The sequence below is a fragment of the Lynx rufus genome, unplaced genomic scaffold, assembly GCF_022079265.1.
Source record: "Lynx rufus isolate CCGP_SWC_20201006 ecotype Redwood Valley unplaced genomic scaffold, mLynRuf1.p SCAF_7, whole genome shotgun sequence".
In the NCBI taxonomy this organism is placed as follows: domain Eukaryota; kingdom Metazoa; phylum Chordata; class Mammalia; order Carnivora; family Felidae; genus Lynx; species Lynx rufus.
The window spans coordinates 116,360,883-116,649,240 of record NW_025814889.1 but is presented as its reverse complement, the minus strand read 5'-3'; the positions used below and the strand labels follow the sequence as shown (position 1 = coordinate 116,649,240).

The 288,358-nt window shown below is 37.9% G+C and overlaps 3 protein-coding genes across 12 annotated transcripts; 2 read left to right on the top strand and 1 right to left on the bottom strand.

Annotated features, from left to right (window-relative positions):
* Window positions 1-53,201: 53,201 nt before the first annotated feature.
* VEZT (vezatin, adherens junctions transmembrane protein) lies at window positions 53,202-118,308 on the bottom strand. Of its 6 annotated transcripts, none has more exons than XM_047066142.1 (12): window positions 118,197-118,308; window positions 95,131-95,265; window positions 90,266-90,352; window positions 83,263-83,438; window positions 80,586-80,861; window positions 77,704-77,853; window positions 73,062-73,209; window positions 70,897-71,228; window positions 68,289-68,482; window positions 63,143-63,243; window positions 61,266-61,473; window positions 53,202-57,470 (listed from the first exon to the last, which is right to left on the bottom strand). In XM_047066142.1, exons 1-12 carry the CDS (start codon window positions 118,230-118,232, stop codon window positions 56,956-56,958), a joined length of 2,358 nt encoding a protein of 785 aa, XP_046922098.1. In that variant the 5' UTR covers window positions 118,233-118,308; the 3' UTR covers window positions 53,202-56,955. The 6 variants fall into 6 exon arrangements, with proteins under 6 accessions (XP_046922098.1, XP_046922099.1, XP_046922102.1 ...); XM_047066143.1 differs by having other exon boundaries at window positions 77,704-77,841; XM_047066146.1 differs by lacking the exon at window positions 118,197-118,308 and adding an exon at window positions 92,266-92,268 and having other exon boundaries at window positions 77,704-77,841; window positions 95,138-95,212.
* Window positions 118,309-118,855: 547 nt separating this feature from the next.
* On the top strand, window positions 118,856-233,045 carry FGD6 (FYVE, RhoGEF and PH domain containing 6). The gene is made up of 21 exons (XM_047066232.1): window positions 118,856-118,871; window positions 124,266-126,666; window positions 155,329-155,476; window positions 171,512-171,579; window positions 171,681-171,711; window positions 183,966-184,117; window positions 186,111-186,267; window positions 188,237-188,324; window positions 206,105-206,155; window positions 209,508-209,566; window positions 209,650-209,721; window positions 210,419-210,487; window positions 211,925-212,008; window positions 212,767-212,846; window positions 220,029-220,131; window positions 220,615-220,761; window positions 221,600-221,702; window positions 223,592-223,719; window positions 228,671-228,799; window positions 229,573-229,721; window positions 233,009-233,045. Exons 1-21 carry the CDS (start codon window positions 118,856-118,858, stop codon window positions 233,043-233,045), a joined length of 4,272 nt encoding a protein of 1,423 aa, XP_046922188.1.
* Window positions 233,046-239,325: 6,280 nt separating this feature from the next.
* NR2C1 (nuclear receptor subfamily 2 group C member 1) lies at window positions 239,326-286,084 on the top strand. Of its 5 annotated transcripts, none has more exons than XM_047066004.1 (14): window positions 239,327-239,555; window positions 250,149-250,222; window positions 252,939-253,169; window positions 256,524-256,605; window positions 258,702-258,881; window positions 259,902-260,049; window positions 260,190-260,280; window positions 263,508-263,692; window positions 265,423-265,588; window positions 272,094-272,215; window positions 278,676-278,815; window positions 281,125-281,247; window positions 282,579-282,684; window positions 285,571-286,084. In XM_047066004.1, the coding sequence occupies exons 2-14, from the start codon at window positions 250,169-250,171 to the stop codon at window positions 285,743-285,745; spliced, it is 1,803 nt and encodes a 600-aa protein (XP_046921960.1). In that variant the 5' UTR covers window positions 239,327-239,555; window positions 250,149-250,168; the 3' UTR covers window positions 285,746-286,084. The 5 variants fall into 5 exon arrangements, with proteins under 5 accessions (XP_046921962.1, XP_046921960.1, XP_046921957.1 ...); XM_047066001.1 differs by having other exon boundaries at window positions 239,328-239,555; window positions 281,110-281,247; XM_047066003.1 differs by lacking the exon at window positions 239,327-239,555 and adding an exon at window positions 244,571-244,709 and having other exon boundaries at window positions 281,110-281,247.
* Window positions 286,085-288,358: the final 2,274 nt, after the last annotated feature.

Sequence of the window (288,358 nt, the reverse complement as noted above, 5' to 3'; positions counted from 1 at the left end):
GTCAGGCTCTGGGCTGATGGCTCAGAGCCTGGAGCCTGTTTCCGATTCTGTGTCTCCCTCTCTCTCTGCCCCTCCCCCGTTCATGCTCTGTCTCTCTCTGTCCCAAAAATAAATAAACGTTGAAAAAAAAAATTAAAAAAAAAAAACACACTATTTTTAAAAAAAATAAAGAAAAGTGGCAAATACCATGAGGGGGACATTTCTTGTATTTGCAGCATTGTTAGCAGACTTCACGAGTGCCACTAAGCAAGCCGTGCTGCCTGGCACCTGGGCACGGAATGAATTCATTCTACCAAACACTGTCATCTGCCACCTATAGGCATGTGGGCAATCAGCAATACAAAGACTTGGTCCTTGTCCTCCAAAAACTTCAAAGTATTAATTTGTACCACTAATCAATGGAAACTAAGGAAGAAAGTGCTACCAGAGCAATAGAGATAGAATGCTGGAGTTTTGTGGAGGGAGAGATTTTTTTAAAGGACTTTCTCCAGGAGACTTTGAATAGGGTCTGGAGTGATGGGGAGAATTTGGATATGCAAGTAGGGAGAGATGGTACTCTAGGGGGAGAGACATGTTATAAGCACAGTGATGGTACTGATAATGTCAGGAATGGTTAACATTTACTGAGCACTCACTATACAGTAAGTACCATGCAAAACACTGTACTTGCCGGATTTAACTCTCATGACACACCTAAGGGGTAAAATTATAATTAATCCCTGCTGCCATCTCCACCCCTCAAAGACAATGCTAGCGAGCAGGAGAGCAGAAATTTGACCAAAGGCATGTAGAGAGGACAGTGCAGGCAAATCAGAGGAATGCTGAGCACTTTGGTTTTGCTCGTGCTTCAGGTGTGGAAGACAGGATAAGCAGGATTGGGGCTAGATCACAGAGGGTTTTGACCCCATGCCAGAACTGGGTATAAATAGCAAAATTAAGTAAATGCTTTAAAATCTGCAGTGATGCAGCAAGCAGACACTATGTGAGGTAGGTCTAAAATGTTTATTTAGACTTTCAAATTTGCTGTGAAAAGTCAAAACATAATCATTTCACATTTAAATGTAGAATTATTTTTATGGCTCAGTTATATGTTGCAATGACATCTGAAGAGATTAATATTAATTTAATAAAGACCCCATTTATTTCTGTAAAAACTTAATGGAAACTTTTAAATCTGTCGTTGAACTCTAAATCCTGAAATAAAAAAGCCTAAAGGCTTAAGCACTGTGCATGAGAAAATCCGTGTTATTATGTCCATCACTTCTACATATGGTTTCCATGCTCCAATTCAATTTCCAGCCAAATCCTGTGCATGGAGGACAGGCTGACACCTGGCAGAGGGAATACAGCATAATGTCCTGATAACACATTAGCAGAGTGTACAAGCTATGAGACTTTGGTAATCACATACCTCTCTAAGCCTCTGTTTTTCTATCCGTAGAATGGAGGTAATAATACCTACTTCACAAGATTGTGAAAGACTTAAAGATAAGAATACACATACTCAACACACACTCAATACACAGATACACACACATCACAGAAAGAGAGAGGAAAAACGTTCCACTCAAGATGAGCCTAGAATCCAAAATTCCAAAACATATCAAAAAAGCTAATTCTGGGACGCCTGTGGGGTTCAGTCAGTTGGGCATCTGATTCTTGATTTCAGCTCAGGTCATGGATCCGGGAACATAGGACCAAGCCCCCTGTTAGGCTCTGCGCTGAGCATGAAACCTGCTTGGGATTCTCTCTCTCTCTCTCTCTCTCTCTCTCTCTCTCTCCTTCTCTAAAATTAAAAAAAAAAAATTTAAAGCTAATTCTAACAAAGACAATCCAAAAATCAATAGTCAAAAGATGGATTCAATCTAGACAAAATTAAAATAATAGAGCAAATCTATAAAGTACTTAAGAACGTTTAGAATCCTCAGGGTGAGTAATGATGGAATAAATAATTTAAAAAAAAGAATTCGAAGACATTCAGTTAAGATATAGTGTATTGAACACACTCAGGTTTACTTCAACTTTGCTAAAACCTTACTATAATGACTGTAAAAACCTCTAAGGCCTATTACATTACATGTTATGTTAATTAGAATGCTTTCTTTGGGGGGCAAGTAACAGAGAATCCAGCTCAAACAAGGACACTTATTACACATTTGTAAATCGAGAGGTAGAGCTACAAGGGAGGCATTGGGCCACTCCATCCCCCTTTCCCTCATTTATGCATCAGCTTAGTCTGTGAGCAGGAAAAAGATGCTCGAACAGTTTCAGGCTTCATATCTACTCAGAACAACCACCATGGAAGAGAGGGGGACTTTGTTCCCAGCACTCCAAACAAAAGGCCTGGGATAAACTATGTCTGGTGTCACATGTTTCTGACCTTCTCCCCAATGGCCGTGGCTGGATAAATGAAAAAAGTCTCACTGCCTTAAACCATCCAGGGCCCATCCTTGGAGCTTAGCATTGGGTCAGCTGGTCCAGAGGCAGCTGGGCTACAAAAGGGACAGGCAGATATTAAATAAACTTGGGGTCTTATTAGGAAGGTTGAAGATGAAAATGACTCCTGGTATTCAACTAAAAAAAAATTGTTCACTAATGTCCACCACAAATGTCATGATTTAAAACGTAGCCTTGGGTGGCTCAGTCGGTTAAGCGTCTGACTCTTGATTTCAGCTCAGGTCATGATCTCACAGTTCCCTGAGTTCAAGCCCCACATCAGACTCTGCACTGACAGCACGGAGTCTGCTTGGGATTCTGTCTCCCTCTCTCTCTGCCCCTCCCCTGCTCTCTCTCTCAAAAATAAACTTTTAAAATATCTTTTAAAAATAAATAAAATATACATTTTCTGCAAAATTAGAGACAAAGCATAAAAAGTTAGGGAAAGGACATATTAATATTAGCACACTTATAAACTGTCATTCATACAGACTGCTACAGTAGGTAAACCTACAGTGGGACACTGCTTATATGCTGCCTCACGCTATAGCCAATTTCATCTCTTTTGTCAAACAGCACTTATGCAGACAGTGCTCAAAGTAAGTTCTGGAGTTGAATTCCATTTTAATTTATAGACTGCTTTAGCTTTAGCAGCATTCTATGCAAAATACTGCACTATGTTGCACAGGTACTACTCCACTCATATTTGAAATTTTGTTCTTAGAGCGCCTGGGTGGCTCAGTTGGTTAAGTGTCTGACTTTGGCTCAGGTCATGATCTCGCGGTTCATGAGTTCAAGCCCCACATCAGACTCTGCTGTTATCAGGGAGATTGGATCCTCTGTGTCCCTCCTTCTCTGCCCCTCCTTTGCTCACTCTCTCAAAAATAAACACCTAAGGGCCACCTGGGTGGCTCAGTTGGTTAAGCAACCAGCGCTTGACTTCAGCTCAGGTCATGATCTCAGGGTTCCTGAGATCAAGCCCTGCTTTGGGCTCTGTCCTGACAGTGTGGAGCCTGCTTGGGATTCTCTCTCTCTGTCTCCCCCCACCCCCCACTCATGTGTTCTGTCTTTCTTGTTCATAATTAATAAATAAACTTTAAAATTCGGTTCTTATTCTTTGAAGCACATTGCATACTTTCCTGATAAGATGGATGGTCCTGTAGACAAAGGGATATGTAAACTTACTCCTGTAGTTCAACCCCATCAGTAATGACTGTGAACCACACTGTAAAGGATGTAGCAACTTGCTTGTGCTTAACAGGAGAAATTAGAGCTAGAATGTGACTCTATGGGGACTTTATAGGTTTGTTAATTGACCTATAGCTATACCTTAATGCGTTTGTGTATTTTTTCATTTCTTTCAGCATTTCGGGACATCCAAACATTACTATACTACCAGCATTTTCCTGTGCATTAAACTCTGCATGTGAAACCTTAACAGTTACTAAAGTTTATAAATACACACATTTAAAAAATTTAAATGGATGTATTGTTTTAATCTGTTTACTGCTCTTTTCAGCTTTATTCAATAAATTACTATCTGATGGTTGCATTGGCGATTATAACTTCAAATGTGCATCATGATAGAAAGTGCTGACTTCTTGGGAGGGAATGGAAAGACAAAGTTACCATGAGGAAGGCCCAGAAACCATGTGCTAGAAATAAATCAGTTCAGTCCTCTAAGAATTGGGTCTGTGGGCTAGCTAAAATAGAAATAAGCTTGTCAAAAAGTAAGGGAAATTACTAAGACTCTCAATATATCAACAGGTATAGAGAGCCAATCTGAATTTCTTAAGCATAAAATAAGATAGTATATATCTCTCACTGACAGCCTGGTTTATGTTAACTGCCTCACATTGGGGAGTTATGGGGTGGTAGAGAGTGCTAAAACCTTGATGCGTGCGCATGTGTGTGTGTGTGTGTGTGTGTGTGTGTGTGTGTGTTTACCCCTCCCTGCCTAGTGGGTTTTCAGTGGCCAGTACTCAGAACCCCAAGGCCTCACATTCATAATCAAGTCCAATAATGGTGGGGTGGTGTCCTGCCCCATGAATATTAGGAATATGAGCAGACCAAGTCTCCAGGCCACCAAGCAGCTTGGTTGGTAGGCACACTAGCTGACACATTAGAATTACTCAGGGATGCTCAGAATGCCTCTTCAGAGCCTCTGATGTTGGTATGCTCTGTGTTCACCTGTTATAGGGTCCTTGTAGGTGAAGCTGGGGATGAAGGAATAAGTGATCATGTGAAAACAAGAGGGTGTTACTGGGTCTGGGAATTCTAGCAGCCTGTTCTTTACAGGATGGAGATCAGAACTTTAAATCCAAACACGCCTGAATTATTTGATGGTAACTCCCTGTCCTGCTCTCAGAGCTCTCTGCTACTGTCCAGCCACTTGCAAAGGTGGTATCGTTAGGTCTCTTGTTACTCTTTAACACTCATATTGTATAGCAAATCATACGTGCTAAAAGTTTTTTTTTTTTAATCATTGTGTTCTTTGAGGTATAAGGTAGCTAACTGTAGAAATAGCATTAATACATTTGAAGAAGAAAAACAAAGTGAAAGGATTTGCCTGACCAGATTTCAAGGCCTTTTAGGAAGTGATAGTAACAAAGATATTGTGGTATGGGCACCAGACTTGTTAGATCAATGGAACAGAATAGAGAGCCCCAGTTCAGACCCAGACACCTATGGAAATTTGATATACAATAGAGATAGCAATACAAACCAGTGAGGAAAGAATGGATTATTCAATCAATGGTGGTGGGACAATTGGTTATCTATCTACCTACTTACCTATCTTATATTCCTACTACCCATCATAAACTCCAAGCAGATTAAAGAGCTAAATATGAAAAGCCAAATAATAAACTATTTAGAAGAAAACATAAGGAGGATGTTTTTATCACCTTGAGATAGAAAATAAATTCTTTTTTTATATGTTTATTTATTTTTGAGAGAGAGAGTGTAAGTGTGGGATGGGCAGAGAGAGGGGGACAGACGATCTGAAGCGGGCTCTGTGCTGACGGCAGGGAGCCCGATGTGCGGCTCAGACTCAATAAACAAACTGTGAGATCATGACCTAAGCCAAAGTCAGGGGCTTAACCAACTGAGCCACCCGGGCGCAGGAAAATAAATTCTTAAACCAAACACACAAAAAAACACAAAAATTAGGGAGAGGGATGATAAGTTTAACTACATTAAAATGAAAGTCTTATGTACAAAAGAAGGAAATGTACAAAAATTTCACTGTAGCAGTTTGCAACAGTTAAAAATAGGAAACTACCTAAATGTCCATAACCAAGAGGATATTTAAATTTTTTGTTGTGGACAACTGCCATTTGTTTTGACCATCCAGCCTCTGAACCAACTTTCTATCTTTGAGAACTCCTCTACTTGCCAAAGTGGAGCACACTTCTAGTATAGATGACCACAATGCCAGATTTTTGCTTTCTCAGTTCCCTCTGAAACTGGGGCCTAGGCACATGACCCAGTTTCTGCCAATCCGATGAACCTGGCCCAGATTTCCATGCAGCTGCAGGGGCTGCCCAGACCCTCCAGGCAGGAAGGGGCATCAGCTCTACATGGCTCCCAGAGGCTGTGCCGGCTATTGTTCTCAGGACAGTGTTCTGGGTCAGCAGGGTCCACCAGCAGAGTCAGCCCAGCAGCTGTGGCTGTGGTGTCCGAACTGGACAAGTTCTACAGCACGACTGGGGACATTTTCCCTGGCAGTGGACCCTGCAAGCCTGATTCTTCCACATTTCCAAAGATTTTCTAAGCTCTTTAGTGCATTCCTTTGTTTTTGTGCATTTGCTTAAATTGGCCAGTTTGTTTCTGCTGCTTGCAACTAAAACCCTAACCCTGATAGATTATGAATTATGATATATTTATGTAACATACATGGGAATGGCATACATCAAAATCAGAGTTAAAAGTTGAGTGAAATCAGGAGATGTCCTTGGGGCTATAAGTTGTATCTGAAATTATAATAATGAAAAAATATATATATAGCAAATGTAGTAAAATACTAAGATTTGATAAAGGTTGGTGGTATGTACACAGCTGTTTGTTTTCTTTTTTTAGTATGTAAAGTGTTCTACGTGCACACACTGATATGCATATATATAAACTTTTACTATAATGAATACAGAAGCACTCAGATTCTGAAGGTTTCAGAGCAACAGTATTCTATTGAAATTTTTTGCCTCTCTTTCCAAAAAAAGAAGGTCCATTTCTGAGTTGGCCTGTTTCTAAATTCACTAGTAAACAATATGGCAGGAAAGGAGTGGAAAAAGACGTGACATTGAAAATAGGTTGGGTAGAACATGAAGGCAAGAACTGAAATAACATACTATATTTACATGTGTGGGTTTTATTATCACAAGGAAATATATAATCATCATTTCTCAGAAATGTGCTTCTACCAAGGGGAAGAATCAAGATATTTTGAAAAGCACAACTTCAAAAAACACAACTGGGCATTTATCACATTTACTAAGTTCCTCAGGTTCAGCATAAAGAAAATGAAGCCAACATGGCACAGAAACAGACACTCAGATCAATGGAACAGAATACAGAACCCAGAAATGGACCCACAAACATATGGCCAACTAATCTTTGACAAAGCAGGAAAGAATATCCAATGGAAAAAGACAGTCTCTTGAGCAAGTGGTGCTGGGAAAACTGGACAGCGACATGCAGAAAAATGAACCTGGACCACTTTCTTACACACACACACACAAAAAAACTCAAAATGGATGAAAGACCTCAATGTAAGACAAGAAGCCATCAAAATCCTTGAGGAGAAAGCAGGCAAAAACCTCTCTGACCTTGGGCACAGCAACTTCTTACTCAACATGTCTCTGGAGGCAAGGGAAACAAAAGCAAAACTGAACTATTGGGACCTCATCAAAATAAAAAGCTTCTGCACAGGGAAGGAAACAATCAGCAAAACTAAAAGGCAACCGATGGAATGGGAGAAGATATTTGCAAACGACATCTCAGATAAAGGGTTAGTATCCAAAATCTATAAAGAACTTATCCAACTCAACACCCAAAAAACAAATAATCCAGTGAAGAAATGGGCAAAAGACATGAATAGACACTTCTCCAAAAAAGACATCTAGATGGCCAACCAACACATGAAAAAATGCTCCACATCACTCATCATCAGGAAATACAAATCAAAACCACAATGAGATACCACCTCACACCTGTCAGAATGGCTAACATTAACAACTCAGGCAACAACAGATGTTAGTGAGGATGCGGAGAAAGAGGATCTCTTTTGCATTGTTGGTGGGAATGCAAACTGGTGCAGCCACTCTGGAAAACAGTACGGGGTTCCTCAAAAAGCTAAAAATAGAACTACCCTATGACCCAGCAATTGCACTACTAAGTATTTATCCAAGGGATACAGGTATGCTGTTTCGAAGGGGCACATGCACCCCAATGTTTATGGCAGCACTATCAACAATAGCCAAGGTATGGAAAGAGCTCAAATATCCACTGATGGATAAATAGATAAAGAAGATGTGGCATATATATACAATGGAGTATTATTCGACAGTCAAAAAGAATGATATCTTGCCATTTGCAACTATGTGGATGGAACTAGACGGTATTATGCTGAGCGAAATTAGTCAGAAAAAGACATATAATATGACTTCACTCATATGAGGACTTTAAGACACAGAGCAGTTGAACACAAAGGAAGGGAAACAAAAATAATATAAAAACAGGGTGGGGGACAAACATAAGAGACTCTTAAATACGGAGAACAAACACGTTTACTGGAGGGGTTGTATTAGCTAATTTGGATATAAATTTTTAAAATAAAATTTAAAAAAAAGAAAAGATGAAGCCAACACTGAATATTTTAATGATAATAAAAAATACTCTTCTAGCTACCAGGAATGCCAGTTTTCAGTAACTTAATTAAAATATTTTATTTAACAAATTTCAGCATCACACAAAAATTCTTTAGGTGTAATTAAAATTCACAGAGTTTGTTTTTATAAGCCTCATAACCTCCCAGAAGTTTTGTGGAAACTTATCCCTACATTACAGATGTTAATACTAAAGCATAAAAAAGTCAGAAGATTTACAGTGACACTGAGAGTTAGTGATGGATGACAGATCCAAATTTAGCTTTCTGATGTCCATTCTGGCTAGTGGGTTACATAATTTATCCAGTCTATTAATAGACATAAATCAACTCAAAAGTATTCTGTAGATATTTCACTTCCAGTCAGTGAGACAGCAGTATTGTAACAGAAAAAAATACACACGGGTTCACGTTCCAGCTCTATCAGTTACTACTTATGTGCTTTAGTTATATTATTGAATTTCCTGAGCTCCAGTTTTCCCCACTTGTAAGAGGGAATGAAGTAAGTATCTTACAGACCAGTCTCAATGCATTCTTCTTGCATTTGTTAAACTGCAATTAATGCTCTAAATCTCATCCTTATTGGTCAATTATTTGCAATCATTTGGATTAATTAATTCCTCTGAACTGACATAGCTTATGTCTGTTTCAGAGCCACAGGTGCTTATATAACCGAAAAGCCTTACGTTGAACTCTTTCAGTGTTTTGACAAGTATTTTAGTATGCTGACACATAAAATTCTGTCCAGAATTAAATGTAAATGCTTTACAAAAGTAGCCACTTTGGTTCTTTTCAAAGTGATGTTTTTTCTGTCCATTCAGTTCTTTAAACATGATTTCTAACCATTACATTTCTAGGCTTCCTCTTCCTCCCATTGAGAGCAAGGACGCATGGTTTGCTTCCCAGCTGCTTTGTCCTGTGGTCCTCAGGAGGACACTGTGTGGGAAGGAAGGGGGCATATGCCAATGTGGCACTTACAGCATCCCTGAAGTGACAGACCTGGAGTATGATCACTTTATAAGCACCCAGCTGTCCTCCGTGGATCAGGTCATTATAGTCCACGTGACCTCAGCTAAGGAAACAGACAAGACTATAAAAGAAATGGCCCAAGTGTATAGGAAACTGAACAGATCCAAAAGCATGCCTTGCATTCAGGTGGGTATCATGTGTATTAAGACAAACTGAATAATGTCCACTTGCATGTTACATCTTAATACATTTCCTCAGCCACACAAAAGATTGTGGAGGAATTTTTCCCCTGCTTTTGTAATTGAAGTATGACCTTCATATAATAAAGGTCGCAAATCTTAAGGGCATATAGCTTAATGAATTTTTGTGTATGTGTATACCTATATAATCACCAGCCAGATTAAGATATAGAATATTTCCGGACCCCAAAAAGTTCTCTCTGGCCCTTTTCAGTCAGCAATCGCCCTGCCTCCCACCCCTGGTAACCGCTTTTCTGACTTCCATCACCATAAATTAGTTTTATCTGTTTTAGATGTTCGTATACATGGAATTACACAGTATGCACATTTTGAAACACACAGTACATTTTTATGCCTCTTTTGCCAGAGGCTAGGAATGGTAAATACCAGGCATGCCAATATCCTCCCATTCTGCATCCATGGTGGACATTACTGATCCATCATTCTTTTCAACTGAGCCTAGACTGGGCCCTAACTCTTTTTCCTGACTGCACTGCTAGTAACTACTACCAGCGGATCTGAGTAGTAACTCATGAAGCCTCTTCTATATGATAGCCTTTCCCCTCAAGAGTATTCTCTAAGTCTTATTGATTGTATCACTATGTCACTTTTTTTCCTATTTGTGCCTTTTCTCCAGTCCCACTGCTTCTGCTTATTTCAGGCCTTCATCATCTCCCATCTGATTTTCTCCAGTGGCCTGACTAGTTTTCCTGCTTCCTGGTCTTGGTGCTTGTAATATTTCCTACACGTTGTGGGGTGCTCTTTTTAATACATGGACACGACTGCATCATTCTCCTGCTTAAAATCTTCTAAGGACTTCCTTTCAGGCCACGTCCAAGTTCTTTCATGTGACATGGGGGGCCCCTCCCAGTGGGGCTCTTCCCTCCCTGACCAATTCCCTGTTCCAACCCCAGCAATGGCCCCAGGGGACATATTAAAGAACCTCTGCAGGGTTCAGCTCTTGTTCTGCATCAGGTTGAAGCATGTGGAAGCTGAGGGCAGGGCCGTGTCACCTCTTGCAGAGCTGCGTCCACTGATTGGGCTTTTAAGACATTGCCCTAAATAGCCCTGAGCTTCTTTTGAGGGATGTTACATTATATTCCCCAGGCCTAGTGTTCCCCTAGATGAAGCCCGATGTGAAAATTGTCTTTCTGAATGAGAAGCTAGAATAGCTTTACTTCCCATGAGGATCCTGTATGTTTCCTCTTTCCCGGTAATGAGATTTTTGGTACCCAACTGGGTTTCTCTCTTTACTTGGCCTGAAAGTACAGAGAAGAGTTTTAAACTGAATTATAACAATAGATTAAGAACTTATGGGCCACTTATCTGAAATCCATTTCTTATTTTGGATCCAGAGTTTGTATTGATACTGAAATTTTCTCATCATAATTTTTTTTGATTTATAATTTTCTCTTATACTATTCTTGCTTCCTATAAACCTCCTTGCATCTTTTGCTAAAAAGGTAGAATATAAACAAACAAGTTTAAAAGGTAAGTTTTGATGAAGGAAATATTTCATCTAACAGAATTGATAGCAACCTTGCAAGAAAGTGACATGTCATTTTGTAACTCTAAACGGTGAAGAAAGAGAATATGGGTGTAATTGGCTGGGTACCCTAGACTTCCATAAAGCACATTCTTTTTTTAGATCATAAAAATGAAGGGAATATTCTCATACCAGAGACCCTAAAGGGAATACAAATAAGAATGGGGAAGGTTGTAAAACACAGAAAGTTCACCCTAGAACTCCAGTCTCCATCAAAAAGGTTGCTTGGTCAGACTAGGGTCTTGGCTCTCTCTTCATTCTCTTTCATTCCACCTAACCAGGGAACCATGAGGCCTGCACAATGGTGAAATTGTTAAGCTGCACTTGGAAGCTGGACAGCAATGAGAATTCACCGGATGCTCTGATGGAAGCCTCAAGGGTGTAGACAAATCTCCTAAAAGGGTAGCCTGAGCCACAGAGTGTGTGGGATGGGTTCTGGGAGCTCAGGGAGAACTGGTTCTGGGAGTGGCAGCCCCACCCTTCCAGCCTGCACTGAATCCAGATTCCTCTGCCCACAGTTGGAATCTTCTTGATGGCAGGACCGTGTCTTGGTCACCCTTGTAGCCCTAGTGCCTATCACTGGGCCTAGTGCATAGTTAACATCTAAAATTTATTTGTCAAATGAATAAATGAACCAACGAATGAGTAAATGTTTTTTTAGCCTAAACGCCAGTTATGGGGGTATATGGTCACTGCTACTTCTTTCTTAGTTTCATGGGAGATGCTCTGGGACTATGGGCTTGTGAACGGAGCTAGGGCTCCCCTGAAGAGACAGACAAGCCAAGTGGATGAGAGAGCAAGACCATAGTTAGGAAGAGTTCAACTGTTCACTGAAAAAGACAATGATGTGCATCAAATCCCAAGGGCTCGAATATCCTTGGTGCAAACAGTACCTGCCATCCCCCCTCTCCCTCTATACCTGGCATCTAGTAGACACTCAGGAAATGTTTGTTCAACTGATCTGAAGTGACAAAGTCAGAATAAGATCAAAAAAGCAATATTTATTGAGCATTTACTGTGTTGCAACCACTATTTACCCGGAATATCATTTAGTTCTCAAAAGAATTGCAAATGGCTGGCTCTCTGCACATGAGTCCATTGAGCACAGGTGAATAACTGAGACACAGGACAGTTAGGTCACTTGTTCAAGGTTACTCAGTTAAAAAGCGGTGGGGCTGAGATTCACACCAATCAGTCTTACTCCAGGAAGCACACTCTTAAGCACCACGCTCTGCCATATAGCATTGTGGAGTAGGAAAAAGCAGTGGCTTAGGGGGGCAAGAGTGAAATCAAATGAGATGAATGGATTGGGAGGAATGGCTCATATCCAGCACCTCAGAAATGTGTGCCTGGGCATGTGGAGGCAGGAGGTGTAGAAGGGGCTTTGTATGTATGCTCAGCAGGAATTGTAGAGACCAGAGCATCTGATAAAAGGAGCCATGTCTCACTGAATCCTTCTAATAATGAGGAAATAAGTCCCCAATGCTCCTAATATCTACTTGAGGATGAAACTTTTTGATAGCACAATTCTGAATATTTATTGATTCAGATAACAAACATTCACTGAGTTCCTACAACATGCTGGGGAGTGTGATAATAACTTGAGATAGCAAAATGAATCAGACTCTGATCTTGTCCTCAAGGAAAAGACAATCCAGAGAACAGTCATGACTCATGACATGTTGAAATGAGTGCCTGGTCAGAAGTATCAATGGAGCATTTAGACAAGAAGTGGCTTGCTGGACTAGTAAGACTAGTAAGAATTAACTGGGTGAATATTTACCACAAATGGCATTTTGGAAGGCATGTTGGAAAACTGTACGTTGGAAAGCAAAAGGATAGCAAACTGTAGGATGAATCTGGGAAATAGGAAATGAATCAGTATTAGGGGGTGCAAGTTGAGGAAGCTAGCAGCCAAAGAAGTTAGTGAAAGACTGACTATGAGGTTTGATAAAGAATTTGAACTCTCCTTGAAGAGGAAGAGGAGTCATTAAAGGGTTTTAAGCACAGAAGTGACAGTAAGAGATTTTGTATTTTAGTTGGATCATTTTGACAGAATGGTCTGGAAAAGATTGGAATGACAAAGAGACCTGTTATCGCAATTTACACAGGAGAGAAATGATCAGGCAGTAGCAGTGGGAGTGGAAAAGGATGCTGAGTCTGAGTGATAGATAGAAGTGAGACTCTGTAAGACTTGATATGTTGAGTGAGGGAAGAGTTTAAGACGTCTTCTACCTTCTTGTTTGGACAGTTAGAAGAATGGCGGTACTATTTTGTTTTGAGATAGGGAATTCAGAAGGACAAGGATAAGAAATATCTGTTATCCATTACCAAGTAATAAACCACCCCAAAACTTGCAAACATAGAACAACAACCACATATTTACTCATGACCCTCTCGGGATTTAGCAGGGATGACCAGAATATGCTTCACATAGCAATGGCTTGGGCAGTTTGAGTACAGCTGGAGGATTCAAGAATAGCCTCATTCACATGGCTGGCAGGTAGTACTGCTGACATTTAGGAGTTCAGGAATGGCTATTGGCCAGGGACCTCTATTTGAAGGCCTCTCTACAGAGTTATTCTGGTTTCCTCACAAAGCAGTGTCCATATTTTGAGAAGGAATGTTCCAGAGGTGAATATGGAATCTGGAGATCTCTTAAGGCCTGGCCTCAAAAGTTATACAGTTATACTCTTGGTCAAAACCTATCACAGGGCCAGCCCAGATTCAAGGGGAGTGGAAATAGACCTCCATCTCTTGATGGGTAGAGTGGTAAAGAATTTATAGACATCTTTAGGCTACCACAAGAACGTTTAAAGAGGGGTGGCTGACTGGCTCAGTTGGTAGAGCTTGTGACCCTAGATCTTGGGGTCACGTAAGCCCTACATTGAGTGTAGAGCCTACTTAAAAAAAAAAAAGAATGGGGGCACCTGGGTGGCTTGGTCAGTTGGGCATCTGATTTCAGCTCAGATCATGATCTCATGGTTCATGGGTTCAAGCCCCACTCCAAGCTCTGTGCTGACAGCTCAGAGCCTGGAGCCTGCTTCAGATTCTGTGTCTCCCTCTCTGTCCACCCCCGCCACCCCCCACTCGCACTCTGTCTCTCTCTCTCTCTCTCTCAAAAATAAATAAAGATTAAAAAAAATTTTTTTTAAAGAATGAAGAGAAAGATGGAAAAATTCAGATTTGGCATGTTGAGTTGGGGGTACCAGAGTGACATCAAAATGGGACATCAAGAAGTAGGCAGTTCAACCCACAAGTCCAACACTCAGAGGAGGGCACTAGCTTTGGAAGACATTTGGTAGACAGAAATAGTAGTTAAAAGTATGAGTGACCAAAGGGGTATGTGAAGAGAGTGAATAGCAGGAGGCAAGAATGGAGATTTTTAGATATTTAGAAGTCAGGTAGTGATGGGGCTCCTGGATGGCTCAGTGGTTAAGCATCTGACTTCAACACAGGTCATGATCTTGTGGTTTGTGAGTTAGAGCCCCTATTGGGCTCTCTGCTGTCAGCTCAGAGCCTGCTTTAGATCCTCTGTCTCCCTCTCTCTCTGCTTCTCCCCTCTCTCAAAAATTAATTTTTAAAAATCTTAAAGAAGTAGATAAAAAATTATGCATGACAAAGACTAGGATGGAACACATAGAGAAAGAAAACAGAAGAGTGGGACCAGAGAAGCCCAGGAAAGAGTTTGAGAAGGAGGACTGTTCAGTAATTTCAAATGTCTTAAAGAGGTCAAGAAATAGAAGAAACATGAAAATGTCCACTGGCCTTGGCAATACAGAGGTCTTTGATGAGTTTTTGAAGAGGGCATTCCTGATGAGTGGTAGGAATAGAGTTTAGAATTGTTGATTCAGATACAAATACTGCTGAATGGAGCAAGGGATTTTTTTACTTGGGACTTAATGTCTTTATAACTTTTTGCTTTTTTAGAGTTGTTCAGATCCCTTTCGATTGCTCAAATACAACATCACCTCTGCATCTAAATTTACTGGCAACAGTTGTCCACTTCTGGTTCAAAGGCACAATGTCATTCCAGGAATTTTTTTGGTATGTACTTTGAGATATATGACTTTTTTAACCAACCTACTATGTTGTGTATGTGTATGATGTTGTGCATGATGTCGAGATTATTCATAGAGTACACAAAAGAATGGAGAGAATGAGGAAATAGACAAGCTCAAATCACAAACTTCCTTGGTACCCCCTTGACTAATAGTTGTAGATATTCTTATAACTATTGGGTTATCTTTCTGGTTACTTTAGTGAAGTTAAAAACTTGATTATCTGGTGGCGCCTGGGTGGCTAGTTGGTTAAGTGTCCTACTCTTGATTTCAGCTCAGGTCAAGAGCTCATGGTTTGTGAGATCAAGCCCTATTTCAGGCTCTGTGCTGACAGCGTGGAGTCTGCTCATGATTCTCTCCTCTCTCTCCCTCTCTCTCTCTCTCTCTGCCCCTCCCTGCTCATTCTTTCTCTCTCCCTCTCTCTCCAATAAATAAATAAACTTAAAAAACAAAAAAACAAAAAACTCTGTTAACACTGAGGTGATCAAATCCTCTACCTCCTGAGTAGATATGGGATTATAAATGCTAAAATTTAATTATTGCATTTAAGAAGATTATAACCTAATCAAGGAGATAGGATACATAATATCCATATTTTAAGACTGAACAGAATAACTACTGTGACTGAATCAGCCCAGTACAGTACAGAAAGCATGAACTTTGAAAACAAACAGACCTGAGTCCAGACCTTGGTTCTACTATTTGCTGGCTATATGACCTTGGGCAAATTACTAAGCCTCTGAGCCTGTTTCCTCCCTTACAAAAAGGGAAAATGTAACCAACTCATAAAATTATAAAAATTCAGTGAGATAATGTGCATAAAGTGTTTGTTTCAATTCCTGGCACATCGTGGATACTTAATAAATGTTAATTCCCTTCCACCAATTTTTCAGTTCAACAAATGTGTATGGAATGTCCACTCTATGCCAAGCACAATATTGGGTACTGCGGATACAAAAAAAAAAAAAAAAAAAGCCACAGTCTCTGCTGCCAAGGGACTCCTAGTCCAAGGGCGGGGGTGGGGTGGGGTGGGGGTGGGGGGTGTGGTGCAGTCTGCAGCTTGCTGAGAGGTATGAGATGTGAGCTGAACCTAAAAGTGTTTTGATACAGAGAGGTAAGAAGGAGAGGGATGTTCCAGGGAGAAGGGATGTTCTTAATAAAGGCAAAGGCTCAGAGCACAAGGAATCTGGAAACCTGGATTTTAGTCCTGCACCTTCCACTATACCCAGCTGTACATGTTTGGGATGATCTCATTGGCAAGCATACAGGACTGAATTAGATCAGTGGCTCTCACCACTGGCTCCTGCCTTAGGTGCATGAAAAAATGATTTCTGGGTCTCACACTGGAATAGTTAAATCAGAATTCCTTTGGATGAGATCGGCATCAGCTTTTTTTTTTTTTTAATGTTTATTTATTTATCTTGAGAGAGAGAGCACATTCACATGAGCAGGGGAGGGACAGAGAGATAGAGGGAGAGAATCCCAAACAGGCTCTGCCTGTCAGTGCAGATCCCGAAGCAGGGCTCAAACTCAAGAACCATGAGATCATGACCTGAGCCGAAATCAAGAGTCAGATGCTTAACCGACTGAGCTACCCAGGGGCCCTGAGTATCAGCTTTACATCAACCTTATTATGATACATTTCACATACAATACAATACACCCACTTTATTGTACAGTTTCGAGGACTTTTGACAATGCGCATACTTGAGGAACTGCCTCCACCACAGGAAGTTTCCCTCAGCCCCTTAGCTGTAGTTCTTCCACCTTCATCCCCAGGCAATCACTGATCCGCTTTCTGTTGCTATAGATTAGGTTTGCCTTTTCCAGATTTTCATCTGAAAGGGCTCAAATAATAAGCATTCTTTCATCTGGCTATTTGAGATTTCAATGTTTTTTTAAACTTCCCTGGATGATTTTAATGAGGAGCAATAGACTGGATAATCTCTCAGGATCCTTCTAGCCCAAAAAATATCATGGTTTCATCTGCTAGGCTAGAGATATTTTATAAAAATTTCATTTTAGTAATAATAAGTATGACTGCTGTCATTGTAATAATTATGATAACACTAACACTAATGCTTATTGAGCTTTTCCTATGTGCTCAGGCACTGTGTTGTTACTCATCTGTATTTTCCTATCTAAATCCCTACAGCAGGAATTAACCTCTGAGGGGGTAGGTGCTAATATTGTTCCTGATAATAGGGATGGAAACTAATCTTTAGGGAGATTAAGTAACCTGTTCAGGGCCAAGAAGCTAGCTAGCAAGTGGTGGGATAAGGATTCAAATCCAGATTTCCCTCCAATAAACAGAGACTTTACTTTTAATCAAGATGCTACAAAAGCATCTTCCCACAAAGTGAAGTTTCAGCCCCCACTACTTCAGAAGAAGTGAAAGTGATACCAGATGAATGCTTTCAGCTTGTTTATGGGTTCCAGCTGGGCAGAAGAAACTAATTTAAAGGTACATTTAGCAAGAAAGACTTAAGGCAAAGAGCCTTGCACCTTAACATGAAAAGTAAGCCTGTTTGTTGGGAGCGTCAAATGACAGTGAAGACTACAGTGATGCAGGAAGAGAGAAACGGGGCAGAGGCTGCATCCACGCATGTCTGCTGAGATGTATACAAAACAGAGATAGCAAGAGCGCATCTACTGATTTCCCTCCAGCGAAGGGAATAACCTCAGATTTCAGTCCACATATACACCAAAAAAAACCCTTTTTTTTTTACTTTTCAGAGTAAACATCCACTGTCACTATGAACAATGAACAATGAGTCTTATTCTGTGGTAGGGAAATCTTCCCACAGTACCTGGCAGGTGATCAAATACCTCCCTGCTTCTGCAAGCCTATTTGAGCCTGTGAGTCTTAGCAGACCTGCTTGGTTGGTTATAGTCTATGCTTCCTATAAATTTACTAGTGGTTAAAAAAAAAAAAAAAATCATGGGCAAAATGAAAATGTATGTCCTCCTTAAGTTGCATTCATCCGTGACAGCCAAATCAAAGTCCTTTTAGCTGAGATCCTCCCAATTCCAGGTAGGAGAATATTGACAATTATTTTGTGATCACCTAAAACAAACAGGGTCCTATTTAAATGCTGGCTGCCAAGCCAAGAGCAAAGCTAAGGCCTCAGCCCACCTACCTGTTTGTCCACTGGGTGACAGTGTTGATCCATCTGATACAAGTGTGCTTTGTCTCTGGGCCAAAAACCTGCGGGGAAAGATTGCAGCCAGATGGCTTTCTGAGGGCCTTGGGGAATGGCTCTGTCTTTCTTCTCAGAGCATGGCAGAATCATTGTTTTCTTTATTTTTCAAGGAAAAAATGTGAGGTGTAGAATTGTTCCAATGTTGCCACTTTTCTTTGGGCAAAGTGGTACAGAGAACGGAGGTGATTGTCCATAATATATTAACCCTCATTTTCCTCACAATGTAACAAAGGCAAAAAACCTGCAAAGAGCACTGTGAAAACCCAGCTGAAAATCCATTTCAGCTGTTTACTTAGATGCATTGGGATGGATCAATTCTTTACCCAAGGTGTTCACTCATATACTCATATACTTTACCCAAGGTGTTCACACATATACTCATGTGCTAGTTGATGGGATTTGCATTGCCCACATCTCTAAAGAGGGACAAGATTGTGGAGAATCATTTCCAATTTGCCAGGGCACAGTTTTACATTGTCCCATCTGTTCTGTCATGATCCCTGTCTTCAGGAGGAGAAATAGATAAGCTAGAACAAATACTGTAGTAAGATTTGATGTGATCAGTAGAATGATGGAGGTATGTTATAATACAAGAGAGGAAAGTGGATGATGGAACTATCCATACTCCTACTTTAAAAGGACAAGACAGAAAGTGAGTTGACTCTTTGCTTCAAGATGCTAAGAGGGTTGGTTTGTGCAATTTTTTGTTCTCTTCTGCTCCTCACCCCTAACATGGCAAGGACAACGATTTAAAATATGGGGACTCTTCATTATATAGTGAGCAATAAAGTCATGTTAATGTGGTACTCTGTTCCAAACTCTTTTTTAGTCAGGTTGAAAGACTAAAATAGAATGAATTATCAATTTAAGAAAATTTAGCATCTAACAAGTTTTTTTTCCCCCCTCCTTTGCTTTATTTATATTGCTTGGTCAGATCTATTTGTGCTGATAAGTTAGCACATTTATATTTTATTATTACACTTACCATAACAAAGCTTTGGGGTTTCTTTCATACTTAAAAATACACTAAAACTGCAGTAGTATTTTCTTAGGGAGTTGTGCTGGAGTTCTGAGGCCTTCAAGTGTGGGTTAGAAATACAAACACATTGTCTGGCTGCATCAAGATTGGGCTTTCACTCTCTAGGACTCACATAAACACGGAACAACATGGAACAAGGGGCCATAGAAGCCAGAATGTGAAGCTCTTGAGCTGTAAACGACTTCCTTGTCACTGCCCTTTGGACACTCAAAGGCCTCTCTAGGCCTTAGCTACCACATTCAGACAGCATGGACCTATTTAGGGCAAACTATAACCACAAGCATTATGATATTCTCTTCAGTGCATATTAAGAACATTTTATCAGAGCTTTGGTATTCTCTACTCAGCAGGGATCTACCATTTCATCAGCAGGGAGAGTAAAAGGATTTATAAGAGGTGGCTTTGAGCAGGGGAAGTTGAGAACTTTCTGGGACTCACCAGAGCAGAATGGATTCTCCTAGGAAGCAGAGCCAATCTGCAGTGTGTCCCACTGTGTCTGTGTGCTCCACCAGCAAGGGATGGTGAAAGCAAACAGAGAGTGAGGTAGAGGTGTGCACCCACAGGAGCTCCAGGAACACCCTATCTGTTTATCTCTGTGGGCATGTGTACAAGATGTGTTCTTCCTCCAATTTCTTCCTCCTTCTTCATTTTCTAATGAAGCCTCTTTGGAGGCTTACTGGCTGCTCTGTGAGAGGCCAGGACCAAAGATTATTCGAGAGGAGTGTTCTAGAGTAGGTGGACCCTATGCTCGCCTTGGCTAGATAAATATCAAATCATTCCGAACACCCAAGAAATCAATCTGAGGACTAAGAGAATAAACTTCACAGCCAGAGGGAGAAAAGAGGCCACATCTTGGAAGTACAGATAGACTTCAATCCAAGTCTGACCCCCTTATACTCTGCAGGTACTTTGTTACTAGGGCAAGTGTGCCTGAGAGCCAGAGCAGCAGTGGTGCCTTCCCCACAGAAGACCAGCACTAAGCATCCCTCTCCTGCATTCACCAAATTCACCGACTGCCGGGTGCTGCAAAGCTTCAGCTGTAGTAGAAAGAATCTAGCCTCTTCTAACAAGCAGACCAAAACTACAGTTTCACCTAGTTAAAACTCACAACACACTGGACAAAGTCCAAACACTCCCCACTGCTGGTAAAGAGAAATTCTGCGAAGGACTGACCTGAAGGAAAGAGCAACCAAAACACAACAGCAGAGTGCACATAGCATACACCAGAAACACTTCCTGAAGCACCAGGCCCAGGACAGAAGAGCCCAGACCTCTTCTTAATACAGCATTACTCTCAGGAACAGGAAACATAACAGTATTTCCTAACACAGAGAAGACAGAGACCTAGACAAAATGCCAAGACAGAGGAATTCATCCCAAAAGAAAGAGCAAGAAAAGGTCACAGCCAGGGATCTAATCAAAACAGATATAAGAAATATGCCTGAGCCATAATTTAAAACAACAATCATAAGGATACCAGTTGGGCTTCAGAAAAGCATAGAAGACACCAGGGAGTCCCTTACCACAGAGATAAAAGTTCCAAAAACTAGCCAGGCTGAAATAAAAAATGCTATAACCAAGATTCAAAACCGACTGGAAGTAATGAATACAAGGATGGAAGAAACAGAGGAACAAATATGGGACATAGAAGATAAAATTATGGGGAAAAAATGAAGCTAAAATGAAGAGGGAAGGAAAAATATTGGATCACAAAGGTAGACTTAGGGAACTCAGTGACTACATAAAGTATAATAACATTCATAACATAGGACTCCCAGAAGAAGACAGGAAAGAAGAGAAAGAAGAATTAATTGAGCAAATTATAGCTGAAAGCTTCCCTAATTTGGGAAAGGAAAAAGACATCTAAATCCAGGAGCCACAGAGAACCCTCATCAAAATCAACAAAAGCAGGCCAACACCAAGACGTTTCGTGGTCAAATTTGCAAAATACAAAGATAAGGAAAGAATCCTGAAATCTGTAAGGGAAAGAAATCCCTAACCTACAAGGGAAGACAATTAAGGTTAGCAGTAGATCTATTCACAGAAATTTAGCAGGCCAGAAGGGAGTGGAATGATTTAGTCAATGTGTTGAATGGGAAAAATATGCAGCCAAGAATACTTTATCCAGCAAGGCTGTCATTCAGAATAGAAGAAGAGATAAAAGGTTTCCCAGACAAAAACTAAAGGAGTTTGTAACCACTAAACCAGCCCTGCAAGAAATATTAAAGGAGACTCTTTAAGTGGGAAAGAAAGACCAAAAGCAACAAAAACTAGAAAGGAACAGAGAAAATCTCCAGGAACATTGACTTTACAGGTAATACAATGGGATTAAATTCATCATCTATCAATAATCACTGTGAATGTCAAAGGACTAAATGCTCCAATCAAAAGACATAGGGTATCAAAACGGATTAAAAAAAAAAAAGAAAGACCCATCTATATGCTGCCTACAAGAGACTCATCTTAGACCTAAAGACACCTGCAGATTAAAAGTGAGGGGATGGAGAATGATTTATCATGCTAATGGATGACAAAAGAAAGCCAGAGAAGCCATACTTATATCAGACAAACTATATTTTAATTTTTTTTAATGTTTATTTATTTTTGAAAGAGAGAGACAGAGCATGAGCAGGGGAAGGGCACAGAGAGAGGGAGACCCAGAATTCAAAACAGGCTCCAGGCTCTGAGTTGTCAACGCAGAGCTTGATGCAGGACTCAGACCCACGAACAGTGAGATCATGACCTGAGCCAAAGTCAGACGTTCAACCAACTGAGCCACCAGGTACCCCTGGACAAACTAGATTTTAAACCAAAGACTGTAACAAGAGATGAAGGGCACTGTATCATAATAAAGGGGTCTATCCAACAAAAAGATCTAACAATTGTAAATATTTATGCCCCCAATTTGGAACAGCCAAATATATAAATCAATAATAATATAATTGATATTATTATTCAATCAAACTCATTGATAGTAATACAATAATATCAGGAGACTTTAACACCTCAGTTACAGCATGTACAGATCATCTAAGCATAACATCAACAAGAAAACAATGGCTTTGAATGACACACTGGACCAGATGGACTTAACAGATATATTCAGAGCATTTTATCCTAAAGCAGTAGAATACATGTTCTTTTTGAGTGCTAATGGAACATACTCCAGAATAGATCACATACTGGGTCACAAAATCAGGTCTCAACAAATACAAAAAGACTGAGATCATACCATGCATATTTTCCAACCACAACACTATAAAATTTGAAGTCAACCACAAGAAAAAATTTTGGAAGACTGCTAATACATGGAAGTCAAAGAAAATCCTACTAAAGAATGAATGGACTAACCAGGAAATTAAATAAGAAATAAAAAGATACATGGAAGCAAATACAAATGAAAACACAACAGCCCAAAACCTTTGGGATGCAGCAAAGGCAGCCATAAGAGGGAGATATATAGCAATACAGGCCTACCTCAAGAAGCAAGAAAAATCTCAAAGATGCAACCTAAACTTACACCTAAAGGAGCTAGAAAAGTAACAGCAAATTAAGGTAGAGCAGAAATAAATAATATAGAAGCAAACAAACAAACAAAAAAAAAACCCAATAGAACAGATCAATGAAGTTAGGAGTTGGTTCTTTGAAATATTTAATTGAATTAATAAACCCCTAGCCAGACTTTTCAAAAGGAAAAAAGAAAGGACCCAAATAGATAAAATCATGAATGAGAGAGAGATCACAACCAACATCATAGAAATACAAACAATTATAAAAGAATATTGTGAAAAATTATATGCCAACAATTGGACAATCTGGAAAGATGGATAAATTGCTAGAAACATACAAACTACCAAAAGTGAAACAGGAAGAAATAGAAAATTTGAACAGACCCATAACCAACAAAGAAATTGAATCAGTAATCAAAAATCTCCCAACAAACAAAAGTCCAGGGCCAGATGGCTTCCCAGGGGGATTCCACCAAACATTTAAAGAATACTTATCCATTCTCTCTCTCTCTCTCTCTCTCTCTCTCTCTCTCTCTCTCTCTCTCTTTCCCTCCCTCCCTCCTTCTCTCTCTCTCTCTCTCTTTAATTTAAATTCAAGTTAGTTAACATACAGTGTAGTCTTGATTTCAGTAGTAGAACCCAGTGATTCATTTCTTATATGTGACACCAAGTGGTCATCCCAAAAAGTGCCTTCCTTAATGCCCATCACCTATTTAACCCATCCCTTCACTGCCTCCCCTCCATCAACCCTCAGTTCTCTGTATTTAAGAGAAAAAATAAAAGACTAAAATAAAATAAAATAAAATAAAATAAAATAAAATAAAAGAATATCTATTCTTCTCAAACTGTTCCAAAAAATAGAAGTAGAAGGAAAGCTTCATTCTATGAGGCCAACATTACCTTGATTCCAAAAGCAGACAAAGACTTCACTAAAAGGGACAATTACAGGCCAATATCCCTGATGAACATGGACGCACTGTGCATGGAACCTGCTTGAGATTCTCTCTCTCCTTCTGCCCCTCCTCCCATTTTCTGTCTCTGTAAAATAAAAATAGAAAGAAAGAAATAATTAAGACAATTAGAGTCTAGAGACACTCCAGAACAAAGTTGGTGAAGCAGATAGTCTTTGTGTTTAGCTGGTAAAAATCAATCTCTTATACAAATATAATTTATAACTTAAGTAAAACAAATACCATTTTAGTAATCACAGTTTCCTGGGGCACCTGGGTGGCTCAGTTTGTTGAGCATCTGACTTGTGATCTTAGATCAAATTTTGATCTCAGGGTCTTGAGTTCAGGCCCCAGATGGTCTGTATGCTGGGTATGAGGCCTACTTAAAAAAAAAAAAAAATCATAGTTTCCTATTAGAAATTTTTATAATTTCAAGGAAAGAAACCAACCATTCTTGGAACCATTACCACTGACCTTCTATATCCCCAGAAAGCTCTTTGCCCTTTCTAGCAAACAGCCTGAAAAACTCAACTACAGAATAAGTATAAACTTGATGGTAGTTCATATGTAAATATTCATAATCTTTTTTTCTTCCTTTTTTTTTTAATTTAAAGAGACCTCTTTAATTTTGTTCAAATTAATTCTGTTCAAATTCCCTATCATTTAGCTATAGAATCCTTTTTTGGTAGAACTGTTAACATTCCACGCTCTAATGTTGCAAATAACAAATCTTCTAGGCTTCCACTTGACAGGAGAGCACTCCATGGGACAAGTAGAGATGACTTAATTGCCCTGACCCAATCCCTCCTTGCCTTCCTGGTCCTTCCACAGGCCTGGGCTACCTTAAGAGGCAACACTAACAAACTTCCAGTTATAAATAAATATGTTATGAGGATGAAAAGTACAGCATAGGGAATATTGTCAATAGTATTATGATAACATTGTATGGTGACTACACTCACTGCAGTGAGCATAGCATATATACAGATTTGTCCAATCACTGTTGTAAACCTGAAACTAATATAACATTTTATGTCATAAACTATACTTCAATAAAAGAAGAAAAAAGAGCAACACTAGAGCACCCCAGGCAGTGATTAAAACAAATCAGGGCCAAGCAGGCAGGGAGCTGTGATCTGTCAGGGATGAGGCTTAGAGGGGGGACACAGAGGAAGGGGAATCACTTGGGGATCAGTGCTGCTGTCTGGTCAGAGTAACTAGAGTGTGCCTAATCTTATTTCTCAAGTCTAAGTTGCTGAGTGTCTGAGTGTCTGTCTTGTCAAATACTCTGATTTGTTATTGAACTGCCTGCTGGGACTTGCTTCAGTAATAATGTGTAGCCATTGTTGAATTAAAAGACACAGGGCTTAGAATTTTGTCTCCTTACCAAAAAATGAATAAATAAGTAAGAGTGAGGAAGGATGATCTGCAAATAGGAAAAACATTTCTTTTTAGTTCTTTTGATCTGGATCATGAAGGAGTGAAGATATTTCAGAGAGCATTCCTGGTTGAGGCCTCCTCTGGGAATGCTGGCTTTCCTTGGTGCTCTGCCATGAATCCTTTTCAAACTCAACACACTCACTCCCTGTAGGATACTGACACCCAGAGCTCCAATCCTGGTCCCAGCTTCTTACCTGACCCATATACCTGTGCCTCTTGGTTCACCCCACTCAGAGGTGTTTTGGATAGTTCAGACTCAACATGTCCAAGACAAAATCCATCTGGATCATAAAGTGTAAGGTGGGGAAGATGTGAGGATAGTTGCAGAAGATGAGACTAAGCCATATCATGCTAGTGAGTCATGAGGGGAAAGAGAAGAAGTGGGTGAGGGAGGAGGGAGAGCCAGAGGAAGAGGGGGAGGGGGAGCAGGAGGAGAAAGGAGAAGAAGAGGAGAGAGGAGGAGGAGAAAGAGGGGGGAGGAAGAGGGCAAAGAAAAAGGGAAGGGGAGAGAAGAGGAAGGCAAGGAGGAGGGGTACAGAAAGGAGGAAAAGCATGAACTTTATCCTAAGAGGAATGAGGAACACTGAAGTATTTTAAATAGGGAGTGACATGAGTATATAGCCATGGTTTAGAAAGATCACTATCAGTCCAATATAGATAATGAATTGGAGGGAGACAAAACTGTGGGCAGGGAGAACTTTTAGGTAGCTTTTGAGACAGTGTGGGAGAGGAAGTAGGCAGTGAATCCAGAGCAGTGACTCTGCATGAGGATGTTGGAGAGGGAATGGAGTGCCTTAGTGGACATCAAGGTGATACAAGTGTTGATGCCCATAATCCTAGGAAAACTCTAGGGAACAGAGCCAGAGCTGCTTGGTCACCTGCCCTCTCTCCACCTAAAGAGTCTCATCTCACACCAAACCTCCTTTATTCCTTCCTTACACAGAATATTGAGTGCCTACTATGTGCTAAACACTATATAGTAAGGAAAAAGAGTGATAGTGAGACAGAGGGACAACAGAAAAGGGTGGCCCCAGCATGCTGCTTAAAAGCTCTGGGTTTTGTTTTAATTAAGGAGACTGTTACCTGTAAGAATTCACTCACTCATTTGTTCTTTCTTTCTTTCTTTCCTTCCTTCCTTCCCTCCTTTCTCCCCCCCCCGCCCCATCCCCTAACAAGTCATTAGAATACAAAATCCTACACTCTCATAAAATCTAAAAGGATCCCAGGTGGGTCCCTACATCCAGCAAGAGTATTTTTGTTGATATGTATTTGTATTTGATGAAGTCCTGATTAAGTGCTGTGGGTTTTTAAAAAAATGTTTTATTTATTTATTTGTTTGTTTGTTTACTTATTTATTTGTTTGAGAGAGAGAGAAAAGATGAGATGGGCCCGGGCAGAGAGAGAGAGGGAGAGAGAGAATCCTAAGCAGTCTCCACACTGTCAATGCAGAGCCTGATGTGGGGTTTAATCTCATGAACTACAAGATCATGACCTGAGCCAAAATCAGGAGTCCAACACTTAACTGACTGAGCCACCCAGGCACCCCAAGTGCTGTGTTTTAAAAAGACCTCTTGGACGAACCTTGAAAACGTGCTAAGTGAAAGAATCCAGACACAAGAGGCCACATACTGTATGGTTCCACATATATGAAATGTCCAGAATAGGCAGATCCTTTCCAGAGGTGGGTAAAGAGGAAATGAGGAGTGACTCCCAGCGGGGATGGGCTTTCTTTTAGGGGATGAGAATGTTCTGGAATCAGATAGTGGTGATGGTTGTACAACACTGTGAATATACTAAAACCCACGGAATTGTACAATTTAAAATGGAGTTGTAATTAGTTCATATAGCTTTCTTTTTTTTAAAGGACCTCTTCCCCATGCCACCTTCAAAAGAAAAAAAAAAAAAAAGAAAAAGAAATACCAAGAAGGATAGAATGTAGTTATAGATCAAGGTTAAGAGTCATAAAAATTATTTTTGCTGTAGACAATATGAATTAGGTCTCATGTAGAGCTATACTAAGAGCACACGAACTAGAAAACTGTTGGGTTCAGCCAGCTAATGTTCCTGCATAAACTATTCCGTACCAAAGTTCAAAGTCTTCCTTTCTTTCTGAATTTCTAAATGTAACTTCTAATCATAAACACAGTGAATAATAAGAGGCAGTGACAGTGAAAGAAACTGATGTTTTTCTAGTTTACCTTTCATTCTATTTTATGGGCATGAAGGCATATATTTTTTAATTTATTAAGGATCTTTGGTTGCAAGCAACAGAAACCAATTCTGACTAATATAAGGGGTAGGGGAGTGGTGTTTGAAGGATTTAGGGTAATCCACAGAATCAAAGACAGACTTCATTAGCTCCTTTGTAAGACCCTGGCTGGCTGCCTTAGGAGCAAGGGCAGCTGCAAGGACCTCAGCAGCAGTCACGTGCACTGCCACCAGATGGCATCAGTTTTTAGTGCTGTCCCACTCAGTTCTTTGTTTTGTTTTTCAATTTTATTTTATTTTAGAGAGAGAGAGAGAGAGAGTGCACGAGAAGGGGAGAGGGGCAGAGGAAGAGAGAATCTTAAGCAGCTCCATGCTCAGTGCAGAGCCTGTTGCAGGGCTCGATCACATGACTCTGAGATCATGACCTGAGCCGAAATCAAGAGTGGGAAGTTCAACCAACAGAGTCATTCAGGCACCCCCTGTCCATCTAAGTTTGACTATATTTCCTATGCAGTCTATAAGAGATAAAGTCTGATTGGCCTAACCTCAATCACATGCAAAATACATTCAAAGATCATATGTGTAGCCATGAACTCTAGTTTTGAAAAAGTCTTAGTATGTGCATATCCAAATTCCAAAATGTAATATGAATGGAGAAGCATAGCCATTGGGAGTTGAATGATTTTGAAAATTTGCTTCCTTCCTATCATGCTTCTAGTTGGGAAAGCTGTATGACCCCTCTGTCTGGGGTCTTACTGTGTGAAGTATTGAGAGTGAAATTGCTCTTTACGTTTCTAAGTAAATTACAGTGTCACTATGTTTCCCTGCCTGGTAACATAGAGACTGGGTAGGAGAATTGAGGAAATGAGGCTTAGGACAGGGAGAAGTGGTGCAAACAGCTTTAGTCTTAACACCTTATGCAGGAGGAGCCATAAAAGATGGGCCTTGGAGACATAATTACTTACTTATTTTTATGGGCTCCTATTTCTCCTCCAAGGAAAAAAAAATACTGTGTAGAGTTTAAGAAAAGAATTAACCTGAATAAAACCAACTAATTAGGCAATTATAAATAACTGAATTTTTCATTCTGTTTTCTTTCCAAATCCAGCACCTACTTAAGACGTGGCTTTGAAACCTTTAGAGTTAATTTTAAGTATGTGAATCTGGTGTAGTGAAAACTAAGACAAATATCTAGAAGCAGCTTGTTTAGGCATGTCTGGTTTGACTCTGAGGAATTACAATGCAGGTTCTTTTGGCTAGGAGTCTTATCCTATAAAGCTGCGTGCATGGGTCGTCTGGCTGGCTCTTTGGTGGAGCAGGCAGCTCTTGATCTTGGGGTTGTGAGTTTGAGCCCCACTTTGGGGTTAGAGTTTGCTTTTTTAAAATAAAGTTGCATGCAGAAAGTTCTCCTGTGACTGGGGCGCCTGGGTGGCTCAGTCGGTTGAACATCCAACTCTTGATTTCGGCTCAGGTCATGACTTCATGATTCATGGGATTGAGCCCCAAATCAGGTACTGTGCTGACAGCCAAGAGACTGCTTGGGATTGTCTCTCCCCCCCCCTCTCTGTTTCTCCCCAGCTCTCAGGCCTGAGTGCACATATGTGCTCTATTCCTCTCACAAAAATAAGTAAACATTAAAAAAAAAAAAAAGGGGGGGCGCCTGGGTGGCGCAGTCGGTTAAGCGTCCGACTTCAGCCAGGTCACGATCTCGCGGTCCGTGAGTTCGAGCCCCGCGTCAGGCTCTGGGCTGATGGCTCAGAGCCTGGAGCCTGTTTCTGATTCTGTGTCTCCCTCTCTCTCTGCCCCTCCCCCGTTCATGCTCTGTCTCTCCCTGTCCCAAAAATAAATAAACGTTGGAAAAAAGAAAAAAAAAAAAAGTTGACTTAAAAAAAAAGAAAAAGAAATTCTCCTATGACTATATGGCAAGTCAGGAAAGCATGTGATTATCAAAGTTAGTTTAAGAACTAGTGATCAAACTTACTAGTAAGATACATAGATTTTGTAATGCTGACTTTAGGGAAAAGTCACAATGTTATAGAGGATGGCTAATCACAGATTAGAAGGGAAGTGAAACTTCTCTCTTAGTGTGGATAAATTTATAACTTCCCTCACCAAATCCTACCAGCAAATTTGTTGTAGGGGCAACCAATCACCCTATTTTCTCATTTCTAGTTTCTGATTTTAGAGGCATATTTGATCAGGTGCTTATATATCTTCTATCTACAACCCAAAAGAAGCAATTTTTTCTTACAAAAGACCATGGGAGTAAAACCAATACCTACAAAAGAAGTATGAAAATCTTACTGGTTTTCATATCAGTATCTGATATCACAACAGTTATTTCAAAATCAGGGAAACCCCAATAGATAGCTATTCCTTATCCATTCTTGGAAGACTATAATGCTTCTGTACTTTAAAAGCCAACACAGCTTAGTAACCATTAAAAAAATTAGAACAGTGATCAAAATTTTGATGAAATGAGAACATAAGCCTTGGGGGCAGAAACTTGAGTTTGAGAAGCACCTGGATGGCTCAGTCTGTTAAGTGTCTGACTCTTGATTTTGGCTCAGGTCATGACCTCGTGGTTCTTGAATTTGAGCCCCCACATCAGGCTCTGCATTGACAGTGTGGGACCTGCTTGGGATTCTCTCTCTTTCCCTCTCTCTCTGCCTCTCCCCTGCTCTCTCTCTCAAAATAAACATTAAAAAAAAAAAAAGCCACCTAAATCAGATTACAGCACTTCTTTGCTCAGAACCCTCTAATAAGTACTCATCACTCTTGAAGTAAAATCCCAGATCTTTTCTCTGGACCACAAGTCTTTGTGTAATCTGACCCTCCCTCTCTTCCACTTCCCCACTTGCCCCCCTTGCTGTTCCCCTTTGGAGCCTTTACACATGGTGCTGTCTTTGCTGGTTGTTCTCCAGATAGTTGCACAGTTTATTCTCTCATGTAATCAGGTCTTAGGCAAAGGTTATACTCCCTCAGTGGCCTTTCTTTTCTGTTCTGTCTAAAAGATCCCTTTTCACTCTCCATTCCTTACCTGCTTTATTTGGTTTATAGCACTGATCACTACTTGTTTTATTATCTGATCCCCACAATGAGGGCAGGGACTTTGTCTGTTTGGTTCATTCCTGCATCCCAGTGCCTAGAAAGGTGCCCAGAAAAATAGTAGATTTTCTTTTTTCTTTTTTAAAAGAATTTATTTTATTTATTAATTTATTTTTTTAGAGAGAGAGAGAGCACACGTGCACGAGTGGAGGAGGGACAGAGGGAGAGGGAGAGGGAGAGAGAGAGTCTTAAGCAGGATCCACTCCCAGAATGGAGCCCGATGCAGGACTCAATCCCATGAACCATGAGATCATGACCTGAGCTGAAATCAAGAGTCACTTAACTGACTGAGCCACCCAGGCATCCCTAAGATTTTATTTTATTATTCTTTTTTAAATGTTTATTTTATTTTTGAGAGAGAGAGAGAGAGAACAGGGGAGGACAGAGAGAGAGAAGGAAACAGAGGATCTGAAGCAGGCTCCACGCTGACAGCATACAGCTTGACGCAGGGCTTGAACTCACAAACCGTGAGATCATGACCTGAGCTGAAAGAAATCAGATGCTTAACTGACTGAACCCACCCAGGCGCTCCCCTAAGATTTTATTTTTAAGTGATCTTTACACCCAACGTCCAGCTCGAACTCATAACCCTGAGATCAAGAGTTGCATGCTTTACCGACTGAACACCCCAGCACCCCCCAAATAGATTTTCAATAAATAATTTTTGATAGAGTGAATGAACATTCACCATTCCTTCCATCAGGAATGACAAACATATTTTTACTTTGCTTTGCCCCTTTCATTCATTAACCAAGCCTTTGCCCCAGCTTTTGGCAAGGACAAAAGGCAGGACTTCTACAAGGAAAAGAATATCTGCTGTGAATCCTGGCAACAATCCTAGGAGGTGATGATGCTGTTTCTTTTTACCATAGGGAGTTCAAGGAGGTTACAAAGCTGAGATGTGGAGCTGAGATTGGAGCCCAGGTGCCTGCACTCATAGTCCAAAGTGTAGAATAGGAAGTGTCTGTTGGCAGCATTACGATGCAGTACAAGGGCAGATAGGGTAGAAATGGCCTTCTCTTTGTTTTCATGTAAATGAGACATTTTAGGATTCTTGGGAGAGAGTGTTTTGGAGGTCTCCTCACTCTACTAACACATATCCCTTTTCTGGTCTCTATTTGAATGAGAGTTGCTATCTGGAAGCATATTGGGAAGGATTCCTTAAGAGTACATGGTGAGAAAGAGGTAAAAGATCTGTAGGCTGAAAACTATAGAAAGCTTATGAAAGAACTGAAGAAGACACAAAGAAATGGAAAAACATTCCATGCTCGTGGATTGGAAGAACAAATATTGTTAAAATGTCAATGCTACCCAAAGCAATCTACACATTCAATGCAATCCCTATCAAAATAGCACCAGCATTCTTCACAGAGCTAGAACAAACAATCTTAAAATTTGTATGGAACCACAGAAGACCTCAAATAGCCCAAATAATGTTGAAAAAAGCAAACCAAAGCTGGAGGCATTACAATCCCGGATTTTAGCCTGTACTAAAAAGCTGTAATCATCAAGACAGTATACCATTGGCACAAAAACAGACACATAGACCAATGGAATAGAATAGAGAACCCAGAAATGGACCCACAAATGTATGGCCAATTAATCTTTAACAAAGCAGGAAAGAATATCCAACGGAAAAAATACAGTCTCTTCAGCAAATGGTGTTGGGAAAACTGGACAGCTGCATGCAGAAGAATGAGCCTGGACCACTTTCTTACACCATACACAGAAATAAACTCAAAATGGATGAAAGACCTAAATGTAAGACAGGAAACTATCACAATCCTACAGGAGAAAAGAGGCAACAACCTCTTTGACCTTGGCCACAGCAACTTCTTACCTGATATGTCTCCAAAGGAAGAGAAATAAAAGCAAAAGTGAACTATTGGGACCTCATCAAGATAAAAAGCTTCTGCACAGCAAAGGAAACAATCAACAAAACTAAAAGGCAGCCAGTGGAATGGGAGAAGATACTTGCAAATGACATATCAGGTAAAGGGTTAGTATCCAAAATGTATAAAGAATTTACCAAATTCAACACCCAATAAACTAATAATCCAGGGAAGAAATGGGCAGTAGACATGAATAGACACTTTTCCAAAGAAGACATCCAGATGGCTAACACACACATGAAGAGATGCTCAACATCATTCATCATCAGGGAAATACAAATCAAAACCACATTAGATACCACCTCACACTGGTCAGAGTGGCTAAAATTAATAATTCAGGAAACAACAAATGTTGGTGAGGATGTGGAGAAAGGGGAACAATTTTGCACTGCTGGTGGGAATGTAAACTGGTACAGCCACTCTGGAAAAAAGTGTGGAAGTTCCTCAAAAAATTAAAAATAGAATTACCCTATGACCCAGCAATAGCACTACTAGAAATTTATCCAAAGGATACAGGAGTGATGATTCATAGGGGCATATGTATCCCAATGTTTATAGCAGCGCTATCAACAATAGCCACACAATGGAAAGAGCCCAGATATTTATAAACTGATGAATGGATAAAGAAGATGTGATATATATATATATATATATACACACACACACACACACAACGGAACACTACTTAGTGATAGAAAAAAAGAATGAAATCTTGCCATTTGCAACCACATGGATGAAACTGAAGGGTATTATGCTAAGTGAAATAAATCAGTCAGAGAAAGACAGATATCATATGTTTTTTTTTTTTTTTTTTATGAAGTTTATTGACAAATTGGTTTCCATACAACACCCAGTGCTCATCCCAAAAGGTGCCCTCCTCAATACCCATCACCCACCCGCCCCTCCCTCCCACCCCCCATCAACCCTCAGTTTGTTCTCAGTTTTTAACAGTCTCTTATGCTTTGGCTCTCTCCCACTCTAACGTCTTTTTTTTTTCTCCCTTCCCCTCCCCCATGGGTTCCTGTTGAGTTTCTCAGGATCCACATAAGAGTGAAACCATATGGTATCTGTCTTTCTCTGTATGGCTTATTTCACTTAGCATCACACTCTCCAGTTCCATCCACGTTGCTACAAAAGGCCATATTTCATTTTTTCTCATTGCCACGTAGTATTCCATTGTGTATATAAACCACAATTTCTTTATCCATTCATCAGTTGATGGACATTTAGGCTCTTTCCATAATTTGGCTATTGTTGAGAGTGCTGCTATGAACATTGGGGTACAAGTGCCCCTATGCATCAGTACTCCTGTATCCCTTGGGTAGATTCCTAGCAGTGCTATTGCTGGGTCATAGGGTAGGTCTATTTTTAATTTTCTGAGGAACCTCCACACTGTTTTCCAGAGCGGCTGCACCAATTTGCATTCCCACCAACAGTGCAAGAGGGTTCCCGTTTCTCCACATCCTCTCCAGCATCTATAGTCTCCTGATTTGTTCATTTTGGCCACTCTGACTGGCGTGAGGTGATACCTGAGTGTGGTTTTGATTTGTATTTCCCTGATAAGGAGCGACGCTGAACATCTTTTCATGTGCCTGTTGGCCATCTGGATGTCTTCTTTAGAGAAGTGTCTATTCATGTTTTCTGCCCATTTCTTCACTGGGTTATTTGTTTTTCGGGTGTGGAGTTTGGTGAGCTCTTTATAGATTTTAGATACTAGCCCTTTGTCCGATATGTCATTTGCAAATATCTTTTCCCATTCCGTTGGTTGTCTTTTAGTTTTGTTGGTTGTTTCCTTTGCTGTGCAGAAGCTTTTTATCTTCATAAGGTCCCAGTAATTCACTTTTGCTTTTAATTCCCTTGCCTTTGGGGATGTGTCGAGTAAGAGATTGCTACGGCTGAGGTCAGAGAGGTCTTTTCCTGCTTTCTCCTCTAAGGTTCTGATGGTTTCCTGTCTCACATTTAGGTCCTTTATCCATTTTGAGTTTATTTTTGTAAATGGTGTGAGAAAGTGGTCTAGTTTCAACCTTCTGCATGTTGCTGTCCAGTTCTCCCAGCACCATTTGTTAAAGAGGCTGTCTTTTTTCCATTGGATGTTCTTTCCTGCTTTGTCAAAGATGAGTTGGCCATATGTTTGTGGGTCTAGTTCTGGGGTTTCTATTCTATTCCATTGGTCTGTGTGTCTGTTTTTGTGCCAATACCATGCTGTCTTGATGATGACAGCTTTGTAGTAGAGGCTGAAGTCTGGGATTGTGATGCCTCCTGCTTTGGTCTTCTTCTTCAAAATTCCTTTGGCTATTCGGGGCCTTTTGTGGTTCCATATGAATTTTAGGATTGCTTGTTCTAGTTTCGAGAAGAATGCTGGTGCAATTTTGATTGGGATTGCATTGAATGTGTAGATAGCTTTGGGTAGTATTGACATTTTGACAATATTTATTTTTCCAATCCATGAGCAGGGAATGTCTTTCCATTTCTTTAAATCTTCTTCAATTACCTTCATAAGCTTTCTATAATTTTCAGCATACAGATCCTTTACATCTTTGGTTAGATTTATTCCTAGGTATTTTATGCTTTTTGGTGCAATTGTGAATGGGATCAGTTTCTTTATTTGTCTTTCTGTTGCTTCATTGTTAGTGTATAAGAATGCAACTGATTTCTGTACATTGATTTTGTATCCTGCAACTTTGCTGAATTCATGTATCAGTTCTAGCAGACTTTTGGTGGAGTCTATCGGATTTTCCATGTATAATATCATGTCATCTGCAAAAAGCGAAAGCTTGACTTCATCTTTGCCAATTTTGATGCCTTTGATTTCCTTTTGTTGTCTGATTGCTGATGCTAGAACTTCCAGCACTATGTTAAATAACAACGGTGAGAGTGGGCATCCCTGTCGTGTTCCTGATCTCAGGGAAAAAGCTCTCAGTTTTTCCCCGTTGAGGATGATGTTAGCTGTGGGCTTTTCATAAATGGCTTTTATGATCTTTAAGTATGTTCCTTCTATCCCGACTTTCTCAAGGGTTTTTATTAAGAAAGGGTGCTGGATTTTATCAAAGGCCTTTTCTGCATCGATTGACAGGATCATATGGTTCTTCTCTTTTTTTTTGTTAATGTGATGTATCACGTTGATTGATTTGCGAATGTTGAACCAGCCCTGCATCCCAGGAATGAATCCCACTTGATCATGGTGAATAATTCTTTTTATATGCTGTTGAATTCGATTTGCTAGTATCTTATTGAGAATTTTGGCATCCATATTCATCAGGGATATTGGCCTGTAGTTCTCTTTTTTTACTGGGTCTCTGTCTGGTTTAGGAATCAAAGTAATACTGGCTTCATAGAATGAGTCTGGAAGTTTTCCTTCCCTTTCTATTTCTTGGAATAGCTTGAGAAGGATAGGTATTATCTCTGCTTTAAACGTCTGGTAGAACTCCCCTGGGAGGCCATCTGGTCCTGGACTCTTATTTGTTGGGAGATTTTTGATAACCGATTCAATTTCTTCGCTGGTTATGGGTCTGTTCAAGCTTTCTATTTCCTCCTGATTGAGTTTTGGAAGAGTGTGGGTGTTCAGGAATTTGTCCATTTCTTCCAGGTTGTCCAATTTGTTGGCATATAATTTTTCATAGTATTCCCTGATAATTGTTTGTATCTCTGAGGGATTGGTTGTAATAATTCCATTTTCATTCATGAGTTTATCTATTTGGGTCATCTCCCTTTTCTTTTTGAGAAGCCTGGCTAGAGGTTTGTCAATTTTGTTTATTTTTTCAAAAAACCAACTCTTGGTTTCGTTGATCTGCTCTACAGTTTTTTTAGATTCTATATTGTTTATTTCTGCTCTGATCTTTATTATTTCTCTTCTTCTGCTGGGTTTAGGCTGCCTTTGCTGTTCTGCTTCTATTTCCTTTAGGTGTGCTGTTAGATTTTGTATTTGGGATTTTTCTTGTTTCTTGAGATAGGCCTGGATTGCGATGTATTTTCCTCTCAGGACTGCCTTCGCTGCGTCCCAAAGCGTTTGGATTGTTGTATTTTCATTTTCGTTTGTTCCCATATATTTTTTTGATTTCTTCTCTAATTGCCTGGTTGACCCACTCATTCGTGAGTAGGGTGTTCTTTAACCTCCATGCTTTTGGAGGTTTTCCAGACTTTTTCCTGTGGTTGACTTCGAGCTTCATAGCATTGTGGTCTGAAAGTATGCATGGTATAATTTCAATTCTTGTAAACTTATGAAGGGCTGATTTGTGACCCAGTATATGATCTATCTTGGAGAATGTTCCATGTGCACTCGAGAAGAAAGTATATTCTGTTGCTCTGGGATGCAGAGTTCTAAATATATCTGTCAAGTCCATCTGATCCAGTGTCTCATTCAGGGCCCTTGTTTCTTTATTGACCGTGTGTCTAGATGATCTATCCATTTCTGTAAGTGGGGTGTTAAAGTCCCCAGCAATTACCACATTCTTATCAATAAGGTTGCTTATGTTTATGAGTAATTGTTTTATATATTTGGGGGCTCCGGTATTCGGCGCATAGACATTTATAATTGTTAGCTCTTCCTGATGGATAGACCCTGTAACTATTATATAATGTCCTTCTTCCTCTCTTGTTACAGCCTTTAATTTAAAGTCTAGTTTGTCTGATATAAGTATGGCTACTCCAGCTTTCTTCTGGCTTCCAGTAGCATGATAAATAGTTCTCCATCCCCTCACTCTCAATCTAAAGGTGTCCTCAGGTCTAAAATGAGTCTCTTGTAGACAGCAAATAGATGGGTCTTGTTTTTTTATCCATTCTGATACCCTATGTCTTTTGGTTGGCGCATTTAATCCATTTACATTCAGTGTTATTATAGAAAGATACGGGTTTAGAGTCATTGTGATGTCTGTATGTTTTATGCTTGTAGTGATGTCTCTGGTACTTTGTCTCACAGGGTCCCCCTTAGGATCTCTTGTAGGGCTGGTTTAGTGGTGACAAATTCCTTCAGTTTTTGTTTGTTTGGGAAGACCTTTATCTCTCCTTCTATTCTAAATGACAGACTTGCTGGATAAAGGATTCTTGGCTGCATATTTTTGCTGTCTAGCACCCTGAAAATCTCGTGCCAATTCTTTCTGGCCTGCCAAGTTTCAAAAGAGAGATCAGTCACGAGTCTTATAGGTCTCCCTTTATATGTGAGGGCACGTTTACCCCTTGCTGCTTTCAGAATTTTCTCTTTATCCTTGTATTTTGCCAGTTTCACTATGATATGTCGTGCAGAAGATCGATTCAAGTTACGTCTGAAGGGAGTTCTCTGTGCCTCTTGGATTTCAATGCCTTTTTCCTTCCCCAGTTCAGGGAAGTTCTCAGCTATGATTTCTTCAAGTACCCCTTCAGCACCTTTCCCTCTCTCTTCCTCCTCTGGGATACCAATTATGCGTAAATTATTTCTTTTTAGTGTATCACTTAGTTCTCTAATTTTCCCCTCATACTCCTGGATTTTTTTATCTCTCTTTTTCTCAGCTTCCTCTTTTTCCATAACTTTATCTTCTAGTTCACCTATTCTCTCCTCTGCCTCTTCCATCCGAGCTGTGGCGGTTTGCATTTTGTTTTCCATTTCCTTTAAAGCGTTTTTCAGCTCCTCGTGACTGTTCATTAGTCCCCTGATGTCTGTAGCAAGAGATTCTCTGCTGTCCTGTATGCTGTTTTCCAGCCCAGCGATTAATTTTATGACTATTATTCTAAATTCACTTTCTGTTATATTATTTAAATCCTTTTTGATCAGCTCATTAGCTGTTGTTATTTCCTGGAGATTCTTCTGGGGGGAATTCTTCCGCTTGGTCATTTTGGATAGTCCCTGGTGTGGTGAGGGCCTGCAGGGCACTTCCCCTGTGCTGTGGTGTATAACTGGAGTTGGTGGGCGGGGCCGCAGTCCGACCTGATGTCTGCCCCCAGCCCACCGCTGGGGCCACAGTCAGACTGGTGTGTGCCTTCTCTTCCCCTCTCCTAGGGGCGGGATTCACTGTGGGGTGGCGTGGCCCGTCTGGGCTACTTGCACACTGCCAGGCTTGTGATGCTGGGGATCTGGCGTATTAGCTGGGGTGGGAAGGCAAGGTGCACGGCGGCAGGGGGGGCAGGCTTAGCTCACTTCTCCTTAGGTGATCCACTTCAGGAGGGGCCCTGTGCAGCCGGAGGGAGTCAGATCGCTGCCGGAGGTTTGGCTCCGCAGAAGCACAGAGTTGGGTGTTCGCGCGGAGCGAGCAATTTCCCTGGCCGGAGCCGGTTCCCTTTGGGATTTTGGCTGGGGGATGGGCGGGGGAGATGGCGCTGGAGAGCGCCTTTGTTCCCCGCCAAACTGAGCTCTGTCGTCCGGGGGCTCCGCAGCTCACCCTCCCTTTGTCCTCCAGCCTTCCCGCTTTCTGAGCAGAGCTGTTAACTTATGACCTCCCAGACGCTAAGTCGCGCTTGCTGTCGGAACACAGTCCGTCAGGCCCCTCCGCTTTTGCAAGCCGGACTCGGGGGCTCTGCTTGGCCGGCGAGCCGCCCCTCCGCCCCGGCTCCCTCCCGCCAGTCCGTGGAGCGCGCACCGCCTCGCCGCCCTTCCTACCCTCTTCCGTGGGCCTCTCGTCTGCACTTGGGTCCGGTGACTCTGTTCTGCTAATCCTCTGGCGGTTTTCTGGGTTATTTAGGCAGGTGTAGGTGGAATCTAAGTGATCAGCAGGACGCGCGGTGAGCCCAGCGTCCTCCTACGCCGCCATCTTCCTAGTATCTGCTATCATATGTTTTCACTTATATGTGGAGTTTTAGGAATTTAACAGAAGACCATAAGGGAATAGAAGGAAAAATAAGTTACAAAATAGAGAGGGAGGCAAACCATAAAAGACTCTTAAATACAGAGAACAAACTGAGGGTTGATGGACGTGGGAGGTTTGGGGGGGAGCGGGGAAAATAGCTGGTGGGCATTGAGGAGGGCATTTGTTGGGATGAGCACTGGATGTTGTATGTAAGTGATGAATCATGGGAATCTACTTCCGAAGTCAAGACTACACTGTATAAACTGTATGTTAGCTAACTTGACAAAAAATTACTAAAAAGAAAGAGTAAGTGATGAGTGCTTTAGAGGGTAGTTAGAACCTCTCCTTTCATTTAGTCACTAGGTCAATATTTGGTCACCACAAGGCTAATATATTTAGTTTGAGAGAGCAAATCAGAGACTGTTTGCTTGGTTTGAGCAGTTTGGACAAGTCTTTCAATTGCATTCAACTGCTGGAACAATGATATAACCAGTGTGGTTTAAACATTTCACCTCTCAGCATAGCCAGCCAGGTTAAATGGGACAGACTAGATCTCACTAGATAATTAGTATATCTTTTCAGTTTATAAAGGGTTTTTGCAAAGATTCTCACACTGATCTGATGAGTATAGGGAACTTAAACATTGAGGACAGTGGGACAGGTCGGGGCGGGAGGAAGCAAATGTTTAAATGAGATTACCAGTTTAATATGTGAATGAACAATGCACAGAGGAAATTAATTGCCTACTTAATTGACTTCTTTTAGGAATCTAGTGATTAAATTAAATACAAACTGTGGGGATTATGCTTCTTGAAGTGGAAATTAGGATTCTTGTGTGCATGCATGCATTTATGTGCATGTGTGTTCTTGTATGTGATGACCTATGCCGGAAAAGAAGATAAAATGGACAAAATACATAGAACAACCACCTAATATGAAGTAAAAAAGCCTTTTTGGAGAACCTAATCTATTATTTTTTCTTGCTAAGAGTCTTGGGCTCTTGGGCTAGACACTGAACTTATTTGAAAGCCACTTTTCTCATCTATAACATAAGAATACTTATTTCACAAAGGTAATTGTTGTGTCTAGTACGAAGACCATTCAGTAAATGTGTATTGAATTAAAAATTCTTTCCATTTGTTCACCATTAATTATTAACAAACAAGATATTGTAAAGTCATAGCTCATTTGGATTTTTTGAATGGTTATTCAAGTATTCTTCATAGACTTCATTTTTATTATATTTTCAAGATGTATTCATTCCTAAGATATCTTGGGATATGTAATAAACCAAAAAGAAATATAAATAAATAGGAGGCACACAACAAGGTAAAAACCAGACTAAATAAATATGTCTTACATCCTTCCCTGAAAGTCAGGACTTGACTGTTACTCCATAGAAAACATCTTTGCTTTGGTAGCTGTAGGAACTCAATGGAAGCCCCATATTCTGTTTACTGAACAGCAGATGAAATCCTCAAACTTCTTCAGGGCACTCACAACTCAGGTAGATGGATTTTCATGTCTATAGCCAACCAAAATAAACAAAAAGATCCATTGATGTGGTTAATAATACTATTTAAACACTAGCTTCTTATGGCAACAGCTGAGATTAGGTAAATACTCACAAACTATGAGAAATGCCGTGGCTTAGGAAGCAGACTTGAAGACAGAGGCACTACTAAAAATCTGGCAAAAAATTTCCATTAGAATACAAGAGCAGCCCTTGGAGCACCTGGGTGGCTCAGTCAGTTGAACATCCAGCTCTTGATTTTGGGTCAGGTCACAATCCCAGGGTCGTGTCATTGAGCCCCGTGTCAGGCTCAAGCTGAGTGTGGATCCTGCTTAAGATCCTCTCTCTCTCTCTCTATCTCCCTCTGCACCTGCCCTGCTCATGCCCTCTCTCTCTAAAATAAAAAAATAAATAAGAATAAAAACAAGAATACAACAGTAGCCCAAATCGTCATAAGCATCCAAATCATCATAAGCATTTGACATGTATTAATCTCATCTTACTGTCATTGCAAACTTCTAAGCCAAGTGTCTGTAAAGTGGGAATACTCCACAAAACCTGGTACTCAGGAAGAACTACTGAGTTAGAATGTTAGAATAAAGTGAGGAATCAGAATAGAACCATTTATTATAACACTAATAGCTAAAGAATTACTATTATGCCAAGTCTTCATGTAAGCATGTTACTGACCCTGTAAAATAGGAATAATTGCCCTCTAAGAGCGAGGGACCTGCAGCTCGGAGAGAGGACCACAGGTGTCAAGTGGTAGAAGACCAGGAATTTTAACCCAGTTGTTCTCACTCCAACCCAAGTGTTCCCCCCACTGTATTTCAGCAGCCCCCACAGGGTCAGTTTTGGTTGGATCGCTGTGAGGGCCAAAACAGCAGACCTGGTCTTGGAGATCAAAGAGGGCCTAATAGATTTTCTCAATCCAGTATAATTTGGCATCTGCCTCTGTCACACCACTGTCTGAACTTGTAGGTTCCAAGTCTAAGTTTATTCTTTGGATCTTTCTTGACACCTCTGCATCATTTTGCACTGATCATGCTCTTCTTGAAACCCTCTACTTCTTCGGCTTCTATGTCACATGTTGTATTTCTATCCCTATGCTTTATTTATTTATTTATTTACTTATTTATTTTTGAGAGAGGGAGAAGGGACAAAGAGGAGAGAGAGAGAATCCCAAGCAGGCTCCGCACTGTCAGTGCAGAGCCCAAGACGGGGCTCAAACTCGCAAACTGTGAGATCATTACCTCAGTGGAAATCAAGAGTCAGACACTTAACCAACTGAGCCACCTACGCGCCCCTGACCCTTGGTTTTTATACTACAGACTTAGCCTGGATAATAACGTATTTATTGAATGCTCCTTATGTGGCAGACATTGTCCCAGTCCCTTTACACGCCTTCACACGTATTATTTAATCTTCATGATAATCCTATGAATCAGGTGGTACTATTGCCTCTTTTGAAAAGTCAAGGAAATTTAGCAACAAAAGAAAATATAGATAAACTGGACTTCATCAAAATTTATGATGTTTGTGCATCAAAGGACACTATCATGAGTGAAAAGACAGCTCACAGAAGGGGAGAAGATATCTGCAAAGCATATGCCTGATAAATGATTAATATCCAGAATATATAAAGGACAACAAAAATAAATAACCCTATTTTAACAATGGGCAAAGGATTTGAACTCAGACATTTTTCCAAAAAATATATACAAATGGACTCATCTTTCTCAATTTTTTAGCAGCAACTGACATGTTAATCACTGCCTCTTCTATAAAGTAATTTCTTCATTTGCCTTCCAGGACACCACTCCTTCTGTGTCACTAATTGCTCCCTCTCAGTCTCCTTTTTAGGTTCCTTTTGATCTCCTGGCCTATGAACCATAGGTTCCCCAAAGATCTCAGTGTGCTGACCCCTCTGACTTATGCTCACAACTTTAAACACCACCCAAAATGCTGACATCTCCTACTCTGGATCTTTCTCTTGAACTTAGATTCATATATTCAATTGCCTATCCAGCATTTCCACCTAATGATTAATAAGTATTTTATTAAAAAAATTTTTTAACATTTATTTATTATTGAGAGACAGAGAGAGACAGAGAATGAGCATGGCGGGAGGTGGTGGGGGGGTGGGCAGAGAGAGAAAGAGACACAGAATCCGAAACAGGCTCCAGGCTCTGATCTATCAGCACAGAGCCTGACACGGGGCTCAAACCCAAAAACCACGAGATCATGACCTGAGCCGAAGCCAGATGCTTAACTGACTGAGCCACCCAGGCGCCCCAATTAATAACTATTTTATATTTAACCAATCCCAAACCAGCTCAATTTCTACCCAAACTTCACTGGGTGCTCCATCTCAGGAAATGACAACTCTGCTCCTCCAGTTGCTCAGGCCAAAAATCTCAGAATCATCTAGACTTCTTTCTTATACTGCACATACATTGCATCTGCAAATCCTATTGGCTCTATCTTCAACATATATATCCAGACTTGGATTGCTCCTCAAGACCTTCACTACCAATGAGCACCATCCGTCACATAGCTTACTGCATTAGCCAACAGATGTCCCTTTCCCCATCCTTGTCAGACTTCCACACAGAAGATTGCTTTTTAAACTTAATATTTTTGAAACCTGAGTCAAGTCTTGTCAGTCTACTGCTTAACACCCTCCGATGGCTTCCTATCTCAAAGCAAAGCATATACATTACAAGGCCCTCCTCCACCAGCCAGCCCCTTTCTCAAGGAGTTTCACTTGCCTCTTCTCTGCTGTTCTTGTCTTAAGGCCCTTTCACTTACGGCTTTCGTGTGGCTGGTTCCCTCACTCCCTTCAAACGTGACAGCCCTGTATAAAAAGCACTCTACATCCTCCATATTCCTCTTCCCTGGCTTTGTTTTCTGTGGAGCATTTACCACCATCTAACTCCCAATATATTGTCTGGCTCTCCCCTCTAGTATTCACCTTGTTCACTGCTCTGCCCTGAGCACGAGAATAGTGCCTGGCATGCAGCACACACTCAAACTGAATGGCCACTATAGCCTTAGTTAAAATATGAGGGAGGGAGTGCAACTTACAGAGTTTCAATTCATATAGGTTATGTGCTAGATAAAAAAAATTATTCAAAACATGTTACCCATGGGGAAAATAATATCAGGGGTCCTAGCTTGATAAAATGCTGGGCACCTCTGGATTAGATTACTCTAGGTTTTCAATTTCTTTTTTTTTTTTTTTTAATTTTTTTTTCAACGTTTATTTATTTTTGGGACAGAGAGAGACAGAGCATGAACGGGGGAGGGGCAAAGAGAGAGGGAGACACAGAATCGGAAGCAGGCTCCAGGCTCTGGGCCATCATCAGCCCAGAGCCCGACGCGGGGCTCGAACTCACAGACCGCGAGATCGTGACCTGGCTGAAGTCGGACGCTTAACCGACTGCGCCACCCAGGCGCCCCTAGGTTTTCAATTTCAACTGAACTTCAACTCAATATGATTTCAGAAAGGAGAATTTTTGAATTTTGGTACTGAGCCTGGTCCTACACTGGCCTCTGGACATATACAAACTTAAGGTTTTTTCCAGTTCAACATTTTTCTGTATTTTGACCAAGTTATTTCTGCAAGAATTAAACACTGCAGCCTTGTCTCTTTTTTTCTCCAGACCCCAGGATTAGCCTAAGAGGGGATGGCTTGAATATACACAAAATGAAAAGCTTTCTGCCTGTGTGTGACTAGAAGCCCAAAATTGCAACAAAATCCTACATATCCTCAACTTACCAATTTCTTAAATTACACTTTTCCCCCATATGTATTTCACACTTTTTGAGGTGAAAAAACTGGCTAAAAGTTGCCCTTATGTCACTGTTTAAGAGATTAACACTGTTCAACTCTTCAGATCCCAGTGTACATATTTTGCACAGTAGCTTTGTCATTGGCCATCATTACCCACCTGTCAGAGCTTAATCTTCTAAGTTCAGGCAACATAAGTGGATTCATGGCTAATAGCTAGGCATGGGTGCTAAAGAATAAAGTGTTTCAGATCAAGGAACAAGATATGAAACAAGAGATAGGTTCTTTTGCTACTGAAATGAAGATAAAGCAGAAAATTCTATTCCTATAGAGAAAACGTTGTAATAGGACATCCCTTCATGATGAAAAGATTACGCCATCTAAGAGGAAAGGAGTAACATGCAATCATAGGGAACTATTGTTCCTTTTAAGTGCTTATACCCTGCTTTTCACGTACTAGTATTAGACTGCTTTAAGATGTAAGATATACTTAGTTCTTAGCAGTTTAAGTTCTGAGCTGGAACCACCTATACTTTTTCAACTACCATCTTCTCCACCCCTACCATCTCTTATCCTCTTAATCTTAAGGTTGAATATTTAGTAGGCTGCTCACCTGTGCCTAAATATAAGTCCTCTTGCACCCTGGAAAAGAATGACAACCTTGGCTTTTCACAGTAGAGTTGTATCTCTTTGTTAGGAAAAAGAGAATCTGAGAATTTTAGCCCTGGAAAAGAATTTTAGAGGGCTAGTCCAATTCACAAATCATGATTTTTTTTTTCTTTTTTAGAGAACATATGTGCACATGTGTGGGGGGGAGGGGCAGAAGGAGAGGGGGAATCCCAAACTGGCTCTATTCCAGTGCAGAGCCCCATTAGGGGCTCAATCCCAGGACTGTGAAATCATGACCTGAGCTGAAGTCTTGAATTAGAGGCTCAACCGACTGAGCCATCAGGTGCCCCAATGCTTTTTATTTAACAGAGGAAACTGTGCCTTGACATAGTTAAATGATTTCTGTGAGTTTTAGAGACGTTGTTTTGTCCATAATCCAAGTCTACGGACTTCTAAATTCAAAGGCTCTGTACTCTCCCCTAGAGTTTAGCTGTAAAATGAAATGTATCCACAGGCAGCTTATCATAAAGAAGTCTTTTAGAATTGGGGAGGATGCTGGTTCTGACACTTCACATGTACAAATTTGAGTGAGAAAACTAAGCCGGTTTCTTGACTTTCAATGTATTCAGGTTCTAGGGACATGTTTGATGCCTAATATTATTTTGTGTATAAATGTAAATATTTTCTCATAAGAACACATTTAAGGTCTTTCTTCAAATAAGTAGGACTAGGGCACCTGGCTGGCTGAGTCAGTAGAGAATGTGATTCTTGATCCGGGGTCATGAGTTCAAGCCCCATGTTAGACATAGAGCTTGGTTAAAATTAAAAACAAATAAACAAAAAAACAATTTTTAAAAAATAAGTAGGACTGATTTTCACATGAACAGATTCTGAAACTCTTCTATTAATTTTTACAGATGTACATTAGGGGAAAATTAGTATTTGCCAACTTTATTTTCAATGGCTATAGCACATCTGCTAAAGACCTTCAAAAGCAAATTGTGAAGACAAAGAGTGATTATCATACAGGATATTTCCTACCCAATGACTTCAGGATCCGGTAGAGTAACTAATATATTCTATCTTGTCTCACACTTTTAATTAGTAAATCCCAGATAAGGGCCAAATTTCAAGAACTGCCTTTATGAATGTGTGTTCCTTGCTTCAAATCTTTTCTGGAAAGAGGTAGTTTAAAAGCTCAGTTCAAATGTTTGGAGGCATCTTTTAACTTGCCAAGTAGACATCCTGAGCAAAGCTCACCCTCAGGGTTGAAAAAATTTATGGATAAGAAATTATCATTGAAATTAAATGGTGGTAGGTCCAAGGAATATTGTAGGGATTCGATCCCTTTATGAATCTTGTGATAGATCATTGTGTGGAAATGGCTATTGGGCAACAGAATGATATTGGAATGGTGGTAATTGAAAAAATAAACAATGGGTATATTCACCAGAAGAAATCAACTGCTCCCACACCCCCTCCCAGAACCTGTTTTAATACAGTATAAAAATCAGGTCATATTACTCAGCAATCATAAATAATGAAATCTTGCCATTTGCAACGTGGATGGAGGTAGAGTGTTGTTATGTTAAGTGAAATAGAGACAAATACCATATTATTTCACTTATATGTGGAAATTAAGAAACAAGAGATGAATGAAGGAGGAAAAAAGAGAGGGAAGCAAACCATATGACTCTTAACTATGAGAACAATCTGAGGGTTGATGGGAAGGCAGGCGGGGTGATAGTAATCAGGTGATGGGCATTAGGAGGGAACTAGGTGTTGTATGTGATGAATCATTAAATTCTATCCCCAAACCAATTTTACCATATATGTTAACTAACTAGAATTTAAATAATAACTTGAAATAAAATAAATAAAAATCAGGTCATGTGCATTTTTATATTGAACTTTTCTGTTAAATAAAACTTTTGTAATAGTAAAAGAAATAAGTAAATAAAAGTTGTTCAAGGAAGGCCACTTTCTCTTTAACCAGCATTCAGTCTGCAGAGCCATTTTGGAGCTACCACGAATGTTCCCAAGACTGTAGCTAAGCTTAGAAATGTATAAACAAATAGTTCATTCAATTACATAGGACAAAGTATGATCCATTGGATGTTAGCTTCCTTCTTAATTCAGTAGGTATTTTCTGTCAGAAAGGTCGTACAAGTCAACAAATATAACATGATTAGAATGTATCCAATGGCTGACAGTCACTGAGAAGGGTGAAAAGCAAGCTTTTAAAATTCATTTGCTGTTTCACTCTGATAAAATATCACGTGAGGCACTTTAATGACGAACAAACAAAACTTAGACTAATGAATCCAAAGCTTTCCTAGAAAACTGTCTTTTGTGGTTTTGTTAACATATTCTGAAAAATACAGACAGAAGGAAGAGAAAAAGAATTTTTACTTTTTGGCTAATTCATGTGGCAAACATCAGAATTAAAAAAAAAGGCACACACACAAAAGACACAAAGAAGTACAGATTTTATTAGAGACTAGTTAAGCTTAGGAGGAACAACAATAATACAGACATATACAAACCTACTGTTGGTTTTTGTAAAAATCCTTTAAAAATTCAGTATGGTAAGATATATCAAGCGATCAAAGAAAGTATTGATGAGAAAATCTTAGGTAGGGCAGGAAATGTACAGTTCTACATAAAACATAAGTAGTCAAAAAGTAAAAATTAAAATAAAGGATATTCTTAAATGGTATTAAAAAAAATACAGTTTAACACACTCCAGTGTTAAGACTGGAGTGAAGACTGGCTTTAGAAACTTACTATGTAAACAAGCCTGAACTCTGTAAGACAGTTCTCACATTCCTATTTTAGGTGTTCATAATTAACAATGTCAAAAGAGAATGCAAATGCTCCTCAAATACTGAGAACACTTACTGAACATAAACATAAGATGGGTTCATACATTTCAGGCTATGTCAAGAAATAGTCACCTATGCTTACAGATCAGTGCATGAATACAAGATTGCTGATGTTAGAACACTGTCATGTTTGGGTGAATGCAAAATGTCATAAATTCTGGAAGAAACTGATATAAGGCTCACCTATTTAATTGTAATGTAGTTCATTAGAAAAAATTAATTGGAAGAATTGAGGCATAAATTAAGAGTGAATTTATAAGACAGTAAAAGCATTTAAATCATTTGACATTAAAAGGAATCAAAATCCAAAGATCTTTAGATCCAAGGTTTCGTTTTATCAAAAAAATACATACATATACAGTACTAACATGTATAGTTTTGATTTATGTAAACAGGAAACACTGTGCAAAAAAGAAAACACTGAGAAGGGTAATCAAAATATGATTTAAAAGGCAAAAATAATAGAAGCCATGGGATGAAGCATCTATGTGATGAAGGCAGTACAGATCTAATCCCAGGGTTGAGTTCTTCAGAATGAGCCTCAAACTCACAGTCCTCTTTTAAAGGATAACTCACTGATCCAATTTTTCTGGTGACAAGGCTTGGAGGAACAGCACAGTTTTGGGCTCTTTTCACAGTTGGAATCCCTGATTTGTCTGCAATTATTTCAAACATGGTCTAAACCTATTGAAATGCCAGTATTACCAAAAGTATACATTTCCATTGTGTATCATAACCTTTGGGTTTGGGGTCTTTTCATGCCTTTTCAGAAATCCTGTCCTCAAACGAAATAAAACAGCAATGTCACAGTTATGGTAGGAGACCATGTGATGAATCAAGTAGGTCACAATCTTTTAAAAACCCAGAGCAGCAGGGAACAAATAATAATAATAATAATAATAATAAAAACCTTATTCTGCAAAATATTTCAGTACTCTGTAAAGTATTAATCGATTTTCACTCTATCATGCTTTTTATCAACCATAGCAGATTCTGAAATGTAGCCTCTACAATGAGTCTGAAATGATGCTGTTCTTCACAGAACTGAACCTAAAAAACAAGCTCAAAGCAGTGTGGTGGATTCAAAAGATTACAAGAAAAAAGGCACTGGTCTCCAGAAAAAAGATTTTAAAATTACTTGGCATTGGAGTCAGAGGGTAAAGACCAAATGCCTTTCGGAGATGATGCATAATTAAACAAGACTGTTAATCATATTGTTGAGTAGAAAGTGTTTGACAAAACCAAAGAAAAAAGAAACCATTAATTTAGGGGAGAAATTTTTTTGTGTGACAATGTCATTTAACCACAAAATAGAAATCTGATAAGTTACAAGAACAATTCTCCTACTAGCAATTAATAATAACCATATTATAGATCACATTTCTACTGTGATAACTGTAATGTCAAAGTCTGGTAAGACTTTATCTTGTTACCCACTGTCATTCCTCTAATTTTGGAAGGATTAATGAACCAATTTTTGCTAAAATGTAGGCACACATACAAAAAAGTGAGTTCTGGTGAACGTAGGAAGTCTAGTCAGCCTCAGGTTATCTTCAGTCTTCACACTCTTGATGTTCCGGGAATGATGCGCGAGTTTAGGTTGGTTCTAGGATAGGCCCAGGGGCCTGGTTTGATCTGGGATCCCTGGGACCATACCTAGAACAAACCCAAACAAAACGAAACTCCTTGGGAGTGCTTTCAGCTCAGGTGACTTCTGGGCTTTTCACTCATATGGACCTCCAGGGCTGTACCAGACCATACAATGTTTAAGGAAGGGGAGTAACATTTCTGGAGTTTTCTGTACGTTGCCAGGTGCCAGTACTGTGCAGAAAATACTTTGACTTAAACTTGGAATTAATTTTAAAATTTACTTTGGGAGGGGTAAAGGATATGTAACTTCTTAGGATATCATAAAAAACAAAAAACTTGTGAAAGACATGCTTTAGTTTTAGAAAAAATTTCAAAGATGAAATAAACTCATTTTGTAGGTAGCCAACCTTTAGGAAATGCTATAAAAGTGAAAAACGTAAAGTTCAAAACAATAGAATTATTCTTTATCTTGAGAAACTCTTAAGATACAAATATGATGGGAAATACATATTTCTACAACAATGGCTCATAGAATATACCCACTTTGAAAAACAGTGTATCAGAAGTATACACAACTTAAATATTGTCCTGTTTCAATAACATGTTGATATGTGCCAAATGAAATTCAGTAAACAGGGATGAAACAAATTAACTCAACTGCTGACAGGTTAAAATATATTAAAATGTACAGCATTTAAAAAATACCATATGCATTTTAATTGATCACATATTTTAGAATTTATTCATGTTATACCTTTGTATATGCGAATCCTGTAATCAATTCATCCTCTTTTCAATTTATAGCAATAATACTGAGTAGAATCACTTTCCTCTTACAACTATACTCAAAGGGAATTTCTCTCTTTGTACCACCAACCAGGGGTTGGGGTCATAATTATTCTGTAATGGCAGTCTCAACTCAAGAAACGGGTTTGGATCCTCTATTTTTAAGTGAATATTATATCATAATTCCCTTCCAGTAGCATATGAATAATGTTAAGCTGTGTCATGGCCATAGACTGATTTTCCAATTACCCTGTATATGATGGATAGATGAATCAACGTATGGACTAAAACATAATCAGCCTATTTGTAAAACTAAGTTATTCAAGGTGAGGGTATCCCTTTCTAGACAAATCTGAATTTTACTTGCAAACATTGTAACATGTGAATTTCGTGTTTATTTTTCATTCAAGAGAGAAAAATCATCATGTTTGCTTAACATCAAATGGTAATTTAAACACGCAAAATATAGAATGACACTGGGTATTTAGTCATTCAAACATCTGTCAACATCATTAGCTCTAACACTGATAACTTCTGGCAAACTTTTAACATACATTGCGTTGAATAAAAATAAAGATGTTGTGTTAAAATCCTGCACATCAAAGAATAAACTCTTTGTGGTAAAACTGCCTAGAGTCTAAAAACCTTATTACTTCTCAGTTCTCTAGGATATCAATTATGAAAGTTTTCTTATTTTCCAGGACTCAACCTACTTCATTGTTTCAGAAATGAAAATACATTTCTCTAAAAACAAAACCAAAGTAACAACAAAACCAACCTAGCCAAAGAAATTCTTAGCAACATGTGGTATCTGATTCAACTAGAAAGTACTGTAGAAAATGCTAATTTGAGTTGGCTGGTTTTAATCAGAGCCAAAAAATTAAAGAATAGAATGCAGAGAAGGTAAAGTATAGAAACATAATCATTCCTTTTGTACAATAACAGCTCTTCTATTTTGAGAGGAGGTACCTAATTTAGTAACTTCACTTAAAGATAGCAATGAAATAGGTAGTAATAGATACCCACAAAATCCATGCATTTAAGTATAATCCAGGTTTTTAGGTCTTCACTGAGTCAATTTGTTCTTACTTTATACATTATTCTAGCTGTTTTCGTTACCTGGTTTCCGAAACCAAAACAGACTAGAAGGAGCATAACGAAGGTGGAGAAAGGCCATTGCTATGGGCACACTTAAGCGGTATTTGGAGAAACTGGAGGAATGAGAACTGCTATCAGAAAACAAAGACAAGAAAATGAAAAAAGCACATCAGAATGGAGCCATTTAGTAAAAGGGCATGTAGCTCCCAGTGCCTTAATTAGACTATCACAGTATAATAACTGTTGTTAATAATGATCATTTTGACATCAAAAAAGATTTAAATGATTTTCATATATTGTTTAATAAGATAGCAATGCATATTGTTTTAAAAAGATCACCTTCAGAAATTATTCTGAAAAATTTTAATGCTTAAAGGGGTTTAAGTTCTATAGAAAACTGGGATATCTAGAATGAGTCATTCTCCAAATATCCAGTTAGTCAGTTCTTTCTAAATTAGCCATGCATGTTTAGTCTCAAACCTATAGTTCTAGAATATAAATCTTGGTGGACAGAGTTGGAGTCATATTTATAATGTTTAAGTTTTCAGTCTGTGTCCTATACTAGGAATAATGAGCAAAAAAAAAAAAAAAAACAAAAAAAACACCATTTTCCTAAAATATACACAATGATTTATACAAAGATAATAATCAAATTCTCTTTTATAGCTGAATTCATTAATGGAAAGTCCTAGAAACACCAACATATAAAAACTGAATTAATACTTTAAATATATGGCAATCACATATTCAACCAAGTATTTTTAGCAAGTTCTTAGTAAAGAGTGATCAGGCAAATAAAAGTATGCTAAGCAGCCAAATAGGTACCACAAAGGCCATGCACATAACTGACAGAAAAGTCCCTTAGCCTTCTTTCAGTCTACTCTTATTTTATTTTTTTTAAATTTTTTTTTTCAACGTTTTTATTTATTTTTGGGACAGAGAGAGACAGAGCATGAACGGGGGAGGGGCAGAGAGAGAGGGAGACACAGAATCGGAAACAGGCTCCAGGCTCCGAGCCATCAGCCCAGAGCCCGACGCGGGGCTCGAACTCACGGACCGCGAGATCGTGACCTGGCTGAAGTCGGACGCCTAACCGACTGCGCCACCCAGGCGCCCCTACTCTTATTTTAGACACAATTCTAGCAAGGTTGGCAATCTGGTTTCTCAGCCCACAGCAGATGAGAAGCAGCAAATTGGGGACCTAGTGCAAGAGGCAGGCACACAAGACAGCAGCAAAAAGTGACAGCTGATTTTAAGGGAAGATAGAGAAACTGTGAAAACCAGACCTAGCTCAAAAAGCAAAGTTCTGCAGGGTCACAGGGTAAAGGGGCATAGAACATTATGTATCTCAGTTGCTCCTGAGGGTGCATTTCTGTTGATTACCCTGTGGAGGAACTGATATCCTTAAAGATGACTGAGAAAAAGTTAAATTATATCCTAAATATTCTAGAAAAAAGTACAGAAAGTACATTCTAAAAATTTTCCTATTAAATTATTTAAAAAAAATTTTTAAATGTTTTACTTATTCTTGAGAGAGAGAGAGAGAGAGAGCATGAGCAGGGGAGGAGCAGTGCAAGAGAGGGACACAGAATCTAAAGCAGGCTCCAGGCTCTGAGCTGTCAGCACAGAGCCTGATATGGGGCTCAAACCCACAAACCTCAAGATCATAACCTGAGCCGAAGTCGGATGCTTAAACCGACTGAGCCACCCAGGTGCCCCTCCTATTAAATTATTAAAAACTGTTATGATTAAATGGATATGCCTCAGTTACATGAAAAATTAACTCATGCAAGTTAGTCACCTGTCGATAATTACTGTCAGTTATTTACCTGTCAATAAATTGTTACTGTACTGTATTTTTCCTATATTTTTGTTTCTAGTATGTTTACAGCTTCATTTTCTAATATAAGTGTGAATTACAGAGACATGTTGTGATCAACAGAAATGGAAGAATAAATCAATTTTTGCTTTGTCTGTGTTTCATTCATAGCATGCTATCTACTTTAGTTCAAATAACGAGTCTGCTGAGCTATAGCACAGTCTCACGGCATTTAGTTCTTATTTCCTTGGTTTGTTTGGGTATGGAAACAATGTCCTATGATTAAACCAAATCAGTTGAATTTTTCCTCCCACATGATTTCTAATAATTTATCAAAATACTTCATATTTTACATTACTTATAGTATATAAGTCACTATAAGTCACCAGAGTGAAATGACTCCTAGGCTCCCTTCCAATTAACACTCCATTGATTTATAATTTTGTGAAATGTATCAAAACATAATTTTTTATGCTTTAACATTCACCACCTTTATTATGTGAATCAGAATATTAGTATTTATTTTTTAAAGAAAATTGACCCATTTTACTAACATAATTATAACCAGATCTTGTTTTTCAGCCTCAAATGTTTCACTTCTTTTTTAACTACTTCTGAGGAGTAAGAATTTACCAACATGATTTAGCAATCCAGAGAATTTGGTTTTTGCTGGAAAAACTCCCCATGACATTATTAGGTCAACTGCACCCATAGCTTTTAAATGATGGCTCTGAGATTTAAACTCAGATTAAAGTTTAATTTTGTATTAAAGCCTTTTTGTATTAAAGCCTTAAAACCATATTCTTAAATTTCCTTAGCAATTTGCCTTAAATGTGTTTCTCCTGACTTGTCTCCAATAACTTCAGAAATCAAACCTGAGTCAATACATGAGTTCTTAATTAAATATATTCAAACATACAATTTTAATGAAGTACAATTTTAAAGAAGACTTAACTAGTGAAGGCAGATAATACAGACAACTTAAAAAATAAGCCAAAGATCACAAATCAAAGACCAGCAAGAGTCTGGTCCTAGATAGTCCAGATATGCGGGTTTTAATAATGATAGCTGAAAAAAAAAATAAGAATTTAAGGTATGATAACCATTATTAGGTCATTTACTGCCATGACTTCCCTCACTGTAGGCAGAGTGTAAAAATTTTGTCCTCAAGAGTGACCTGACCCTAAATAGTTTCTGTACCGGCTCTGTCCTGGTAAAATAAACTCTGGAAATGTTCATATCAAAAGCTGTCAGGATATTACTCTTAACAAGAATTACCCTGTCAAAATATCACTGTAAAATTTGGAAAGCATAATTACAAGTTTTGCATCACAAAATATTTTTCCCAGCGGGCTTCTTTTAGATGCAGGATGTCAACTATTAAAACTAGTCAAAAGCCTGATAATACAAAGTGAAATATTCTTAGAAAAGTAATAAGAATACCTACTTATGTCACATTGGCGTATTTGTTTTAATTTCCTAAGATATCCATGGCAAGGAAAACAAAGTCCTAGACCTCTTAAGAATGACTGGGAGTTATGGCCCCAAATCTGCATTTTAAAAATAAGACCTCCAGTTTATTCTAATATAGGCATCCTATAAAAAACAAAAACAAAAACAAAAACAAAAACTGAGAAACACTGACTTTTAGACTATTATAAGAGAACATTAGAAATATTCACAGGGAAGATACTATTTTATCTCAGCAATATTTTATAAGATGAAAGAAATTTTAAAAACTACACAAAAAAAGAACCTTCAATTAAAGTCCCAAGATCCTTATATTATGGTTTCAACAAGTAGAATATTTGCAGATAAAACAGATCAGATTGGAAGATTAGGAATTCCTCATTAAAGTTAGTTTTTAAAAATTTATAACAAAATCAGTCTTTCAATGCTTAGAGAGCATTGAATAAAACTGATGAAATATTATCAAGACATTTTCCCCAAGCTGGTGTAAATAAAAATAATACAATAAAAGGATTAAAAATTATTAAACTCTAATTCTTCCTGTGTAAGGTCACAGATTAGGGGAACAATTACCAAGTGTTCCCATAATTGCTTCTTCTAAATCCAAGGGGAAAAAGACTTGGCAAACTATGTAATCTAAAAAGAAAATGTTATTATTTATGAATACGATTGTCAGTTTCAAAACAAGATTTTTGTTTTTGAAATTTAGCTACTTCTAAGTGGTAAACTGGGCCCACCCTGTGATATTTCTAAGAGCTTGATTATGGACAGTCCCAGAATTTTGGGCAATAGGCAGAATCACTTATAGTACGAAGGATCTCTACTATTCATACAAAGCAGAATCAAGTTTTTCCTCAGGATAAAAAATAAATTTCCTAAGATTACTGGAAAAAATTAAATAAAAATCTCCTCGGTACACATAAATCTACTGACTCAAAGTACTAAGTTTACAGGAATCTGAATGTGTTTCTTAATTCTAAAGACAATCTATATTCGTTGGGTAACTTCCTTTCTAGGACAGCAGCATAAATTATTATTCCTATACTTTCCCCAAATAATGTCTATAAACTATGTCAGTGCGTAGGAGCTATAGGTTTCAAGAAACAAAATACTCCTGAAAATATCACATTTTGAAAATGCAATCATGACACTGGACAATTTGGAAAGCAACCTCTTTTAAGAGGTAGTTGTAAATGAAGTACTGAGGAGACAAGGATGCTTTCCAGGAAGCAGGCAGGATGTTTCCAGAATCTCATTAAGGTGGAGAGGATATAGCCTCAGGCTAGAAATCAGCTGAAATGATCTGCTTGTGGGCACCCAATTATCTGTAGGCAAATAGATACAAAGAACTTTCTGCAAAGGTGCCGATGGGGCCTTGGACTATGGGGCCTTGGACTATACGGATCCTACTTTGACATCATCTCTATTAGTTATAACAAGAACAGAAGAAAAACACAAAATATATTTGAAAGGGTAATTTTTAAAACAGTACAATGTTTTTCTTTTAAAGATTATTAGGACACCTTAAAATTAACTACCGAATACACATATGAACAAGGAAACACAAAGAAAAATGTCATAACCCCAGTATTTTTGAAACTACTTTTTAGTTCCAAACCCCAGTACACATTAATTGTATGAAGTCAATTTTTTTTTTATTCAGAACCTGTATCTTTGTTTTAAGACTGGTATAAACAAAAATAAAATACAAACAAGTTGTTATTAACATAATAGCTGCAGCTATGAACTGCAAGAATACAGTAAAAAGGAGTCATACTAAATGTTAATGTTCTTGCAACAGAATTATCCCAGTCATTTTATGGTAGCAAATTCTGGCAAGAAATGATAAATTTGTTTCTTATTAAAAGTACCTAAAGAATTTCCAAGATCGATCAGCTGTGCTGCAAAAAAAAAAGAGCAGTTTATTCAAAAGAGCCCTTACCTTTCTTATTTTCCTAAAAGATTTGCCATTTACAGGTTAACTACTATTTTCAGATCAGTTGTTCAAACCAGGGTTCTTGCTGTAAATTCACATCTTAGCTTTATATATAGTAAACTTAACACTCATTTTCCCTTTCTAGTGGATTATCTAGCCTTGAAGCTAAAACACTTGCATAAAAGCAATAATTTAAAATCCTCCATGTAAATCTTGGTTCCTACTTCTCTTGTACCTCATTTTCATTTTCTTGTACTATCTGTTCTTCCTCCTCATCACCAAAAGTCTGTTCCTGCATGGTGGTAAAAGAGAGAGATCTAGCAGCCACTTCTGCAGCAAGACCAGCAGTGAAGGTAAAATCCGGTGACAGCTGGAGCCGTGCCAGCCTCTGCTTAATGGAAGGCTGTAATAAGTCCCCGGGAGCTGGATGGGCAGTGGACAGGCTCCCTACGTCCGCCTGCCGAGATTCCTCTTCACTCTCACATTGGGAACACACTCTTTCTTCAGCTCCTTGGAGGAAGACTTCATTTGCAGAATTGTCTTTATTTTTACCATCTAGAGGGTTTTCACATAAATACTCAGTCCTACTACTTATTTCATTGTCAGCTGTGGAGGGTTTACTATTTTCCTCTTCAGTATCATTTTTACCAACTGTCCCCATATCTGAATCCACTGATGGTTCTGAATTACTTATGGGTTCCACTGGGTCTACAGGAGACAAGGATTTCAACACAGCTTCAAAGAAAAAAAAAAAGAAAGAAAGAAAGAAAGAAAAAGAAAAAAAAAGAAAGAAAAATAATAACTAAGGACCCAACAATGATTTAAACTTTAATTTAAACTTCCAGTCGTTATTTTTCTAATAAAGAACAATAAATAAAAGCTAAATAAATCTTTCTATTAAATCTATATACATTTATAAATCCAGAGAACTTTGTAAGAGATAAAATGCCTAAGAAATGAAATGAGATGGGGTTTTAATGAAGATTTTAAAACACCTCACACGTTGTATTATTCAAAATATTAAAGCAGTGGTTCTCAAAGTGTGGTCCCCGAACCAACAGCATCAGTTATTTGGTAGAAATGCAAATTCCCACCAGAACCTACTGAATGGCAAACTGTGAATGAGGACTGGCTGTGTTTACAGACCCTACGCTTGATTCTGATGTACACTAAAGTTTGAGAACCATCTTATGAAAGAATAAGCAGCATGATTTTTACTGATAATATGTCAGATAAAAGGCCTGAAGTAATCCAGATAATAATCATATCTTTAACACATATATATTTACAAGTGAAAACAGTATGGGGAAAAAAAATGCACACAATCCTATTCGCTTGCCAACCACCTAACAAGACCCTGATGAAAGTAAAGCCATAACTTCCACACATTTTGTAATGTCACATAAAAGTATAAAACAAAATAAAATCTGTATTCAAGATCAACTACTGTACAAAGCATAATACATAAACATTATATCCATACGGCAGAAGGTGTCCTTTCAAGGAAAATGAAGTTTTATTTAGCCCCTCTTGATGTTAGTAGGCAGTGGGTTGCTTGCTAGGCAGTCTCTCCTCCCAGTATGAGGGGTTAGTACAATACAATATATTAGGAAGCATGACGGAAGAAAAACAAGTGCTTCTTGAAGATCTGGCGTTTATTTAAAAAATAATTTGTAAAAGGTGTCCATTTCCAAGAAACAGATCCCTAAGCTGCAGTAACTCCACTAGAGAAGCAGCAACAACAGAAAACAATGGCCACAGCAGGTTCCAGTGTAGAATATCCCTCTCTAATTCCATGCGGACTTTACCCCTGTAGGCAGAGATGAAAACAACTCTGGAAGATGTACTGAAATTTTTCACGGAAAAAGCATTTTATGGTATCAGCAGCTTTTTACTTATTTCACAAACAAAATCAGCAATACTGCGCTTTCTAACGTAGCTACCCAAAGCATATACCTGAAAAAAGACACATTTCTCTCATTATATCTTTGCTCATACTGTCAGTAGGATAATTTTAAAACTATATGGAGAAAATACTAAACAATAGAAAGGATACAAATGTATATACAAGGCTATTCTCAGTCTTCATGTACATTTTTAGGCAATAAATCTAGTTCTTAAAGAATGCAACATGTATTAGATGTTGATTGATATCCCTGATTATTGCTAATTAAATAGGGCAATATAATCTGCACATCTGGAGGATCAAGTGTTAACATTGCTAGAATGTAAAGCTCCAGGAGTACAGGGATTTTTGTCTCTTGATTTATGCACTAGGGATATAGCAGTAAACAGTGCCTCAGTAACTACTTGTTGAATGAATAATTTGCTGAATGAACACTGTGGGGGATAATAAAGCTCCTACTGAAAGAGACTGTAATTTCATTATAGAGACAAAAACATTGAATGCACAGAAAACAATAGTGCCTAAAACGATACTCTCAATCCCTGATTCATGCAGACCCAAAATATGAACAAGCAGGCTGCAGGAACTCTTTACTGCTGCACCTGGGAAGTTTTTAATCTGCTACATATGTTGCTGCTCAAGACATGGTTACAATTCCCTCCAGGGCCCCTCTGGTGTGAGGGTCTGTAGTGGTGGGAGAGGTAGCAGGGCTGGAACAGAGGATTCATGGAGGAGCAACTGGTAGAAAGGACAGCTTGGTGGAGAAGACAGAATTCTTAGCAAAGAGATCAGCATGTATGTTTTTATTTTTTTTTAAGTTGTTGTTTTTTTTTTTTTTTAAAGTAAACTCTACACCCAATGTGGGGGCTTGAACTCACAACCCCAAGATGAAGTCGCATGTTCTATCGACTGAGCCAGCCAGGCACCGCAGCATGAATGTTTTTCATGAATAAAAATAGTAAGTTTGTGGGACCACAGTCTAATTAGATAAATATAACCAGAGGAAGATATCCATATCAGAAAGAGTGATAAATATAATTAAATATGATGGATTCATATGATAGAGAGGCTTCAAACCAGGAAAAAGAGTTTAGATTTAATAGAGTGGGAAAGGGGGAACCACTGCAGGTTTTAAAGATAGAGAGCTATCAGGGCACCTGGGTGGCTCAGTTGGTTAAACATCCAACTTCAGCTCAGGTCATGATCTCACGGCTCATGGGTTCGAGCCCCTGTTAGGCTCTGTGCTGACAGCTCAGAGCCTGGCGCCTGCTTCAGATTCTGTGTCTCCCTCTCTCTCTGCCCCTCCCCGACTCATTCTCATTCTCTCTCTCTCTCTCAAAAATAAATAAACATTAAAAAAATTAAAAAAAAAAAGACAGAGAGCTATTATCATTGTACTGTTTGAGAAAAATCTGGAGGCAGCCTGCAAGGACAGAAGCTAGCTTAGAAGCTATCTTCTAAGGAAAGCTTAGAAGAAAAAGGTATTGAAAATAGAAGTCAGCTGGGGTGCCTCGCTGACTCAGTACAGCATATGACTCTTGATCTTGGGGTTGTGAATTTGAGCCCTATGTTGGGGGTAGAGTTTACATAAAAAAAAAGAATGGAAGTCAGTTAAGAGGCTATAACAATGTATGAGCATAATCTAATAAGGATCTGGGCTATAAAGGGGGCCAGTGGGAAGAGGAAGGATGAAATCAACAAAGGTGTATCTGGACATGGGACAATGGCAGGACTCCTAAGAGAAGAAAAGAGAAATCTGAGGAAATTTCCAGAAGTACAGGTAATCTATATACTCCCAATGAAAAAAAGAATGGGAAAGGAAGGCAGTTGATTTTGAGGTTTCAGGTAAGTACTCTAAAATGGAAGAGGAATCCCACTCTACCTCTTGGAAATCTACAGGAGTTAATTCCTCAATTAGAAATTAGCTAGTCTGATACTGTCAAGATACCCTCATTCCTTCCCTCACCTCGCATGAAGTCCAACCAAAGAAAAGAGTGGCAAACATAAAGGAGTTTAATGCTAATCGTCAGTATTGTCAAATCATCCAATTTTGTCAATACTGAAGTACGGAGACAGCTTGCACAGAAGCACCTCCTCTTGTCCCATCTACTTAACGTGTTCAAACCAACTGAGAAACCTTAATGATGTAGCTAACTGGCCTAGGTCTTAATCCACTTGTTTCAATGATGAACGTAGAGTTACTAATTTGATGCTTCATTGAGGTATTTATAATATCAACCTAAAGAGAACAGAGTTTAGAATCTCAAATTCACTAATCTGATGCTTCACTGAAGTATTGATAGTATCCACATAAAGAGAAGAGTTTAGAATCTCAAATTCACTAAATTTGAAAACATATTTATTCAACTCACTGCCATTCCAAAATAATTTAGTAAAACATCAAGTTACTGATGAAAAAGCTTGATTTCATATTCCCAATTTGATTATATACCTAGTCTTTTATTGATCATATTGATTTTGCGTCTAGAAGAAAAAGCACTATACTTGCTGAGAGATCCCTAAAATTAAAGCTGTAAGAATTACAGCTAAAATAAAAGTCTTAGTTCAAGAAAAAAAGAGTCCCCTTCATTAAAATAACCTTTTACTCTGAAGTCAGTGCTTACCGTGATCACTAAATAGAAGTTGCTTCCACTTCTGCCTTTCTGCCTCCGATGCTTTAAATCCCAGCACAGATTTTAGTTCTTGGAGTACCCTCTTGGATTCTTCATGCTCACGCTTCTGTCTGTCTCTGTCTTCTTGAGACAAGTAATAAAAATCATCCTTTCTGAAATCACTGTCCATATCTATATCATCTACATAAGCTTCTAATTCCTGAAAATGAATAAAGAAAAAGCACTTTACTTCAAGCAGACAATTTTCTAGTAGCATTCATTACCTTGTACCTACCCATCTCCAAGATTAAACAATGAAGACTCTTGGCACAGGTCACTAAAGCAAAGGTGGGCAAACAAAGCAAACATATTATTATAGGTAAATTGAAGTCTTAAAAAAACTTAGCAGTTGATAACAAAAGGGACCGTGGATAAGAAAGTTTAATAACTTCAATCATTATTTTTCTGCTCTGATACCATCCTGTAGATCTAGTTAATATTAGAGTTATTAGCTCTGCCAAAACAAATCAAAATTAGAAGGGCTGGTGTTTTGGGGAAGTGGTCAGGTATATTAGCCTTCTTGTGGCCGTATTTGTGGTTCTTTCTGACTTCCCAGGAGGTTTGAACACTATTCCTATATTGGGGAATACCTCATCTTATGGTTCTTCTTATCACTAAGACACAGACGAGGCCCCTTGCTTACCCAGCCTCCCTTGCAGTTATGATTCAGGCAAATGACTTGGGATCCTCTAATCATATGTATATAGATCAGATCGGACCCAGAAGTTTGTTACAAGGGAAGCAGGCGTTTTAAGGAATCCACTCTGGCAAGAATGGTGGCAGATCAAGTTTCCAGAGGTAGAGGTTCTGAAGGTAGTTTTTATTATTCAGCAATGATGGAGCGAGTGACAATGTCTGCAACCAGTGACTGGGCAATGATGTTGCTGGAACTGGAACAGTTCTTTTGAGTAAATTGGGCTGTTCACCCCATCCTAGTTCAAATGTAACTATGAGGCCCTCAGAGATATTCTGTCAGTCACCTCCTGGTTTTTTAAACAAATTTCTTGTTTGTTAAACAGATTGGTCTCCCTTTGCAATTAAGAATGCTGAGTAGACAATATGACTGAAGGAAAAAAAGTTTTCCTTAGGATAAACAAAAGAAATCTTTGTCAGTATCGAAAGAAATCATTGAAAAATTGGTTTTTTTAAGCGAGATATAACATACATGCTGCCAAATACACAAATCTTAAGTGTACAGGATTTTTACATATGTATACAGTCTGGTAACCACCACTCACATTTCCAGTATTGTAGAAGGCACCTTTGCCAATGCATTAATTTTTAAGGTATTTAATCACTTTTAAGTGTCTAAGAAATAGACAGTAAGATACAAATAACATGAAAACTTGCTGGTAGGGGCACCCGGGTGGCTCAGTTGGCTGAAAGTCTGACTTTGGCTCAGGTCATGATCTCACCATTTGTGATCTCAAGCCCCGCATCAGGTTTGGTGCTGTCAGCACAGGGCCTGCGTGGGATCCTCTGTCCCCTTTTCTCTCTCTGCCCCTCCTCCACTCATTCATTCATTCATTCATTCTCCCTCTCTCTGTCCCTCTCTCCCCCGCCCCTCTTTGTCAAAAATAAATAAAATATTAAAGAAAAAAATCTTTATAAAAATTTGCTGGTAGATTCAATGGATTCAAACTCAAGGTACTAAGAATTAATGATTTGTTATCAGTTCAATATATTGTGTGGTAATTTTGAAGCTCATCACAAACATAAATTTAACAACTTAGTCAGTAATGATCCACACTACTTACAGAGATAGATAGGTAAACTCTGTATGGGAAACTCTTCTTTAGGGGGAAGAAAACAGCAGTTTTCACCATTACCTGCTCCTCCGGGATTGGATCTTTGTCCGCGATGTGTAGAGTTGGCTGCGTCAAAGGTACCACAGTACAACGTGGGTTTTCACACACCGTTTCAGGCTTGCCTTAAAAAGCAATAAGCCACACAGAAACGAGTGAACATCGAATTAAAAAAAAAACATTTTTAGTACTAATATTTTGCCAATTTCATAGTCTGACATTCTAATTATAACTTTCAATTTATAAAAAAATTAAGGATGTTAAAGTTAACAATGGTAATAGCGGTAGATTTACAATGTAAGTTAAACTCTCAGAGGAGAAACTTGTTTTCCTCTCCCTTCTTCACCTCACTATAGTATCTGGTTCACAACAGGTACTTCCTCTCTAAATACTCACTAAACAAATCAACTTTTGTTCATGGCATGGGAAGTCTCAAGCCAGACCATCACTCTTCCCCACAAAAAATAAACTTCAATCTTACATTTCCCTTATATTATTTTTACTCTCAGAATTGGAAATGGGTTTCACAAGTCATAGCTTGAAAAGATCACCCAGGTGTTAACTTTAATTACTTAACATTGGTATTTGGTATCTAACCATGGGGTTCTCATATTCTCATATCCAGCTCTCTACCTTCCAACATTATCTCTCTACTTAAAAAGAAGTAGGCTTGGGCACCTGGGTGGCTCAGTTGGTTAAGCATCTGACTCTTGGTTTTGGCTCAGGTCATGATCTCTCTGTTTGTGAGTTAAAGCCCTGTGTTGGGCTCTACGCTGACAGTGTGGAGCCTGCTTGGGATTGTCTCCCTCTCTCTCTCTCTGCCCCTCCCCTGCTCACTCACTCTCTCTCAAAATAAATAAATAAACATTAAAAAGAAGTAGGCTTTAGGAGTGCGTAAGTGGTTCAGTCAATTGAGTGTCCGACTCTTGGTTTTGGCGTAGGTATTACCTCACGGTTCGTGAGACTTCGGCTCTGTGCTGACAGTGCAGGGCCTGCTTGGGATTCTCTCTCCCTCTCTCTCTCTGGCCCTGCCCATGCTCGCTCACTCAGTCCCTCTCTCTCTCTCTCTCTCTCTCTCTCTCAAAATAAATAAACTTAAAAAAGAATTAGGCTTTAGACATCTAGATTTCTACCTTTTAAAAGTAATGACAGATAACTGGTTGGGACCAGAGTTAGGGGAGACTCCTGGCTGTCAAGGGCTAGTGTGGACAAAGCAAGCTGGACTGGAATGAGACAGAATGGGAAGGACTCTCACTAGGTGTGAGTCAGCAGCAATGTGGCTTAGGAGACAGTCCATATTATCAGGTGATTGCTTACATACAAGGCATTGAATAAATAAGTTAATACCGAAGATAATGAGAGCCAAGTTTCTCATGGTGGTACAAATATACAGAGGGAGAAGTACAGGAAGAACCATGGAACTGATTTGGAGGTATCGATGTGAACCCATGGTTTATAACATATATGGACAGATGTAGAAATATGTATGTATAAGTATATACACAGATATATTTCACTGTCCTCTACACTGAAAATTGGTAAAAACAAGAACATCCCAGTGGCTATGAGCATACTTAGCACCCACAAGGGGCACCCCTTAGGGCTAGGGGCAAGTAAAGTATAAAGAAGTGATCAAAAAATGATCAAAAAATGACACAAACCTTAAATGGGTTCCCTCTGCTCAAACTTTATACAATTTGAGCAACAAAATAACAAATTATGATCCACAGAATAAAATAAGAATCCATACATCCATATTGATATAAATAAGCAGAAAAGGGGGATGCTTTGGCTCACAATAGAATGCCAAGTAGTAAGTATAAAAGGAAAAATGGAATTAGAAAATTACCATCTGGCAACCATCACAATAATATCTAATTCAAGCAAGATCCATAAATGGATGCTAAAACTAGTGGAGGAAAACATTTAAGCTATTTTATTTTACTCAATAAAATTCACTCTTGTTGGTATATAATTTTATGAGTTTAGATAAATTAGAGTCATATAACCACTACCACCACAACTAAGATAGAGAACAGTTCCTTCACCTCAAAACATTTCTTATGTTATTCATCTCTCCATATCCAACTCCCAATAACCATTGGTATGTTTGCTGTTCCCATGAAATTTTACTGTTTTAAGAATGTCATTTAAATGGGATCATAGACTATGTAGTGATTAACACAACGCATTAGTGATTCCTCCATCTTAATGATGTATCAGTAGTTCATTTCTTCTTTTTTTGCTGAGCACTATTCCATTGTGTGGATAGATAGAACAGTTTATCTATTCACCAGCTGAAGGACACTTGGTCTGCTTCTAGTTTTTAGTGATTATGAATAAAGCCATTATAAACATTTGTTTATAGATTTTCATGTGAACATTAAATTTTTATATCTTGTGAGTAAATATCTGGAATACTAGTGCATCATATAGATTGTATATGCTTAATAGTGAGTAAATATTTGGTGAAGAAAGGATATTTATATAACCTCAGGATATTTTTTTTTAATAAAATACTTATCATGAAAGACAAGAAAAGCTAAAGTGAATGAAGAGCATAAAAGCTAAATGCCATGTGTAATCTGGACATATAACATTACTATTGTATCAATCAGTGAAATTAGAATGGGATCTGTGGATTAGAAAGCAATTTATATCAGTGCTCATGTCTTCATTTTGGTGGTATATTGTGGGTATGTAGGAGAATGTCCATTTTTCAAAAATGCAAACAGAAGATTTAGGGGTAATGTGGTCTCATGTCTGCATCTTACTCTCAAATGGTTCAGAATAATACTACCAAAAGAGGGGCACCTGGGTGGCTCAGTCGGTCAAGCGTCCAACTTCAGCTCAGGTCATGATCTCGCAGTTTGTGAGTTCGAGCCCCATGTCGGGCTCTGTGCTGACAGCTCAGAGTCTGGAGCCTGCTTCAGATTCTGGGTCTCCCTCTCTCTCTGCCCCTCCCTGCTCATGCTCACTCTCTCTCAAAAATAAATAAACATTAAAAAAAATTTTTAAAATACTACCAAAAGAATTTATACATGGATACATAAGGAGGTAAGGCCAATATGGTAGAATGTCAACAACTGAGGAATATGGATGAAGGGTACCGTGAGCTATGGTGATACTTCTGTAGTTTTAAAATAACTTTAAAAAGAGCTAACAGCTAGGGCACCTGGGTGGCTCAGGTGGTTGAGCATCCAACTCTTGATTTTGGCTCAGGTCATGATCTCACGGTTTGTGAGTTTGAGCCCTGTGGTAGGCTCTGCAGGGGCCTCATTGGGATTCTCTCTCTCTTTCTCTCTGCCCTTCCCTCGCTTGCATGAGCATGCATGCGTGAGCACTCTCTCTCAAAATAAGCAAATGAACATTAAAAAAAAAACAGCTAACAGCTAAATAAATCACTTGCTTCTTAAAAAAAATCATATAAATATTTTATTCGAAGTTGTATAGCCATGGCCACTATAAGTGTTTTATGGAGAAAAGTTTGAAAATGACTTGTATCTTAATTCTTATCACTATCACCTATAAGCAAAAGCCATATATGGAGAACATAATGACTTATCCCCTGCCCGATGATTTGGAGACAGTTTTGACAATTATGTTTAAGTGACTAAGATTCAGCATCTCAGAGTATGCTAAGGGGAGGGATGAATGGGATGTATCTTTTAATACCCAGTGGTGTTCTGAATGTTTCCATTTGAAGAAAATGTACTCAAAAGCTCTAGACTTAAGTCACATCAGAAAGTTTAACATGAATAAATATTTGCACATATTAAAAATCCTTGGCAAATTTACCCTTTGAAGAAAAAAATTACTTGCCAATTACATTTTAGATATAAAGGAAATCTATTGGTGATGTATCAGTAATTAGCATGTTAACATTTCCTTTGAATAAAGTTAATACTTTCCCTATGTAAAGACTTATTCAGCTTCTTAAAGACATTGAAGTATTACAGATCTAGCTGGAAACAAAAAAATGACTAACAGGATGATAGAGCATTAATCATCTTTGCCAGCAATACAATTTCTATACATAAATCTGATTAACTTTATCATAAAGGTCCAAGGGATAAACATGGTATTGTTTGGTAGCACAAGTTCAGAAATTAATATGCCAAATATTTAAAATGAATTAGTGATTAGTAAAAATGGGTCAAATTAAAGCAGTTTCGCATAAAATTTCAAGATTGCCCATTTGCCTAGCAATACAAAGCATTCCAATGTTACCATTAAATAATGGCATTTAATACATTTTAGACCCTTAATAACAAGTATGCAGTGCCACCTATTATAGCATTTATTTATCATTTATGAATGGCTGAAGTGTTTTATCTTAAAAGCAAGATTCAACTTCTGGCCCCTAACTATCAAACTCATTATTACACTAATGGGAAAAGAGTTTCTAAAAGTTCTAATTATGGAATACTACCTATTAAAATCTATCCCTTCATTTAAGTTCATTATTATTATTTTTATTTTTAAAAAAAAAATTTTTTTTTTCAACGTTTTTTATTTATTTTTGGGACAGAGAGAGACAGAGCATGAATGGGGGAGGGGCAGAGAGAGAGGGAGACACAGAATCAGAAACAGGCTCCAGGCTCCGAGCCATCAGCCCAGAGCCTGACGCGGGGCTCGAACTCATGGACCGCGAGATCGTGACCTGGCTGAAGTCAGACGCTTAACCGACTGCGCCACCCAGGCGCCCCCATTATTATTATTTTTAATGTTTATTTATGTTTGAGAGAGAGAGAGAGAGACAGAGCACAAGTGGGGAAGGCACAGAGAGAAAGGGAGACACAGAATCTGAAGCAGGCTCGTCAGCACTGAGCCAGCGCGGGGCTCAAACTCACAGACCGCAAGATCATGACCTGAGCCAAAGTCAGACACTTAACCAACTGAGACACCCAGGTGCCCCTCACTGAAGTTTTTGAAAAGGAGGTTTACGAATCAGAGAACTTTCAAAACATATTCATTTATTGTTTACAAAGGAAGAGCCAGACTATATATTCAGTGTCAGTTTGTATGTATAAGTTCAACTTTCTTTTAGTAAATTAAGTTTTGTCATGTCGCTTTCATCGTGGAGATGAGAAATCTACCTAATAAAACCCTACTGGAGTGGAGTAAGCATGTCTGACAAGTGTGTATGAAAGGAAGCACTCATTGGTACCTTTCCTATCTGTGTTTCTTCGGAGCAGTCGGTCCACTTGAGAAATGGCCTCTTCCCAGCAATTGTTGCTCGCCTGAACATGGGGCTGAATCAACTTCAACTTCTGTTCTAGGATTTGATAAGATTCCGATACTAGTTCTTGTGTTTCTTTAGTACAAACAAGCTTTTCAAGTTCATCTTCAAGAATTATTACCCTGAGTAATAAAGAAAAACAGAAACTGATTTCTAAAATATTAAGTGGAAAATTTATAACTCACAGGACTTATTTAAGAAATAAGCTTAAAAGATGAAGTTCTGGAGATGGAAAGTGGTGATGGTTGCATAACAATGTATGTTTACTTTTTTAGGCCACTAAATTGTACACTTAAAAATGATTAAATAATACATTTCATGTTACGTGTATTTTATCATAATGTAAAAAGCTTATAAAGAGTATCACCTATTTATTCAACAATATTTCTTTTACATACATGAGGCATTTTATGAGCTGAAATGATAAATTAACCTCATTTCATACTTAATAGGAAAAATAGCTAAATCAGGGAAATTATGCATTATAGAGAAATATAATACAATATCATAAAAAGTTATAACTAACATTTTATTTCCATTTTACAGATGAGGAATTAGGTCCAGAGAGTTAAAGAAACTTGCCCAGAGTTATACAGCTGTTAGCTGTAAATATGGGCTGAAGCTAAGCCCCAAAGTATAATACCACAGAAAGATAGTGTTATAAGAATTCAGAAGAGGGGGAAGGTGCTACCAGCTATGGGTACAGACAGGGAACAGCTAAGGAAAAGGTACTTTTGAGGAAGCATTGAAGGATGGATAAAATGTGAACATGTACAAAAGATGAGAAAGTTCATTCTAAATGGTATATGGGAAAAGGCATTTATGCAGTTTGTTTGGACTGAAGGAAAAGAATGAGAAGGACTGAAAAGCAGACTATAATAGAAGTTATAGCAAATTCTTTCAATAGAATGTTTTACACAGACTTCAGTCTCTGCTGCTTGTACTCTGTAACCAGTGAAGATGTTTAAGGGAGAAAGCAAATATATGCCTCAGAAACATTAATCTGGCAGGGAGCTCTCTGGAGGCAGGGAGAACAGTTAAAGGGTTAATGCCCTAGTATCAGCAACTGGGAAAAGCAATGGGGACAAGTGAGGAGGAGGAGTGAAACACAAAACAAATGTTTTTGGAAGTGTTCAGACAACACTTCTAAAAAATTTTGTGTAGCTGTGCTATAGAGCAAATCAGAGATGATGGTTTGTGACCGGTATACTGTTTGAAAGGTGATGTATAGTAGCATATATAGAATATTTCATTTTTAAGCTGGAGACATCCTTCCCATGCATAATCCACAATCTCTGCCTAAGGCACAAAGCCCCTCTTGTTCATGTCCATCCAGTGCGGCCTTTCTTCCCTGAGCCATCCTCCCTCACTCTAGTGCATTCCATTATGTCTTGTGTAGTTCTGATTCTACTGCCAAAAATTAATTCTTTAGAGACTCTAGCTTTGCCCAATACAACCTTTCCACTGAAATTTTTTCCTGACAAAGGCCCGACCTTTGTTGCCCACTCAAGTAGAGATTGCCTTGTCTCCCATACTCCCTGTGGGAGATAAGACTGAGTCAGGTTAGCATTCATTCATCTGCTTTCTTAGAATAGCAGCTAGAGACCAGCTCAGACAGTAAATAGATGGATAAAAACTTACCTTCTCAAAATGTTTCTCTCACCTTAATTTCCTATTTTTATTCATCATATCCTTCCTCACTCCAGTGAACTAGCCCTTTGATTTTACTGAGACTTCAAATGCTTTTGACTTGTTTTGTTCTATTTTGATCTTACAAAACGGACTCCTGCCCTCCCCTTCTACTTCTTGCCTGGTATCCAGGGTCGAGTACATCAACTACAATCTCATCAACTCATTAAGTTCCTATGACCTTCCTGATTACCAACACAACATGAACCCAACCATCCATCTGATCCAGCCCTATACTGCAAGTATCCGTTACAGAAAAATTTCACTGGAGTGACTGGATCCTACATTTGACCAAGGCAGAGTACCAATAATACCAGGCAAAGTAGAAGATAAACAAATATAAACTATGGACCCTGCACTTTACTATTCAACTGGGGCCAAAAAAGTTGGTCCTCTGATGTAGAAAATGTCCAAATATGCTTTATTTTTAAAAATTGCAATATGTTATTCTTCAACTATATATAACAATACCTCTTAAAACTTACTGTTCCAGTGCTGGCAGATACTTTTCTTAGACCGCAGGCTCCAGTTTAAGAGCCCCACTTAAAAAGAGTTAAAAGAAGCTCAGTATTCATAAACATCTCCATTTCAGCTCTCAAACAGAATGAACACCTGCTTTTGTCCTATGTTTCTAGGTTCTGGGCTGAAATCAGACAAAGTGAAAACTACAAATGACTCCCCAAATCATTCTTTCTCTGCTACATTCATAGCTATAAACTATCCTTCATGCTGCATGTCTTAATTTTGCTGCTACCTTCCAGTTAGGACACAAGCCAATCATCACAATGGCAGGAGAATGAAGCTTGCTGAACATGGGGACATTTTCTTATTTGGCTTCTAAACTTACTCATTCAGCAATGCCTTCAGATGGAGCTGAAAGCTGCGTACTGCTGTGTGAACGTTATTCAGTTCTCTTGACTTCTGCTGAGTCTTGGATAAACGCTGTGGTACTGACTGGTGCTGAGTTTCAAAGTACCGATAAAACTCATAGCTGCGTTTAAGCTCTTCCAAACAGGCAGAATGAGCATGAGGTAGACCTTGAGTCACATCAGATAAAATACAATGAGGCAAAAGTGCTGGAGTAAGTAAGGGCCCAGGAGGTGAATTAGCTGTAGAAAGTAATAGGGCTAGCCGTCTGAAGAACTCTGAACTCTGTGCCACCCAGAGTTGAAACAAAACCTAGAAAGAAAACGGGACTACATCAATAAAAAAAACTGATCAAAATTCAAAACAAACCAATAATTTGTTTATCTTAACTTCTGGTTAAATTTCTCACTTTATCCTAAGTAATGAATACGGCTGAGCTTGAACTAACCCTCAAGACTGGCTGAGAATGTTTGATCAAATTATGTAGTCATGGCATGTGGGAACTTCTAATACCAATATAGCATGTAATACCAGTATATATTTTAGAACAGTTCTAACCCAGAAAAGTAGTGTTGATAATGAGATACATCTATTGTAAATGAATATTCCTTGATGAATTATTTACAAATTTGACACAAAGTAGGAAAGAAGACAGTAGGAATAATGGACCTGTAGAAGTCCAAAGAAATGAGTCAGTGATACATCCAGAGTTTAGGATTCAAAATTATACCATTATTTTGGCTTAGAAAATAGCTAAGAAATAACATAGGAGTGCATGGGTACCTCAGCCGGTTAAGCGTCTGACTTCAGCTCAGGTATTGATCTCAGTTTCTGAGTTTGAAGCCTGCACTGGGTGAGCTCAAGCCCCGCTTCAGGTGAGCCTCACTTCTCTTTCTCTCTCCCTGCCCCTTGTGGGATTCTCTCTGCCGCTTTTCTCTGCCCCTTGCTCACTTGTGCCTCTTTATCCCTCTCTCAAAAAGCCAAAAATAAAAATAAAATTACTACTGGAATCTTACCACACACACTGTTTTTCTAACTTGCTTTATTTTGTTTCTTCCATTGTACAATTTTTCGACTACTAATCCCAAAGAATTTACCAATCTCATATTACTTAGCTTTTAATTTGTTTCCAATATTTGCTGTTGTAGTAATATCATGAACATACTTTGAGTATATTCTGATTACTTATCTTTAAGCTTAAGATTACTGAAGAATACAGTATCTTTCCGAAGATTGGTATTTATTAACTGCTAAAGTGAGCCAATCTATACTTTTATTAATAGTGTGTGACTACTGATCTTCACAGATAATGAATATTATCAACTTTCAATAACCTTGGCAAAATGTCTACTTATTACTAACGAGATTGAATTGGCTATTTTTTTTTTTTTTTTTTTTTTTTTTAGAGAGAGCGAGTGAGCGAGCGAGCAAGAGCATGTATGAGTGGCGGAGAGGGGCAGAGGGAGAAGAGAGAATCTTAAGCAGGCTCCATGCTCAGCGCAGAGCCTGACACAGGGCTCAAATCCCGCAACCCTACGGTCACGACCTGAGCCAAAGGCAAGAGTCAGACGCCCAACTGACTGAGCCATCCAGACGCTCTGAAACTGAATTGGCCACTTCTAGTTCTTCCTTTGTGAAACCAGTTCATGCACCACCTATCTTGTCTAGATTTAACATAACTTAGTGCTCTTTATATAGAAAGAATTCTATCTACCTTTGTTAAAAATCATTGCAATTTTTTTCATTTAGAAGCTTAATTCTTATATAGTCAAATATATCCTTTTATGTAGATTTTCCAAGGGAAGATACAGATCTTATATGCTGTTTACCCATGTTTGTTAAAACAAGTAGTCATAAAGTCACTCATGCTGGTTTTCTATTAATGTAAACTCACTATCTATAAACTCTGATTTAAGGCAAGATATGCTTACAGTAAGAATTTTAAGTATTTTGATATCAGAATATAAGGATCTCCTCATTCAATCTTTATGATGCTCTCAACTTTTAAAGACAGCATCACATACATCAGGAAGGCTATTATGATGATGGTTCAGCAAGGGACCGGTGTCCCATTTACATTCAGATAGCACAGGCACAATCGGAGTGCAACTGTCTTTTCTTCAGCCCTTTCCACAGGCAGAGTACCTTCAAAGCAGGAAGGCTGAAGCCATCTGTAAGGTCATGTGCTTCCTCTTCTGAAATCTGCTCTTCACTAAGGCCCAGGCCCAGCTCCTTAAAAGGCACCACACAGATGTAGTTGGTTACATTGTCACTCTCAGAGTTCAGGGGGTAGGTTAAATTAAGTTAAGGCCTTTTCATTTAAAGTATAAAGGGTACAGTCATATCATCCCAAATTACCTTTACTCATCTTTATTCTGAACTTTGACTGGAGGTGATTAATATCCATTAAAAAAAAAAAAGAAACCAATCTTAAAATCTACTATATTAACAAACCTCAGGTATCTTACTACTAGTATACATGTGAATAAAATACCTTCATCTCTAAACAGTCAAAAGTTCAACTCTTTACAAGTGCTAACGTGCTAACTTAGTTATTTTTGACAAGTACCTTTTGAAACTGTATTGTGTACTTCGCTGTATCGTGGCTCAGGCCCTTTCTACACTACAGTACATACTTTTCTCTTCTTCCCAGTGCACAGGCTGCAGAACACCATTAGCACTAAGCCTGTTCTATCTAGGTTGTCCCACTCAGACTACTGGCCTGTTTCCTCTTTCTCTTCCTCATGGGTATCTATCAGCTTAATATGTGATTTTTTCCGCCTTCAACAGTTTTTATAAAGAATATATCCATATAATTCCTTGGGGTGCCTGGGTGGCTCAGTCGGTTAAGCGTCCGACTTCGGCTCAGGTCATGATCTCATGGTCTGTGAATTCGAGCCCCGCGTCGGGCTCTGTGCTGACAGCTCAGAGCCTGGAGCCCATTTCAGATTCTGTGTCTCCCTCTCTCTCTGCCCCTCCCCTGTTCATTCTCTGTCTCTCTCTGTCTCAAAAATAAATAAACATTAAAAAATATTAAAAAAAAATATCCATACAATTCCTAATACTGAACTATTTTTATATTTCCAGCATACTCTTATTTGATCATATAATATCTTAATATAGTGCTATCGCAAATATATAAATATTTCACTTAAATATTTTGTATCTCCATCTGTGAGATTGGTCTAGTTTTTTATTCTTTATAATACATGTTTTGGTATTGCAATTACAGAATCTTCATAAATAAAATGAGGTAGTAGAGGCTTCCTAACCTTTCCTATGGTCTGAAATAGTTTTTAAAAAAAAATATAAAACCATCTGAACCTGGTAGTTAAAATTTCCTTTATTCATTTAATTTTTAAACATGTAATATATTCACAGGATTGAAAATTCATAAGGTATAAAAAAATTCATAAGGTATTAAGGGGCACCGTAAAAACTGCTTCCTACCCCTGTCCCTTAGCTACCTCATTCCCCTAGCTAAAGGCACAGACGATAACTGTGATTAGTATCTCTCAAGATAACCTGTGTGTCTTTTTTTTTTTTAAGTTTATTTTGAGAGAGAGAGAGAGAGAGCAAAAGAGAGCGAAAGAGAGCACGAGCAGGGGAGGAGCAGAAAGAGAGAGGGGAGACAGAGAATCCCAAGAGGGCTCTGTACTGTCAGCGTGGAACTGGATGCTGGGCTTGACCTCGCAAACCACAAGATCATGATCTGAGCCGAAACCAAGAGTTGGACACTTAACCAGCTGAGATACCTAGGTGCCCCTTCTTGTGCACCTTTCAAGATACTTTATGCATGCATAAAAGCAAATCCAAATATAAATATGTATGTGGATATATACACATACACATATTCCCTCATATGTATTTATAATCTCCCATATATACAAATAGTCTCATATATATGTGTATGTGTGTATACATACACACTTTTACGCGCAATCGAAGGGTAGCATAAACAATGCTGTGCACTTCATTCTTTTTTTCAACAATTTGGATATCATTCCATAGTAGTGCATCAAGAACTTTATCTCTTTTCTATACCTGCAAATTTTCCATTGTTTACATAAAATCAGGTGTTTTCTTTCTTTCTTTCTTTCTTTGTAAGTTTATTTGAGAGAGAGAAAGAGAGAGACAGGGAGAGAGAGAATGCATGGGGGAGGGGCAGAGAGCGAGGGGGACAGAGGATCCGAAGTGGGCTCTGTGCTGACAGCAGAGAGCACCATGTGGGACTCAAACTCATGAACCATAAGATCATGACCTGAGCTGAAGTCAAACTTAACCCACTGAGCCACCCAGGTGCTCCCAGGTGTTTTCTTTTTTAAAAGTTGCTGCCACAAAGTTGTATATACAATCTCCTTATAATTATTTTAATTTCTTCCATATCTATGGTTATAGCTCTGTTACTAATTTTGTATATTTGTACTCTTTTTACTTTGACCAGACATGTGAGGGTTTATACTGTTTGCTCTTTTTGAAGAAATAGTTGGTGGATTCTTTTTTATTTTGATTCCTTAAGGTTTCTTGTGTGGTAAATATGTTCTGGTTCCTGCCTACCTCTGAATGTCACCTAATGCCCCAACTCCCAATTTACTGTGCTCCAGACATGATGGCCTTTTTGCTGTCCTCCAGTCCTGCTAAAATAACTCCTGTCACAAGATCTTTATACTCACTGGTCCGTCAAACTGGAACATGATCTTTCTCCTCATTACAATCTCATTTTATTTTATTTATTTATTTTAATTTTTTTGTGTTTATTTATTTTGAGAGAGACAGAGACAGAGTGGGTGGGGGAGGGGCAGAGAGAGAGGGAGACAGAGAATCCCAAGTAGGCTCTGCATGGTCAGCGCAGAGCCTGATGTGGGGCTCGAACCCATAAAACTGTGAGATCATGACCTGAGCCGAAATTAAGAGTCGGACACTTAACCGACTGAGCCACCCAGGCGCCCCATAAATCTCATTTTAAATGTCAACTCTTTGGGAAGGCCTTCCCCTATCATCCAATCAAAAGCAATAACTCACCAATCACTCTATCCTATTCTGCTGGGTTTTTATACAACAGATATGTGAAAATCTCACTTTTTTATTCATTACCTCATCCACAAGAAGGTAAGAGTCATGAGTACAATGATCTTGTTTGTCTTGTCCACTGCTAGGTTTCTATTACCTAGAAAAAGTAACTGGCACAGGAAACTCATGAATTTGCAACCTCTGTTAGGTTATCCCTTTCTGCTCCTTCACCCCTCACTAAGCTAGAAGTATTCTGAGGCAGGGACCGTGTCTATTACGTGAACCATCATATATCTAGTGACTAGCATATTGCTTGGCACCGAGTTTATTCTCAATACTTGCTGAATGAGTAACTACTTGAAGTTCACATGCCATACTACCATACCCCTATTTTTTCCCCCTATCTTTGCTTCATTATACTTGAATGCAGACTTTTATTATCCTCAAGGTCAACTCCTTGAAAGCATTCTTGACCCCTTAGGCCAAGTACATTGTCCTACTATGTTGGAAGGTACCCTGGGCACTTCTAGTGTATTATGAATTCCAGTTAATCTATTGAGTATACTCAAAAGTCTAGCACATAGCAGATGGGTATTCAGGCAGCATGGGAATTGAATGGACAAGTTCATGACTAAAAATAAAATGCTTTTAATTTCCAAAGAAGTCATACAGTTAAAAGAGTATATATATATATATATATATGTGTGTATATATATATGTATGTATACATATATATATATATATATATATACGCACACACACATAGAAAAGGTTTTAAGTCATAAGTCCTATAGGACTTATGACTTAAGTCCTATTAAGGACACTTAATAAGTCCTATTAAGACACAACTTCACCTCTCACTAGTCGTGTAACACCAAGCAAATCACACAAAATGGAGATTTTATTTAGTTTTTTCATAAAATGGAGATAAGATCTAGCTGGAAAGGTATATACAAAGACATAATAAAGCACTCTGTAAACGTTAAAGCATATTTATCCATGCTACAGTACCCCAAATACTGAAGGTACAAAGAAGTATTTTTGTACTCTATTTACTCACAATTTAACTTATCTATGAATCTTAACTGAAATAAAGATCCTACACACTTTTATTTACTGATTAACAGAACTAATTTCCTGATTTAGTAAATGTAAGTGACTGACTTATTGTCATGCAGTCTGAGTGTTTATTATACACCAGGCACTGTCTAAGCACTTTATATGCACTAACTTATTTGATGTCAACAAAATCACAGGAAGAGTATGTTGTTACTGCCATTTTTAAAATGAATAACGCAAGGTACAGAAAGTTAAGAAACTTGCTTAAGGTCACCTAGGCAGTAACTGATAGAGCCAAAATTTAAACTTAGCCAATCTGACTTGAGAGCCTCTGTTTCTTCAAAGGGGAAGGATTTCCTGTTACCAGTTTATTTCCATGTCATGACGCAAATTTGTGTGTCCAGTAACTCTTAAAAATGTCAGACCTAGCAAATCCAGGTTCTTCTGACTTTATTCTTTGGACCAGTAGAGGGAGGGCCTTCAAGTTTTTCCTCAGTTAAAACTGAGCCACACGAGAACAGAAAACCTTTTTTCCTGTCTGTTATTGTTATTCCCCCTAGACTGCATTTCCAGTTTTAAAATAGAAGTGATGATGGAAATTAGCTCCAAAATAGGCAATCTCAGTTCACACTTAACTTTTACAGGATGCAGCTATACTATCTATATATTCAGGACTCTGGAAGCATATTTATTCTTACATGAAGACAGAAAAGGATATTTTTTCAGCATATATAGGGTAGCGAGCCTTGCTGCTTGAAAGTTGGCTCTTACAGTTCTGTAGACAGCTTTCCGAAGACCGAGGAGATGCTGACTGGGATGCTGTCCAGCTTTATTAAATGGGCAAGCAGCACTGACCCTGTCAAGCAAACTTGAAAAGTAAAATGTGATACAACTGTACAGGTGTCCTAAAGTTTTTGTTTTCTAAATCCCCAATTCTATTCAACTTAGAAAAAAACCTTTTTCATGGTTTTTATTAGAAAAAGACTGTAAATATCCCAGCTCAGGTCTCATAAATAGCCATTTCCCTGATACATGTATAGCCCCCCTCCAAAAAAAGACAAATGAAAAATAAAAATCTCAAAGAGTAAAGGCTTCTTCTGATACGGGAAACAATATATTTTAGTCAAAATATGGTAGAAATGTAGAATACTTAGGTAAGACATTGCAACTTTTTGATATAGACACTCTACCTGCTAAAATATACTAAAGTGGTACTGCTTTACATTTAGTTTTTAAAACCTGTATCTACAGTAAGTATGAAAATTTTTACATTCTTAATATGCATTTACATATGTTCATCACTCATATTTTTGGTCACTTGTACAGAACAATGAAATACTGTATAGAAATACATTCTGTACATTCATAAAAGTAGGGTAAAATGACTTACCCACCTGCTGCCACTGGCACTTACCTACTCAAAATGAAGTAGGGGACGCAGAGAGATAACAGGACCAGTGGCCAACAGGGGAATGCAAGTAGAAAGGCAAAGGAAGGGTTACTAGGCAGTAGCATAGCTACTCTCCAAACTATTCAAGAGGAAGCACATTTCATAGTACTTTCCAAAAGATAAATGGGGAGTACCTATTTGCAACAATGATGTATAATATATCATGCTTTGATAAATGAAACATAGAATGATTTCATATTACATAGCTATTGGATAATAGTTTTTCCACCTAACCAGTAACCTCTCCCAATAGCAATACAAAATATTGGAATTTATAAATTTCTTACAATATAACCACAAATTTGCAAAACAAGATATCTAAATCAAAACTTTTAAAATGTTAACCAAACCATAATGTATTCAGACATTAAAAATCTATAAAAAACAACAACAACAGAGGACAATGACTGATAGGCTTAATTTAAAATAAGGGAATGAGGCAAAGAATGGTTAAATTCTTTGCTAGAGAGGACAAATTAAGGCAGAACAACACAGCACATGTTTTCAATATATGGAACTCTTGTGTGCGCTCCATTTTACTAATAAATCAGTTTTAAAGATGAACATATTTCTAAAAAAGTTATGATTCAAGATTTATTGTTACTCGTAATTTTTCTCAGTCCATTATCCAGTTAGATGGAGACAAGTCAAACAATTTTTTCCAACATTTCCTTTGCCTGACTGCATGTCAATGGATAGGAATCATAACCCGGATGTAAGTCATGTGTAGCTGGCCCATTTTAGCTCTTCGTGACAATTCTAGACATAATTTTTAATGTAAGCTGGAAAATGACAAAAAGCACAGAATCCTCTATATGTGCCTAAGCATTAATTGGACACATAGCCATTTAGCTTAACCAGTCTGCTCAGTGAAATACTGTACAAATCAAGAATGAAAAGGAGCTATTACTTAGCATTGTTTTCAACTTTTAAAATCTAATGCTCAAACAACTTAATATTTGTTATGCTCTATCAACAAATAGACTTTATAATAGAAGGACAAATATTAAGAGACACGGAGAACTATTACATTTTGAAAGAAGCAGAAAAAAAAAGTTACAAAATCTCTCTCCTGTTTTGGGATTGTTTAAACACTGTTCTAAAACACAACAGAGTAAAGAATGAGTGACTACTAGAGATTCTTTCGCTTTACTGTTTTGTTATTTTCCAGATACGGCTTTTCTGTCAGGACAGTTTAAGTGCTATTCTAGAGCACAGCAGAGTGAAGAACAAGATTACTACCCAAGGTTCTTCTGCTCTCCCTTTTCGTGATTTTGCAGATATAAGTAATTAAGAGTAATAATCATTCTTCATCATATACTTACTTTCTCCCACCTACAGACTGGAAAGGTTATGTAAGTTAAATAAATGATTAAACATACTACAGTACTACTGTCATTTGTTAGTGTTCAGCAGGCAGCCTAGCAGACTGGAAACAAGCTCTAGAGTCAGATGGAATGGACTTGAACGTTTGTTCTACCATATGTAATTGTATGCTTTTAGTTGTATACAGAATTAGAGTATTTGGACCATAATTCGTGCTCAATAAACATTAACTATCCTTTTAATAATAGAATAAATATCCTATATATCCTATACCTTAATATTTAATTAAGACTGGACTACAGTGGAGAGTATTTAAGTTCCTGTGGGAATGTGAATATTTGTTTGATATACTGAGAGTATCAGTGCCATAATATCTGCTAACATTTACCTAAAGAATATTATTAATGCATGGCAACATTTTTCAAAATGAATTCAAGTCAGATACATCTATCATTTAAACTGAGGAAAGAGAATGTCTGGCAGAGAGTAAAGGAAACAAACATTTGTTGGGTAATTTTGCATGCCAGCTTCAATATTAGGCTCTTTTTGTATATTAACTCATAAGAAATCACATAACACAAATAATTATGATTCTCTAAGCTCTTTGGTTTCTCAAAGTAGATAAGCAGAATCATACTACATATTAAATCTAGCATATAATGTATTCATTCCTTCACAGTTAACAGACTTTTATAAGTGCTAAAGAAAAAACTTACTTTTTTTCTGTAAATGCAACACAGAAATGAAAATAGGTAATAAATATTCTAATTTAACTATGTAGTAGAAAAGAATTATTTAAAAAATAAAATGAAATATGAACTCACAGTGTAAATCCTCTGGAAATGACTTCAGTTTCTTGAATGAGACGTAAAGCTTTTCTCACAAGGTTAGTAAAAGCTCGGCTATTTGTTGCCGTATCTTCTAAACGGCCAATGTATTTTTTTAGAGTTACTTGTAGTTTGGCTGTCCTCCAGAATCTCAAAGCTCTTATAATCAGATAAACAAACAGGATCACTCCCCATATCAGCCAGGAAGATACAATCCACCAAGTGGGAAGCATAATGAGCAAACTAATGAAGGCAAACAGCACTGAGACATCCCTATAACACAGAAACCAAGAAACATGATACCCATCAGATTAGAGAAGGATGTGTTACTTTAGTCCATAATTCAGGTTTACCAAAATAGACAAAATGCTAGTAGCTTCTTTGTAAACTATGACTTTAAAAAATAACATTTAAATAAGTAATGTGAAATAGTTTTTAAAAAATCTAGCAACTAAACAACGGTGTCTTAGGTATTAAAATCTAAGCTAATAAGTTTGTAAAGAACGTAAGAAACAGGTGTCCTCTGAAATGACTTTTTGTTTAAAGATAGGGACTCTTCTGGGGCGCCTGGGTGGCTCAGTTGGTTAAAGTGTCCGACTTTGCTCAGGTCATGATCTTGCGGTTCATGAGTTCAGGCCCCACATCGGGCTCTGTGCTGACAGCTCAGAGCCTGGGGCCTGCTTCAGATTCTGTCTCCCTCTCTCTCTGCCCCTCCCCTGCTCATGCTGTCTCTGTCTCAAAAATAAACACTAAAAAAAAAAAAAAAAGATATGGACTCTTCTAACCTAAAAACCAAGTACAGAGTTTAAAATCCAATTTTTTTAAATTTTTTTTTTAACGTTTATTTATTTTTGAGACAGAGAGAGACAGAGCATGAACGGGGGAGGGGCAGAGAGAGAAGGAGACACAGAATCGGAAGCAGGCTCCAGGCTCTGAGCCATCAACCCAGAGTCGGACGCGGGGCTCGAACTCACGGACCGCGAGATCGTGACCTGAGCTGAAGTCGGACGCTTAACCGACTGAGCCACCCAGGCACCCCTAAAATCCAATTTTACAAATTTAAAAGTAAAAATAATTGTTACTAATTTTTAACATTAAAGTACATTTTAATATTAAGATAGTATCAGTTCTTTTCCCAAAAGTCAGACTTTAATTATTTGCACAGAAACAAATATCTCAAGAAAATATAAGCATTTTTCCAATCAGAAATAATATGTACTTGAGTAATTGTTTCAAGTTATCTAATAATCATCATCATAAATCTGGAATACACATACTGCAGCTGATAATATGCACATACTTTGTACTTTTTCACTGCTTTAACTAAAGTAAAAGTATATATGAAACTTTTTAAATCTAGGCAAATTACAAGTATATAGACTAAAATATGTCTTTTAAGCAATGAAGGCTTTGATAAAAATGTAATAAGAAAGAGGTGAATATACGGAGATGTCTCTTAGGATGTCTAAAAAAACATCAATAATACTTAGACAGTTATAATCAAATTATAAAGAAAGTCACATGTAAGAATGCTTCCTAATAAATATTTACCTGTTCTAATTTCCCTTGGAATCCTTTACTTTCAGGTGATATTGGTAACATCATAAAGCAAAATCTTATCCTATACTTTCATGCATGAATAATGAAGTCTAAAAGTATTTACAGGCCTCAGTGTTGCTTAATCACACCTGTGGCTAAAGCAAACTTAGAAGTTAAAGCTAGAAAATTCTTAAAACCCTTGGTTCCTTCTAGCAGCTCCTTGCATTCTTAGATTTGTAAAGGATAAGATGATGCTTTACTCCATGATGATGCTGAGTGCCTACAAATTTGGAAGACATACTTTGTTATCCCTTACAGTATGAAGCATTTGTCAATATTATAAGAAAGACACATCCAGAACACTGAGGCCAATGTTATGTAATCACCTATATAACTTGAATAGTTCAAGCAATGATTTTGTTCACTTAATAAACTCATACTTTAATAGTTCAGTTCTGTGTGTGTGTGTGTATATGTATACGTATGTATGTATGTATGTATGTATATATATATACACGTATATACATATCACGTATATACACATATATGTATGTATATACATGTGTGTGTATATATATATATAAATATATATATACAAAGTCCCTTTTTGGTATTCATGGCCTGGGACTTCTGTATTAGACCCAAATACTTCAAGAAAAGTTTTAGGACTGAATTGTCAGTCTATATTTCCTACGGCTTCTCAGTCAACAAAGCAAGAATTGACTGTTTACCTCCACGTCCCATTCTATTTCTGATGTCTCTACAATGTGTTTATGATATAATCTATTAATTTTAAAGAAACATAAAAGAGCGAGTGGCTAGGACTGCATGCACACATGTGTATAGGTGTATGGGTAAGAGAGATTCTTGGGGCACATGTTATGCCTGCTTGTTGGGTTATTAAACACAGAACTAATTAGATTGAATTAAAAATATGTAATAATTGGATGTTTTTCCAGCTTCACCTTAAATAGTATTTATTTTAGAAAGGTACTTTTTTTTTAAACTTCTGGGTTATCATTAATTACAATGTTAAAATGTATGGAATGTTTATAATTTACAATAGAGAGCATAGTGGATTTCCTCTGCTAATACTGTATATGAAAGCAAAGGATAGATGTTTTCTGGACAGTACCAAATATTAGGGGTTGCCAGGGAGCAAAGCGTTGGAAGGTGTCCATTTTCCTGTTGTTGAGGTTGCCCTGCAGACAGGATACTGGGATCAAGTAGCTCAATCAGCTCCACATCCTCTTGTAACAGGACTTCCTGTTGCAGGATGGTATGTAGTGAGTCGAGTCGGAATCCAATATCCTTGCCATTAAAAAACCCGAAGAGAGGCATTAATACACACATAATTTTGTATGAAATGCTAAGCTCCTAATGTACTAACAAAATTTAGGGGTACTATATATATTTTCAGTATAGCCTCCAAGAAGATACAACAGTCCAATCTATCTTTAGTATTATGTATATGGGGTTTCAGTTTCACTGTAAATGTGAAACAATAAAAATTGCAATGGACATTATTGAGCCACCAGATATGAAATATAAATTTTTAATAAAGAAATGTGTAGTAACTACATATTAATAAGCCTGTCTAGTTAAGCCTAATTAATTAAATTGCTGGAACAGAGCATGGAAAGTATAATCCTGTAACATAAGATGTTGTCCCTGGATACTGTAACAATATAGCCAAAATGTAAGAATTACATCAGCAGGATCAAGGCCTTCTAAAAATGGACAAACACAACATTAAGGAATGTAATGCAAAACCTCGCTAATATGTGCATAGCACTTTATAGTTTACAAAATGCTTTCACATATACCAGCTCATTTATTCCTTCTTCTTTTCTTTCTATCCATCTATCAAGAAATATTATATATACCAGGCACCATGCTTGAGACCAAAGGCACAAAAAATGAACAAAACATACAAGGTCTCTACTCTTAAAGAGTTCACAGTTTAATGAAGAGGACTGAAAAGGAAACAGTTACAATATAATGTGCAAAGAAGTGCAATAAGGTATACCTGGGATTATGAAAATGGCACAGAAGAACCAAAAGTTGTAATGAAGTCCAAGAAAGGAAAACAGGTGATGCCTGCCTGAGCTGAGTCTTAAAGCATGAACAAGAACTGACCAGATGAAAGAGTTGGAAGACGGGGATGGGAAGAGCAAAAGCCTCTCTAGAACTGCAAGTTACTGCTTTTAGCTTTCCATACAATGCATGGTAAGAAGGTGAGAGATGAGGGGGTGCCTAGCTGGCCCGGTCAGAGGAGCATGTGACTTGATCTTAGGGTTGTGAGTTCAAGCCCCAGGTTGAGTGTAGAGAGTACTTAAATAAACTTCAAACAAACAAACAAACAAACAAACAAACAAACAAAATAAAACAAAAAGGGTGAGAGATGAAGTAGCAATGTTAAGAGTACATAGGTTAACTTTCACAGTAACCCTGTGATGTACATTTCATCCTCCTCTCCATTCTATAGAGGAGAAAACTGATGCCCAAAGAGATTAAGTAACTTCTAGAATTCTGATTTCAAATCCTAAGTCTTTGGTAGTCAATTATACTTTCCTACATATAGCCTGCTGTATGAGAAAATTTGAAGTTTTATTATGCATTACATGTAAGAACAGAATGATCCTATTTTAAGAAAAATAGAACTTTTACCGGATAAGGCCTTTAGCAGTTAAAGTAAAACCAATTAGGTCCAGGGTTTGAAGGCAATGGGTTTGCTCTTCTTAGCCAGTTAATCATTCCCACACAAGAGCCTACCCTGCCCTAGCTCCTCATAATGGGAACTTAATAGGAATGCAGTGATCCATATATCCAACTATGAGAGCATGTCCTCGATTGTGGGTTATGTATCACCACATACACTCCTTTTAGAGAAGAAGAATATTTTTAATATTAGTCCCATATGGATATATTTATTAATTTTCTTTCTTTAGATAAGCTCTATGTCCAATGTGGAGCTTGAACTCATGACCCCAAGATCAAGAGTCACATGCTCTACTGACTAAGCCGGCCAGGCACCCCTTTATTGATTTTCAGTTATATAAAACAAGAACATCTTGGAACGCTGGTCTTCCTTTAGCCTGGCATTATTTTTTTTCTCACCATCTACTGACACACCTTGCATGTGCCTGTGTATCACTTTTGTTTCATATTTGAACCACTGTTTCTTCTCTCTTCTTTTTCTCTTTCCTCTCCTTTTCTTTTTTCTTCCTTTCTTTCTCTCTGGTTTTTTTTTTTTTTTTTTTTTTTGAGTTCTAGTTACCATACAATGCTACTTTAGGTTTCAGGTGCACAACACAGTGATTTGACAACTCTATACATTATGCCATGCTCACCACAAGTGCAGCTACCATCTGTCACCATACAGTGTTGTTACAGTTAGCATTGACTGAATTCCCTATGCTGTGTCTTTCACCCCTGCGACTTACTCATTCCATACTGGAAGCCTGAACCTCCCACTCCCCTTTGCTCATTCTGCCCATCCCTCCAACCCCCACCCCTCTGGCAACCATGTTTGTTCTCTGTATTTATGGGTCTGTTTTTGTTTTGTTTCTTTTGGTTTTCAGATTCCACATATAAGTGAAATCATATGGTACTTATCTTTCTCTGTCTGACTTATTTCATTTAGCATAATACCCTGTAGGTCCATCTATGTTGTTGTACATGGCAAGATCTCATTCTTCTTTTTATGGCTGAGTAATATTCATTATCTCTCTCTCTCTCTCTCTATATATATATATATATATACATATATATGTATATCTATATCTATAATTTCTTCTTTCTCCATTCATCTATTGATGGATACTTAGGTTGCTTCCGTATCTTGGCTATTGTAAATAATGCAGCAATAAACATAGAGGTGCATTTATCTTTTTAAATTAGTGTTTTTGTTTTCTTTGCATAAATAACCATTAGTGAAACTACTGGATTGTGTGGTATTTCTGTTTTTAATTTTTTGAGGAACTTTCATATTGTTTTTCACAGTGGCTACACCAATTTACATTCCCACCAACAGTACTGAAAGTTCTTTTTTCTCTACATCCTTGTCAACATTTATTATTTCTTGTCTTTTTGATATCAGCCATTCTGACAGGTGTAAGGTGACATCTCATTATGGCTTTGATTTGCATTTCCCTGATGATTAGGGATGCTGCACATCTTTCCATGTGTCTCTTCACTCTTCTTAGAATCATGATTCTAAGCTTAGGAACCAATTAATTGACATTCCACCCCACTTTCACAAAGAGAAGAGCACAATTCACTTTATACTACTGTTAGGGAAGGGGTGGAAGCAAGGAAGGCAAAAGGAGGAGCATGGCAGCTTTTCAAGTAATCTTTAAAATAAATCCTCACACACTGGCCTTATTATCTGATTTGGATTCCACACACACAGAGAGATATTAAAACATTAAGTATTAAAAATCAAGTTTTTGCTATAAAAGCTTTAAATCCTACCTTTTATGAGACCTCAATGTACCTACATTTGGGTAAGTTTAAAGAAGCCTAACTAAAGGAAGGCTAAGGCTCACAAAGAGAGGGAAAGCTATTAACACAGAATGGGAGCTTTCCCTCTTCATAGCCCCTTGTACAGATATGCTGCTTAATCAGGTACACTTTCTTTAACACCATCCTTAGCATCAGAACTGTTTGCAAAACTGGGATAATGTTTCCCCAAAACCATTGTGCTTTGAGGCAGTACTAGTAGCTTTAGGAATATGTGATTCAAGAATGTGACAAACTACCTACAATTACCTATAAATACAAATGAACCTGAAAGGGACCAAGACACTCTAAATAATTAAAGCAGTATTATCTAGTGACTAGACTGTCTCTACAAAGGAAGAACTTGAACTATATTCTGATCACAGTAGCTATAAAATTAAATCAGATTACACTGAGGAGTTAAGTTTTTTCTTAAGGATAAATTATAAAATTGTATATTACCCTTTAATTATAAAAATGAGAACTGCAGGGGCACCTGGGTGGCTCAGTTAAGTGTCCAACTTTGGCTCAGGCCATGATCTCATGGCTCATGAGTTCGAGCCCCACATCAGGCTCTGTGCTGACAGCTCAGAGCCTGAAGCCTCTTCAGATTCTGTGTCTCCCTCTCTCTCTGCCCCTCCCCTGCTCGTGCTCTGTCTCTCTTTCTCTCAAAAATAAACATTAAAAAAAAAATGAGAACTGCAGAAAATAGGGAAACTGTTGCAATATGCCAATCAAACTAGTGGGAAAATAGACACCTGCTATATTAAGAAACATCTCACAACAGCCTTATTTGGACCGAGGTCCAAGTGTCAAACAAGCGAAGAAATTTAAAAGCTACTAATACTGATTGACTAGATTTTAGATTATCATCTTTATGGTCGGATGCTCTGTGCTGTGGGGAAGTGCACTAGGTGAACTTTGGCTCACCCGTAACAAGTTTGAGTGCTGAGACCTAGTTAGTACCTAGGTTTATATCCTGGTTCCATATCTTAAGTTATTAACTTCTTTGCTCCAGTTTCCTCATCTGCAAAATGAGGTTAAGAATAGTACCTACTTCAATAGTACCTACTATGAAAATTAAATAAGTCAATATTTGTACAATATATAGTGTCTGATGCATAGTAAGTACTGGTGCAAATTAAGTACTATGTAAGTCTTAGCTGTTAATGTTGTTAGTACACACGAAATAATTAAAACATAATAAAGAAAAGCACCATAATACAATATATAAACTTAAAACATAGCCGATAATTGTTACTATAGTGTTGAAGAAAATAAGAGATCCAATAGACTGAAGTTTGCGGGAAAGGCCTTAAGGAAGAGCTAGGACTGCTTACTGAACAGACTATAGTAATAGAGGAAAAACGGAAAGGGTTCTACCATAGTATAATAGCACAAACACAGACATGCAGAACAGGTATGGAATAAAAGAAAAGGAAGACTGGGTTAGGTGATGAACAAATTGGTGGGTAAGGCTGGAAAGGTAGTTTGGGGCCAAATTTTGCAGACTCTTTGATGCTAACATGATGAACTGGACTTGATTCAATGGGTAATGGTGATATTTTAAGGATCTAAACAGGAAAATGTATGAGACGGTAACTCAGGAAGATTTCTGCCTGTATGGAATGAAAGGGTATGAGAAGCACAGCTAAAAAAGAATAGACAGATTTCTGTTTTTACCCCTAGGCATGGAGAAGGGAATTATGGATGTGTCAATATATTTCAACGATCTTCTATACTTTTTAATACATTGTTCTGTTTCATAGAGCTGATGAGGATCAAATGAGGTAACATGTGTGAAAGCACTTTACAGGCTAAAAAGTGCTTCAAAAGTACTAATACCATTACCGTTATAGTTGTTATAAATGAACTTTTTAAAAATCTTTAAGAAGTACTTTAATAAAAAGGAAAAGGTTCAGATATCATGGAGCAACTGTCAGTATTTTAATAAAAGGAAAAAGGGACTGGTTCAATATCTGTATAGCTAATAAAATTTTAAGTATGTCTGACAAAGGGAAGAGTCAAGCATCTCATGCCAGAAGCCAACGGGGTAATTCCTCGTTCCATTACTATTAAATGATTTCTTTGGTAAGTACTTCCTACAGTTCTCTATAATGTAGGCACAAAAGGGATGCATACAGAAGTTGGCACTTTACAGTGAAACATGTGGCCAGTGACAAAGAACCAAGAATGAAAAGATCAGGACTATGCACACTATGATTAAACCACAGAAAAATGTATATGGATCCGTATACCTTACCACAATCCTAGTATCACTGAAGAATGAGGATGGCTCCACCTGGATAGAGATGATATTCTACGTAGGTGACAAGACACTTCATTGACCTTCTCAACATACCTACAAAGATGAAACCCTGAACAGAGAACTTGCCCATTTGGATTGCTAAAAAAGTAATTTTAGTCAGTCAAGGCATAATAACACTCAAGCCAGTGAGGTACTATGTTATAATGAAGAACCTGGGCTTGGAAACAGGAGACCTGAATTCAAATTCTAACTCTATCAATTTCTAGCTGAACATTCTTGAACAACTCACTAAGTATTCTTAAACCAAAGTGAACTATCTGAATCTCAGACATTTGGAAATCTTACCACTTCCAAATGGCAAAATGCACTAAACTTTACAGTATTTGAAGTAGCAAATCAAAATGTGAAAGCACTTTGTAAACATCTTCTTACAAATGGTAATTTACAAGAATGATAATTATCATCTTAAGGTCACAGGCCAGCAGAAGATCCTGAAATCTGCCTACCCATACTTGATCGCTCCTTAGGAGAACCATGAGAACTTCGTTACTTCAATTTTTTAGCTATACTACCTGGATTTTGCCTTGCTTAAGATGTACAAAGTTGAAGCATTCCCTCTTGGGTGGGGGGGTGTCACAGGTCAAATACCAGATATACTACAGCAGAGAGCAGGAAAAAAAAAAAGCAAGCCTCACAGGAATCAGAGAGACTCTCAATGGTCACAATTCCAAGTCTCTGGGAAATTCTGTGATTATTGGTCTTGGGAGACTAAAGTTTACATATTAAGTTGTCAGGGAATGATAGATTAATGATAAATAAATTAGGGGGGGGAACCACTTTGATTTTGCCCAAACTCTAATCATAGACTATGGGATAAAGATACAGACAGTCAATAAGAAAAAAAAAAAAGAAAAGAAAAGAAAAAAAGGATACAGTCAAGCTCCTAATGAAAAAAAAGAAGGTCCCACTAATTGATACACTCTCTTCCTTAATGAGAGGAATATTTGTCAATGGAGGAAGATGGCAGCAGGAAATTAGTAATCTAACAAATAAGGTTTCAATAACAACTAGAATATTCTATTCTAAATGGCTAATAACCTCTTAGAAGAGCTATGAAATAATACTAAACTAAGTCCAAATTCAAGATCCACAGTTATTGAAGAATTTCTTTTTTTTTTTTTTAGGTGATACAAACAAACTTTATTTAAACACTTTATGAAGCAGGCAGTCTCCTTTCAGAGAACTTCTCAGAATTTAGAATCAATCACTGCCCAAATCAGTAGCAAAACAAATTCTGATTCATTGAATTGTCATTAATAAACTGGAGTCCTGAAAACTGACTAAAAGAAATAGAGCAAACACTTACCAACTTGTGAAGTAAGTCATCTTTCTTATTGTACTGAGAAAAAATCCAACTTTTGATGGTTTCAGCCACTTTTAACAGGATGCTTCGCTGAAGGAGATTAATGAGATTGTACAGGATACATTAAACCACACCCACACAGCAGAAAAACTGCAAATAACTTACTTCTAATTAACCAAAATTTTTATCAGAAAAAGGGAGGAAAAAAATCATCTTGGTTATATCCTTTGTCAGTATGTCTCAGGCTCCTTAATAGTTCCCAGATTTACTTGCACATCAGAATCACCTAGAGATTTTAGTTAGAAACATATTCTTGGGTCCCCAAACCAAAGGTTCAGATTCATTAGGTTTGGATGAGACCTGAAAAGCAGATTTAAAAAAAAAATTCTTATTTATTCATTTATTTGAAAAATTTTAATGTTTATTTAATTTTGAGAGAGAGAGCGTGAGCAAAGGGGGAGAGGGAAGGCAGACAACAAGGGAGACACGGAATCTGAAGCAGGCTCCAGGCTCTGAGCTGTCAGCACAGAGCCAGACATGGGGCTCGAACCCACAAACTGCAAGATCGTGACCTGAGCCAAAGTCAGATGCTTAACCAACTGGGCCATCTAGGTGCCCTGAACAGCAGATTTTTTAAAGAGCACTCGGAAGTTATCCTGATGCAACTCATTTGTCTTCGGTACCCTATATACTATCTATGTCAAGATGACAGTATATATTTTAATGAAAACCACAGGGTGTTCCAAGTTCTCAAATACTAAGAACATTTTCATTCCACAATGCTAAGGCATAAAGATATTTTAATCAACTTTAGAAAAAGTGTCTCATACTGAAATAATTTTTATTATTGAACCAACCAAAAATTCAATTTACCTTAATGTTAATAGCCTATTATCTGAGTAAATGCAGTTTACATTCATTGAGTGATTACTATATCCTGAGTACTAAAAAAGGGTCATAGGAACAAAGATAAATACATATAACTGCTATTTTCAAAAACTTAGAAGAGAAAGTAAATAATTACAAATCAATGTAAAGTCTCGGAAAGTGTGGGAAAAGATGTCAATAGGTGTTAACACTGACGCTATACCCTAACAGATGAGCAGAAATTTTAACAAAGGAGGGAGAACATTCTGGGCAAGGGAACAGAATGAGTAAAGGGGACAGCCATGTAACCACTTGCCATGGTCATGGTGGCATAGTCTGGGCTATGACCCAAGGGAAGAAGGGAATAGTAAAGAACAGAGGGTTTTTAAAGAACTTGGTCTTATATGCCATAATAGTGTAGACTTTATACTGTAGGCTATGAGGAGCACCTTGCATAAGATTTTTATGCAAGGATATGAAACAATAAATATCAGCATTTTAGAAAAATAACTGGCTACAGCACAGAGATGGTACTAGGAGGAAATAATTGTAGCCAAGAAGTATCATTAGAAAGATATTTAATAGTCCAGCTAAACAATGATAAAGGCCTAAAGCAGGGTAACAAAAAATGGTAGTGAATAAGGGTTGGATTTTAGAGACATAAGAAGTTGACTTATCATTTAGTGACCAAATTAATGTGGGAGTGATAGGAAACTTAAGATAACAGAGAGTGGTAATTTGGGAATATGGAAAGAATATTGTTTGTTTTGGGAGTGCTGAGTTGAAAAAAGTTCTGTTTTACATATTCTGAATCTGAGTTTCCTGGGGTATAGGGCAGGTGAAAATGTTTGACAAGCATCCAGAACTGAGAGAAGACAGAATGCATATAAGTGGCCAATGAGGGCAAGAAAGTACATGAGATCACTCAGAGAAACAGGTCAAGCAAAGAGGCCTGATACTCAAAGTTTATGGGAGGAATGTTTAAGAATAATCACAGGAAAAGAAACTAGAAAAATATACAGAGAATAAATATTCACAGTGAGAATCCCAATATAGCTACTCAGTCAGTACTTAACAATAACATTAAAAAATAAAAGTGAAAAAAGGGTGATTAATCCTAAATATAGCTTCATCACCGTCTCATATAATAATAAAAAATCTGGTTTCAAAAGAAAATAATCGGTACTTCACTGCTTGAACAGAACTTTGGGGGCAATTCTAAAAATATATCCCCTGAGAAGGAACTAAGTAATACAACAAATCTTTCTAAAATTCAGCTGCCCCAGATTTAGAAAAACTCCATTTTAGAAAAATTTAGCTCATACAATTGAAATGTGTAATATGAAGGCTAAAGGAACTTTCTGGACATGTGGTAATTTTTTTTAAATGTTTATTTTTGAGAGAGAGAGAGGGAGAGAGACAGAGCACAAGCAGGGGAGGGACAGAGAGAGAGAAGACACAGAATCCCAAACAGGCTCCAGTATCCAAAGCCAGCTCCAGGCTCTGAGCTGTCAGCACAGAGCCCGATGAGGCGCTGGAACCCACAAGCTGTGACCTGAGCCAAAGTCGGACACTTAACCGACTGAGCCACCCAGGTGCCCCAACCTGTGGTAATTTTGAAACGCATTCTCTGGCTATGCTTTTTACTGGTCCTTAATTTAATGAAATTTTCAACTCTCATTTTATTTATTTATTTATAAGTTAATAATAACATTTCTATATGTAAAAATACCTATCATAAATGAAAAGGATTAAAACCTATAAAACCCAAGTTTTTGCATAACAACAAAAAAAGGCCAATGCCCATATCCTGGCTAAGACTATCCCTTGGCCCATTTTTTGTCTTTTGTGGCCAAGTAATCTCAAATCCAAGTCTTAATCTATAAATAACCTGTTAGCTGTATCCTTAGGTTTTGCTTTCAAAATTCTTCCCAGGAACATCCACATTTGAAAGGGTCAGGGAGAAAAAAGGGTTTAAGTGCAGAGGAATAGCAAACTGGTTCTGATCTGTGTGAGCTCTAACTCCCTAACTCCCACCCTGTAAGTGTCAGTCAAAAAAACATTTCTCCAGTATTTATTCTGCTCTGACAAATGGGACCAGCTTGGTTATCTCACATTGTAGGGATTTTTCTAAGAACAGGAGAAAAGATACTTCTCTCTCTATCACCACAGACTAAATAACTAATTGAAAACTTTAAAATCCTCCTCCCCAAAATAATGATGTCTTGTAATAAAACAATGATTAAACTAGAATGTTTAGGAAATGAGGTAATCTGGGTTTTTTTCCTATTAAATTAGAATTCCTTTTGTTAAAACTGAAATGTACTGGAATATCTTCTTATTTTAATAAATATGGCTAATAGAACATAAATGAATCTATTAAATGCATTTTACAGAACATAATTGATGGTAATGGAGATTCTTTTTAGTATCTTAGCCTCACAATGTTGTAGTCAACTGAGATATTTATTGTATAAAAAGATACTGTGCAGGGGCACCTGGGTGGCTCAGTTGGTTAAGCATCTGACTCTTGATTTTGGCTCAGGTCATGATCTCATGGTTCATGAGATCGAGCCCCATGTAGTGCTCTGTGCATACAATGCAGAGCCTGCTTGGGATGCTCTCCTCCCTCTTTTTCTGCCCCTTCCCCGCCCACACTCTCTTTTGCAAAATAAATTAACAAACATTAAAAAAAAAGATACTACACAGATATAAAGGGCATCAGAAATTGAGGTAAATATACCCACTCCATCATATACCCTTGAAACTGTTTGTGAAATATGTTATCAATTTGCTTTCTTATAACTTGTGCTCTCTTTTATTTTTTTTATTTTTCTTCCTTTTTTTTAATATGTAATTTATTGTCAAATTGGTCTCCATACAACACCCAGTGCTCACCCCAACAGGTGCCCTCCTCAATACCCATCACCCACCCTCCCCTCCCTCCCACCCCCCATCAACCCTCAGTTTGTTCTCAGTATTTAAGAGTCTCTTATGGTTTGCCTCCCTCTCTGTAGCTTTTTTTTCCCCCTACCCCTTCCCCTGGTCTTCTGTTGAGTTTCTCAGGATCCACAAATGAGTGAAAACATATGGTATCTGTCTTTCTCTGCCTGACTTGTTTCACTTAGCATAACACTTTCCAGTTCCATCCATGTTGCTACAAATGGCCAGATTTCATTCTTTCTCATTGCCAACTAGTATTCCATTGTATATATAAACCACATCTTCTTAATCCATTTGTCAGTTGATGGTCATTTAGGCTCTTTCCATAATTCGGCTATTGTTGAAAGTGCTGCTATAAACATTGGGGTACAAGTGCCCCTATGCATCAAGCACTCGTGTATCCCTTGGGTAAATTCCTAGCAGTGCTATTGCTGGGTCATAGGGTAGATCTATGTTTAATCTTTTGAGGAACCTCTACACTGTTTTCCAGAGCGGCTGCACCAGTTTGCATTCCCACCAACAGTGCAAGAGGGTTCCCGTTGCTCCACATCCTCGCCAGCATCTATAGTCTCCTGATTTGTTCATTTTAGCCACTCTGACTGGTGTGAGGTGGTATCTCGTGTGGTTTTGATTTGTATTTCCCTGATTAGGAGTGACGTTAATTGTGCTCTCTTTTAAAAAATATGAAAAGAAAAAAATTTCAATTATTATGAGTCCTACTGGTTGAATTCTTATTAAGGCTTTAGTATATTTTTCTGGTTCCCCCTAAACAACTTCAATATTTGAATAAACAATATATTTTAATCTTCAACCATATTAATTTCCATTTATTATAGAAGTTACTGAGATAGTCCAAAACAGCAAGGATTTATGTTTATCTAAACAGTTTTGTACTACTGATGAAATAAAACATAATATCTTAAACCAGTGTTGAGGAAGACATGGAGGTACTTATGTGTTTTTTTTTGTTTTTGCAAGGGTAAAGGTAAAGGCACTTTGAATAATTAGTGAGGTGAAGAACAAGAGATTAATCAGAGAGAATGAGCGTGATTTCTTACTTTTGGCAGGGCTCTTGCAGGAGGCTTTTGTTGTCCCTCTGTCACTGTGCTTTTTTCTGGTTTTGGTGACAGAGAAGAGCATATTTCAAAGTCTGTATGTCCCAGATCCTGTAAGTACTGGTAAAGTGGAGAATTCTGAAAAAGACATATGAAATAAAGCAAATTTCAAGATCACTGCTATTTAAAAAGCTTAGAGCTCAAATTCAATAGGAAACTCACTATCATGACCAGTATGCCCCAATTCTTTAAGGCTTCATCTATTAAAAAGTGAATTATCTGTCACAATGCCATTTAACATTAAAAAAAAAATCAACAATTCAACAGAGGGACCCAAAAAAGGAAAAACTCTAAACACAGATTTTTCTGAGTGGGTACCAGCAAGAAAAAATGGGTTTAGGAATATAAATAGATTTGTAAAGCAATTTCTTTGCCCAAATATTTGTAGTATTAGAGTAGATTACTTCAAAATAGCCAAGCCTGACTATAGATAGCTCCTAAGAGGGCCTACAATGAAAAGTAGTTATTACTTGAAGCTAAGAATTAAGCAATGATTATACTACATTAATTATAATTTTATACTATCATATTCACTAATTCATTCAAGCAAAAGTATGTATGATCTACCATATGTCTGCCACTGTAAACAATCTTAAAACTCCAAGAAAATTACCTAAAATAAGCTGTATCTCACATACAACCATAAGGCAAACAAGAGATTCTGTGGCTAATAAAAGCATTAGAACATGGTGGTTAAGAACACAAACTCTGGAGCCAGACTACAGGTTCAAATCCCAACTGTGCCTCTTATTGGTTGAATATCCTATGACAGTTTAAATTCTTCGCTTCAGCTGTCTCATCTTAAAATAGGAATAATAATTACACCTTGTTCATAGGGTCTTTTCAAGGACTAAATACATACAAGGCACTTAGAACAGTACCTGGTCCATAGTAATCACTCAAATTACACTTCAACTATATATAAGCCAGGTGGAAAGAGCACAGGTTTTGGAACAGACAAAACAAAACAAACAAACAAACAAAATTACTCCAATCATCAGATGCATCAGCATCACTGTTGGATGAAAATACATGGCACAATTCTTTCTGGATAAATAGCAAGCTTTAATTTTAACTTTGTCTTCTCTAAAGCACAAAGTTGGTGACATGTTTAAAAATAAACCCTGATTCCATTCAACAAAAATATTTAACACTTTAAAAAAGACCTTACGTTAGGTAGTAGAGATAAAATAACAACCACCATGAAAACAATAGTAAACAGCAACACAGCTAATGTAGTATCATGTGGCAAAAGCTTAACTAAACATTCTACTTGCATCATTTCACTTAAGGTTCACAACAAACTTTAAAAAGTATGTATTATGATCATTGTTATTGTTAATACCCATTTCATAAATGAGGAAACAGACTCACTCTGTTAGATACAGAAAGCAGGATAGGTCTGATTCCAAAGCCAACACTCTGAAATATTATACTATACTATCTAAAATAACAAACAGTCCCTCCTATGTTTAGAGAGAAAGACACCAGGGAAACTTCCTTATAATTTAGTATAGCAATATCAAGCAAATTAATAATTGCAGAATTGTATTGGATACTACGGAAACAGAAGAGGCAGTTAAGTGAGACCAATATTTCTAGGGAATATATCCTTGAGTTTGGGAAAATGAGGCAGAGTGGGAATTTGCTTGTACTGGTAGCAATTTGCTGGGTATCAATTTGCCAGAATAGAAGATAAGTAAAATGCCTCCTTTTAAAGCTACATTTAATACTCTTTTGAAAAAGTATACAAAAAAATTATAATAAAAGGAGGGATATGTTCTTATCTCTCTACCAGACTTAAAACCTTTGGTGGCACAAACGGTTAATCTTAACATCACCCGTAATGTATCTTCAAATATTGCCTTGATCTTCAAATATCGCCTTGAATTACTCAAATATTTTCAAAATGAGTTGTGAACCCCACCCTGCTCTGTCCCCATAGTGGCAAAAGAACAAGAATGCTTGTTCGGTTGGGCTGACCTTTTGAAAAGTTTACATACTTAAAAAAAAAAAAAACACACAACACAACTTGTTTTTAAGGCAGAACTCTTTCTTCAAGTGAACTCCCATGGGGGAAGAACAATAAATAAGATGGATCAAAGCAGAGTTACTCTAATTCCAGGGTCATCAAAGTTTTCCTGTAAAAGGCCAGACAGTAAATATTTCACACTTTGCAGACCATATGGTCTCTATCGTAACTAATCAGTTCTGCTGCTGTGGTGCAAAAGCAGCCACAGCACTACATAAAACAATGAGTGTGGTTATGCTCCAATAAAACTTTATTTATGGAAATACTGACCTTCTTATAATTTTCATATGTCACAAAATATCATTCTTTTGATATTTCCCCCGACCATTTAAAAACATGAAGTCCACTCTTAGTTCACCAGCCACAGAAAATCAGGCAGGAGCAGAGGACAAATCTGCTCCAAAAGCATTAGTTTGCTGACCCCAGTTTTAATTAAAGGCTCAGTCAAGACCTTGAGGCACAGTCTGATTGCTAACTGTTCTGTGGCAACAGGCTTCAGGGTGGGGATGGAGGGCTAAAGAATTTTTCATTCAAATTCTAATACCTTTCTTACTCCACACTTAGCTGATGAGTGTCAGCACTGACCCCAAAGTCCCTTCCTTTTCCAGTTCATATCACAGCTCACAAAATAACAAAATGGAAAATTTTTAAAGTGATTAAATAGAAGAGAAACAATGAATACTTTGTTCTCCATACGTGTTCTGCACATCAACTAAAGCACATGTACTCAGTTGGAAACACCATAATCTGGAACACTTGCTATTTCACTTTTTGCAAAATAGCAGCATTAATCATGTACCTTGAATAATACCAATAACGTCCAGAGGTGTCATTTGATACACTAATTCTGTCAGTACCTTATTCTGCCTTTTCTAGCAATGTAAAACTTTTCCTTAACTTTTTGGTTGGTTTCACAACGTTCTTATCAAAGGTGTGACATCCATTTATATGAGCTATGCAACTATGAATGATGCTTTAGTAATTCTGGTTTCTTCCCCATCTCTAGTGACAGAATTCATCACTTTCACCCTAGAAAGCACTGTTTTACAGTTCTGGGAAATTTTGGCCTGCCAAGACTATCACTGTGCCTTGTTTCATGGCTTTGTGTAACTAGTTAGACAAAATTTCAGAGTAGACAATCCTTGGAGACTACGGATGAAGGTACTGCAGGTCTGATAGAATATAATTCCAGGCACCATTGTATTTCTTATTTACACTTTACTTTTTTAGACTGCTATTGCAAATCAGACCATTTCTAAACATATAAACTCAGACTGTATGTACTCTAAAGCTCTTATTCATAATGTTTATTTTAGTATTCTGAGTTGCATCCTTAATTTTGTTGTTTTATTTCTATTTTTATGCTTCAATCGCTTTAGAGCCAAAATAAAATTTAGTATTTAACCAATGATAACACGCAAATGAAAAACAAAGATCCCCTGGTTAACAAACTGAACATTAACTAAGATGAACCGACCAAATTAGACCTCATAGCACAACTGAGCAAATTTTAAGAGTGCAAAGTGATTGTTGGTAAAATTATTATTTTATTAACTTAAAAAAAGTGTTTGGGGGCTAAAATTACCATCACGTTTTCTCTGAAACTGCCAAGTAACCTGTGTACTATTTGACAGATCTCAGAAAACCAGATCATGACTAGCGGTTCACAGATTTTTTTGGGGTCTCAAAACCTCTTTAGGATCTTAAAAATTATTGAGAGCCCCAAAGAGTTTTTGTGGATGTCCAACAACATTTATCATATTAGAAATTAAAACTAAAAAATTTAAAATATTTATTAATTTACTTAAGATAACAGTAAACCCATTACAATATTAATGTAAATAATGTAATTTTTAATGAGAACACTATTTCTCCAAAATGAAAAAGAAAGGTATTGAGCAAGATGGATTGTTTTACATTTTTGCAAACCTCCTTACTACCTGGCTTAACAGGAGAGAGCTGGATTCTTTTTTTTCTTTGAAATGTGTATTTATTTATTTTGAGAGAGAGCACGTGAGCACAAGCTGGGGAGGGGCAGAGACAGAGAGGGAGACAGAGAATTCCAGTAGGCTCTGCGCTAATAGCTACGCAGGGCTCAATCACTTGTACCATGAGATAATGACCTGAGCCAAAAACAAGAGTTAAACGTTTAACTGACTGAGCCACCCAAGCACCCCTAGAAAGGGAGTATTTTTTAAGTCTTTTCTGACAATTGTATTACCAAAGAATACCCATAACAAAACTCAACAAGTGATAGTTTAGAAAAGGTTGATTTTAATGTGGAACATGAAACCATATAGATAAGCTTTTTCTACCCTATGCACGAGTGAGAAGTGAAAAAGGCAAATGGGGTTGCCTGCGTAGCTCAGTTGGTTAAGCTATCAACTCTTGGTTTTGCTCAGGTCATGATTTCGTGGTTTGGAGATCAAGCCCTACATCATGGTCCATGCGGCTGGTGCAGAGCCTGCTTGGGATTCTCTCCTTCTCTGCCCCTCCTCTGCTTGCTCTTGGTCTCTCTCTCTCTCTCTCAAAATAAATTTTAAAAAAACTTGAAAAAAAAGAAAAAGGCAAATATGTTAGTTATTAAAATGTGACGGCCTAATATATAATAATGTATTTCTTCTTTTACGACAAGATCAGGCTCCATGTTGCAACAGCCCTAATCACTGTATTTGTAGGTTGGGGTATTAAATTTATAAATGAATACATAGAAATTTCTATGCTTCATATGGTAAATATTATTATAGGTTGATGGCAGCCTCAGAAAGGGACTTTTTTTTGTAGAGGGCAAGGTAGAGTAGGTGATGATAGGTAATTTTTGGTTATAACTTTTTTCCTTGGTTCAAGCAAAATAGAACCATAAATATTTCAGTTAAGTTGTTTTCTTGTAAAAAATTATTAGCACTGGACTCAAACTATAATTCTGTAGTATTGTAGAATGATAGTGTTGCCAAAAGAAATACGAGAAACCTCAGACACAGCATGTGGGAGCTTCTCCTCAGGAAATCCTTGTGGTTCACTATTCCTGTAAATTTTAGCCTGACAGAAAACACACATCATAGCACCAGAAAGAATTTTGCTAAATGAAAGACAGCCAAGAGTCTCTGGTTGTGCTAAGATTGTTGTGATGGCTGAAACATATTTTTGTAAGAAAAATAAACAAAAATAGACAGGAAACCCCAACATTTTTGCTGAACAAGCACTTCAAGAAAATGACTCATTTAAGTCCATGACTACCTGCACTTCATGCCCACCCACACATTAAAGATATCAGATCCCACACTGATGCATATATATAAAGCTTGAACCACCCATTTAATGCATTGTTTGCTTTCTGCATGATTTGTGGTGCATTCTGCATAAGTGCCAGTACCATCATTGCTGGTTTGCATTTAAAATGGAAGATAAACTAGTGCAGAAATTGAGGTGATGGGTAAAATACTTTTATTATTAGGTTCTCTCTTCTGAACTGCTTTAAACACTTACAGAGAGAATATGTTGTAACCTTCCAGGTTCTAGGCCAGGGTAGGAATAGGCAACCTGGCAACAATGGCAAAATTAGGCAACTCATTCATTAATAAATACTAATGGAACATTTTCTATGTGCCAAGCAATATCTAGGCATAGGGAAGAAAACAAAACAAAACAGGTGAGGTCCTTGCTAAAAAGCTTCCTTCTATGCTACTTCTGATAAGACCACTGCTTTCAACTACCAAAGAAAATACTGAGTGTTTTGATACTTTCCAGATAGGCTGCCATGTTTCAGGAAAATCCTCTCTTGGTCCCAGCTTCCTTAAGTACAAAATAAGAATGCTATTTTCTTAAACTTGTTCAAGTGGTAAAACAAAACTCATCAGGGCACTTGGGTGGCTCAGGCCCAGTTGGTGAAGCATTAAGCTCAGGTCATGATCTTGCAGTTCTTGGGTTTGAAGCCCCGCGTTGGGCTCTGTGCCGACAGTTCAGAGCCTGAAGCCTACTTCGGATTCTGTGTCTCCCTCTCTCTCTGCCCCTCTCCTGCTCACACTCTGTCTCTCTTAAAAGGAAATAAACATTATTAAAAAAAAAAAAACACCAAAAAAACCCCCCATGATGTTCTGTGAGAAACAAGATAAAAAAGTGGTATGCTAAAATATAATTTTATGCTAAATCAAATGCCATCTTATCCTATGCAATCAGCCAATGCCAGAATACAGAAATTCTACATATCAAATTACTCAGTTTCTTCAACAAATGAGCCATATAATAAAGGAAGTGGAGGAAACTGCTCAAGACTAAAGGGACATCCAAATATCACCCAAATGTCATATATGAGTTTTGCCTACATCCTGGTTTGAACAACTATAAAAAGACATTTTTTAGATACTTGAGGAAATCCAAATGCAGGCTAGATATTAGGTGATACTGTAATCTAACTAAACGTGAGTTTGCTCCTTGATGAGTCACAAATAGAACTACAACAGGTAAGTTGTCACACAAAGGAAACTTTATTTGCAGCAAATAAGGACAGCATGGGGAATAACTTCCAAAGCCTGACTCCCCGAGCAAGGGTGTATGGGTTTCTTTTATTAAGGATTACAATGAATATTTAGATAGGGGAGGCTTGTCATCACTTAGAGGCAAGCATCAAGTGGCACATGCATCCTAAGGAAACATGCCTTTACATGTACCCTAGGTTATGTAAATGAGGCTTGTGCTTCTCCTTGGGCAGAGATTTTGTCATTACAATGAGGTAAAGGTAACTGACAGTCACTCTATGGGTCACTCCATCCATGGTCCACCTGCATAGGCATGAGTTGGGGGTTCAATTCAAACTGGTCTAGGTGGTCTGGGCTGGCTAGAATTGTTTGTCCAGGCAGTCCTTATTGCTTAAGGAGTAGTTCCAGTTTCTATCACAGGATGCTCTGCCCCTTGGTCTTTTGCCTGACTTCAGAGATATAAGCCGGAAAGAAGAGCGTAAGGAAAACTGTGGGACAAAGGTCAGTGAGTACAAGCAGGTGAATAGTAAAGGTCCGGTCGTTAGGTCTGGCTGGTGACAATTATTAGGGAATTACTAATTTTATTAAATAATTATATTGGAGTTAGCATTAAAAAAAAGAAGAGAGCACACTTGTCTGTTAGAGATACATACTAAAGAATTTACAGGTAAAATCAGGTAATGTTTGGAATCGGCTTTGAAATACTCCAAGAAAGTGGCCCTCTTGGCACAGTGGGCAGCGCATCAGTCTCATAAAATACTCCAAAAAAAAAAAAAAAAAAAAAGGTGGGGGTGGGAGAGAAACATATAAGACAGTTTAGCAAAATATTAACAGCTGTTCAAGCCGAAGCTGGGTCGTGGGTATAGAGACCTTTCACTGTATTATTCTCTCCTTTTATGTATAATTTTAAAAGTCCATTATAAGTTTAAAAAAATCAGATGCCAGGCTTTCTTAGAGTCTGGTATAAAAGATTTAAGAAAATAATATGGCAGAAAAATGTAAAATTGAGAAAATTCCATTTATTATTTTACTCTGGGAAAAAGATAAGCTTATTAAATTTTAGACTAGAACACTCAAGTCTTTGCAAATTTCCATATAATGGTAGTGGTCCTTCTAATATCTGCTGAAAGAGAATATGACAAAAAGCAAATGTTAATTTAGCTTCATCTTTAAATGAATTTCTGAGTTAATTATACTAGCACCAATTAACCCACTGCAACATATGTATGTGATATTTTACGTATTCATAAAAAGTATTCATATAACATTGGGCAAATATTTGGACTTGCAAACTTTCTACAACAATGCCCAGGTCACTCAATACTCCCACCAAGGATAACAAATGTCAAAAGTATCCTCTAGCAATAAGATTTTAAGTAACCAGTCTTAGTGGAGACTTACCAGTCTTGTGACTTACTAGTCACAAATAAATGACTAATTACCTGTCAAAGTCAATTATTCATATTTACCTTCCACAAACTAATCAAAAGTTTGTGGAATAAAAAGTCTCAATTTTGTGATTTTTGGAGCCATGTTTTAAAAATACCATTAAGACAGTTAAAAAACATAAACAAAAACCAAACAGTACGTTCCTATAGAGCAGTAGTCCTCAAACTAGATTTTGCACCCATCCCCCAACTCCAATGCCTGAAGATATTTTTGGCTGTTATAACTGAGGAGGGGAGGAATGTTACTGGCATCTAGTTGGCAGAGATCAGGAATGCTATGTAACATCCTCCAATGCATAGGAGAAGCCCCACAAAGAGGCATCCAGCTCAAACTGTCAATAGTGCTAAGGTTGAGAAATGTTGTTTTAGAATATGAGCAATCATAGATTGAAAAATTGACAAAACTTAAGTAGCCCAACAGCTGTTTTCCTCACTTCTTATTTTGGGAGAATGATAGATTTAAAAAGCAAACACCTAAATGGAAAATTATTTATTTTTCCATGACTTGTAATCTAAAACTCAATAGGCATTCTAAGAGTGAAATGAGTTATGTTCAAAATAACTACATCTGAATTTATGCATTGAAATTTTAACCAGCCATCAAGAGCAAAGTTTGGTTATGGGCACATCTTAATGCTATAGGCTTACAACCAAGCACATGTGTCAGGCTAAGAACCTTAGATGCTCTTTCACACTAACTCTTATGCTCTTATGTACCCTATGGACTCTCTCCTTCTCTTTCCCAGAAGGAGCTGTTCGCAGACACACTTTTAGAAAGCCTTTGTAGTCTACAACAACTACTGGTCAAATTCTGATTCTGGTTTTTCACCAACTATCTGCTGTTTTCTAGATGCCACTGACTGAGTGCTGGCGGCATTCCACTAGAAAAATCACTTAGCTAGAAAGGGAAAACAAATGGCAATCCAACCATCAATTTGTTCATTTATCACTAATCAAATATTTATTGAGCACCTTCTATATGTCTGGCACTAGAATTATAGGACTTTTCTGCCATTAACTTCTCTCTGGGAATATTTAAGAAAAAGTTAACTGTTTTTATGCTATAAAAGGAAATTCAATTGTTCAATTTCACGAAAAAAAATTTTTGACTATATTGCTATTTTTAAATAAAAATTTCAAACAACACAAAAAGATATAAAATAAGAAATACCTTTATCTTACCCTTCACCCCTACTCCCTTTCTCAAAATGTAATAAACACTCTTTAGTTTGTGAATACCGTCTCTTCAAATTTACTACCCATTTATGCTTGAAAGTGGCTGGCAACAGAGGCGGGCAAGGTGACTCCTAGATTTCTGGTTTGGACAATTAGGTGGTGTTATTTACTGAAATATAAAATAGTGGCAGCACAACAAGGCTGAAGAGGGAGCCTATGAGATACTCAAATGTGAATAATTTAGACCTAAAAATATCTGGAGATCAGGAAAGTGGCCCAGTTTGAACGCACAGATCTGAGCTTTTAGCAAATAGGTATGGTGGTAAACCCACATAGTAGGGTACAGGTATGGGAACATATTGAGTAGATGAGATCAGCTAGAGGTAATACAGAGGATGAGAAGATAAGAAGGCCTTACAAGAGGCCAGTATTTCAGAAAAGAGTAGAGCCAAAGCTGGAAAATAGAGTAATAGTAAAGAAAGTTAACATTTCTTGAGTTGCTTATATGGTAGGCATGAAGTTAAGGATGTTTTATAATACATTATTTACTCAAAAAAAAATTTTTTTTAAATGTTTATTTTTGAGAGAGACAGAGTGTGAGCAGGGGAGGGGCAGAGAGAGACGGAGACAAAGAATCTGAAGCAGGTTCCAGGCTCTGAGCTGTCGAACCACGAACTATGAGAACATGACCTGGGCCGAAGTCAGACGCCCAACTGACTGAGCCACCCAGACGCCCCTATAATACTTTACTCTCAACAACAAACTTCTAAAGTGAAATTATTACTATTCCTACCATTTTAGAAGGAAATTAGGGCATATGAAGTCAAAAACGTGGCTAAGTTAAATAGTGTAAGACTAACCAGCTTTGGTCTGAGTCCAAAGCCTACACCCTTAATAATAACATAAAACTGTCTCTGAGGAAAAAGGGTATCTAGAAGAAGTCTTCTTTCATTTATTTATTTTTTTTAAAGTAAGGACCACACCCAACATAGGGCTTGAATTCACGACCCCAATATCAAGAGTTGCATGCTCCACCGACTGAGCCAGCCAGGTATCCCTTATTGTTTTAAAATATAAGTTTCATTGCTCAGGTAAGGCCAACAGATCAGGAGATGACTGCCATTGGAAAGACAGTTATATTCATAGATCTCAAAAGATGGAGGCAGGCCATGCCATGAGGAAGGGGAGGTCATGGTCGGCAGCACCAGGGGGAGAGGGAGGAAATTATGGATCACGGCCTTTACTGTGGTTTCTTTGGGAAGGAATGAGCAAGGCAAGGGAAGCAGGCTTAAAACTGGCTAGTCTGCATAATTTCAGCAGGCTCTGAAGCATAGGGGTTGTCCCTAGTGAGGTCTGGTATCTGACCCTGTGATGATTAGGGCAGATGCGTCGTGGCCAGGTGAGAGGTGTGTCACCTAGATGAACGGTTTGCTATCTCTTAGGAACTGGTTAACTCTGGGAGCGGCAATCCCTCCAGGGTCAGTAAGGTCCTGAGATGATCAATGCATCAGAATACAGAAAGTAAAAGACATGGTTAACAACATACTTATTTATCAGATTTTATTCACTTAAGGTCCAAAATGCTGATCCTGCATGGTACAATTTTTAATTCAGGGGTATTGTTTCCTCTCTTCAGGTTGTCCTCATCTCAAATTATTTAATTATTCCCCCTTCACTGGTGGCTTTAGGTTTCATAGAACTATAGCCACTTTAATCTGGAAACACAAATCTGGATTTTTTTTTCCCCTTCTGTGAATATACTTTGTTGGAGTGTGGCAACTCCAAATCTTCATAGAATTGTTTTAGGCTCCATGACTTTTCTGTTTACTCATTCTTAAAAGAGTTCTATACTTATTATCTTAGGGTTAACAAAGTACAATCGGGAATAATTCAAGCAAAAACCAAAGGGAAATTTTCAGGTATAAATGCAAAGAGCAAAAATAATCTACAGGCGATAGATTATCAATTTAGAAATCCACTCACCAAGGGTGATAGAGCCATAGCAGGCACAAACATGATCAAGATCACACAAACAAAATTAAGCAAGTATTCCAGTGCTGCAGTTTCCCACAGGCTATGGGGGCCACAAGCAGGGGGGAGTCCGGAAACGGTCCTTGACCTGCTCCACCGGCTCATTTCATAGGTTCCAACAGTGTTTATCTCTGGTTTGGAAATGTCAGTGGAGGCTGTGGATTCTGTTCAATATTACTGAGATGCACTTTTCTTCTCACAGGAGAATGATCAGTGTCAGTTCACATCTATTGGGTTGATTCTCTCCCCCACTAATTCGTCCCCAAACAGCAGCACCAAACATTGACTGATTACCTACGTTTATTTCTAAGTACCAGGCACATTTCTAAGCATTTTATGTGTTAACTCATTTTACCTTTATGATAACTTTATGAGGCAGAGCTCGTTTGAGAAAAGAGAAAAACTATGACATAGAAAGAACATGTAACTTAGCCAAGGTCACAGAAATAAGAGAGCCAGAATTTGAATCTACACAAGCCAACAGAGAGCCAAAACTGTTATTTATTTCACTACGTTGCAACTAATTTAGAGTAAATAAATCCATTAACTCAGTCTAATACAGTATTTTATATAGTTGTGGTTTTTTTAACCAGAAACTGGACTTGTAATTTAAAAATTATCTAACAGATTAAGTTAGAAAATTCAACAAAGCATAATTCTCCCGATAATACCTACTTTTATTCCCAATCATTTCTCTTCAGATAAGTTATAATTCGTATGTATTTACCTCAGATTACACAAACCTTGAAACTGGCTGCAAAGAATCCTGGGACTATAAAAACAACAGTACCTTATTCTTCCAAATTATTCTCAAGGCTATCTCACCGAGTTTTTAAAACAACTCTTATGACACTTAAGAGAAAATACGGCCAACATATGATAAAACTAATTTCTTTATGATAAAACCATATAATCCAATAAGAAAATATTAAAAACTACAAATATGGGCAAAGGATATAAAGAGGCAGTTCAAAGAAAAAAAATACACAAATGGGTGAATACAAATAAAAACATGCTAGACTTTACCCTTGATTGAAGGAGTGCAAATTCAAACAAAGATATAATTTCAACCTGATAGTTGGCAATGCTTAAGTTTGGTCATGTATACTGTTGGTAAGGGTATAAGGAAAAAGATACTTCAGATGCCATTAATGGGAGTATATAAAAATATTAATATATCCATTGATCTAGCAATTCTACTAGGCATTGATCCTATAGATATTATACAACATTTCTATGTGTATTATGAGTATATATTTGCTTGTATGTATATATGAATATAACTGCACTGAAAATGATCTGGCAGAAAACTGAGGAGAGTGGTTACTTCTAGGAAGAAAATGAAGATTAAGGGAGGGCTGATGCTTTCCCTGTATTATTTGACTTTTTCATAATGAGAATACATTCACGTGTTATTTGTGCGGAAAAAGGTGCCCAGTGTAAGGCCTAATAAAAAAGGTGTCGAATTGTTAGTTTAGCAAATGAATAGAATGATCCTGTGCACTTGTCTATATGAAAATTAATCATCTAGTCAACTATTACACAGTTCCATTATTTAAAATGTCAGTAAAATATCAAATGCTAACTGCTGTCAGATGTCAGATGTCATCTGATCTCTTTAAGTCCATTATTAAATACAAGAAGCAGTAGGAAAAGGCAGTTAGCTACTAACAGAAGGCAGTAGAAGACAGGAGGCATTGGCACAGAGATATGAAAGTGTATAATGTAGGAGTGACTTTGTCAATGAAGACTTCAATTTATAATAAACCTGTGCTTACCTAGAAGGCTTTGTTTCCAGTCCCTTGTTAAAACAATCTATCAAATTACTTACAGGTAACTTTTCTTTAAAGATTTATATCTGTTTTTTAATTTCTTCAGAAAAGTAAGTACTGTAATGTAAGTTATATATTTTTAAAAGTTTCTGCCATGCCAAAGGAATCTCTAAAAGATCTTTTATTCAAAACAAAATCTTCATGAAAAAAAGATTTTCTATAATTAAGGGCTTTGATGGAGGATATTTGCCTGGAAAGAATTATTTATTAGCTATTAAAAATATTTTAGAAGTCTTTTCTCCTCGAATATAGCTTATAGCTATAGGTATAAATGTAATTATTACATGTAAAACAGCAATTTTCTGGGAAAGTATGATGGAAAAGGAGGAATTCCTGTTGTTAGTTGCTATTATTTCCTTATTTCTTTCCAGGCTAACTGCAGAACATCACAAAATAAGCTGATGAGGAAGACTGTCATTACCAAATTATGCAAGGTAGCTGTTTTCTCTATTTTTAATGAAAATGCTTTTAGATATAAAGAGCTAAAATTGTCATAATTTACAAACTCTATAAAGGAAAATAAATTTACCCATTACAATTAATTATATTGTCAATATACTGAATTCCTACAGACTTTTCACTCATCTTTAAATCAGTACACAATCAGAAAGCATTAATTTGAAAATAACTACTCACTGCTTCCCCTACCCCCAACCTTAAACCTTGGATAGATAATACCATAAAAAGTACCTTGCAAAATTAATTATAAAATAACAGGAAATACTTTTTGTAGTTTACATATTTCAACGTAACTTCTAAATTACTATACCCAAAGCCCTGAATCTCCAAGCATTAATTTAATTGTTCCTCAATATGAGCAAAGCAAATCTAATCACAGAAATCAAAAAGATTAAGTAAGCTAAAAGCATCCAGAAAAATTGGTCTTACTAATTAAACTACTCACGGACAGCATAGTTATAATTTCTCCAATTGACCTAGATGAAAAATTTATTGCCTTTTGCCCATATTCTTCTGATCCATACACTTCTTTCTTTGATGGTTCCCACTTGTTTCTCCAGAAGAACCACACTACAAAATGGCCACTGAACTGGAGGGTGTGTCTTCATCATTACTAAGCATTTTCCAATCAGAAGCAGCTCTCTGAAAAAAACCTCAACATAATTCCTTCACTACCACTCAGTAACTGCAGAAGTAATAGAAGGAGTAGGGGTTTTTAAACGCCTTTAAAGGATATTACTTAATAATTATGTTTACTTAAAAATTTTTTGTAAACTAGCAGCAGGTAAGACTTATATTCATAAATTTTCCTGGCTGCAGGCTTCTAAGATTTTCCAATCAAAATCAATCTTATCCAATTAATCATATGAAGTGTTATACACAACAAAAAGTTTTAAAAAGAGTGACTTCACATTTTTTCCATACAATAGCACAAATGTACTTAAGTACGATTGTATATAGTACAAAACAAAATCCATCAAAAAAAAAAAAAAAGCTTGAAGAGATGCAAAGGGAGAAAACTGACTTGCACAGCTTATACACTCAACTGATTAAATATAAAGAACGACAATGACTTGGTCTTAACTAAGAGAAAGGAAGGTAGCAATGGTGGATTGAGTGCTCCCTAGTTCTGATGCTACCCTTAATATCATTTAGTATCTGATTAATGAACTGGCATATAATGGGCATTTATTGGATGAAGGGCAGAAGCAAGGTGAGGAAGTAAAACTCATTTTTAACTACTTAAAAAAAAATTAGAACCAAGTCAAACACACAGGCAACATGTTGTGAGAAGAGCATGCGATAAACATTAGAATGAGGTCTGGATATTATTAGATCACATCCAACCTTATTGTCTTTTTTCCTTATCCCAAATGATAATAAAAAGAGTAGAAAAATAATTTGTGGTTCCCTTAAGAGAGAAAGGAGAGATTTTTCTCTCAAAATGATGTATTATGCACTTTCATCAGAAAGGGAGAATCTGTAAGGAAGAGTGAAACTAAAAGGATAGGGCAAGATATATATAGAAGTAGAAAATCCACTTCAATAAAGTTGTTAAAGAGACATGAAATTAATGGTGTGGATTAATCAACAAAATCCCAACTTTGGGAACTACAGAAACACTGGTACAGAACCAAGAAAACTAAAATTGAGTAAGAGTTCCTGATCTAAAAATGGACTGGAAATGAGCCGAATCTCTTCCTGTATTTCCTAATTAATGGAGAACTCTAAGGGCTTGACTCTTATTTACTCAACCTTATGAGTTCAAGCCCCATCCTGGGTGTAGAGAATAAAATAAATAAACTTTAAAAAAAAGAAAGCCTTTAATAGAACTGTGTAAAAATACCAAGACAACCATAAAAATAATTTAAGCACTGGGGCACCCAGGTGGTTCAGTCAGTTAAGTATCGGACTAGGTTTCAGCTCAGGTCATGATTTCAGTTTGTACATTCAAGCCCTATGTCAGGCTCTGTGCTGACAGTGTAGGTAGGGCCTGCCTGGAATTCTCTCTCTGCCTCTTTCAACTGCCCCTCCCCCACTTCTCTCTCAAAAATAAACATTAAAAAATTTTTTTAAATTTTTTTAATGTTAAACTCTTTTTTTTTTTTTTGCCCCAAATCTGTTGTTTCATTGGTTTTATTTTACTTTTTTAAATGTTAAAATCCTCATTAGAGATCTGCGGATATGTGAAGCCAAAATGGAAGGAATATCACCCAGACAGAAAAAAGCAAAGACTTGTTCCCCAAGAATAATTTTTATAACTTGTGTTAAACAAATTTATTATTGCACATCTGGTAATAAACTAGCTTTGGCCTTAATGATTAATCTTTTATGTCAATAGGGTTCTAATTTAACAACTCATTAATAAGTATTCTTTCAATTTCAGATAGTGATAAAAGCATGAGTTTTGCTATGCTTCCAAGCTCAGCTACTATTTAGAAGTAGAGTATTTTATACAATTGTGGAATTTTATGTACCGCAGAAAACTGAAGATGAATTTTATGTGAAAATGAGATGACACAACAATACCTTAAATTTTATAATTATTCCAGACAGCAATTCCATTATCAAAATACCAAATACTGTCAATATATACATTCACAGACAAAAAACAATTTTCTTCCATTAGTCAAATCAATAATGCAAATAGAAAGAATCTACAAATAATATTTAACCTTCAAATATAGAAAGGATACTGGAATTAAAATTTTTAAAATTAAAATATATAAAAATAACATAAAGAAAGGAGAATCTCTCAAGTAAGGAAGGATTTTTTAAACTGACTTTTACGTGTGAGAGATTGGATGAGAGCCATCTCACATTTATCTTAGTGTGGGGAGGGGGAGGGGTACACCTGAACATAATGGCAACAAAGAGTTAACATTTAATAATTTACTGAGAAGTACGTAGGAGGGAAAGAGATAGAGATAAGAGGTGCAAAAAATAGCTTTTCCAGTCATGAACAAAGGAAAAGAGAATGAATTTCAACAAAAACCAAAGAATTCAGCCACCAAAATAGGGTTATTGTGGACAGATATGAAAGAGTAAAGAGTCCCTTGAGGACAACTTTGTCCCTATAGTGTAGTTACAAAGAAATGGTTTAGATACACTACAAATAATGCAAAGAGGTAGAAATATTTGTCCTTCAGATAAAAACTTCTTATTTTCAGGTACTCTTTCCTCTGGGCATGGAAGGATTCAAAAAAGGATGAATGGCTCAAAGTTCTACAATTAATTTATAATGAAAAAATCTGAAAGCTACAAAAGAGCAACATCAGAACTTTATAACACCTGCCTAAGGCCAATAGAGGCTACATACTCTCAAAAGATCTTACAGATAACAATTACAGAGTAAAATGATGATATTGGCATTTCAGTATTTATTTTGCAGAGTACCCATGTTAGACATGCTGTTCATCATTTTTGAAACTTTGTCCTGCTGTTGTTCTGCCTGAGAGGTCCAAGTCTGAGGTTATGCTTTCCACTCCTTTCCACTGGAGCCTCTTGGGGTTGTTAGGTTCCAAGATAACGGAATTAACTTTGAAGGTATATTTGGAGTCTAGTACTGATAAAAAGAAGGTCAGATTCTGGGGCAAGGACTGGGACCTGGACCTGGGAATCTCACTCTTTCTTTTCTGTCTTAATTCTCTACTACATCATCTTTCAGTGTAGCCTTGGTCCTCCCAAAGTAGCAGCACTCAAAGATGACCTCTGGGTCAATATTATAAGAAAAGATAGTAGAGTTACTAATACTCCAGGAAATTGATATTAAATCAAGGCACTTAAAAAAGAGTGTTAAGTAGGGAAAGGATATAGTTGGGAGTACTTTCCAAAACTCTGCTTGACTTAAAATTTAAAATTTTAATTTTTTTTTCAACGTTTATTTATTTTTGGGACAGAGAGAGACAGAGCATGAACGGGGGAGGGGCAGAGAGAGAGGGAGACACAGAATCAGAAACAGGCTCCAGGCTCTGAGCCATCAGCCCAGAGCCCGAGGCGGGGCTCGAACTCACGGACTGCGAGATCGTGACCTGGCTGAAGTCGGACGCTTAACCGACTGCGCCACCCAGGCACCCCTAAAATTTTAATTTTAATGTAGCATATGACATTCTGAGTCTTTTTTTTTAAATTTTTTTTAATGTTTATTTCTGAGACCGAGAGAGACAGAGCATGAGTGGGGGAGGGGCAGAGAGAAAGGGAGACACAGAATCAGAAGCAGGCTCCAGGCTCTGAGCTGTCAGCACAGAGCCTGACGCGGGGCTCGAACTCACAAACCGTGAGATCATGACCTAAGCCGAAGTCAGTTGCTCAACCGACTGAGCCACCCAGGCGCCCCCTGAGTAAGTCTTAAGACATAAATGCGTTTGACTTCTGACTCTAAAAATCATTAAAACAACAGTGTTAAAACAAATACACCAAAAATATCCAGTCAAATTTTCTTAGGGTAGGAGAGGTTTAAGAGACAGGAAAGCTAAATGTAAGATTTCTCAAATTATCTTGCAGCTAGGATTCTAGATATAAGTGGGCTTTTCTTTCTCTCTTCCTCCTTCCTTCTTTCCTTTGTTCCAATATGTGTTACCAGCTTTCTGGTAATGCAGAGGCAGTTGCGGTAGAGACAGTGGATAGATTCTGAGTTCCAGTACCACTGTACCAGCTTTGTGGGTTATCGAGAGGCAGATGTGATGGTTTCCTGACTCTTACGTTGTTGCTTATGATCGTGATCATGTGTTCTCAGCTTCATGAGCATAACAACCTTGATAGATACTGGGTTCCTCATTTTCTATCACCCACCCAGGTTGATGTCCAACCCCCACCCACCCCACCCCTGTCTTTAGCAAGAATTCTTCTATTAGATCAGTTTAGCCAAAACCACTCTTCTTCTTTTTTTTTTTTTTTTTAATGTTTATGTATTTTTGAGAGAGAGAGAGAGAGACAGAATGTGAGTGGCAGGGGAGGGGGGAGACAGAATTCGAAGCAGGCTCCAGGCTCCAAGCTGTCAGAGCTGTCAGCACACAGCCCGATGAGGGGCTCGCACCCACAAGCAGCGAGATCATGATCTGAGTTGAAGTCGGACGCTTCACTGACTGAGCCACCCAGGCTCCCCAAAACCCCTCTTACCCCAGTGTTTCCTCTTAGTAATTAAATTCCCTCTTGCCCAGGCTATATTTGCAACTAAGTCTGGTTCTCACTGAGGTCTCTTTTCACCTATTGTGATAGCTAGGGTTAAAATCTGTTTTTACTGCTTTAAATATTGTCTAGCTCTGGTTTTTCACAGTATATCCCATGAACAAATGAGGTATACATGTTAATAAACTTGTTTGTTTTTCTCTGTTAATGTATCTTTTAATACAGGGTTCTCAGCCAAGAAGTAGAAGGGTAGAGGGAAAATAATTTTTCTCCCCTATATTCCCTGTTTGTAAAATCAGTTCTAGAACACAGAGATGAGAAACTGCCTCATTTAGAAGGTGAGAGTAAAAATGTTCACAAATTGGAAGATTTAGTATTGTAAAGATGTCAAGTCTCTCCAAATCAATTGAATCTGTTGAATGAATCAATAGATTCAAAGCAATCCCAATCAGAATCTCAGCCTTTTTTTTTTTCTTAACTGAAATTGACCAGCTGATTCTAAAATTTACTTGGAAATGCAAAGGACCAAAAATAGCCAAAGCAACCTTGAAGGAAAATAAAGCTGAAAGGTTTATCCGATCAGACATTTTTTATAAAGTTATAGTGGTTAAAATAATGTTATTGGCATAAGAATGGTCAAATTGGCCAATGGAAAACAGAGCATCCAGAAATAGAGCCACACATACAAGGTTTCCTAATTTATTACAAAGGCAACATGGTAGTTCAGTGGAAGAATGGTCAGTTGAGTAAATGCCAGGTTAACCAGACATCTATTTGAAAAACAAATTATGTTGACCTTTACTTGATACCATACAAAAATCAGTTCCACGTGGATGACAGATCTAAATGCAAAAGGTAAAATAAAGCTTTGAGAGAAAATACATTTGTAACCTTAAAGTAGGCAAATATTTCTTTAAAAGTACTAACTACAAAAGAAGGTTTAATTGGATTATAAGAAAGTTAAGAGCTTCTGTTCACTGAAAGGCACAATTAAGAGAGTGCTACAAATATCCTGAGATAAGATATCTGAGGTACATATATCCAACAAAGGACTTGTATCAGGTATATGTAAAGAACTCCTTTAAATCAGTAAAAGAGATAACCCAATTGAAAAATATGCAAAAAAACTTGAATTGGCTTTTCAAAAGTAGATAAACAATGGGTGGGGTCATAAACATATAAAAAGACTCTCAACTTCCTTATTAGGAAAATGCAAATTAACAGCACAGACCCTGCCTGGGATTCTCCCCCTCCAACTCTCTGCCCCTCCCCAGCTCTTAGGTACAGGTGCATAAGTGTACATATCCACTCTGTCTCTCTTTCTCAGAATAAATAAATATACTTAAGAAAAAAACCAGACTGATATTAGCAAGTGTTGGTGAGGATGTAGAGCAACTAGACCTCTTATAGACTGCTGGTAGGAGTATAAACTGGTATAACTGGGTTGGAATATTTGGCAGTACCTACAAAAGGTAAACATATACATTTCCTATGACTCAGTAATTTCATTTCTAAATATATATACAACAGAAATATGTTCAACAAGGGCTGCCTGGGTGGTTCAGTTGGTTGAGCATCCAACTCTTGATCTTGGCTCAGGTCATGATCTCATGGTTCCGGAGTTCGAGACTTGCAATGGGCTGACAGTGTGGAGCCTGCTTGGAATTCTCTCCTTTCTCTCTGCCCCAACTTAAAATAAGAATAGTAATAATAATAAAGAAATATGTTCAACAAAACATACATACTAAGCAGCACTATTCATAATAGTCCCGAATTGGATGCTACTCAAAGACCATGAACAGTAAGATGGATTAAAAAGCTGTCATACATCCACATGGAATACTATGGAGAAATAACAAATGCTCGCATGACAATATGGATAAATCTAACAAAACCAGAAAGAAAAAAAGTTAGCCAAAAAAGGGATATACAAATAGAATTGCACAGTGTATAAACTATAAAAATAGACAAAATTAAGTTCGTCATTCCAAGTCTGAATAATGGTTATATCTGAAGTGGGCAGAACTGACAAAAGAAATAAGAGGTAGCTTCTGGTGTGATGGTGATGTTCAGTTTCTTGATCTGGCTGCTGCTGCTTACATTGGTGTATTCAAAATGTTAAAATTCATCAATCTGCACACACTTATGATTTGTACACTTTCCTCATTACTATTATGCTACAGAAAAGATTAATGTACATGACAAAAGGCAAGTCAATTCAATAGCAAACTGGAAGAAATTTTCTACAATTTCTTACAAGGTCTAAGTAACATATGAAGAACTCATGCAAGTCAATTTTTAAGAAGCTAGCATCCAATAGGAAAATGGACAAAAAAATACAAAAAGAAACAGGCAAGTAAAGAAATAAAAATGGTTCCAATAAATGCATTGAATATACACTAGAACAATGGAATGCTATTTTTCCTATCAAATTATCAAAGATTAAAAGAAACTAAGAAGGCTGTTGCTGAGGATTTGGTGAAATCAATGCTCTTATTCCTAATGGAAACATAAATTAGTATAACCTTTCTATATAAGTCTTAAAAAATTGTCATATCCTTTGACCCATTAGTTTCACCTCTAGAAATTATTCTAAGGAAAAATCAGAGTTTCAGTTAAAGATGGAATCATATCAGTGTTGATACAATGGTTATTTTGAAACAATTATCCAATAATGGGAAAATGGTTATATTATGATAAACATGCATGCAGGGATATTATGTTATTAACAATATTTTCAAAGAGTAATGAATAGTTAGACTCATGATAAATTTAAGTGAAAAATACATTCAGAATTCTGCGTATGATACATTTTGCTTTAAAAAATATCACACATTAAACATACATTTGCATAAAAAAGTCTGTAAGAACACAATACTATAACGTTAATAGGGGCCATCTTTGGCTGGTAGGTTAACAGATAATTTTAATTTTGTGGCTTATTTTCTATAATGAAATGTTCTTTGGGCATTCATTATTATTATATTCAGAAATCTAAGAAAATAGGGTAAAAAAAAATAACATCCGCCCAGTTTTCTTTACCCTAGAAATCTGAGTAACCTACATTTTTGTCTCTCCTTCAGCTCCCACATTCAATCTGTAACTGCTTCCTTGATTTTACCTTAGAATTATCTGTCCAAGCCATTATTCCATCATTTTTTCTCATTTCCAAAATTCAAACACTTGTCTTCCCTAATGAGCTCCTCCAATTGACTCCTCATTTTGATAAAATGGCCCTATCTTTCACTACTGCTACATTCTAGCCACATGAAGCCACTTTATATAGCGACCCTCCCACTCATGCCCCTAAAAAAATCCACACCAGGTACTTTCACACCTCCTAACCTTGGCATATTCAGTTCTTTCCCGGTAATGCATTTTCTCCTTTCGATCTGTCTAATCCGATTCATAGCTCAAGATTTATCTCCGGTATCATTTCCTGGGTGTAGCTTCTCTGAGGCCACAAGAATAGACTCCTGTTTCCAAATCAATCCTCCAACGACAGTTTATACATATTTCAACATTTATCATTCTGCACTTAGTGCCTCGCTTTCTCGCTGTATGGAATAGGCCATTTCTTTTTAAAAATTTCTTACAATCTATTTGGATGAGTGAACATAAAGCATACATATTTGCAATATATCTATAACGGGTGTGAATTTTCTCCTGCATCTGATAGATAAGTGGCAACAAAATACTCGCCATAGTGTGTGAGTGTGTGTGTGTGTGTGTGTGTGTGTGTGCGCGCGCGCGCGCGCGTGTGTGTTTCATTCAAGATGGCAGAGAACGTCTTAAAATAGTCCCACACAAAAGCACTCACACCCAGAGCCTCGAGTCAGAAGAACGGGCTACACCTAGCGCAACAGCAAAGGACAAAAGAATTAGACCTAGATGTTGATATGCCTCGGTCCTCAATACTCGCAGTAGGTCCCACACACAGATTTTAAAACGTGTTAGAAAACGGGCACCTGCTGCCTTCATTACGAGGGCCACGCCTCGACCGTGAAGGATGACCTGAGGCACTTCTGGATACTGACCCAAAAGATCGAGGACGAAAAAGGGGGAGGCTAAGTTGTATTCAGGAGTATCCAAAAGGCACGATAGGACCCCGCCCCGCTCGGGCAGAGTACGCCCGCGAGCATATCCATCCCCGGGGAAGGAACAAGCAGGGGGCGCCTGTCCACCGGCCTAGCAACGGAGCCCCAGCTGGGAATTCTGGGCGGGCCTGAGGCCGAGGCTGCCGCGGCAAGGGTGCCTGGGGCTACACCTGTCAGGCTGCCACCAACACTAGGCCCAGAAATCGCCGAGATTCGAGGACACAGGCGGGCAGGAGCGTCACCCAATCCGTTGTCCCGGGATCGGCCCTTCGCCTTCCCCCCTGTCCGTCTCAAACAAAGGCAATCCACATCCACCGCCATTTTCTCCTTACCTCAAAAACCACCTCTTCGTCAAAGTCCGGTGTCATCCTTCTCCGCCATGCCACCCGCCTCAGCACGATGGGAAATGAAGGCGGGAGAACAGGCGGCACCACGGCGTCTGCTACCGACTGACCCGTCTGTCCAGAAAACTACAATTCCCAGAATGCTTCGCAGCGCACGCTCCCTCTCAGGGCCACTTATTGGAGCAAAGGATGAGCGTGTGGGTGGGAGGGGCAGGAGCGGGAGGAAGCCCGAGCCCACTGATTGGAGGAGGTTGGAGCTATTGTCCGCCTTTTACGGCTGCGAAGAGCAGGGGGCGCCTGAAGTACAGATTTTTTTTTTTTTTATCTGGAGCTGGAGTGGGGCGCGCGCCGGCGAAGCCGCGGTGAGCCCTGCTCGTGCCCGTGCCTGGCCGTCCTCCCCGAGCTCTGCTGGGAGGCGCTCGTGCTCGCCTGCCCGCCGCCTGCGGCTCGCGCCCGGGAGCGCCGCTGGGTCCCTGGAGCCGGTCGCGTCCTTTGTGCGGCGCTCTGCTTGCGCCGCGGGACCTTCGGACGGAATGCGGCCCCTGGCAGAAGCTTTTCTCTTTTTGAAGAGAACTCTTGAAACAATGGACTGTAAGAGGAGCATGGATTGAGGGGGGCTAACGGGGAAGCGAGCTGCACAGGGAATCATGACTTCTGCCGCGGGTAAGTGACGGCGCTCGCGCTGCCGCTGGAAAGTTTCTAGCGAGCGCTGCTAGTCTTGGGCTCTGGAGCAACTTTCTCCTCACGGGTGGATTAACGGTGTTCCCCTTGCCTTTCCCGAGGGCTGTGGCAAATACGGAGCAGACGGCGTGTGCTGCCGAATATTTTCGACCCTTCCTAACCAGAGGGGCTGGTTAGAAATCGTGTCTCTCTTGGGATCTCCCTTGAAACGGAGACCCGCATTGGGAGCTCTGCGCCAGGTGAATCACTAAATGTGAAGAGGGAAACATCTGCTCGAGTGTCCCAAAGTTTGGGCGACTTTGGCTTTGCGTGTGAAAATAGTTTAGATTCCCATGTTAAGAAATCAGTTATTCTAGGAAAGGGCAGTGTTCCCGGAGTGTTGAACTCAGCCACCGCTCTGAGACGCTTTGAACCCAGTACCAACTGGAAACCCTGACCCTTATTAGATGCGGAGGTTTAGACATTGTGACTCCTCTCCAGGTGGTTTTTCCTGTTACCTGAGAAGCAGAGGAGTAGAATTGTCGATAGCAATGTTTTCCTCACCTCGCCCAGTTTTTATGGGTTTTTTCTTTTTCTACCTGGTTAGTCGAAGCCTTATTTTCTGTCTGCCTCCCATAGTCCTTTCTCTTCATCCAGATGACAAAGCCTGTAATTTACCTTTGTGTGAATTTTGAGCATTTCTTGGCGTTGTGTTTCTAAACAGTCTTAAGGGACAGTTCTTATTTTCCAACATGATTAGTAAAGTAATTGCTAATTACTGTTAAAAGCGCTTTTTAAAAAAAGCACTTTATAAGACTATAGGTTAATTTTTAAACCAGAACTTAATGCATTAAGTATTGCGGATTTTTCTTTATGCTTTTGCCCATGTTTAAAGAAATACGCTTCATTAAGAATTTTGTAGTACAATAGTGTTAGGCTTCCCCTCAAAGCTGCTTCTAAAATCAGCACTTAAGTATGATCAATTTTTCTTTGCTTTTCATGGCATTTGTTTTAAATTTCTGCAACTTGAAGCTGTCAAACAGCACTCTCAATATTCTGATTTGTATTATTTTTAAATCATAGATATATTGGAGTGTTGCATTGCTAGGTGTAATCAGATTACAGCTAACCAGGTAAAAAGTTAGCCAATAGGATAAGAAAGCAAGGAGTGAAGTATTCCTGAACATATTGCAGATCTTTCCTATTTAATGTTACATGTATGTATAAGAGATATGTTATCATACACTGTGAAAGTTGTTTATAAACTCTTTTCGTTACCAAGGGGAGACTTTCTACGTACTTGAGGTGAACTATTTTCATCTTAAATTTCTGTACCTCACCTTTTAATTTTTATTACTGACCCAGTCCACTTAAATTTAAAATGTTTAGAAATTTAAAAGTCTTGCCAGCCATTTTAGCTCTCACCTCCTTTGGAGTTTCAAACACATTTAAAATATTCATACCTTAAATGTATTGTTTTCAATTCTAGTCCTAACAGTTTATAATGAACAGGTCCAGAAGCATTTAAGTATGTAAATCTGATTCAGGGCTCAGTCTGGAAGTTTGATTCTTTCATTTGAATTACCCTAGAATAATGCAAGCTACTTTTATATTTTATCAACTTTACAATTAATCCACAGACATTTTTGTGGTGCTTAAAAGAACACTTCCTGTGTTTAGCTGAGTTACTTGGTTTTTACCATGGCTTGCTGAGAACATTATCTTTTTGTCTGTTAAGATTTTTTATTCTTTATCATGTCTAAATGGAGAATATGGAAGAGAACTGGGGTTTTGTTTCCATTCTTATAAAATTATGTGTTTATCATTTTGGTAAGCTCTTTATGATGCTTTTTGGTACAATAATCAAATTAATTAAAACATTAAGAGTGTTATTTGCAGTTGGGGGAGGGGGTGTTTGTTTACATTAAATCTAATCTGATGTATTTGGGATGGTTTGGCTTCATTTTTTAAAAATAAGATAAATGTAGAACATCTGAGTTATATGTATCCTGAAGAAGAGCTTTCTTCGTTTTTCTGCATCTGTGAAAGAGTAGGCCCGTAATAGAGATTTTAGAATTATTCTAGTCAGTATATGAAAAGGGAGAGATGATTATCAGTGTATATTTTGTATCTTTTAAAACATATACAGCCTCATTAATGTGCTTTGCCTTTGGGCTGGCCAATAGCTAAGAAGGTGTGCACATGTGAACCACAGCCATCTGTGTCTAGCAGATGACGCATATGTTTGTAATAGTAAAATGGTACTAGTGCTTTACTTTCTTACCTTATTTTTCCCTGAAGCCAAACAGCTGTGTAAATAAAAGATTTGCTGCTTTGCTCTACACTTTTGGGTCTAAATGTTGTTACAGTATTAAGATCCAAAGGTGCTGGGTTCATTTCCAAACATCATGCACTTATTTCAAGAGTGACATAGGAGCAGGCCATAATGACTTGTTATTTTTTGAGTTGTGTTTCTTTTGAGATAGAGCCACTAAATAATAATAATAATAATAATAATAATAATAATAATATAAATTAAATAAGTGTAGTTTAATAAATAATTTAATTTAATAAATTTAATAAATTAAAAGGATTTTGGATATTGCTATACCAGTGACTTAAATATTTGCTCTTACTAATGATTAATAACTCATTTAATAATCCTACTGAAGTTGATTCCTGCTAACTTTTCAGAATATTATTCTACATTTAAATGGATATTGATTTTTTTTTTTTTAAAGAAATTGTCTGTTACTGAGACCTATTGAAGGGTATGTATGTGGCAGCTTTGACTATTCCCAGGCTCTATTTTCAGGACTGGGGATAGAGCGTTATGTCAAAATGCCTCCTCTCTTGGAGCTTGCCTTCTAATGGTGAAGACTGACAAAGTCCTACTGAAGAAATATCATATAAAGATAAGGGACTAGAGAATATAAGGATTCTCCTGAAGCAAGGATCACAGAAGTTATAATCTCAGAATCATATAGGCTTTAGAAATCTGTTCAAATCCCTCATTTACAAGTAAGGAAACTGAGGCAACCAGATCTTCACAAAGGCACAGAATTAGGTTAGCCAGCTGAGTTATGTTAATCTGCTTCCTCCAATACATAGTTAACAGTGGTAAGCTAATGTTCACAGTCATCTATTTAATTCAGTGAGTGAGCATTGAAAGTGTTAGGTACATATGCTATGCTGTGTTTGTCGGGAATCAACCACCACTCATACGTATTTGCTTGAATTTCTACAAAACTAACGGAGAACAGGTATTTATGGCCCTTGGATGCTGATATGTGTATAATATGCTGATATGCTGATAATGTGTATAAAGCACATTTAAAGAAAATAGTGAAATTGTTACCAAAGAGTAAAAAACAATTTAACTAAAAAGCAAAAATTGATTGGTTACATGGCCCTGAAGCTTTTGACAGGCTATAAGATTCAGAAAGTAAAAGATTAGTTCGATGAGACTGGATTTTTGTTTTTTGGGTTTGTTTGGTTTTTTTAGTTGTGGTAAAATACACATAAATTTTCCATCTTTACCATTTCTAAGTGTATAGTTCAGTAGTGTTAAATACCTTCATGTTGCCGTGCAGCCAATCTCCAGAACTCTTTCCATCTTGCAAAACTGACTTTTTTTTTTTTAATTCCTTCAAAAATCCCAAAGATAAGATGTTTTAAGAATGGTTACAAAAATGAAATCAACATGACAGTTTGTCAGTTTTCATTATCTTGGGTAAGGTGGGAGGTTGGGAAGAGGCCTAGGGCAATCGTACTTTCCCTTAAGACTTAATAGGTCAAGAGTTTAATTTAATAGACTATTATAACAAGGTTTATCATTAGGTTTTGAATGGTTTTACAATTTTTCTACTTAAAAGTAATAGCATGTGTATTAAATAGCTAAGTGAAATTGTGTAGCTTTGGGAATTTGTATTAAATTATTTTGGAAGTATTTTTTTATTATCTTCTTTATTATGACATTATACCAGGAATTGAGTGAGAGGGCATATGTCATTGTGTGACCTTGGTTTGGGAAAATGATTGGTAAAAGGAAGTAGAGCACCCTATTCTCTCCCTCTCTCTCTACCCACCCCCCACACTTTCATGTCATATCTTCCCAAGTGTTGTGACTAATTTCCTTTGTTGAAAAGAAAATCATCACTAAATGAAGTATCAAAGCCTCTGTGTATTCAAGTACTTAATGTCCAACAGATATTTGGAAAGATTTATGGTTTTTGTTTAGTAAATTAAGTTTTTGTTAAGCATTAGATCCTGTTGGAGGAACAAACATGCAGTGTAAGAAGTATAAGATAAAATATTTTTACTTTAGGTCTCCTTGGGGAAATGTGACTAGGTGATAAGAGATAGTTTAGGTGGAAAAACCTAAAGAACTTTAAAAAAAATACAGATATTCGGGCTCTGTATATCTTTATTTTATAGGTCTTTTGAGTGAGGCTTTTATTAGGTACCTTTAGGATAGGACCAGGTCTGTATAAACCTAGCATTGTATAATAGGTGTTTATTAAGTGCTTTCTATATAATGTCAAGGGAGGATTGCTACAATTGAAATTGTGGTCATCTTTTGTGTGTGTGTGTGGTTATCTTTTAAATGTACTACAGTAGTCATTATTAATTAAGGGTACACAGTATATTCACATGTGGAACTTAAAAGAATACACGTGTCCAGGCTGTATTCCCAGAATCTCTGATTGATTAGATGTGGTGTAGAACCTATACACATGACTTTTTAAAAAATAAAGCTCTGGGAAGGATTATAATGAAAATTCCCAATGACAATTTCTGTACAGAGAAATCGAACTTTAAAATGAATCGAATAATACAGAAGAATTACTTTTGTTTTTAAGTTTGGAAAATTTTTGATTCCTGTATTCCTTTTTAAGATAGTTTTGGGGTTCTAGTGGGGTAGAATCTTGAGAAAAAGTATTTATATAACTCTGGTATATCATTGAAGTTGAAGAATACTACTGCTTACTGAGAGGCAAACTTGAAGAGTTCTATCTACATATAACTTAGGCAAATTCACTCACTTAGCACTCAGCAAATGAAGTACTTTTCTTCTATAAGGGTCCCCAAAGCAGAAGCCAATGATCTCATTTAGTGTCTACTGAAGATATGGTAATCTGTTCTAGAGTTAGAAGAAAAACTGTTTTGGACTTGATAAGAAATGTACACTCTACCCAAAGCTTTGTATATTGGAATTGAAGGACAATTTAAGGAATTTTCGAGAGTAACGTTGACTCTTTAACATAATCTGCCTAGTAAGATGTAAGTTCACCATTTTGTCAAAAAAAGTAAAAATGTTATCAAATTTAATCATTTATCATCTTTTGGGTTTTGTTTTTTGTTTTTGTCATCAAATTATTATTTTTTCCTTTCTAGAGATTAAGAAGCCACCAGTGGCCCCCAAGCCAAAGCTTGTGGTAGCAAATAATAAGCCTGCTCCACCTCCTGTTGCGCCTAAACCTGATATTGTGATTTCTAGTGTTCCACAGTCAACAAAGAAAACCAAACCAGCAATAGCCCCGAAACCAAAGGTTCTGAAAGGCTCACCTGTTAGAGACATCGGGCAGTCACCATCAAGGAGAATCATTGTGAACCTGCAAGAGCATAAACAGGAATTACCTAAAAATGCTGACAACTCTAATTGTAAAAATGTAGGGCATCAGAGCAGCGATTATATTTTACCAATGTGCTCCTGTAATTCTCAGTGTATCCATAAACTTGGGAATAGAGAACATGTGTGTGTAAAGCAGCTTATCTTAGAGCCCCTGGAAATGCATGAAAATTTAGAAAATAGTAAAATTGATGAGTCCTCTTCAGCTATAAAAACAAGGAGTAAATGTGATTCTAACTTTGAAAAAGTCAAGAGCCAGAATGCAGTAGTTTTAAAGGCAAACATCCTAGAAGAGAAGCTTAAAGATGTTTTAACACAACGAGCATCACCTTTTATTTCCCTACAGAAGCACAGCTCCACAGACAGCCCAGAAATGACTGATGGCTATAATTCCAACAGACAATTCAGAATTGAGTTTGCAGACCTGTCACCTTCCCTGTCCAGCCTTGAAAAAGTTCCTGATCATCACCACTGCCACTTACAGATTCCTAGTGATGAAACTTATCAGCATAGCAGTGAAAAAAGCAATAGTTGCTTTCATTCATCTGAACAAGAAACTCTGGAAAATGATAAAAGAAGTACTTTTCCATCTTCAGATGGAGTTAGTAAGAAATCAGAAGTCAAAGATCTTGGTCCCTTAGAAATTCACTTAGTACCATATACCCCCAAATTTCCAACTCCCAAGCCCAGAAAGACACGGGCTGCTCGTCTGTTACGCCAAAAGTATATAGATGTTCCTAGTGAAAGTACTGAAGAACCAGAGAATTTAGACAGTAACCCTTCTTGTCCTTTAGAAGCTGGTTTGAAAAACAGTAAAATTGGTGTTCTTCATCAGAATGTTTTGTGTAACCAGGAACAGGTGGACAAAGTGAAGCCAGGAAATAAAAGTGAATTGAATGTGGACTGCAACAGTGACAGACAAAATTTACTCAATCCACAGAAAGTTATGTGTCATGAAACATCTTCCTTTGAAAAAATAGAAACAGATTGTAATTTGAGTTCTGACACCAAGACAGTAGATGGTTCCAGTATGTCACTTGCTATGGACAAAGGGACCAGTTTTATAAGATGCAGTACTTTATCTATGAGCCTGCCTAAGCAACTCAAATTAACTTGCAATGAACATTTGCCTACTGCCTGTAACCTGGAAGCGTCTGCCCCTCAAATGCAAAAAGAGTCTATAATAAAAGGTGAAAGTTCCTCAAGAATTGTCCCCAAAAAACCTCAGAGACACAGCTTGCCTGCTGCAGGAGTACTTAAAAAAGCTGCCTCAGAGGAGCTGGTAGAGAAAATTTCTTATCCCTCAAATGAAGAAAACAATTCAGAGAAGGGTCTAGAAAGAAATCACCTTCGACATTTGTGTGCCCAAAACCATGGTATGTTGTCCTCCTTTGATATGACTAAACAGACTTCAGAAAAGCCAGTGTGGAAATTACCTCATCCTATTTTACCCTTTTCGGGGAACCCAGAATCCTTAAAATCTGTCACCATATCATCAAATAGTGAGCCTTCAACTGCCACGACTAAGCCTAGAGCGAAATCATTATCTGCTATGGATGTGGAGAGGTGCACTAAGCCTTGCAAAGACTCTCAAAAGAAGAACTCTTTAAAGAAGTTGCTGAACATGAAACTGTCCATCTGTTTCATGAAGAGTGACTTCCAGAAATTTTGGTTCAAGAATAGCCAAGTTGGAGATACAACCACAGGCAGCCTCTCAGGTGGGGAGCGGAAAGGGATTGAAAGTGATTGGCATGGCACATTGGTAGAGGAAAAGAAAAGTAAGCCCATCAAAGCATACTCTGCAGATAATTACAGCCTAGAATCCCAGAAGAAGAGGAAAAAGTCTCGGGGCCAGACCAGTGCAGCTAATGGACCAAGATCTGAGTCTTTGGATGACCAAATGCTCTCCAGGGAGTCATCATCTCAGACACCTTGCAAATCTATTACAAGTGGCTATGCACCAGAGTATGAAAATATACGCCATTATGAGGAAATACCAGAGTATGAGAACTTGCCGTTTATTATGGCCGTAGGGAAAACTCCCGAGTTAGAATGGCAAAATTCCAGAAGCATGGAGGACACCGATGCAAATGTGTATGAGGTAGAAGAGCCATATGAAGCTTCAGATGGCCAGCTGCAACTTGAACCCAGACATCGGCATTCCAGGTAACACTTAGGTGCCAGACAGGCACTGCGCTTTAACTGAAATTAACCTGCAGCAACCCTGTGAGATGGGGAAAATCACTTGGTGAGAGAGTGGCTTAGTTAAGCATATATTAAATTATTCCAAACTACAGTATTCTTTTATCATATAGCCAGAATGGATGTTTTCTTTTTTTTTTTTTAATTTTTTTTTCAACGTTTATTTATTTTTTGGGACAGAGAGAGACAGAGCATGAACGGGGGAGGGGCAGAGAGAGAGGGAGACACAGAATTGGAAACAGGCTCCAGGCTCTGAGCCATCAGCCCAGAGCCCGACGCGGGGCTCGAACTCCCGGACCGCGAGATCGTGACCTGGCTGAAGTCGGACGCTTAACCGACTGCGCCACCCAGGCGCCCCAGAATGGATGTTTTCAATGCAAGCTTGAAGTAGTTGAGTTATTTTAGTAGCTGATTCAAAGAATTTGACCCAGTGGTAGTGTGGATAGTACAAGAGAGACCTAGAAGAGTGAGTTTGCAGGGCCTCCAAAGCACTAACTTAGAAGTCATAGCAGGAAACTAGGAGAGGAAATTGGCCAGTTCAGTGAGGTTTATTTGTTAGGTGTAGGAATCTGTAGTTTGAAATCCATGTGTTTGCCTATGGTGCCCTTGTCAGTTAAAACCTCTAAATTTGCAAAATTTCCTCTCTGATATTAGTTATTTTGCTTGTTGAGGACTAATTGCTGACTTCATATGGACATAGGAAAAATGCAGGAAGTGGAAAGGTACTATCCTTTCTTTCTCAGTTTTGTGTGTGTACATGCTACCTCTGATATACCTACCTACTCCATCTATCTTATTAAAACCTTGGCCATCTTTAATGGTCCAGCTCAGCAACCACTGGCTTCATGAAGCTTTTACAGACCTAGTAGCAAGTGTTTATTTCCTATTCTGATCTCCCTTTTATGCTGTGGTATCCTTACAGCCTTTCTCTGTGTGTTTTATGGTGTAATTATTTATTGGTATGTCTGATGTTCTGTTTTTAGTTTTAAGCTCCAAGAAGACTTTGAGTCATACCTTTTTATCCTTCATGAGGTCAACCAAGGGGCTGAGGAGGAATGAGTAGGTGTTGGTTGGATGATAAAATGAATAAAAAAGAGGCCAAAAAAAAAACCAAAAAAAACCCAACCCACAACACAACCACTGCAGCTGCTTTTTTCTCTCTGTAGTCACAAAGAGGGGCCTTTGCATTGCATTTAAAGTGTTTTGTGTTTAACAAAAAGCACATAGACCCTTTTTGAAGTCTTCGTGTTCTTGTATTTAAACCTCAAGCCTTTGAATACTCAGATCTACAGTGGGACTTTTGTAGAAATGTTAACGTATATGGCACGTAGTAGGGGCTTAAAGGATTATCAGGAGAGTTGAATAAATAAAAATGTCAAGCAAAATCTTAGTGTACCAAGTAAAATTGTTCTAATTTCTTTTAGCTTACAGATGCTCTCCTAACATTTTTCTTTACTCATAAACCCTGTCCTTCCTCCTTTGACCCATGAAAGACTTAGCCTCCCTTGCCTAACTTTTCTCATAGCTGACTCCATTCTGTTTACAACTGTCTACTCTGAACGTTAGTACCTAGGCAAAAGCCTTTTCCTTGGCATAAATATTTTGACAGAGAATTGAAATTAAGTATCCCAACTTAAAAAAAAAAAAATGTGTTCTCATGCTTGCTCTTCTGTCCATGGAACAGTTTTGTTGGTATTGCCCTCCTTTTAATATTCTTTTGTATAGTGAATAGTGTGTCTGTGAGAAAGGGAAATTAATTTGGCTTCTTTATGGTATACTACTGTCCTTACCTAAGATGAAGTTTTTTTCTTGAAACTGGAGGTTTGGCCATCCCATTGGCCCTCAGGCTTAAATCTCAAGGATCTGTCATTATTGCTAACACCAGCTGTAAACTTCTGGAACTCAGCCTTTTTCTGCTGTTTCTTACGCAGGGCGCTTTGCTCTGGTGGTGGTGGGAAACGTGGTTGGAAGGGGTTAATGTACACAGCCAGCCTGTGCAGCTGGATGGCATTCTTAAGGAGGGTTCTTTCTCAAGGCCACAGGAAACTGAGGGCGGCTTTGGACAGGTTACAGGCTGTCAAGTAGGGCAGTCTGGTGAAGAGTGAGTGAGCTCTGCTTTTGAATTAGCTTTCCACAGAGATTTTTGTTTAGGCCTGGAGCAGGGAGCCAGGCTTGAGACTCTTGAAATGTGCCAGCTGAATCAAAAGCCTTCAGTCATAGGGTCAGACTAACAGCTTTTCCTGGGAGGTTGTACCTTTTGTAAACAACATTGAATAGACAGAGAAAGCAAAATCCAAGCCCTCATGAGGAGGATACCTGGACACCCTAAAATAAGGTAAATGAGAAGTGGGACATACATTTCAGGTGAGTTGAGTGGATCCAAATGGAAATCCTGTTTGGTAATCTAGCTGTTGAAAATATAGAGACCTCTGCCTTGCAGTAATTAAAGTCCAACCCAGTAAAGTTCTAAAATGATTAGAAAAAAACACATTATGAACCCTATGTAAGATCGTTCTGCTGGAAAGAGTAGACAAGTGTCTTTAACAGTTTCTCGATCCTCAGGGAAGAGATTCTGGCTCTTTCAGAGGAGATTGGCTTACAGAGACTTACTAATTTTACAGAGTCCACATATATAATCAACCAGATTCTGGATTAGTAAACAGACACTGCCAAGCTATGGTCACTTTCTTTAGAAGACAGATGTTTCATGAATCCAACAGCTTAATATTTACTAATTCATAACATGTTTGTCATTTATCAGGAAATAATTGTATACAGTCCCCAGTTACAAATAGGATTGTATTCTAAAAGTTAATTGTAATTTGGAACTCAGAGTGTATTGTCCAAAGAAACAATTTTGGAAACATTGGTAAAGGACTCAGTTTAGCACCCAAATTATATTAACCATTACTGTACTGGCTTCCACTTCCCTTGTCCTGGGTGAATTCTTCCTCTCACCTTCTCTTTGTGCTGAGGCAGGAGCATTGGCCAGGGTGGGGTTGAGCACCCCCATGTCAGAGAAGCAAATCCACTGAGTCTGAGAGGCAGTGTTTATGGAAAGGGTGAGGTGACTAAAGAATGAGGAAATCGGGGGCTGGGTTTGCTTTGAGAAAGACTGTAAGGCATTGGGAGTGATAAGGAGAAGGGAAGGGCTGGGTGATTGGGATTTAGAGTGCAGTGGATTTTCTTTCCCTCCTTTCTCCTCACTATTCCTATCCCTCCTCTCTTTCCCTCCCCATTCTCCACTGCAGGATTCTGCTAATTGGGTTTCTGACCTCAGGCAAGAGTGAGTAGAGGAAACTGGAGGAGGGGAGTTGGCTGCTGTGAGGAGTGGTGCTGGGAAGCCCTGCAGCCAAGAAGGGTGAATAGCCAAATATGAAGGTAAAGGAGGGTGAAGGGAATACCCCTGGCCGTAGAAACTGTAGGTTTTGGTGTTCCCAGATGGGTCACCGTTTGCTTACTGCCCTGGGTTCTCAAAAGCAGTTTTGTTGGGAGCCAGATTGTGAGAAACTCTGGAGTATTCTGGTGCCTTTTGGGTATAGTTAGGAGCTCTCTTGCCTGAAATATTTCAAACATGATTATCCTCAAATACATAGCAGGCAGCAGGCCTTTCTGTCTCACTGGCATGCAGGTTAATGAGTGCTTATTTATTAGTATTATTTAAGAAGTTTGATTTTCATAGGGAAGTTTGTAAATTTGGGCTGTTAATATTAAAGAGTTATAGACAAATTAGCAAAATAATAGTGTGCCAATATGGGAATTTTCCTTTTGAAATTGTAGTGGATTTCTTAACTCTCTAACCAAGAAAAACTTTCCCTGGAACCTTTCTACCTTTTTCCTCTGTTGTTTAATTCTTATTATAAGCACTTCAAAGAAAATGAATGATTATTGAGTTTTCCTGGGTAACCTAGCAAGCCCTCAGTTTATATATTCCACAATATTGACCCATGTGTAAAGCACTGTGCCTTCAAAAGTGAAAGGAGAGTGCCTACTCCCCAGAGTTTCTGTCCAGTGAGGCAGCAGACAATTGCAGGGCAGCATGGTTTTGTGATTCCAAACTTTGTCTGAGTTATACCCCAAGAAGGGTGTTAAAGATGACTTCACAGGGCACCTGGCTGGCTCAGTCGGGGAGGAGCATGCAATTCTTGATCTCAGGTTTGTGAGTTTGAGTCCCAGGTTGGGTGTAGAGATTACTTAAAAAAATAAATTAAGATAAAGATGACTTCACAAAGGTGGTAAGACTAGACCCAAGGCTTATAAAAATGGACAAGATTGAATTTGGCATTTAGGAGGTCGTTTTTTAACCTTGATAAGAACAGTGTCAGTGTTGCTCTAGAGGAAGAAGCCAGATTGCAGACTGAGGAGGATTTCAAAGAGAGGAAATGGAATCAGCCAATGTAGATGGCTGTTCTTGAAACTTTGCCCAGAAGTCCCCATCACTTGACAGGTTTGGATTTATCTTTTGGTTTTCCTCAAGCACCAAGATTCAAAATAAAATAAACTTCAAAATAATTTCTTCTTAATCAGTAGACCCTCATTTCTGATGAAGGAAAGTATTAAGTTTTTTGTTTGTTTTCTCCCCATTTTAAGCACAAAACTGGGCTTAATGAGCTCGCCAAATGACAAATCGTCTAAAATCCTGTTATGGCTTCTGTGTTGTAAATCATCAGACCTAGTCTCTCTTGGGTTGCATTTACCATCTGGTGGTAGTGTTGGATTTTAATGTAATGATTAAAGTATAAATTAATAGCCCTAATAAGCATTTGCACCTTATTGTAGCACTGATAAGATTATGCACTGTTAGAGGGTAAGGGTTAGGACTCCTATATCTCAACAGAAGGCTTTTACTGGGAGTTATTTACAGCATCATCAGCTCAGGAAATATCAAACATTTGTATGGCTCTTTAACTTTGGCTTTCTTGTGTTGGAAACATAACCTCACAATTTTGGCAAATCTGTTTGTTTACATACTTACCCTGCATTTGAAACTGCAGCTAGAAGCATTGGATTTTATTTCTTGGCAATAAAGCTTTTCTTTTTTCCTTTCAAATTAATTATTAGCAAGTAGTGAAATTGCAGTATTTTTTCCAGCGCTGTCACTTTGGTCTCATTTTTTGCCAAAACAGATAAGTGATATTTTATCAAACATTATGCTTTTCTGTGGTGGAATGTCACTTTATACTTTTGGATGCATATTTTTAGTCAAGAGATAGAAGAACAAATATCCTAAATTATGATTGTGTGTACACACATACATCCTGTCATGGTGAAAATACATTGTGTTGAGATAGATGATATTTGCACATTTGGGGGGTGGGTGGCATTATTTTTAGAGATGATTGGTTTTCCATTGCTAGATTTTTATTAAATTTTTGAATAGTAAAAATCTAAAAATTTTGTAATTTAGCCAAGGATATCATAATTTTGCTTTTTAAAAGTTAATAATCAATTATATCAGTGAGACAGAAATTGCTTTGCAAAATGACTTCTGACCTATTTCCTAGAAAAACACTCTCAGTGTGAACCTTTTGGGAAAGGACACCTGTGGGGAGGGGACAAGGATGGCCTTCATTGTTTTCCTAAACATTTTTAATTCCTGTAAGGACCTGATTGGTAAAGATAATCTGGTAATCCATCAATCTGTAAATGGATTAAGCCTGTTAATAGGATGTTTGGAACTTAATGCATTTTTGCAATAGAAATAACTGTGAGTAGGTCTTAGGTTCCTAGCCAGCCCACAAGAACTTATTTAGCTTCTGATATGTGAAAAGTGCAATGGAAATTAATAGCAAATGAAATTGTGGCAATACCAAAACAGAACGATAAAATAAGATTTTTGTAACTTAAATGCTGTTACATTCAAGGAGGTGTAAAAGGTAGTGTGTTGAGGAACTTATTAGGAAGGAACAGGATGAAGAAGTGGAGAAGATGAACTTTGGCTCAACATTCCTCCAGGTGGTTCAGGGGAATTCCAAATCTAGGCTCATGTTCTTTTGTAGGGTGATGAGTGTATTCATATTTCAGGTATTCGTAAGTAATGCCTGTGCTTTGTATATTACTTTTGTAAGCTTTCTGTGTTCTTCCAGACATTTCTTTTAAATGCATCATCTTTTCCTGGAATTACATAGATTAATTTGGTATTTAGGGCAAGCCCTTTATTAAAAAAGTAGACGTGTTTATATGAGCCTATTTATTTTAATACTTTTTTGAAACTATATTAGTAGCGAAGTGTAGCAAAGTGTGCCACAACTCAAAGAGCAGTTTGAATTGTAGCACATTTGGGTGTAGGAAGCTACAAAGTAGATTTTTTTTTTATTAAATTCTGAGTTAAGTTCAAGAACTGCACTGCCTAGTTTCCTCTGGGTGGTATAGAAAAACTACTTTGGATTAGTCTGAGTCTGGTAATCGTGTTTGTGGATCTCTGAAGGTTAAAAAAAAAAAAAAGTATTTGCAAGTAGTTTTGACGTCAGACAGAGATAATCTATCTTTGGAATTATAAAAATTGGGTTGACCAAATAGACTATCAGTGGAGTAAAGTGTGATGATAGTATTTCCAGGAAGAACAGCTGTCTTCTGCATTTCTCAGCCCTTCTTGTTTGCATGTATTATAGAGCCATTTTGGTTCCATATAAGTGTGCATTGGAGTAAGGTTGTATTTGGTGTTATCCTACCCTTTTATACAAGAAGAAATCGAATCACGGTGATGGTGACTTCAGGAAAAATGGACAATTAAAATACAATGAGATTCGTGATTCTGAGCCCTAATGTCCAAGTGTCTGTTTACCAGACTCTCCCATTTATCAAAGTATTTTGGTTTCTGCTTCAGGAAAGGTGAAATAATAAACACTGAACAAAGAAAATCAGTTCCCCCTGAATGTTTGGATAAAAATAAAAAGGAAAACAAACACATTTAGCCTTTTTCTGTTTGAAATGGTGTAACTGCTTATTCTTGAGCTCCCGTGGATTCCATAGAAAACTTTGTTTTACTTAGATCATATATTTTTTTGAAGTCAGTTTCTTGGTAACATATTTTTGACAAGTTGATATACTTTGGCATATGTTAGTATCATCTGAAACATTAGGAATTAAAGAATAGATTTGGTTTTTGATAAATTTAGAATAGCTCGTTCTTTTTTCTTTCTTCATCTGAAAAGTAGTTCCGATTTGAACTGTTTGGCAATTGTAATTTCAAGTCCAGGAAAGTTGGTGTAATGTATACAGAAGGAATAATTGGTGACTTTTTTTCTGTCTTTTCTCTTGGTCTTTAGATGTATCTGCAGTCACAAGTAAACAGATATTTCAATTTAAATGAGTAGCTGTTTCATTTCTTAAATTTTCTTTGCATAGTTCCACTGTTGGAAACATGAGGGAAAAGCACAGTTCCTCACTACTGCCCTTTTAGGTTGTGGGAAGTACTTGGGGTGGGAGGGAGGGATGAATAATGAGCTCATTCATGAGTCCAGATATGATTTATTTGGTATCACGTTTGGGTGAGGAAACTTAAGTGGGGACCTTTTGGGTATTTTGAGAAATTTGGAAAGTCATATATGTCTTTTAATGGTTCTAGGTTAAATGTAAATTTTAGAACTAATAGAGTCATTACAAATCATCCAGTGCAGTCTCCTCATTCACTGATGAAGCCAAGCCCAGCAAGACATGCTGACTTTTTCCACGCCACAGAGATGGGAAATTGCAAAACCAAGACTCCAGTGAGTCTGCTGCTTCAGAATACCACATTGCCCCTTCTAATGCTGTTGTGGAACCATTGCAGTGAAAGTCAGCAAGATTTAGAAAACTCAAGTGATCTTAGTTGTTGAAAAAAGGTTTAGGTTTGCTTGTGACATTGCCTATTTTCTTCAGTTATGACAGATATTGTTATCCCTATTAGGAAGGAGGGCTGCACACAGCTTATGAACACAGGATTATATGGCTCGTGTTTGTAAGATGATTTCAGGTGATTTCAGAGAGATAAGGGCTCAAACTAAGCAGAAACTTTTTAGCCAACAAATATCTGTGCTACTAATATATGTTAACAAAACTTTCTTCCCTCCACTATCTGACTCCCCATCAATCCAGTTTTTTGCCCACCTCACCAAAAGTCTATCAACCAGGTAATATCAAGGATAAGAAACGATCTTAACATCAAATAGCACAGACTCTATACTAAATAGTAATAGTTACTATTTACTCAGTATTTCTGCTATGCCAAGCATCATGCTAGGAGCTCTCTCATAGTCCCTTCTATCCTATAAGGCAGATATTATCTTCTTTTACAGATGAGGAAACTAAGACTTAATGAGTTTTAAGTAACTTGCCCAAGGGCACGCAGGTATTGTGTAGGTGAACTCAATATGGAACCAAGTTCCTGAGACATACTGATTTTAAATCAGGATATGTTCATATTGTTCTGTGCTGTGAGGCATTGGTTTTGCCTTTTTTTTTTCTTTTTATGTTTGATATTGGTAGAGGTCTGTGAATCTTCTCTCCAGGAAACCTTGATGGACAAAGTATTTCTGTCCCAAATTTGTTCAGTGTCTAGAAGGAAAACACAAGGACACCTGCAGTGATATGTATAGACATCACTGAGCATTTTCAGAGGCTCCAGATTTTTCATGCTAGAAGAGCTCATTGGTTGGAAAGTTTTTGTGGTTAGGAAATTGATGTTGCAGTGTTTGGAAACTGAATTATTCATGCCATATTTGCATTTAGTCAAGGTAGTGGTGTTAAAATGGGTTTCTGTCATTTAGTACCATTTTATGGGGAAATTAATGACACTGGGAGGACTATGCATGTCTCATATTTTCCCACTAATTTACGTGAAAGTTACTTTTTTAGCTATTATCACTATTCCTGATTTCATTCTTTGTCAAATACTTTCTGACCTCTAAAACACTGTAGTTTAATAGTTAATTACTATTTATGGATCCCCAAAGTAAATAATTTTGTAAGGCTAAAATACCTTTTATAATAATATATCCTTATTATCATAATGAAAAAAAACAGATTTAAATGAATGGTAGGGGTTTTTTTCCCCCCCAAAGATGCAGGTGATATACTCTCTGGTTGAATATTGGAGGAGATAGGATTTCTGCAATCTTGTGAATTATGAGAGGACAAGACCTGGAAACTGGACAGGGAGCACATTCAGTTGGGCTATAGATTGAGAGAAAATCTTAGATGAGCACTGCTAGCATCATTTCTGGGGCTGCTGACATAGGTCACAGTCACTGTCTTCATCTACCAAGAGGCTTGTGGAATATACCTCCAAGGTGACACTGATCATGATGCCTCTGTGACTTTGTAATTTGGCATCTTGTATTCATTCTGCCTAGGCTCAACTGAATTTAGCTAGGCTTATTTTAAGCAAATAAATGCTGAAAGTCATGTAGAAAACATATTTAAATTCCTTTTGTGTGTACACCCTGCTGGGCATTTTAACACTGTCTCATGTAAAATAATTACAGTGCTAATTACGGCTTCTCCAAAGCAAGCCTGGTAAGTAAGACCTATACTTGGGTATGAAAAGTAGATACATGTATATGAAAGAACTCAAACTGAATTATAGGACTTCTGATAATTCAGACTTCTGATATATTTGTAGTTTTTTCTCTCAATCCAAATTAATTAATCTATCCAGAAATAACTCCCCAATTGGCTCTGTTGTGAGGATGTATCATTACCAAAGAGCATGTAAGTATGGATTTTTTAGTCTACAGATGTGGATACATGTTTTACTGCCCTATATCACTTGTTTCCTGCCTCTCCTCTTCAAATGTTTTGTGCTAACACAGGATGAAGAGGGGATAGTGGAGTGCCATGCTCTGAAGGCTTTTGTTATAGGAGCCTGCTGAAATCCTGTTGGCCTCGATCTGCCAGTTTTCCATGACTCTGATTCCCAAAGACTCCTACCTAATGACAGTTGATTTAAAAGGCATCTGATTCCCATGTAAACATAGTGACATTTTAACTGCTAACGGGGATATTTTGAAGTCATTTTATTCCATAGTAGATAATCAACTACTTCAGAGACAGTTGGTATTTTAGATTTTATTTTATAGAATTTATATAGAGAATTTTGGTAAAATATAGATTTTACCTTTATAGAAATTAATAAACTTAATTCCCCTTGGATAAACCAGAAACCAAATAATTACCTCTTACTATGTCCTTCTCTCAGGCTGGTCTCAACATTTGGAAATGGGGGGCGGGGATAGGGGAATTAGACAAGAAATCAGAGAAACTAAGGAGAGTTCCTATTCACAAGGAATTTACAATCTGGTTTATGATTTTTTTAAGTTGAAAGTGTTACTGACATAACTGTAGATTCATGTACAGTTGTAAGAAATAGTACAGGGGCAGGGTGTTTGGGTGGCTCAGTTGGTTAAGTGTCCCTTGGTTTTGACTCTTGGTTTTGGTTCAGGTAATGATCTCACAACTCATGAGTTCAATCCCCACGTTGGGCTCTTCACTGAGGGTGGAGCCTCCTTAAGATTTTCTTTTTCTCCTTCTGACCCTCTCCCCAGCTCACTCTCTCTATCAAAAAAAAAAAAAAAAAGTTTTCTCTTTAAAAAAAAAGAAAGAGGGGCATGTGGGTGGCTCAAGTCCATTGAGCATCCAACTTCATCTCAGGTCATGATCTCGCAATCTGTGAGTTCGAGCACCGCATCGGGCTCTGTGCTGACAGCTCAGAGCCCAGAGCCTGCTTCGGATTCTGTGTCTCCCTGTCTCTTTGCTCCTCCCCCATTTTGCGCGCATGCACTCTCAAAAATAAACATTAAAAAATTAAAAGCAAAAAGAGAACGAGTACAGAGAAAAACTAGTATCCTTTTACAAGTTTCTCTTCATGGTAACATTTTGTAAAATTATAGTAAAATAGCACAACCAGGATACTAACATTGATACAATCTGTTGATCTTACTTAGGTTTCCCCAGTACTTGTACTCAGTATGTATATATGTATTTAGTTCTATGTAATTTTGCCACGTGTTGGTTTGTGTATCTGCCATCACAGTGAAGATGCTGAGCAATTCCATCGTTGCAAAGATCCCCCTTGTTACCTTTTTATAACCACACCCACCTCTCACCCATCTCAGTCCCAACCTTGGCAACCAATAATCCATTTCAAATTTTTTGTCATTTCAAAAATGTTATATATAATGGAATCATAATTCATTCAGCATCATTTCTGGAGATTTCATACAAGTTGTTGTATGTCTCTATAGCTCTTTCCATTTATTGCTGAGTAGTAATATTCTAGTTAAAGGACATCCAGTTAAAGGGCCATTTCTACTGTTTGGCTCTTAAAAATAAAGCTATAATCGACATTCATGTATAGGTTTTTGTATGAACATATGTTTTCATTTCCCTGGAATAAGTACCCAAAAGTACAGTTACAGGTTATGTGGTGATTGCGTGTTTAGTTTTAGGAGGTGCTGCCTCCTAAACTAACCTCCTAAACTGTTTTCCAGAGTAGCTGTACTATTTTACTTTCCCACCAGCAGTGTATGAGTGGTCCAGTGTCTCTACACCCCCTTCAGCACTTGGTGTTTGCCACTTTTATTTTTAGCCATCCTGATAGGTGTGTAGTGACATCCCGTTGTGGTGCAGTTTGCATTTCCTTAATGGTTAATGATGTTAAATATCTTTTCATGCACATATTTGCCATTTATATATCCTCTCAGGTGAAATCTCTGTTTCTTTGGCCCATTTTCAAGTGAGACTTTTTGGTTTATTGTTTTTTTCATATATATATATATATATATATATATTTTAAAGTTTATTTATTTTTGACAGAGAGAGAGAGACAGAGCATGAGCCGGGGAGGGGCAGAGAGAGAGGGAGACACAGAATCCGAAGCAGGCACAGAGTCCGACACAGGGCTCGAACTCACAGACTGTGAGATTATGACCTGAGCCGAAGTCGGACGCTCAACTGACTGAGCCACCCAGGCGCCCCGTTGGTTTATTGTTTTTAAAGAATTATCTCGTAATTAAGCATCATTTGGTGTCCTACTCCCTAGGGAATAAAATTCAAACTCTTTACCTTAGTAAATAAGACTTTTTGTGGTCTGGCCCCAGTTGGCCTTTATAATGTCATGAGTTTGCCTACCTGTATAAGATTGACCAACATTCCTAAGCACCCTGTTCCCTTTCATAGCTTTGTTCTACTACCTGACACACCCTCCTCCAGACAGTATCTTTCATCCTTCTAGACCTAACTCAAATGTTACCTTTCACGGAACTCTCCCTTTCTAGTGTAGGAAAGGTAAGAAAATACCCCTACCTCTTCCACCTATCCCCTTGTCCCACTTACCCGGTTCTGTTTTTCTTTCTAATAACACTTTCTTTTCCCATCAGTATATTATCTATTTCCCACTTCTCTCCACTACTAAAATACAACCTGCATGAATGAGTGAGGCATTTAACTTTGTTACATCACTTTCTCCCCTGTGCCTAGAACAGTGCCTGATGTATAATAGGCACATTGTAAATAGTTCTTGAAAGACTGAGGAAGTGAATTTGTGGATACTTGTGTTGCCACTCCCTTCCATAGCATGTTACGTAACATACCCTATTTACAGTGTAATAAAAGTAATAGCTACCATCTACTGTATTGATTGTATACCAAGCAGTACAGGTCACCCCTTTCCTCCGTCTGCTTTTGCACAGCACTACTTTATTATTCTATCCTAGCAGTTTGTTAGCCTCTCCCTACCACTCCCTCCAAAAAAAGAAACATAATATATAAGAAATATAAGAATAAATATTATAAGCATCTTTGTGTCCCTGGCCTCAGCAGATACCTGGCACAAAATAGGTGGTCACATCTGAGTAAATAGTTGTCAGGTTATATATCGCTTTTACTTGTGTGAGGTCAGAATCCAGCTGCATTTTGAGTAAACCAGTGTCCCACTGACTAGGCTTCCAGAATGCACAGGAAACATCTGTTAATTTTGGAAAGCTGTTACACTGATTTGGAAAATTATTGCTATTTGCTAAAACAAAGCTCCCTTGAAGAAGAGAAATTGGGCTAAGAGACCTCACATGAGTCTGTCTTTATTAGATAGTGAGCATCCTTATATGTTGTAGAATTGTTAAGCAAGAAACTTTCCATTCCACTCATTCCACTGGTCCTGTTACGAACCTGCAGAAAGAAGCCATAGGCCTAAATTCCCACACGAATCAAAAGCAATTTTTAACAGTCTCTCAAAGTATGTATCTTAAGGTGCCTATCGTGATGTGATGTGCGATTCAGAAAATGCAGATAATTTAATACTAAAAAAAATATTTTTATAAAACTCTTCTTAAATGAAAGATCTGTCTCTATATCTTACATGTAGTAAGAAAACTGAAAGTTAAAAAATAAAAATCTAAGCAGTTTGTAGGTACCCAAAGGAGTTAGCCAAACTGTTAGGATGTCCCAAAATCAAGAGCTTGGTGAAGGCCTTGTGCAATTTTTATATATATGAGGAAATGATTAGAGTGATTTAGCTATAGAAAATGTGCTTTCTCTTATGGGGTCAATTACCCATATCATTATTTTAGGATTTGAACATCTGGTCTGCTGAAATATGTTATTTAAACTCTGTTGTCTGCAAATAAAGTATATTATCAACACCAATCTCGAGTAGTCGGGTGTCCAGATGAGAAAAATATAAGAATCTTAAATAAAAAAAATTATGAAATCTGGGGCACCTGGGTGGCCCAGTCGGTTGAACATCTGACTTTGGCTCAGCTCGCAGTTCGTGATTTCAAGCCCTGCGTCAGGCTCTGGGCTGACCGCTCAGATCCTGGATCCTGCTTCAGATTCTGTGTCTCCCTCTCTCTGTCCCTTCCCCACTCATGCTCTGTCTCTCAAAAATGAATAAATGTTAAAAAAATTTTTTTTAAACTATGAAATCTTCTAGAAAAATGTTAACTTAAGAAAACTTTTTACCCTTATCTTTTAGTGTTCTCACTATACAGATAAAATCTGATGTTCTAGCTATTAAGAAGACCAATAAAATATAGGATATGTTTGTGAACTTGTACAGATAACCTGAGAAAGCTATTTAATAGATTACACGTTTCATCCTAGTATTAAATTGTGTTTCCAGTTATATTAAACTGTGTTTCCAATTACAGGTGCTTACTGCATACCAAGTATATGCTAAGTACCATATTTGGGGTTGGATAAAAGAAACTTTTAAAATGAGAATTGGGAGGCGCTTGGGTGGCTCAGTTCGTTCGGCGTCTGACTTCGGCTCAGGTCATAATCATACAGTTCGTAAGTTTGAGCCCTGTGTCGGGCTCTGCTGACAGCTCAGAGCCTGGAGCCTGCTTCAGATTCTGTCTCCCTCTCCTGTGCTTGTTCTCCCACCCTCTCCCTCTCTCAAGAATAAACAAATATTTAAAAATAAGTAAATAAAATGAGAATTGGTACTAGGGTTTTAGCAAAGAATATAAAATAAAGGTCTGAAGGGTGAAAGTTTTCTGTGACTATTAAAGAAATTAGTTTTGGTCTCATTAAAATATATGAACTCTTTGTAGAGCAAAATTTAAACACTGAGAAAGTAAGCAAATACATTAGCTCTAATAGGTTCAGGGGCTTTTTGATGGTGAAATTAGTTTAAGTATGTTTTCATACCCAGTGTTTACTTGATTACCTGTTGATGGTTTTGTACAGTGGGCTAACATGAGATCTTAACCGTTCCATTGAATGTAGCCTTGTTAGATTGATTCTCAATAGTAGTAATTCTAAGCATCTTTAATTCTTACTGAGCCCTTCCCACTGCTAAGGAGCAAAGTATTTTCGCATACTCTCCTGTACTCTACAGATTACTGTCTTTTCAGCCTGCTTGTTGAAGTCTTGGCTCCAGTAAATATGTCTGCTGGCTTTTCTGCTAATGCCCTGTGGGTTGATTGCATAAGTTAAAATCTGTGACTGTGAGTAGGGTTTGTTGGAGTTTACAGTAGCTTCTATCTTACTATACTTACCTGATGTTAGGGTAAAGATGTTCTTTCTTCCTTGGGTTTACCATACAGGGAATTTATCATTTTCCTTGACAGGTGGTAGACAATTTAGAGGGTTGGAAGTGTGTTCATTTATAGTCTGTCTACAGGAAGTATACTGAAAATTACTGCTGTAATTTACATGTCAACATGGTCTGACTTTTGTTTTGTTTTGTTTTGCATTTTATAGGAGGCTTAGATAGGGATGGCTGTCTCCAGGCCATCCTTTCTCCTTATCTTTGATCTTTTCTTCCTAAGTATTATATACATATATATGTGTATATATGTATATATATATATATATACACACACATATATATGTGTATATATATATACTGTATATGAGGAATGCTTGAAATAATTGAAATTAGTAAGCTTGGGGGAAGGAGAATGGGGATTTTCTGTATTAAGTTTTTAAATTATAAGCATTACATAGAATCCTTTTTTTTTTCTTTTAAAGTTAAATGTACATAAAGCGAAAAGTAAAATGTTCCTTCCTTTCCCTCTCTTTATCCCCCTCCATTCTAGTTGAGAGAAAAGGTTTTCTGGGGGTTTGTTTTGTTTTTTGATATGGAAAGTTTTAGAATAAATGGAAATTTTAGGGGTAGTTAATCTCTGTTCCCAGGAGGCCTTATCTTGGAGGTACTTGAGAAAGGCAAAGGCTGTCAGAACTGTTTCCCCTAGGCAGGAAGTCTTCCTTCTTGTGTTACCTCGGTGCCTAACACAAAGCTTAACTCACCAGGAACTCAGTGAACAGCTAGGGTAGTACAGGCACATGTCACAGATGGAAGAGTGGATCACGTTCCTGGATAACGCTTTGTCTTTCTACTTGCTCCTTGTATCTCTCCTCTTTCCCTCTTTTCTTACTATTTTCTGGTACCTTAATTTGTCCTTACTTCCTTCCTCTCCTTTTTTGGTGCCTTTAGCTAGTGGCTCAGAGCAGGGGATCAAGGTTTTGAAGTGCTGTCTACTAGACTTTCTACTGTAGGATGAACATCTGTAATTAGAAAAGAAATCCAGGTACCTTGCTTTACATTACAAAGTAAAGTTCACGTAACTAAAAGAATCAGCAACTTCAATGCATAAGTGACATGTACTTTTTATAACTTTCAGAGGTCTTTGTAGCCTGTGTTGCTCATTGTGATCTTTATTTACCAAAGAGGGATAAAGCTAGTGTTTAGAAAGGTGCTTTTAAAAGTATCTTGAGATCTAATAGGACACCTCTAAATTAGGTGGTGACTGAAATTCTTTTAGAAATAGGAAACAGTGTTGTGATATGGGTAAAAGTGTGATTATTCCAAGCTTCAGGATATTACTGTACAAGTAATAAACTCCCAAAAAGAAGCAGTGAAGTAAAACATTTATAACAAGAGTAGGGGTGACCTGCTACAAAATCATGGCTCATATGATCTCATTGCAGGAGTTCTTTACTCAGCCATGTACACTGATGATGAGCTGTTTCACATGACTGATAATGCAGAAGCTTCTGTCTGAAGTCATTTTTTTACCCAAGTCTAGACTTTTAAGTATCTGAACTAATTGTTTTCTTAATATTGCAGATGACACTCTACATGTACGAAGTGAGAGAGCATGCATACAAATACCAGGCATTGTTGTCAGTACATTATTCATATAAATTTGTTTGATTCTCATAAAGCCCTTTCAGGTAGGCACTATTATTATCCCCATTTTATGGATGAAGAAACTGAGGCAAATTGAAGTTAAGAGCTTATCACTCATTTTCATTTAGATAGTAAGTGGAAGAGCTAAGATTAAAACAGAATCAGTTTGGGGGCACCTGGGTACCTCAGTTGGTTAAGTGTCCAACTTCAGTTCAGGTCATGATCTCATGGTTTGTGGCCCCACATCAGGTTCTGTGCTGACAGCTCAGAGCCCGGAGCCTGCTTGGGATTCTGTGTCTCTCTGTCTCTCTGCCCCTCCCCTGTTCGTGCTCTCTCACTCTCTCAAAAATAAATAAAAACATTAAAAAAAAACAAACAAAAAAACAGAGGCCATTTTGCTCCAAAGCAGATATTCTGCTCCTTCTGGGTAATCTACTAAAGCAAGGGTCAGCCAACTTTTTCCACAAAGGGTCAGATGGTAAATATTTTTACCATGTAATCTCTGTTGCAACTGTTCAGCTCTGTGGATATAGCATGAAAGCAGCCATAGACAGTCCAAAAACAAATGTGCTTGACTATGCTCCAATAGAACTTTATTTGTAGACACTGAAATTTGAGTTTTATGTATTTCCACATGTCACAAAACATTATTCTTGATTTTTTTTTTTCACCATTTAAAATGTAAAAACCATTCTTGGCTCATGGGCCTTACAAAAAGAAGCAGACTGGACTTGTCTGTTCATACTGTACTATTTTTGTGTGAGATATTAGGATAAAGTCCACTAATTTATTCATCCATGCAGGAAAGAGAGATCAGGTATCATACTAAATTCTAGGTTACCAAGGATGAACAAGAACAAAACCTTCCAGTTCCTTTTGCCATTCCACTTAAGTTCTACTTCTTCTCATGTCTGCTTTTTTTTTTTTTTTTAATTTTTTTTTTCAACGTTTATTTATTTTTGGGACAGAGAGAGACAGAGCATGAACGGATGAACGGGGGAGGGGCAGAGAGAGAGGGAGACACAGAATCGGAAACAGGCTCCAGGCTCTGAGCCATCAGCCCAGAGCCTGACGCGGGGCTCGAACTCCCGGACCGTGAGATCGTGACCTGGCTGAAGTCGGACGCTTAACCGACTGCGCCACCCAGGCGCCCCTCATGTCTGCTTTTTTTAAGAATTTATCTTTGGGGTTCTTGGGTGGCTCAGTCACTTGAGTGTCTGACTCTTGGTTTCAACTCAGGTCATGATCCCAGGGTTGTGGGATTGAGCACTGTGTTGTCGATTGAACCCTGCTTAAGATTCTCTCTCTCCCGCAGCCCCTCTCCCCACTCCCTCTCTCTTAAAAAAAAAAAAAAATTCTCTTTTATTTCCTGTCCGTTGCATGTACCAGACATGTTCATATTATCCGATTTAATCTTCATAGCCAGTAGTGTTATCTGTTTTATAGTTTAGAGAAGTATAAAATAAAAGACCCTAAATAGGCAGCCATTTACACACAGCCAGGTGAGAAGTAGAGACTAGATTCAAATGCAAGTCTGTCTTAGGTTTAGGTGTTTTTTTGTTCGCTTCACTGCTGCTTCCTCTTTGCTCCTGGGAATGTATGAAGCTATGATGAAATGCTTTTGACCCTGTCTAAAGGGAATTTGTGTATCTCACTTCTAAAATGGCATGCTTATTTTTACTCCCCTTCCATTTGCCCTGACTCTAGCTTTCAAAGATGCTATCTATAAAAGTTTGATAGAAATGTTAAGATGTTTCTTGGTTTCCCAATCAAGGAAGCAAAGGAAAGAGAGAAAGAGAGAAAGAGAGAAAGAGAGAAAGAGAGAAAGAAAGAAAGAAAGAAAGAAAGAAAGAAAGAAAGAAAGAAAGAGAAACACAGAACAAGTTAATAATTTAACTAGTAGAAAGATACACTGATGCATGGGAGGAAGAATGGAGGAAGAAAACCCATTTCCTTTCCTGATGCCCTCTACTGCCTCTCAAGTCTTGAAAGAATAGGACTGTGTCCTTAGCACGCTCTGAGAAAGAAATGGGTTCCAGATGAGTCTTTGGGATTATTGATGATTCATAGGGGGCCTGGAGTAGATTTTTAGGACAGTTCTTTTGTGGATAGTACCTGAAGAAGACAAATGATAAGTAGAATTGTTCATGTTTAGTTTTAAATAAGGAAGTGAACTGATGTGTTCATGAGTGACAGTTTAACCTCCTCATCTTTGACTACTTATGGGTTCCCAAGAAGCTTACTATCCTTTTCCCCATGGCAGTGGGAAATCCCAATTACAGGTTGTAGTTCCTATTAGAAAATGGAAACACTCAAGTAGGCTTGGCTAAAATAAGATCTGGGACTGAAAGCAGATGTCTCTTGAGTTTAACTACTGGTTTCCTTGTAATTCCCTACTACTTTATTATAGTGGGGTCTGTATTTAATGTAACATTTAATATTCTGTAACATGGAATATGTCATTTCTGTAACACATAGCATTAATACCTTTAATTTGAAAATTGCTGAAGTTTATCATGACAGACTTCAGATGCCTATACTAAATATAACTAGGTGTACATGAAGCTAACTTGATACACCCTTCAATGGGATTTATTAGGATAATTATATCCAAAACTACCAGTGCAACTGCTTTGTACTTAAGGATCCCAGAAAATGGCACCCTCTGCGGTCGTTTATTTTTAATGAATAATTGATTAATAATTTGTTATCTAACATTTATTTATAATATGTTATGTAATTTCTAATAAAACTTAGTGTTTAATTTATAATCTAATTAATAACTTAATTACTGATGTTTTAATTATTTTTTATTCATCCTGTTGGTAAGGGAGGGATTTCTGTCCTTCCATTATGGAGATGGTCAAACGCATGACACCCGACAGATGAGATTGACAACAGTTGGTTGGTCACATACACAGGGGAGGAGGACATAGCCTTCCACATAGGCCCACACTGAGCTTGCACTTGGGAACAGAATGAGTCACCAGGGGCCGTGGAAAGCAGGCTATACAGTATCAAGATAATGGGTCCCCTTTGGTTCCCATGGGAGGATATGATTGGCTGGTTTGAATAATTCCATATGTTGACAAGGAACTAAAATCCTCTACTCAGGTGTAGCCAGAACTGCCCCTGTGATAAAAAAAAAAAAGGTTGTTTGGCTAGGGCACCCTATCTGTGGGAACAGAATAGGAAGGGCAACTTGCATTCAGGCTGTTTGGCATCCTCTTCGTTTTCCATGGATGTCAAGACAGAATACAATAGGTATTATACCATAGTAGTTTCATACTAACTCACAGTCAAGAGCATAGCATGGGCAGAGGGATGATCATATTTTCCAAAAGGCCCACACCTTTTCAGTGGCTGTTAGGATTATGATAAAGAGATATTGGCAGGAGCAATGTGGCATGTATAGTAGACAGAAAAACACATGGTCATCCTGATTAAGAAGATAGTCAAAGGATGAGGTGTTTATGTCTTCATCAATGAGTCCCACTCCTCTGGCCCAGCTCCCCGACTAGGTTCCCTACTCTAGTGTTAAAACCTGGCAAAGCCAAGGAGAGGAGTGGGTATCCCCATTTCCTATCATAGATGGATGATTGTCTTTTCTGCCATGGCTGCCCTCCAAGAGAGGGATCTGTCTCTAATTTGGTAGACACTCTTAGCCTCTCATCACACAGAAATCCCCACCACCACCCTGCCTCCAGCACCTTCCACAACACTTCAATTCCTACCTCCAAGCCTTTGCTTATACTGCTTCCCTTCCCTCCAACTTAGGATGCCTTTGCTCCTCTTTATTCATTGGAGTCTTTCACGTGCTTGTGCCTTAAATTTCTGACTGCCCCAGCCTGCATGAGGTATCTATTTCTCTGGTTCTGTAGCCCTTAATGTCTGTGCACTGACTTTAACATTTAGCATGCACTAACTTTTAGTTGTACTCTTCGGAAAATAGTCCCTGCCTTTATCCTAATTCTTGTGGTATTAATTCCTTCTGCCTTTATCTGTATAGAAAAGTTTCACTCAGCAGGTAAAAAGAGAAGCAACCAATAGAATTTACAGTTTGAATATTAACTAATTCTATTAGATTATCTTCATCCAGCCCCTAAAATAATATGATACATAATAAGTCCTCAATATTTATTGAAATAAATGGCATAGCAGTTTTATATTTTTTAAAAATATGTAAAAACGTGTGTAAATGTGTGTGTGTGTAAATGTGAAGCATCCATGTGTGTATGTGTGTCTAAATATGAAGCACCCTCATGTAGCCCTCCCAACCCCTTTATTTCTAGTGGCCTTTATTTGTGTGGTACTAATGAGTTACATAAAGGGAAGAAGGGATGTTGGGTCAACCCTAACTTTATTGAAAACTGTTTTATTTTTCAACACAATAAACTTTGCTACAATGACAAAACTGGATTGGCAACCTGCTATATTTTATTTGGAAGCATTTCTCCCACCCCCCCATCTAATATATTTTATTTATTTATTTTTATTTTTAAATTTACATCAAATTAGCATATAGTGCAACAGTGATTTCGGGAGTAGATTCCTTAATGCCCCTTACCCAAATAGCCCACCCCCCCACCACAACCCCTCCAGCAACCCTCTTATATTCTCCGTATTTAAGAGTCTCTTATGTTTTGTCCCCCTCCCTATTTTTATATTATTTTTGCTTCCCTTCCCTTATGTTCATCTGTTTTGTATCTTAAAGTCCTCATATGAGTAAAGTCATATATTTGTCTTTCTCTGACTAATTTCGCTTAGCATAATACCCTTTAGTTCCATCCACGTAGTTGTAAATGGCAAGATTTCATTCTTTTTGATTTCCAAGTAGTAATCCATTGTGTGTGTGTGTGTGTGTGTGTGTGTGTGTGTGTGTGTGTACACATACACCACATCTTTATCCATTCATCCATCGATGGACATTTGGGCTCTTTTATTTGGAGACATTTCTAAGCTTAATAGAACGCTTTTCTGTTTGTATTAACAAAAAGGTTTTGGTCCACATTTCTTGAAAAGTATTTTAGGGAATCATTCTCAAACCAAATTTTAAGAAAGCAAAATTGCTGGTAATTAAATGTTTGGTATTTATTTTAGCTAGTGCTTATATCAGGAGACATTTTTATCACAATCTATTCCTCTCCACCTAGGAGCAGCTCATGATTGAACCAGATTCTCCCAGCTAAGCTAGAGTGACAAGAGTGCCTATTGGACTGTGATCAGCCTTAGGCTCCTCTTATGACATCAGGATTGCACCAGGAACCCTGGAGGGCATGATCACCCTTATTTACAGGCTAGGAGTTCTCCCACAACCCAGAGTGCTGTGGGAGATGCCTAATAGTATGGTGCTGTTCGCTGTGGCAACAATAGTCAACAAGTTGTATGGTTATTCTGTGGCCCCTATAGAATGTTGAACAATCCCTTTACAATTTCTTTTTCTCTCTTTTAAGTTTATTTTATTTTGAGAGACAAGGAGAGAGCATGCATGTGCACACGAGCGGGAGAAGGACAGAGAGAGGGAGAGACAGAAACCCCAGCAGGCTCGTGCTGTCAAGTACAGAGCCCAATCAGGGCTTGATCTCAGAAACTATGAGATCATGGCCTGAGCCCAAATCAAGAGTCGGACGTTTAACTGATTGAGACACCCAGGCACCCCTTTTCCATTTGTCTTTTAAACCATTTTTGGAGTAGTCCTGTAATGACTGTATCTTAAATAGCAGCCTCGGGGTACTGATCGTGATTTTGTTTTTAATTGTCAGTCTGCAGATTAGAGAATCCTAGTAACAAATGCGTATCTAGGGAAGGAAATGGAAATGGTATTTAAGAGGTTAAGGTTGCCCCTGGAAAATAAAGTGGGCATGTTTTTCAAAGTTGCATCACTAAAGCCTGGTATTCTTTCCTGACAGTGTCACCTCAAATCAGCTTTTAAACCGTCCTTCAGTTTATATTTCAAGGAAGCTGGGTATTTCTCTGTGGTTTCTTTTTTCTGAAGCCATAGAATTCCAGCTTGGTAGTTTTAAAGGCTTGGTTGTTAACACCTCTAAATTCATGACCCAAAGAGTAAAACACTAACCGTATGCATTTTATGCTGCAGGTTTCTTTTTCATTTCCTTTCCTTTTTTGGTAACATACTCCTGCTGTGCTATCCCTTATTGTAGTGATTTTATTTGTATTGTATGTTTTATTAATCAAAGTGTTTAATTCAAGAAAGTTAATGCATTGTATACATGTGTGAAATTAAAGATTATTTTTACTGAAATCAAGATAATAAAATCCATTAATGTTTAAAATGAAAATAAAGTATGTTCTAACCTTTAGTCTGTCTCTCAAAAGAAGATTAGAGATTAATATACATTTAAAAACTAATGTATATACCTTTCTTTGAGGGGAAGGATTTCTGCTGTTACACTATAATTAGAACATCAGCCATCCACGGCTTACATATTACTGAAACACTGACGTTTCTTTTTAGTTAAAGCAGTTAGGAATAGAGAAGACCTAGCAGATGATCTGGTTTGCCTCTTAGCACGTAGAGGTCACACTTGAAGAACCTGATTTTTGTTGAGGTCAGATAAGTTTGCTACAGACTCAGTGTTATCTCTTGGCTTTTATGCTCTGTCACCCTGGCTCTGCACATACTTAACAATAATTGTGCAAGAGCCTACAGTTGGAAAACCTAAAAACATGCCACAAATATATGCATCTTTCGTTATTCGAGGATGAAAATGGCCACATATACCTATTTACAGTTGTGCCATATTCCCTAAGAGTAGTAGAGAGATAACTTACTTACTCATTTTAAAGATAGTTCCCAGGAAAATCATCTGAGTGGAAAATGGAGAAAATTCTCCAAGTACTGGGTAATTGAAAAGAGGACATGAGGGGCGCCTGGGTGGCGCAGTCGGTTAAGCGTCCGACTTCAGCCAGGTCACGATCTCGCGGTCCGTGAGTTTGAGCCCCGCGTCAGGCTCTGGGCTGATGGCTCGGAGCCTGGAGCCTGCTTCCGATTCTGTGTCTCCCTCTCTCTCTGCCCCTCCCCCGCTCACGCTCTGTCTCTCTCTGTCCCCAAAATAAATAAAAAACGTTGAAAAAAAAATTTTAAAAAAAAAAAAAAAAAAAGAGGACATGAAAACAAGAATAAGAGTGGTTTCTAAACCGTTTTTTATTGATTTGATTTATGGTTTTCAACCCGACCCCTGAATCAAAAGTTCAGTAAAGGAGCTGAAATAACAGAGTAGAACATTTTCTGGTGAAACTAAATGTACACACTTTCCTGGTGAAAATTGTGAACCAATATTATGTAGTTAGCATGTAATAATACATAACTTATTAAAAAAACATTTTTATGTTTCTATGTAGTGTTCATCGTTCAAGCGCTTAACAGTTGTTTTTTCTGTTCATTCTGTGATGAATATGAAAGCAGCCAAAGGAAACACATAATCACTAAGTCAAAATGAGACAGCATTTATAGGAGAATTATAACAACATCCTGAGGACTAGCAGGTTCTGCTCAGTTTGGTCCAAGAGTGGTAGAAAGAGGAAGAGAAAGATCTCAGAAGTTCAGATTTACATGTTGTGACTTGAAAATTAGAAAGAAACTTTGAAAGTGAGGACACTGGAATAACCTTTTTCTTCAAGTTTAGGAGGAATTACATGGAACATTCTATGTTTCGGGGGCTCAGATAAGAGAGGAAGAAGATAACTAGATTCATCAACAAAGAGGACAGGATTCAATGCTTTGAAAGTGCTTCTCAGTTCACTGTGCTTCTCCTTTTCCTTTCTCTGTTCTCCTTGTTCTCCCCTCCCTTTGCTGGAATTTTTCAGGTTAATGGAGGTTCACAAGGATGTTTTGTTGGTGATGTCTGGCTCGGCCTTGTGCAGTTTTATGTTCTGAAAAACTCTTAGGGGAGATAGATTAAATGAGTCTTTTTAAAGAGACAGTTCCTTCTAAAAGAGAAACCCTCCTTCGTGTGATATCTTACCTAAAAGAGAAATTTCATGTACTTACAGGGGAGGGTGTACTGTGCCTATATAGCAAATAACATAAAAAATACATAATTAAAAAAAATTGTTTTTACAGTTTATTTTTGAGAAAGTGAGTGTGATTGGGGTAGGGGTAGAGAGAATCCCAAGCAGGCCCCATACTGTAAGCACAGAGCCTGATGTGGGGCTTGAACCCACGAACCATGAGATCATGGCCTGAGCTGAAACCAAGAGTCGAACGCTCAACCAACTGAGCCACCCAGGTGCCCCCCAAAATACGTAATTTTTTAAAAAGTGATGGCGTTAAGTAATCAGATGTGCAGATCCAAATGTGTATGTAGATCCTTGACGTGTGGAATTGAAGACAGCTGCCTAATCAGTGGGAATTTACTTCTGGCTTTACTTTTCTTTGCCCTTACCTCATCCAGATTTGGAAAGGATGGCCTGGGGAGGTAGAGCCCAGTCTTGATTCTTTTTGGGTTGTGTTTGCAGCTTACTTTCCTTTTACTTCGATTATCAAATTGTGAAATAACCAGGCAGGAAATTGTGGAGGAAACACTATGTCCTGTTACTTTAACCCGCAAGGCTGACAGTGTTAGGACGATATCTTCCTGACAGTGGGAAGGAAATGTAAAGAATAGATGAGCCCCAACTCAATGACTGGCATCAGTAAGAAGTCCATATTTCATTATCTGAGATCTAAAGTTATCTATATAGATTTGAAAGCTGCTAAGAATTATGTAGGAAAATAGATTAATCAACAACTTTTCTCTGTTTGAACATGTAGACACAAACGTGTAAATATGGATGCTAAATGCCATCTTTCCTGATTTTGCTGCCAAACCCGTTATCTTTTCTTTAAAATCATATCCCTTGTTAAGAAATTTCTGTTTCAATTGATGTCCCCCTCATTTTGCTGGTGACTTGAAGGAAGACTCCGGTTTTTCCCCTACCTCTTTACCATAGCCCTGATGAAGTTTTTAACTCTTATATCTAGCCCTTCCTCTTAATTCCTGATGTAGCCAACCTCATTCAGGCTGTCTATACTGTTGAAATTACCTCTCAGATCCCTATCCACTTCTGTCCCTGTGCTCGCCCCATTCAGCTCCCATTGAGTTACAAGATTAGTCTTCCTAAAACCTTGCTTTGCTTTGCTTTGCTCACATTCCTCCCTTGCAAGCTTCAGAAATTGTATATGGTCTACCATTTACTATCCAGATACATAGGGAGCTCCTTTTACTTCAATTTAATCTTTTGAGATCAGGGGGACCTCACTGATGCTAATTAGGGCTATCCTTTTCACTGTTTGGGTGGGGGGACTGGGGCATGGGCTGGGCCTACAGGCCTGGGTTGATGGAAGGGATGTTGTTCTCTTTTCTGTTGTCATTAATGGGAGAGAAGTATGGATTAAGGAAATCTTTGAGGTCTACTGGAAGATTTGAGTCTTCTTGTTGAAGGCCTACAAGCTGAGTATGGACTCTGCTATTGTTCATGACCCTTGACAGGCTAGTACCTGTTATCTTATCCAAGCTTGTTTTCCATTATGTGTAGGAGACTCCTGCTGCAGCCTGAATGTTCTTTTTGTTTTCTGAAAACAAATATTCCCACTTCCACACCATTGAGTATGATGCTTAGGATGCCCCTTCTCCTTTAAACCATACACTATTCCAGTATTCTCCCCAAACCTTTCTTTATGATCACCACTGCCATAAATACTTACCATCTGAACGTCTGAAATTTGACACTCTTTGCTTTCTAATATAATTTTTGTTTACTCACTAAAAATTTATTGAGGGCCCATTATGTGTCAAGCAGGATCCTGGGGGTTCAACTGAAAAAGACCATTTTCTTGTCCTTAGGAGTTTACATTTTAGGGAGGGAAACAAATATATCGCCATGTGCAGTTGAATGAGATGGTGTAGGATTCAGAAGAGACAAGTAAACCAATGTGGTTAGGGAGGGGTTGGTCAGGGAAGGTTTTCTGTAGGAAAGCAACTTTCAGAACTAACAACTCCCAACATTTTATGGCAGTTACGTTTTGATCCATGTCCTTTTAATACTTAAAGCTTTTTTTTTTTTGTCCTTAAATTAACTGTTGTAAATATTTATATCCCTAACAGTTGTGGCTACTAGCTTCCTACTGTATCCTTAGTAATGGCTTTCCAAATGTTGGACCAGGAAACACCTCTCAGCTCTCTCTTCAGACAAAGTAAACCTAATTTCCTCACAGGTGCTACAAGCTCTGTTACTGATTATTCAAAATTTTTATACTGTTGAGTCTAAAAGAGTGCACTGATTCAAAAAACCAAATTACTGGGATCTTGTTATAACCAGACTGTGATTCATTGCAGCAGGGTGAGGCCTAAGGCTTTATATTTCTGAAAAGCTTCCTGGTGATGCTGAAGCTGGTCATAGATTGAATGTGTTTATGAGTAACAGGGTTTTAGAGGACGAAAGATAAAGAATTAAGATAAGAAGTGAAGGTACGTTTTCTTTTATTTATATGGATGGATCCTGCAGTCTCTGCATCCTGTTAACTTTATTTTATGCTAGCTAATTTAAATCACCTAATTACCCAGCTGGGTTGGGCTCCTGTCCCTGCAACCAGAGACAGTGAATCTTGCCAGTGATCTGACTAGAAAGCTTCCATTCTCCACCCCCACCTCCTCCCTAGAGAGTGAGTCTCCTCCATGTCATGGGGAGCTATGATAAGGCACGCACCCACCTAGTTGAGGCTGCAATATGATTCTCTGAGGCCCTCTAGCTACTGAATAATAAGGAACCCCTGTCTTTGTCAGAGGGAGGTGTTCCTTTTGGCATTCTGCCTTCACCCAACTGGTTTGTGTAACATTTGAGTTCCAGGAATGGCATCTGAGGCTAGTCTGTATCCTACAATGTGTAATCAGGAACTGGCAGAAAATTCATCTTTAGCTTTTAAGATTCCTGTTAGAAATTTTCATAACTTGTAGGAGCCTTGGCAGTTGAATGACCTGACCTTGATCTGTAAAGGGGCCTGCCAGGGTGAAATGCAACTCTCTTTATTCCGTGTGAGTGTTTCTCCTGATGATTTTCTGTGATCTTTTACTGACTCTTCTGCAGATATTCTTATAGACTGCAGACAGGAAAGCAGTTGCTACAGATAATTTCTTCCTGAGCCTTTACAACCAAAGTTAGAAAGAATTATTTCTGTTGTCTTCCTGGAGAACTTTGCTGTGGAATTCCCCCCTACAGACTGGATTGCAACAATAGCTCTTAGATTCAAGAGATCTGTCTCAATACAAAATGGGAAATGTTGATGACGTCAGGCTGGCGAGGCAGAGTTGGTAAATGAGCTGGTACAGTGGTTTTCAAACTTCCAACATGTATCTCCTAGGGGCCCTGCACCCCTAGAGTTTCTGATTTAACAGGTCTGGATCAGAGCCCAAGAATTTTTAACATCCTTGTCCCTTCCCATGTCTTACGATGTGGTTACATAAAAGGAATTGGTGATAATCAGGGAGGTTGGGCACATGTTCATAATAGCACATGCATGGTTTATTGTGTTCACCGTCATTACCTCCCAATTCTGGTAGATTTATTAGTTGCTTTAAAACAAACAAATAAACAAAAACTGAGACCCAGGGAAACACCACCTTTTCTAATGTTCCTGTTTAACCAGTGAGTGCCCTTTTGTGGTAATACAGTCCATATCCCATGAGGCTTCTTGGTTTATAGGGGTAGAGAGACCTGATCTTTTCGAGTAAGGAGATGGAAGCATAGGATTAGGGCAGCTAGAAAACTTGCTTCTCATCCACCTTCCTATCATGAAGATACATGTTTTTCAAGATGTTTATTTTAATCTCAAGATGAGTTTGTGTTTTTGACAGCTGAGATAGGAAAGAGAGGGGAATTTTGGTTGGTCTGGCTATTTCCATCCCTGTGTTTACATCCCTTAGGTATACCTGGAATAAGATGGTTGATCATGTTTGTTTTTTGGTAGTATTCCTTGTTATTAAAGGTGACTAATGCAATACTTTTTATTGAAACAGTTCTGGAACATCCCAGGAGGGACACAACGATCTTGACCTTGGTCTTGGTGAACTTCCTTCAGATGAGGAAGAAGACCTCAACAGTTCTGACGAAGACGATGTCAGCTCTAATTCTAGTAAAGGGGACCCTGACCTGGGAGACAAACAGGTATATATTGGTATTTAATTGTTTCTACTTTTGTATTTGTTGGTCTCTCATGTAATTTGGAGATAATATTTATTAGCATGATAGGCACAAAATCCCTAGTTAATTTTTTCTTAAAACTTATAAAACATTTTCTTTTTTTAAAAAAATTTTTTAAGTGTTTATTTTTGAGAGAGAGGGAGGGGCAGGGGTGGGGCAGAGAGAGAGGGAGACTGAGAATCTGAGGCAGGATCCATGCTGTCAGCACAAAGCCTGACATGGGGCTGGAACCCACAAAGCATGAGATCATGACCCGAGTTGAAGTCGGAAGCTTAACTGACTGAGCCACCCAGGCGCCGCCTTTATAAAACATTTTCTAATTCAAATTTAGTTCTTGGTATAATATAGTGCCTAAGATAATCATATTTCTAAATGCACATCACTTAGAGACTAGTAATTTTTGAGAAATTATTTTTGGCAATGTCCATTGGTTTTCTTTTTGATAATGAAAATCCCCTCTTAGGATTGTTCCTTGAATCCAAGTGAGTCTACTTGAAAGAAAGGAATTAGATGCATTTCAGATTTAATGAAGTCTTTTCAGAGATAGAATAAAGACTTGTTAATAACATACTGGGATTTCCTTTGAAGTGAGTCAGTTTTTGTGTATTTACACTATACATGAAACAAGATTGTCCATATGTTGTTAATTATTTAAGATATGTCAATACATGGAGGTTTATTATATTGTTTCTCTAGTTTGACATGAGTGCTTCATTTTAAATATATTTTTTAATAAAGACATACTTACAAGGGGAAAAATAGTATATTAACAATAACCCTAAAATGTGTTGGAATGTTACAGCAAAATAGAATTTGAAAGGATCCGCATAGCAAGCGTATCAAACCATAGAGAAGAAAATCCCTGTCATCCAACTTCTATGCCATAATTTATCAATTCATTGTTTCCTGTTTAATATATTTTTGCTTTGTTTAAATTTATTTCAGCCTTAAATGAATGGCATAAGTTATGTAATTATCTTGGTTTAAATCCCAGCTCCAATACTTAGGAGCAGGGTAGATAACTTTGGGCAAATTACTTAATCTCTTTAAGCTAAAGAGCCTCCATTTTATGAAGATAAGAACAGAATTTATCTCAGATAATTGTCAGGACTAAATGATCTGATATGTGTAAAGCCTTAGAACACTGTTCAGTACATGGTAGGAACTCAATGATTATTTCTTGCAATATTTCATGCTGCAAAGTACTGACTCATAAGAGTTGGGAGTAACCGCTAGAAATTATTTAGCCTTAAGGCAGGTGAGTTTGTAAGATACCTAAGACAGATTGAGTGACTTCTTATAGGCCCACAGCATCCCTCAGCAGTGTGTAGGTTTTACTTTGATTATTAAGGAATTCCTCCTATGTTTTACTGGTAGCTGCCATCTCTGATTTGAAAGCTCATTTTCCTTGTTACTGTTTCATAGATATAGATTCTACAAGTATTTATAAAATACTACTTCCCAGATATACCAGACATAAAAAGTATGTACAAGACATAAAGCAGTGCTTAAGGTTTTTGCTCTTGAACAGCTTACATCCTAACGGGACAAGAGGGGCCATATATGCATGAAAACAGTGAGATTTTCAGATAATTACATGCTGTGAAAAGAATAAAACAGAGCAATGTGCTAGAAACTGAGGAGGCTACTTAGAATAAAAGCCTCTAAGAAAGTGATATTTGAGAAATAAATGACTGGAAAGATCCAAATCCTTCGGAATTTGGGGAAGAGCCTTCCAATGGTCTTCTTCTCAAAGGACTATAATTAAATCAACCTTTACTATCTTTGATAAGCTGCAAGTTCTTCTTTTTCTAACAAGTACTGTTTCCTATTGTTTGCATCTGTTTTATTTCTCTTGTTCAAACCCTTTTGATTTCTCCCCATAGTTCTTGAAGTATGGTAACCAAAAGCGGTATCCACATTCTACTAGGTATCTCACTGACATATGCGTAAAAGAACGATTTCTCTCTAACCCTTTTGTATTATGCATCTTTCCACCACATCCGGTCACAACACTGCCTGATTGACTCATTTGTTTTGTAGTCATTGGAGACTTCCAGAGTTCCTTCCTTTGTATTTGTACTGGCCTTTCCTTTCCCTTCTGGTATTTATATTATTAGTTTTTGTCTTTAGTTGTGCCACACTGCTGTTAAATATTTTTCTGTTTTTAAAATGAGATTATTTCTGGGGTGCCCGGGTGGCTCAGTTGGTTAAGTGTCTGACTTCAGCTCAGGTCATGATCTCACGGTTCATGAGTTCGAGCCCCACGTCGGGCTCTGTGCTGACAGCTCAGAGCCCGGAACCTGCTTCGGATTCTGTATCTCTCTCTCTGCCCCCCCCCCCCCCAGCTCACACGCTCACTCTCTCACTCTCTCTTTGTCAAAAATAAGTAAACATTAAAAAAATTTTTTTGATGAGATTATTTCTTCAGTTAATCACGGACACTTAATAAGATTTTTTTATACCTGATTCTAGTGTATTAATGATTTCCCTTTTTGAAGTGTCAGCCATCATGACAAGCTTGAGTCAGCAATGGCAATAATAAAAAGAGCTAACTCTCCCTTTCTAGACAGTTGCTGATCCATCTAAGCATAGCCTGGTGAATGCTTTCCTCTTAAGTAATCTGCTTTCAAAGTGGTTAAGAAGAACACGGTCTTGGGAGCCAGATTGCCTGCATTCTTACCGCTTACCAACTCTGTGATCTTGAGCAATTTACTTAACACCTTTATGCCTTAGTTTCCTCATCTGTGGGAAGAAGAGGGAGTAGGGTAGATAGTTGTTTTTCTTTTATTTCTTTTTTTTTTACACTTGTTTTTATTCTTTAAGATTATTGTGATGATTAAAGATGATACACTGTTTAAAACAGTTCCTTACACAAATTGAGTGCTTAGTATTTCCAGTCATTCCTTATATAACCAAATATAATTTCAAGCTTGCCTTTTCTTATCTTTGATGAATAAATCTGAAGCATGTTTACATAGAAGGCAGTAATATGTTCTAAAAAAAACATGAAATTTGGCATTGTAAGATCTGTGGTTCAGTCCAGCTCTGCCACTTACTAGCCATTTGACCATGGTCAAATGATTATTTTAAGTCATTTAGTTTATTTGCACCAATCTCCTATCACAATGGATTTCAAGTGACAATAAAAAAATGTATGTAGTACAAAAAGTCAAAATATGTAGTTAAAGAAATCAAAGGGTTAATAGATTGTGCTGGAGGTATTGGACATCCACATGCCAAAGAATAAAGTTAGACCTCTTCCTTTTACCATTCACAAAAATTAACTCAAATGTCTAATTGACCTAAATGTAGGAGCTGAAACTATAAAACCCTTATAACCAAAATACAGGAATAGCTCTTCATGACCTTGGGTAGGCAGAGGCTTCTTTGATGCAACAACAAAGGTATAAGTGATGTGAGGAAAAATAGACAAGCTGGACATCATCAAAATTAAAAACTTCTGTGCTATACACAGTACCATCAAGAAAATGAAAAGATAGGGGCGCCTGGGTGGCGCAGTCGGTTAAGCGTCCAACTTCAGCCAGGTCACGATCTCGCGGTCCGTGAGTTCGAGCCCCGCGTCAGGCTCTGGGTGGATGGCTCGGAGCCTGGAGCCTGTTTCCGATTCTGTGTCTCCCTCTCTCTCTGCCCCTCCCCCGTTCATGCTCTGTCTCTCTCTGTCCCAAAAATAAATAAAAACGTTGAAGAAAAAAAAAAAATTTTAAAAAAGAAAATGAAAAGATAACTCACAGAGGAGAAAATATTGGCACACATCTCTGATAAAGGACTTATATCCTGAATATGTAAGGAGCTGTTACAACTCAATCATAATAAAAAATAGCCCAATTACAAAAATGGGCTAACAAGCTGAATAGACATTTTTCCATAGAAGATATACAAATGGCCAGGAATGTGGAGAAATTGGAAGCCTTATACACTGCTGGTGAGAATGTAAAATGACACATATGGACTCTTTGGAAAACAAATGGCAGTTCTTCAAAAGGTGAAATTTAGAGTTAGTATACGACCCAGCATTTCCGCTCCTTGGTATATACCCACATGAAATGAAAATATATGTCCATAAAAACCTTGTGCAAGAATGTTCATAGTAACATTATTCATAATAAGCAAAAAAATGGAAGGAACTCCAGTGCCCTTCCACTGATAAATGGATCTATCAACTGATGAATGTATAAACAAATGTACTGTATCCACACAGTGGAATATTACTTAGCAATTAGAAAATGTGCTCATGCATGCTACAACATGGATGAAGCTTAAAAATAGGCTGAGTAGAAGTCAGTCACAAAAGATCTCATGTTTTCTGATTCCATTTACATGAAATATTCAGCATAAGCACATCCGTGGAGACAGAAAGTAGATTAATGCTTGCCAGGGGTTGGACAGAAGGGAGGATGGGGAGTGAGTGACTGCTTACAGGCATGGAGTTTCCTTTAGGGGTGATGAAAATGTTTTAAAGTTAGGTTGTGGTAATGAGTACATAACCCTGAATATATTGAAAACCATTGAATTTATACTTTAGAAGAGTAAAAATTCATTTTATGGAATGTGAATATTTTAATGAATCTATTAAAATAAAAAATCCTGCTAAAGGAAAACGGTAAAGCTAAGTGGAAGATTGTACAGAGTAGTGCCTGTGGTGTAGTCCTATATACATCAGCCAAGAAGAGGAAACAAATTTGGCTTTCTCACAACCAAGTAAAGAAGGTCGTAGCAGTTTCCAAAGGAAAAAGTCTTTGGAGTAGAAGCATAGTAAGACCACTTCTTTTATAATTTCTTTGATCCTCAATTTCTTAATTGACACAATGAGACAATAATACTCCCCTGAGTTGTTGTGAAGATAATACAGGATACATAGTTGTAACATACCAGCTAATAATTGTAAAAACACTCTGAAGTCAAGAAAGTTTATGCACATTAGGCACGTGTAATACACTTCTATGATTGTGATTATGATTGTGATAGGTTTATTGGTTTTTAGGGCTATTGTTACAAAATATCACTAACTGGGTGGCTTAAAACAACAGAAGTTTATTGTCTCACAGTTCTGGAGGCCAGATGTCCAAAATCACAGTGTGGACAAGGCCATGCTCCCTCTGAAGCCTATAGGAGAGACTCTTTCCTTCCTATTTCCCAGTGGCTTGCCTGCAATCCTCGCTAATCCTTGGCTTATAGCTATATTACTTCAGTCTCTTCCTCCATCATCACAGAGTGCTCCCTTCATGTGTGCCTGTGTCTCTTCTCTTCTTATAAGGACCAATCAAATTAGGGGCACATCCTAGTCCAGTATGACTTCATCTTAACTTACTAATTACATCTGCAACAACCCTATTTCCAAATAAGTTCATGTTCTGAGGTCCTAGGGGTTAGGACTCCAACATATCTTTTGGAGGCCGTGATTCAATCCATAACAGATGCCATATTCCATGGACAGATAATGAGCACATAACTGATATGTCTCGATGACAATAATATTTCCTTATGAAATTGCCAGACTCAGTAGGAAGAGAAAATAAAGGATATGTGCCACTATGCCCTTGTTTTAACTTTGTGAAGAGAAATCAAACATGTTCAAAAAGATACTCCTGGAAAGGTAAAAGTGCTACCAGACAGGGAAGAATCTTAACACCTGTGTGCCTGTGCTTGTCTTTGTACTGTGAGTGCAGGTATTACACTTAATCTTTAAAAACATAGAACATAGTAGGAGGGGCCCCTGGGTGGCTCAGTCGGTTAAGCGTCTGACTTTGGCTCAGGTCATGATCTCACGGTTCGTGGGTTTGAGCCCCGCATCAAGCTCTTTGCTGACAGCTTGGAGCCTGGAGCCTGCTTCTGATTCTGTGTCTCCCTCTCTCTTTCTGCCCCTCCCCTGCTCACGCTGTCTCTCTCTCTCTCTGTCTCTCAAAAATAAATAAATGTAAAAAAAAAAGATTAAAAAGATAAATAAAAACATAGTAGGATATAGGTCTGACATATGTACTATTCTTTTTTTCACATGAAGAAAAGGAGTTTTTTATTCAGGTTAAGTAACTTGCCTTGGAGCTCCCTGAATTGGTGTTCTTTGGTTTTTTTTTTTTTTTTTTTTTTTTTTGTTGTTGTTGTTCTTTTAACCAAAATCTGTCTTTACTAAAACTGGGGATAAGCCATAGAAGTTGAATGATGTTAATGGAATGTGTTTGGGATGGTAGTGAATAGCCATGGTAATCTCTATTTTTTTCTGTTCCAAGTCATTAGTTTTATGGTGTTTGGCCATTACTTTCAGTGCTTAATAATAAATGGTTATTTGAGGGGCAGCTGGGTGGCTCAGTCCGTTAAGCATCCAACTTCAGCTCAGGTCATGATCTCACAGTTTGTGAGTTCAAGCCCCACATTGGACTCTGCACTGACAGCGCAGAGCCTAGAGCCTGCTTTGATTCTGTGTCTCCTTCTCTCTCTGCCCTTCTCTCTGTCTCTCTTCCTCCTTCTCTCCCTCCCCCTCCCTCAAAATCAGTAAATAAATTTTACAACAAAATGTCAAAAAAATAATAAATGGTTTTTTGAGAATGAGATCTGTTCATTTCCCTTCATTATGGTTAGAATATTCATCATTGTTCACCTTTCCTGATTGTTGACATCCCTATCTCTTCCTTTTTAAAATTACCCTTTTTAAAAAAAATTTTTAGTGTTTATTTTTGAGAGAGAGAGAGCGGGGGAGAGGCAGAGAGAGAGGGAGACACAGAATCTGAAGCAGGCTCTGTGCTGAGAGCAGAGAGCCTGATGCGGGGCTTGAACCCGTGAACCGTGAGATCATGACCTGAGCCGAAGTCAGACCCTTACTACTGAGCCACCCAGATGCCCCTTTTTTTAAATTTTCTTTATGAAGAGTGGGGTGAAAACCTAAGAGAACTTTGTCCTTTAGAGGTTAATCATGGTGTTACCTCATTTGGGAGATAATTTAATGAAATTAATGATAAACATGTTTCTCAGACAGATCTGGTTGTTCAGTTTATTGCTTTTTTATTTTTTAATTATTTTTTAAGAGAGGGAGTGTGGGAGCAGGAAGGAGAGGGGCAGAGGGAGATAGAATCTCAAGCAGGTTCCACACTCAGTGTAGAGCCTGATGCGGGGCTTGATCCCACAACCCTGAGATCATGACCTGAGCCAAAACCAAGAGTTGGACTCTCAACCAGCTGAACCACCCAGGTGCCCCAGGTTTTTGCTTTTTAGTAGAGCCCTTGAGTAGAATGACAAAGGGCTTTTAAGTATTCTATTAAAAAGTAATGGGCAAATTTCACCACATTTTTGCTTGCAAACAAATATTAATAAAGGAGAACACAGTTAAGAATTTACAAAGCTGGGTGGGCTGTTATCAAGAGATCAGAACAGAAAACTGGGTTTCAAATCAAAGGTTCTGTTTTTGAATTTGTTTGACTTACTTTATGATCTTCACAAAGTAATTTCATTTGTGGCTAATGTTTCAGCTTCCACAGCAGTGTGCTTTTAGGAGATGCAGCTATTTAACAAGCAATCTGCTTTGAAATGTGATGTAATTGAAGTGAGGACTATCATTATCTGAAAAGTTAAGATGCCAAATATGGCCTCTCTCTTGAGGTTTTACAGTGGGGTGTATTTTTCCATCACTGTTTGACTTGGGTCAGAATTAGTCATTGTTCTTACAAGTTGAAGATAATCCAAAACTTTTTATTTTGTTCTGGTTTTTAGTTATCTTTGACTTTCTGTCTACTTTGAAAATGAATGTAATCCATTGAATCATTTTCTAGTAGTTACTATCCCTTGTTAGCTCTGTAGTTTTCCTAGTTTAAAAGGTAAAATAGACAATAGAATACATACATAGACTCCTAGAATTTTAGAATTGCAAAAGGCCTTAAACATCTAGGCCAACCCCCCCACCTTGTTTTTTACATGATGAAATATCTATAATACCTGTTAGTTGGTTTGAGTCTACATTTTTCTGTTACTCAATACACATTGCTCCATTCTTACATTCTGAGAAGGTGGCAGCCACCTTTGGACACATTTGCTTATTCATGCATATCAGTTGCACAGTGCATAGGCATTGTGCTAGGTGCAGGATACAGGGTAAATAAGGTCCTAAACTAGAGAGAATCAAAAATGTCAGCAAGTAAACACAATCCACTGGGTTAAGTTCTATAAATCTACATGAGTAAGAGAATAACCGGCACTGTGGCAGTGGCAGGGAAAGAATATCAAGGTAGCCTTCATAAAGGATAAACCTTTGAGTGCCATCTCAAAGGGTAAGTCAGAATATGACAGGCAGAAATCTTTGCGGAGGGGAGAAGTGATGAGGAAGGAAATCACAACAGAAGGAAAGGCATACAGGGATAGACATGCAAGGGCAGAGCATACTTGGGGTTGCAAGATGGTTCCAATTTGGTTGGAGTAGAGAGTATACAGTGTGTGGGAGCAGGGAGGGACTAGTGAAGATAACTAGACTACACTGTGGAGTGTTTTAGATATATGGCAAAGGAAATTTGAGTCTTTGTTGCCCATAGGTGATAGGGAGTTCCTAATGTGTTTCAACCTGAGACCTAAGGTAATTATATTTGCCTTCTTTAAAATATTTTCTTATTCATTTATTTTTTTTATGAGGGCAGCCTATTTATTTATTTGTTCATTTATTTATTTATTTAGAGAGCTTGAGTGGGAGAGAGGGACAGTGAGAGGGAGTCTTTTTTTTTTAAGTATTTATTTTGAGAGAGAGAGAGAGAATCCCAAGCAGGCTCCACACCGTCAGCACAGAGCCCAATGTGGGGCTCCAACTCACACACTATGAGATCATAACCTCAGCTGAAACCAAGAGTCAGATGCTTAACCGACTGAGCCATCAGGTGACCCCCACCCCCCACTTTTTTTAGGGAGAGAGAGAATCTTAAGCAGGTTCCATGCCCATAATGGAACCTGATGTGTGGCTTGATCTTAGGACCTTGAGAGTGTGACCTAAGCCTAAATCAAGAGTTAGACACCTAACTGACTGAGCCACTCAGGTACCCCTAAAATGCATTTTAGAACTATTATTGTGCATTAACAACTCAGGCAACAACAGATATTGGCAAGGATGTGGAGAAAGAGGATCTCTTTTGCATTGTTGGTGGGAATGCAAGCTGGTGCAGCCATTCTGGAAAACAGTATGGAGGTTCCTCAAAAAACTAAATATAGAACTACCCTACGACCCAGCAATTGCACTACGAGGTATTTATCCAAGGGATACAGGTGTGCTGTTTTGAAGGGACACATGCACCCCAATGTTTATAGCAGCACTATCAACAATAGCCAAAGTATGGAAAGAGCCCAAATGTCAATCGATGGATGAATAGATAAAGGAGATGTGGTATATATATATATATATATACACACACACAGTTGAATATTACTCGGCAGTCAGAAAGAATGAAATCTTGCCATTTACAACTACATAGATGGAACTGGAGGGAATTATGCTAAGTGAAATTAGTCAGAGAAAGACAAAACTGATATGACTTCGCTCATATGAGGACTTTAAAAGACAAAACAGATGAACATAAGGGAAGGGAAACAAAAATAATATAAAAACAGGGAGGGGGACAAAACATAAGAGACTCTTAAATATGGAGAACAAACAGAGGGTTACTGGAAGGGGTGTGGAAGGGGGATGGGCTAAATGGGTAAGGGGCACTGAGGAATCTACTCCTAAAATTGTTGTTGCACCATATGCTAACTAATTTGGATTTAAACTTTTAAAAATTTAAATAAATAAATAAATAAATAAATAAATAAATAAATAAATAAATAAAAACTATTACTCTGGTGGCAGTATAGAGACTGGATTGCAGTGGGATAAAATCTAGAGCCAAGGAAACCATAGTAAAGTCTTAGATTGCAAGTAACTTGTTCTGCAAGTGTTCCACAAAATGAGCAAACACTTCTAATAAATTTTAACTTGATAAACGATATCTTGCAATACAAGTAGTATGTGATGCTGAATGTCACATGATCACGACCAAGCCAGTGGTTCTGTCTCTCTCGCTCTTGCTCTTGCTCTCTCGCTCTCACTGCAGGATTGTGGGTGACTGTCTCCCATGCTTGAATGCTCGGTCTCAGGCCGCGGTGTTTGGCAAAAATCACTGATTTTTCAGAACATTGGAAGGTGCCCACAAATGGCACTAGTGTAATTTTTGTCACTTCAAAGCACCTATGGACAGTCCTTTGCTCTTCCATATAAGAGTAAGCTTAGGAATGCTTTGCTTCATTCTAGGTCAGGCTGCCTGCAGGTATAAACCCTTTCCTTTGTTGCCTTATTGCCAGTTACATGAAATACAGTATATGACAAGAGTTTATTAATAATAATACTGTACTGTAGTCAAACATACGTGTGAGTGTATACAATAGCTCCATGCAGAAAAAGATTCCATTGAGCCAATAGGTAGCAGTGATTCCGATAGTGATAGTGAAAGTCGTCCTACACAATAATCCTCCTCTCTCTTGTCTCCCTTACACCAGCCACGAAGGTTTTCAAAGGTAAGTGCAAGTTAATTTGTTTATTTTTCTTTTTTCTTTTTTTTTCTTTTTTTTTTTAACATTTATTTATTTTTGAGACAGAGAGAGACAGAGCATGAACAGGGGAGGGGCAGAGAGAGAGGGAGACACAGAATCTGAAACAGGCTCCAGGGTCTGAGCTGTCAGCACAGAGCCCGACATGGGGCTCGAACTCACAGACCGTGAGATCATGACCTGAGCCGAAGTCAGACGCTTAACCAACCAAGCCACCCAGGCACCCCTGTTTATTTTTCTTTATATTTTGCATTTTCTTTATTATTTTGTATTATATTACAGTATTGTAATCATTTTTATATGAATATTTTTGGGTTGTGGAACAAATCATCTGAGTTTCCATTATTTCTTAAGGGGAAGTTCACTTTGATATACAAGTGCTTTGGATTATAAGCATATTTCCAGGGTGAATTATGCTTGTAAACCAAGGTTTTACTGTACTTATGTTCCTGCAGTAGTGTAGGCAAGAAATAAGGAGGCAGTATTGAAGAAGAGGTAAGGATTGATAAATCTTTAAAGAAATATGCAGAATGATAAATTGATAGGACTTGAAGACTCACTTGTGATCACAGAAGGTGGAGAAGAAAGGAGTCCAGGTTTCTGGCTTTGATGAGTGTGTTTCTACAGTATCTAGTATGCAGATACTTGATGACTTGTTCAAAGAATGACTGAAGGTCATTGGATGCTTTATTCCTTGTGAATATTTTCCTAAACTGTACATTTTTCTCTCTTTCAAGATGTTAGCATATTTCATGGGTGTTTATAGGTATAGCTATTTGGATATTTGGTTGCTCTCCTTATTTACTTCTTGAAATCTAGGGCTTTTTAAAAATTTATCCTTAATTTCCTCTTCTGACAACCACTTTCCTGCCCCTATAGAATCAGAATTTCCAAGACAGTTCAGAGGGAATTTGAAACTTAAGAGCTGCTTGGGGGTTCTGATGATCAGTTTGTTTTCAAATTTGGTTGTAGAGCAATGAATCAGCTGAGGGTAGAGCTGTTTTCTTCTACTAACCATGCTATCAAATGATGGATAATCTGTTACTGTAGATTTTTAAATGATGGAGTAAGGATGGTGATCACTCCTTCTCTCTGAGTGATCTCAATAACAAGAAAGATAAGAAATAGGAATTCTACCTTGAGTGATATTAGGAAACAACTAAAACCCCCAATCACAATATATGAATAAAGGCTACCATTTCCACCAGCAGTAAGATAAAGGTTCTAGTTTCTCCACATCCTCACCAACACTTGCTATTTTCTGATTTTAAGTTTATTATTTTTAGTAATCTCTATACTCAGTGTGGGGCTTGAACTCATGACCCTGAGATCAAAAGTTGCATGCTCTTCTGACTGAGCCAGCCAGGCACCCTACTATTTATTTTTATTTTTTTATTACCGTTCTGTGGATATGGAATGGAACCCCACTGTCGTTTTAATGTGCATTTTCCTAATTATATTGAGCATCTTTTCATATACTTATTGGCTATTCTTACATACTGAGTGAAATATCTATTCACATCTTGTGTATTCTGGACCCAGAACCTGGGGCTTATCTTTTTATTTTCTTTATGGTGTCTTTTCAAGCATAAAGGTTTTAAATTTATGAAGTTTAGTTTATCAGTGTTTTCTTTTTCTCTTTTATGGTTTATGCCTCTGGTGTTGTATCTAAAAACTGTTTGCCTAAACCTAAAAGGATTTCTTCTAGACCTTTTATAGTTTTAGCTCTTATGTGTAAGCCTGTGATACATCTTTGTGTCAGGTGGATTATAAATTCATCTTTTTGCTCATGGACATCTAATTGGTCCAGCAATTTTCAACCATTTGTTGGGGGGCGGGGACAAACAATCCTTTCTTCCACTGAATTGTCTTGACAACTTTGTTAAAAATCCATTGACAAAATTTAAGGACTTCTCTTAATTTTTCCCTATGACCTACATCTGTTTTTATGCCAGTACTCACTATATTCTCCCCCAAAGTTTACAGTCTCAGTCTCTAGAAAGGAAACACCTGCTTCATAGTCTCCAGCTCCAGTGCTACCTCTGAATCGCTGCCACCCTCTGTCTCACTGACTTGCCATGCCACCCCTGAGACACTTAACGTTTAAATCTTAAGATTTTAAAGTTGCAAGTTCAACACTTTAGCTTTACAGATAAGGAATGTCAGGCCCACCTTTGTTGTTTTTCTAAGTTAAAGTGTTTTTGTCCCATGCTGGAACAGAAAGAAGAATGATATCTGTCTGGGGATAAACATTTATTATCATGGAATCACCACACAATTCTCTCTAAACCAGGCCTGGCAGAGCAGGGTCCTGAAGAGGAAAAAAAATTTAGAATAGAGACTTAATAAGGGCAGAGCCATAAAAAAAGGAAAGGAAATAAAGGGTAGATGCCAAAAATAAAGTACACCTACTTGAAATTTTTGTATAAAGCTGGTACACATTTCAGGTGGCTCTGCTAGTGAAGTGCTTTACCATCTATAGCATGCATTTCTTGAAAGTTACTGCTGAAAGCACCTCTTGATCTTTAAGGGACCTCACATCACTTGAAAATAAGAGTGCTCAGTGAAAGCTTTAGATCTTTCAGTGGTTTAGGTTTCTGGTGTTTTTTTGTTTGGTTGGTTGGTTGGTTTTTTTGTTTTTGTTTTTGTTTTTAAGTAATCTTTGTATCCAACATGGGGCTCAAACCCACAACCCCCAAGATCAAGAGTTGCATGCTTCACTGAGTCAGCCAGGTGCCCCCTCTTTTTTCATTTTTTTTTTTCAACGTTTATTTGTTTTTGGGACAGAGAGAGACAGAGCATGAACGGGGGAGGGGCAGAGAGAGAGGGAGACACAGAATCGGAAACAGGCTCCAGGCTCTGAGCCACCAGCCCAGAGCCTGACGCGGGCTCGAACTCCCGGACCGCGAGATCGTGACCTGGCTGAAGTCGGACGCTTAACCGACTGCGCCACCCAGGCGCCCCTCTTTTTTCATTTTTAATGCATTTCTTCTGGCTTTCAGTTTTCCAAATATAAACTATATTTTTCTTTTTTTTTCTTAATATTTATTTATTTTTGAGAGAGAGACAGAGAGAGAATGAGCAGGGGGAGGAACAGAGAGAAGGAGACACAGAATCCAGAGCAGGCTCCAGGCTCTGAGCTGTCAGCACAGAGCCTGACGCAGGGCTCGAACTCACAAACTGCAAGATCATGACCTGAGCCACCAAAGTGCTCCTAAACTGTATTTTTGAAATATTAAACTTTCTAGCTACAGATGATATGGAGAAACTCATTATAATAGTAAGAAAAGTATTACCTTGCTAAATTTTTCAAAGTAACAGTTATCCTCGTGTGTGTGTGTGTGTGTGTGTGTGTGTGTGTGTGTACATAGTCATAGTTATTAGCACATGACTGATACATAGTCTGCAAGATCAGGCTGTGCTTAAGACTGCTTCCTGAGGAATGTTAGCTATATGTAGTTTAAAAGGTAGGTGAATGGAGCTGAGTATCTTATGCTGGATCTTGCTCAGTTGACCAAAACAACTGGTCTTAGAAAAGAGGAACAAGGGACACCTGGATGGTTCAAGCAGTTAAGCATCTGACTCTTGATGTTGGCTCAGGTCATGATCTCGGGTTTGTGAGTTCAAGCCCCACATCAGCTTATGTGCTCTTAGTTGGGAGCCTGCTTGGAATTCTCTTTCCCTCTCTCTCTCTGTCCCTCCCCCTCTCTTGCTCTCCCTCAGAATAAATAAATAAGCTTTAAAAAAAAAAGTAAGAAAAGAGGAATAATAATGGGGATGGAAGTCAAATTCATCTGTCGAATTGTTCCTTTAAAGATAGAGTTTAAGGGGCGCCTGGGTGGCGCAGTCGGTTAAGCGTCTGACTTCAGCCAGGTCACGATCTCGCGGTCCGGGAGTTCGAGCCCCGCGTCAGGCTCTGGGCTGATGGCTCAGAGCCTGGAGCCTGTTTCCGATTCTGTGTCTCCCTCTCTCTCTGCCCCTTCCCCGTTCATGCTCTGTCTCTCTCTGTCCCAAAAATAAAAAATAAAATAAAATAAAATAAAATAAAATAAAATAAAATAAAATAAAATAAAATAAAATAAAATAAATAAAATAAAATAAAATAAAATAAAATAAAATAAAATAAAATAAAGATAGAGTTTAAGGGGCGCCTGGGTGGCTCAGTCGCTTAAACACCCAACTCTTTGATTTTAGCTCAGGCCATCATCTCACAGTTTGTGGGATCGGGCCCTACATCCGGCTCTGTGCTGACAGCAAGGAGCCTGCTTGAGATTCTCTCTCTCCCTTTCTCTCTCTCTGCCCCTCCCCCCCTCACTCTCTCTCAAAATAAATAAATAAACTTAAATAAAATAAAAAAGTAAAGACAGAGTTTAGGAGCTAAGGTCAAGTAGCAAGGCAGAATATCCTAGGCTAACTAGGCTGGAGTATTAGTACATTCTGAATTAATAACTATTGGTCTTTAAAGATTATTTTTGTAAGTAATTCGTTCCATAGCCTACCTTGAATGTTTTTTGTGTAACAGTATTTCTAATGGAAAGGTTAGGATTTTTTTTTTTTAATGTTGATTTATTTTTGAAAGACAGACAGTGAGAGCCAGGGAGGGGCAGAGAGAGATTGGGAGAGGGAGACACAGAGTCCGAAACTGGCTCCAGGTTCTGAGCTGTCAGCACAGAGCCCGATGCAGGGCGCGAACCCACGAAGTACGAGATCATGACCTGAGCCGGAGTTGGGCGCTTAACTGACTGAGCCACCCAGGTGCCCCAGGATTTTTTTCTATTGTATTTAAGTTCTTCTCTACTAAAATGAAAACATGGAAGGGACAAATGCACACTGCAGGATTAGTATTTACTCTTGGAGGAGGAGTGGAACTTTAATGTTATATAACCATTTGTTTCATAGATTTAAACCAGATATTGCAGAATGTTTGCGATTTGTTAAATCTTGAAGGGAGTGGAGGGGAGATATGTCTGGGTATATGTTTAGCAATGAATGTTTGTGAGGAGATGCCATGATTACCAGCAGATGTTGAAGAGAAATTCAGGGTAGTAGAAAAATTCCTAGGTTACATATTGGGAAGAACTCGTGTTTATGTGATATCTGTAAGGGTCATTTCTCCTGCAGAATATGACTTGTCAGTTTTGAACCGTTGGCATTTGTGCTCCACCAGGACTCAGGCTCCCCAGGACAGTCCCATCAGTCCTGTGCTGGTGACAGTGAGGATCACCGATAGCTCTCAGCGCTTCCTGTATTATGTTTTAATAATCACATCTCATGCTCCACATTTGCCATTTGAGATGTTATGCAGTATGAAATGTGTTCTCATCAGAAACCTATAAGTATCAGAGCTTGGATTTACATCTGACCAGGTCAAACCCAATCTTCATTATCCTTTTATGAGTTTATGCTTTCTTAATGTAGTCTTATCCACAGGATGAAGATACTGGAATGAAAAGTAAAGTCCATCATATTGCCAAGGAGATTATGAGCTCAGAGAAAGTGTAGGTATTCATTCAGTTTATAATTCAAATGACCATTTGTTTCCCTACTGGTTCATTGAAAACATTTCTTTTATTGTTTTTTGTTTTTTTTTTTTTTACAGGTTTGTGGATGTGTTAAAACTTTTGCATATTGTAAGTATCTGCAAATATTTTCTTAGAGTCTGAGACTATTCTCTTTTGCGTCTTTCCCTATGTCAAAAAATTTTCAGCAAACTTAAATATACTTAAGTTAATGTGTGTATATATATATGTGCTTCCTAATATATGGTTACATTTTTAAATTCATACATATATGTGAATATAGATGTTTTCTAAAATGTATGTATTCTAATGGGTAGGTAGTATACCCAGATTATTTCCAAAAAATAGAGCCTTTTTTTTTAATGTTTATTTATGTATTTTTGAGAGAGAGCACACATGCACAAGACAGGGAGGGGCAAAGAGACGGGGAGGGACACAGAATCTGAAGCAGGTTCCAGGCTTCAAGCTGTCAGCATAGAGCCCAACGCGGGGCTTGAACCCACGAACCATGAGATCATGACCTGAGCCGAAGTCAGATGCTCAACTGACTGAGCCACCCAAGTGCCCCAGGGCCTTTATATCCATATTTCCAAAGTCTTTAAACTTTCTGTCTTCATAACAGTTTTTAGAGTATTTCTTCTTGGGCATTTGCAGAAGATGTCTATAAGGAGAACTTTGCACTAGCAATGTATAAAGAATGTCATGCTCAGTGTTCAAAACCATTCTCCTTGTATCTGAATAAGCTCCCAGAAATAGACTCTTAAAATAGACCTTTTTATAACTAACTTTTTAAAGTTTTGTATTCCATTTTTATAATTGTCAACTTGAACAAACCTGTTGGGAAACAATTAGAATGTGGCTGACAGCATATTCATTTTTCTCATGCACTCTTTTGCACCTGCAAGTTTTTACAAGTTTCATTATGCATTAGTAGTGAAAGCGCTTTCAATCCTACTTTATTTGAATTATATTTTGGCAAGTTATTAAGACTTAACAAAAGAGGGTTAAGGTAGAGGAAACAATGAAGAAAGCAACTGAAGTGAAAATTTACTTAGATGGTATAATTATTAACATCATCTTTATCTTAATTACTGAGAAATGGTAGGTTCACACCCATTAATATCTCTAAAAGTATCATTATTTTCAGTTTTCCACTTAAAAGATACATGTGAACATGAAAAGTAGGGTGCACTTAAGCCTGATTCACATTCACTAAATGATTCTCTGTGCTCTGTGCTTGGTACAACAGAAACCTGGAGCTCTAAATCCTGTGTGAAGAATCTCCAGTTTTGGAAACCTTTTCTAAAACAATTCTTAACATTACTGATTTGTTTTGAGTAATTACTGTCTTGTGAATAGTTTCTTATATAAATCTTGACTGTATTGCTTAGTTCTCTTTGTAATTCACTTTTTAAAAATTATAGCACGGCATTTGGTCACCCAAATAAATTTATTGAGTTTGAAGTATATTGCCATTTCAAATGCGTAATATAAACATTAAAAAAAATTCAAATATGTAACAGAATGAATAAATAACTTCTCAAAATAAACTCCATTTTGAACTGAATGAATTCCAGTTTTTACTGAACCTCTGTATTGCTTAAACCATTGCAGAGGGAAAAGGAAAAAAGCTAAACTCCTTTTTCTGGAAAGCTTAACATATCTGTAGGACAAACAAATTGTACCTATTTGACATGTTTTCTGATAAACACGTCTAAACAGAATTAGACCACTCTAAGGAAATTTGCAGCATCTGCAATTTAATTGGTAAGCTCATGGAGGCAAAAAAAAAAAAAAATGCTATGGAGTCAGAAAAACTGGAGTTGGAAATTCAGTGCACTATTTCAACAAATCTTGCATGGAACACATGTTGAAGATTCCAAGACAAACAACAGAGTCCCTGCCCTCATAGTGCCTATAGTCTAGCATAGTGCTTCTCATAATGTGGTGAGAGACTGGATTTAAAATATTTCCAATCCGTGTTGGATCAGAAGTTTTAAAAATACAATACAAATGTCATGGCCATGTCGAAGTGACATAAAAGTGTCCAATCCATTATTTATGCTTCTAACTAATATCTTTGCAGACCAATAATAATAAAAAGGACCACACTTTGAGAATATTGGCAAAAATATCAGCATCTATTCTGCCTATGTAGATTCTGTTTTTTAACAGCTATATGAATATCAGAAAGTAGTCTACCCTTTGGGCCTAACTTTCCTTATTTGTAAGATACAAATATCGCTCTTTCTGGTTGTGAGGAATCAGTGGAATAAAGTATGTGAAAGAGCCTTTTATTTTGCACAGTGTACGTAGGTGCTTAGATTGACTTTCATTACCCGCTTTTTTCATCTTTTTATAATTCTGTCCGTTCCAAATGCCTTTTTTCCTCTGTCCTAAAATTTCATTGTAATGAAGTTCTGATTCCAGTAGGTAGAGAACCAATTAAGAGCTTCATTAGTTTCTTTATTTGATTACCTAAAACAATGTATCTTGTTCTTATCTCTATACTTTTGGAACAAATCATAAACACTGTAAAAATGGTCAGACCAAAGGATTTCCAATATCATCTCAGATCTGATAAATCTCATAGATGGCCTTGGCCTCTTCCCCAGCTGGTGTTGAGCAGTGAATCATCCAAAACCCACCTTGGCTTGTACATTTCAAAACCTCCTAAGCCTTTAATGCATGGGTAAGAGTAGATCATCTGCCTACCTCTTGTTAACGTCCTATCTGGTATGTGTAAATGTTAACTCAGCAGAGCCCAGCTCTAATGGGAATTTTAACAACAAAGCATTAACCAGGTGAGAGCCGTTATTAGGAGAGGATTGTTACCAGCATAATGTGGGTGAAGTCAAGAGTCTTGTTTCATTTCACCACCCCCACCACACTGTTAAAGCTCATATTTACCCCTCTACCAAAAGTGCCCCACAAAGGTAACACATGGATAGTTTCAATCCTGAGCACTACTTACTGTCTGATTTCATATAAATGAGTCAATGTCTGTGTTATGCCCTAGAATATGACTGCTTTACAATACCTAAATAATAGGCTTTAGATAATCCAGTGGATACTTTTTTGGAAATGAACCAGGTATCCAAGTGGCTTGGGGGAAGCTATTCTGCTGTTTCAGTTATACATGATTTCTTGTGAATAATTTTCTTTAAAGATTTTATATTTTTAAGTATTATCTGCATCCAGCATGGAACTCGAACTTAACAACCCCAAAATCAAGAGTCGCATGCTTTGCTGACTGGGCCAGCCAGGCACCCCTCCTATGAATAGTTTTTTGTATTAGAGACTCTAGAATAGCACTAATAGATCTTTCTGAGATGACAGAAATATTCAGTATCTGCACTGTCCACTATGTCCAATATTTTTAAAATTTAAATGTTACTGTAGTTTACTGACATTTCTTTGTTTATAATTTGCTGACCTAGGTGATACAGCTCATATCTTAACTATAAAATCTAAAGTGTAAACTAAAGAATTTTATCACTCAAGCTATTATGACATTGGAAGGAATATCCAATTGAGGCCTTTGATTCGTCTGCCTGATGTTTGTGAGGAAAATTTGGGCCTGTAGCAGCAGTGGCGAGACTTTACAGCTAATCTTTTTTATGATGTATGCTCTGCAGTATCTTCCATGAGCTCCTGGACTTTAAAATAGGTATTTTTAAAGGCCCAGTGTACACAGTGTCTCCCAGCCAATACCCAATACCAGTATTTTCCTTTTCAAAACGGTAGTGCCAGGGAGTCTGGGTGGCTCAGTTGGTTGAGTGTCCGACTCTTGATTTCGGCTCAGGTCATGGTCTCATGATTCGTGGGATCGAGCCCCGCATCAGGCTCTGCGCTGACATAGCACACACACTCTCTCTCTCTAAAAATAAATAAATAAACATTAAAAAAAAAAAATAACTACAAAATGGTAGTGCCATCCCTATGACTGCAAAAGCCAGAAAAGTAGAATCTGTTTCTTTCTCTCTCTCACCCACTTCTCCAACCAACCCGTCAGCAAACCTACTGATTCTGTTTCTGTTACTGCCACCAACCTAGTTCAGAATATCATCTCTTACGCAGACAGACAACCATTCCAGCCTCCTAACAGATACTCACTCCTGTTTCCATTCTCAGCCTTTTCCCAACCTGTTTCTTATACAATCTTTTTTCCTTACAAAATTTTTAGTGATTTTATTAAAATCTATATTAGAACATGTCACTCCCCTTCTTAAAACCCTTTAAATGATTCCCATTGCATTAACAATAAAGTCCGGGGCTCCTGGGTGGCTCAGTCATCGGTTGGGCATCCAACTTTGGCTCAGGTCATGATTTCAAAGTTCACATGTTTGAGCCCTGCGTCGGGCTCTGTGCTGACAGCTGAGAGCCTGGAGCCTGCTTTGTGTTCTGTCTCCCTCTCTCTGTTCCCCTTCTCTGCTCACACTCTGTCCCTCTCTCTCTCTCAGATATAAATAAACATTAAAAAAAAATTTTTTTTAAAAAGAATAAAGTCCATGTTACTTACCAAGGCTTGTAAATAGGATGACTTTATGTCCCAGTCTGCTTTTGACAATTCTGGTTATTGTCTATTGTCTATTAATAACTAATAACTAATAGTAATTATTAACAGTGTTCCTTTTGTCTTGCTGGATCATCAAATTATGGTTCCCCCTGCCTACAAGATGCTATGTGATTTGGCCTCTTACTAAGATGAGATGCTGGGGAAAGAGAGGGGCATTCTCTTACTCACTGACCATGTTCTGGCCATACAGTCCTCCTTCCAGTTCTTAGTTCATTGCTAAGGTTATTCCTGCTCACAGCTTTTTCTAATGCAGTTTCCCAGAACGTTTGGTCTTCATTTTCTTCATAGCTAGTTTTTTCTTTATCCTTCCAGTTTTGGCTTAATGTGACCTCCTCATAGAGACCTTTCTTGACTATCCTTTTCTCTTTCCCTTTCCCTTTGTGTTCTTCTTGACACTTAATATAATTTGTGTATTTGTTTGTTTAGTTGTTTATTTTTGGTCTACTCTACTAAAATATAAGCTAGGTGAGGGCAGGGATCATCTCTCCAGTACCTACCATCATTCCTGTTCATTGGAAGGCTTTTAGTAAACATTTGTTGAATGCATGAGTGTGACTAATTCTTTAGGGGTTAAGAATTCTGCCCCTGCCGCTATGTGCTCTTAGACAAATTAGTCAAGCCTTAGTTTCTTCTTCTGGAAAATGGGAATAATAATAATAGTAATTGCATTGTTTTTATTATTTTATTTTCCCTTTGATGGGAGACTATTTTAATAAACAGCTATAAATTTATTTTATGAATGCCCAAATAGCATGACTTAAAAACATTTTTTTTTTTTTGACAAGAGAATGATCAGAGACTTTGAGGTCTTTTTTGACAAAGATGGGCTGATTAAGTAATAAAATGATACTAGTAATGAAGCATCTTTGCTTCACTGATTTCTTAAGGTTGAGACCCACTTACCTTGAAAATTAAGGGACTCTCATTGAAATCTATAGAGTTAGAGGCAGTTATTTGGACATTCATATGTCTGTTAGTAACTAGAATGTATCTTTTATTTTTTAAAAAATGAATCATAGAGGGGCGCCTGGGTGGCTCAGTCGGTTAAGCGGCCGACTTCGGCTCAGGTCATGATCTCGCGCTCCGTGAGTTTGAGCCCTGCATCGGGCTCTGTGCTGACAGCTCAGAGTCTGGAGCCTGTTTCAGATTCTGTGTCTCCCTCTCTCTGATCCTCCCCCATTCATGCTCTGTCTCTCTCTGTCTCAAAAATAAATAAACGTTAAAAAAAATTTTTTTTTAAATGAATCATAGAAAGAATAGAAGGCTTTCTCATAGAAGCCTCCAGTTTTTCCTATCTTAAATAACTTCATCATTTTCTTTTTTTTCTTTTGTTTTTTATTCTTTTATTTTGAGAGAAAGAGAGAGAGAGAACAAGCAGGGGAGGGGCAGAGAGAGAGGGAGACAGAATCCCAAGCAGGCTGTCAGCTGTCAGCACAGAGCCCAGTGTGGGGCTCAAACTCATGAATCATAAGATCATGACCTGAGTCAAAGTCAAGCGTCGGATGCTTACCCGACTGAGCCACCCAGGCTCCCCTAACTTCATCATTTTCTACTGAATACAGACTGTTTTTTGAGTCTTGTTAATGATTTAATTATCATTAATTTGTTCCTTAGTTGTAAAGAATACTCCTTTAGCGTCTATTGACATGGCTGCCAAACCTTCACTTTTTGAGCAGCTTCCTTCTTGTTAGGACTGTCCTTCACTGAATGAAGTTCATTAAGAGCCCCTTTGTCCTGCTGCTGAGGTGTTTGTTTTCCTTACTTTGGTTTGGTATTTGCTTCTTGTTATATGCCTCTGATTCAGCATTCTGTCTCCAAGCTTCCAGGACTTGTTGACCTTAAATGATATTCATGTGATCACTTAAATTAACCAAATCTCCTTTACTTAAATAAATGGCCTTCTGTTGAGCACTCTCTGTGTGACTTGAAACATGCTGTGTTATGTAAATTGTCTATTTTAATCCTCATAACAACCCTATCAAATACTTGTTATTTCTGTTTTTTAAAATGAAGAAAACTAATTGCCGAAAGTAACCCGCTGCTAAATGGCAAAACCATACTTTGAATTCTGGTCTGAGACCTTGAACTTAGGCAGTTGTTCAGAAATGGATTAAAAATTATTAACTTGACATTTCTACATGCTGTATAGAGGGTAGTAGTATATCTTTGGATATATTAGCTTATTTTCAGAATTCTTTCAGTGGCCCAAGAAATCAGAGAAATTCTAGTTTTCCATCTTTTGAAGATGAGAATGAAGCTACATATTTTCACTTAGGATACATTATGATTACTTGTTGTTAAGGGAGTTAGAGACTGGAGATAAAGGATTGATTTCAGTCATGTTTTATATAGTTTATAGCGTGCATTGATAATTATACACAATCACCTGATTGTGATCAGTCTGATCATAGGGAGAGGGAGAAATCATTTCATTGGTCAATATTTTAATTTAAAAACAAAATCAAATTGTTAATGTTAGGACTTCCTCCCCCTTCTACGTTTACTTCATAGTTTCACACTCTTTCTGCATATTTATCAAAGCTCTCTGACCTTCCCAGCTGCTTTGCTTTGGCTTAATATGAAGTATTAATGCCCTTTTTGAAGGCAGGGAGCCCTGCAGAGTTCCCTGTCTATCGATATGTCCATTTAGTTTTTGTAATTCACTGTGTCATCATAGTGGTTAAGTCATACCCTCAGGTCAAGACACCCAGTCAGGACAGCTTCATTAAGTCACTTACTTCTCTTTGGCACTGGAGATGTAAATCCTGACCCTAAGAATAAGACCATCTGTTTTGTGCTTCATTGCTTTAGATGTTCATACTTGAATTTATTTGCATTGATTTTTGCTTAAGTCTTGCCCAAGTGATCAGAGCTTGTAAGGCTAGTATGTTAATACTTCAAAGGAACTCACTGTTTTATTTATTTATTTTTATTTTATGTAAGGCTTTATTTATTTATTTATTTATTTTCAATGTGAAATTTATTGTCAAATTGGTTTCCATACAACACCCAGTGCTCATCCCAAAAGGTGCCCTCCTCAATACCCATCACCCATCCTCCCCTCCCTCACACCCCCCATCAACCCTGTTTATTCTCAGTTTTTAAGAGTCTCTTATGCTTTGGCTCTCTCCCTCTCTAACCTCTTTTTTTTTTTTTCTTCCCCTCCCCCATGGACTTCTGTTAAGTTTCTCATGATCCACGTAAGAGTGAAAACATATGGTATCTGTCTTTCTCTGTATGACTTATTTCACTTAGCATAACACTCTCCAGTTTCATCCACGTTGCTACAAAAGGCCATATTTCATTCTTTCTCATTGCCACGTAGTATTCCATTGTGTATATAAACCAGCAATAGCACTGCTAGGAATTTACCCAAGGGATACAGGAGTGCTGATGCATAGGGGCACTTGTACCTCCAATGTTTATAGTAGCACTCTCAACAATAGCCAAATTATGGAAAGAGCCTAAATGTCCATCAACTGACGAATGGATAAAGAAATTGTGGTTTATATTCACTGTGTTTTAAAAGTTGATCTGGTTCTCATTTGTAGGTTTTCTAGGAATTATTAATAATATGATACACTTTATAATTCAGGAGCCTATTTCTAAAAATGCCAAGTTGAACATGCATTTGGTTACTGTAATCAGAAACTAGACTGTTAGATGGTTCAGTTTTACATACAGAATTTTTGGTGGGTTTTATGTTGGAAGAATAGACCAAAGTATGTATAGTCGGTATCAATAAACTCTATTGCCTGCCTAACATTTTTATATCCTGGTTCCCATACCCCTTTCATTTTAATTACCCAGATTTTCCAGTGTAGAAAAGTAAACTCTGGATCTAATTTTTGAAGTGCCAGCCGTGTGGTCTTATATCCTCACTGATTTAGTCAAGGAGGTGTTGGAGAATTTAAATTCTTCTGCCCAAAAATAGTTTTGCCTCTGGCTCCTAAGTGTCATCACACTTTCCCAAATTATCCTGGCTGTTAGCATTTAGAAAAATAACCAGACATATGTTGTAACCATCCTTTTTATTTAAAAAAAAAAAAAAAAAAAAGATGTTTTCTTCCTTCTAGTGGCACCAGTTCTGGAAATGGTTGAGGTTCATGAAGAGCTGATAAGTGAAAGATTCTGTGTGTAGTTCTTGTGTGCATTAGTTACATCTGGCACTGGGGCCATAGCACATGGCTTTTAGGGGATGGTGGCCCAAAAGGTGAGGGGATGAGATTTGGGCCAGAGCTGCTGTGTATAATTAAAGGCCATGAGTTGCAAGTAGGGTCTTTGGTGTGAGTTGCATTGGCCTGGAGTAAGGGGTACCCTTTTCTGCTTTCAAAAAGGTACGATGAAGACAAGTTGATGGCCCTGGTAGTGCTTGCTTAGAATATGTAACCTGGGTCCTAGGAATAATTTGTAATAGATACCTGGATAGAAACTCTAAATTCCTATAGTCTCTATTAAATGGTCCTCTTTTGCCAATGACAGTATGGGCCACAAGTTCGTTCAGAGCTACCTACAATCATCCAGTAGTACTGGAAAAAGTGACATTTTGCCTAGTATGTGACAGACACCTCCAGTTAGAGGTGGCCATCTTACTGGTCAGCCCAGTGTGAATTTGGCTGGTCTCTGTTGAATGTGTCTTAAATAAGCAAGTTTTCCTTTTGGCAATAGTTGCAGACATATGGAATGCAGAGTCTGACAAAAGCTGTGTCAAATAGGGTCCTTAAGCTACTTAGCCACTAACGGCTACTGTCACTGTTGTGACTGAGGAAGTATCTTCCAACTGGAAAATAAAAGTCATGTTGCTGCCAAGGGACAAATATATTCATCATGTCTTCTACCAGAAGAAAGGGCAGTGCTTATTGCTTTGCTGAACAAGGAATTCTTGCATTTAAGTTATATTAATTATTAAAGTGGTAAAAAAAAAAAAAGACTACTATGGAAGATGTTTAACTGTGCTTTGAATACTGTTATAATTGTGTTATAATTTGTGACTGACATGTAAATATATTCTGTTGTGCCTGGTGGAAAATCTAATGACTTTCAAAAGCATTAAGTTTAAAGGTCTATTTTGTCTTAGTAAATGTGAATGCTGATAGAAACAAGCTGCTGGGAGGTGGAATTTGGCCAATATCCATTTGGTTTCTGGAGATGTTTTGTGTGATTTTCTGAATTGGAGTTTATGCGAGCTACAAACTCCCATCTTTATATTACAGTAATTAGCTGTAAAAGTAGTTCTTTAGTTACTAGTTTAAGTACTTGGTTCCTTTGGGCCAAGTATTGTGACTGTTGGGCCAATAAAGTATAGTCCCAGATCCTGAGGCCTGAAGTGAAGGGTTTATTAGCACTGGTTTAGCACAGGAGGATTTGAGTTGTCTGAAATAACCATCCTTTAGGCAAGGAATCCATTCATTACTTTTAAATTTTATGTAAGGTTTTTATATAAAAGGTTTTTATATAAAAGGTTTTTATATAAAAGGTTTTATATAAAAAAATTTATATAAGGTTTTTGTCTTTCACAAGAAATATAAGAAATGCCTATGGTTAATGTACAGGAGGCAAGTGGTTGAAGGGATCAGGGGAGAAATGGGTATTTTTTTTTTTTGATGTATTTGATTTGCCCAGTGAATCCCTGAAGGAAAAATAGTTAGAAATAAAGGTAAAGGAAGATGAAACCTAGTATAGAGTCTGTTTTGCCTAAGCTTTGCTTTAAGGTTTTAATTAAACCTAAAGATTGTTTCTAAGAATGAACAATCTTTGTTTTTGAGTCCTTAGGGCTGTGGAACAGATTCCACTATTGTTTTACTTATCCCCAGAGGGTGGACCTCAAGATAGTGTGAAACTAGACAAATAGGATCCCAGACACCACCACCCTTTCCAAGTCCACTGGAATGACAGGGTAGGTTGGTGTGGACTTGTCTTAAAAACATGGTATATAAATAATTTTCTAGGGAAAAGTTGACAGGAAAGAAAATGTAAGGAGAAAAATTTTTGTTTTGTGAAAGATCTAAATCCTGATGAATTTATTGGTAAGTTGGTTAGAGGGATAGAAGAGTCCATGGTTAAAATATTTTGTTGATTCTGTGTGCCAAACACATTGCAAAAAGCTTTAAGTGTGTTATCTAGCGATGCGCATTGTGGAAGTCTCAGAAACCACTTAGCAGACAAGGAAAATGCAGCTAGCCCAAGGAAACACAGTAATACTGGATCCAGTATTCTCTGATTATTAAAAATGTGCCATTCTCCTCCACATGCCTTACCTAGAATGCTCTTGTTGGGAAATAATTACTGAAAGTGAACAAAGGGACTTTCCAGAATAAAATCAATTAAGATCTCTTGGGGACTTCTAAAATGAATGGATTGTGTTCATATAGCAGTATTGGAATAAGTTTAAAGGCAATACAGTTTCCAGATACCCTTTAATATAATTACTGAGTTTGAAGATCAGACCAAAAGATGTAAGAGAAATCTCACACAGACTGTTTTAAGACCAAATATCTACCCCAGCCACTTTGTTGTGGTGTTTTTGTTTTTGTTTTTGTGTTTTTTTTTCCTGTCTAGCTAAGTAGGATAGGAGGAAGTGCGTACTTTCAATTTGTAATTCTACATGGAAAATGATATGGAGAACAAAGGCAAAGGAAAAAAATTAAATTTCCTTAAAACTTACAGCCATTGACAAGTCCTTGAGACAGTCAGAGTGACCTTCCTATAGGAATTCAACTGCCTCAATGTTAATACTTTGCTAAGGACAAAAGGCAGCCTTAGTTTGACATTAGCCTGACCTCCAGGATCCTGTAAGTCTCTCTCTCTTTTTTTTTTTTATGTTTATTTTATTTATTTTTGAGAGAGAGAGACAGAGTGCAAGTGGGGGGGGGGGGAGAGAGAGAGAGAGAGAGAGAGAGAGAGAGAGAGAAAGAAAATCTGAAGTAGGCTCCAGGCTCTGAGCCTCAGCACACAGCCCGATACAGGGCTCGAACTCACAGACTGTGAGATCATGACCTGAGCCGAAGTCGGAAGCTTAACCGACTGAGCCACCCAGGTGCCTGTAAGTCTCTTTTAAGGGATAAAAATTCCTTTGGACAGGCGCCTGAGTGACTCAGTCTGGCTCAGGTCATGATCTCAGGGTTTGTGAGTTCGGGCCCTTCATCCTGCTCCGCACTTTGGGCTTTGCTGTGACCATGCAGAGCCTGCTTAGGATTCTCTGTCTCTCTCTCTCTCTCTCTCTCTCTCTCTCTCTCTCTCTGTCTTGTCTCTGTCTCTGTCTCTCCCCCCCCCCCAAATAAATAAACGTTAAAAAAAAATTCCTTTGGAAGCTTCCTTTATCTCTACCCACCCCCCAAGATATATGTTAGCAGTCATCCTCCAAGCATATGGCCCACTGATATACATCTTCATGAAGGGTCTCATGACTAAGGTATTACTAGACAATAGTAGTAAATGACCTTTTCCTCACAACAGCTACCCTTTCAAGGTACTGGAAATCTTACATCCAAATTCCTTAGAGAACTGCTATCCCTACTTGAAAGTAAATCAACCACTCCTCATAGCCCCAGTGCAGCTCTCTCTGCCTACAGGTCCTGTCCCTGTGCTTTAATAAAATCACCCTTTTTGCACCAGAGACACCACAAGAATTCTTTCTTGATTGTTCGCTCCAAGCCATAACACTTTCACATCAGAAAATACAGTTTGTGATCTATATTGTTGTAGAAAAGAGAATCACTGGGGTGAAAAGCTTTACATCAAATTATATGTGTGTGTATGTTGTTTTTCCTCCTTTGAACTATAATAGGATTTCCGAGATGCAGTGGCCCATGCTTCCAGGCAACTTGGGAAACCCGTGATTGAGGACCGGATCCTAAATCAGATCCTGTACTACTTGCCTCAGCTGTATGAGCTCAACCGGGATCTCCTGAAGGAACTGGAGGAAAGGATGTCAAACTGGTATAAATGGACTGACCAGCTTTCCCTAAGTTCCAATTTTAGATGAGGCCACAAGGGCCCTGCTTGTGACAGAGAGGTGGTATTCCTTACATTGAGTTGTTTCAATATATTAAATTTTCTTGGTGGTTACCTGTAGATTGGTCATTTTAGGTGGCCAGAATTCACAACCTTGATGCACTGAGCTCAATTCGAAAACTGTTCAAATTCTTTGGTAATGTTGCCTCAAAAGCAAGAAGGACCCATATTTAGCCAATTTAACTTTCTGTAGGAGACCTCTGATAATCAAGGTTTTTGAGTTTGAGGGAGTTTAGTTGATATATTCACACTGAAATGTTTTTAAATGCTTTATTATCTTTTCTGGAGTTTCATGAATCTGTCTTTGCATTTTGGAAAAGAGACCATTCACTGGAATAATAGGTTTATTTGGTTTAGAAAATTTACATGTATATGATATCATTGTAGACTGTAGAAAAGAATACCAAAAGGTTAAGTACTTCCTTGGGTTGTAGAGAGTAAGCAGAAACTTTGGTGACCTCTTTGAAGCTATGCACAAAATTCAAAATTTCCCTGTAAGCTTTATTTTACATATAACCCAGAAAAACACCTCTTGCCTGTTTTAGAAATATGCCTGTGCATGTTAGCAAAATATGTTAGGTAAGTGATTAATTCCTAGCTGAAGCCCGAATGTAAAATAACAAAGGGTTAAGAACTGAGGAATCACTGAAAGGTATTTTTTAAGGTCATGATAGAAATAAAATGTGATTCCACAGAGTTTTCCTATACATACTTTGTCATTCTTTTTATAAAAATTATCTTTAAAATTACCCTGAATTGCCTTTAACAGATATGTATATTTGTGCAAGCGTTATAAAGAGGCTTAAATATATTTTTCGCTTGTGCTAAAAGTTTTCCCAAGTTTAGATCTATAGATGTTCTGCATTAAAGTATTAATTTAAGAAACAGACTGAATTGATGAAAGGGACAGCTAAAACAGTAATTATGCCAAAAGCTACACTTATTACTGACATAAAACTCTTCTAATCCTTGGATAAGGTATTTTCTACTTATTAAAATATTTTTCTCTCTGGGGTCTTCAAGTTAAGACATAGTCTTTGGTTTTAGTATGCTTTCTGAAATAACATTTATTTTTGCATTGGCTTTTAATAACAGCTGTTGCAATACTTCATTTCTGCATTCAACACAATTTTGAGTATCTTACTGTGTGCTAGTCAGGGCTCTAAGCATGGTGGGAATATCACATTGCACAAAACAGATGAGGCTCTTGTTCTCATGAAGTAGATGTTTCAGTGGGGGAAGAGCCAGAAAAATAGACAAGAAACATTAGATGAAAGCAACTTCTGATCTAGAAAGATATAAAATAAGATGACGTGCTAGCAAGTGAAGACTGGATGGCCAAGAAGACCCTCTGAAAAGGCAAAGCACTTTAAAAGTGACATCTGTACAAAAAGAAGGAGCCAGCCAGGGTTCCTCCATATTTCCAGGCATGCAAAGCCATTAGTAAGAGTTTGCAAAGTGGGATTGACTCTGTATGTCAAAGGAATATAAAGAAGACCAGTGTGATTGGAGAGTACTGTGAAAGAAGGAGAGAAGCCTGAAATGAGTCAGAAAAGTAGGCAGCAGCTGGACCAATGAGGCTACAAATTTGTAAGCCAAGGTGAGGAATTTGTTTTTCTGCTAAGTCCCCTAGGAGGCCATTGGAAGTCACATGAGTAATATTTGTTTTTAGACTCTCAGGCTGCACAGAAGGATGAGATGGTAGAAGCAGGAGGACCGGTCAGAGGGCTGGCAAAGTCCAGGCAAGATGTGATGGCGGCAGTGGGAATGGTGAAGAGTAGGCATTTGGAGATAGGAGATATCTTACAAGAAGAGAAAAGAGGCGACGCTGATGGCTTAGACTTGGGACTCTGCTCTTTATTAGATATGTTTTGGATACACTAATGACTCTTTATATTTTGTGTATTTCTTTTCTTAGGACTGAACAACACAGAATTGCTGATATCTTTGTAAAGAAGGGACCATATCTAAAAATGTACTCCACATACATCAAAGAATTTGATAAGAATATAGCTTTGCTGGATGAGCAGTGCAAGAAGAACCCAGCATTTGCTGCTGTTGTTAGAGAATTTGAGGTATTTTTGCTGCCATATAATGTTGAACCCTTTTTTCTTCTTTTGTTGTTTTTAAAGCTGTAATAATATGCCATCGTTGAAAACAAAAAGATACTGATATTTAATTCCTTCAGAATCAAAGAGGAGATTGAACAAATTAAAAGGTGAAAAAGTATGTACCAGATTTAATTTTGAAAATCTTTTATTGCATGTTAGAATACTTTAATGGGTCTTTTTTTTTAATTGTGAGGAAATACACACAAAATAAAACAACCATCTTAACCATTTTTAAGTGTATAGTTCAGTAGTGTTAAGTTCATTCATATTGTTTTGCAACCAATCTCTAGAACTCTTCATCTTACATTGCAAAACTGAAACTATACCTAAAACAACTCCCTATCCTCCCCTCCCTCACCCCCGGTGACCACCATTCTACCTACTGTCTCCATGGATTTGACTATTCTAGAAACATTTCTTATTTCTAACTCAGCCTTTCCTTTTCTTCTTCTAACAACTAATCTACAATGATGGGTAGGAAATATAATTTGTTTCCCTTTAGATAAATAAATGACACAGGTTCAATGTCAAAGTTAGGAAAAATTAATAACGTTTTATAGCCAAAGCTTTTGTGTTTAAGTCCTTCCCCCAGTCTTGGATAAAATGTGAATTACTATATGTTTGAATACTTACTTCTCTCTTTTGAAACTAAAAAAAAATTCCAGTCATGCAAACTAGAAAGGTTTTAGAGGTATTATGATATTGCTGATTTCTTATTTTTACATTAGACACGTAATTAAACTTTAAAATCATTTGTTGTCTTTTTTCTGGGTTTTTTTTTCCTTTTCCTCTCCTGATGTCTTCATGTTGTTAAGAAAGGAAGTGTGATTTATGTAGCTATGGCAACTGATAATTGACCCAGGGTTTCATCAGTGTCCAGAGAATTAATTGTTCTGTTGTCTTGGCAGCAAAAGAAAACATAAGACAGGAAAATTAACTGTCTTGGTTAATGATGCTTGCATGGTAGATGCTTTCTTAAATGCAATATCATTATAATTTTTTAAGTATTCTGTGTACCAGACCCTAGAGGTGCATATCTAGAAAAAGATGAAACAATCTGAGCAAATCTTAAAAAACTCTTCCCCACCCACCTGAGCTGGGGAAGAAGTGCAGAACATCTTAGGATGCAGGAACATTTTCACTCAGCCATTTTGATGCTACCTCACAGTAAATTCCTGTGTCGGAGAATGTGTGGGAGGCCCAGGGTTGGGCTGAAGTGTCTGTTGTACTTACTTAGGAAAAGAGCTTTCAAGGCAGAATCAGTTGTCATTTTGATCAAATCAAAATGGCTCCGGAATCAAATGTTTCTATATACACTGATTTGGGAGCTGTCTTTTATAGCCATTCATCTGAGAAAGAAATTTTACATCCATTGGGCTTATTAGAGAAGATACACATAGCTAGGCTACTTTTCAGGTCATCTTTAACTTCTGCAATTCTCCCCACTACCACTTGTTGTTATCCTAAGTACATTGACCATAGACTCTGATTATTATTTGAATCCAGTTCCCAGTAGATTGATTTCTGTCGCCTTATCTTCAGTGCCATGCATTTCTCTCTTGCTCGTTGGGTTTGTGCTTGTGAAAACACTGGCAGAGGCTCTGCTAAGTGGCAGCTGCAGAGTGTGGTGCTCTCTAATTGATCTAGAGCACAGGCTGCAGCCACCACTGTCTGTGAGAGGGCCGTGAACAAATGATCGCAGTGAGCCTGTGACTTCAGAGACCTACCTGCAGAAAAGGGTGGGCTAGGTGCTGAGTGGGCTATGGTTTCACTCTTAGCATAACAGCTGAGCCTTAAGTTACAGCAGGCTTTTCCATGAATCCCCTTCCACAGTTGATGGCCACCTCAAGTTTGGTTTCCTGGGCACTTGAATCTGGGTCCCATGCTTTTTAGAAGAATGCCTGTGTTGACTTTGGATACCTTTTCCTTTCAGATGAGCCCACGCTGTGCTAATCTGGCCCTCAAGCACTACCTACTCAAGCCAGTTCAGAGGATCCCCCAGTACAGGCTGCTGCTGACAGGTAGGCTTCTCTGACAGTTTGCCAACCAACCAGTTCTTTGATCAGTTCTTTGATCATCCCTGCATGCATTCTCTGCGTGGGCATTATTCTTACATGTACATCATACCATCCCAACCCCACATCCCTGTGACATTTTACCTGATTAATATTATTAATCCCAAGAATGACCTTTCCCAGCTGCTCAAGAATGAGGTTTAGGGAGTCACTCACACATATTTGTTGCCCTGGTCACTTACCTCAGAGGGTTGTAAGGATTGATTAATGAGCTATGTGCTTAGAATGGTGTTTTGGTCATACTAAGTTCTAAACCAGTATCGGCTGCTATTAATAATAGTATCCTTATCGTCATCATCATCATGTTGTTGTTCTCATGGTCATTATATCTTCTAGTAGACTGTAAGCTTCAAGATTACAGGGCTGTGTCTATCTGGCTTACTCCTATAACTGTTAAAAAAAAAAAAAGGGGGAAGAAGAAGCCAAGAGGCTACGATTTGAGTGAAGGTATACACTGTGCTCAGGGCTTTATATTCCTTGGCCCTTCCAAGTCTTCACCGTAGCCATCCATATATCACGGTATTATTTACATAGATGTAATAATAGAGATAAGTGGTTTGGTGTCACAGAAAAGCTAGTACAGTCTCACACCAAGTCTAGTGTCTGACACATTCTACTAGGTCCACTGGAGTATTTGGTGAAATAATTGGATGTGCAGCAACTTAGTATACATATATTATGTGCATTAAGATTGTGTCAAATGGATAAGAATATCAAAATTCCACCACAACTCTAAGTTCAGTCTGTAGTGATTTCATGTAAATAGATTTTGAGGTACTTGGTTCCTGTTGGTATTTATAAGAAAGAGTGGGCATGCTCCTTTCCTTCACTAAATCCTTTCTTGTGAGCCAAAAACTATATCGGATGTAGTACGTGTGAGTCCTGGAAAGCCAGAATTTCCTGATATTCCTTTAGGCAAAGCCTTCCAAGGTTGCCTTTTAAAAGACAAAGTGCTGTTGAGGAACGCCTGCCCTCAGCATCTGGAACTGGCCACTCTAGGTGTTTCAAGTGTGCAGTTTGAATTTCGAACTGTGAATCAAACACTAGATTTTTCTTTGGAATGACATAAGGCAAACCAAATAACTTGAGGATATCCTGTCCATTTGTACTTTCTTTCCTCTGCTTTTGGCAGAGATTTAGAAAACACAGGACAAAAAGGAAGTACCAATGCATGTGTTGTGTTTTTGCTAGATAAATTCAATGCTGTGTCGTAAATGAAGCTGTTAAACGGCTTAGGCTGTTTCTACAGCTGTGGAGTGTGTTTTTAGTGGCAAAAGACTACTGTGGTTTCAAATGAGAGAAGGATAGAGCAAGATTCTGAAATTTTAATGTAAAAATGTTTCTCCCCCCACACTATGATTGATCTAAGTAAAGTTATACATTTAATTTATGATTCATGGAAGTTTGGTTTTAACTGAGAAGTGATGAAACAGCCAAAGTAAGCTTTAAAAATTATTTTTTAAGAGAACAGATTTCATGTATTTTATGATAGCAAATAGAATAATTATAACAATATACTGTAATAAAAGTTAAATGAATATGGTCTCTTTCATATCTTTTTTTTTTTTAATTGAAAGGCGGGGGTGGCGGTGCAAATGAGTGAAAGGCAGAGAAAGAGAATCCTGCGAGGGGCAGAGAGGGAGAGAAGCCAGGCTCGTGTTCATCCGAAGTGAGGCTCGTGCTCACCTGATTCAGGGATCGAGCTCACCCGATGCATGACTCAAACTCACAAACCGTGAGATGATGACCTGAGCCAAAGACAAACACTTAACTGATTGGGTGCCTCATCTTCCTCTCCTATCTTATTATACTATGGTGACCCTTCTTATGATGATGTGAAATGAAAAAATGCCTACATGATGAGATGAAGTGAGATGAATGACATTAGGCACTGTGTATCCCTAGGCTACTGTTGACCTTATGTGACATGTTAGAAGAATCTTCTGCCTCCTTACACTCACAGCTGTTGACTTGGTTAACTGAAACTTTAGAGAGTGAAAGTATGGATAAGGGGTACTACTGTATTTGGTGCCTTGTGAATTTGCTAGTATTTTTGTAATTTGAAAATTGGTTCCGTAATTTGATTATGAACTCCTCAAGGTCAAGGAGTGGGTCTTTTACCAATAATTTAGTGCACTTCAATTTCTCTGGGTCAGTTTTGATTACATTGGAAGCCATTCAGGAAATAATATTGGCTGCTTTTAAGATAGGTTTAAAATATCCCATTAAGCTAAAACATCTTTAGCCTAAAGGATGACATTGAGATAGAGAATTTCAGAGATGATGTCTTCTCCTAAAGGAAGACATATTTAGGGGCTCCTGGGTGGCTCAGTCAGTTAAGTGTCTGACTCTTGATTTCAGCTCCCGTCATGATCTTGCAGTTTTTGAGTTTGAGCGCTGCATCTGGCTCCACGCTGACAGTGCAGAGCCTGCTTGGGATTCTCTCTCTTCCTCTTTCTCTGCCCCTCCTCCGCTCTCTCTCAAAATAAACTTTAAATAGGCTTAGGCCTTTTAAAAATAATAATAAAAAATAAAAATAAATGGAAGACATATTCCGAGAGGTGAATTGTCCTTCCCCAAACTACACAGATAGTACTGAAGTATACATATGGTCCTAGAATCCTAAGGACATATGGAGGCTGTGATGCTAAGGGTTTGTTTATATTTTTATTTAAAATTCTGATTTTCCAGGGACGCCTGGGTGGCTCAGTTGGTTAAGTGTCCGACTTCGGCTCAGGTCATGATCTCACTGTTTCTGAATTCGGGCCCTGCATCGGGTGCTGTGCTAACTGCTCAGAGCCTGAAGCCTGCTTTGGATTCTGTGTCTCCCTCTCTCTCTGCCTCTCCCCAGCTTACACTCTGTCTCTCTCTCAGGAATAAGTAAACATTAAAAAAAATTTTTTTTTTTACTCTGATTTTCCGGTACTCATTTTTGTTATATTCTGATTACTCCCTATTTTGCAAGATATTTCTACAGTTGCTATCAAAGTGCTCCCTGTCTATACACTTAAATTTTTAGAAGTTGGATTTTAAATCTTTAGGTTTACATCTATTCTAACGGGGTCCTCATTTTTGGATAAACAAGCTCAGTGTTTTAATCCTTTGAACAACCTTGTGGGGTTATATAACTTTCATTTTCATTTTAGAATTTGGAGTAATTCCAAGAGCACAAAATATATAGGAACAGAGAGGAACAGCAAGACTATTTGGGGCAACTTTTAACAACTTTGATTTAGTAATGAGTTTCAGGCAGACTAGGGGAAGGATCCCTGCCTGACTCAGTATAGATATGTGACCCCCTTGGTTTCAGGAGGGAAAGACTGAGAAATGTAGAGATGAAGTACAGATAAGATAGGATAGTTTCTTTTGGAATCCTTTTAGAGAAAGGTGGATGGAAATCCCCAGATACTGCAACCTGCCCCTACTAGTCAGACAACCATCCTGTTGTCTTGCAGAATTTTCTTCCTGGACATAATTTGGCTTTCGGTTGGATATTTGACTTAGCTTTGTCTTCCTTCAGCATAGTGAAAAGCACTTTCAACTAAATTCCTGGTAGTACTTTTTTTTTTTTTTTTTAACTCAGCTCAAAATAAGATTAAAGAAAATGCATATGTTGTATAATAAATGCTTAGTATTAGAATTATTTTATTTAAAAGGTAAAATAAAGTAACTGGTTTACTTAATTTAAGTAGGAAAACTTATAAATTTTACCTTTATATTGGCCACTCAAAGCAAGTGGATCTAGTCAGATCTTGAAATCTATGTGGGGCCCAGAACCTGTTTGCAGTTAAGAGCCTGAGAGTCTTTTTTTTTTTTTTTAATTTTTTTTTATGTTTATTTATTTTTAAGAGACAGAGTGTGAGCGGAGGAGGGGCAGAGAGAGAGGGAAACACAGAATCCGAAGTAGGCTCCAGGCTCTGAGCTGTCAGCAGAGAGCATGATGCAGGGCTTGAACCCACAAACTGTGAGATCATGACCAGAGCCGAAGTCAGATGCTTAACCGACTGAGACACCCAGGTGCCCCAGGAGCATGAGAGTCTTGAGGCAGCAGTGAAGAAGTAATGGAAAGAAACAGGTGCTACTGTAGGAGCAACATTAATTGTTTACCTCTGTTTATTTCCTTCCTCATCTCTTCAGTGTTGAGACCGTCTTTATTATCCTGATTCTGTGTCTGTCATAGACTCTGGCACATAACAGGAACTCAATGAGCTGAAAGGCTTAGGGAGTTAAACATTGTTCCTTTTTATAAGGTTGAGAATCCCCATGCTGTAGTGTCAATTAATGTTTCATGGATGAGTGGGTCAATAAATTATTAAGAGTTGAAACGTTCTTCCAGTTACCCAAGCACAAAATTATGGAAAGGACTGAAATACTTCCCTTTCCTCTTCTTTTCTCTCTCATAGGATATGCTGACCAGTTTTCCTTTGCCTCTGATTCCTGCTGTTTCCATTTCCCTTGTTCTAGGCCAGGCCTTCCTAAACTCCTGTCAAATTGTGGCAATATCTTCCTTCTGGTCATGCTACCTCTTATCACCACCACCACCCCTGGCACATTGTCACTTAATCTCTTTTCCAAGGATACCAAAAGGAAAAACCCACTCCTGTGTCTCTCTTGTTCACACACCACCACCACCACACTCACAGTACTGACACCAGACGTGTAGTTTAGTCCCATACTAGGCAATTATCTTTGACATCAGCTAGGTGTCCTACAATTTGATTCAATTCAGGCACTATCTACCTGGAAATAGTGCCAGATTCTACAGATCAAGGGCTCCATCCCACAAGACTACCCCCCTGCAAACTTCACATGCCATTCAACATGTCCCAGGTTGTCACCTGTATTTCTTTTCTTTTCTTTTTTTTTTTAACATTTATTCATTTTGAGAGACAAACAGCGTGAGCAGGAGAGGGGCAGAGAGAGAGGGAGACACAGAATCTGAAGCAGGCTCCAGGCTCTGAGCTGTCAGCACAGAGCCCAATGGGCTCAAACTCATGAACCACGAAATCATGACCTGAGCTGAAGTCTGACGCTCAATCGACTGAGCCACCCAGGCGCCCCACCTGTATTTCTGATCAACCAGCTATAAATCTGGGTTCCCCTGATTCTCTCCTTGGATTCACTACTTTGCCAGAATGGCTCATAGAACTCAGGGCAACACTTATTTACATTTGCTCGTTTATTTTTAAAGGATATGGTAAAAGCGGGGGGCTTCAGTCAGTTAAGTGTCTGACACTTGGTTTCAGCTCAGGTCATGATCTCATGGTTTGTGAGTTTGAGCCCCACATCAGGCTCCATGCTGACAGTGCGGAGCCTGCTTGATATTCTCTCTCTCTGACCCTCCCCCACTCGCTTGCATGCGCTCTCTCTCTCTCTCTCTCTCTCTGTCTCAAAAATAAATAAATAAATAAATAAATAATTTTTTTTAAAGGTATGATGAAGGAAAAAAGTGACTATCTAGATGGAAGGGATGCATAGGGAAAAGTATATGGGAAGGATCTTGGAGCTTCCATGCCCTCTCTGGGTACCACTCTCCCAGCACCTCCACATGTTCAGCAACCAGAAACTCTAACCCCTATACTTCGGAATTTTAATGAAGGCTTCATCATGTGGTCATGATCCAATGTTAACTCCACTTCTAGTCCTCTTCCCTTCCTATAGGATGGAGAGTAGGGCTGAAAGTTTCAAGCTTATAATCATGGCTTGATCTTTCTGGTGACCAGCCCTTATCTAGGAGCTATTCAGGAGCCCACCCAGAGTCAGCTCATTATAACAAAAGACATTCCTATCACCTAGGAAGTTTCAGAGGATTTAGGAGTTCTGTCAGAACTAGGGTCAGAGGCCAGATGTTAGAACAAAAGATGCTCCTAGTGCTCTTATCACTTAGAAAATCACAAGGGTTTTAGCAGCCCTGCCAGGAACTGGGAGGAGAGCCCAGGAAAGTTGAAAACTTACATTATCCTACCATAATAGCAGATACCTGTCATTTGCCCAAACCCATAGAATATACCACACCAAGAGTAAATCCTAATGTAAACTATCGGCTTTGGGAGGAGTGGGGGGTTGTGATGTGTCAATGTAGCTTCCTCCATTCTAACAAACATACCACTCTGGTGGAGGATATTGGTAATGGGAATGTCTGTGCATGTCTGGGGCAGAGGGTATATGGGAAATCTCTATGTCTTTCTCTCAGGTCTGCTGTGAACATAAAATCACTCTAAAAAAAGTCTTAATGGGGGGGGCATTATTATTCACAATATAAAGGCCACGTGTTATAACCCAGAATTTCCCAAACTTTGTTTTCCTTTGCTCTAACTGCAATAGGTTTTTTTACTCTGTACTGAAAGATGTCCTCAAGGCCAGATTCTCTCTTTCATTAATCAATATTTATATGGACTGAACTTGAGCCGGACACCTGTATACACTGGCCAACACCAAGGTGGTCCTTGCTCTGGTGGAGCTTCTAGTCCTCCTCTTTGGGGCCATGCCCAACCACTGAGGCTTTCACCAAGAGCGTCCTCTCCTCAAGTCCTGAAAATTAAACTGATCTCGTCATTTGTTTGAGTGACTATATTTTGAGGATTTGTTTTTGTAAGGGTCTTTTGTGCCTATTAAAAAATATATAAGTATTATAAAACATAGTTCTTCTTTATCTTCTACCATCCAGAGATGACTATCATAGATCCTTTTAGGTTTTTTTTGTCTCTGTGTTATATGCAGTATAAATTTTTCCAACAAAAAAACCTTTATTTGTGGAAAGTTACTACATTGGTGTTGAAAAAAGTTAAATCAGTGAGGATCATGTTGAGAAAGTAAAATAAAATGAAAAACATAATTTAAAAATTCCTCTGAAATATCTTTTCCATTTCTATATTTAGGAGGAAAAAACAGTCCTTTGAACTTTGATTAAATTTGGATCAGGTAGTTTTCTTTGATCTTGTTCTAAATATTTATGTTATAAGTGACTAACGACATATTATATTACTTTTCCTGTAATCTTTGCCTTTAGTCTGGGATGGTATTAACTCCCTCTAGGTTTTAGAAATCCAGGATTTCCCATGTTGGTAGAAAATGGGATATTAAAAACATCTGTTATAGTGTTCTGAAGCTATTAATTTGAGCTATGAATGGACTAATAAGCAGATTCAACAAAAGATCACAGTCAAATTAATGCATGACTTTTAAAAAATTCTTACTGAAAAATGAAACTTCTGCTTAGCAAATATTTGTTTTATAACCCAGGGCTAATTGTCTTCTTCAAAGTCATTCTAACACTTTCTCTCGGGCAGAACGTGATGAAAGGTGGGGCTGTCCCAATCACCAGCCAAGGAATTTAGTTTCTGAAGAACCCAAAGACCCTGATGTAAGGCAGTGATAATATTCAGAATTCCTGTTGTTATTAGCTCAACTCTCAACATGTTACAATTAATTTTTTAATTATAGTTGTGAACAAGGTATTTTGAGAGATGGTATTTAATAAATTCTATCCATGAAATATCTTAGTACTGTGGAAATATTTAGTACTATGGAAAGACTTTAGGATATAAGCACATTTTATCTGCCTGTTCTATTAAATTATAACTTTTATTTGAATGCTTTTAAGCTTATTTATTTATTTTGAGAGAGAGACAGAGAGAGCAAGCAGGGGAGAGGCAGAAAGAGAGGGAGAGAGAGAATCCCAAGCAGGCTCCGCACTGTCAGCACAGAGCCTGACATGGGGCTCAAACTCACAAACCATGAGACCATGATCTGAGCTGAAACCAAAAGTTGGATGCTCAACCCGACTGAGCCTCCCAGGCACCCCTAAATTATAGCTTTTAAATGTAATCTCACTTTCTCTACAGAATAGAGGTTCTTAACCTTTTTTATGCCTGGATCCCTCTGGTAATCTGGTGAGGTCTATGGATCTCTTAGAATACTTTTTTTAAAGTTACAGAATAATATACATAAGATTAAAAGGAACCAATTAGCCTGAAATACAGTTATTAAAATAGTTTTATAGTGTTACATAGTAATACATGTGCTACTTTAGTAATGCATTAAAAAGAAGATCTGGTGGTAGATATAAGAACTACCATGATTTTGATGTAGTGGTGATGGTAAACAGTATTTTGAGATATCTGCAACAACTGTGATGTGATAATAAAAAATTATGTGACTTCTCTGGTGGTAAAGTCATTGGTATCATTGGTAATACTGTGGTTTGTTGCCTACATTCACAATAGAAGGAAATTCTGTATTTCATGTAGAAGTTAGTGAAAATATTGTTTTTTTGTTCTTTGCCCATCCAAGTTTGTAGATCTCCAGAACTGTACCCACAGACATCATTGTAAAGTCATTCTTTGTTCTAGTTCTCTGTGTATGTTTGACTCAGATTCCCTGTAGATAGCCAAATGCCTCTATCATTGAAACTTGCCTTGCCAAAGATCCAGCAAGCTGACTGAGTTTTCCTCTTAGTGTTTGTTAGTCATGGGCTTACATCAGGAACTGTTCCCATTGAAGAAAATGCTGAAATTCACTCAAACTTGAATTCACTTTAGTGTTTGTATTTGCTTTACTCTTTTCTTGGCTATTCTTTGGCTAATAAAATAAAATATTCTTAGTTCCCTAAACCTAAATTTGTTCTTTGTTGATAATTAGGGTGGTAAGGACCAAATATGGATAAGAACTTCTGTAAATGAAACTTCACTGTGCCAAAACCATTTCTGTACCTTTGAGATTGTCACCTAGTAAACTGGCAGGCTTAACGGCTGGAAAATGTATCCATGGAAAAAAGCAGTATCAACCAAGTCAAAATAATGGATGTTTACTTTTGTTGAGAGACTTCCTACCGTTTGGATTCCTCTAAGGGCATCCTGGATATGCCTAGCCAGTCTGTCCCAATAAAAAGGGACCACAGGAAGATTCTGTCCATTGTAAAATCTGCTACACAATTTTGCATAAGATGAGCCCGTGGAGTTAGATTTAGTTTGTAAGTCCTTTGGGCATGCCACCTCAGGACCAGGGCCCTGACCCAAAGTCTAGCATAGACCAGGGCTGCCTCATTGGCTATGTCCTGTACAAGGGCTTTGGCTGATGTCCAGGTCCACCCTGCACTCTGCTCAACATCTTGTGTGCTCTGGGTGGGGGTGCATCAGCCCAGGAGAGGTGACCTTTTCTAATTCACAGAAAGGCATGGCCTGCTTTCTGAGAGCCCAGAAAGGTCACTTTTTCTAATTCAGACAAGCACTGTATGTACAAGAGGCAGCCCGGGGCCACATTTCAAGGACCAGAATAGAATTAATACTTGAGAGGCAAGAGAATGAGAGCAGGGGCCTGAGTACTTTTACACTAGTCAGACCCTCAAGGTATTATCTCAACTGCTTAGTAAAGTAGAAAGCAAGAAGTGGTTACCCTAAATGGAGTATCATTTAGCCCACCATAAATTCAGGAAACATTTATTGAATATGTACCAGACCTTGTTCTAGGTACTGGAATCAAGGATAATTCAAGCTCCTTGTCTTCATGAAGCCCACAGTTTAGCAAAATAGAGTACATCATTAAAGAATATTCTGGGAGGGAAACATCAGCCAATACATATCCTACAACATCAATAATTAAAAGCACATAATCCCATTGCAAGAATAGACCTATTGAAACACCAGCATTCTTCTTAGAACTAGGACAAACAATCCTGAAATTTGTATGGAACCACAAAAGACCCTGAATAGCCAAAGTAATGTTGAAAAAGAAAGCCAAAGCTGGAGGCATCACAATTCTGGACTTTAGCCTGTACTACAAAGCTGTAGTCATCAAGATAGTGTGGTATTGGCACAAAAACAGACACATAGACCAATGGAATAATATAGAGAATCCAGAATCAGACCCACAAATGTATGGCCAACTAATCTTTGACAAATCAGGAAAGAGTATCCACTGGAAAAAAGACAGTCTCTTCAGCAAATGGTGCTGGGAGAACTGGACAGCAACATCCAGAAGAATGAAACTGGACCACTTTCTTACACCATACACAAAAATAAACTCCAAATGGATGAAAGACCTAAATGTGAGACATGAAACCATCAAAATCCTAGAGGAGAAAAACAGGCAACAACCTCTTTGACCTCAGCCACAGCAACTTCTTATTTGACATGTCTCCAAAGACAAGGGAAATAAAAGCAAAAAAGAACTATTGGGACATCCTCAAGATAAAAAGCTTCTGCACGGCAAAGGAAACAATTAACAAAACCAAATGGCAACCAACAGAATGGGAGAAGATACTTGTAAATGACATATCAGATAAAAGGTTAGTATCCAAAATCTATAAAGAACTTACCAAACTCAACACCTGAAAAACAAATAAGCCAGGGAAGAAATGGGCAGAAGACATGAATAGACAATTTTCCAAAGAAGACATCCAGATGGCTAACAGACACATGAAGAGATGTTCAACATCACTCATCATCAGGGAAATACAAATCAAAACCACATTGAGATACCGCCTCACACCAGAGTGGCTAAAATTAACTCAGGCAACAACAGATGTTGACGAGGATGTGGAGAAAGGGGAACCCTCTTGCACTATTGGTGGGAATGCAAACTGGTGCAGCTACTCTGGAAAACAGTGTGGAGGTTCCTCAAAAATTTGAAAATAGAATTATCTTATGACCCAGCAATAGCACTATAGGAATTTATCCAAAGAGCTCAAATGTCCATCAACTGATGAATGGATAAAGAAGATTGGTATACACACACACACACACACATACACACATACATACATACAATGGAATATTACTCAGCAATGAAAAAGAATGAGATCTTACCATTTGCAACAATGTGGATGGAACTAGAGGTATTATGCTAAGTGAAATAAGTCAGTCAGAGAAAAGACTATCTATGTTTTCACTCATGTGGAATTTGAGCAACTTAATAGAAGACCCTGGGGGAAGGTAAGGGGGGAAAATTATATATATATATATATATATATATATATATATATATATATATATATACACACACACACACACACACACACACATATATATATGTATATGTATATGTATATATGTATAAAAGAAAGACCTATTGATTGAACAGTAATAATTATTGAGGCGCCTGGGTGGCTCAGTTGATTAAGCATCCGACTCTTGGTTTCAGCTCAGGTCATGATCTCCTGGTTCATGAGATCTGACAATGCAGAGCCTGCTTGGGATTCTCTCTCTCCCTCTCTCTCTCTGACCCTTTCCTGCATGTGTTCATGCATGCACATGCTCTCTTTCTCAACATAAACATTTGAAAAATGAAAATTATTATTCTATTAATAGAATAAGGAGGTAACTTTAAAGTGACCCTGTTTATAAAAATGTAATGTATGGCAAGATAGGAAGTGTAAGACAGAAGAAAGGAAAAATGAATGGGTTGCCTGAGTGGCTCAGTCGGTTAAGCATACAACTTCGGCTCAGGTCATGATCTCATGGTTTGTGAGTTTGAGCCCTGCATCAGGCTCTGTGCTGACAGCTCCGAGCCTAGAGCCTGCTTCAAATTCTGTGTCTCCCTCTCTCCCTACCACCCCCCTCAAAAATAAATAAACATTAAAAACATTTTTTTAAGAAAGAAAAAATTGAGATTCATACATTAGTGAATACACTAAAATCAAAATTAAATAGGCAGAGCATAGAGGATTTTTAGGGCAGTGAAAATACTTTGTACATTACCATCATCAGGGATACATGTCATTTTATGTTTGTCTAAACCCATAGAATATACAACACCAACAGTGAACTATGGACTCTGCGTAATAATGATGTGTCAGTATAGCTTTATCAGTTGTAGTAAATGTACCACTCTGGTGGGGAATGTTGCTAATGGGAGAGGCTGTGCATGTGGGAGTGGGAGGTGTATGGAAAATCTCTGTTCCTTCCTCTCAGCTTTACTGTGAACGTAAAACTGCTCTTAAAAAAAAAAAAAAAAGAAAGCCTTAATTAAAATAAAAAATAGAAAGCATTAAACTACAGGGGGAAAGAAGGTAAAAAAATAAAATTGGTTATTAAAACTAAGGATAGGGAGAAGAGGAGAGATGGTTTTCTAAGCCCAGAAAAATAAAGAAATTATAAAGGAAAATATTGATACCTTTATACTATTCTAAATAATAAAAGCATTATAGAGGTTTAAAACAGTCAAAAGATAAACAATATGTCAGAAAATATCTTAGTAGCAAATATGAAAGAAATTGCTTTTTCACTAAGAATATTAAAATTCCCTTAGATATCTAGACTAAACGTAGGAATAATTCACTAAGAAAATGCATAATAAATACACAGTGGCATATCTAACATCCTCTAAATCATAAGTATTAATTAAAACAAGTTTTTAATTCCCCCTACTATATCAGCAATAAAAAACTACAATACATATAACTGGATCATTAGTGAATTTGATATTCTCATGTATTTATAATGATATTTTAAGTTGGTGTATCCCTTTAGGGAGGATCTCTCATATATATATATATGTATCAGTTACTTTAAAAAAACTTCATTTTCTCTGATCAGGAAATAATCTCAAGTATGTAAAAAAAGACAAATATATGAAGATACTGATCAGTGTTACTTATAATTAAAATGATTAGAGAATTTATTATTCAAAGAGTGAAAGGCACTATTTATAGTTAGACAAGGGCAACAAGTATACAGCAGCATCATTATGGGCAAATTAGGATATAGGACTATATTATTTAGAACAGCCAAAACAAGATAATTTTTAAATGACCTTTAGTACCTAAGTACCGAATAACATCCCTCTCACGGGATGTTGTTCAGCTATTCCTATGGGAAAAAAATATGTGGGCCAAAAGATTTTAAATGGGCTATAAAATCCTATATATTATTAAAATTAAAATCAAGTATTTATAAAAACAAGGAAATATTTTTAATCATAATAGTTATTTTAAGTTTATTTTTATTTTCTTTTGAGAGAGAGAACAAGCAAGACAGGGGCAGAGAGAGAGGAAGAGAGAGAATCCCAAGCAGGCTCCACACTGTCAGTCCAGAGTCCCATGTGGGGCTCAGACTCACAAACCACAAGATCATGACCTGAGCCGAAGTTGGGTGCTTAACCAACTGAGCCAACTGGGCGCCTCCATAATAGTTATTTAACAGATGTGTGTGGTTTGAGTTCTCTCCATTGTTTACTTTTCCAGATTTCCTATAATGCATTTTAGAATATTTTTTTAAATGTGCTTCATAATACATTAGAATGATAATCATTACAGTTTTCTAGTCTGGTCCACCCTACTTATTTTATGTATGTGGATATTGACACACAGAAATGCTACAGGGCATGGCCAAAGTCAAAAGCCTCAGCTAGACATAGCTGGACGATGAAGAGTCTATCCTCACACTGCCAGTGAGTGCCCTTGACCACTTCACCAAGCTGCCTTGAAGATGGCAGCAGTATGTCTTGCAACGTAACACTTGACTTTTATTTTTGGTATTTAAAATAATTTATTTGTCTCAGAAGTCAGGATAATTTCTGGTTGCCTTTAAAATTTGAAACTTTGGCAAAGAAGCTTATTGACTAGACTTATTTTTCTCTGGATCCCATAATTCTGGATGTGTCACTGATTTCAGTGCGTATTTAAGGAGGAAACAAGAAATGTGGGTAGTACAAAGTAAGACACATTCTCAAGTTCAAAACAGATTGACTTTGGAATGTCACTGTCCTTGTATGTTCATTTCCTCTGTGCTTTGCCACCAACCGTTTCTCAGCACATAGTCCAGGAATCCAACTGGGTGTTGTTGAATTAAAATGTCCCAGAATCCCAATCCCACAAGTGACTCATTTTTAGGAAAGGTTAAGTGTACTTCTGAACAGTTTTTTGCTTTAAGTTGATTATTTTTTGATTAGGTAATCAGGGGGTGATAAGGCTTATTACTAGGAGCCCATATATACAGAAAACGTAGACCTCTCACAACATATAGTATTTGTTGTGTCCTTATCCTTTCACTCTGGGCTTCATATATGAGAACAAAGTTAACTTGTATATCTCTTGAGGTACATGCTAGGTTTTGGCTAATTTTGTGCTTCTAATGGTAATAATAGGGGTTAATTAACTTTTATTAATCAATGATGCCACCTGGTGGCCAGAAAGTACATTTTGTGGTGCCCGTGCACACTGCACCAACTTTTTTTTCTTTGTTATAAATAACCTTAGCAGCATTTGAAGCATTTTTATTAGTGAAATTTTTTTAAATGCCTAGTTTGGTTTGGCAAAAGTAGGAAAATCTTGGGATACTGTAAGTGTAACATGGCAAATTGAAATGACTATTCTGTTCTCATTGTTTCTAATGAAGCTCATGCAGATTACTAGGTTCTAAATGGTACGTAGTAAGAATTCCCTGTGACTAACACAAGCGTGTCTGTCTGGTCTCTGTTCTGGGGTTTCACCTGGGTCATAACAGTCACTAGGGCAGCTCGTGGTTTCAGTGCTCCTCCCATCTGACTCAGAGGCTGAACAGCCACATTCTTCTCATTTTGCAGTTAAGGCACTGAGTGATTCTTAACCAAGGGGATTCATGGTCTGGTCTTCTTTGAAAAGGTAAAAAACTTGTCAAGATGATGTACTGCAACAAGGTGCCCTGAAAATATAGATGGATGGATGGATGGATCCATGAGAAAGTTGAATTTGGAAAATTCAATTTTGGAAAATTGGATTTTGAAAGCTGAAATTTAAGGGTTTTTTTGTTTTGTTTTGTTTTTTTAGTTGGCCAGGAAAGTAAACCTAACTGCATTCCATCCTTGGTTAAAAGCATGATTTTGCAGCATTCTAGTGGTGGGTTTTCTGCTCAGCCAGTTTGTGTATTTCCATTCTGTGCCTCAAGTTCAGGTTGGTGGGCAGCAGCTGAGCTTGAGTTCAGGGAAAGAAAATGCAGCTCAAACTTATCAAGCTCAGCCCTGTGATTCAGAGGTCAGGATTTCCTAATACGGACATCTTCCAGTGAGCCCTCTTGGTTTAGAGAAATGTCTCTGTTTGTTTGGGTATACTTTTGTATTAAAGAACAAAAATTGAAGACAAAGTAGGAACTTGCCATGAATCTGATATTTAAATAAATCTGCTTGCTTTTCCACACTCTTACACTAACTAGAGGTTCTAAGGGACATCACTTTTGATTAATGCGATAGCCCAGGTGTTGAGAAGATGTAAGAAGAAGAGTAGGTTTTTCTCCCCAGCCTTGTTACTCATAGGAAAGTTAAATATTTGGGCCCACTGAACACAACTTATAAATGGAATGTATTCTGAGTGGGGTCAGAGTGAGATTAATTTTTCATCTCCAGGTGAGGCTAAGTGTAATGTGTAATAAGTGCATTTTGTTAGTTTTTGTGGGTTTTTTAAATCTATTTGATTGGTATCATACTCTCCAACTTGTGTTCGGATTACTTTAAGAGCTAAATTGCTAGGGATGGTGCATAGAAGCTTAATGTCGTCATACACAGTATCTCCCCATGGCTTATTGCCAGAGCTGGGTATTTATAGTGTACATGTCTAAACTCATACGAGTTCTTGGATCACTGTTTCAAAGATGTACAGAGTTTCAGCAATTGGGTGTGTGTGTTTGTGTCAGCTATTGAGTTAAAAAAGCTGACACTAACATCCAGGTTTCCCTTTGTGTCTTTGAGCATGATTTCATAAATCCATGAGATGAAATGAACCAGTTCTATAATGTTGCTGAATGGAGATTGATTCTGATAAAAATGCATTCAGTCTCTTAATATGCCTTTCCTCTTTTTATTTTCTCAACTCCTACTGGCACTAGGAGTTGAAACAAAGGTTTCAGCCTTTACTGCCTTTTTCCTAAACATAATCCTGTCTTAAAAAAATTATTTATATTTTTATTCATCAAGCATTTCTTGTCTCTGGTATTCAAAGACCCAGGCTATGTACTATGAGGGATAGAAAGATGAATCAGATATGGCTCCTGCCCTCAAGGAGCTTTGAGTCTAATGAGAAAATGATAAAAGACATAAAGTGAGTAACTACTATGTAATACATTATTCAAAGGGAGAGAATATTTCTTTCAAATGGAAAGTTTGGTAAGAGAAGAGGAATTTAAGATGAACCTTGAAGAATGGGAGTAGAATTTTTATGTGCAGAGACAGAGAAAAGGATTCAGTAGAAGGGAACATTAGAGACAAAAGTATGGAGCCAGGGACCACATGGGAAGTATTCAAGCATTGTGCAGAATCAGACTTTGGTAAGGACAAAGGGCCTGTGTTAAGCAGTAGCGAGACAGAAAATCACAAAAGTCCATAGAGATCATGTAGTGGGGTGAATTTAAATTCCAGGGAACAGAATTTGTTTGGGGGGGGGTGGTTTGTATGTGTGGTTTTGTTTTTGTTTTGTTTTTTAAGAATCTGTTTTGAGAGATAATCGAAATCATCCAACATTTCTCAACAGAGATTGAAGTACCTTGAAATCCCATGACATCTGTTAGTGTTAAAGACTTATAAAATATAACCTATTGCCTTAATTTTTTTTTCTGTATTATAAGAACTGTATACCCACATAGCTTATTTAAAAAACATCTTTATTTAGACCAGAGTTTCTCAACTACAACCCTATTGACATTTTGGTTTAGATAATTATTTATTGTGGGGCTGTCCAGTGCATTTGTAGGATATTTAGCATTCCTGGCCTCTAGTCACTAGATGCCAATGGAACCCCCTTTGCCCAGTTGTGACAATCAGAAATGTCTTCAGACATTTCCAAATGTCCCTTTGCAAGCAAACTCCACCCCCATTTGCGAACCACTGCTCTAGACATATGTAGTGTATTCCTCTGATGTTCTCTGCATTGTTAGACTCTCAGATTGACAAATCCCTTAAGTATTCAGTCTATTAATGCTTAGAATTTTGTGCTGGACACACAGCTGATTTGAGATTAAGGCATTTCATGTGTATTGGAGTAAAAGTGCTAAACTGGGCATCAGGAAACCTGGATTCTAGTCTTAGCTAGAGGTTGTAATTTCAGTGAAACCCTGTTACATAACCTGATTCCTCATCTTGAAAATGACGGGTGTGGGGATGCCTGGGTGGTTCAGTCATTTAAGCGTCTGTTAGTTTCAGCTCAGGTCGTGGTCAAACGGCCATGAGATCGAGCCCCACGCAGTGGGGCACATTAGCACAGAGCCTGCTTGGGGTTCGTTCTCTCCCTCTCCCTCCCTCCCTCCCTCCCTCCCTCTCTCTTTCCTCTCTCTCTTCCTCAAAATAAAATAAACATTAAAAAAGAAAAGAAAATGACCAGTGTGGCCCCTGATTTTCTAGCTCTGAGCCTGTGTTCTAATTTCAAATGCATCTTGGGGCTTTATTCTTTCACATTTTTAGAAAGTTAGTGCACATTGGGGCGCCTGGGTGGCTCAGTCAGTTGAGCAACCAACTTTGGCTCAGGTCATGATCTCACGGTTTGTGAGTTCGAGCCCCGCGTCAGGCTCTGTGCTGACAGCTGAGAGCCTGGAGCCTGCTTCTGATTCTATGTCTCCCTCTCTCTCTGCCCCTCCCCCACACGTGCTCTGTCTCTCTCTGTCTCAGAAATAAATAAACATTAAAAAAAATTTTTTTAAGTTAGTGCACATTGAACTAGCACATATATTAACCAATAAAACTGACTAAAGTATTGAATAAGAAAGATGAAATGCTTTTTTCCTTAGTGCTTTATTTTACTAAATACTATAATCCTTTTCCTTTTCTAGATTATTTGAAAAATCTTCTAGAGGACTCTGGAGATTTCAGAGACACTCAAGGTAAATAACTTTTGTGGTATTATATGTTGTAGAAGTTCTTATATTATAGCTGGCCACAGAAGCTGGCCTCCTGAGAGAGGACCCTGCATGTTCTAGAATGAGGAAGGTTCCTTCTATGCTCAGTCACTCCGTGCCAGTGGAAAATTCACCTTCTGTAGATGTGTCTGTTGCTTTGAAAAGCCGGGATTGAACCAGTTGATCTGCAAGGTCCTTTCAGGCTTTAAAATCATGATTCTGTGAAGTGATCAACTACACAAATCAGGGATAAATTCTAAAATAGCATATTCTAAGACTGCTTGATGCTGGGCAATTGCCTTACCACCCTTCTACCCCTCACCCCTAGTAGCACTTAAAGGAAAACTTCCATTACAATACAAGGGACTCATTGATATTCACAGATTAATCCACAGTGTGTGTGTGTGTGTGTGTGTGTGTGTGTGTGTGTGTGTGTGTATGTACAAGGGACTCATTGATATTCACAGATTAATCCACAGTGTGTGTGTGTGTGTGTGTGTGTGTGTGTGTGTGTGTGTATGTTTCTCTCTTACACATACACACACACATACACAAGGATTAATTCTGTTCCGGATACTGGTGTTTCTTTCTATTTATCCCCAAAGTACCTCTTTCAAATGCCATAGGTATATCCCTGGCTCTAATCTGAAGTCCATGTCCATACTCCATTAATTTTATGAATTCTGATTATAATTCTTATACATCCTTTACATTTTCAGATTACAAAGCTGAATAGGTTTTTATCCCATTTTGTGGAGATTCTTACTCATTCTCTTAATCATTTTACTTCTTCTAATCTAACATCTTCTCTTTGCAAGTGTTTTGCTTTTAAAGGTGCTTTTAAAAAAAAAAGGCGAAGTTTGGAGTGGAGTATGTGGTGTGCTTCTTGTCTTAGGTGAACATGTAATCTAGTTGAAGAGAAAAGTCCATAATACCCATCAGATAAAGAACAAAACAGATAGCTTTAAAGTAAGGATGTGGGGCACCTGGGTGGCTCAGTCGGTTGAGCGTCCAGCTTCGGCTCAGGTCATGATATCATGGTTTGTGGGTTCAAGCCCCACATCAGGCTCTGTGCTGACAGCTCAGAGCCTAGAGCCTGCTTCGAATTCTGTGTGTCTCCCTCTCTCTCTGCTCCTCCCCCACTCACACACTATCTCTGTCTCTCTCAAAAATAAAGATTAAAAAAATTTAAAGTAAGGATGCAGTGAGCAGTACAGAATCATTTCAAAGAGTGGGGAAGATGCAAAGATTGAAGAGGCAGTGCTTTGCTTAGAGAGAAGTGGGGCTGGAGATGAGTTGAAGGGTGGACGAGAGGGAGAGCAGGCATTCCAGACCAGAGACTGGCTCGTGAAGATGAAAATTTTAGCCACAGCTTAGTGACTAGGGCCTCAAAACATCTCTCCCAGGGCTCCTGCCTTCAAGGAAAGTGAGTTATTAGCTCCATTTTCCAGATAAAACAAATATAGCACCAGAGATGAAGGAGCTTGCTTAAAGGAAATTACACCCTTCAGCAAAGACACAGGTTCAAAGAAGCAGTGAACAGTGAAGTGCACTGTGTGGCCAGAAGCATGGAAGTAAAACAGTGAAAAGTTGTAGATGAGATTGAGATGCCCAAGAGGTGAGAGAAAATGAGACAAATATGCCTTTGGAAGGCTGGCAGAAAAGTTAAAGGGATCCCTAAAGGGGTGACATGGGGAAAGTAGAATTGCAAAATGGATAGGAGAAGGTAGAGCTTGGAGGCCTGGTGACCAAATAGCAGCTGTTTTATCATTGTATCCACTTGTGAAATCCTAAACCTTTTCTCCCTGCGCACTGGGAATTCATATGGGCGAGAAGGAAGGGAATGTGTCCAGGATCACTCTTGAATATCTGCTGTGCTGAGTGTCATGTGCAGTAAATTCTGATAAATGCCTGGGGTATCTATAAGGAAGTACTGCTTTTCTTTGATAATGGTGATAATAATACATGCTTGAAGAATGTAGAACCCTCTAAGGCTAATACCAGAAAGAGAATCTATTGGTAGGTTACAGTAATGGGACCAAAAAAACCTCAACCTCTTGCCAGAAATTGATCTTTTCTTTTTTTCTTCTTTTTTTTTCTTTTTTATAGTTCTTTTGTTGATGATTATTGCCACTACCACACCAGCCTCAGGGGGACATACTTCCCTCTCTAATACTCTACCAGTTTTTGTATTACATTAAGTGAAATAAGTCATACAGAGAAAGACAGATACCATATGTTTTCACTCTTATGTGGATCCTGAGAAACTTAACAGAAGACCATGGGGGAGGGGAAGGGGGAAAAAAAGTTAGAGAGGGAGGCAAACCATAAGAGACTCTTAAAAACTGAGAATAAACTGAGGGTTGATGGGGGGTGGGAGGGAGGGGAAAGTGGGTGATGGGTACTGAGGAGGGCACCTGTTGGGATGAGCACTGGGTGTTGTATGGAAACCAATTTGACAATAAATTTCATATTAAAAGAAACAAAAATAAATAAAATAAAATAAATAATACTGTACCATTTTTTCTCTGTGGGAGTGCTACTGTCATTGCGGATAACCTTCTTTATATGAACTTGTAATTAGTCTCGCAAGATGCTTAGCATCCCTGGCTCTTACCCACTAAAGGCCAGTGGATCTTCCCAGTCACTGTGACAACCAAAAATTGTCTTTCCATATGTCCCCATGTCTGTAGGGAAGCATTACTGTCGTAAGAACAACTATAGCCCAAAAGGAGACAAAGTGCAGACTTTCCCCTTTATATCTAGTTATGAAGATGACAAGACTAGAGCATTCAAAAACACTTTGTTAAAGGCGAGGGGTTAATAAGAATAAACACAGATAAATTACTCAGCTCACAAAATAGTGCATGTAATTTCCTAAAGCCTCACATCCTTCTTTGTGGTATTTTTTCCCCTTGGGATCAGACCAAGAGAAGGCAGCGAAGCCCTGACCCTCTTAAATCGTTACTTTTCATAGTTCTGGTTTCCTGTCCCCTGTGCCACAGTACTTCTCTCCCAAGGCACTTTATACTGGAATGGTCTTTAACTTCCAGGTGAAATCCTTTCCTTATCCTTGTAAACATTCAATAGGGTAATCAAATCTTAGCACAAAGCAACCCTGACATTTATACTATTGACACATATAGCCTATAATGTCTCATTAGAGGATTGGGCTCATTTTTCTTCATGAGTACTGTTTTTCCTTGGTATTGCCCTCATCAGACCCAAGCTCCTCCAGGGTTTGCTGCTATAAACTTGCTATCTGGCCCTCTGGAATTGCTTAATGTTGCCATTCATTGGAATAACCTGATGTCCCTTCTGTTCCTATACATTTTAGATGCCCTTGCTGTTGTTATTGAGGTAGCCAACCACGCCAATGACACCATGAAGCAAGGGGTAAGTATCTTGATGTCAGTGGCTGTTATACTATTGAACCTAAAAGCCCAGGCCTTCATATGCTATACATTCTCTTTCTGTAGGACAACTTTCAGAAACTTATGCAAATTCAATACAGCTTAAATGGACACCATGAAATAGTGCAACCTGGACGGGTAAGTGTTTTTAGACTGCCTTTTGCAAACTTAATACAATGTATTTAGACACTGTTTGTAGCTATTTTTCATTTCAGTTACGAAAATAGGTTTATTTGTTGTTGTTACTCTTCACTGACTCAATCTGGATCAACCAAGCTCATTCTATCCATTCAAAACATTCATGATTTAAGTCACTGTGACAAGAAGTTCAATTCAATTAGGAGAAAGGCAAGGAACCCCACAGAGTATCTGATTAAATAGGATCATTTTATTGTGTAATACTAACTGACCTCACACAGCTTCAAAGACAATTTCATTTAAAATCTTTAAGAGGGGAGGGAGAAAATTGGTATTTTGGTGCTCCTCATAGAGCACAACAGTGGCGTAGGAAATGAGTTCAGGAAAATTACAAAGTGCAATTGTCAGGATGTTGGCTATGCCTTAGGATCAAGTACACGCTCAGTCAGTTACATTTCAGACCACATAGTACCCCTGGGACCAATACTGGATTTATGAAACTCTGCTGGCTTGTCCAGTTCCTTAAGCAGCTTAAAAAGAAACCATAACTGTAAAAAGTGACATGGCAACTATGTCCACCCAGCCCTGTTCCCCCCAAAAAAAATTCGGGGTAAAGAAAGTTGAAAAACAAATTATTAATTTATCATAGTTGTGTTATGATGGTGGGATTAAATGCGTATTTGTTTGGATGAATCAGGTTTTTCTGAAAGAGGGAACTCTGATGAAGCTGTCTCGGAAAGTCATGCAGCCCCGAGTGTTTTTCCTGGTAAGTGGCCATGTGTGTTTCTGATGAGCCGGGGGAAGGGATAATCGCCTAATGGAAGGAGACATTTGTACATGACAGATAAGCTTAACACATTCATATAGCTTTAGTGGGATTTTTGACTGACTGTCTTGCTTATTTGCATTTCAAATGTAGGAAACAAAGTCTTTTGTGATGCATGCATAACCAGAAATTATTTCCTTTTTGAATTTAGTTTATGTCTTTCTAATGTGGAAAAATTGATTCAATCAATTATTTAGTCAGATTGTAATACTTTAGTGGGATTTAGAATTCAGAAAATATTGTATCTGTTACAGAACTTGAAAAGAGTACATATTCTAGAACATGCCTATTTTCTATTTTTTTTTCTAAAATATCTTTTTTCTTTCTAAAATATTTTTTTAATCTTTTTTTTTTTTTAACGTTTATTTATTTTTGAGACAGAGACAGAGTATGAACGGGGTAGGGGCAGAGAGAGAGGGAGACACAGAATCAGAAGCAGGCTCCAGGCTCTGAGCCGTCAGCCCAGAGCCCGACGCGGGGCTCAAACTCACGGACCGCGAGATCGTGACCTGAGCTGAAGTCGGACGCTCAACCGACTGAGCCACCCAGGCGCCCCCTAAAATTCTTTTTTAATGTTTATTATTTATTTTTGAGAGAGAGACAGAGTGTGAGTGGGGGAGGGGCAGAGAAAGAGGGAGACACAGAATCCACAGCAAGCTCCCAGCTTGCAGAGCGCGATGTGGGGCTCGAGCCCACAGACCATGAGATTATGACCTGAGCCGAAGTTGGACACTCAACCTGCTGAGCCACCAAGCGCCCCACCTTTTTTCTTTTTTTTATGTTTATTTATTTTAGAGAGAGAGTGAGCAGGATAGAGGCAGGGAAGATCCTAAGCGGGCTCTGTGCTGACAGCAGACAATCCAATGCCAGGCTTGAACTCACAAACTGTGAGATCATGACCTGAACCAAAGTCAGATGCTTAACCTACTGAGCCACCCAGGTGCCCCAAAATTGTCTTTTTTTTTTTTTTTTTTTTTTTTTTTTAGTGTTTATTTATTTTTGAGAGAGATGGAGACAGGATGGGAATGGGTTAGGGGCAGAGTGAGAGGGAGACACAGAATCTGAAGCAGGCTCCAGGCTCCAAGCCAGAGCCCAACGCGGGCCTCGAACCCACAAGCTGTGAGATCATGACCTGAGCTGAAGTCGGATGCTCAGCCAACTGAGCCACCCAGACACCCCCGAAATTGTATTTTAATAATAATAATTTTAATAAAGCATTCTGGGTGGTTATAGTTTATATAAGCACGCTTATGTGTTTTATTCAAAGAGCTTTTAATTAAAAAGTAGTGTTTTCTTTTTTATTTCAGTGTCTTGCCAGTGTCTCTGTAGCTGAAATTTGTTTCTTTACTTGACCCTGTAAAATATTTCTGCTTTCAGTTTAATGATGCCCTGTTGTATACAACACCGGTGCAGTCTGGGATGTATAAACTGAACAACATGCTCTCATTGGCTGGAATGAAGGTCTGTGCATCTGTTAGAAGATACTTCTTTTCTTAACCCAAGTATATTTAGAGAAGAAGCCCTAAAATAATCATCTTTTTCACATCCTTAATTTTTCTCTCTCCCTGTGTTACTGTTTATATGTTCATTTATTCATTTATGTAGTCATTTGTTCACTCACACATTAATTTATTCATAAGGTATTTATTGAGAACTACTATAAACAAAGCATGGTAATAAGTTTGGTGAAAAATACAAAGATGAAGTGAATCATGATTTTTGTCTCTGCCTCACCCAGAGGTGAGATAATACACTATACATAAATACCTATAAGGGTACAAATAACCAATGAAGGCATAATTAAAATATGGGGGAGTTCAGAAAATAAAGAATGTGCAACTTTCGATGGGACTCAGTGGAGGAATTTGTGGCAGCTAGGAAACAGAGAAGAAGTCTTTGGAGGAAGAGCCACGAGCCTTAAAGAGTAGGTCACATATGGCCATACTGAGATGTGGAGAAGGCATTCCAGGTAGAGGCGAGTATACTGGCCTGAAGGTGGGAGCCAAGGCCTGAAGGTGGGAAAGTTGGGCCTATGCATATGCAGGTATCTAACTCTGTCTGGTGCACAGAGTAGATGAGGGTCAGCAGGGGGAGATAAAGCTGGGTATGAGGGTTGGTGGTGGATGACTGCACCAAGAGCATTGAGCAACTTTAGCTATGCTTCAGAGATGAGATTTGCAATAGGATGAGTTTGCTCAAATTGTCTTGCTTTCTTTCAGGTCAGAAAACCTACCCAAGAAGCGTATCAGAATGAACTAAAGATTGAAAGTGTAGAACGTTCCTTTATCCTTTCAGCCAGGTAAAATTTTAAAACATGTATACATGAACATTTGCTGGTATTATAGAGTCATACATCTCCAACAGCTTTTACATTTAGGTTAACTACTAGGCTTATTTCTTTTTCTTCCCTAAAACCATGCAGTTTACTTTTGGTTTATCATGTAGATAAAATGTCTGAGAGGTAATCTAATAATGTGTTAGAAGCACAAAGATAAAAATGTTCCTATGAAAAGAATAATAATGCTGAAAGTGCCTTGCTAATTTTTATTTATTTATTTATTTATTTATTTATTTATTTTTAGTGAATACTTCAAATCTTTTTGCAATGGCACCTAATGTTTTTAAAGACATCTAGTGCTTTATAATTCACTAGGAAGTTTTCCTATAACATTGAAAGGTCATAACAAATCTACGAGGTGGGTGTCATCTCATAAAAATGAGGAAGACTAAGAGAAAAAGTCAATTGTTGTCTTAATAATACATAGCTGGAGAGGCGCCTGGGTGGCTCAGTCGGTTGAGCATCCGACTTCAGCTCAGGTCATGATCTCGCGGTTTGTGGGTTCAAGCCCCAGATTGGGCTCTGTGGTGACAGCTCAGAGCCTGGAGCCTGCTTCAGATTCTGTGTCTCCCTCTCTCTGCCCCTCCCCCACTCCTGCTCTGCTCGCACACTCTCTCTCGGTCTCTCTCAAAAATAAATAAACACTGGGGCCCCTGGGTGGCTCAGTCGGTTGAGCGGCCGACTTCGGCTCAGGTCACGATCTCACGGTCTGTGAGTTCGAGCCCCGCGTCGGGCTCTATGCTGACAGCTTGGAGCCTGGAGCCTGTTTCCGGTTCTGTGTCTCCCTCTCTCTGACCCTCCCCCGTTCATGCTCTGTCTCTCTCTGTCTCAAAAATAAATAAACGTTGGGGCGCCTGGGTGGCGCAGTCGGTTAAGCGTCCGACTTCAGCCAGGTCACGATCTCGCGATCCGTGAGTTCGAGCCCCGCGTCGGGCTCTGGGCTGATGGCTCAGAGCCTGGAGCCTGTTTCCGATTCTGTGTCTCCCTCTCTCTCTGCCCCTCCCCCGTTCATGCTCTGTCTCTCTCTGTCCCAAAAAAAAATAAATAAACGTTGAAAAAAAAAATTTAAAAAAAAATAAACGTTAAAAAAAATTTTAAAAAATCTAAATAAATAAATAAACACTAAAAAAAAACAATACATAGCTGGCAAGGGCAGAATACAAATGAAAATTTTTTACTTTTAAATCTGTTGTTTATTTATGATACCACATTGTTTCACACTTGAACCTGCAGTGACTTATGTGCAAATCAAAAAATATTAACCACTATTTAAATCAAGTGCCAAGGAAACCAGAAGTTGTATGACTCGTACATGTACATTACTGAGTTACTGGCCAAGTGGCAGAAGTGGATGTTTGGCAGGATTTGGCTGGTGCAGGAAGAGACACCAGCAGCGAGCGTTCTAACTGGAACCATTTATTTCTCTACACTAGGCACAATGCTAAACTTTTATATTTATTTTCTCTTTTAATTTCCATTATAACTAGTGGAGTAGGTGTTGTTGTCTTGACCTTCCAGATGAGAAAAATGCAGACTCAGGTTAAATAACACATCCAAGATTATAGAACTAATAAGCAGTTAAGCTGAAATTTTAACCTAGGTATATCTGACACTGAAAATCATGTTTTTAACCATTATATGGTTATATCCTATGTCTATGGATATCAAAGATTCAGACCAGATGTCTGACTTCCCATAATCAGGACCACAAGAACAACCCCCTGGGTCATTGTCACCCTTCTGAGATGGAATGACCACTGCTGCCTGACACTAGATCTAAGGATGACAGAAGAGAGAGAGGGTTTGTCCAGGATTTTGTGACATGCTTCCCAGCTACCCACCAGAGCAAGCAGTTTCAGGGTGGGTGTTGGGGCGGAGGTGGTACCTGAAGCATCCTCCAGATTAATACTTGGAAAGTGATGGTAAACTCTTGATCACCTGGAACTGTGACTTTTGTTTGTTTGGGATTTTTTTGTTTTTGAGTTTGAGTTTGAGTTTGAGTTTGAACAAAAGTGCAAAGAACATCACATCCCTATGCAACAGGCTCCTGACAAATACTTAAGCCTGGTTCTTAAAATCAAGAAACTTATTTTCAAATATCCAGAGAAATTTTACCTACAGGAAAGTCAAGTTTTCAGTTACACTTAATATCCTAAGGAAAAATCTGCTTTGGTTGGGGTGCCTGGATGACAGATGGTTGAGTATCCAACTCTTGATTTTAGCTCAGGTCCTGATCCCAGGGTCGTGGAATTGAGCCGCACATCAGGCTCCCTCCACGTTGAGCATGGAATCTACTTTAAGATTCTTTCTCTCCACCCCCTCCCTCCCACTTGTACCCATGCTCTCTCTCTAAAATTAAATATATACATATATATATATGCCCATGTATACATGTGCATATATATATATATAATATACACACACACATACACATACACATACACATACACATACACATACACATACACATACACATACACGCTTTGGTGAAAACAAAATTCTATTTTATTAAAAATTGTTGGGGTGCCTATGTGGCTCAGTCGGTTAAGCATCCGACTTCGGCTCAGATCATGATCTCGTGGTTCGTGAGTTCAGGCCCCTTGAGTTTGATCCCCACATCAGGCTCTGTGCTAACAGCTCAGAGTCTGGAGCCTGCTTCAGATTCTGTGTCTCCCTCTCTCTCTGCCCCTCCCCTGCTCACACTCTGTCTCTTTCTCTCTCTCTCAAAAATAAATAAACATTAAAAAATAAATAAAAATGAAATTGTTCAGGAAATGATAGTAAATCTTTCTTTGGGCATCTTAAAACTTAATAAGGTCATTGGATTTTTAAGTGTGATGGGAAACCATCCGAGTGTCTTAAGCTAAGAGTTGGTATGATCTAATGTATATTTTAAAAAGAGGACACCGGCTTCTTTGTGGAAGATAAACCATTGTAGTCTAGTGTAGAAGTTGGGAGACCAGGCAGGAAACTAGATGATGCTTTCTTGTACTAGAATGGTAGAAATGCTCAGAATCAGAGTTAATAGGATTATTGATGAATTGAATGTGGGTTATGCAGGAGAAATGATAAACTGGAAAGTTCTAGGTAAGGGGAAAGTAAGTCTCCAAGGAAGGATTAAGGTGGCCTGGGGGAAGGAGAACTGACACATACTGAATGCCACCAGTGTACCATGCTCTTCTTCTGAGTTCCCCCAACCACAGAGAGCTGGGTACTCTGTAACATGTAGGAAGGAGTTGAGAAGGTCTCCTGTGATCTGGTTCCTGTCTACCTCACCAGCCTGATTTCCATCCATTCTCCCTGTCTCCACCCCCACCAAAACATGGCATGTTCTGCCAGATGGATCTACGTATTCTCCATGCATGCCAGCCTACCTCACATCCTTTTGCCTTGCACAGGCAGCTGCTTCCGCCTGGAATTCATTCCCTCATTCAGCAAGTAATATGGAGCCTCTTCCCTGGGCCAGGCAGTGTTTTAAGCATCAGGATACAGTGGAGAATTAAAAGGGCCCTTCCTTTCCTGAACTTGCAGTCCGTTAGGGAAGACATACACTTAACAAAATGTCAACACAATCAGTTATTATTATGATTAAGTATTGCACAGGAAAACTACCAGATGCTATGAGGCTGTAAAACAAGGAAACTTGAACTAATTTTAGTAGAGAAAGGGAAGTCAAGGTTAGCTTCCTGAAAGACCTGCTGTGTCCACCCAGTTATGAAGGGTAAGTAGGAGTTGGATAGCAAGGCAAAGGGGAAAGGAGGCTCTCATTAGGAATAATGTGTACAAAGGTGCTGAGGTGGAAAGGGGCATGGCATATTCAAAGAACTGAAAGACCAGAATGGCATGAAAATAGAGAATGAGGGGGAGAGTGATCAAAGGTAAGCCTGGAGGGACAGGGGAAAGAGCTTGTGGATTTGGGTCTTGAGCCGAAAAGCTTGTACTAGGGGATGATGAACCACCGAAAAGTTTGTACTAGGGATTGATGTGATCAGATTGGCCTTTTTAAAAGTTGGTTGCTGGGTGGAGAATGGTTTGGGAGGGGAAGTAAAGTGATTAAGTGGACATGGGGATTGAGAGAGAGAGGCATTAAGAGTGAGTCTTCAGCTTGCACACTGTGTCGGATAGTGGTGTCATTCCCTGTGTTAAGGAACACTGGGAGAAAAGCAGCTTTGGGGGAACAATCAGGAATATAGTTTCAGAGGTGCATGTTGAATGTGAGGTGCCTATCAATCATCAAGACGGAGCCATCAATGAGACAGTGTCTGTAAGGATCTGGAGGTCAGAAGGGGGCCCAGACTTGGCATATATTTGGGAGTCATCAGCTTAGAGAAGATAAGCAAAGCTAGGAGGGCAAATGAGGATGCACAGAGACACTGCAGAGTTTATGTCGACGCCTAAATTCTTCTAGTCCTAACTTAGTCATCACCTCTGTAGAGCCTTCCTGCTACCTGAATAAGGTAGTTTACTGCTTCTATGTTACTCATCTACTTTGCCTTTATTGTATAATGTGGTAATTACTTGTTTTTATGTCTCAACTCAATTAATTAGATATGAGCCCTTACAAGTGTGTGTTTTGTATGCTATGTAAGTTCATAGCTTAGTACCTGGCCTTCAGCAGGCTCCTGCTAAATGCTACTCAGATTAATTGAAATGAAGTGATGTGGACTTTAGACGCTGGAATAGCATTCCACAGTTACACAGGTACTAGATAGCATGGCAAGATCTTAACATACCTGAAATCTCTTCTATTGGAGGTTTTTCCCTTTGGAAATTCATCCCAGTCAATGGGAGAATGTGCTTGTTTAATACAAATTTGCTTTCTAGGTAATAGGCACATTCCATAAAGAAAAGAATACTTGGTTTAACTGCATTTTAAGTTGGTTTAACTGAGGAAGATGCTGATTCTTCTGCTAACCATGTTACAAAAGAAGGGCTAGAATGTCTCTACTCAGTACTGCAGACAAATGTGTGTGGTCTGTGAAAAATGTGTTATCAAGAGCTGGTAAACATTGTTTTGGCAGATCCCCACACAAGAGAGAGCCAGGAATGATTAAATGAAAGAACAGCATATGTGACATGATTTGCACAGTCAAATCACATTCCACATGCTCCCAGGGCTCCAGAAAAATCAGACGGCAAAGCTCAAATTAGCCATCTGCCTCTCTACTTTCTCTTACCTCTTCCACTAAAAAGTAGAGGAAGGGAAGAGAAAAGGAGGGACAGTAAGATTCTATGAATGTTTCCTTGGAATCTTGAGCATGTATTTTCAGAGCTTAGTTCAGAGAACAGAGATGAATGGCATGGTGGTGAAGGGTTCAATCTTTAGCCACACTTGGGTCTGATACCAAGTCATGTTGTTGGCTAAAGAAAATTGCCTAACATTTCAAATCCTCAGACTGCTTATCTGTAAATGATGCTGATTGGTGGGAGTGATGGGGTTGGGGACAAGGAGTGTAAGATCCAGTAATATAGTCCATGGGGTAGCTCTGAGGGTGAGATATAATGACATTTGCAAAGCATTTAGCACAGTTGGCTGGCATGTAGTAACCATTAAGTAAATGGCAGCTAGCTGGGGCAGTAATGGTAGAGCAGTAGAGGTAAGTGAGGCAAGTTTTGTTTGGATTAGAGAAATAAGAGCTATTCTATTTTATTTTATTCCTGATATATAATGAAAATTTGAGAACCATACTGGTTTTAAATTTTTATTTTTAAAAGTGGATTTCTACTTTTTAATAACCATGTGAGTGTATATTCTAAATGACACTTAAGCCATTTAGTAGGAAGGTGCATTTCTGAGTATAATTATTATGGGGAAGGTGAGTGATTTTTTAGTATCTCCTTGACTTGGCTCTGTGCTCAGCAAAATACAACAGAATATGCCCATTCATACCATTTGCATAATGGGATTTTTCATTATAAAAACATTATTTAGGAGCGTGTGGGTGGCTCAGTCAGTTAAGCATCTGACTCTTCATTTTGGCCCAGGCCATGATCTCAGTTTATGAAATGGAGCCAGGCGATGCCTGCTTGGGATTCTCTCTCTCTCTCTCTCTCTCTCTCTCTCTGCCCTTCCCCTGCTGCCTTTCATGTGCATGCGCGCACTACCTCTCAAAATAAATAAATAAACTTTAAATTAAAAGCTCAAATATTCTTAAAATTAGAGTGAATAATACAATGAAACTCCATATTCACTCACCCAGATTCAAATCTTATCCAGATTCTGCCACAAATTTTTTTTCCTAAAGTATTTCAAAGCAGATTGCAGATATCAGGTCATTTTACTCCTATATACATACTTCATATGCCTCTCTAAAACACACCTTTCCTTACACAGTCCCATTCCCATTATAATGGTAGATTTTATTTTGAGAGATTATTATGTATACACACACACGCACTACCTAAAATGTGCCTCTCACTCTTGAGTATACAAAACTAAATGTGCTAATGCCACTCATCAGAGTTTTTTGGAGGAGGTGTAGTTGCAAAAAAAGCAGAACGAGAATGCCTTTTTCTGAACAAGCTTTCCCCCTGTTTGGCCCATTTCTGTCTAGATTTGAATCCTGTGGCTCCTGATGACCTGAGGGTAGAAACAAAAAACATGAAGAGTTTAGGGGAGCCCTAACAACAACTACAGTCTATTTTCCTTGTTAACGCTTCCTAAACATTTGTTTATGATGCCAGATACATGTTTCCTTTACTCCATTGTCCTTTGTAGAAATTTTTAGTAATTAATAACCTAAAAATAGCTAGTATGCTATGCTATAAGTTTGGATTTGAAACTTGATTTCTTGGAAAAATTTTAAATTCTAGGATAATATCTCAGGTTATGGAAATAACCCTAATTATTAATTGTATGACTAGCTTTTAAGCCAAGCAAAAAAACTTCCAAATTTAAGAGACTTCAAAAGTATAAAGCAGTACATTGGGGAAGAAAAAAAACATCGTGTTTGGTAAAATGCCATGTGTGCTGTAATGCCTGCTCTGATTATTTGTGCAAAAAAATCTCCGAGCTGCTGCCCGCCACTAGCATTGTTGGAGGGTAGTGGAATCTGTCGCCATGGCAGAAGGAAAAGAAGTAAGAAGAAGGCAAAGAATAAACACTGACATTTGGTTGATGGAACCTTCTTTTGCCCCCAACAGTTCTGCCACAGAAAGGGATGAATGGCTAGAAGCGATTTCCAGGTCAATAGAAGAGTATGCCAAAAAAAGAATCACATTCTGTCCTAGTAGGAGTCTTGATGAGGTATTGTCTTTTCCTTCTTATTTTTTTTTTTCAGTGCATTTCAAACAGTTTTTGCCTTAAACTTTTCTAGGGGTTTAGAAAAGCAACATGCGTTTCACAGAAAGATACATGTGTGTGTATAATTTCAGAACTAAATATCCTATTAATGTCTAACTAAGTCTGTGATAACATGCAGCACATTTTATTTTTTCTGGTTGTAAAACTTCATTGTAAAAAATTTGGGAAATAACATAATTTAAGGAAGAAACTAATCAGCTGTCATGGCACTACCACAGACGTCTTTTTAAATTAATTTTGCATTAAAGGATTATTAGAATATAGCTAATCTTAGTATCCTGAGAACATGAAAAATATAATGGCCCATGATTTGTCCCACATCCTTGATAATTCCATCAGCATTGCCCCTCCCCCCCCCCCAAAAAAAAGACTTGAATCTATAGCACTCAATGTGCATAGAGATAATGAAAAGTTGTTCTTCCCCAGGCTGATGCAGAAAATAAAGAGGAAGTTAGTCCTCTTGGATCAAAGGCTCCCATCTGGATCCCTGATACCAGAGCCACAATGTGTATGATCTGCACAAGTGAATTTACTCTGACCTGGCGACGACACCACTGCCGGGCCTGCGGAAAGGTTGGAGAAGATGACACCCATCTCCGTTGTGAATTTTTATAGCTCCAGGCTGTACATAGTGAGGAAGCATATTTCCTCTTGTAAATCATGGCAGGGGGAAAAAAGATACTGAATCATGGATGATACTTTCTCTAAATATTTAGGCATAGGTCAGTCGTTACCCTGTCTACCAAGGTTATTGTAGAATGTCAATGATAGATAATTTTCACTAAAATAAAATTCACAGTTAAATAGACTCCCATATTTACTGATATTTGTTTAAACTACATAGATACTAAGTATTTAATAGAGATATTATTTAAGTATTAAGCATTTAATAGAGATACTTTAAGTATTGAAGTTATCACCAGTGACGTTTCTAGACCTTCATGGCCTCATTAGTAAAATGAGCATAAGTGGCAATGACGTCAGAGAGTTACCGTGAAGATTAAACAAGGTCTGTTTCGAGAGCATTTCGTACAGGGCCAAATGCTTGGTAGAAGTGCAGCAGACATGATTGTGGTTACAGCAGGAATGATGACAGGGGCAATGTCGATGATGACAAATATGGCTACCAGAGGACTTAGTGCTTGCCATACATGGTTCCAAATATTTTGCACACATTAACACTGTTAGCATTTTATTTTATGGACTTAGCACACAGTCATAATAATCTGTGGCCTCTTCATCTTCCAGTGTGTGAGTTCACTACGGGCCTGAACTCCGTAGCAGTGTAATTGAGAGTCAGTGGTTGTGAAAAGGTTTAGAAAATACTATAGGTAGACAGCATTATAAATTGTAGCAAACTAGATGGTTTGATACTGTTATTCTAAATGAAATAATTCCAATGTGTTTTCAGATTGTATGCCAAGCTTGTTCATCAAATAAGTATGGTTTAGATTACCTGAAAAATCAACCAGCAAGAGTATGTGAACATTGTTTCCAAGAACTGCAGAAACTAGGTAATATATAAGTTGATTTAACAAATTCCTTTATTCCCAGATGCTTTCAAACAACCTTCCGAAAGAATCATCTTAGACAAGTGAGCAAGATGGTTGGTGATACTCATCTCAAAATATTAAGAATTTTGCTTTCTTGGGACACCTGGGTGGCTCAGTTGGTTGAGCGTCTTCTGCGCAGGTCATGACCTCACGTTCGTGGGTTCGAGCCCTGCACTGGGCTCTGTGCTGACAGCTCAGAGCCTGGATTCTGCTTCGGATTCTGTGTCTCCCTCTCTCTTTCTGCCCCTCCCCCACCTACACCTGTGCATGCATGTGTACTCGCTCTCTTTCTCTTTCTCTCAAAAGTAAAATTAAAAATTAAAAAAGAATTTTGCTTTCTTAATTCAATTAAGCTTTCTTAACTCCTAGAATACTAATTGTAGAAATGCAATTACAGGATGAAATGCATTAAAACAGTTACAAGGGAACTTTAACTTTCAAGTAGTTTTGAAGTTTTCAGTTTTACAACTGCCTGCTCATTAACAAATCATTTTTGTCTATCTGTAAAATAATTCTCTATGGAAATAAAGTAGGTGGCACTTTGTTAGTTTATTTCTAACCACTTGGACTGATTTGGTGAGATTCTGTGGTATATCTACATGTTCAGCTTTTCTCCAAATACAAAATGATAACTCATATCTGCCTACTCATTATTTGCAGGTATCCGTTCCCACAGTTAAGATGAATGCAGCTAGCAGGACTGCTCAGGTCTACATTTTGAAAAGAGAGATTTGGTTAAATTCCTGAAACCTATAGGATCTAAATTGCAAAAAGGTTGTCCTTCATTTCAGCCCTATCTTTCATCTGGTCTACTGTAATAGTTTCCTAACAGGTTTTCTGCTGCAAATCCTTCTTCCTTCCTGCTGCCAGATTTTTTTTTTCCTAAATTCAATCTGCTCATGTCACTTCCCAGCTTAAAAGACCATTAATTTCCCATGACTTAAACAACAGTCCATGTTCCTTAGAACCAGCCTTTTTTTTTCCTCAGCTTTATTATTCTCCAAATAGATGATCTAATTTCATACCTCTGCTTTTGCTTATGCTGCCTTCAGGGAGTGTTTTTCCTCCTCTTTTTGACTTGGCAAACTCATACTTATACCTTAATGGCCAACTCAAACATCTTACTCTCTTCCCAGCTTTCACTGAACTTCTACAGTCAAATATAATGGCTTCCTTATCTTGTCTTATAGCCCCCTTTCTAGCATTTTGTTCATTATAATATTCTTATTTCAACATATCTCAATACTAAACAGTGCTTTTAGGTTGTCGGGGTTTTTTTTAAGTCAGGAGCTTTTTTTCAGAAGTTTATGGAATTAGTTTAGGGGGCACCTAGGTGGCTCAGTTGGTTAAGTGTCCAACTTCGGCTCAGGTCATGATCTCACGGTTTGTGAGTTTGAGCCCCGTGTTGGGCTCTGTGCTGACAGCTCAGAGCCTGGAGCCTGCTCGGGATTCTGTGTCTCCTTTTCTCTCTGCCACTCCCCCATACCCACTCTGTTCCTCTCTCTCAAAAGTAAACATTAAAGAAAATTTATAGAATTAATTTCAGTTAGTACATTGACATGGTTAGTACATTAAGTAGTATATTAACATGTTTCAGAATTGTGAAGGCACAAAAGGGTATTCCTTTACCATGGTTCACACCTGAAAAAGCTTAAATTCCTAGACAGTAGAAAGTCTTTCTCCCACTCAGCTTGCAGCCAGCCATCTTTTTTTTCCCAGGGGTCTCAGTGTCCTCAGTTTCTCAAGTATCCTTCCATGGATATTTTATGCAACAGTGTTTATTGATATGAATTAACTTGAATTGCAAAATGCTTACCATTGGCTACATGAGTGCATCTGATTTGTTTTAGATCACCAGCATTCTCCTAAGATTGGATCTCCTGGAAATCACAAATCTCCTTCAAGTGCCTTATCATCAGTCTTACATAGTATTCCATCAGGGAGGAAACAGAAAAAAATCCCAGCTGCTCTCAAGGAAGTAAGTGTTTCCATTAAACTTGCAACCTGATACAGGCTGAATTATTCATATGCATATAATACACTGTTTTTCTTTCATAAAGGAAGATGTCATTTCCCACTACTATTAAGACATGGCATTTTAATACTGGTGATGGATGTGGCTGATGCCTCACTCTCTTGCTTGGTCTCCCATATGACCTGAGTCATTTAGAAAATGGCAGTTGAAAGGTTTGGAGAACATTTTATAGCAATGATAGAAAGTAAAAGATAATTTAGACACATGTGAATTTTTAAAATTACTTTGAGGAAAACCCTTACCAGAGGGAAGAGTCTATAGAATATTTGGGGTGTTTTATTAGCATTTCCTGATCTGCACAGTTTGTTATTTGTAAGGATTCGTTGGCTATATACAGCTGCACTGATAGTAAATTGTCTTTCCTTTCAACTTAAAAGAAAACTTTAAAAAAAAAAACTTAAAAAAAAAAAACTTTAAAAAGTTAGGATAGTCTGTCTACACAGTTAGACTGCCAGTGGTGTAATCCACAGGCATCACCAATATCCTATCCCATCTCCTCAAATTCAAGTGTTCAGTCAGCCAGTGTCATGTAACACACAGCACTGCATATCTATCACCATTTTGATTAGTTTATTAATTAGTTCCACTTCCGGACAGTTTTTTGGCCAGCAGAATTTTGAATTTTGTTCTCTTCCTTGGATACTCTGGAGGTGTTCTGTGGAATGTGGAAGCAGACAACTATAAAAATTTGACCAAGATTGTGTTCTTTATGTAAAGTTGAATGTATTCCATCATGGCAGTTAAAACACTAGGAAATGATTTATAGCCAATCTCATGAAATAGTAAGACTAGGACTTAAAGTTCTAATTGCCAAGTTTCTTAAACTACTTAAGATGATTTATTTATTTTTTAATATTTATTTACTTTTGAGAGAGAGAGAGCACAAGCGGGAAAGGGGCAGAGAGAGGGGGAAACAGAGGATCCAAAGTGGGCTCTGTGCTTGAACTCAAGAACTGTGTGATCGTGACCTGAGCTGAGGTCAGATGCTCAACCGACTGAGCCACCCTAGTTAAGGGGATTTAGTACTCTCAACTATCCTTTCCATCACTCAGTTCCTAAATCTAAACTGACTTTCAGAACTTTAAGGTTCTTAACAAACTGAAGTAATTTTCAGTTCTCAATAACTGTTTGCCTTTCCATGCTGATGTCACAATTTATAGATACAGTTGTTACTGTACAAGTTACACTTGCTCCCCTTGTCAGTCTAAACTCTACAGGACTGGTTGCAAAACTCTTTCTGCTCTTGACTAGAGCCAGCCTAACTCCAACCCCATTTTGTGTATCTTTCCAACCAGCCATACAAACAGACCTTCTGCTGTCAAACCTCTACTTCCTGACTGCAGCCATTTCTTCCTTTACTCCACTGGTCCTCAAAGTGTCCTCCAGAGCAGCACATCAGCACCACATGGAAACTTACTAGGAATGGATATTTTTAGGCCCCACCCAAGGTCTACAGAATCAGAAATTTCAATAAGCATTCTCTGTGATTCAGGTGTATGCTAAAGTTTGAGAACCACTGCTTTGCTCCTTTGAAATCAAACTGGGAAAATTAATTTATCTGATTAAGTGCTATAAAAGTACAAGTGTTGTACTTGGGAAGCTGTAGTTTTTGTCTTTTTATCTGTAATTGAGTTGAAATTCACCTAATTTATAATTAACCATTTAAAGTATACAATTCAGGGGCACCTGGCTGGTTCAGTCGGTAGAGCCTGCAACTCTTGATCTTGGGGTCATAAGTTTGAGCCCCACATTGGATGTAGAGTTTACTTTAAAAATAAATAAAATCTTTTTTTAAAAAAAATAAAGCAATACAATTCATTGATATTTAGTGTATTCACGATATTGTGCAACCACCATATTGCTCTAGTTTCAAAACTTTTTCATCGCCCCATAAAAACACCCTGTATCAATTAAATAATCAACCCCTTGTCCCTTCTCTCCACCCTCTCTGGTAACCACTAATCTGCTCTCTGTCTCTATGCCTATTCTAGATATCTCATATAAAAGGAATCCTGCAGGGCCACCTGTGTGGCTCAGTCGGTTGAGCATCCGACTTCGGCTCAGGTCATGATCTCACAGTTAGTGAGTTCGAGCCCCGCGTCAGGCTCTGTGCTGACATTTCAGAGCCTGGAGCCTGCTTCGAATTCTGTGTCTCCCTCTTTCTCTTCCCCTTCCCCACTCATGCTCTGTCTCTCTCTCTCTGTCTCTCAAAAATGAATAAACATTAAAAAAAAAAGGAATTCTACAATATGTGACCTTTTGTATCTGGCTATTTTCACTTAGTACAATATTTTAGAAGCTAAGTTATATAGCATTATTAGTACTTTGTTTCTTTTTATATCTGAATAATACTCCATTGTATGTATGTATCAGAATTTATCCATTCATCTGTTAATAGACATCTGGGTTGTTTCTGCCTTTGGGTTATTATAAATATCATTTGTCTTAGTTATACACCTAGGAGTGGAATTGCTTGGTCACATGATAATTTTATGTTTAACTTTTTAAGGATTGGGAAGTGTTTTTATTCCAGTAAATGTTCAATACATTTTCAGAAACTCATTATTTTAGAATTACATTCAGATTCTCAGTACCCTCAGTAATGGCAGGCTATGTCTCTTGAGTTAGATTTGATTTATGTTTTAAATAATCAAATCAGGGGTGCCTGGGTGGTGCATTTGGTTAAGCATCCAACTCTTGATCTTGGCTCAGGTCGTGATCTCAGAGTTCGTGAGTTCAAGCCCTGTATCGGGCTCTGCACTGATGTTGAGTAGCCTGCTTGGGATTCTGTGTCTCCTTCTCTCTGCCCTTCTCCCATTTGTGCTGTCTTTCTCTCTCTTTCTCTCAAAATAAATAAACTTAAAAAAATAAATATATATATATATATATATATATATATATATATATATATATATCTCGTTGGAAAGTTTTATGAGTCATATGATTAATTTGGTTAAGACCAATTTTATTTTTAAAAAGATAATAGAGGACTATTCTCGACTCAGGATTGTGATTGGTATTCTTTCATAGCTAAAAAACTAATTTAAGAATATTCCAAAAAAGGAACATACAAAATATTTTGAGCAATGATAGTAACACTTAAGTACATAGTAGCATCCCAATATAACTACATTTCCAGCAAAATTTCATTTGAACATAGACATTCTAATTGAAAAAAAATTATTTGTAATCTTCTACAAGGATGTTATTTTTTTATATAAATTTGTTTGCACTTAATATTAAAGTTCCCACTAGCTGGGACACCTGGGTGGCTTGGTTTCAGCTCAGGTCACATCTCACAATTTGTGAGATCCCATGGAGCCTGCTTGGGATTCTCTCTGCCCCTCCCCCGCTTGCATGCATGCTCTCTCAAATTAAATAAACATTAAAAAACAAAACTGTATTAACAGAGAGGTAAATGGAAATTCTATTATTTATGGTGATTTTAAGGATCAGTTTCTGATCCTCAAATTTTGGTCTGAGCAAAACTTAGTTTGCTTCATAAAAGGATGAAAATGTTTTAATCTCTAGGCCAAAAGGTAGTAAGGTTTCAATGATTGTAATCTGGCAGTTGAAACTTTTGTTTTTAACATAGGAACAAGAGAGAAATATAAGACCAAATTTAGGAATTGTGTTATTAGTAGAATGGTGAGCAGACTTTTAAGGTGGTTCCATGATCCCTTCCTCTGATGGTTACACTTTTGTACAGTCTCCTCCCCGTTGTGTGGGGCAAGGACCTGTGACTTGCTCTGAACCAACAGAATATGGGGAAGATGATGGCATGTCACTCCCATGATTATGTTATGTTATGGAAGACTCCATATTGCTGTAGATGGGCTCTAGAGACTTTCTCTCATGCGGGCTTTGAAGAAGTAAGTAGTTGTCTTGGGAGGCTTGTGTGGCATGGAAATGAGGATGAGCCCCAGGCAAAAGCCAGCAAGAGGCCAGGGCCCTCAGTTTCATAACTTAAAGGAAATGAATACTGCTAAAAACCTGAATCCACTTGGAAGTAGACCCTTCCCTCGTCAGCTGTCAGATGAGAACTCTGGTGCTGGCCAACACCTTGACTGGGGCCCTACAGGGATCCCAGCTAAGCTGTGCCCGGACTCCTGAGACAACTCATGTATGTTGTTTTAACCCACTAAGTTGGTGGTAATTTGTATGTGACAACAGAAAACAAATACAAGTGGATTCTATGAATTTTTAAAGTCTGCCTTTAATCATGTATGAATTGTATCAAATATTATTGTTTAATATAAACTTTATTATTTTTTTTAATTATTTATTTATTTTGAGAGAAAGAGAGAGAGGGAGTCTAGGTGGGGGAGAGGCAGAGAGCGAGGGAGAGAGAAAAACCTAAGCCAGCTCCGTGCTGTCTGTGCAGAATCTGACATGGGGCTCGATCTCACAAATTGTGAGATCATGACCTGAGCCGCTCAGGCGCCCCTAATACAGTTTTTATAAGTCCAAAAAGCTATTTCAGAAAGAGTTAAAGGTTTAAGTAATTTTCCCTAACATTGCAAAATACGAAGAACAACATACACGGTTCCCAAAAATGCAGCTTTCAAAAAGCATTTCTGATCTTTAGAATTATTTTTCTTCTTCTGGAAACCAGGAAAACACAGGTGGCACCACAAAGAAATACATACATGGAAGCACAATTAAACCAAGCAGAATGCTGGAATTGCTTCTAAACGAAAGGGGTTTTTATGCCCATGGTAATGGCAGTATTCAATTTGTACAGTAGCAGACTTTGAACGTGAACAATTTCATTCTGAAGCATTATAGTATTATGGTTATTGCTTTCAGCACCAATGATCAAAAGCAGTTTTGTTACTTTACATTTTGTTGCTGTCTGAAAACCATTAAACTATGTATGGGGTTTACTTACTAGGTATCAGCAAATACAGAAGATTCTTCCATGAGTGGCTATTTGTACAGATCAAAGGGCAATAAAAAACCCTGGAAACACTTGTGGTTTGTCATAAAAAATAAAGTGCTGTATACATATGCTGCAAGTGAGGTAAGATCTGAAATCTAAAGATGAATTATTTGGGAGTCTGGTTTTATAATGCCAATTAGAAATAATCACAATATTTGTTTGATCTATTCGTTTTGTGTATTTTTTTGTTTTGCATTGCTTTTGGAAGGGGAGATTCTTTTCGCTGTTACCTTTAATGTCAACAATGTCCTAGAGCTCTTACTCAAAAAATGTTAGGAATTTTCCATAGTATTAAGATGTAACTTTTTTTGGTGTCATGTGACTACTAACAACTTCATTAAAGGCAAAGGTTCTTACCCTTTCTGCCAAGCTCTCATGGAAGACAGTCCCTTGACTATCCCCAGATTGTATTGATCAGGCTTCAAACTTCGATAAGATAGACTTTGTTTGGGTTAGAAACAATTCCTGGCTGGCTATAAAAACCACTGCTCTAAGAGCCAAGCTTTTCCTTAGTGGGACCGGGTAAATCACTTTTCTTTCTGAGCTTGTTTTCTGCATCCATAAAATGAAAGTAATATAATTGCCTCCCATGGTTGTGGGGAAATATGTGAACTTAGATGAGTGTGAACCCAAGGAAAACTGTTTAGCACAGTGTCTGGCTCATGGGGTAGCTTCAGGGGTGGGGGGACATCTTAATATTGTTGAATAAGTGAAAAGTAAGTAAGTTGTTAGAATTATCATTGTTTTCTATATAGTGTGCATATAAAATTAAAGCTGTATAGTTTTAAGAGTTTGCAAATCTGAATTTTGTATCAATTTAAAGTCCCATCTCCCTTTGTGTCTTTTTAAATTAGGATGTGGCAGCTTTGGAGAGTCAGCCTTTACTAGGATTCACTGTCACTCAAGTCAAAGATGAGAATTCAGAGTCTAGAGTGTTCCAGTTGCTGCACAAAAACATGTTATTTTATTTGTTCAAAGCAGATGATGCTCACTCAGCTCAGAAGTAAGTAATTTAGGCATATTTTTCTTTTATACATGAGTTTCAAGTTGTTACATGATTGATTTTAAAATAACCTACTTTCATGCATGGGGACAATTAAGAATTTAAATCCAAGATCCAAATTAGGAAGATTTAACATATTTTTCAAACTCTTTAGAATTGTTTTAAGGACAAGCAAGAGGATCTGGAATATTTTCAGGAGGCAGAGGGGAAAAGAAAATAGGTAGTTCTGTCCAAAATATTTTGTCTATACTGACCTCTGAGGAAGCAGCATGAAACTGCTCTGCTGCAAGGAAAGGAAGCCGAGGCATTTGACCTCTCCTTCAGTGAGGGTGAGGATCATCTCTTGAAACATTCCAGGACTTTGGCAATCCAGTGACTCAATTGTGCCATGGAACAGCAGGAGTTTAAACAGCTGCTTGCTAACTTACTTCTTTGGGAAAAAGGTCAAACACATTAAGAGGCTCCCATGCTGTTCCCAATAACTGAGTAAAAGGAAATGGATATCATTTTAGATGGTAAAGGTTTTTAAACAATCTCTTCAAAATTCCAACAAGAACATTTGTTTTGATGTCGTGACGTGGTTTGACATAGAGAAGCATATCTCTGTGGAACCCAGGTCCTTTGTAAACAAAATAGAGCAGATAACCTTTAACCAAATCTTTCACTTGATTTTTATTTTGGTCTCACACGTTACATGTTTTTGTTTTCACTAAGATGTGCTTATGTTTTCTCCATAGGCTTAAAACGGTGCATGCAGATAAAAAAAGAATGCTTTAAGTCAGCAAGGCTTATCTTTTCTTAATGCAGTTAGAATTAATGTACCAGAATTGCATATGCTCTTGCATATTAATCAGGTACAATGTTGCAAATACTCTGGAACACTTTTTTCTTTTTTCCAGTCTATGTTAGGACATCTACTATGTATATCTATTACTATAAATAAATTTTTTTGAATTGAAGAATATTTAAAATTGTCACTTAACCATTATTTTTTCTGTAAAAACTACTTGGGTAAAAGAGTAATTGCTCTAATATTCTGTTAGGTATTACACTTCTCATGATTTTTATCTGTATTCATCATCAAACTGATAAAAATTATTGCTTTTGAATATACATCTTTTGTTTATATCATTAAGTCAACAAGGTAGAAAAACCTTAAGACAATTGAATGTAGTTAAGTAAAGGGAATCTGCCCTCTTGTAATTGAGAATTAATACAGGATAAATTACAAGTTTCTCTTTGAAGTCACTAATGTAATGGGGTTTTTTTGCATAGTATAGAATATTAAAATGTGTTAATTTTAATGAAAATTTTTAACTTCTTAAAAGTCTCTTTATCATGATATAACATGCCATTTGCATTTAAATTTTTGAAAATTCTGTCCTTGAAATTTGAGCTATATCTGTTATAGGCTGCTTCTATTAACTGAGTGATTTTAGATGTTCACAGAAGCAATTACAGTCCTAGGGAGGTACAAAGTGACTACCTCCAAGTGTCTTCTGAATAATTGAAACTGTGGGTATTGTCAGATAAACTTTGAGACTAATGAATTCTGGGAAGACTTCTATGAAACTCTGAGACACACTTCTTTTTCTTTTTGAGACACTTTATATTGCATACAAAATTTTGATCAACTGGAAGTAGACCAGATATAGATTCTCTTTCACTGAAAATACTAAAACAGGTTTCAATTACAGATCCCCAGGGAGTTAAGAGAGAAGGAAGTCAGGCCAGATTTTGGGCCATATTACCACATAAAGTATAATTCCATATAAACAGAATTCTAGTTTAGTATAGGAAAGATCTTTTTTTTTTCAAGTTTTTATTTAAATTCAGTTAATTCACATACAGTGTAATATTACTTTCAGTAGTAGAATTTAGCTGATTCATCACTTACATAGAATACCCAGGGCTCATTACATATGCTTTCCTTAATACCCATCACCCATTTAAACCATCCCCCCCCCACCCACCTCCCCTCAACCAACCCCCAGGTTGTTCTCTATATTTAAGTGTCTATTTCTTTAAAAAAAAATTTTTTTTTACTTTTTTTATTCTTTTATTTTTTAAATTTACATCCAAATTAGTTAGCATATAGCGCAACAATGATTTCAGGAGTAGATTCCTTAGTCCCCCTTACCCATTTAGCCCATCCCCCCTCCCACAACCCCTCCAGTAACTCTCAGTTTGTTCTCCATATTTATGAGTCTCTTATGTTTTGTCCCCCTCCCTGTTTTTATATTATTTTTGTTTCCCTTCCCTTATGTTCATCTGTTTTGTCTCTTAAAGTCCTCACATGAGTGAAGTCATATGATTTTTGTCTTTCTCTGACTAATTTCACTTAGTATAATACCCTCCAGTTTCCATCCATGTAGTTGCAAATGGCAAGATTTCATTCTTTTTGAGTGCCGAGTAATACTCCATTGTATGTATGTATGTATGTATGTATGTATGTGTATATACATATATATACATATATATACACATATTTTGATCAAACATATGTATGTGTATACATACATATGTGTATATGTATGTATATACATACATGTGTGTATATGTATGTGTATATACATATATACGTGTGTATATGTACATATACACACATACATATGTACATATACATGTGTGTATACATATATGTATGTGTATACATGTGTGTATACATATATACACATATATATGTGTACATATGTATATATGTGTGTGTATATATGTATACACACACACACACACCCCACATTTTCTTTATCCATTCATCCATCGATGGACATATTTGGGCTCTTCCCATACTTTGGCTATTGTTGATAGTGCTGCTATAAACATGGGGGTGCATGTCTCCCTTCGAAACAGCACCCCTGTAATCCCGTGGATAAATGCCTAGTAGTGCAATTGCTGGGTCATAGGGTAGTTCTATTTTTAGTTTTTTGAGGAAACTCCATACTGTTTTCCAGAGGGGCTGCACCAGCTTGCATTCCCAATTGTTTACTTATTCTTGAGAGAGACAGAGTGTGAGCAGGAGAAGGGCAGAGAGAGAGACACAAAATCCAAAGCAGGCTCCAGGCTCTGAGCTGTGAGCACAGAGCCTGACCAAATGCGAGATCATGACCCAAGCCGAAGTTGGTTGCTCACCTGACTGAGCCACCCAGGCACCCCAATAGTATAGGAAAGATCTTAAATATACAGGCAGGGTAATTGGATCCACAGGTACAGCTATTATGTATGTTGTCTTAACGTGTACCAGATGATTGCATTTTATAATTCTAACAAATTTCTCTTACCAATAGGTGGATAGAAGCATTTCAGGAAGGCACAATATTGTAGTGATACTGGTTTCATCTCTTCTGTGATTTCACGTGGTGGAATTTCATCCGAATGGAGTAAATGCAGTACAAAGATTGTATATAAATGAACACTGCCAAGAAAATCCAGCCAAAATCTTCATCAAATATTAGAAATTATTTTGTTGGGTATAAGGGGTTTTTTTTGAATGTTTGGTTTTTCATGTATGTTATTTATTAAATTTTGATGTTTACTTGTCAGAATTATTTCTGAGACTCACACTGAATTCTAAAGTACCTTTTCTTTAGAAACCAGAAAACTTATCTTAATACTGTATACTGTATTAACGGTTTGTGACACAGATTTCTCCATGTGTTTATAGTGTTTCATTGTAACATTCTCACCTGAGGTAATAAGTCTTTGTAAATACAAAAATACACATCAAGGAGAAAATTTCCATGCAGTGTTTGGTTTAGAAATTATTATAAAACTGCTGATAGAAAAAAAAATGTATGTTTTTGAATCAATAAACTTAGATGAATTTTTGTATCTTTTAATGGAAAAACACGTGGCCAACTTCTACCTCAGCAACTGTGAAATGAAATTCCAGTAAATTATCTAGAGTATTTCTGTTATACCTCTTTTGGCATGAGATAATGTTACATCATCAAGGAATTATAGCAAAGGGATAGATTCTGAAAGTTTTCGTTGAACTGAGCTATGAGTAGTAGGAAAGAGGATGTTTTCATTTGCAGAGGAATACAAATAATTAACTCTGTGGTCTTTCTATTAAGTCTAATCCTTTTTTTAAAGCTAGAAACATAACTGTATTATTTTTTTAAAGCAAAACATGGTAAGCATCATATTCCACAATATCCTTTGCTATTATAAGTGTTCTGAGCCCAAGTCAGTGGTGGTGGTTGCATCTAAATGTTCCATTTCCTATAATATTGTGCTTTAAAAAATGAACTGGAATTACCATATCAAAAAAAAAAGCACATATTCTAAGCCAGTGTTTACTGAAATTGTATTCATTTTTTAAAGGTTATTTAATACTACTTTGTGTTATGTCCTCCCTGGTAATTAAAACAAATCCTTTATTTCTGTAACCAGTTGCCAATGCGCACCTCATTAGGAAAGAATTATATTCATAATTCTGGTGCACTTACTACTAACGTGAACTGCTTTGTACATAAAATTGTTGATGAATAGAGTTTGAAAAATGAAATTCACACAGTGATTAAAGTCATTCTTGATGTTCATAATTTACACTTATTGACTGAACTTTAAATACAAATTATCTTAAAGGGCACAGGAATTTTCCTTACTGCTTTTATATAAAGGATTTCCTAATTCGGTGTGATATTTACATTCATCAAGAGAATTACTGAATGCCTTTCTGAAGCCTTTTGAATGTTGTTTGTTCCAGCACCAGAGTCTCTACTAAATCTAGAGTTGGCTGCTGTAGTTTTTTCTGGCCGTTTCATGCTGTGGAATCGTTTTAAACCCTCTTGCACCCTCACACACAATCCTCACTGTCTTCCCAGCCTTTCTGTCACAGTAAGTAAACTAATACTTCTTTGCAGCTCAGTAATTTTAACCAAGACAGCATAAATAAGGCTTCCATGTTAAAATCCTTGCAGTTTTTAGTGTATCCTTTTTGGAGACCAAGGTTATACCTTATAAAGTGTTTCCTTCTGCTTCTTTGGGTCTAGGACTTTGCACATGACAAGTTATTTGGAGTTTTTCCCCCCTCCTCTTGAGCTCTCAAACTTCTGACTGCAAGGTTTGACTTAAACCTCAGAATCTAAAAAATACCAGCCAGGCTATTTTGTCTTCCAACAGCTGGCTTATTCAAGAACCAGTTATAAATCTAAATACAAAAAAACTGCACTAACTTCTAGTAATTCTGATTGTATGTGAAACTCCTGTATGATTGTACTCCCTATTGGCTTAGCCCCATGGAGGGTTTTGAAAAATATAAAATACATATAGCTTTTTGAGGAAGCTATCAGATTACCACCCCCCCAAAAGGTATTTTAAATGTGGAATAGTATTACATTCCCTTATCCCTTCATCAATCCTTCATAACATACTAAAGCTGCTCAATTATTTATTTAATCTGGCTCATTCAATATCAACTGAGAAACCTAATTATATACGTTTTGTTGTCAGGCTACTTTAAAAAAATATCTCTTGATAGCTAACATTTTAGAGGAAAAAATGGTATTATTTGGTGCATTCTATGAGAAAATATACACAGTACCCAAATCCCAACATGTATTTATTATACATGTGTTTCCATCACACTCTGTTCAAGTTTCTCCTTTTACTCATAAGGAGGAGAAAGAAGAGCACTTGTAAAGCTAAGCAAAAAGGCACTAAAAGTAACCTAGGCAAGAAATGCCAGGTTAAACTGGGGGAAGGCTGGTGTTCTTAGTGTGTCCCCTCAATCAAGCTTCCTCTTTAGCTGTGAAGCTGTAAATGTAGAGGATCCACCAGAGTCCTAGAAAAATGAGAAAGGTTATCTGGGGCATCATCCCACATTTCTGAACCTCTCTCCCACCTCTTTTCCCCTGTTCCCTAATGTACCCCGTATCCTCCTATTTACCCTCTGCCCAAGATACTTAATTCTCTCTTCAACCAAAAGCTTGATTCTTTGAGTATGTAGTAGCATTCCTAAAACTGAGATCATCAGAGCAACTCTGTTTAATATAAAACAGTAATGAAACAACTAAATGAAGAAGATAACATAATTTTTTTAAATTTAAATTTTAGGTAACATATAGTGCAATATTGGTGTTAGGAATAGAAGTCAGTGATTCGCCACTTACAAACAACACCCAGTGTTCATCACAGCAAGTGCCCCCCTTAATACCAATCACCCATCTAGCCTATCCCCCACCCGCCTCCCCTCAGTTTGTTCTCTGTTAAGAGTCTTGTGGTTTGTTTCCCTCTCTTCTCTTCCCTGCACCATCCCCCTGCCCACTTCCCATATGTTCATCTGTTTTGTTTCTTAAATTCCACATATGAATGAAATCATGTTATTTATCTTTCTTTGATTGACTTATTTCATTTAGCATAATACATTCTAGCTCAATCCAAGGGAAGATAACTTTAAAGTGTAGTTTTGGCGCACCTGGGTGGCTCAGTTGGTTAAGCATCCAACTTCAGCCCAGGTCATGATCTCACAGTCCGTGATTTCGAGCCCCGCATCGGGCTCTGGGCTGATGGCTCAGAGCCTGGAGCCTGCTTCCGATTCTGTGTCTCTCTCTCTCTGCCCCTCCCCTGCTCACACTCTGTGTCTCTCTCTCAAAAATAAATAAACAGTAGAAAAATACACACAGTATAGTTTTGTTAGCCAGGTGTTGGCAGGAAATAGGGAAAGCCTGCTATTTAGAAATTTAGTTAAAATGTAAATGTTACTACAACATATGTTGATATGTCTTGGGAATATGCATCCATTTGCACTCCCATTTTTGAAGTCTGAGATCTACCATAGTCAAATTTAGTCATTGAGATTTTCAGAGAGAGAAATCCTATTTCTCCTGTTAGGCCTCACAAAATACCTCTCCTGTGTCTTTTAAGACAAAATATTTGTTGAAATACACAGAATGTGAGGACTGGATTCTTGTCATCTACAACTCAAACACAGCCCTCCCAATGGCCTCATTATAACTCAGATCTTAGACCTACCTTTTCCCCCATCCTGCAAGGCCATATTTGCAACTACCTGCTGGACATCTACACATGAGTCCTTTTTAGGCATTTTAAACTTTACAAGACTTCATTTTGTTTTCATTCAGATCTGTTTATCTTCTTCTGTAATGGAAAACACCATTCTAGGCTCTAGAATCTGCTTCTAAGTCTCAACAAGACCCTCTGCTATTGCTCTTGGGTCCTTTCCATCTTCATCACTTTTATTGCACAGATCCTGGCTCAAGTCCTTGTTACCTCTTCCCAATGATTAGAGTAACTCTTCCTCTAATTCCAGTGCCATCTTCGCATGGTCCCATTTTCAACTCTGCCAGAGCCATCTTCTAAGCGGAGCTCTGACCTAGTTTCATCCGTGCTCTTTGCAACTTCCAATGGCTTTCCAGTGGCTTGGCATAGAATATTTTTCCTCAGGTATCACACACTCCAGCTAAACCCACCCCAACCCTTCTCTGTTTATAAGGTTTACTTCTCATTCTCTTCCCAACCCACTTCTGCCTATTTATCCAAGACTTTTCTTTTTGCAACAGTTGGTCCTAGTCCTTCTCTCCCATATCCCCCCCCCTCCATTCCTCCAGACGACATCTAGTCTCTCCTTTTCCTATGCCTCTATAGCCTTTTAACTAAGAAACACTTTTTTATGGTGCCTATAACATTCTATTCTTGAGATTTTGAGACTCCTCAGCATCTGGCAGAGTACCTTGCATGCTCTGGACACTCAGCATTTGTTTGGTGAATTAAATTACTCCAAATGGATCCCTTCTGGTTTTTATTTTTTTAAGTGCTTTCAAAACACAAATGTTCTGGGGCCTATGCCACATTTAATATTCTGTAAAGGAAAATCATCTATGACTTTCCCTTTTATAAGAAAGATAATTTCTAGTAGGATTTTATTTTTTTTAAGATATTATATAATAGAAAATTTTCAAGAAGTCTCAATATCAAATTCCCATGGTGAGGGGAGAGAAAGGGACAACTTTCTCTTTTATATGAGTCGGTCATAGCATGTTAAGAACCAATCTTGAAATACTATATTGTTTTTTTAAATAACATGAGTTTCTAGAAACATGTTTTACTTAAAGTGGTAATAGTTTGTATCTTATCGTCCACATATAGATCCCTTATAAATAAATATTAGTATTGTAAATAATGTCAATATGTATTTATACAAAATAAATTTACTGTATCTACTTTTGGTGTGATGATGTCTTTTAAGCCATATGTATTTTTTTTTAAATCCTTTAATTTTTTTTTTTTATGTTTTTTGGGTTTTTTTTTTTTTTGAGACAGAGAGCATGAGCAGGGGAGGAGCAGAGAGAGAGGGAGACACAGAATCTGAAGCAGGCTCCAGGCTCTGAAATGTCAGCACAGAGCCTGACGGTGGGGCTCAAACTCACTGTGAGATCATGACCTGAGCTGAAGTCAGACGCCCAACCGACTGAGCCACCCAGGCACCCCTAAGCCATATGTATTTTTAGAGTCACATATTTAAAGATGAACCACACAGACCTGTTTTCAGAGACTGAGACATGAAGCATATTCCTCTTCTTGGGGAATTTTTCTGTGTCCAGCTGCCTAGTTCCAGAGGGAAATGATAGAGGAAATGTTCTTCCCGGCGCACTTTTGTTTTTCCTGACTTGGGTTTCTGGCCTGAATCCATGACTGCTTTTCTTTTCTTTTTTAATTTTTTTTTAATGTTTTTATTTATTTTTGAGACAGAGACAGACTATGCGCAGGGGAGGGGCAGAGAGAGAGGGAGACACAGAATCCGAAGCAGGCTCCAGGCTCTGAGCTGTCAGCACAGAGCCCCACGCGGGACTCGAACCCACGGACCGTGAGATCATGACCTGAGCCGAAGCCGGAGGCTTAACCGACTGAGCCACCCAGGCGCCCCCATGACTGCTTTTCTAATGTTGGTCGGTACTAAAGAAATTTCAACGACCCTTTCTCTCAAGTCCAAACCATACAGTGCTTTACACACAGGACAGCTCTTCTGCCACACTTCAGTGCCACAGGTGGTCACTGTCATGATGTTCTGTCAATGCCTCTTTGTTTCATGAATCTTTATTGACCACCAGCTATTGTCCTAAATGCTTGGAAATACACCACCGAACAAAAAAGCCAGCCTTCAAGAAGTTTACATTCTAAGTGATAATTCTTGCTCCATTTAGCCACTGTACCTATTTACCCACAAGAGTTCATAGTAAATCTCTGCCTTACTGTGGAGAATTCTACCCTAGCTTCCTTTATTTAAGGGAATTTTAAATATTTTATTGGAACCTACCCAGACTTAACTCTTCCAATAAACTTTAGTCTAAGGTAAGAGATACCCTAAAACAGAGTCCAATTTTCCACAAGTTTCTAACCGCCTAAAACTGATAAGGTTATCTAGTATTACTCAAATCTGAAAAGTCTCAAAACTTCCTTTAAAGACCGCCTTTGGCAAACTGGGATGCTAAGGGCACACGGTTTCGGAAGGTCCCTGATAGGGCCGCTCTGGCGGGGCAGTTTCCCTCCCAGCTGATAGAGGGCAGTGGACTTTCAGAGGCTCGGTTTTCTCATTCCTCCACCCAGGGAACGTCACGACCTCCTTACTGCTGCTCCACTAGTAATGCGCAGGCGCGGATGGGAGCACGCACCGCAGAGCCGAGGGAGGGGTCACGAACTCTGACCCCCCCCCAAATACACAAACCCAGAAAGCTCCCTGCCCCCACTTTTCTTTACCCCATCCCTTTCAGCTTTCTCTAACCTGCCTCTTCCCGGAACCCCAAGCAACCACCGCAACGGGACTGTCCGGTCTAAGCCCGACGCGGGACGTAGCTCGTCGGAGAAGCACCGGTAAGAAGTCCCGGGTGGGGAGAAAAGCAGCCGTGGCCGCGCCTGGGACGGGGGTGGATGGGGTGTCCCTTCTTCCCAACAGCCAACGGACGCACCCCTTGTTCCCCCGACAGCCCGCTGACCTCGGCCGGCCGGCCCGCCCGGCAGCGCGGCGGCAGGCTGTTCGGGTTGGGCTCGGGGCGCGCAGAATGGCCGAACGTGTGGGTCCCTGCGGGAGGCTGAGGCAGTAGCCGGGGCCGGGGTGCGGCGCGGGAGCGCGGAGCCCGGAGAGGGGTCGGGGCGCGAAAGGCAAGTACGCGAGCGGCTCGGCGAGCACGGCAGCCTCTCCCGCGGCGCCTCCTGCGGCGCCTCTGACCTTTCACCTACAGGAAAAGCTTCCGTCTCGGCGTTGCCGCCGCCGCTCCCCCCCGCCTCGGAGAGCCGCGCGGCGCGGCGGGGCCCGGGGGTCGCAGCGGGGGCTCGAGCGCCCGCAAGCCGAGGCCTCTGTTCCTTTCGGAGGACGCTTAGTAATTCTCGTGCCTACACGGGACGAGCAACGGGTTGCTCAACTTTCACGACAAATCGGGCGACAGCAGCCGCTGTCTTTGGACTCGTATCTTTTGAGAAAAATGGAACGGTCCAGGGGCCTCACTGCCCTGGGCAAGTCTAAACTTCTAAGTTCTTTTGTTGAGAACCCCTGCCTCCGACTCCCGCACGTACCGTTTTATGATTACAATTACAAATGTTGCCAGGTTGGTTGTCTCATAACCTTGTTGCCAAGTTGTCTCGTAACCTTCACTAAGTAGGTCGGCCTGTTTTAAAAAAATAAATAAATGGGAAGGAAAAGCAAAAAAGACTGGAAATTAAGGCCTTTGGGGCTTTTGTTCCTCTGGATGTTGTAAATAGGCCTTTGATTTTGATCATTTCTCATCAGTGTCTGTTGTATGGTTGGTTGGTACACGATGACAGTTTTAAAATTTTGCTTGTGCCCAGTTGGTAGATCATTCCATTCTTATAAAAAAGGTGGATCGCATATAAATGTAACAAATTTCTTTTTTTTTTTTTTTTTTTTTTTTTGGTAGCATTTCAGTCTTCTGGAAGGGTTTTGAGGGAGACACAAATCAAAGGCACCAAACATTCCCAAGATATGGTACCGTTGGTGTTTCTGTCACCCGACGAGTTTAATTCCTGCCCTTGGGGAATAGAAAAGACAAAAGAAGCAGCATAAAGAATTGATAATATAAATATCATTACCTTTTTTTTTGATTCGTAGTACCCTTTGCAATCTGGAAATCTTTTATGAAAGCGCTGGAAAAATGCATCTTTACATAAATTTTGAATATGATATCAGAAGTTAAAAAAAGTCTGTTAGTAAATTGTAATTAAGAGCTTTAGCATTCAAAATCGATGCTGAACCCATCTCAAAGGATTGGATTTTTAAAAATTTCAACCAAGTCTGAAAGGCCAGGTGGTATTTAAGTGAGGGAAGAGGAACTTGGAATGGTGGGTGTAAAGAACATCCCACTTTGACTTGAAGAGAGGCCCCTCTTGGGAGGATAGGGGCTAAAGTGGGAAGATGAGGAAGTCAGGCTATAAAGGAACCCTCTACGTCCACAGTGGCAGGCATGCTTCAGAGGTGTAATAAATATTGAAAAAATAGAAGAACCGAAACTTCATCCTTTGGCCATTAAAGAGACGTTGATGGTTCCGAAGCAGGAGAATAAGGATATTTCAGTTCTGTGAGCTTTGAGATATTTAATATTGCTGCTTGTCAGAGGTGCTGACCCACAGATAGTTTATGCCTTATTGGCACTTCAAATCTACACAAAGATGGTTCTTGCCTAATGTACACAAAGTCATGTATATTAATTTTTTTTAATGTTTTTATTTATTTTTGAGACAGAGGCAGGCAGAGCATGGGCAGGGGAGGGGCAGAGAGAGAGGGAGACACAGAATCTGAAGCAGGCTCCAGGCTCAGAGCTGTCAGCCCAGAGCCCGACGCGGGGCTCGAACTCACAGACCGCGAGATCATGACCTGAGCCGAAGTCGGACGCTTAACCGACTGAGCCACCCAGGCGCCCCAAAATCATATATATTAAATATGCGTTCAGGAAACTCCACAGTAGCTGCAATTTTACCAGAAGGGTTAACTTGAAGGCCGTCAGGCTACTGAAGTTTTATGACCCCCTTGAAATTCAGCATACTTCTTTGTAGTGTGGGTGAATGTGAATATGTGTTTTCTGGTGAGAGAAACCTTAACTTCCAAAAATTTTCAAAGATCTACTCCACAGGAAAAAAATCGTTGTTTTGTATCATATTTTCAAATTTCGCATCCCCCAGAAGGAAATACATTTTGCTCCATAGCTCAGCACACTCAGAGATTAAACTGAAATCAAGTCTTCCTGAGACCATTGTTACCCTCACTATATCTGAGGCACTGTTTTCTATTTAACTTAAAGTCTGACCTACCAAATTAATTTCCCCATCCATAAGTGGCTCACAACACGAAGTGTGCTTTGGATGACAGCAGCCTAACATTCAGTTGATGGTAGTGGGGCTGGTGAGGAGAGAATGAACTGTTTCTGATGTAGTCAGAGAGCACACACTAAAAATTTTGAATCTGAATGGAAGAAGGATAGCACCATTCATGTTTTGCTTTCGTCTGTGGTGAAGATAAGTTGAAGTGAGATCATGGTAAATTGAAAAAAAAATCAGGGCCAAAAATGTAAGACTGTTTTGTCTTTTGTATGTTAATTAGCTCTAGAGAAGTGAAGACCCATCCTCAAGCTTCTTGCTTTGTCCCTTGGGCTGGTGAACAAACCTAACCATCGGTGCCTAACTCGGATGTCTCTTCGATAAGGTTTTTCCAGAGACTCCATCTCTAGTTGCAGTGGTTCTGAGCTCCTCTTGTTCATTTATGGAGCACTTTGTTCATTCAGCTAACTTTCAGGAAATACCTATTACCTTTAAAGAAACTGTTAACCATTGGTATAGATATTTTCCCTGACACTGACGTTTTACAACCTTTTGAAATAGATTGTATTGAATCTATTTCATTTGTGAGGAAACTCAGCCTCACAGTGACTGACATTTAGTAATGCATTTAATAAATAGTAGTAATGGATTGAAGCTCTGATCTATTGATTTGCGGTCTAGGACACTATTACCTATATAAACTTCCTCCTCCTGTTTGTTTGTTTTTCTCTTTATCACTTTTTCCTAGTTCGCTTCATAGCATTTAGTTCATGATAATTTTTTAAAATCTGTTTTCTCACTAAAATATAAGCTCTGTGGGGCAGAGATCTTTTCAGGCTTGTTCACTGTTGAGTCCCAAAGTCTCATAGTGCCTGGTAAATGTGTTTCAGTAAATACTTTCTGAAGTTAGATGTGAATACTGGGCACTGTTAAATACTAGAGGTTCACTGAAAAAATTAGTTCATTGAAAGCTACCATTTTTCTTTTTTTTTTTTTTTAAGTTTATTTATTTATTCTGAGAGAGAGTGGGGAGAGTCAGATAGAGAATCCCAAGGAGTCTCTGCACTGTCAACGTGGAGCCCAATGTGGGGCTCGAACTCATGAACGCTTGAGATCATGACCTGAGCCGAAATCAAGGGAAACTACGGTTCTTTTCCTTAGAAGTCTATTAGAGATGGGTCGTCTATGCAAGTAAGGACAGGGTGCTGTAGAAGGTAAATAGGCACAAGATACGATGGGCTAAAAATGAGAGAATGCTTACTTCCGATTACAACCATAGATACCCATTCAAAAAGCAGAAGAAAATAAGTGGCCTATAAATCTCACCTAAACATATGAGAATGTTTCTTTTTAGTCCTTGTGTGTTTTTCCATAGTTAAAATCAGTTGTAAATAAAATTTTGTTTCTTACGTAAATTCTCAATGTTTATTTTTGATAGAGACCGAGAGAGCGGGGGAGGGGCAGAGAGAGAGGAAGACACAGAATCCAAAGCAGGTTCCAGGCTCTGAGCTGTCAGCACACAGCCCAATGTGGGGTCAAACTCATAAACCGTGAGATCATGACCTGAGCTGAAGTCGGCCACTTAAACTGACTGAGCCACCCAGGCACCACACATCCAACTGTTGATTCATATCACAGTTTATGGACTCCATGCTGATAGTGCAGAGCCTGCTTGGGATTCTCTCTCCGTCTCTTTGTGTCCCTCCCTTGCTCACTCTCATTCTATCAAAAATAAATAAACTTTAAAAAATTGTTTAAAAAAATAAGTCTGGGAATAAAATCTGGACTGGTAATCCAAAACTAATTTGATTCTTTTCATAACTCTGTCAGTAGTCTCTCATCAGAAAGATTCCGTTTATCAGTACATCAGGGTAACCGGTAACTCCTGTTATCTTTTTGTTTCATTAGTCTAACACCCTCCAGTCCTGAAGACTCCAGGCCTCACGTGGTTTTTTTTTTGTTTTTTTTTTTGTTTTTTTTTTTCAACGTTTTTTATTTATTTTTGGGACAGAGAGAGACAGAGCATGAACGGGGGAGGGGCAGAGAGAGAGGGAGACACAGAATCGGAAACAGGCTCCGGGCTCCGAGCCATCAGCCCAGAGCCTGACGGGGGCTCGAACTCACAGACCTCGAGATCGTGACCTGGCTGAAGTCGGACGCTTAACCGACTGCGCCACCCAGGCGCCCCCTCACGTTTTTAATATTAAGGATTCAAAGGCTGCCCTGCCCTCACTCCTTATGCCTTTTTACCAGCTTAACACAAACAAACAAAAAAAAATTGGGGATGTTGGGAAAAAATTCAACAAAAATTTTATGAATTCTCTAGAAACTCTGGAGATTGTTTAAAACAATATGGCCGTAGGGGCGTTTGGGTGGCTTAGTTAAGCATCCAGCTTCAGCTCATGAAACCGTCATGATCTTCACAGTTTATGGGTTTGAGCCCCACATCTGACTCTGTACTGATAGCTCAGAACCCGGAGCCTGCTTGGGATTCTGTGTCTCCCTCTCTCTTTGCCTCTCCCCCACTCATGCTCTCTCTCAAAAGTGAATAAACTTAAAAACATTTTTTTTAAGATTAAAAAAAAGAAATGGCTATAAAACTAAATTTGTCTTTTACTGAAGAACTCACAGAGCAAGAAATTAGAAGGACTTTAATCTGGAAGTAGCCGAAAGGAAAACTTTTGACAATATGTTATTAGAGTAAGTATTCTTTCTCCTTTTTGGGATTTATCCAACTGACAACAGAAAATTGGAGTCAATGCTGAATTAAATGTTTTGAGTAGTGTAGTGTTCAGTGGACTTCTGGTTGAAGAATTCTGTGTGTCTGTAGTAGAAACAAATTGAGGTGGTTGCCTGGCTCATGGTGATTTTATCAGGAGCCATGTCTATGCTAGTCTTTATTTATTTTATTTATTTATAGTATTTATTTCTTGGGAAACGGGGACAGAGTGCAAGGAGGGAGGAGCAGAGAGAGAGGGAGACACAGAATCAGAAGCAGGCTCCAGGCTCTGAGCTGTCAGCACAGAGCCTGACACAGGGCTTGAACCCACGAAGTACGTGATCATGACCTGGGCCGAAGTCAGACGCCCAACCGACTGAGCCACCCAGGCACCCCAACTAGTCTTCATCTTTTGATAACTGGACCTTCCGAAAGTAGAAGCTGCCAATGCTAGAATCATATTAGCCTTCCTTTCCTTCTTGATTAATTCCAGAGATAAGCATATAACCTAAGCTGGCCCAATCAGAATCTATTACCAGCATTTTAAAATTGAAATTAGAGAAGACTACTTTTACTTTCCTGGTGCTTTACTACAAAGTAGAAAATAAGAAGCCACATAGGGAGAATAAGGACAACAATAAGGGGGAAAAAAAAATAGAGATAAGGAGATTCCTGACAGCATCGGAAAACTAACTCCAGTTTTTCCTAAGGTCAGCTCCACTTGGATCCTAGCATTGTCTGTCCTGTTCCCCCCCCTCCCCCCAGCCATTTCCTTTTTGCTTAAACTAGCAGTAGGTGAGCTTTTATCACAACCAAAGTGACTAATACATTGTCATAAATCCTTGCTTTGATGCTAAATAACTATTTCATTCTTACGAATTTTCATCATTTCCCCCTTGCTAATACTTTTGTTTATCAGAGTGAATAAAATACTAACCTCTGGGAATCTCTGAATTTTAGTAAAACTTAATACACTTGGATATGATTTGTAATTATGTAATTAATTTAGTCTGCATCCTTTTTGTAAATGGTGGAAAAAAATTTTTGATCAACAAGATTGTAGGATGTACGTGAATTGTTTCACGGATTTATTTGCATATAAAGATGTATTATATTAGTGGATAGTTTAATGAGAGAAGTAAGTAATAAGGAAAATGGGATTATGGATTTGACTTTATATCCTGTGTCTCTGCCTTTCTAGACTTAAATCTTAATGAACCAGCTTGACAGACACCTAACAGGCTTTACAAGTAGGATAAGGTAAATAGTTTGAGATTGCAGTGGAAGATATGGTTGGTTGGAGAGGGTCCAGAGGGAAAAAGTTGTTCTTACTCCACCTTTCTGGTCAAATCTATTCCCTAAATTCCTCTCATTTGTGTTTCATTCCATACAAATTAAGGTGTATGATCACTGAGGTAAGTATTCTAAAAACTTCCCCTAAGCATTCTTTTGCAAACCAGTTTGGATTATATGGATCTATAGAACGGTAGGAGATAAGGGTTCTAGGCTACTACAGTAACGCAGAGAGTTTATATAGAAAGAAGTAGAAAATTGATATGGTGAATCACAAATCGGAATCTACCAAATATATATGTGTGTGTATATTTTTCTGAAGAGGTTGTGTAGCTTTAGTCAGATTCTCCTAGAAGTTTTTAACTCCAAAAATTAGGAATCCATTGCCATTTCCTGCTCTTTTCTTCTGAAACAGAAAAAAAATCCAAATATCCCTGAATTCAGTATTCAAGAATTCTGTTTCAAGAGTATCAGCATTCAAATCCTTTAACATTGTATTACCTGTAACGCTGCTAATGACAAAGTATACAATTAAGCATGAACCTTTACAGGCATATATACCAGGCATATATGTGTATCACATATACCCTCATAGTCTTTGGTCTTTTTGGCTAAAATAATAGTTGATTTAGTGGCACCTGGGTGGCTCAGTCGGTTGAGTGTCCAACTCTTGATTTTGGCTCCGGTCATGATATCACGGTAAATTTTCATTATGAATTAGCTTCTTTGGGTCTGATGTGCCAATAATGCTGCTTGATTTTAGGATTTCTAGACAAGATTCCTTTAAACTGCTTGGCTTTTTTTTTTTTTTTCCTACTTACAATTCATTTTTTTGTGGTAATACTTAAAATTTGAAAGGAATACACACTGGGGTGCCTGGGTGGGTTCAGTCAGTTAAGTGTTTGACTCTTTGATTTCTGCTCTGGTCATGATCTCACAGTCCTGAGATTGAGCCCTGCTCAGTGCAGCGCATGGAGCCTGCTTGAGATTCTCTCTCTCCCTCTCCCACTTCCCCTTCCCCACTTGTGTTAGCACACATGCTTGCTCTCTCACTCAAATGATAATAATAAGTAAAACTTAAAAAGAACAGACACTTACTCACTGAAAAGTCTGCATTCCATCCCTGTTCCCAAACTTCCAGTTCTCCCTGGAGATAGTCACTATAAACATTTTCTTTTGTGTTCTTTCAGCTAGTTTTTCCTCTCTCTAGGTATCATTTTAATATATTTTTTTAATGTTTGTTTATTTTTAAGAGAAAAAGACACAGCGCAAGCAGGGAAGGGGCAGAGACAGACAGACAGACAGACAGACACAGAATCTGAATCAGGCTCCAGGCTCCAAGCTGTCAGCATAGAGCCCGAAGCTGGGCTCGGACCCACCAACTTTGAGATCATGGCCTGAGCTGAAGTCAGATGGTTAACTGACTGAGCCACCAGGCGCCCCTCTAGGTGTCATTTTAAAGATTTCCTTACATATAGCATGCACATTTCTTGTTAGATTTGTGTCTAAGTGTTATGGGCTGGATTGTCTCCCCCCAAAATTCATATTGAAGTCCTGCCCCCAGTACCTCAGAATGTGACCATATTTGGCCATGAGGCCTTTGTAATTGAGTTAGAATGAGGTCATTAGGGTAGGCCCTAATCCAATATGAGTGTTGTCCCTATTAAAAGAGATTACAACACAGGCACAAACAAAAGGAAGACTTGTGAAGAGACAAAGGGAAGACAAGGAGAGAGGTCTCAGAAAAAATCAACTCTACTGACAGCTTGTCTCAGATGTCTAGCCTCCAGAATTGTGAGAAAATTAATTTTTGTTGTTTGAACCACCCAGCCAAAATTAGCCCTGTTAGTCTTGGTTAAGTCAGCCCTAGCAAACCAGTGCAGATTTTGGTACTGGGAAGTGGAGTACTGCTATAACAAATACCTAAAAATTTGGAACTGGAAAATGGGTAGAGGCTGGAAGAGTTTTGAGATGCATGCTAGAAAAAGCCTAGATTGCTTTGAAGAGATCGTTGATAGAAATACGAATACCAAAGGCAATTTTGGTGCGGGTTCAGAAAGAAAAGAGAACTGTAGAAAAAGCTGCCATCATCTTAGAGATACACATATAGTGTCATAAATAGAATGTTGATAGAAATAATAGACATTAACAATGCTTCTGGTGAGGGCTCAGAAATGAGGAACATGTTACAGTTTTGGTAACTAGAGGAAAATGAACCTTATGGTGAAGGGCAAAGAACTTGTCCTTGTGTTCCAGCGTTCTGTGGAAAACAGAACTTGTAAGCTATTTTTCTGTGGAGATTTCTAAGCAAAGTGTTAGTTAGAGACATGGCCATTTCTCCTTGCTGCGTACAGTAAAATGTGAGAGGAAAGAGGTAAATTGAAGAAGGAATCGTTTAGAAAAATGGAATCAGGACTTAAAGATTTGAAAAATAACCTATCCATATTGCAAAAAAAGAGAAAGTGTGTTCTTAAGAGACTCTCTTGGGTATGACTGGACAACCAACAATTTGCTAAAGAGAATTAGGGACGTGTGATTTATGGATCCAGGCAGCCATCTCAACAGAAGCCAGGAATAGAGATGGGGTTATTCGGGAGAGATCTGTATAGGACTCATATCTGATGGCCTAAAGCCCCATGAATTGCAAGGAAGGCAACAAGATTTCTGAGAATTTTATATCAGCAGAAATGTTGCCAGCTTGGACCGAGGGGGACATATATGGGATGAAATGAAGAAAAGCTGTCGAACTTGTGGGATTCTCCTGGATGGGCCAGTAGAGCTATTCAGTTTTAAACATAAGTTATCCTTCAGGGAAAAGGAAGGAAGACCTCAAAGATGGGTCAGAGGTCGTCAGGGCTGTCACTGCTACCCTGGCCCCAGAGGACACAAACCTGAGGAGCAGCTCTGTTTCCTCAGTTGGTCCCAGAATGGTTGAGGCCACTGCTTTTCAATCCAGTAAGAGATAGTTGAATAATGAAGCTAAATATTAAATAGTGCTTTTGGCACAACTAATTGAAACATTTAAAATTTTTAAAGTAATTGAAAGAAAATTCAGATAATTTGGCAATTAATGTTATTTATAATTGTAGACTATTAGTGAATTTATGACAGACATTATATAATGTGATAAAGTCAGAAATAATTTTTGTGTTCTTATCTACTGATACAGAAAAAAAGCAAAAATCAGAGTCAACCCACTGATCTTTCAGGCTCTCAGATCCATTTGGAGAAAGTTTTACATTAAATTCAAATTAACCTTAATATATAAAAAACTTCCACTAATGAAGAACAGTTACAAGATTCTAGAGAAATCTTCTTTCCTTTTGAACGAATGCCAGTTATTAACAATGTATTGGTAAAAAGAGTATGTTAAGTGGTTACCATGATGTATTTGTTTACAGATAGGGTTACCCTTATTTAAATTAATAAACTACTCCTAATCTGTAGAGTTGTCCTGGTTAGGCTTCAATATCTTTGAAAAGTGAAATTGTTTGGTATTGAATCTTTTTTTTTTTTTTTAAGTTTGTTATTTTGAGAGAGAGTATGTGCATGTACGAGCAAACAGGTAAGGGACAGAGAGGAATCCCCAAACAGGCTCCACACTGTCAGCGCAGAGCCCAAGTCAGTTCTCAATCTCATGAATCATGAGATCATGACCTGAGCTGAGAATGAAGAGTTGGACACTTAACCCAGTCACCCTGAATGATTTTTCTAAGTAGATATTTTCAAAATATATAAAAACAGAGAATACTGTTATGAACCCCTGTATAAACAACAGTTTTTAGCAACTGTCAGTTCATCGCCAACCTTGTTTTGTTTATTCCCTCCTACCACCACCCACCCCAACTGGATTATTTTGAAGCAGATCTTAGCTATCATGTGATTTCATTTGTTTGGGAGGGTTGTGTTTTTAGTTTATTTTTTTGAGAGAGAGAACCACACGCTGGGGAGGGGCAGAGAATCTTAAGGGGCTTGATCTCATGACTGTGAGAACATGACCCGAACGGAAGTCAAGAGTCTTTGATGCTTAACCGACTGAGCTACCCAGGCACCAGCATGTGATTTCATTTGTAAATTCTTCAGTAAATATATTTTATTTTGTGAAAAGTGTCTTTTTATCTTGGCAGGACATTCTGGCAGTTAGAACATGGCAACCATAGAAGAAATTGCACATCAAATTATTGAACAACAAATGGGAGAGGTATGTTTGATTTACAGTTCATTTGCTGATCCATCAACCTATTTACATCAAATGTATATGCTAGGTTCTGGAGGTACAGAGATAAAAGATACCCTCAACATTAAGATATTTTTAAATCTAGTAAGAGATAGTTGAATCATCTGACAGTCACAATACAGTGGTAAGGGCTGTAATAGATTATTGTATACGGTGTTATGGGAGCACAGAAGAAAAACAGCTAATGAAGAGTCACAGAGGGTTGTGGAGATCTGGTCATGGAATATTTTTGGAGGTACAGAATCTGAGGCCAGTCTTAATGGACCAGTGGGAGGAGATCCATGTCAAATAACAGATCTTATGCCCTATTTCTTAGGAAGAGGTACCATAACCCAGAGGTTTTCAAAGTATCATCTAGGGATTCTTTCAGAGAGTCAGCAAGGTCAAAACTGTTTTCATAATAATACTGGAACATTAGTTACCTTTTCTTCCCCAGAGGCTACATGACATGCGATGATACTGTATGATGAAACATGTCAACATATAAAAGATGTATATAAATCAGTGGACCAATGTGTGATGTTACAAAATTACTGATAAATAAAGGATCCATTCAAATTGCAGGATAGACCAATAGATCTTAATACAGTTTCTTGGGGAGCTTGGTTGGCTCAGTTGGTTGAGCGTCTGATTTGAGCTCGGGTCACGATCCCAGGGTTGTGTGATTGAGCCTTGCATCAGGCTCAGCACTGACTGTGGAGCCTGCTTAAGATTCATATTCTGTCTCTCTCTCTCCCCCTCTCTCTCTCTCCCTCCATCTCCCCCTCTCTCTCTCTCCCTCTCCCCCTCTCCCTCCCCCTCTCCCTCTCCCTCTCCCCCTCCCTCCCTCTACCCCATACTTTCTCTGTCTCTCTTGTGTTCTTTCTCTGTCTCTCTCTCTCTTAAAAAAAAAAATTTTTTTTTTTGTTTTATTATTTATTATTGAGAGTGAGAGAGACAGAGCACAAGCAGGGGAGGGGCAGAGAGAGAGGGAGACACAGAATCTGAAGTGGGCTCCAGGCTCTGAGCTGTCAGCACAGAGCCCAATGCGGGACTGGAACTCACGAACAGCGAGATCATGACCTGAGCCAAAGTCGGCCACTTAACGGACTGAGCCACCCAAGCACCCCCCAAAAAAAGTTTTTTTAAGGAAATTGCAAAAATTGTTAGGGAAGATGGAGACTAGACTTGGTATAAATAATCTATGTGTAAAATAAAATTGACAATGGTGAAAAGTATACCCAGAAAAATAGGACATGCTAGAAATAATGGTCAACAAAGAAAACTTGAGTTGGTAGCAGCTATAGTCAGTACAATCTGCCCTAGACAAAAACTGATTAGTAATTCAGCATTTTGTTGTAAATTTTGCATAGAAAAGAATCTTGATGAAAATAATTTCAGGGAAATGGAGAAAAAGTTGGAAACAAACCAAATTTGCCATTTTAAATTTGAATCAAGGGATTAAATTGCCTTAATGAGTTTACTCTGTAAAATATTTGCTCAACAACCAAAGCCCTCAGCACTGGCTAGTTCTCTTTAGTCATGAACTTGCACTTCTCCAGACTCCTCCAACTAAGTGGATGGCATTTCTGTCCTCTCATGTGCTCAGACCAAAATTTGATAGTCATCCTTTACTCTTCTCTCCTCATATTCCACATCCAGGCAGTTGGCATATCCTGTCACATTTCCCTTCATAAAATATCCCAAATCCAATTATTTTTCTCCAGGCATGGAGAAACAGGCATGGCTGCTACCCTGTTCCCCACCAGCATCTCTGCCCATATTTAATTCCCAGATATTGCCGGTGTCTGAGTATTCTTCTCTTCAACATTCACAGGCTAGTCTACACACTAAATCTAGAACACCCTCTTTGAAAAAGATCTTGCCACTCTGCTCTCTGACCTTCCAGAGGAAGGTGGATCTCCATTTCACACAGGAGGAAATCCAGACTTTGTAGTCCCTGTGTAGCCCTATACCATCTGGCTCCTGCTGTCTCTCAGATCCTGTCTTTTACCATAATCCTTTCTGCCACTCTTTCACTCACATAGCTCTCTTGTAGTGCCTCTTGCCTCAGACACACTCCTCCTGCCCCACAGCCTTCTTTCATGTTTCTTTTTCTCTACCTGGGATGCATTACCCGTAGCTAGTCCTAAGCTTTGGTCTGTTACTGCACTTAGGTCTGTGCAAAAATGTCATCTCCTCATGGCTTTTATTCTATCAGTGACTCTCACCATCTCTACCCTGTTTTATCTGTTCTTTATAGCACTTAATACTGTTTGACAACAGTATTTGCTTGTTTTTTATCTGCCTTTCCTCACTAAAATAAAAGCTTGATGAGAAAAAAGGTTTTGTTTTATTTATTGCTGTATTCCAGGACCAGAACAAATAGTGCTTGGCAAATAGAAGGCACCCAATATAGGTTTGTGTAAATGGAAGGTGGGTGGGAAGAAGGAAGGAACGAATCAGAATAGTGATTGTACCTTCATTTGCACATTTGTTTTTCTATAGGACAGGATTTTGTGGGAGTAGAATTGCTAGTTTAAAAGGTGTGTGTCTATGTGTAATGTATTGAACATATAAGTAATGTTACACTTTTCTAACTTTGTCCGAAGGTAGGAGAAAATTGTGTCCTTAGAGTTTAAAAAAAAAAAAAAAAAAAGATTAAGTCGAATCGATTACTGATATGACATGGTTGTGTTAGATTGTTACCGAGCAGCAAACTGGCCAGAAAATCCAGATCGTGACAGCACTTGATCATAGTACACAAGGGAAGCAGTTCATTCTGACAAACCATGATGGCTCTACTCCAAGCAAAGTCATTCTGGCCAGGCAAGATTCCACTCCAGGGAAAGTATTCCTCACTACTCCAGATGCAGCAGGTGTTAATCAGTTATTTTTTACAACTCCTGATCTGTCTGCACAACATCTCCAGGTAAATAACTTTACAGTGTCTTCATCACACTTGAAAGAATTAAAAAGCATGTCATAAGTGTAAGTCCTGGTGTTAAGACTTTATATCCTGCATGGTCCATAGAAAAAAAAATCTTGCATTAAATTACATGGTGTGCACATTATCTGTGGTGACTGCCCTCTCCTTTATGCCACTGTACTTTTCCTCACACACCCTCCCTTCCGTGTATTTTGGAGGGCTCTTACATACAGCAAGATTCACTCTGGCTAGTTTGTCCAGGGAGGGGTTTAATAAAGGATATGGAGAACTCATAGAATTGTCGGGAAGGCTGAAGAAACAGCTCTAGGTCAGTTTCCAAGAATAACCACTTGGATGTGCTGCAGAACTGGCTTCTAAGAGACCTGCTGCTTCTGCTCGGTTAGGAAACTGCCAAATCAAGAGCCTCTTCTGTGGTAGCAGCACTTCCCAGGAGCACACTGCCGAGGCCTCAAACAAGCTGCCAGATCAAGAACGTGGTTTTATGGCTGCAGCTTTGTCACTGTGCCTCCTTGGTTGTCATCGATGTCTTCCTTGATGTAACAGGTGGTTTACCCTCATGGTCTGCTTTAACGCTGGAAGTCAGTCAGTAGTCTAGATTAACTTCACATCATTTTAATTTCTGCAAGTTATGCACTGTTTTTCAAAGAGCCAGTTAAGGCTTATACACAATGCATACCTGTGGTTACATAGATGTTTTCACTGCTGGTTGCTATGATTGAATACAAATTCAGCAACCCCCTAAGTTTGCCTTTGGAGACTTTTTGGTGGAGTACCCACTTAAAATTGAATTCCATGTTTTGTGCTGAAAACCTGATCAAGGAAAGTTCCTTTTAGGATTGAGAAACTAATTCATAAAATACAAAATTTTGCCTGATTCTATTATTCTTCTGATTACATCATCTGTATTATTTTTAGGAATGGCTAAGGTAAAAAATAGATGGGATTTACGAGAAGTTATTTTATCAACAAGACAGAAGTCCCAAAAAGTTTATAACATTATAAATACCTTTTTTTTTCCTTATTAACAGAATTGATTTTTTACAAGTTTTATAGTTAACAGATTTTTTTTTTTTTAAGAGAACACAAGCAGGGAGGGGCAGAGGGAGAGAGAGAATCTTAAGCAGGCTCTTTGCTGGGTATAGGGCTCCATCTCACAACTGTAAGATCATGACCTGAGCTGAAATCAAGAGTCGGATGCTTAACCAACTGAGCCACCCAGACTCCCCAATAGTTAAAGAAATATCAGGAAGTACAGGGTTCTCTTATAACCTCTCAACACACAATTTCTCCTATTAACATTTTATATTAATATGATACCTTTATTTTGATAATGAACTAATTTTGATAATTAACTAAAATCCATAAATGTTTTTAGCTTTCCCTGATTTTTACCTAATATTCTTTTTGATTCCAGGATACCATATTACATTTAATCATCATGTCTCCTTAGATTACTGTTAGCAGTAACAGTTTCTCAAACTTTTCTTGTATTTGATGACCTTGACAGTTTTGAGGTGTACTGTTCAGGTATATTATAGGTGACCCTGCTATGGGACTTCGACATCTCATGGTTAGACTGGGCTTGTTGGTTTGGGTAAGGAGGATCACAGAGTGCCATTTTCATCACATTGTATTAGTGTACTTAGTATCATCATGTTTGATAACTGGTGACATTGATCTTGACCACCTGGCTGAAGTAGTGTGTGTCACTTTTCTCCACTGTAAAGTTACTCTTAAAAGAAAAATTCTGTTTCCAGAAGAAAAGATAATATTGGTACTTTGCTTACTTTATGGAGCACCTCTCAGGGCAGAGAAAGAGAAACAGGTATAGGATAGAATTCCCCTGGGCCAAAAAGATTGGATTTCTGATCCAGTGATCTAGTGTCCCTTAATCTCTCAATATTTCTTCTACCCATAAGAATAATAGAGGATAAAAGATTAACACCATTTGCTGTAGATGTGCTATTAAGGAAAGGAGTGATACTTTTCATAGATGTTTTCAAGGGACAGCTAGTACTAGAAGGTTTTTTCTTACGTTTCTGTTGAAGACTAATTTTTATAGTGATATAAGAAGGAATAATGCCAGGGCACTTGAGTGGCCCAGTTAGTTAAGCATCCGACTTTGGCTCAGGTCATGATCTCGCGGTTTGTGAGTTTGAGCCCTACATGGGGCTCTCTGCTGTCAGTGCCCGGCCTGCTTTGAATCCTGTCTGTCTCTCTCTCTGCCCCTCCCCCACTCATTCTCTCTCTTTCTCTCTCTCTCTCTCTCTCTCTCTCTCAAAAATAAACATTAAAGAAATTTTTTTAAAAGAATGATGCCACTGTCATAGGGAATGCCCTATCACATTTTTGGGATTAAATTAATTCATTCACATTCCAAAAGATTGAAAGAAAATGATGAAAATACTAGAAAATAAATCTAAAAGAAGAGACTAGTGTATTTCTTTGCCAGCATCATAGTAGCTATACCTAGTGATATATAGCCCTTTATATAATTTAAGGAGCGTTTGTAATTTGCCCAAGGCTTCCCCACTCAGTCTCACTGACCTTCTGCCATTTACCAGACTCCACAACCCATGCTGTCAACCACTCCATCTAATCCTAGACAACTCATTGATGAAAATTTTATATTTCGTAAATCAATCATATTTCCGTAATTATAAGTAAATACTTTAACAAAAACTTTAACCCCTTTTCCATTTAAAAGTTCAGCGGCACCAGGGTGGCTCAGTTGGTTAAGCATCTGACTCATGATATTGGCTCAGGTCATGATCTCAGGGTTCACGGGATCAAGCTCCACATCCGGCTCTGTGCTGAGAGCATGGAATCTCCTTGGGATTCTTTCTGTCCCTTTCTCTTTCTCTCTCTCAAAATAAATATTTATTTATTAAAAATCAGTTATCTTTTTTATGCTATTATAGCTTATTTTAGTCAGTCATATGGGAAATTTTTGAGCTGTTCAAAGACAGATGTCATGATGGGGCTGATAGCTTCTGCAATCATTTGATGTGTTGAATGAATAATAAGTGCTTAATGGGTAAGATACGTTAAATACTCATGCATTTATTTGTGTGTTTAATAGTCTGTTAAATTAGAGTGTTATAGAGTAAATTTAAAAGGTATTCTTCCTATCTTTGTGTCTAATAACATTGATATTTTTACTTACATAAAGAAAAATAAGAATAGTTTAATTGATATATATGTATAATAGAGTTCAAAGTTTCAGAATAACTTGAAAGAAAGCAATAATTAAGACTGAATATTCTTCTACTTTTTACTTACGAGCATTATTAACACACTATTGTTTTGTTTTTTGTTTTGGGGGGCTTTCTTTAGCTCTTAACAGATAATTCTTCTCCAGACCAAGGACCAAATAAGGTTTTTGATCTTTGCGTAGTATGTGGAGACAAAGCATCAGGTAACATTTAAAAATAACCTATATATATTGTGTTGTAACTACCACACTGCCACGTTTCTTCTTCTGAAAGTAAAAAGAGCATGTCATTTTTTTTTTTTTTTTAATGTTTACTATTGAGAGAGAGAGAGACAGAGCTGAGCAGGGGAGGGGCAGAGAGAGAGGGAGACACAGAACCTTACTTAGCAAGCTCCAGGCTTTGAGCTGTCAGCACAGAGCCTGATGTGGGCGTTGAACCCACTAATGGAGAGATCATGACCTGCACTGAAGTCGGACACTTAACAGACTGAGTCACCCAGGCGCCCCAAGAGGATGTCATTGTTATGGTCCATATTTGAAGCCTATGAAATGTAACCGATTTTATCCCCAAGTTTTTTATTCACCTAAGGTTTTTCTTCACTTGAATGCAGTTTGACTTGGTCTTGCAATGACATAAAATGCATATTTTGAAGAATTAGGAAAAGCAGTTTTTCCTTTAAAATGTAAACTGAATGAATAAGTGGAATTTTTTTAAAATATAAAACCGGTTTGTCAAAGGAATTGCTTAAAAATGAGTTGTGGTCCTTAATAATAAAATGTTAAGTTGTTAACTTACCTGTTGAGTCCTGTTGCTAGTCCAGGGATAGAGAGTAACTTGAATTACTGAGATGAAAAATTTCTGGTTACCCTTTATTTAATTTTGTGCACAGCTGAGCGGACATTTCTCCAAGTCTAATATCAGGGTTATGTCATTTTAGTTATGTTTATTGTTACTTTATGCTAGGAAAGCGCCCATGTGCCAGTGGGATATGCTTTAAGGGCCTCGTTTGTTTTTTGTAATCTTTGATCTTTTCCATAGCGTCATTACAAAAGTCTCCACTACACCTTTTCCCAAGAGTATGTTCAATTTAGTAAATGTCGTGCCAGGGGCGCCTGGGTAGCTCCGTTGGTTGAGCATCCGACTTTGGCTTAGGTCATGATCTCGCTGTCCGTGAGTTCGAGCCCCTCATCGGGCTCTGTGTTGACAGCTCAGAGGCTAGAGCCTGTTTCAGATTCTGTGTCTCCCTCTCTCTCTGCCCCTCCCCCACTCATGCTCCCTCGCTCTCTCACTCTCTCTCTCTGCAAAAATAAATAAAAATAAATAAATGTTGTGCCAAAGAAATTGTTTATATAATGGTAGGTTAATCAAAGTATAACATTTCTCCAGAAATTTAAAAAGTGGAACCCACAATGAGGGGCGCCTGGGTGGCGCAGTCGGTTAAGCGTCCGACTTCAGCCAGGTCACGATCTCGCGGTCCGTGAGTTCGAGCCCCGTGTCAGGCTCTGGGCTGATGGCTCAGAGCCTGGAGCCTGTTTCCGGTTCTGTGTCTCCCTCTCTCTCTGCCCCTCCCCCGTTCATGCTCTCTCTCTGTCCCAAAAATAAATAAACGTTGAAAAAAAAAAAAATTAAAAAAAAAAAAGTGGAACCCACAATGAGAAGAGATTAGCTCAAATACTGCTTAGTGTGCTTGTTTCAGAGCATAGTTTTCAGAAGAAAATATCCTTATATAATATATGAGAATTATAATTTGTAAGTGATCTCAGAAGTGAAAATAGTTTTTACATATCATGGTGTTATGGATGGTTTTGCTTCTTTTCTTTGTGAAATTATCCATACTGTTGTTAAGGTTACTTACAAAATAAAAATTCATAGGGCATATGGGTGGCTCAGTCAGTTAAGCATCTGACTCTTGATTTTAGCTGAGGTCATGATCTCACGGTTTGTGGGTTCAAGCCCCACATCAGGCTCCGCACTGACAGGGCGGAGCCTGCTTGGCTTTCTTTCTCTCCCTCTCTCTCTCTGCCTTTACCCCACTCATGCTCTCTTTTCTCTCTCTCTCTCAAAATAAATAAACTTAAAAAAATACCAAAATTAAAAATTCATACTGGTTAATATATTTATCAAAGAATATGGTGGTTTCATTCTGTTTAGTAACTCCTTAAAACTTTTTTTCATGTCAGAAACTCAAAAATCTCTGTCTCATCACATATATTGTTATTTAAAGGGAAGAAATGGGCTTACTTCCATTTCTGTTCTAAAATATGTGACTTTTGTGTTTTCTTAAACATCTTGTTTCTAGGGCGTCATTATGGAGCAGTAACCTGTGAAGGCTGCAAAGGATTTTTTAAAAGAAGCATCCGAAAAAATTTAGTTTATTCATGTCGAGGATCAAAGGACTGTATTATTAATAAACACCATCGAAATCGCTGTCAATACTGCAGGTTACAGAGATGTATTGCGTTTGGAATGAGACAAGACTGTATGTATTAGCTTTAAAGGAGAGAATAATTTTAAGGATTCAGGCAAACTAGAAGTATGTCAAAATTAACACAGTATGTCAAATATATGTGCTTTTTCATTTACAGTTTTCCAACTAACAACATAGAAATGTGTACATATGCATGCAATATTTATTCGTTCAACAGATGTTGAGTTCCTATCCGCTTTGCATGTATGTATGTATGTTTGAATATGGTTTTTTTTAAAAAAAGCACAACTAACTAGATACCAGTCTAGCTTTTGATTAAACTCCTAAAATGATAAAAAGGATAGCTGATATTGATCGAGCTCCTACCATGCCTAACTCTGTGTATAACATATGAGTTAACTTATTTATTCTCATAGCAGAACTCTCTGCAGTATGTATGACTGTTACGCATTTTACATTTGATCAGAGTAAACAGATTTAATAACTTGCCCAAGGTCACACAACTAATAAGTGGCAAAACTTGGATCTGAATCTTGGCAGTTTTTTCCCTCAGAAAATACACATTTAACAACTACATTATACTGTCTCTTAAGTATTATGAAATAAAATTCCTATAAATAAGTGAAATATATTACCTATATTTTATAAATTAAGATTAAACAGTTGAATTAGTTCTCAAAAATCTCCCTGCCCTTAACTAAAATAAGATTTAATTTTAGTCTTTTGTGGCTATTAGTCTTGTTTTTAATTAAATATTTTTAACTCTCATATAGATAGGTGAGAGACTCCTGACTTCAGTTTTTCCTTCTTGACAGTGAGCTTTTAAAAAATAAGAGTTTCTCTACATTTCTACCACAGCTGGATCAGGAAGAGAAAAGAGAATGAGAGATGCAGATTACTATTCTGAAGCAACTTTGTTGGGCTTGGAAAGAATTTCTAAAGATTATGATTGTCTTTAGAGTTCAGTTATGGTAACTGTCTCCCATGAGCAGAATTGCTGACCGAAAGGTTACATTTAAAATTGCCTATAAATTCTGCATTGTGATGTAATAGTTTAATGCATTTTTGTAGCTGTTCAGTGTGAAAGAAAACCCATTGAAGTATCTCGAGAAAAATCTTCCAACTGTGCCGCTTCAACAGAAAAAATCTACATCCGAAAAGACCTTCGAAGCCCATTAGCTGCAACTCCAACTTTTGTAACAGATAGTGAAACTGCAAGGTATAGTAAAAAAAAAAAAAAAAACAAACAGAAAAACACACACACACACACACACACACAAAACAACCACATTAAGTAGCTGGTCATTTGTTTTTCTTCCCAGTGAAACTAAGGCTAAAATTTATACTTGTTTGTTACAGGTCAGCAGGACTGTTAGATTCAGGAATGTTTGTGAATATTCACCAGTCTGGAATAAAAACTGAGTCAACTGTGCTGATGACACCAGATAAGGTGTGTGTAGTGCAATTAATTTAAAGCTTAAAATTTTTTTAAGCTTTTAATATTTTTTCCTTTTCTTAATTTCCATTAATTTGGTCAGTTGATCTGGTCTTAAATATTCCCTATTACAAATTGTTTTTTTTTTTTTTAACATAAATTATCAACTATTTGATAGTGTCAAATGACAAAACTAAAACAATTTAGGAACAAGTTTGATGCCTTTATTCAAGGCAAAAGAATCCATAGATCAGCAGAGCACAGTGCCTCATAAACAGTGGAACACTCTTGCCAAGGGATTTTGGACAAGAATGAGTTTTACAGAGCATTAGAAGCAGAATGTGGAAATGGCCTTATTGCCTAGGAAGTTGAAGGTTTCCTACTAAGGCTAGTGGGTCTTGTTTTCTAGGGTGAGGAGAGCTAACTTGGCAGAGTTGCAGGATCGTGATTGGTGTATGTTAGGTTTCCTTGACAGGTGTTTCCTATATGTGCATGCTGACTTGGGTTTAGATTTGTGACCAGTATGGCCTCCATTTTGTGGGTCCTCGTATACGAATAACTATCAGTAGAAATGTTCATTATTCCAGGAGGACAAGTACAGCTTCAATGTGAGAGTGACAGACAAAAGTCTTCTAGGCTTCTTTCACCTTGAAATAGAAAGCCTCAGAAGAATAATTTATATTAAGTACAAAATTCGTAATATTCCTTTTATGTTGCCCTATAGATTTTATAGTAACAAAATACTTAAAATATTTCAAGTAAAGGGAAATTTCTAGCACGCGTTATTCAAAACATTGACTTGAGTCAAGAGTAGGAATAGAAGTCCAAGAGCACTCATTATATATCTAAGTTATCTGGGTTCTCTTAGAGGTTGGGACGCCTCTTTATTGAGCAAGAGGTCTAAAGGAAAAAAAGTTTGTGTATTTAGATGGAACATGTAGAGTTTCTGTAGTGTTCAGAAACCCTTCTGAGAACAAAAATCAAAAATTTCTCCTGAAGACTCATGTCTATAAACAGATTTTAGGGAGCCTACAACTAGTATTTCTCTCAGCCTGTAATGTGATCTGGTCATCCTAATTATGGCCAGATTTATCATACATTTGTTGTTTGATACTAAAAAGTATCAAAATTTATTTTTAAACATTCATTTACTTTTGAGAGAGCTCAGGGCCTGAGCGCAGGAGGGGGCACGGAGAGAGGGAGACAGGACGTAGCAGGCTCCAGGCTCCCTGCTGTCAGCACAGACTCCCAACACCCGGGCTCCAACCTACAAGCCAGGAGATCAGAACCTGAGCCAAAGTCAGACGCTTAACTGACTGAACCACCTAGGGGCCCCTTTATTATTTGATACTTTTAAGGCACTCTTCATACTTGAGCTCTAGAATCAAATTTCATCTGCCACTTAGTAGGTGCATAACCTTGGGCAAGTTATTTGACCTCTCAAGTGTTTTACTTTCCTTCCTCATCTGTAAAATAGGGCCAATAGGAGTGTCGACCTTACAGGTTGGGGTTTATAGCATGTTGTTATTGACTGGGGAGATTTGGCCTTTTACCATATATTTTGCACTTAGCCTTGTGCACATGATTCAAGCTTAGGATGGTAGTTACCATTGCACTGACATGATTAACTCTTTTAGGAGAAGAAGGGAACTAAGTTTTGTTGAGAAATTACTATTTGCCCAGACACTACTTCTCTGTATGTCTTTGTATTAAAATTGTAATAACAACCTTCTGTGGGAAGTTTCTGACAAGCAGTCTCAAAACCGGCAAGTCACAAGATGAGGTCTTTTCACATTGCCTAAGAGTCTTCAGTGGCAAAAACTTAAAAATCTAGCTCCGATAGACATGTAATGAAATACAAGAGAATGTATAATTGTTGAAGTTTTAGTTGAAAAAACACTTAAAAATGTTAACTCTTTTTACTTATGTTCTAAGAAGCCTGGAACAGTGGTTAGAGCATAGTCTTCTCCATCAGACTGGAGTGACCGTGGATAATTCTTCTTGTCTGTAATAAAGGGATGATGATTCCTATTTCACAGGGTTGTTTTGAGGTTTAAATAAAATACATATATGAGTAGTAACCATTTAAGAACTCTGCAACTGGTAGGTTACTCTGAATGATTCTGGGACCATTCATTAATTTAAGGAACACAAAAATTGTGTCATTCTGTTCACCAAAATCAATTTTACATAAAGAATTGATATAACATGAAACATCAAGGAAACCTGTCTTTTCTTAGGATTAAAACACTAAAACTAAAAACCATAAAAGAAGAATTAAAATTTCATTAAAGGATTCTGTCAATAGGCCATAGAAGGCAATTGAAAGGACTCTCATTAGGTTAGGATGGGATAATTTGAACATTGGAAAAAATAATGCATTTAAACATAGCAAATATATAAAAATCTCTGAATTTAAAATGATACTTAAAATTCATCTGTCACCATTAGAGGTTACTAAGGGCATTGATTCATTGCTCTAAAAATTGATAAAAGGAAGAACAATCAACCACTTACCTGCTTTTCGTACAGAAATTATATCTCTGGATAGTCAAAGAGTTAAGGAAAGAAAATTCTTTTTGACAAAATAATTATAGCTAATTAGTGAATAAAGAATATATATGTCATTAACAAAAATAAAAAGTAAAGACAAATGGGAAAATATGCAATGTATACCAAAAGCCAGTATTATCTTAGTAAAGAGATTTTTCACCTACCTGGTCCCTGGTATTTAACACATTTAACAAAGTGGCTGGTAATAGTTGGTATTCTAGGAATTCTGTTCAATAATACATTTACTTTTTTTTCTCTTTTCAGTAATAATTTTAATACATTCTATACAATTTTTGTTTATATAGTTTAAATTCTGGAAATTGTCAGAATTTTAATACTAAAAAGAACTTAAAAGATCATCTAATATCCTTTTACAGAGGAAGGGATTGTTGATGTGAATAGATTAGTCATTAAGTACAGTTTTTGGTTTTAATGTAATTTTTGTGTATAAACATTTCCTAGGGAATGTACCTGATGTTTTTAAATTTATATTTTCCTCAAAAGTTTCTAAAACCTCAAAGCTCTTTGGTTTTACTTTCTAGGTTTCATTCATCTTAATTAGAGTTCTTTACTTTTGGCACTTTATAATCTAGAATTGGGTATTTCAGACTCAAATGTTCACCAATACCAGTTTGCAGATTTTAATCTTTTTTTTTGTTTGTTTGCTTTTTGTTTTTTGTTTTTTTAAGGCTGAATCATGTCAGGGAGACTTAAGTACATTGGCCAGTGTGGTTACATCATTAGCAAACCTTGGAAAAAGTAAAGATCTTTCTCAGAATAGTAATGAAATATCTATGATTGAAAGCTTAAGTAATGGTGATACCTCTTTGTGTGAATTTCATCAAGAAATGCAGACTAATGGTGATGTTTCAAGGTAAGGTCTGTTTTGATCTTTTAAAAACTTTTTTTTTTTTTTTTAACATTTATTTATTTTTGAGACAGAGAGAGACAGAGCATGAGCAGGGGAGAGTCAGAGAGAGAGGGAGACACAGAATCTGAAACAGGCTCCAGGTTCTGAGCTGTCAGCCCAGAGCCTGATGCGGGGCTCGAACTCACGGACCACGAGATCATGACCTGAGCCGAAGTCGGACGCCCAACTGACTGAGCCACCCAGGCGCCCCTGTTTTGATCTTAATTATTAGTATTTCTTACAGTATTTTTATGTTTTTCTTTAAGTCTATTTATTTATTTTGAGAGGAAGAGATAGGCAGAGAGAGGAGAGAGAGAATCCCAAGCAGGCTCTGCACTGTCAGCATGGAGCCCAATGTGGGGCTCAGACTCACGAACCACGAGGTCATGACCTGAGCTGAAGACGGGAGTCGGGCAGTTAATAGACTGAGCTCCCCAGGCACCCCACAATATTTTTATGTTGAATACTGTTTACAGAAGTTTCAGAAAACAGATATTTCTATTAGACTTAGAAAATTTAAAGCATAGTAAGTTTTAACTGAATGAACTACATTCAGTGTAAAATGTTATCTAGCAGGTTGCATTCTAAATAATGAGCAGTAAATGAATATTATAAGATTAGAAATGTAATCATAAAATTTAGGAATTTTTCTCTTACTAAAGATGATAATCTGGGTCTGACATTTCAGTTATTTTATTTTCTGTGTATTTAAACATTTGTCTTACCCCAGGCAGTCATGTTCATTTTCCCCACCACTTTCTAATGATGAAAATAGATTTAAAAGACTTGATTGAGGGGTGCATGGGTGGCTCAGGTCTTGATCTCAGAGTTGTGAGTTCAGGCCCTGCATTGAACTCCACGCTGGGCATGGAGCTTACTTAAAAATAAATAAATAAATGACTTCATTGAATAAACTACAATTTTAAGTTATGCTTCAGGAAACTTGTATCAGAATTCTGGTTTTCATTCTCTTGATATTAATACATGAGATGTAGAACCCAGATCTCTTCAGGCTTTTTTACACTGCTCGTTATGTAAATGTTGAGGAAATTGCACTTAAGAATCTCAATAAGTACTTTGTTGAACCTGAAATCTTAAGAAACTAAAAGGCCTCTCGTTGAAAAATAAGGAGGGCTATTTTAAGTAATTATTTGCTAACATTAGTTCATTATTTGCCATCGTAATCTCAAATTCTTACAGTTCAGATGTAGCTGTGTTAACACAATTTTAAAATATTCTCTGAATTTTTAAATAAAATCTAACTTTGTGTCGTGTAGAATATAGTAAAGTTGACATAAGTTCTTGCCCTTGTTCTTTCTAAATAACTTCTGTAAGTACTGTAAACGGGCTAATACCTTGTACTATCAAATGTATAACATAACATATAACATAAAAGCATATTTTTAGACCAAAGTATAAGGGTTTTTCCTCATAATTACATAAGATTTCTTAAAGACTTTAGTTCTCTGATAATACATTAATATAGTTTTTCATAGTATATATATTGAAGTTTAATTTGTTGCTTTTGGAGACAGTCATAGCTATCACTGAAGTAGAGTACTCAGTGCTACTCCAAAGGTTTGTTTTCTAAACTATTTTTTTAAGGCCTAAATCTTAATTCCAGAATTTTATGTAGAATTTTTATTTTATTGTGGAGATTGGCCAAGCTCACAGCATCTGATGTTTCCTTACAGGGCATTTGATACTCTTGCAAAAGCATTGAATCCTGGAGAGAGCACAGCCTGTCAGAACGCAGTAGAAGGCATGGAAGGAAGCGTACACCTAATTGCCGGAGACTCAAACATAAATTACATCGAAAAAGAGGGGCCACTTCTCAGCGATTCACACGTAGCTTTCAGGGTATTTCCATATATTTTTTATGTAATTTTTATGTTGTGTTACCATTTTGATTTTAATCTTCCTTTCAAAAATCAAAGTATATTTGTTGTGCTTTTAAAGTCAGAAATATTCCTGATAAAATTCAGAATAGCAGCTAAAACATACACATCTGACTATATAAAATAATACCTCATTAAAGCATCCTGTTTATAAATCATGGTTATATCGTTTCATGATTTTAAGTCTATAAGAGCTAGGTTTTAGAACATTTAGACATAAATTTTGGATGTTGCTGTTGTTAACACTAGTATTGTCATTCATGATGTATTGAATACCCTGGTTTTGTTCAGTGCCCACCTCCTACTACTTTAGTGCAAAGCCATTTGTAAGACCCAGAGAGAACTCCATTATTATGTATTGCCCCAATTAGCTAGCTTTCAGTATTATTTTAAGAAGGTAAAAATTAGTTAACACATTTTAACTTTTGGCTTTTAACCATTTTGGAGGAGGTACATTTGTAGTTCCTTTTTTACTCTCCTAAATACATGTAGGATGGAAACAATACATGTAGAATGTTAGAAAATAATTTTGTAGTGTTTGATTTGTCATGCAAATAATGTTGGGACTACAGCTATAGCAATACTAACCATTGAGGCCCTACATTAAGATCTTGATGTTTTGATCCCTCCATTTTAACCATTCTTTATCTTTACTAGCTATGAGTACTGTTAGAAAATCATATGCAAAGTGATTTAAAGCAGTCATAGCAAGTCCTGGAATATCTGAAGGAAATTGCTACTAACTTTACTGTAGATTATAAGTTTCCATGGATTTCTGATGAAAATATACACAGTTATCAAATAAATGTTTGTGTGACTGGTAGAAATAACACAAATCTAGCATTGGCTAAAACTGCATATTTTAAAATTTACATTTATAAAATTTGATTTGGTAGAAATAGCCACAGAGAAAACTCACAGTGACTTAATAATTGCTGTAACTTTATATAATCAGTAAAACATATCAGTGAAACCAATCTTCATGTAAAATTTTACCAAAGATAATCTATATGAAAAAAATTAGAAATGCTTTATTTGTACTGTAAACAAAAACTTTTTATGGGGACTATTAAAAATTACAATAGGAATAATCAATGCTATCCTTAAAAAATTATGGTAGGAGCTATGGACAAAGGTGGAGCAAAGCAAAACTGATTTTTTCCACATTGCTCTTTTTTTTTTTTTTTTCTTTTTTTGAGAGAGAGAGCAGGCTCCACGCTGTCAGCACAGAGCCTGACTTGGGGCTCCATCTCACAAACCATGAGATAATGAAGTGAGCTGAGATCAAGGATCTGATGCCTAAGCAACTGAGCCACCCAGCCCCCCCCCCCATTGCTCTTTCTTATTCTAAATAAAATACCTGCTTTTGTCATCTTAGTTTTATTTTCTACCTTTGGATTTAAATGGGAAGAAAGGGGGGGTAAAAGGAAGAAGATTACAAGGAAAAAGTTTATAGAAATGTAGAAGTAGTCCTTTTTTTACTGTTGTTGGTCCTCAAAATTTTTCTTTCAAATATTTGATATGGACAAATTAGGCAAATTAGAACTTTTTTTTCCTCTCTCCAGAATCGGTTTTTTTCTGTGCAGTTTTTGACCTGCTGTGCTCAGTATCCTCAGAATAAGCACTGTTAAATTTCTTGCTCCCCAGACAAAAAACAGCTCCTTTTTTCTCTGATTCTTGTTTGCAGACTTTGTGAAAGTCTTGTTTGCAGATTTTCCGTTTTCCCACACTTCCCAGCTCAGCACTTTGTCATGGTTGGCTTTCTCATTGAGGTTTTATGGTCATGAGTTTCAAAACCTGACATCTATAATCAGAAACTCACTTAATCTCTTAATATCTGGGCTAAGTAACATTTTGTTCCTGTCTTGCATTTTTATGTACTGTGTAGTTTGCAGCGTGCTTTTATGTGTGCATTGTTAAATTTGACCACAGTCCCTTGTGAAGGTTCGGATTTTTATTGTCATTTTGTGAATGAAAAACGATTTGGAGGTTTTCAGAGTCTTATTCAAAGCAATCAAAACAGAAAGGAGAAATAGTCTAATAATGCAACTTGGATTTTGGTTCCAGAGAATCTAAGACTATAGAAATATTTAACATTTTTATTAAACTCAGTTTTTGGTGTGATTTCGTGTACTTCATTCTTTTTTTTGTTTGTTTTTGTTTTTGTTTTTGTTTTTTTTTAATTTTTTTAACATTTATTTATTTTTGAGACAGAGAGAGACAGAGCATGAACAGGGGAGGGGCAGAGAGAGAGGGAGACACAGAATCTGAAACAGGCTCCAGGCTCTGAGCTGTCAGCACAGAGCCCAACGCGGGGCTCGAACTCACAGACTGTGAGATCATGACCTGAGCCGAAGTCGGACGCCCAACTGACCAAGCCACCCAGGCGCCCGTTGTGTACTTTATTCTTGATTCTTGCATTGTGATTACACAAAGAATCAAGGTGGATAGAATTTGCAGTTAGAAATAAGTGTGTGAGGCAGAGGTAGGTGATTTTCAAAACTGTTCTCTGTATCATCTCAGTATGAAAATCACAATCCTTCTGGTCACCATGTTTGATGTTTAGGAGTCATCATCATTCTCCCCCCCCATCCTACTCCCCTCCATTCCCTAGTTGAATCCTAACTATTCTTTTGTTTTAATTTCTCCCTTCCTCTTCATTTTTATCACCATATTTCAAGGCCTTTTAAAATTCTTACTTAAACTGTTACAGTAATATTTCTGCTTCCAGTCTCTTCATCTTGTCCTGTGCCCTGGTAGCAAAGTGATGTGTGTTAAAAATCAATCCGGTTATGTTACTCTTGCTACCCAGCAAGCCTTCTTTAGCTTCCCATTACCCGTTTGAGAGCCAAGCTCATGACATTTTAGGACGTTCCACATTCTGATTCTGTTGCCTGTCATTTCTTAGGCGTGCCATCCCTTTTTTAGCCCTTTCTATAGCTCATTTTGTTTCCATTTTATTCTTATATTGAGACTTGAGCACTTAACTTCATACCTCACAATGAAATCTCAGTTGGGGTGCCTGGCTGGCTCAATTGGTAGTGTATGTGACTCTTGATCTTGGGGTTGTCAAGATCTCAGTGAGTGGTTGCTGAATTATAATATTATAATGTGTAATCCAGGGTCACACAACTAATTAGTGACTGCTGGGAAGTAGAATTCAGATCTCCTAACTCAATTCAAACGATGTTTTAAAAGCTATCATTTAGCCTATTATCAGAATTACAGAAACTACTAGAAAGATAATTGTAGACAAGGAACTTCTAAAATGAGTAGCCTAGTTGATGTCAACACTTTTAAAAATCATCTCAATATATTAAATGTGAATAAATTCAATGTGTATGATTCATTTATAAACCTAAAATTTCACAGGCATTTTTGGGAATCTCTTTAACATCTTTATAGTAGAAACTTATCTTCTCTATATAGAGGAAGATATCTTTGTCTTTGCAATTTAAAAGACTTGTCAAATAAATTCTTGTTTCTTCAGCCATAACTGACTGATTCATAATGCTAGAGGTTTATCTTGCTTTAAGAAAATTAAGTATGTGAAACAGATATAAGATATGTCTTCTCTTTATGACACAACATGGCAGTACTTTAAATAGTGAATTCCTCTAGTTTATATTGCAAATGATTTCAATTTTCTGATTAAAGCACAGAAAATTCTCAACATTACCACCACTATTGTATCAATCGAGGTACATCTGTATCTTTTAGCCCTTATATTTAATTTTAATACTGTAACTATTTTACCTTTTTTAAAGTGATTTTAATCTATTTGTTTTGTTTAAACAATTACTGTTTTGCATCTTACACCTCCCCCCCCCTAAAACTAGTAATCATTGGTAATTCCCCTAATCTTTCAGGCTTTTTCCCCCCCTAGTCACCTTGGGCAATTCTGAAAAGGTATGATAGTTCCCAGTTTGTGTTTTATATACTTATGTGTAGAAACAGTTGCATCCTAATAATTACATTTAAAATGTTTAATATCTGCTTGCCTACAGTTCTCTTAAGAATTGTCTTAAATAATGGCATTTTAATTGACTACTCCAGTAAACATTTCTCAAGCATTTAAAAAATATTCTTGGGGTTCCTGGCTGACTCAGTCAATGGAGCATGCAATTCTTGATCTCAAGGTTGTGAGTTTGAGCCCCATGTTGGGTATAGAGATTACTTTAAAATATTTTTTTAATAAATACAGACAGACAGACATGCATACATACATACATACATGAATTCATTCTTCCCATGCATAGAATTTCAACTGTTAATTTCTCTTGTTTTATTAGTTGGCACCATTTATAAATAGGTAAGACAATTGTTGATACTAATAAACAAAGGCAGTTCATATTTTTACATTTTTATAAAAATGGAGAACTTTTATATCATTTTAATGAAAACTTTTTGATCATTTGTGATCACAGACAACTTTGAGAATCTGATTAAAGTTATATATCCATTCCCCAGAAAAATACATATGGGTACATCCACCTACCCCACCCCTGCCAAGGTAGCCACTGTTAAGTGTGTGGTAGATTTCCTCCTGTCCTTTGTGTATATACATATGTATGTATGTGCGCACGCACACACACTGTCCCTCTCTCTTTAACATATATTGGGTTATCTAGAGATTGTTTCACAGTTGTTTCTACTTAGATGTCTGTGAGGTATTTTTTTTCAGTGCTATTACATCTCAGTTTATCTCACTAATTTTAATTGTCTACAGAGTAGACTGTCTATAGCATAGAGGATTTTCCTTAGTAATAGAAATTTAGGTTAGTGTTTCTTATGGGTGAAATTACATTTCATTTATAGCAGTGAAAGTGCTCTTTTTTTTTCTAAGTTTATTTTGAGAGAGCCCTAGTGGGGAAGGAGCAGAGAGAGAGGGAGAAAGTGAATCCCAAGCATTCTCTATACTGTCAGCACGGAACCTGACATGGGGCTTGAACCCACAAACCGTGAGATCATGACCTGAATCAAGATCAAGAGTCAGACACTCAACTGAGTGACCCAGGAGCCCCAAAAGTGCTCTTTAACAAGATTTTCAAAAATACTTTTAGAAGTGTTTTAAATGTGTGTGTGTGTGTGTGTGTGTGTGTGTGTGTGTATGTGTTTTTAACATTTATTTTTGAGACAGAGAGAGAGAGACAGAGCATGAATGGGGGAGGGTCAGAGAGAGAGGGAGACACAGAATCTGAAGCAGGCTCCAGGCTCTGAGCTGCCAGCACAGAGCCTGATGCTGGGCTCGAACTTACAGACCGTGAGTTCATGACCTGAGCCGAAGTCAGATGCTTAACCGACTGAGCCACCCAGGCGCCCCTAGAAGTGTTTTAATGTGGGATCTTTATTTTCAACAGTTGGCGTGCATTTAAAATAACTACCTGAGGGGCACCTGGGTGGCTCAGTTGGTTAAGCATCTGACTTTGGCTCAGGTCATGCACTATCAGTGCAGGGCCTGCGTGGGATTCTCTCTCTCCCTCTCTCTGTGCCCCTCCCCTGCTCATGCACTCTCACTCGCTCTCTTTCTCTCTCTCATAAATAAATAAACTTTAAAAAATGAAATAAAATCACTACCTGAGGTCAGCAGTACAAACTGACTGTATTATAGCCACAGACACATTTTGTTTTACCTGTAGTTATTAAGTGGGGAGATTTCACACAGAACCTGCTCTTTGAAAAATAGAGCAGGCAGTCTTTAGCCCAAACTGACATATGTTTTCAGTGTATGGAATTCGAGTCACAGCTTGCCCTTTATCTGGGAGTAGGTACTGCCCAGATGGCACCAGCAGGCCCAGTTCACTTATTATTCTCCTGATTGTGTAAGATTTAAATTTGTTATTCCCCACAGCCTGAATGAAAGGAATATTTAACATACAAGATTGCTCATTCAACTGAATTTGTGGTATATCATTATTAATAAAGGAAGAGAAGAAAAAAAAAAAAACACATTGGTAGACCAAGACAGAAAGTAACTTTTAAAAACGCAACCAGAAGGGCGCCTGGGTGGCTTAGTCAGTTAAGTGTCCGACTTCTGCTCAGGTCATGATCTTGCGGTTCATGAGTTCGAGCCCCACGTCAGGATGTCAGGCTCTGTGCTGATAGCTCAGAGCCTAGAGCCTCCTTGGGATTCTGTGTCTCCCTCTCTCTGCCCCTCCCCTGCTTACACTCTGTCCCTCTCTCTCTCAAAAATAAACATTAAAAATTTTTTTTTTAATAAAAACACAACCGAAGAATATCACGATTGATATTAAGTAGGATTCTGCTTGTCTAAATATTGCTTTGTTAGCAGCTATGATCTACTCATTCTAAATCCTGTTTTTAGCTGTAAAATTCAGTGACTTGGATTATTTCAAGATTTGCCTTTGGTGACTATATCAAACTTATGTGGTATGTTGATATTTTTCAAAGAAATTATAATTTAGAACTGTCATAAGATCATTTACCTCAGTCCCTGTTCACGCTAGCTCACCATGCCTTCTCCTATGCCTGAGTACCTGAATGTGCACTACATTGGGGAGTCTGCTTCCAGACTGCTGTTCTTATCAATGCATTGGGCACTTTCGATTCCTTCCTTCCAGGCTCTAGGGTAAGTGTTTTAAAGTCCTTGAGTATAAATATGGTTTTATAGCACAAATATACACTAAGCAAGAACTTTTTTATTGGATGGATTTGCATTAAAGGAAGAAAATGGTATAACATTATAACTTAAAGTTTTGTTATTTATATGACAAATTATGGCAATTAGTATTATATTATTTTTTATGTAGGAACGGTATCCATGTTTCATAATTTGAGTTAATAATTCAAATGAAATGTGTGCAGTGGAGCTGATAAATCATGGCCAGCATTTGAAATAGGCCATCTTTGACCTGAAGATTGGGAGGCTGTAGGTATGTTTTGGGCTGTTGTTTCCCTCCCACCCCCTGTTTAGTGTTCATCTCAGGCATGTTAATAAGGAGCTGAATATGTTTAAAAGTAGAAAAAGTTGTTTTCCAACTGGTTACAAAAAGTGGGGAAGGGGAAGAAAATGTAAACCCCATAGTACCACTCTGATAATTTAGAAGTACCTACCACTGAGGAACATACCAATAATCTGTATTCCATCAATATTACCTAAAATTTGCCAGGCTTATTTAGATTGCTTTAAAGTAACTAGTATGAAGAGACAAAGAGACCATGGAAAAATAAGCTCATAGTTAAAAAAGTGTTTTTCTAGTCACAGGACCTTACTCACCAATATGATTTCGTAAACAATACACTTTCATATCCTATACATCTGTTCTCCCATTTGCCAAATAGGAGCAATGACTTCCCATCCTTTATTCTTAAAGAATATTTTTTAATATAACTAAGAAGCATATCTCAGTCATGACTTTAAAAAACATACATAGAGGGGCACCTGGGTGGCTCAGTCGTTTGGGCGTCCAACTTCAGCTCAGGTCATGATCTCACATCTCATGAGTTTGAGCCCCGCGTCGGGCTCTGTGCTGACAGCTTGGAGCCTGGAGCCTGCTTCCAATTCTGTGTCTCCCTCTCTCTCTCTGCTCCTCCCCTGCTCACAAGCTGTCTCTCTCTCAAAAATAAATAAAGATTTAAAAAAAAAAGCATACATAGAAACCCCACCATAATTTGGTTTATAATTTAGTGTTGGATATACCATAAGTTAAATCACAGTACTTAACTAATACAATTACATAGATTGAAAGCCGGATTTAAATGGTTAACCTTTAAAACTATTGTTAGCCCTTTCTCTCAAAATAACAGAGTTTTCAGAATTACTTCAGTCTTTTTTAACAAAAAATTAAAATATATAAATTTACATATAACACCATTGATCTTATAACACTGTTGATCTCAAGTACTTCTGTTAAATTAATTTTGATTATCCTATGGAAACATTCTCCAAATGTTAAAGAAACCAAAAATAAAGCCTGAGATTTCCAATCATAATACAATTTTATATTGGCAGCCACATTTCCCTGTGACCTGTACTGAAAATTGGTTTCAATGTAACAGCCACAGGATTCCTTGCAATTAGAATTAACCATTGGTATAGTATTTGAGGCCATTAATTGCTACAGAAACTCTTAACTATATGCATCTAGATAATTTGTAATTTGATTTAATCAGATGGAAGAAGGCTAAGTACTAATGGTGGAAAATCCTGTTGTGTGGTAATAAACACTACTCTGAATCTCCTAGAAACTGACATTCGTTGCATTTTTATTTATAGACACAAAATTTGGAAACAAAGCCCTAATTATACAGACAGAAACAGATAAGCAACATTAATCATTTTCTAAAAGTTGAGTTTGTGTTGATAACTTATTTGAATGGAAGGGAACAGTAGTTTCAAGAATCTTAAACAGTAGGTGGTTAATACTGTTTGTATTTTATAGTACTTTATGCTTTACAAGGATATTACTTTTCTGTTACAAGATTTGAAGTCTCAGTACTTACAGGAATTCAGTTGTTTTTCACTTCTGTCTGCATAATTTAGATGACTACACAGTAGTAGGTTCAGTTATGGGCACTTGGCATGATTTGTCAGCAGTCCCGTCTACCTAGATTCTTGTCATATAACCAAAAGTTCTAAACCATCACTATTTGCTATAGGAGATTTTATTTGCTGAGTAACTCAAGAAACCTTCCATTAAATGCTGAGCCTTAAAGTTGAATCTTTTTAAATCCCACTGAAACAAAGTAATGTTTACTATAGCTGTGGATTTAAAACCAGCTCTATTGCCCTATCACTGACTACTTTTCTCTAAGGACCATGCCTTCCTTTCAAACAAATGCTGCTAGGTAAAGTACAATGCCTTGGGTTTATTTGTGAAGAAGACAAATGGTTATGTTATCCCCGGGCATAAGTGACTTCCAAAGTCCTGTTACTTTATCAAAATAAATAGTGTAAACGATGATCTGATCTCTAATTATGAGTACTATGTACATATTTTAATGAACTTAACAGTATAGTACAATAGTTAGAGACAGGTACCTCTACCTATTTGTAAAAGAAGTTGACCCACTTACTGTTATGCAACCTAGTGTTTTTATTTATCAACACGGGAATTGCTTTTGGTGTACCTGATACATTAATTACTTCTGTCCAGCTCCTTTTGCTTTTCAAAGGAAAGATGTTTTGAAAATAGGTACTATTATGTGATTATAATAATCATTTGTTTTTAACTGAAGAAAGTTGACAGCAAACATGCCGTTACCATCACAAAATATTAGCTATAAATGGGGAGTCTACTGTGAAATTGCACTTTAGCATCTTACTTGCTAAAATTTGTTGTGAATTACACAAAAACATAGACTATGAACACCTGAACACCTGGATTCAAATGCTGGATTTATTTATCTGCTAGCTTTGCTACTTAATTAACAGCTCCATTTCTACACCTGTAAATTAGAAGCAGAAATGCTTTCTTGCTGGATAGGCTACTTAGCTGAGAATGATGAATGTAAATTACCTGACCCAGTACTTTGCAATACTGCTACAAAGTAGATTATCAGTGCTCATTTTCCATTGTTCTTTCAGGAACCTTCCTTTTAATTTTTTTTTTTTTTTTTTTTTTTTTTCAACGTTTATTTATTTTTGGGACAGAGAGAGAGACAGAGCATGAACGGGGGAGGGCCAGAGAGAGAGGGAGACACAGAATGGGAAACAGGCTCCAGGCTCTGAGCCATCAGCCCAGAGCCCGACGCGGGGCTCGAACTCACGGACCGCGAGATCGTGACCTGGCTGAAGTCGGACGCTTAACCGACTGCGCCACCCAGGCGCCCCACGGGAACCTTCCTTTTAAAGAGGACTTGCTGTTTTCCTTTCCTAATGAACTTTCTGAAAACGTATTTGAAAAGCATGGCTAACTATAATACAAGGATATTTTGGGTTTTGTTTGGATGGAGATGTAAATATAGATATCTTTCCAGAATTAATCTCCATATTTAGCTCTTTTACTTTTCCTTTGGAAACAAAATAATGTGGCTTATTTCTCAGTTGCCACTTTTCATCATTTTTCCCTTAAGGTATTCAAAACAATTTTGTTATTTCTCACCCTCTGCAAAGTTACTCCTTAACCTTTTCTCTGAATCTCCTACGACAATGTCAAAGTACTTTCTTAGTAGTAGGTGTAGCACAGGCCAGTAAGAGCTTTGATTTTTTTTTTTTTTTTTTTTTTTTTTTTTTTTTTGTCTGTTGGCTGTATTCATTTTCCTTTCTTGTGTCCACTAATTACTTTGGTTAACTGTTTCCTCTTGGAAACTTCAGAATCAGGCACACTTGGTGACTCAGTCAGTTAAGCATCCAACTCCACATGGCATGTGGGATCAACCCCCCTATTGGGCTCTGCTGAGAGCACAGAGCCTCCTTGGGATTCTCTCCCTGTCTTTCTGCCCCTCCCCCACATGCACTCTCTCACAAAATAAATATTTAAAAAATAAATAAAGATAAAACTTCAGGGGGTGCCTGGGTAGCTCTGTTGGTTAAGCATCAGACTCTTGATTTCAGCTCAGGTCATAATGTCATGGTTCGTGGGATCAAGATCAAGCCTCATGTCAGGCTCTGTGCTAACAGCACAGAGCCTGGTTGGGATTCTTTCCCTCTCTCAAAATCAATAAATGAACAAAAAAATAAATACCGGAGTATAGAAACATAAAGTAAAATTTCATTCTCCAGAGATAACTAACCCCAATATTAACAGTTTGGCATCCTACTGCATCTTTTCCGTGCGGAAATAATAATCATATATATACTTACATATCATATTCTTTGCCTTTCTTTTTACACTTAGATGATGGATTTCTTCCTATGTCAACACATGTAAATTTATTCTTAGTGGTTGCCTAGTATTCCCTTTTACAGGATTTATTATTTACGTACTTATTCCTTATTAGTAGACATTTAGGTTCTTGCTTGTTTTCTTTGTTATTCTATCCACTGCTACAATAAGCATTGTTGCATTGTATGTATACTTTTGCCTACTTTGAGTAGTTCTATAAAATATGTTCTTACAAAAGGAGTTGCTGAGTCGAAGAGGTTGCTGAACCTATAGAAAAATAGGTTCTATTTTTTTGAAAGATAGGTACTATTAAATTGTCCTCCAAAAAGATGTTGAGCCAGTTAATACATCAGCAGTGCTTGTGTGAGAATGAATTCTTATTTTCTCACACCCTCCTCAATTCTGGATTTTTATCCTTGTTTTCTGATACATGAAAATAGTATTTTGTTCTCTTTTATTTTGTTCGATTTTAAGATTGAAATTTTACATCATTTTTTATATGGACATTTGAAAATACTGATTTTCTTTTTATTTAAACTTCACTTTCAAATAAATTTTGATTTGCAAAACAAATTGGCACTGCCCTACATGTTTTTGCTTTTTAAGTTCTTTCCCAGCTTTCTCTACTCACATGTCAGCCCTTCAGACAGACCTTCTCTAGCCACCTTATCTGAACACTCCCCATTTTTTGATGCATCATCCTATTATAATGAGAATTTTTATTACCTGAAACTAACTTAATATGTGTATAACTATATGCATGTGTGTATAATATTTATATAAAATATGTGAAATAATATTTCTTTACTATGTTTATCTTTTTCGTGGAGACAGACTTAATCCATCCTATGTATTGCTATTTTTCCAGTGCCTTGAATACTACCTGGCATATACTTTATTTTATGCCCTACTCACCTAACTCTGAAGTTTGCATCTTGTAGTAATTGAGCAGGGTGTAGGACATACAGTGTCTCTTCATTTTATATAGTTAAGCAGCTGAGACCTGAGAATCTTATTAGCGAGATTTCAAATGGATAATCAGTGGATGATGTAGGTTTAAAAACCTTGGTTGACTTCTATTCCAATATTTTTTTCTACTCCCTCATGCTCTTGAAATTTCTTATTCAGAAGTTCAGGAAAGGACCTTATTTTCATTATTCCTAGTAAAATCCTCATTATCTCATTTAAAAAAAAAGTTGCAGTTGGGGGGCACCTGGGTGGCTCAGTCAGTAAGCGTCCAACTTTGGCTCAGGTCATGATCTTGTGGTTTGTGAGTTTGAGCCCCGCGTCAGGCCCTGTGCTGACAGTTCAGAGCCTGGAGCCTGCTTTCGGATTCTTTGTCTCCCTCTCTCTCTCTGCTCCTCCCCCACTCACACTCTGTCTCTCTCTCACAAATAAATAAATACTAAAAAAAATTTGTTTTTAAGTAAATAAAACTAAATTAAAAATAAAAAAATTTTTTAACATTTATTTATTTTTGAGAGACAGAGAGACAGAGCATGAGCAGGCACCCCTAGGTATCTCATTTATAGGGATACTAATATCCTATCTGAAACAAACAGAACAAACCATTTCTCCCAGGAAGTTGGTTGCTTACCTATCATCAAATCATTCTAGTTACCCTTACATAAAAAAGCACTTACCTGAATTTAAACCGAAAGAAAACTTGGGAGAGTTTTTAAATGTATGCTTTTGCTTTTAATATTTTTTAAAATAATCTATATTCCATCTGTTTCCATGAAATGTGGGATTAAAGCCCTAACTTTTAGTTTGCAATACTACCTACAACTGTTCTTATACACTGGCTGATTAATTAGTAAGCTAGCTAATATTTAAATTTATAAGCCTTCCTCATCAGTTGCTATTCATTATGTAAGACAGAATTGACCAGGTCCATGCCCAATTGGTCCTTCTAGAATAATTTTAGTTAAGTAATATTTTATTTTTATTTTTATTTATTTTTTTTTTTCAACGTTTATTTATTTTTGGGACAGAGAGAGACAGAGCATGAACGGGGGAGGGGCAGAGAGAGAGGGAGACACAGAATCGGAAACAGGCTCCAGGCTCCGAGCCATCAGCCCAGAGCCTGACGCGGGGCTCGAACTCACGGACCGCGAGATCGTGACCTGGCTGAAGTCGGGCGCTTAACCGACTGCGCCACCCAGGCGCCCCAGTAATATTTTATTTTTAAATAGATGAATCAGTTGTAAAGTTTATAAAATACATATTAATATCTGATATGTGTTGTGTTTGTTTTAATAGGCAAGAAAATAGCATATCTTTGGTGAAAGCGTATTGGAATGAACTTTTTACTCTTGGTCTTGCCCAGTGCTGGCAAGTGATGAATGTGGCAACTATATTAGCAACGTTTGTCAATTGTCTTCACGGTAGCCTTCAGCAAGGTAAGGAGCATTTTATTTATTTCCTTTTCTAGGAGATAAGAGGAGGGGAGAACATCAGTTTTATAAAGTAGAAGTTAAATATCTGATTAATGTTTTAGGTACCAGCACCCTTTTTGCTTGAGATAATTTCTACATTTTGATAAATTCATCCATTAATCACCCAAAAATACTTTCAAATCAGCACAACAAAATTGTTCATTGGGATATATTCTCTCACTTAAACAGTCCCAGAACAATCTTGACTCTCTTTCCTTTTCTTGATGCCAAGATGATTACAGCTTTCATTTATTTGAGGAGATAGGCAGTCATTGATTTACAAATGTTTAACTTCAGGTTGGCTTGTGACTAACCACAAGCGTGCCCCATCCTCAAATGGGAAGAACTGCTTTTTGAATTCAGGAATAATTTACAAATTGGGAGTCATGTGATATTTCCTTAGCATGTTTTACATTATTTTTATTTAGTTATTTTTTTTTGAGTGCCAACTCTTTTGTGTGTGTGTACTTTTTGTTTTTTAATTTTTATTTTTTAGTTTTTAAAATTTACATCCAAATTAGCATATAGTGCAACAATGATTTCAGGAATAGATTCCTTAGTGCCCCTTACCTATTTAGCCCATCCCCCCTCCCACAATCCCTCCAGTAACCCTCAGTTTGTTCTCCATATTTATGAGTCTCTTCTGTTTTGTCCCCCTCCCTGTTTTTATATTATTTTTGTTTCCCCTCCCTTATGTTCATCTGTTTTGTCTCTTAAAGTCCTCATATGAGTGAAGTCATATGGTTTTTGTCTTTCCCTGACTAATTTCACTTAGCATAATACCCTCCAGTTCCATCTACATAGTTGCAAATGGCAAGATTTCGTTCTTTTTGATTGCCGAGTAATACTCCATTGTATATATATATGCCACATTTTCTTTTTTTTTTTTTTTAATTTTTTTTTCAATGTTTATTTATTTTTGGGACAGAGAGAGACAGAGCATGAACGGGGAGGGGCAGAGAGAGAGGGAGACACAGAATCGGAAACAGGCTCCAGGCTCTGAGCCATCAGCCCAGAGCCTGACGCGGGGCTCGAACTCCCGGACCGTGAGATCGTGACCTGGCTGAAGTCGGACGCTTAACCGACTGCGCCACCCAGGCGCCCCAATGCCACATTTTCTTTATCCATTCATCCATCGATGGACATTTGGGCTCTTTCCATACTTTGGCTGTTGTTGATAGTTCTGCTATAAACATGGGGGTGCATGTGTCCCTTCAAAACAGCACACCTGTATCCCATGGATAAATGCCTAGTAGTGCAATTGCTGGGTCGTAGGGTAGTTCTATTTTTAGTTTTTTGAGGAACCTCCATACTCTTTTCCAGAGTGGCTGCAGCAGCTTGCATTCCCATACATTATTTTTAAGTCATCTTCCATTTCCTGTTTGAGGGCAGAAAAATCACCTTAATGTCATCAACAGTAGATCCTGCTAGAAGGTAGCACTACATTCCTATCTTACTTATGGACTCCTGGTCTTGATTCATTTCTCATGAATTTGTAATGAGTTATACACAGCCTACTTTCACTAAAGCTATGGTTGACTAATCAGATGTGTTTTAAACACTATAAATTTTTTTTTTTTTTTAATTTTTTTTTTTCAACGTTTATTTATTTTTGGGACAGAGAGAGACAGAGCATGAATGGGGGAGGGGCAGAGAGAGAGGGAGACACAGAATCGGAAACAGGCTCCAGGCTCTGAGCCGTCAGCCCAGAGCCCGACGCGGGGCTCGAACTCCCGGACCGCGAGATTGTGACCTGGCTGAAGTCGGACGCTTAACCGACTGCGCCACCCAGGCGCCCCTAAACACTATAAATTTTAAAAGTTCTTATAAAACTATTCAACTTTTCTTTTGGTCTTGGTAGTGTTTTTTGCTAAGTATTTGTTTCTACTTTAGTAGTGTTGGTAACTTTTAAAAACTCTAAGCTTAAATTAAATCTTGTTATCAAGATCTGAATCTTGTAGGCCAGTTTTTCAGGAGGTTATCTTTACAGCTTATCTTCTCAAAGATGTATCTTGAAAGGAAACACTAAATTTGTTGAGGTTTTTGTTTTGTTTACTAACAGCTTGTTTTTTTCTTGAATGAGCACTATCTGAAGATCATTAATTAGTTTCATCTTTGCAGTGATACAGAATTTTAAACATTTATAGATTGGCTGTATTCAAAACTGGAAATTATTGAGAAAGAAATGTCTTGGGTAAAAATAGATATACATTTTAGCCAAAAACTAGAAGTTTTTGTCTGTTTGTTTTTAATTAAAGATAAAATGTCAACAGAAAGAAGAAAATTATTGATGGAGCACATCTTTAAACTACAGGAGTTCTGCAACAGCATGGTTAAACTCTGCATTGATGGATATGAATATGCCTACCTGAAGGCAATAGTACTCTTCAGTCCAGGTACTACATAAACATTTACTTCTTATTTACCATACAGTGGCTGGGGGTATGGGGAAATGGGAACCCTCATACATTGCTGATGGGAATGTAAAATGATGCAGTTAAAGTGGAAACAGCCCAAGTGTCCATCAACGAATGAATAAACAAAATGTAACATCTACATATCCACATACAGCAGAATATCATTGCGCCATTAAAAGGAATGAAATTCTGACACATGCTACACCATGGTTGAAAACAGTATCCTAAGTGAAAGAGGCCAGTTATAAAAGATCACATTTTATATGATTCCATTTCTATGAAATGTCTAGAATAAGCAAGTCTGTAGAGACATAAAATAGATTGGTGGTTACCAGGGACTAAGGAGCGAGGAGCATGGAAAGTGACTACTAACAGGCACAGAGTTTCTTTTGGGGTAACAAAAATCTAAAGTGTTCTAAATGTTTTGGGATGATGGTTGCGTAACTGTGAATATACTAAAAACTATTGAATTATACACTTTAAATCAGTGAATTTTATGGATGTTAGACATTTATCTAAGTATGAGAAAGAAAGTTGAAGAAATCATCGAAATGACATAGTTATGGTCACATCAGCATTTGAATTCTTCGGCATATTTTGCTAGGCATCGCTAATAGACAAATGAAAGATGAGTATTGTTTTGTTAATGGGTTAAACTTCTAAACATCTGATTAGAGTTACCAACAGGTAGAAAAATGTCTCCTGTTTTCCTGACAGTTTGTAGCTTTCACATATGGTAAAATGACAGTAAGTTCAATGATCAATTTCTGAATAAGGAAAATTGACTGTTCTTTTAGACTCTGTTTTTTATTTTGGTATGTATTTCTGTTCCTGTGCATCATAATAAAATTATCTGAGAAAACCTGCTTTTTACACTCAGTGATTCCAATAAGATGATTAAAGCTTTTTTTTTTTTTAACCGTTTCTTATAATGTTTCACGTAAGTTAATAATATATATCTACATTTTAATCACAACCAATTTGCCACCTTCATTTTCCTTAAATTTGAGAGAACACAGATTTGATACAATGTAATTTTATTTTATTAAATATTCTCAATATTTTTTTTTTTATTTATTTTGAGGGAGAGAGCACATGCGGGAGGGGCAGAGAGAGAATCCTAAGCAGGTTCTACACACTGTCAGCACAGAGCCTGATGTAGGGCTCACACTCACAAACCTTGAGAACATGACCTGAGCCAAAACCAGGAGTCAGACACTTAACTGACTGAGCCACCCAGGTGCCCCACTCTGTACCTTACTAAATGAGCATTTAGAAGTAGGGTAACAATATATTCTTCGATGTTTCAGATCATCCAGGCCTAGAAAACATGGAACAAATTGAGAAATTTCAGGAAAAGGCATATGTGGAATTCCAAGATTATATAACCAAAACATACCCAGATGACACCTACAGGTATCTACAAGTTAAATTAGTTAATTAAATACATCCTAAAATTTTTTGTGAATCTGTTATTTTTTTTTTCCATCCCAAGAGTAATTCAGTGTTTTGGTCACCATGGACCTTTGAAATAGCTAATGCTTTTAAAAGCAATAGTGCATTGTTGTGAGTGATTAACAGGTAGTATTTCACACAATTCTTACAATGCTATAAGGAAACTGAAGAGAGAGGTTAAATAACTTACTCAAGGTTACACATAAATGGCAGGGCCTGCCTGTGAACCCAGGTTGTATAACTCTAGTGCCCAAACTCTGTTTTCTTCAACTGAAATAAGGGATTTTATTAGTAAAAGGGAAAAAATAGGAATGAATGAATAAAAACACCATTCGGCTATTTTATAGGTAATTTAGAAATTTGGTTTATGATATTTCTACCAAGGTATTTCTTGATAACGTCCTTTGAAAAAAATTTTTGGAAGATCCAACTCCGTTTTTGAAGAGGAAACCATCTTGGAGAGTAGTAGTGAAGCACATGGCTTTCAGAGCCAGAATACCAGGCAGGGTTTGACTCTTGACCCTAGCTGTGTGACCTTGGGCAAGTTATTCAACTTCTGTGTTTCAGTTTCTCTATTAAATGTAGACAGTACCCACATTTTACAATTGGTATAGTGGTTGAATCAGTTCATATATGTAAATAGCCTAGGACAGTGCCTACTACATAGTATGTTACATATATAGTATACATCTATGTAATATATAGTATATATATTTATAGTAAGGGCTATATAAATGTGTTTACTAATATTATTCTTAATTTTACATGCTTCAAACTAATAAAAGAATGTTTTGCATAAAATAATTTTTTACAGGGGTGCCTGGGTGGCTTAGTTGGTTAAGTGTCCAACTTCAGCTCGGGTCATGATCTTGCGGTCCAGGGTTCAAGCCCCACATCAGACTCTGCTGACAGCTCAGAGCCTGGAGCTTGCTTCGGAGTCTGTGTATCCCTCTCTCTCTGCGCCTCTTCCACTTGTGCTCTGTCTCTCAAAAATAGACATTTTTAAAAAATAAAATAACATTAAAGATAGTATGTAATAGATTTATAAGCCAGTTCCACCTTGAAAATCAGCCTTAGTTTATCTAACCGGTTTTCCTACCCTGCTTCCTACCAGCTTTATTGCTGCAGCTCAGCTGTTGGGAACAAACAGGAACTGAGTAATTTGAGGAGGAGAGTATTGGCTACAGGAAGGTGACTTAATCGTGGTTTCAGTTGGTCTCAAATGTTTGGGTACAAGACCTTAGACTATGGGCGGGATAAACATACCCAAGATTTTTGGAATGGTTTTTATTGTTGTTGTTGGTTTTGTTGTGATTGCTTTCAGTTTTTTAATGTTTCAAAACTTATTTTATACCTCATTATACAAATTAAATTGTTCCTCCTCTTTGACATATAGTTTTTGCTGACCTCTCTTCCATTAGGTTCCAGGTGCTTTGACTGATCGCTGGAACTCTTTCTCAGTTTCTTACATTCTGATTTATTTAAAAATAATAAATTATCAGAGCACCTGGGTGGTTTGGTCAGTTAAGTGTCTGACTCTTGATTTCAGTTCAGGTCATGATCTCACAGTCAGGAGATCAAGCCACACATGGGGCTCTGTGCTGACAGCACAGAGCCTGCTTGGGATTCTCTCTCTCTCCCTCTCTCTCTGCCCCTCCCCCACTTACATGCATATGCTCTCTCTCAAAAATAGACTTAAAAATAATAATAAATTAGCAGCAGTTTTCAACTTATAATATGCCTTCATGCAAGGTATGGGCCTGCCTTTAAGATCCTCAATAGCATAGAAACTGGCAGGGATCGTTTCATTAATCTTCATCATAACACAGAGAGATGGCTAACACACATTCACAGAGGTAGGGGAGCAGGTGAATTAAGATTTGAACCCAGTGGTCTTGATTCCATATTCTGTGCTCTTCCCAGTAGTAACTGTTGCCTGCTCTACCATTTCCATTTGTCTTTTTAATTACCATTGAGCCCCGTGTGTCCTCATAACACAAAATATTGTTGTTCTTATAACCTCAACTGAGTTTCTAAGCCACTTTTTTTTTTAAGTTTATTTATTTTGAGAGAGAACATGCACATGGAGGGGAGGGGCAGAGAAAGAGGGAGAGACAGAATACCAAGCAGGCTCTGTACTGTCAGCACAGAGCCCAATGTGGGGCTCAATCCCATGAACTGTGAGATCACGACCTGAGCCGAGATCAAGAGTTGGATGCTTAACCCACCGAGCCACCCAGGTGCCCCAAGTTTCTAAGCCATCCTTAAATGTATAATGTGATCTGTGTTTTAATAACTTAGTTCCATGGTCCATATGACCAAGTGGAGGCAACACAGTGTAGCAGTTAAGAGCAAGGCTTTCCAGTGAAGTCTGTCAGACTGCACTTATAGCCAGATGATTGTCATGTATTCTGAGGCTTGAGAATACTTAAGTTTTGTTTTGTTTTAATTTTATTCATTTTTGAGAAAGAGGACAGAGCATGAGCAGGGATGGGGAAGAGCGAGGGAGATACAGAATTCAAAGCAGGCTTCAAGTTGTCAGCACAAAGCCTGACGCAGGGCTCGAACTCACAAACCGTGAGATCATGACTTGAGCTAAAGTCGGACACTTAAACCAATTGAGCCACCCAGGCACCCCGAGAATAAGTTTTTATTTAAGTTTTATTTTAAGTTTTTTATTTTAAGTTATTTAAGTTTTTATTTTATTTAAGTTTTTATTTTAACTGGTGAAAATTAGATCTTTATTAAATTAGACTTCAACCAGGTACATGCAGAAATTGCTCCTAGTTTTCTACTAAATCTCTTTTTTATTTACCCCTTGTTTTTTCCTTCCCCTTTATTTTTCAGGTTGTCCAGACTACTACTTAGATTACCAGCTTTGCGATTGATGAATGCTACTATCACTGAAGAATTGTTTTTCAAAGGCCTCATTGGCAATGTACGAATTGACAGTGTCATCCCACATATTTTAAAAATGGAACCTGCAGATTATAACTCACAAATAATTGGTCACAGCATTTGAAATCTGAGATATCAGTGTAAACTTACTGTTCTTTCCTGGAACACAAAATGACACCAAATTAAACTAGTTACTTCCAGGGTATCTGGAAATTTTGACTTTAAAGAGTAACCAAAAACCAAGGTGTTTTTATTTTAACTTCTTAAGAATTTTTGAAGTGACTGGGCAGGTATCAGGAATCAGAATTTCCTTTCCTGCCTTATTTAAGTGAATAAGAAATATTATGAATTTATTCTTGGTTAAGAGGACACCTTAAGCTGTCACTTCTTGGCATCTACACTAAGATCTCTTATTATATTTTATCTTATAAAACAAATAAATTAGTCTTTTTTTTTTCCAGAATTGTGTTCTATTCATATTTTTCATTATGAACTAGTACAAACACTTAATTGTCAGAAATACCTAAGGAGGATTTCCTTGCATTTTACTCTTAATATATAATCTGTTTTAATTACCACATAAAAGAAGATTCTTTTATTCTCAGTGGCATAATGATAACATTAGAACCATAGGAAATAATAACTGAATATATATATTTTTTGTCTTTTGTAAATATTATGGTACCTTTAGCATATACCACTCTCATTGCTGGCAATGAGACATAGGCCATTTATGATCTCAAGACTTTTTTTAGTGTTGTATGTTATTAGTTACAAGCACTTTTTATTTATGTATGTAGCAGAAAATTGTTTTTGAGAATGAGGTAGGGTTCATGTTTTAATATTTTTGATTTACTGCTATGTTTTAAAGTAGTAGAGACTGAGCCCCAAATGTTTCAGTATTTCAAATTGGATATTAAAATTATTGCTTTTCCATTCCACAAACGGCATTTGACTTCTCTCCCTCTTTCCTGACCTGCATTATAACTTCCTGACCCTTCCATGAGTTTTAGCCAGTTTCTTTTAGGGCCTTAGAAATACCCAATTTGTTAAATAATGGATTTCTCATAGCCAATCTGTGTTTTCAAGGTGAGTTAAACAATTATTTTAAAGCAAATTGGTAATTTTCAAAAATTTACGTTTTTTAACATGTAAAGGAATATGCACTGATATTTGATATTTCACCCTAAAGGAGGGAAAGCTATTTTAACAAGAGTATGCACATCAACCTGAAGCCTTGTTGCCACAACAAAACCATTTTAGACTCCCTGGATGCCTTCCACAGTAATGTTTTCCTCAGCAAACCTGATTAACTGTTAAATCTTTCCTTGCTCTGATTGTCATAATGAATTTTGGTTTATCTATTTGTTGATTTTTTAAAAATATGGAGATTTTATTGCACTCAGAGTACATTTTTATAAAGATTTTTGCAACAGAAGAAAAGCTGAATTTAGGGGAGGATGTGGATTTTACTAATTGTTACTTTATTGTAAATCAGAAGTTTAAAAGTATCAACTTCCAGTCTTTACCAACTTATTAAGGGAAATTTTTTCCCCTATTTTAAATGTAATTTTTATCAACAGTTTTATTTATAATTATCAACTGGGAAAAACTACATTTAGTATAAAATATTCAAATGGAAAAATCAGTAGGTTTATATCTTTATAAACCCATTGAAGTAAGCCAAGGATTCAGGAAAATAATTCTTTAAAATAGTATACTAATGGTTAATTAAGATACATTTTTCTTTCAGGTATTTTTCCTGAATAAATTTGTAGTTATATTTGGAAGTATTTTTAAAACTCTATTAAAATGTGACCTACATTAAAAATGTCGATTTATTTGATTTCAGAGTGTTTGGTCATCCATTTGTTTGTTCTGTTAAGAAATCTCTAACAGAATTTATTAAAGTACTTCTAGGAAGGGAAATGCATGGAAAACATTTCCATATCCAGTATTTTAGGATTATTTACAACTCAGTTTGAAGACTTTCAGCTAAAACTGCAGATTAACTATTAATTTATTTTCTCTCCTGAAGTCTTAGTAAAATAACACAATGTGTAAAGTGTAACCACACAATGAGAAATGAAACAGGAAACAAGAAATCAAAGGAAAGCAAATTCAGTAAATCCTTAGAAAACAAAATGGAGGTAGAGAGAGACTAACTGACTTATTAGCAGGCTTCTCTGCCAGGATTTTTTTCTTCAGAGAAATTAATTGGCCTTAGAGAAAAGATCTCCAGGTACTCACTTTTGGTTGTACCTTGATGAAAAGCCTCTTTGCTACTTTATTACTCTTCAGTGAAGCCAACTAATTTCCAAATTATATATATACATGTATATATATAAGCATATATATATTATGTGTATATATATATATAAACATACGTACACACACATATATACAGACAGACATACATATACGTGGGGTTTCTGTTCAGGTCTTTAGTGCCTACTATTAAATATGAATTTAGAACCAGGATCACTAGATAATTGAGGAAAATCTCCAGTACCTAAAAGAACAGACATTCTTAGGTCCCAGGGGAGGCAAATATAATCCAGGGATCAGAAAAATATCCACCTCCAGGGGCGCCTGGGTGGCTCAGTTGGTTAAGCATCTGACTTCAGCTCAGGTCATGATCTCACTGTTTGTGAGTTCTATGCTGACAGCTCAGAGCCTGGAACCTGGTTCAGATTTGTGTCTTCCTCTGTCTCTGCCCCTCCCCTGCTCATGCTCT

Excerpts from the sequence above, each read along its gene's own strand:
- VEZT (XM_047066142.1), bottom strand. The coding sequence starts at position 118,232 with ATGACACCGGACTTTGACGAAGAGGTGGTTTTTGAG. Across the intron at positions 90,353-95,130 it reads CTGCAAGAGCCCTGCCAAAA|CGAAGCATCCTGTTAAAAGT; the intron begins GTAAGAAATCAC and ends AATCTCCTTCAG. Across the intron at positions 73,210-77,703 it reads ACCCTATATATGCTGAAAAA|CTACCCCCTGAACTCTGAGA; the intron begins ATATCCTTTTCT and ends ACTTAATTTAAC.
- FGD6 (XM_047066232.1), top strand. Across the intron at positions 126,667-155,328 it reads CCCAGACATCGGCATTCCAG|TTCTGGAACATCCCAGGAGG; the intron begins GTAACACTTAGG and ends TTATTGAAACAG. Across the intron at positions 220,762-221,599 it reads ACTGCCGGGCCTGCGGAAAG|ATTGTATGCCAAGCTTGTTC; the intron begins GTTGGAGAAGAT and ends ATGTGTTTTCAG.
- NR2C1 (XM_047066001.1), top strand. The coding sequence starts at position 250,169 with ATGGCAACCATAGAAGAAATTGCACATCAAATTATTGAACAACAAATG. Across the intron at positions 250,223-252,938 it reads TTGAACAACAAATGGGAGAG|ATTGTTACCGAGCAGCAAAC; the intron begins GTATGTTTGATT and ends TGGTTGTGTTAG. Across the intron at positions 278,816-281,109 it reads TCACGGTAGCCTTCAGCAAG|ATAAAATGTCAACAGAAAGA; the intron begins GTAAGGAGCATT and ends TTTTAATTAAAG.